Source organism: Amphiprion ocellaris, chromosome 19, assembly GCF_022539595.1.
Source record: "Amphiprion ocellaris isolate individual 3 ecotype Okinawa chromosome 19, ASM2253959v1, whole genome shotgun sequence".
NCBI lineage: Eukaryota > Metazoa > Chordata > Actinopteri > Pomacentridae > Amphiprion > Amphiprion ocellaris.
Genome location: NC_072784.1, coordinates 7,192,186 through 7,477,531, shown reverse-complemented (window position 1 = coordinate 7,477,531; position 285,346 = coordinate 7,192,186). Strand labels below are relative to the sequence as shown.

The window sequence follows — 285,346 nt, the reverse complement described above, 5'->3', positions numbered from 1 at the left end:
TATCGTGATTTAAAGACAGCTGAGTGTTTTAAACAGTCAATTTTATTCTACCTTCTTCTGGAGATGAGTGTCAAAACGTTTTTAAAATAACAGTACATGACAGGAGTGAATACACATCAATACAATTTTACTTAAATGTCAAATAACTACACATTACTGACTGGAAACCACAGCTGTACTAATTTTTTTTCAATGATCACAAGTTTTCTAACTTGAAGCTCAGTGATCACAGGTGTATTCCCTGATGTGGCACTGAGTTTCTACTTTAGGGGTTGCATTTTCAATATAGTCTGTCTAAAGTGTTTTAGATTGTTCATAAGTGGAATTATTCTGTTAATACAGTTATTGAGAGGCCGAGAACAGATTTGAATCATTTGACATTTTGGTGACATTGCTTAGAGGTGTGCTAAATTCTGTTTTATACTGTAATTTCTACATGTGTTAATTAGAAAAAACAGAATCAGAATATTTCTTTGCAAGACGATGATGTTTTCACATCAGACTATCAGTCAGGAAGAACGATGAAATTACGCCGAAGAAGACTGTATTTTTCACAAATGCATTTTTTACAGCACTGTGACATGTTGTTTTCACATATCCCAATGGAGTCAGAGCGCAGGATCAGCCATGGTACAGCGAACCTGGAGCAGTTTAACCCTCCTGTCGTCCTCATTTATGGGCACCAAAAAATATTGTTTCCTTGTCTGAAAAAAATCCAAAAATTATGCAAAAAAAAAATTCCCCAAATTTCTCAAACTTTGCAAACCTTCAGGAAGAAAATTCCAATAATTCCTTAAAAGTTTTATTTAAAGAAAAAAAAAAATTCCCCAAATTTGTCAAGAAAATTTTTGTAAATATTTTCAAAAAGAGGAAAAATCTTCCAAAAAAATCCTAAAAATATCTGAAGTGATTACATATATATCAGTTAAACTTGTAATATTTTCTTGAAGAACATTCACAAAAAAAATCAACCAACATCCAGTGAATTTCGCTGGATTTTGGTTGATTTTTTTGTGAATGTTCTTAAGAAACATTTTTAACTTTTCTTTTTTCCACCAAAAAATGTCCAAAGATTTCCCAAAAATGTTGAAAATGTGGACATCAGAAGTTTCACTGTGAAAAATATTTTTTTTCCCCACAGGTCAGTTTTGACCCACAGAACAACACAATGGTTAAGTGCCTTGCTCAAGGACCCGACAGTGGCCTCATGGGGGTTGGATCCCCGGACCTTCTGATCAGTAGCCCAGAAACTTAACCGTGGCACCACCACTGCCCCCCGTTGAGCGTGTTACGCCAATATTTTGTGTTCTGGCGAGCAAATAACTGTATCAAACCTCAGAATTATGTCAAATAATTGTGTGTTTCACAACAATGAAGTAGGCAAAGCTGAATATCTCCTCTCTAATGTGTTTTTTTGGACAGGTAATTTACAAAAACATGCTGTTGTCAAAGTGATTCTGCCTTCTCATCTTCCCCAAGATCTCTATCTTTCGTTTGTTTTTCAATTGGATTGAGATTGAGAGTATTTTAGAACTTAAAGGCCACAATCATGTTTGCATCTATATCTCATAAATCAGCTCCTTGATCACATGACCGTCAGAGTTGTTTGTGTTTCTTTTTTTTTTCACTTTGCTTCATGAAGCAAATGTTCACATTTATTGAATCCTAAGTGATCTGCCTTCACTGTCGCTTACACGTTTTGTTGTGGAAGAGTCGGTTTATGTGTTTTTAAGGTTGTTGGTCCTGCCCAAGCAACGGATGTGTGCTGAAACAAGAATAGCTGGTAAGAGAGTGGGGCTGACCCGTGGGACGCCTGACAAGAAGAGAACAGAAACTGCGGAGTTTCTACTGTGAGAAACGTCACACTTCATCACCTGCCTGCCTGCAACCCCATTCCCCCCCGACACGACTCTCAAATGCCTCTTCTGTCAGATCCCCTTTAAGTAAAACAAGTCCTCCCCACTGAGAGACATTTTGAAGAACTACATGTTATATCATCAGTTTAATTTAACACACGGAGGATCAATCATTCCCTTTGACACATTACAGGATCTGATATGTTTGTATTTTACTTTAGCAGCTTCATTTATTAGGAGACGTAAACAGCAACATTAGGACGCAGCAATTACATCATTGCACGACCGTCACATTCTACATAAAGTAAAATCTCTTAAAATAATGACTTTAAACAACTCTTACAGCAGATGGCAACGTTGTTGACATGTTGGCTTTTCAGTAAAGACTCCATTTTACAAATAATCGTCCTTACCGGGGATGCTGCTGAGTCTGGTCTGTCGTCTGTATATGACAAACCAAAGAGCCAGAGCCAGGATGGAGCCCAGTGTGGCCAGAACCACAAAGATCCACAGGAATGGACTCAGTACCATCACTGAGTTCAGGGTTGTGGCTTCTGTTGCTCGGAGTTGGTCAACGGCGGTCATGGGCAGCTCTGACGGGAATGTCAGGTTAACTACCTCAACAGAAAAGACAGCTTACATTCTAAAACAGCTATGAGACACAAGCACTTATGTAGGATACGAGTACGAATTATTTACCAATGAAGAAGGAACAGAAATTCAGACAAGACCAACTGAGACAAGTGTGATTATTTATCTCAGAGTGGGGCAACATCTAACAAGCAGAAAGGCATATCAAGTTAAACTAAATCCAGATTCTAGGATCAGTGACACTCACCTCTGGGTTGTTCAGTCTGTAATCTGGTTTCTGGCCATTTGGGCACACAAAACCTGATGAGAATGTCCCACCTCTGGCCCTCAGGACAGTCCTGTCTGCCCTTTTTGCCCATGGCTGGAGCAGGGTGAGCAATGAGATCTGCTGCAGTGTCACCCACCTCGAACCTGGGTTTGTGACACAAACCAACAAAAAAAAAAAAAAAAGAAAAGGAGGAGGGATGTAAGTGGAGGCTTTATGAAGTGAATGCAGAAGGCCTAACAGACGTTTCAGTTCCTCCATTTAGGAAAGAGTGATTCACTGCTACTCCCCTGTGGGCTGCGAGGCAGAGAGACAACAAGTTTCTGTCTTAAAAAACGAGTTCCTGACTTTCATGCTCTTGTTTGGATTGAACAGATCTTTTTCATTGCAGACATTTTGACATCTCATAGTAACAGGAAAAGCCCAGATCTATGTATAGCAGCTGCATCATTGTTTTTTCACTTATGGATTCTCATTTACATTGAATGTAGAGATCACGAAGATCAAGATCAGTCAGGAAAGTCAAAAGACAAAGGTCAGCGCTGACAGACCTTAAAAATGGCCGCACCTAATCTTTCATTTGGTATTTATTTAACCCTCATGTCGTCCTGCGGGTCAGAACTGACCCGGATTAAAGTTTGAAAATGTGTGAAAAAAATATATTTTCACAGTGAAACTTCTGATGTCCACATTTTCAACATTTTTGGGAAATCTTTGAACATTTTTTGGTGGGAAAAAAAGAAAAGATAAAAATGTTTCTTAAGAACATTCACAAAAAAATCAACCAAAATCCAGCGAATTTTGCTAGATTTTGGTTGATTTTTTTGTGAATGTTCTTAAAGAAAATATTAGAAGTTTTACTAATATATATGTAATCATTTTAGATATTTTCAGGATTTTGTTTTGAAGATTTTAACTCATTTTTTTTCAAAATATTTACAAGAATTTTCTTGCCAAATTTGGGGGATTTTTTTTTTTTTTTTTAAAATAAAACTTTTAAGGGAAGCTTTTGACGAATTATTGGAATTTTCTTCCTGAAAGTTTTGCAAATTTTCCGAAATGTAGGGAATTTTTTTTTTGCAGAATTTCTGATTTTTTTTTCAGACAAATAAAACAATTTTTTTGGTGCCCGTAGATGAGGACAACAGGAGGGTTAAATCTTGCACTTTCAGTCACCTAATATATTATAATCATGACTGAGCAGTCAATCAGACACAAGTTTACTTTAAAATTGTCTTTATATTTTACCCCCTAAGAATAACAAAAATTACAAATGGATGAAAGTAAGCAAGAAGGCCGCTAAAAAACTCAAACAAACAAAACTCTATGATCACAACAACACATCAACTCAACTAGCTGATCTATCAAAACTGGAGGAAGGTGACATATATACTGACTGATGAGACCCTTACAAACACAGAAGGGAAAACATCCCAGACATTTACTAAAACTCAATACAATGAAACGCCATTCAGTCCACCCCAAGCTACATCCTCAACATCTTCAAGACCAAAACCAGGGAGGAAGACTGAAGCTACAGAAACGATCACTCAAAGACAAAGAAAAAATAATGACTGCTATGTAACTAAACTTGTAATGACAGAAAATGTACTTTTACAGTTTAGTGTCAAAATGTGACAAATTGGAAACCAACCAGACTGTGACTGTGTTTTATGTCAGTTTAGATTATAAAGAAAACTGTAGAAATACATGAAAACTCACACACAGTATAATAAGCTCTCATTTGATTAAAAATCTGGAAAGCTTAGTTATATTTTTACTTTTTAAACTCTTAATTAGAATAATTACAGTGTAAAGGCCATAAGACAACTACACTTAAGACGCTTGCGTTAAAACCTACCTGAGACATCTCACTGTGTCTGTCCAGCCTTTAGCTTCATTGTTTTTGCTGCAGGTTTGAGAGCGACACGGTGGTTCAGCGTCACTTCACAGCAGAAAGATTCTGGGTTGGAATCTGGTGGTTTGCTGAAGCGTTTCTGTAATGTTCTCCCTGTGCGTGCATGGGTTTTCACCCAGTGCTCTGGCTTCCTCCCACAGTCCAAACTCAGGCACGGTAGGTTCTTTGGAGAATTTAAATTGCTTCTGTGTGTCCTTCATGTATAAATTATTTATTTACATATAAAACAGATGGATTTTTATACTGTCTATAGACTTTTAATGACAGTAATATGAATACTGTGAATCGCTACAGATCAGTGGAAACACTTTGTGGTTGGTTTTGTGCACTTTGTTGTATGTGGTTGAATGGGGAGTGCTCTGACTCACTGCATGTACCTCTTTGGGTATAAACCTGCCATGTGCCATTTATTTTACTCATCACACTCCTCTCCTTCTGCTACCTACGTGTTGTCGTTTCTAAAATCCACTTTCCACAAAAACAACAACCTTCAAGCAGCAACCTACCACAAGGATTTGGATCATGCAAAAAGCCAGCCCTGCCAGTTTCTATTCAGAGAATAATCACAGTGCTAGCCTCCCTGCATGCAAATGTTCCACCAGAACAATCCCTCCACCAGCATTTTTAAGGGACACCACTGGCATGGCTGTGATTGGCCTAAAGAAATTCATGCAAGCCTTGTCATTTTTACCCCTGTAGCACAATAAAGATGAGTGCAACCAGAACATTCTGTGCTGCCTATGCGAGAAAACATGGGTGATGGTTGCTATAATACATCTGTAGGGGAAGAACAAGACAAACGGGTCCGCAAACAAGTTCTCTCAAAAAAGAACTTTCCTGTATCAACAAAGCAGCATCTTAAAACAAGATTCCAAAACTGATTTCCTGGTTTGGGTTTGTGGAAAACTATTGTCAAATTTCCACCTGAGTTGACTTTGTTTTATGTTGTTGAAACTGGACTGAACTGTACTGATTTAGAACTGAATCACACACTTACATTCAAATCACACAGAACACGTAAAATTTCTACACCAAAAATCAAGCAGTACAACTTTTACATTTCATATGGCTCCTACCTTGGCCAGGTGAAATTCGTAAAAGAGATTTCTAACCTCAATGGTAATACCTGGTTTAACCCTCATGTCGTCCTGCGGGTCAAAATTGACCCGTTTTAAAGTTTGAAAATGTGGGAAAAAATCTATATTTTCACAGTGAAACTTCTGATGTCCACATTTTCAACATTTTGGGAAATCTTTGAACATTTTTGGGTGGGAAAAAGAAATGTTAAAAATGTTTCTTAAGAACATTCACATAAAAATCAACCAAAATCCAGTGAAATTCGCTGGATTTTGGTTGTTTTTTTTTTGTGAATGTTCTTAAAGAAAACATCAGAAGTTTCACTGATATGTATGTAATCACTTAAGATATTTTCAGGATTTTTTTGGGAAAATTTTTACTCATTTTCTGAAACTATTGACAAGAATTTTCTTGCCAAATTTGGGGAATTTTTTTAAAAAAATAAAACTTTTAAGGGAAACTGTTAAGGAATTATTGGAATTTTCTTCCTGAAAGTTTTGCAAATTTTCAGAAATTTGGGGATTTTTTTTTTCTGAATTTTTGGATTTTTTTTCAGACAAGGAAACTATATTTTTTGGTGCCCGTAAATGAGGACAACAGGAGGGTTAATAAAGGTACATAAAAATAAATAAAAAAGCTCAAGACAGGACTGTGCTGGTACAAATGTAAAACTTTATTATCCAACTGGCGTATGAAATAAAGACAGTATTACAGAAGGACACACAGGCTCATACAAAAATATAAACCTGAGATATTCTTATTTTGCACAGTGCAAGAAATAGATGCACATGCAGAACCAGAAAAGATAAAAAAAGCCCTGAGAAGGACATTGCACTGATTGTTTTTGATTTACTGTTCAAATAATGTTTTGCACTTATGAAGATATTTAATCATTTAAAAAATTAAGAGGAAAATAGTATTTAAGATAGCACACTAACAAACACTGATTTAGTGCATTGATTTGTCATTTGATCAAATCCTAAAGTTACTGTCAGTGTTTAAGGCACACATGGCTCCACAATTCCCACAGAAATCATTCTCTACACCCTGAGTAATATATGTGCTTATTTAAAGTCTGTTTGACGAAATGTAGAAATTTAAAAAGGAAGCACATATTACGTGAGGAAGCAATTCTTTGTAAATGGATGTATAAAACATGGGACTGTACCTGTGAGCCCGGACATTCATTCCTCTGAAAGCATCTCTCACACATTCACAGTCACACAAACGCCTCATGGCTCGAAGAGAAGAGGCTGCATCTTGACAAAGGTGAAGTTGTAGTACTGTGGCAGGCCCTGGTGGCTGATGCTGCTGAACTGTTTCCAGAAGAACGGCGGGAGTCCGTCCTGCGTCGTGGGCCCGTTCACCGCCTCCGCAAGGAAGTCCCCAGCCATGTGGAAATCTGTCACCTGGACGCAGGACAACACACAAGGGAGGGAAAGTCAGAATCAGCTTTAATGGCCAAGTACGTACACAACATACAAGGAATGTGGTTTGGGCTGTTGGTGTCACCCTAGGAATATGGAAGAGAAGAATAAAAAATTAAGAAACTATAGAAAGAGGAACAGGGAGGGAAAAAATAACAGTAGTAAAATTAAACATAACACAATATATGCAGAAATTTACAGCTAGAAAGGAATATATAAACACAGCAGTGCAAAAATGACGATTGCTATTAACCCTCCTGTTGTCTTCATATACGGGCACCAAAAAATATAGTTTCCTTGTCTGAAAAAAATCCAGAAATTCAGCAAAAAAATTCACCAAATTTTGGAAAATTTGCAAAAACTTCAGGAAGAAAATTCCAATAATTCCTTAGAAGTTTCCCTTAAAAGTTTTATTTTAAAAAAATCCCCCAAATTTGGCAAGAACATTCTTGTAAATATTTTTTAAAAATGAGTAAAATCTTCCAAAAAAATCCTAAAAATATCTAAAGTGATTACATTTATATCAGTAAGACTTCTAATATTTTCTTCTTCTTCTGGTGAGGTGGGATACCTTGGTGTCATAGCAGCCTCCTGGTGAAGGCTTCTCATCTCTCAGGTCATTACGGCAGCAGATGGTCTTGCAGGGGTCGCCCTTCGAGTACGGATCCTTCTGGTAGTCTGAAAACAAGCAAATAAAAATGTCACATGCAAACAGGTGGCTACTAATAAGTGGAACATTACAGAAATATTTTACTATTATCAGAGACCTGCTGCTGCTGCTCTGAACAGCAAGCGGGGCCTCCGTCACCCTCATGACCCCTGCTGAGCGCTCTGGTTTACAATCGGTGCACAGTTGTGTGACAAGAGATCAGAGCTACTTTCATTGGGAGGGAAGCAAAACTGAAAAATCTTATGGAACCGAACATACAGGCTGATATGGAGAGCCTTCTAACTGATGGTCATTTAACCCTCTTGTTGTCTTCATTTATGGGCACCAAAAAATATTGTTTCCTTGTCTGAAAAAAATCCAAAAATTCACCCAAAAATTCAACAAATTTCTGAAAATTAGCAAAACCTTCAGGAAGAAAACTCCAATAATTCCTTAAAAGTTTCCCTTAATAGTTTTATTTTAAAAAATCCCCCAAATTTGGCAAGAAAATTCTTGTAAATATTTTTTAAAAATTAGTAAAAATCTTCCTAAAAAAATCTTAAAAATATCTAAAGTACTTACATATATATCAGTAAAACTTCAAATATTTTCTTTAAGAACATTCACAAAAAAATCGACCAAAATCCAGCAAAATTCGCTGGATTTTGGTCGATTTTTTGTGAATTTTCTTAAGAAACATTTTTAACATTTCTTTTTTTCCACCAAAAAATTTTCAAAGATTTCCCAAAAATGTTGAAAATGTGGACATCAGAAGTTTCACTGTGAAAATATATATTTTTCCCACATTTTCAAACTTTAAACTGGGTCAATTCTGACCTGCAGGACAACACGAGGGTTAAACCGATCAAATGCAGTGGAGCCACACACCATTAAACCTCATGATGCGCTTCAAGGAGTCCAGGTCCTTGACATCAGCCTGGTCACGGCGGAAGATCTTAGCTCTGGGACAGAGATCGTAGGAGAAATCCTCTCCATACTCCTCCCACATTTCTCCATAACCACTCAGCATGTAAATCTTCATGTGAAAGGGAATGTTGTAGGATGGCCAGTAACCTGTGGCAGACAGAGGCAGGGACAAGGATAAAATATACAAACATCCAAATGAGTCAAACACTGCATAAAACGGTGAGAAATGATCGGTTACCTCTGCGCAGAGCCTGCGTCTGGTCGGAGTATTCCACCAAGCCGGGGATCTGCTCCACCACAGTCAGAGCACCATCATCAATGCTGTGGCCCAGTTTCACTTTGCTCCTGTCCAGAACCATGTACTGGTTGTTGTAGGTACCTACAGGAGTTAGAAGTGAGGACGGTGTAGGGTTAGTTTGTCCACTGAAAGGACTTTACTACCAGCTATATATGTAGTAGATTTAATGCCAGAGCCGTACATCATAGCAGTAAACTATGAATCAGTTTCAATGTTAGCTTGTACTTTGTATGTATCATCTATCTTATCATGCATGTATCCAACTGTGCGTTTTATGTTCCTTGTTCCCCCATCCTCCTCTTCTACCATTCCTTTCCCTCTCCACCTCTCCACCTCATCTGTCCCTCTCAACCCGCCGGCCAGCAGCAGATGGGGTCCCCCACATAAAGAGCCGGGATCTGCTCAAGGTTTCTTCCCGTTAAAAGGGTGTTTTTCTTGCCAGTGTCACCTTAGGGCTGCTCTGGGGCTTCAGGCATATGGGTTCTGTAAAGCATCTTGAGACAATTTGACCCGTAATTGGTGCTATTTAAATAAGATTGAATTGAACTGAATTGAATTGAACTTGAGGTGTCTCTGGTGGAGTTGCTAATTATTTTCACTTTTCTACTTAGATGGAAGATTGAGTGTGGCTCTTTCTGTCAATTTCAAAGGCACAGTTATGCACAATAATGTAATAATTTACTGAAAAAAATGTACTTAACCTGATGAATAATGTGAAAAAAAATTGTGATTTTTACCAACACCTTTCAGGTGATTTAGACGAAGGTGATAAGAAGTTACATCAACAAGCATTAACATCAACTTCTTAATGGCGAGTAATACATCCATCCATCCATCCATGCATCCATCCATGCATCCATCCATCATCTATGCACTGCTTAATCCTCATTCGTGGGGGCTGGAATCTATCCCAGCTAACTTAGGGTGAAGGCACCCTGGACAGGTCACCAGTCTATTACAGGGCTACATATAGAGACAAACAATCACACTCACATTCACACCTGCAGGCAATTTAGAACTATCAATTAACCTCAGCATGTTTTTGTTTAACTACCACAGTTGTACCTGAAAGAAAAAGGCTAAAACTGCCTTACATGCTTTAAAAATCGGAATTGAATGTGAGATTAAAATACTTTGTCTTTTTTCTCAGCAGCATTAATGATCTAAATCTGTAATTTCACGACGCAGTCTTGTGAAAATCTAGAAGTCTGGACTGGAAAAGAGCGTAATATTAGATTATCCATCCAAAGCATGATCAGATCTGAGAAAATAATTACCCACATGCAGCACATCAGTGGGTTCTAGTACATTTTTTATCAAGCTAAGTGCACATTTTATTACATTTTCAGTAAATTATTATATTATTGGGTGCTTTGGGTATTATTTTGTACCATTATTCAAGGCAGGGAGTTGCCATTCACATATTCCTCTCTACAGGATTCATGTTTTCAGCTGCGGTATGAGACTCGTAACAAAAGGCAGAAATGAGAAATGATGGCATACTGTGGTCATTTTTTTATGTTTATTTATTTCCTAATAAATAAAAACTTCATAAATTACATATATTTGTCTGCTGTGTCGCCAAACAAATGTGCAATTACCGAGCTCCACTCACCGGAGTTGTGCATGGCGAAGGTTTTGGCCCACTCTTCTCCAGTACGAGCCAAACTGTGAGCCAGCCTGACCCTCTGCCAAGCCAGCAGGCTGTCTGGGGTGAGTTTGTCAAACAGGGAGGAGTTGAAGACATTATTGGTGGTCTGGGTCATCATCAGACCGCTGCCCAACAGGTAGAAGTCATCCAGAGACACAAGGAAACCTGAAAACAGAAGCAAACCACATTCTAAACATGGGATTCATTGAGTGTGTGAAAGGGGGCAGACAAGGCAGAGCAAATCTTTGAGTAGAAGATCATGTGATGAACAGTGTAAGACAATGTTCTCCCTCTGGACCTTATTGACTCATTATTGGCTCTAGCTGTTTAAAACCTCCTGACTGCGTTCACTTAGTGTTTACATAGAATGCACATTGCTGCGATGCCACTGCTGCCGAACGCTTGTGGAGGAAAATTCCTGGTTCCTACGTACCGGGGTAGCTGCTGAAGGAAAGTTTCCCAGTGGCAGTGTGGGGCTCAGTGATGCGAAAATCCCAGTGTTTGTAAATCCGCATCGTAGCAGCGTACGTGTACCAGCTGGAGTGGGCAAACAGGAGGTTCTCAAAGCCTGGCAGCATCTGAAGAGGGACAAAAAACAGCAAAGTGAACTCAACCCTTGTGTTGTCCTGCAGGTCAAAATTGACCCGTTTTAAAGTTTGAAAATGTGGGAAGATATATATATATTTTACAGTGAAAACTTCCACATCTTCAACACTTTTGGGAAATTTTTGAAAATTTTTTGGTGGAAAGAAAGAAATGTTTTTTTAAAAAAAAAAGTTTCTTCAAGAACATGCAGGGAAAAAAAGCGATTTTCGCTGGATTTTGGTTGATTGTTTTCTGAATATTCTTAAAGGAAATATTACAAGTTTTACTGATAAATATGGAATCACTTTAGATATTTTTAGGGTTTTTGGAAGATTTTTTCAGTTTTTGAAAATATTTACAATTTTTATTTTTATTTTTTAAAGTTTTACTTCTTGCAATTTTAAGGGTTAAAAAAATTTTTTAAGGGAAACTTTTAAGGAATTTTTGGAATTTGCACATTTTTATAAATCTGGGGAAATCTTTTTGCTGAATTTTTGGATTTTTTTCAGAGAAATTAAGACAATAGGAGGGTCAAAGTGCAGGATTCAATATGAACGTTCCTCAGACCAACATCTTCCACAAAACTAATCAGAATGCAGTCTATAGCTAACTACTTTGCTGCAGCATTTGTTAGCTCATCTTGTTTTAGTTTATCTCTCTTTCTCCCATATGTTGCATCAAATCAGTCTGCTGAAACCTCCCTCCACTGTTAGCTTGGGTGAGACGTGATGCCACCCATCCCAAGTCCTGATCAACATCCAGCCCTCCTGTGACCCATGGTTTGTCTGTCTGTGGATTTAGTCAGTGAGGAACACACTTTCACAATAATAACAATTTAAAAAAACTGCGTGAAAGTGCGATAAAACAATTGTCATTAATTAATTAATGCGTTAATGCCTTAATAATGCATTAACTCGCCCAGGCCTAGCACTTTACAACATTCACCTCCCATTCAGCCATTCACACACACTAACAGCTGCAATGCACAGTTCTATGACCCCTGGGAGCAGCTTGAGGTTCAGGGTCTTGCACATTTGGCATGTGGACAGGAGGAACCAGGGATTGAATGCCTACAGAGCCATTTCTCTGAAGGTGTTGTTAAAATATTTTCATGGATGTGCAAACACTTTGTTTCAGTTTCTTTTTTTATCATCCCACACAATACACAGTTAGATTTTAGCAAGTGTGTGTGGGAGTTCTTGCAGCAAATGAAACTCCAAACCACTGTTCCCTCTAAGCTGCGCAACTGCGCACTGCTGACACGGTCTCCGCGCACAGAAAATCTGCGCTGCGCACAAAAAAAAAAATCCAACCTAAATTGTAAATAAAATAAACACGTAACAATTCATTCTGTGCTATTTTTCAATGTGAGTCAGTGAGTGACCGGTGACTGGCTGCTGCAGCCAATGATGCGATTCACATACGTATTTACCATAGACTGTATATAATGGTATTTACGCAGCTAATCAACATCAGGCGTCCTTATGTGCAGCCATCGTTGTTCTCATAGATATGAGTGAGTAGATAGGACACGCCCCTTTGAGCTGCGTGCTACAGCGAGGCTAAGCTAGTGGGGGCAAAGTTTCAGTGCATTCCGTTGATGTAGACGGTGTGAAAACGGAAACAAGTATGCCGGCTCACTGTGCTGCATACAGTTACACACTACGTCGTACGGTTGAGACAGACAGTCTGAGGACTGAAATCTTCTAAGTTCCTGAGTAGTTCTCTTTTAGTTTGAACCTTTAGACAGTCTGAGGACTGAAGTTTTAAAAGTTTCTCAGTACTTCTCTGTTAGTTTGAACTTTCTGGTTAGTCTTGATTTCAGATTTAGACCATCAATCTGAGTTCTTCTCAGACCTTCACCTGCGGGTTTTTTAGAAATCCTGAACAAACTTTGATTCTCTTCACTGAACAGTAAAGTTTGTGGAGATCAGAAGGTAACATTAGTTTGATCGATGCCTTCAACTACTAGTAGACTTTATCTCGAAAGCAGTTTTCTGAAATTAGTTCTTAGTAAATCTGTCCACAATCAAACCAAGAACATAGAAAGAGGAAATGTTTGAAGAAACAACTTGATGTTTTCGTTTCAGACTAGAAAACGCTTTAAGAACTTTATCTGTTTTTGCTCTTTTTGATCGTTTTATTGTCTCTTCTGTTTAATTTGATCTTCTAAAGTCTAACTGGTGTCTTTTCAAATGTTTCGTCTTTAGTTTGATTCTTCTTAAATGTTTAGTTTTGCTCTTTTCTCACCTTTTATTCTTTTCTAATGTCTGATTTGATATCCAAATGTTTTGTCTTTTTAATGTTTAATTGTTTTTTTAAATGTTTTATCGGCTTGTTTGAGTTTCTTTTTCTTTCCCAATATTTAATGTTTCGATAAAATCTTTAAGGTTTTTCTTTTTAAATGTTTTACGACCTTTTAATGTTTAATTTTCTTTTTAAATGCTTCATTGTATTTTCTGTGTAATTCCTATTTGAAGTTGTATTGTCTTTAAGATGTCATTTTCTAATTAAACATTTAATTTTTTAATTAAATGTTTTGTCTTTTTTTTTTTTTTTGGCCTTTTTCAGCTTTTTATTGGACAGGCGTAGTGAGAGACAAACAGGAAACGGGGGAGAAGACTTGCAGCAAAGGGTCGCAAGCGGGACTCGAACCCGAGCCGCTGCGTCGGGAACCAGCCCCTGTACATGGGTCACACACTTAACCTGTTGAGCTATACAGGTACCCACGATTTGCCTTTTTAAAGGTTTAATGATCCAATTAAATGTTTTGCATTTTTTAAAATGTTTAATGCTCTTCTTGTTTAATTGTATTTTGTAAATGTTTAATTCTGGAAAATATTGTATCTGTACTTTTGAATATTTGTATTTTAAAAATTTTGTTTAATTTCATAATGACATGTATTGTATATTGCTGAATTATCTCATTCAATATTTTGTCTGTTTAATAGAGTTAAACATTAATTACAATTACATTCTATTAAACAGACAAAATATTGAATGAGATAATTCAGCAATATACAATACATGTCATTATGAAATTAAACAAAATTTTTAAAATACAAATATTCAAAAGTACAGATACAATATTTTCCAGAATTAAACATTTACAAAATACAATTAAACAAGAAGAGCATTAAACATTTTAAAAAATGCAAAACATTTAATTGGATCATTAAACCTTTAAAAAGGCAAAACATTTGATTGGATGATTAAACCTTTAAAAAGACAAAACATTTAATTGGATGATTAAACCTTTAAAAAGACAAAACATTTAATTAGATTATTAAACCTTTAAAAAGACAAAACATTTAATTACAAAATTAAATGCTTAATTAGAAAATTACATCTTAAAGACAATAAAACTTCAAATAGGAATTAAACAGAAAATACAATGAAGCATTTAAAAAGAAAACTAAACATTAAAAGGTGGTATATGTACATATAATTTAATTGTATTTAATGCAAAACATTTAATTGGATCATTAAACCGTTAAAAAGACAAAACATTTAATTAAAAAATTAAATGTTTAATTAGAAATTACATCTTAAATTTCTTTTTTAAAAGTTTTATTGTATTAATTTTTTTCCCTTTGATTTAATTGCTTTTTGTTATGTAGTTTATTTGTTTAATCTTTTTCTATCAAGATTTTAACCCCAACCTTAAAAATGAAATAAACCCATAAATCACAATGAAAATGCTTCTGTTGTCACAATCATGAGTTAGTCAATTATTCAGTTTATCAATTCAACTTTATTTGTTTAGCACCTTTCACACAGATTACAAAACTAAACAAGCAAAGAGAAAAAACTATGCTAAAACTATGATTAAAACTCGATAACATATTTAAAAAAAAAAAAAAAGACAACATGGTAATAAAATATGTTGTGTCCAAGGGATGGAGGGAGTTTATTGAAGTTTTCTTTGGCTCACATGGGAAATCATTTAAAATATAAACTTGATATTCAGTCTAAGGAAACTGCAGAGCGACAGAAGAAGCAACAATATCTCCTGTTTTCTCCTTTAATGAGTCGACTCTTCTTATGCTTTCAGACCAAAGAACTACAGACTCTTCACAACCTGCTCAAACTCTTGGTACAGGACCTCACCACACGGGTCAAGAAGGTTTCTGTCTCATTTCTACTCTGAAGCTCACCTTCTCCTGCTCAAACTGCTGACAAATGTTTCTGCTGCTCTAAAGTCTGGTCTCCAGAACTTCCTAAAAACTCTCAAAGTCTCTTCTGCTGCAGGTTGCTTTGTAGAACTGTTCCAGAAAACCTCACTAAACCACATGGAGGGGCCTCAAGATAGTCGTCCAAATGAAACCATACAAAAACCAAACTAGCACAACCCAAACGCTAAAGTCTCCTGCAGCCTACCAGAGAACCTCTGAGAACAGAGAATTAGGACAGGAACTCTTACCTTCTGGACAACCAACCTTGGTTGTCAAACCAGAATACAGAATGTGTCTGACCAAAAACCTCTAAAGACTCACTACAGCCAAGATAAAGACACAACTCAGCTGCAGCAAATCCACTAATGACTGCACACATTAGCACCATGTGATAACTGTGGCTAAAGAACCACATTTACCAAGACAACTATCCAGTATAAAGCCCTAAAACACACCAAGAAACACATTAAAGCTGATTTTACTGCTGGAAGCTGCAAGCCAACGCCTAAAGAACAACCTAAAGCGACGGAGCCAAACCCAGTTCACTGGTGAAGAGAAGCAGAGGAAATGTTTGTCTGCAGCTAAATAAAGCAGGAAGACACTGAGCTGCTCAGGTGTTCCTGATAACACCAAGCAGCCACCTGGACAGCCAATAGGAACACAGCCACCTGGACAGCCAATAGGAACACAGCTTCCTGGAAGTCCAGAGGGCTGGCTTAGTGAAGGAAATTTAATTTAAAGTTGAAGCAGAAAGTTAACAAAGAAAGTTGAAAACCACCTTCTGATACCTGAAATCTCTGAGTTTTCACACAAAGAACACCTGAACATGTCAAACTGGTTCCATAGTAGAACCATCATTGTAAAAACGTCATAGTATGGTGTGTTGCTCAAAAAACATTAGGACCCGGCTGTCAGGGGACAAACATGTAAGAAACATGAGAACAGAGAGAACCCAACCAGTAGGTCACAGTTTATCATCCCCCAGTCATCTCCTGAAGTCCATATGGTGAGAGACATCAGTATCTGGTTGTTCATTTACCAGAGGATGCTTATAATCATGCTGATGTGGTCTGTACTCTACAGTATTTTAGTAACTCAATAAATGCCTAAGTTGTTTTTTTTTTTAAAATGCTTTTTAGTTTTTAATAAACATTTAACAGCCTATATGTAATCAATAAATGGCCTTTGCCTATCTTAAGAAAAACTCACTCAGAACTCTGATATGTTAACAGTAGTAAATAAATCAATAAATACATGCATACACACAAAAATAATTTAATACATTAACTGTGTTAAGATAAGATTTAGATTTTTAAAAAAGTTGTTTATGTTTTTGCAGAATCCAGTATTGCTCACTGGTTGGTCATTACATTTTGTTAGTTTGATTTCACTGTTTAAAATGATGCCACCTCTTTTCAGACAGAACCTATGATAATAAAACAATACAAAATTTTTAGTTCCGTGTTAATAAAGCACTTAAAGCTTTAAGTATGGCTAAATGCTTTTTCCAAAATTAAATATATCACTCCTTAGGTGGTAGTGGCCCCAAGTTCAGTAAAGTTGGAAAGATATTCACAGATTCAGACTTCCAGCATCAATAACTCATTAGATATAGGTTGTCAAAACATAAACGGTGCCTCTTTCCCATTGTTGCAAGGCAGACAATGTGCTACAAGCCCAGTTTTATCAAAAGTAGCTGTCTTTCAAGCTACAGGAATAACATTGGTGTCTATGGAGTGAACAGGGTCCGTCTGCAATTTGCAAAACCTCTGCAACAGTAAAGAGAGACAAATATTCAATAACTTCACTCTTATACATTGTAGTGTCACTAAAATCACTGCAGCCTTCAACTGGCTCCTGCTGACAAAGTGTTTTAACAGAAATGTAAATGCTGTAATTTGATTCTTTTAATGAACCATGTAACTTGAATGGATGTGATGCTGGTGTGACCACAGTGCACACGTCTGATGTTGCTCACAGTGGTCCAAGAGACGCTCAGGGAGTTTGTGTGTTTGCTCACACTCAGGAAAAATTACAGGGAACATTGCTCCAAACACGACTGCATCTCTTGGAATGATCACCTCAGTAATGCCACAGACAAGACACCTTCACACCCAAAACTGTCCTCTGATAAAAATAAAAAGATTTAAAAAGAAATGTTTGTTTTCATAAAATAAATGAAATAATAATGATTAATACTCTTTCATTTAGATGAAATGCAACGCACCAGCACATTAGATTGCACAGGAAATCCATTCCTCTGTGGTGAATGCTTGTTTTTCTCCTTTTGCACCTCTATGGAAATCATCAGACTACAGCTGATGTCAGTGATGCATTACTAATCCGCTATGCAAAAGCTCTGAGGAACTTCCTTTATATAACTGTCTTTTCTGATGCTATGTGCATTCCTTAATGTACAGCATGCACCAGATCTTACAGCCACAATGGGACGTATTTTGACCTCTGACCTTGATGAGTGCAGAACAGTGTCCCATCCCTGGAAGTTTGAAGTCTCTGAGTGGAGAATTGGAGCTGGGGACCAACGCTGGGATCAGATCCAGCAGGTCTCCCACTGCGTTCAGGAACTGGATGGCAAACAGCGACAGTGGCTGTGGGAAGGACAGCAGAGAAACAGCTGGTCTGCAAACGAGTGTTAAAAAGTACAGTTGCCTCCACAGTGAGACAGCTGACAATCCAAAGCAAAGCAAAGCAAAGAAGCTACTCAAAATCACAAAGATTAATCATCTTCTTTTGCATATTGAGCACAAACTGATGCTTAAAACAAAATAAAACTAAGCTATTTACAAAGTGTCAGTAACTGAAATTCACTACTTTGTGCATTTTACTGACAGTAAAGCAATCACATTGGCAGTATAGGGGCATTTTCTTCCAGAGTGAATCATAAACTAACCCTTAGAAAAGAAATACTTCTGCTTTTCCTCTGCAACAGGCATATATAGAGACATACTGTAAAACCCTCATGCACATTTAAATTTCAAAGCGACATAGACTTCAAGGTCGCTATGCAGTTTTCTCTTTAAAATGAGAACTTGGCAAAAAAAATAAGTGTGGTCCACTTGTCAGATGAAGTGAGGATTGTGAGAATCTCAAAGTGGGATTCCTAGTTTCAGAGTAGATTCTCGGTCAACAAGACCGAGAAATGTTCTTAGTAGAAGGCAACTGGAGTTCTGTTTTTGGTTTATGAGGGAAAGACTGTGAAACAATCAACATGATCTATCCCTGTGAACTGCAAAGTGTACAGAGCTACAGTACTTGCCACTCTATTGTATGGTGCTGAAACTTGGGACGGTCTACAGAAATTCCATGCATACAAGATGAGACACCTTCGAGCCATAATGAAAATCTCATGGAGAGACAAGATAACCAACATAGAAGTGTTGAAACGAGCTGGTCTACCATCAGTGGACGACATGCTAATACAGATGAACCTGAGATGGCTCGAACATGTTGAGAGGATGGACCATCAGCGTCTTCCTCAGCAGTTACTCTACTCACAGACATGCGAAGGCAAACGCAATCAGGGTAGACCAAGGCTTAGATTTTAAGACACTGTAAAAAGTAATTTGAAGAAGCTGGGTATAGACAGGAGTTCCTGACAGTGGAAGGCTAAGGACAGAGTTGTGTAGAGGAATCTGATCAGACCTAAATGAAACCGTCATTGTCGCCACAATAGGCTGCTATGGTCATCTGGAGCTGGACATCCCTTATGGAGATAGGGTGCCTCAGAAACCAAGACAGTGTTTCTCTAAAGACAACATATTGGGGTAATTTTTGACCCAGCAACACTCTTAGACATACTGTAAACTGGTTCAACTTAAAGTTAAAACACCCACTCACAAGTTCAGCATTGTAGGATTGTAGACTAAATAACAGCTGCACAAGCACAACACAGGAAAAGGAATGTTCTTTTGAGAACAGCAATGTCCACAATCTGGGCAGAGAAGAAAGACGGTCAGGGAGAATAACTGAGAAGACATCTATGTTAAACTGGAACTGAAATCTCCAAACAGAGGAGGTGGTGTACAGCATCACTTATCAGGTACTTATAGTGCAATCTTGAGATATTTTCCCAGCAAGTTCCATCAACATTAACAGCTTGAGTAATCCCTCACCAAGCAGTTGAACAACCATCCTCACGTTCAGGCATGTGAGTCTTGGCTTGTTTACAGACCTTACGCCATGTGAAGGTGAGATTTACTACCCGAGATTCCCCATCAGTTAGCTAGAAGTGAAAAAGTCTTTTGGATGAGAGGTAAAACATTATCAGGAACTGAAAAGAGAAGTCCAGCTGCCTTCTAATGAAGCTCTTAGTATTTCCAGTTCTCTTTAAAAAGATTCAGACATTTAAAATTGTGCTCTGTAGGATAAAAGTGGTAATCTACAGCTGTTTTACCTTCTTTCCTTGTTTCTTAGCCCAGTCTGCCACCCCTGCCTGCAGTCCATCCATCTGGGCCACGATGAAGCCTACGTGTTTCCACAGAGGATCGGAGGTCTTGTTCAGTTTCACCTGTTGTCTGACCCACGAGTCCTGCTTCCTACAACAGTGACATTTTACTGTTCATTAAACAAAAATCAAACATTGAGCTTGTTTTAAAATGCTCCACAGACATGTATTCTAGCAGATACATGCTAATAAATTGACTTAACTGTGGAGGGGTCATGCATGGGAAGGTATGAACACCTTGTATTGCAGTAAAAATACAACTAAATGCATTGATTTGCTCAATTTTGCAACATAATTAGGACTTTGTTATAATGTGGTCAAGAGCAGTCAAATGTCATTGCAGAAAGAGCTTAAATATTTAACCACATCTCACAGCAAGTTGGGCAGACCATGAGAGGAACTTCTCTGAGAAGAGGATATGAAAGATAATGACGGTGACTCTGTTTGTGTACTGTATGTTTCTGCAGTACTGCCGCTGTGGTTTTAATTTTCATAGGAAAAGAGAACAAACTCACGCCATGAAACTCTGGACCGACTCAAGGATCTTCGGGTCGTGGATCAGCTGCGGATACATGTTGGTGTAGTGGTCCATCATCTGCCTCGAGAGGAAGAGTTAGTGTCAATGCTATATAAACGTATGCAGAATTGCATTGTTTGATTTTGAGGATTCGATGTTCAACTGGCATCATTGGGACGACATAAGCAGCCTTCGAAAATGATGGAAAGGATTGTGATCATGCTGAAGACACTTACTGGGCAGTGAGGAAACCTTCGAGGAAGCCAGCCAGGAAGAAAGTGACCTCATCAGTCTCAGGGGTCTGTCCATATCCGGCACGGATCTCTAGGATGCTCCAGCCGGTACTGGACAGAGTATCATTCAGGTAGCCATAAGCGTCCCCCTCTGTCTCCAGCACTCCCTCCTTCAGCTGGACAATCTTGTGTTGGGCGTCCCAGTATACTGTGGCTGCTGTCATTTCTGAAAGGTAAATCACCACAGTGAAGATACATACAAAACAAAAACACAATCGAAGAAATGGCATACAGCAGTCATGTAATCTCGAGAGCTTCAGTAGAGGACAACAAGGCTTCTCTTTATGTGGTTGAAGACATTTCAATTCTAATCCAAATGACAGAAATGGGAAAGCCTCTTGGAAGAAGATTGAAAAAGACTTCTTCTGAGGTTTTAAGGATTACCATGATCTGGATGACTGACAGTCTACACAGACAACAGTCATGTTGACTAATGACAGTTAAAGATAATAAAATTAGAGCACTGGCTCCTAGAAACAAAGCCGGTCTAATCCTAGATATACACCAGACGGCCTTAACCTCATGACCACTGACAGGTGAACGGAATAACATCAATCATCTAGTCATAATGCAACGTTCTGCTGGGAAACCTTGAGTCCTGACATTCATGTGAATGTTTGACACCCACCTAAACGTTGCAAATCAAGCAACCCCCATGTTAACAGCAGTACTCGATGCCAATTGCCCTCAGCAGGACAGTGCACCCCGACACACTTCAAAAACTGCTCAAGAGTGGCCCGAGGAACACGACAGACCTACACCTAGGTTCCACACTCCCCAGATCAAAACCTTACTGAGCATCTGTGGGATGTGCCAAGATAACCCTGATCTAGGCAGGTCCCACCCTGCAACCCACAGAATTCACTGCCACTGGACATCCCCAGATGTCCTGTGTCCATGCCCCACTGGGTCAGAGGAGTTCTAGCAGCATAAAGGGGACCAACACAATATTAGGCTGGAGGTCATCATTTATTTATTTACCTTTATTTAACCAGGAAGTCCTACTGAGATTAGAGACCTCTTTTACAAGAGAGACCTGGCCAAGGTAGCAGCCATACACAATTTAAAAGTTGTATAAAACAGATACACAAAATAAACAAAACAATAAAACTGATTGACAGTTGTTGAAGGACAGTGACCTACTTAGAAAAACACTGACATTCCTTCCTATTCTTTATGATACTCCTGAACTCATTAGTAGACATTAATGTTTCTAGTTTTTTAGACTTTTTGAAGATTATTCCATGACCAAGATGCATGATGGGAGAACGCTGTTTTGCCAAAGTCTGTTTGAGTCCGGGGAACATTCAAAAGCAACCACTTGGAGGTGCACACATGGTAACTACTAGAACTGAAAGTGAGAAGGGTGCTGAGGTATTCTGGGAGTTTGCCCAGCAGAGCTTTATAGATGGACATAGTCCAGTTTAGTTGTCTATGAATGCTTAGTGATGTCCAGCAAACCAAATCATAATGTTATGCCTGATTGTTGTATAATGATCGGCTAATGTTGATAATAGTCTTTTTAGCTGATGCTGACATGTACTAATTGTACAACAGTATATTGGTGCAACGCTACTCTTCACTAACTATTTGGAGTGACAGATGACATCTTGAAGGACTTGGGGGTCACATGGCAAGTCGACTTATATCCCATTCAAGAAAAATCTAGCATCTTGCATCTGCATTTCTACTTCTGTATTCAGGTAAATGCCTCCACACTGAATCAAGTCTATATGGATTTATGAAAACAACCCAAAATGAAAGTAAAAGCCAACATTTCCATGACAAGACCCCATGCATGTGAGTTTGGGGGGAATTGCTCTGAACAAAACACATTCACCTCAGACATTCATCCACAAAGCACGTTAAATCACAGCTGCTGACAGGGAGTCTGAGTCACGTCCATTCATGCAAAACAGCATGCACAGTTGAAGCCAACCACTATAAGATAAAACCTGTAGAATAAAGCTTTTTAGATCCTTACACAACCCGCCGTGGTTTCTCACAAACTCGACCTACTTACTGTCAGCTGAAGTGAAGGTCGCTGCCACACTGAATAAAAGCACGACAAGTAGTCTCCTTTCTAAAAGCATGTCAGCGAGAATGCAGGTAAAAGCTGACACTAAAAAAGAAATACGAAGCCGATCGGACAAAACTAGCGTAGGAGAGGAGGAAATCAAATGTTATGAGACGGAGGGAAAGTCCGGGAGTCACGGGAGCGGAGCGTTTCCTGATTGGCTGCGGGTCGGAGGATAAGGGAAGCGAACACGTGCAAACACCTGAGTCAAACTGGTCGAACGGAGAACACGGGAGGTAAAAGAAACGTAAAACCTTTAGTGTTTTATTAGTTTAGAAAAGCCAAGTAGGCAAAATGTTTTCACCCCAGATGGGACTCGAACCCACAATCCCTGGCTTAGGAGGCCAGTGCCTTATCCATTAGGCCACTGGGGCTACACGACGTTGAACCGTGACACATGCCGTTATATATGGGACGTAACATTAGCGTTATGCCAGCATTTATGTCCATAAATCTATTTAGTACTACATTTACATTAATAATTGTCGGAAAGCCCTCAGTTATATACATTTGACTTTATTTGATATATTATTTTACACTGTCACGAACACTACCATTGCAGAACCGATACAAGAAGTTAAAATAAAGCAATTTAAATAATCATATAAGTTGACAATGATTTAAAAAAAAAAAAAAAAAACAAAACAGTATCCCTTTAGAAATAGGCCGAACACTTTAAATGTTCATTTTTGGTTTATGGTACAAACCAACCGAATTACATAGCTGGTTTTAAATTCTTCTCAAAATCGATTTAAACTGCAGCCAATATGTTGTAGCGGTCTATGAATCCAACTGTGTAAAAGAACACAAAGCATACAGGAAGTCCCTTTCATTAATTTCCAGTTATGCAGAAAAGCACAACAACAACACAAGGAAAATATTCACTCTGCAATCACTCCTGCAGTGCAGTGATGTGATGCTGCCCCCCAGTGAAAGTTAACAGAAAACATTCACAGGCGAATAATTATTTGTAACATGGAAGAAAATTTGGTCAATAAAAATCTTAAATATATTTAGATGAAAATAAATAAAGTGGAAGTCAAAAGCAAATTTCAAGCAGCTGAGTTCTTACACCTGTTTCCCTTATATATAAATATACCAATTTACATGTAGTGTTTCCACAGCGTGGGAGGAAAAAGTGTTGAAGGCAATAAAGCAATCCAGTTGTGTATTATGATAAAATAATAACTTGAAGCATGCAGTATGAGAAGATAAAACAGACTGAACATTAAAAAAAGACTGATGTAAATGTTCTCCCTTGTTAACCGACTGAAAGTGTAATGATTAGAAAAAACAAAGACTGAGTAAAACAAACCATTCATGTCGGAGCAGAAATATGTCAGTCACTATCTTTGTAAAATTACCAAATGGTCCCTTTGAGAAACAGCAACACATTTACAACATAACATTCCAGGTAGATAAATAAATCGGAGCGAGGTTTGTAGTGAAGAAAACGACATAAAAATGAAAATATTAACATTCTATAGATTTGCACAGTGAGACCCAGCCCAGAGCCTTTAGACTTCATTATACAAAGAGCAAAGAAGGCACACCTCATATACTTATAGATCCCACTCTGCTGCATGAAAAGCCACCTGCAGTACTCGCATAAAAATAGCCGCCTTCGGTTAGTTGTGTCTCGCACACTCATACAGCTGATGTCGTGGGATGGTGACATAAAAAAAAAGAAAAAAAAAAGAAAAGTTTTTAGAGAATATGCAATTCAACTTAAATCAAGTTTTTTGTTTTTTTTTTAAATTCAGTGAATATCTCATCACTGAAAAAAAAAAAATCCAGTGTTTGTTTACAGCCCCGGCTCTGTACATGGTGATATCCTGGACACATTTATGCTCAATTCTCCAGAATTAAGCAGACTTAAACGCCTCATTTCCACACAGCTTAATAATAATATATAACACGTGGAGTTTGTCCCTTGGTGTTCAAAACGAGGATTTCTTTACAGATGAATGAAAACTTCACTTAGCAATCAAGCAGGTTCCTGTCAGAATGGATGGACTTTTGGTCGACTCATATGTATACAGAGCTATGTGGAAAGGAGGCGATAGGAGACTGTTTATTCAAAATATATAAAGGTTAAGTTACGTAGTGAAGCAACCGCAACTGATTTGATGGAATTCTGATAAAAATCGATCACCAAAAGACCAACATACAGCATTCTGGCAGCAAGAGCAGCATTCACCTTTGTGTCAACAGTGCTTTCAGTTGCTATATTGATTAGTGTGTGCTGACATTCAATATGAGTGGTGTTAATGGAGTGGAGCTCAACAACTGCACACACACACGTCATCGATCCGTTTTCATTCATCATCGATCAGTTTCTCTGCGCCGTTCTCCGCCTGTCTGCCCGCACTGCCTCCCTCTTCCTCTCCACCTCCTCCTCCCTCCTCTTCCTCGTCTTCCGTGTAGGACAGCGACTGGCTGCTGTAGTTGATCATGGTGCGGGAGAGGTCCACTTCGATGGGGAAGACGTCCGCCTCCTTCAGGACGGCGTAGCACTCGTCGTAGTAGTGCGACATGCCCGAGACGAAGCGCTGCAGCTGGAACACAATGTCCTGAACTGGAGAGGGGGAAGACAGGAGAGAGTAAAAGAGTGAATGGAAAGGCATCAATGTTAACAACCTACACATCAGTTTTCATTCTTTGAAAATGTATAAAGGCAGAAGAAAGAGCAAAAGAAAGAGTCACAGATGCACAGGCTACCTTCACCTCTCACATCGTAATTGAGATAAGAAATGGAAAAGTACGGAAAAAAATATCTGTGTGTTTAAATCTTAAACTTCATAGATTCTGAAATGGTCAAATGGTTGATTCAACAACACGTGGAGATTAAATGACACACATCATTCCATTTGGGCTCGGTGGTTAACCGAAAAAGAAGATACATGAGAGAGAAAACTGCTGTAGCAAAAAGATGATTTGGTTAAGATTAGATATAGTTTAGTTTGACATTACCGAGGAGACAACTTGTCTCCATATTGGGCTGTAATCTACATATGGCTTTCCTCCCAACTCAATATATACCCAAGATTGAAGAGAATCCTCAGAATTGATGCTGCCACTGCTCACATCACTGTGTTGTATCACTTCTCCTGATATCAGTCAACCTTATTCTCAACCTAAGTCATCTGAGTCTCCAGAGTGTCTCTGAATCTGCCTCCTCGTTGTCTCTCGACATTGCAGAATTCCCTAACACTCTTTCGTCGCTCTAAGTCAGCTGGGATAGACTCCACCCCCTACAACCCTAATGAGGATTAAGCAGTGTATAGATAATGGATGGACTATTCCGTTTGACATGGACAGAGAGAAACTGATCAGTTTACAAGTGGTAGAGTGAGTGACTGGAGAAGGAAAAAACACAACAAGAACAGACCATGTTTCTGATCCAGCAGTTCTATCTTCTCCAGAACGTCCTTCCTCATCTTGGCGAAGCGAGCACGGGCCTCTTGTCGACAGCGCAGCACCAAGCGGTACTCGTAGTTACCAGTGCTGACACGATACAGAGGCTCTCCCATTGCCTGTAGGAAGAAGCACATCGTTCACTGGTTCATTGAATGTCAATGCATATAAAAGGAGTGTGCCAAGTAAGGGGTTTTTACACCTGGACAGTCAACCTTAAAACACATCAGGTTCATTAAAGCTGCAAATGGTGACTGGCTGTCAGTAACATGAAGACAGAACCCTCACAGTGATATCAGTCAGGTCTGATTCTGTCCAGTCTGGTAGGAGTCTGAACAGATTGACAATGACTGAATATCTACATTCAGACAAAGACAGTGGTTACAAGTCAACTGTTTCAGTGTTTTTGTGACATGTAATTAGTCTAACCAGAAACTTAGCACGTGCATGTGATATGAGCACACAGGATATTCACGAGGGAGCATTTCTGCTATGCCATTTCTGCTAATGCACTGTGGAACACAGTGCATTAAGGCGGTGGGACAGTGGCTGTTTATTGCTACTTGACGTCTTGACGATGGTATGTTGTCCACATGAGTGATTGGTCCTGCAGCGACTGACTGATTAACCAAACAATGATGAGCACTGTCCTTACAATATCATGGACCACTGTATGTCCCCACAGCTGGACAAAGAAACCAAAGTTACCTGCTTCAAGGGAAAATAAAAAAATACAAGTCAGTCTGTTGAAATGTCAGTTTCCACTGTTTGTAAAACACACAGAGAGAACAGTGACTAAACTAGATGTGATAAATGATCAGTACTCACTGACACCATGAAGGAGTCGTCATCAACATTATTTATATCATGCTCAGTGATTTATATAAATAGGTCAGAGGTCAGCAGTAAAGAGTAACTAAGTAGATTTACTAACTCCCTTAAGTACAGTTTTTGGGAACTTGTACTTTACTTGAGTATTTTCTATTTTCTTCTAGTTTATACTTCTACTCCTCTGCGATATATGTGTATATTTTTACTCTACAATTATTAGATCATTTTAACAACTGGTTCAGCAAATTCATGTTACAAACACAAGATATAAAAAAGAAATTAAAATGAGGCTGATTTTTATGATTAAAATAAAATGAAACTTTATTGATCGATTCTGGAATGGACTATTCTGCATGCTTAGGATTTTTACTTTTAGTACTTTATATATACACACTGCCCGTCAAAAAAAACAAACTAATATTTTGTTGGACCGCCTTTAGCTTTGAGAACGACACAGATTCGCTGTGGCATCGTTTCAAAAAGCTTCTGCAATGTCACAGCATTTATTTCTGTCCAGAGTTGCATTAATTTTCTACCAAGATCTTATATTGATGATGGGAGAGTCGGACCAATGCACAAAGTCTTCTCCAGAACATTCCAAAGATTCTCAATGGGGCTGAGGTCTGGACTCTGTGGAGGACAATCCATCTCATGCTCCCTGATCCACTCATTCTCAATGTGAGCCCCATGAATCCTGACATCATCATCTTGGAACATGTCCATGACCATCAGGGAAGAAAAACTCCATTGATGGAAAGACCTGGTCATTCAGTATCTTCAGGTAATCAGCTGACCTCATTCTTTGGGAACATAATGTTGCTGAACCTGACCAACCCCAGATCATAACTCTAACCCCCACAGGCTGGTAGGCACTAGACATGATGAGTTCATCACTTCATCCACCTCTCTTCTTACCCTGATGCCCCCATCACTTTGGAACAGGGTAAATCTGGACTCATCAGACCACATTTGTTCCTCAAAGACGATGGTTCTCCACTATCCTTCAGGTTTTAATAATGCGTTGGATGGTTATTAACCTGATTTTAGTGGTATCAGAAATCTCCTTAGTTGTTTTCTTTGCTTAATGCAGGCCAATAATTTGACCCTTCTGAGACAGATTAACATCCTTTCCATGACCACAGAATATATCTTCCAACGTGGTTGTTTCAGAAATGAGAAGCTCCTCACTGCATCAACTAGAGTTAAATAAGTTGCTGCAGCTGACACAGATTCATCACTGCCCACTGCTTTTACCTATTGGCTGAGTTAAATTCAGGCGGTGGCTTATTTTTTTGGACAAGCAGTGTATATTGATCTTAATACTGTTGTACTTTTACTTAAATAAAAAGTTGAATCATACTTTCATCACTGTCAGACTGTGTCTGTTGAAAGTGACCAACTGAAGGAGTGAAGTTATCAGCCACTGTCCTGCCAAACTCTCAAAAGCCAACTAGATGAGTTCAGCAGCTGTAAACGCTTGAATGGTTGAGCTTTACTTGTCAGTAGCAGAAATGCTGCCTTGCTGTGAAGGATTTCTGCTTGTAGATACTGTTGTGTGATTTTCTATCATGTGAATGGTTTTCATGTAGTAGCGTTTCGAGAGTTTCCTTTGTATTTGCATTTAAAAAATGCAAAACAAAGAAGAAGAAGGAGCATGTTCTGCCACTGGAAACCAGCTGCTGGCAAAGTACAGATTTATTTCTTCACAGTAAAATCCTAACAAAATAGCTACTCACAATACTGCTGTATTCTTCATCGTCCATCTCCTTCACTTTGAGGCAGTAAGACTGAAAGACAAACAAACTGTTATTCAATCTGTACCAACAGGGAAGTTGCTGAACACATCTACAGATGACGGGAAAATGCCGAGTCATATACTCAGTCAGAACACAGTGCTGTGCGCTTACCAGATATTCAAACTTCACATCCAGGTACTTGCGGATGGTGAGCTTTGTGTCTGGAATGGCCTTGTGAAGATACGTGTTCAGATCATGGAGCATCTGCACAACAAGATATGACTCCTCAGTGACATGTTTTGTTTTTCTAATCATAATGCTTGGCAAAATATAACTGAACGAAGGAAGATATTTTTAAAAAGGGGAATATATCTAGCTTTCTTTTTATCCTAAAGACTCAGAGTACCTTGAATTTTTCCAACTTGTCTACAATTTCCATCACTCTCGACTTAAAAATCCCAAATTTTTGACTCTGACAGCCAATCTGTATCATAAAACTGACATTGTCCTACATAATAAGCATTGATATAAAATAAAACAAAACACACACTTTCAAATCCAATACTCACATCTTCGTATGGAGGTTTGTGTACTTTTGGGCAAGAAATAATTAAAATCCACCATTAAATATGGACGTACAGGTTTGATGGTCTTTAGTAGCTGAATGCCGTATTTCTCAATGTTGCGGTGAGCATCTGCAAACTTCACAAATGCCTCACTGGCTGCAGCCTGGGGCTCTCGTACTCCAATGACAGAAAAAACATCTCCAAACGCTGAAAAAGAGGTACATTGACAAGTATCTGTCAAATACAGGTGTATTCAGCTGCTTGCCTCCCTCTGAGAAAATACAGAAGTGAAATGAAGTAAATACAGCCAAATAAAACAGCCAAATAAAAGCCTTTCTTTTGTTGCTTAAATGCTTGGCTAGATTTTGGATATCACTAACTTGAAAAAGAGTAATGAAACAAATAATAATGTGCACAAAACCTGAAGTATCGGAACTTTGATTTGTGTTATCAACTGATAACTTTTTGGGAGCTGCTAACTTCTCAGGCACTTAAGCCTTTATGGTAACACTAAACTGATGATTTGTTTGTGCTTTTCTTCTTAGCTAGTCAAAGGCAAATAAAGGTCGAATTTGATTTTTATGTGATAGTTAGAATCCTGTTTTAATATTTCTGATTTTGACTATAGCAACTGACCTCTGTGAGTTTGAGAAAGCTCAAAGAAAGCTCTGAGTAGCCTCTTTGTGTGCTCCATCAGCCCTGCAAAAGCAAACAGAGAAATAATTGGGACAAACAGTAAGTGACCTTTAACACAGTGCAAATGATTGAAACAACAGTTCAGGTCAGCTTCAGTTGTTGCCGACTATGTGGAAAAAGATCAGCCAGGTTTTGTAGATAGTGGTAGACAAGCGTCTCCACCGTCTCTTCAGTTCCTCTAGATTTGCTGCTTTGTCATTTTTGACTCCCTTGTGTAGTTTGGAGCACCAAACTGCTTGATCAGTGCAGGTGGACATCCATGATGAAGGCTCCATGTTGAAGGCTCCATGTTGAAGTCTTTAAGGTCCCTCTTCAGAACGTCCCTGTACCTGAGGCGACGTCTGCTAACGGGCCTCGTAGCCTCTTTTAGAACACTGTGAAGGATCTGTGTACGTGCCCAGACCACCGGAGACGGTTGAATTTCAGTTGTGATGACAAGGGATGGGAACTGGTGATATCAAGTAGAGTCTCAGCTCAAAAACGTTCGTCATGTTTTCTTGTTGATACAGTAGTTTGTAATGGATAGATTTTTACGGGCGAGCTTCATGCCGTCAATACGTTTAGCCTCGTCACATCAGAATGAAATTACCGAACAGTTCACAGTGGACCAATGAAGCTGTTCGAATTAAATCAAACGGACACACACTAAATTCTTCAGATCAGTGATTTTGCGCTTCATACACACACCCTCATCATGGAAAACACATGAAGATATGCATATGATGCAGCTTCTAAGTTAAAGCCAATCGATCTGCCTGTTGAAGAAGAAAGTAGAGCTGCTGCATGTAAGCCTGGCATCAATGAATCCATGGTGAGACGGAGTCGGCAGCGTGATGAACTGACTCGATGCGTTTTACTGCCGTGTTACTGGCACTGTTCGGAAAAAAGCATTTATTTAATTAAAAGTTTAAAAAATCTTTCTGTGTAAACATCTCACGTTACAACGTGGACACCTGCAGCTTATAAACAAGTGCGGCCTAGATATGTACATTTTTTTTCTTTTTAAATTTTGTGGGTGCAGCTTATATTCAGGTGCGCTCAATAGTCCGGAAATTACAGTAACTGTCTTCTTCAAGCTGATCTGAGCAGTTGTTGCAGCTGAGAAGCTGATGTCGCACACAGAGCTGCGTCGTCTGCATACAGAGATTCACAAACAACATTTTCAAGAGCTTAACAATTACCTCATATCTGTGGTTACTTATCTCAGAGAGTCACTAAACATAGTTAATATTCAGTAACTAGATTCTAAATTACCACACTAACCCTGAAACGCTTCAGGTCGGTAAAGACAGTTTAGGTGGCTATTCTTTACCTTTGTAGAGTTCTGCTGTTTTCTCCAACTCTTCTAGTCTCTTGACCAGTCCATCTGTAAATTAAAACAAGTTTACATGGTTACAGTGTATGTATGTGAGTCAGCTATTTAATTTGCAGAAATTATGCCATCTGTTTTTACCATTGCATAGAATAGCTCTACTGAGTCCGAGAGCATCTGCTGTGCCTGAGCTCATATTCTCTACCAGGCGATGTTTGACTTTTTTCAGCACTGAAACACACAAATGACATATTTAACTCACACTAGGGCACTGGATCAGAGCAGCTGTGATCACGTAAGAATGCAAGGATTATATTATTAATTCACAGAAAGTAATATAAACAAACAATAGACTAGGAGTAAGTACGTGAATAGTGGAAGTGATACCTATATCCAAACTCTTCCCCTGTTTTGGGTCTGCTTGCAGTTTGTTGTAGTGGATTATTGCTTCTCCCTGTGAAAATATAACCACACAACAGACAGTTAAGTGTAAAGTGGTGGAAGAAAGCCATGGACACCCCATAGATTTGTGAAATATTGCATGAAGAATCACTCTTAGGTCTTCAAGTGCAATTTCTTTTGGTACCATCACAGCCATAATATTAAACAAATCCTAAAAAAAAAACATTAAAAACTTAAAATTGACTGGTTCCATAAAAATAAGACATTCTGAGTATTGGGTCATTTTGGTAGAATTTAGCTTTATTAGTTTTTAAACAATAAACAAAAAAATACCAATTGTGCAGGATGTCCTAAAAAATTTGGCATCATTGCTTCACCTAATAATTTGTTTAAAAACAGTGTAATAATTTTTATTTTTCTGCTTTCAGGAATAGACATGCCGTTTACTGCAACAGAAAAGGCGTTCTGTGTATTGAAGTACGTCCAAACTCAGTCAAATGTGAATGCGCAGCATGACTTTGCTAGAAAATATCTGAAATAAGGGCCAACAGGAAAGCAGATTTGGACGTGGCATAAAAAGAGGAAGGCTGTTTGTGTCTGGAAAAAAGGATCTGGATGGCCGGCAGTTTCAGAAGTTTCAGAAGCGGCGCACACATTAAACATCTGTAATAACTTTGGAACATTATAAAATTATCATCCCCCAGAATATTTCATTTGAAATGTGTACAATAAAACATTTTATGTCCAAATAAATCCTATCAAGTATCATTTCTCCGATATGGACATCTCAAATGATGTCAATTTTTTTGGGACACCCTGCATTTGTTTGTGTCTGTCTAATGCAGCAACGCCTTTCAAAACACAAAAAAGATTTTTCCACAAATATTTCAAGATAATATTTGAGATTATGTAAATTTTTAAGGGTGTCTGAATACGTTTTCCCACCACTGTATGTTGAAAACTAGACCATCCCAAGAAAAAAAGCTATTTTTGATTCAATCAATTTTATAGAAATGTGACAGAATAAATATTTAGTCAACACGTTTCTCTATTACATGTGGGGAAACGACTAATGGTGCGAGGGGAAATTCACGTGCTGCATTTGCACTGCAACACAATGTAATCCGCTAATTCCCAGCTGAAGCCTGTCTTTATTCCACCATGCAGGAAGTCATGGAATTTTGAACAAAGGATGCCAGAAACAACACAGACACTCTGCATTGGTGACGTTATGCTAAACGCTATGGGCTATTGTCCCGGCCTCTTTAGCACAGCTTGGCAAGTCGGTAAAATCCCTCTTCTGCACAGAGCGACAGTGGGAATGTGCTCATAACACGTTGGACTATTCACTGGTAAAGCCGCAGTCGCAGCAAGACATAAAGAAGTGAGTCATCTTTTACTACTTTCTGCAGTTTCTGCTTTTGTCATTGAATGACTTGAAATTTTGCATCACATTTAACATACAGTGGTGGAAAAAAGTTTTTGGACGCCCCATACATTTGCATGTATATTGCATTAAGAATCACTCTTAGGTCTAATTTCTTTTAGTACAATCACAGCCATAATACTAAACAAATCCAAAAAAAGCCATTAAAAATCTAAAATTGATTGGTTCCATAAAAATAAGAAATTTCAAGTCATTTTGGTAGGAATTATTTTGTTAGTTTTTCTTGTAAACAATAAAAAAAATACTTTATTTATTTGTGTTTGTCTAATGCAGCCACACCTTTTGAAACACAAAAAAGATTTTTCCACAAATATTTCATGATAATATTTGAGATAATTTTAAGGGTGTCCGAAAACTTTTTTCCACCACTGTACAAGTGAAGTTGTAAGGCAGGGGTGTTAAACTCATTTTAATTCAGGGGCCACATTCAGTCCAATTTGATCTCAAGTGGACCAGACCAGAAAAATCATCACATAATAATCTAGAAATAACAACAACTCCGAATTTTTCCTTAGTTTTAGTGCAAAAATGTTCACGTTTAAGGAACTATCTTTTTACAAAACATGATGAACAACCTGAAATTTCTTAAGAAAAATGCGTTCATTTTCAGCAATATTGTGCCTCATTTTATCATTTACACATTACAACTTACAGATCAGAGTGTCTACAAAGACACAAAACATTTAGTCTCGGGTATCTGGAATTGAATGATACAGTATTTTACTTTATGGTCAAAATGACAAGTTAGACAAAAAAAAGACAAAAAACAACAAAAACAAGACCAAGTATGACAAAAATGAGATGCAAAATAATAAAAAATGAGACACAAAACGACAAAAAAATTAGAAACAATACGAAACAACACGAGACAAAAAAGTTAGTGTCAAAAATGGAATAACAACACAAACGAGACAAAAAATGACAAAAGCAAGACACAAAATGACAAAAAAGTAGACAAACAACACAAGCGAGACAAAAAAACACAAAATGACACAAGCAATAAACAAAACAACAAATAAAGCAAAACACAGAAAGACAAAAATAAGACAAAAAAATGACAAAAATGAGAAACAAAATGACAAATACATGAGACAAATGACAAGTCAGACAAAAACAAGACAAAAGAATTACAAAAATGAGACACAAAACGACAAAAGAACATTAAACAATCTAGTATTTTACTTTATGATCAAAACAACTTGTTGAGGTCTTGAAATTATTTTAAATTTATAGTTTTACAGATTTAAAATTTGCAGTTAATGTCTTCTCTGTAATTTTTGCACTTTACAAAGTCGTCCCTCAGGCCGGATTGGACCCTCTGGCGGGCCAGTTTTGGCCCATGGGCCACATGTTTGACACCCCTGTTGTAAGGTTTGTGCTACAATTCATGGAAGGGCACTAATCCTTAGCATTGAGGTTTAGTTTTTGTAACTATGCCATCAAAAGTACACGTATGAACTGAGGGTTGTTGTGTCTTCGTGCCACGAAGCAAAACTGCCTCCATTTGACAGGTAGTTGGGGTTAAATGAACTGAGAAGGCTGTACGGAATTGGACAAAATCTAAATCAACAGAATTGTAGAACAGTAAATAATACGCCATCTCCTCATGGCCTCATATTGAACTGTTAATAAAGACAGACTGTGATTTCAGAGCCTGTGTACCTGGACAGCTTGAATCATCTTGGCCACCTCCACCTTAGTCTTTCCCTTCACTGGCTTCCCGTTCACACCTGTGATTTCATCCCCTGCTGCCAGCGTCCCATCCAGAGCTGCTGGAGTGTTATCAAAGACCTGGGAGACAACAGCAACCACATTAGAAAAGGTATCAAGATTTCTATTGTGAGATTTCCATGAGACACTTACAAAACTTGAAACAGGTGTTGTCATGATAAATGATTCTGTAACTACCTGGACAATGTAGAGGCAAGGACAGTATTGAGCCCCGCCACCAATGCTGATACCAATAAGATTATTAGCATCTTTCTTCAGCGTCACCGTACCAGGTACTGTTGGTATCCCACTGTTAATAAGGAAACATCACATTTCAGTTAGCTTCATTTACATGACCTTATTCTGCAGAGTGCAAAGTTCATATCAGGACATGAATTCACACTATAAGCTACTGCTTTCAGAGTTTACTAATGTCTCTACATACTTTCATTTATCCCTGTGTGTATTCAGTGGTATAAAGAAAATATTTCAAAATTTAAATATATAAAAAGTGGATAGTCCAGATTACACAACTGCAAAACATCTTTGTGACTCACAGTTTGTCCTCCTCCAACTCATAGTCCATGTCGGTGAACATAGCAGGAGATTATCACTCCTGGCCCTGTATGACCTGCAAGTGATGAGAACAAAACCCATTAAATAAAATGGTTTACTGGATCTGTGGATTAGTAAAATGAAGAACAACCCATGAAGACGGTGACAATCTGTGCAGCATTCTCAACATAAGCTACTAAATGAGTAGTAAGGCACAAGGTGAGGCTAGAAGAGCACCTCCTTATGGGTGAACTTCTTCAACTCATCAGCAACTGCATCTCTTATTCTGGACTATTTAAAGGGTCAACCACCCATATTACTAGGGTCAATATATAACTGTGGGACTTTTTGTATCATAGTTGACATTTTTTTTTGCTGTTTTCAGGTCTAAAATCAACATGGCCCCCTATACCCAAACACCACATGGCATTTGTACAGAAAGATTCTTCTAAAATATTATATATACAATTGAGTAAAATTGAAATCGAAAGTTAGTTCTAAAGATATTGTAGTAAACCTCACACACTACTTTATATCGAATAACTCAGAAAGCCTTGGAGTCTTGCCAGTCTTTTCTTCAGAATAAGCTCATTTTATTATTGTTTAGCTCATTAGAAGGTGGTTATTATTAAATTCGGACAGTTATTTAGTTGTCATTTTAGTGATATCCAGTCATTTTTTATTAATACGTGACTGTTTCCATAATAAATAATCATGCAATTTGTAAAGACATGATCATAATGAGTATAAAAAACACTTATTTTTTACTTTTCACCCTTGTGTTGTCCTGCAGGTCAAAATTGACCTGTTTTAAAGACTGAAAAAGTGTAACGTAAATGTGGAAATCATAGAAAGAAATTGGGATGACCTTATTTCGTTGAGAACACAATGTCTCCCACTTCATAATCATCTGACTCTGGATTAACTTGAAAATGGTGCGATGATCAGGTAAAATAGAAAGATTTCTGGGACAAACCCCCCCGCAATGCGTCAAGACCATAACAACATCTGCTGCCAACGACTTAAAACCTGAGGTGAGTTCGGTTGTTCTGGTGTATAATATAGAAAGCTGTGTGACAGATTGGGTTGCAAATAAAGCAGGTAATTTTACGTGTTGACGCACTGTAAAAAGCCAAAACTAGCAGCCTCGTAGCTTGATGCCATTTCACTGTGATGGACGCTAGCCCGGAGCAGCAGAAACAGCTGGTAATTAGCCAGACATGCTACCGAACATTAGCCGGTTAAAATGCCTCATATTTAGTGGCACAGTTCAACTAAAAGCATCGACCTGTGAGGCAAACATAGCCGCTGTTATATTTCATTGTAATGACGGAAGTAAACGGCAAAAAGAAGCTTGCTAACGCTGGTCATTAGCTGCTAGCTACATTTGGCTACAGCAGGTGTAACAGCAGTTACCGCTATGCAGACGTCAGTAGGCCGCTAATGATTTACCTTTATCACACGATGCACACGGTCGTCATACAGTTAGCACTTAGTATGCGGAACTTCAATTTTCTTTTAGTAATTTGGCCCTTCCATTCGTAAATACGTGAACTTCTGGATCCACTGACAGCTCCTGTTTACTTTACGTCTTCTTCGTAATTGTGGTTTATTGGCGGTTAGCAAACAACGAAGCTGTGCGTAAGCGCCACCAGCTGGTTGGAGTGGGCATCACAATATACAAATACAGTACACTCACCGGCCACTTTATTAGGTGCACCTGTTCAGTTTACAAGTACAATTTGCTGAAGGTCAAACAGAGCATCAGAATGGAGAAGAAAAGGAATTTTAATGACCTTAAACATGGCATGGTTGTTGGTGGCAGACGGGCTGGTCCGAGTATTTGGGTCAATATATAATTGTGGGATTTTTTTCTAACATAGTTGACAGGTATCTTAGTTGACATTTTTGCTGTTTTCAAGCCTAAAATCAACATGGCCACCTATAACCAAACACCACATGGCATTTTTACAGAAAATTTCTTCTAAATATTATATATATATATATATATATATATATAGAGAGAGAGAGAGAGAGAGAGAGAGAGAGAGAGAGAGAGAGAGAGAGAGAGAGAGAGAGAGAGAGAGAGAGAGAGAGAGAGAGAGAGAGAGAGAGAGAGAGAGAGAGAGAGAGAGAGAGAGTAAAATTGAAATTGAAAGTTATTTATAAAGATATTGTAGTAAACCTGATGACATGCCATAAATCCACACTTGACTCACACACTACTTTATATTAAATAACTCAGAAAGCCTTGGAGTCTTGCCAGTCTTTTCTTCAGGAGGAAATGACATCATGTGGAGCAGGTCATGTGATCTGGAATTAACACACTTCCTTGAGAGGTGTTTTTTTAATGGTAACTTAGTTGAAAGTGATTTCTGGGACACAGATACAATTTGTTATTTTCCATATAAAATTTGATATATTGCCAAAAAAGAAATATCTGTCATGATTATCTCAACTTAATTAAAGGAACACAATCAAAACAATTTTTGAATAAGCTCATTTTATTATTGTTTAGCTAATTAGAAGGTGGTTGTTATTAAATTCGGACGGTTGTTTAGTTGACATTTTAGTGATATCCAGACATTTGTTATTAATAATTGATTGTTTCCATAATAAATAATTATGGAATTTGTCAAGATATGATCATAATGAACATAAAAAAACATTAGTTATTTTTCTTTTGATAAAAATATATGCAAGATATAACCCACAGACTACAAATGTCCCTCAATTATATAATCACACATTTCAGAAACAGCTGATCTGCTGGGATTTTCAAGCACGACCATCTCTAGGGTTCATAGGAAATGGTCCAAAAAAGAGAAAATATCAAGTCTAATCTAATTCCTTGGTCAGAGGAGAATGGGCAGACTGGTTGGAGATGATAGAAAGGCAACAGTAACTCAAATAACCTCGTGACAACCAAGGAATGCAGAATATCATCTCTGAACACACAGCACGTCCAACCTTGAAGAAGATGGGTGTAAAGAAGCTGGGGAGCATCTCCCTCACTAATATTTACTGCATATTGACAGTAAAGTTGCACAACAGACTGATACAGGAAGTTTATTATTTGTTATTTGGTGTTTTATTGTGAGAAGACCCTTGCTAACTGCTCTCTCTTTGAGGTCCACATCAGGAGTGTGTTTTCATGGAATGCATATGTGAGGATGCAGGATTCCAGCAGTTACCAATCATCTGATTAGGCTGAGTTGAGGAATCAGAGGAGAGAGAGGGGAGGTGATATTGGGGGATTTTTGCTAAGTATGACTTCTATTTAGTATTTCGGTTTATTATGTGTTTTCTTTAATCTGTATCAGGTTGTAGTCATTTGCATTGTGTATTTTAAGTGTAAATAATGTAGGATTATGGATGATGGATGGATGGATGGATGGATGGATGGACTGATTGATGGGTGGATGGATGGATGGATGGGTAGATGGATGGATGGATGGATGGATGGATGGATGGATGGATGGATGGATTGATTGATTGATTGATTGATTGATTGATTGATTGATTGATTGATTGATTGATTGATTGATTGATTGATTGATTGATTGATGGGTGGATGAATGGATGGTTGGATGATGGGTAGATGAATGAATGGATGGATGGATGGATGGATGGATGGATGGATGGATGGATGGATGGATGGATGGATGGATGGATGGATGGACGGATGGGGTAATTTCACTGGGGTGGGAGGAGACTCCAGGTACCAAGGCCAGGTGAATAATTAGGGTGTGGTGTGAGAAGGCTCGTGCAGGTTGCGGCTCTTTGCTCTGCTGCTGCAGTCTGCTTCAATCCACTGCACCTTGGTGACTCCTTTGTCCTGCTGGTTTGGTGAGATATGTGTTTTTTGTATGTGGATATAAGTAAAATCTAGAGCTCTGGAACAAAAACTCAGTCCTATTTGGCTGCTCTTTATTGCTCCATCATGCTTTGCCCTTTGATAGTGTTGGGTTCATTCAGTTTGTAGAGGGTTATCACCATCCAAACCCTACAATAGGCTTCAGCAGTAGAAGACGGGTGCCACTCCTGTCAGCTAAGAACGGGAAAATGAAGCTAAAATTGGCACAAACTCACCAAAATCGGACAATAGAAGATTGGAAAAATGTTGCCTGGTCTGATCAGCCTTGATTTCAGCTGCGACATTCAGATGGTAGGGTCAGAATTTGGTGTAAATAATAAGAAAGCATGGATCCATCCTGCCTTGTACCAGCAGTTCAGGCTGGTAGTGGTGCAATGGTGTGGGGGATATTTTCTTGCCACAATTTGGGCCCCTTACTACCAATGGAGCATCATTTAAATGCCACAGCCTACCTGAGTATTGTTGCTAACCATGTCCATCCCTTAATGACCACAGTATAACCATCTTCTGATGGCTACTTCCAGCAGGATGATGCACCATGACATAAAGCTCAAATCATCTCAAACCGGTTTCTTGAACATGAAAATTAGTTCAATGTACTCCAATGACCTCCACAGTCACAAGATCTCAATCCAATAGAGCACCTTTGGGGATGTGGTGGAACTGGAGATTGGCATCATGGATGTGCAGCCGACTAATCTGTAGCAACTGTGTGATATGGACCAAAATCTCTGAGGAATGTTTCCAACACCTTGTTGAAAGTATACCATGAAGAATTAAGGCAGTTCTGAAGGCAAAGGGGGTTCAACTTTTTACTAGCAAGGTGTACCTAATAAAGTGGCCAGTGAGTGTGTATATATCAAAAATATATATGTCTTCTTGACTTGAGAATATCAATGTATGCTTGTATGATATGTGAATTAGAGATAAACCCATTTTTCTTGTTTATTGTAGCGTCAGGGAGCCAGTTATTATATTAAATTACATGAACAGTTAGAGGCTGTTCATGTAATTTACAGTAGTTTAACAGGAATCTTAAACAGGCCAATACTCTGAATTGATTAGCTTATGTTAATGTGATCATGAGGATGTTGGTTGGGTCACATTGTGTTCAACATCCCGTCTCTGAATCTCCTGTGTCGTGCCACTTACCTTTTGTCTCCCAGGAAGAAACACTGAGTCTGTATATAAAGACCATCTTCAAACATCTTCCATCAGCGGCAGGACTGTTCACCAGCATCCATTATGAGCATGGTAAGTTTATGTTTGTCACTGTTTTTAATCTCTAATTACTATTTATTGAATGAATTAACCCTGACAGATATCATTATTTGACTGTTCCCAAATCTGCTGCTTCTATGATTAACATGATTGTCTAATCAAGTAGCCTGAAACCCAAAAACAAATGTGTCTTTCAGGAACTTGAGCTGAAAAATGTATATCTGAGAGTTGGAGATAAAGTGAAAGTAAAGGGGGAAATTCTGCATGATGCTGCGAGGTAAGTTAACCAAACACAGCACATTTAGAACATAACTGTGTGTAACCTGGTGATTATATATCTGACTTTAAATTTGTTTGGTGTTTTAAGCTCTGCCAACACTTAACATTAAGACCACATTTGTATCGTCTCTGATTCACTCAGATTCCAGATCGACCTTGGCCGTGATGCAGACGACCTGGCATTACACTTTAACCCACGTTTCCATGACGACGCCGATGGAGCCGTCCTTGTGTGCAACTCCAAGACGGGTGGTTGTTGGGGCGACGAGAAACGGGAAATACACAACCCCCTGGAGAGGGGCAGTGATGTTAAGGTGAGGGAGTCTGGATGAACTACGCCAAGTTGTGTGTTTTGTTTCATAAAAATGTTGGGTAGGATTGTTAGAACAGACTAAAGGGTGGCTACGCCCAAACCAAAGACACAAAATATTTCTCACTGACCCCTGGTAATATTCAGTCATGCAGATTTACCTGGATGTGTTCGAATTTATTATGAAAAATACAAAGGGTTTATCCATTAGCATGTCATCTATTGTAGATTGTGTTGAAGCTGGCTGGAGACGTGTTTGAAGTGGAGCTTCCTGATGGACAAGAAGTCCAGTTTCCCAACCGTACTGATATGGACGTCATCAGTTACGTCAGAGTCACAGGCGACTTCAAACTGATGTCCTTCAAGATCTGCTGAGACCCAAATGCTGTGACACACTATGTTTAACAGTTTGGTTGTAAATGAGAGCCATTTATTGTAAGAAATGCTGATCATTAAGAGATGTAGATCTTTAATACATGGGAAATGTATCTTTAAATAAAATGTCATGTTGTGAAAAATACTATAAAGTGTTTAAAATTCAAATCATTTTTTGTTGTTGTCTTTGAAGGGTTGCAACGTAATCATGGCTTTGTTGCCCACAAACAAGTAACACTAACTTTAAATAGCACATTGGATATTCTCCTCTGGTTTCTAGTGATGAAATAATCCTGAAATGTGAAAAATAGTGTGAAACATAAGTGCACTGTGGTCTATACGACCTGAAATTTGTAAAGTGAGAATTTACCAAAAACACAAACAAACCTGGTCTTTCAGCATCTGAAGCAGTTATTTTATTATCACTCTTCAAAAACTTAACATGCGAGATCAAAATTGACATTTTTGAATGAATAGTTCAATAAATGAAAACATTCTTCAGCTGTATTTCTTCATATTCAGGCTGGATTTCAGCAAAGTTTAACAAAGAAAGATTCAAATGAATAAAACAAAAACTGTCAGTGTGGATATAATAACTGAAATGAGGTTAACATAACAGTTCAAATAGTGCAGTATACAGCATGTTATGTTTATCATCATGTTTCAACTTAAAATGGAGATAATACAACAACACAACTCATAACAAATAAGGAAAAAAATCACTGTATTGTTTGCTATTTCTCCTTCATTTAAACTCAATAACATGGAAACTCAAACTCTACATTTCTGAATGAATAGTTCAATAAATGAAAATGTTCTTTAGATATATTTTCTTCATATTCAGGCTGGATTTCAGCAAAGTTCAACAAAGAAAGATTCAAATGAATAAAACAACAAAAACTCTTATCAGTGTGGATATAATGACTGAAATGAGGTTTAACATAATTCAAATAGTGCAGTGTACAGCATGTTTGTAATGTTTATCATCATGTTTCAACTTAAAATGGAGATAATACAACAATAATACAACTCATAACAAATAAGGAAAAAAAATCACTATATTATTTTCTGCTTCTTCATTCAAGCTTTCAAACTCAGATCTTCATACAGCAACTTTGTCAATGACAGTGATTTAATATTGACATTTAGTTTTAATGACTCACTGTTTATCAAATCACTGCTGTATTGTTTCTCTATTTCAGTTTAAACAAAGCAAACCAATTTGTGTACACCTGACGAACAATCAATAGTAAATGATAAGTGATGTATTAACTTTTAATTCTAAAATTCTTAAATGTCGGAGATTATTTACAAGACTTGAAATGTTTTGGCTTTTTTTTTGTCATGCATGCAGACTCTATATTTATCGATATGAAGAAAAGTGTTTACTCTTGAACCGTCACCATGAAGTGATCATTTAAGAAATGTTCCTGGGACCATTAATTCCAAGGTGCACAATCTATTCTTCTGGCTGTTTGAACATTTCATCCAGACTTTCAATAGCATCTTCTCTAGAGTAATTTCTCCATTCACTGGGAATTTCTCCACGGCCCTCAAACTTTAAATCATAGTGGTCCTCCAGTTGCTCCTGAAATTGACACACAAACCATTTCCAGTATGGCAGCTTCGATTCATCAGGTGTAATTCTCCAGTTTTTATATCTTGGTCCAGCAGTTCGGTACTCTTTATAAGGAATGCTGGTCTCTGACTCTCTATGGTAAAAACGTCGAACACTTGCAACCTTTGTTGTGCAGAATTCAATACTCATAATCTTTGTGTTTCTTTTGTGCCAACCTTTCACTGCAGTGGATCGATGAAAAGGGACGCTGTGGTCATCAGGATCGTGATCTTCCAGGGTGTTGGTGCAAACAGCTGCACAGAATGGACACTTTACCCAGCAACACTTGCACAGTTGATCGATGAGGATTTGATCAGGTTGCAACCTGAATTCTTTCATCTTTTCCAGTGAGATGCAGCTCATCTCCTCCATGATGGATGTCAGGCCGTTCTCTATCTCTTCCTTCAGAAAGTCAAACTCCTTTATGTCACCGAAGTTTTGACAGCAAATGGTACCGAGTGTCAGATCAGTTTTCAGGAAACTGGAAAATTCCTTGACCCACATGTTTATGTTTCCTCCCTTCTCTTGTACTTCACTTGTTGCAGTAAATAAAGCTTTACTGACACGGATTTTGATGTCATCCACATTTTTCTTGAGTATGGTCAGTGCTCTACCTTTCTGTTTTGTGAAGATGTATTTCTGTACTTCTTCTTTTATAAAAGTCTCTGCTTGTGTTCTTGGTTGTCTGATGTACGTGATAAAACCATCAAAGTCTTTTTTCTCTGCAAGTGATTTCAGCACATGTTTCTCCAAGTTCATCCTGTTCCCACTGAATGCTGGGACATTACACCTCATCTCTTCAGCGAGATCAATGGCAGTCTTGTTACAGACAGCTTCCACAGTGGAAACCTTCAGTTTTTCACAAATCAATTCTCCAAACACAACAGCAGATGAGTTTCCTTTGCAGAAGCTTCGGAAAATGATGTAATAATAGTCTTTCTTGCTGTCCAAGTAGGTGTGTGCATCGTTGTTCATTTTGTATGTCTTGTGAGACTCTATCAGCCAACTCGCTGCCCTGTCAAAAACATACAATAAGAGATCCACTGTGAACTTCTTTGTTAGTTTATATGTCCTCTCTGATTCAAATTCTGTCATTGAATTTTGAACATTTTTAGCCACTTCTAGCAAGTAGGCTGATCTGTAGCCTCTTGTTGCTACCGGTTTGGTCTTGATTGCATTAAGGGACTGGTGTTCAACATCATTAATGAAGGATCTGATCCGTTCTTGTTCTTCATGCTCAAGAACATTCTTTGCTTTTTGTGTTGTTGAGGTCATTCCTGTCTTTTGTTGGACATACTGCCATGTACGTTTCATCCAACTTTTTTTGCTTGTTTCTTTGTTTTCATTGCTGGGCTTTTGGAAGTAATTCCCGATTATTGGTATCCTTTTGTAATCACCTCTGCTTTTGGACTCATTTATGAAACAACATTCAAATGAAAGCTGTTCAAGTATTTTCACTTTGTCTTCCTCCAAGTCGATATCTTCAATGGGTTTTGTATCTGCAGTTAACTCAGTAACCCAGTGGCTCCAAAAAGAGTCAAACTCCTTTTTCAGTTCCTTTTCATCTGTTGCCTTGTCTCTTAACTGATGAGCCAGCTCTTTGCTCTTTTGCAGCAGCTTGTTCTCAAACTCTGTCTTCTCATCATCCAGCTTTTTACAAGCCTTCTTCTGCTGGATAACTTCATCCAGTTTTCTTTTTACTTCCTTCACCTCATCCTCAAGAAACTCCTTGATTTTGTTTTCAAATCGGCCTTGCCACTGAACCAGCATTTCTTTGTCTCTGCTGTCCTTGAAGTAGATTGTCATTTCTTTCTTGATTTCTTCATATTTTGTGCTCATTTCTCTAGAAAGATAGTTGAGCTCAATCTTGTCAAGTTTCCCATTTTCAATTGTGGTATGAAGCTGGTTTTCAATGGTCAACAAGTTGCTCCTGAGGGCCCAGGTCCAGTTCCCATACTGGATCTCAAGTTGTCTGTACACTGCAATTTCCAGTGTGTTTTTGAAACTGAAAACAAAGTGTTCGTTCATGAGGGCATTCCACAGGTCATGAATCTTGGTTTTAAAATGTTTGAGAGTGATCCCCTCAGACTGTGAAGCCTTAGAGAGGATGATAGTCTTCAGTTCTTGTACACTCTTACTGTAACCTGGATTTGGAGGAGCCATTGGTGGACTTCCCTCCCATAGTTGGGCAAAGTATTTCACATCTTTTTGCACATCAAATGCAATGACGTCACTAAAGCACTCAACATCACACACCTCTTCTTTGGCAGCTAGTTGAGTCATCTGGTCCAGTTTTTCTTGCAGGCGTCTCTTCCCATCCATGTTTCTCTCTGCAGCTGCAATATCTGTAACGTTCTGGTGAACAAACACGCAACTGGGAGAAAGTTTAACCTTCTTCATCCTCATGAAAGCCTGAACAATGATCTGCAGAACATCTTGCATCTCAGCTGGATTCTCACCAAAGATATTAATCAATGTCATGTTTCCCAGACCAACTACAAATGTTGCCAGTTCGTTGTCATGGTGATAAGTGGCCTTACCTGCCAACTCCTGTGCACGCAGTCCTTCAGTGTCCACCACTAGAATGTAGTCAAACTTGAAGTCTTTCTTGATCTCCTCTGACACTTTGACCAGCTGCATGAAGGCACCTTTGGTACACCTGCCAGCACTTACGGCAAACTGCAAACCAAACATGGCATTTAGCATGGTTGACTTTCCACTGCTTTGTACGCCCAAAACTGACAACACAAACACCCTTAGGTCTTTCTGTGGATCCTGTGGATCTTTCAGTTTCTTGATGACTTCATCTAAAAGACCAGAGATCCATGTTAAAGGCACGTGACCTGCATCACCATCCATCAGCTCCATTGGATGTCCCGATATCATCAGATCTGCAGCCAGCTCAGGGTATTTGGACCAGTTATTCTGTCTACTGGTAGTTCGGGTTTTCTGAGACTTATGAGCTTCATAGATCTGTCCCATTTCTCGAAACATGTGTTCCAAGCCGAAGGTGACTGACTGTAGTTCGTTGGATATTTGTTCAAGCTCATTTTGTTTGCTTTTTAGCAGATCAGATTTGTCACGCTTTTTCTTCAGATCCAAGACCTCAGACCACTTTTCATCATAGCGTTGGAGAATTAAAGAGAGATCATCAGTGGAGAGGGAATCTATTAAGATCTGAGTCCACTTTAGGTAGTACTCTTTGTCTTTTGACGGCAAAGACAAGAGGCTATCAGTGAATGACTTCATCAGTTTACTGGAGGAAGCCTTGCATTGATCCCGTCGTATTTGTGTCAGTTCTTGTTGCTTTTTACTTTTCTCTTCCTCAATGTCTCCTTTGAGGTGATACAGCTCTTTGTTAGTTCTACACCACTTATGCCAAAGTTGGCCTTGGCAAGGAAGAAATGTGCCTTTGATCTTCAAAACATCCATCCCCTGAAGCAAACCAACCATGTCCATTGCAGCAGATTTCCCTTTCTTGCAAACCTCGTCATCTTCATCTACTCTGATACCAGTGACCTCGGTCACAGATTCCAGCTTAAAAGTTGTGTGGGGTCCAGACAACATGTTTCCAATAAGGCCTTTTAGTTCGTCGGAAACATCTGACTGACTTCTGTCTTTCAGGCCCATTTTGTATTTTCCCTCTTTCATCTTTATTGCACCACGATCACTATCAGCAACAAGGATAATGAGAGGCTTCTGAAACTTGTAAAGGGCTGAGATGACTCCAGTACTTTTCTGGCTTTTTTCCAGAGTTGGTACAAGAACAACATTGACAGAAGATCTTTCAGTCAGTATTTCACGTTGTTTTTCAAGCAGTAGAGCATCGCCACGAAGATTACAGAAGGCAATGCAATCAGTGAAGGAATCATCGGTTGTTGCAGCAGGGAAGTACCAGGCAATCTCTGCCATACCATCAATTAAATGGCAAGATTTGGTGCTTCCTGGGCAGTTTCTGTGAAAGAAAGTGTTGTGACGCTCGTTGATCAAACTGTTCATGAGCTGAGATTTAGACACAGATAGCGATCCAAGGCGGAAAAAAGACACCATGGATGTTTCAGCTTTGCAGATTGGCATGTGCTTCATGGTGACGGTTGTTGAGTTAGCTTTGATTTCATTTATCTTCCATGTTTTTATTATTTGTCTGAATGTCCACAAAGGACATTCAATGTCCCTTGTGAGTGGGTCTGGAACAAGCAAAGGTAAAGCGTACTGACACTGAGATAACTTTGTAATTAAGTTCAGCTTTAGAAAGCTGTTTGAGCAGTGGAATACTGCCATTTGAACATCCATTGGATGCACCTGAGACTGTTTTGGCTGATCAAAGTCTACATCATTGTTAAAAAGAGCATCTAAGTCATCACTGTCCTCTGTGTCATCACTGTTAGACATTGGCACAGACTGTAAAGAACCCAACTCAGGATTATCTTGTTTAACAGGAATATATCTGGCCCTGTAGTCTAACATCATTAACCTCTGAAGAAAGGTATTAGCTAGATCTTTCTCAGAGACGTCATGGCTGTGTTTCACAGGGAGACCTATTTGAAGAAAGTCTGCTGGTGACAACTTCTGTGGATATCTGTCTTGAAGATGAAGTCTGCTGAGCAGTGTTTCAGTTTCTTTTTGACGTTGTTTCTTTCTGTCAGTCTCTTCTGAAATATTCACTGACTGCTGTAGATAAAGTAAAGATAATTTATTGTTTGTAAACCATGACAACATTATATCCTGATGAGACTGATAAAAGAATGTGAGTTTCTGACCTTGTCCTTGTTCCCAGACATTTCCAAATTGAGAGTATCTGCAGAACAACAGTGATTTTCCACATTACCAGAGGGACAAATCATTATGTATGAATGTATAGCACCAGTCAAATGTCTGGACTCCGACTCATTCAAGGCCTTTTCTACATTATAGAAGACTATAAAACAGGACAAATTGATTATATTTGCAATTAAACAGTGTAAACAATCTAAATCTGTTTCATATTTTAACTTCATTAGGATTGTATTGATGACAGAATTGCACACCATTGGCAATATATTGACCACCTTCAGAAGGCTGCTTCATTTTGTGCAGTGTAACATAGTTATAATACCATAAAAAAGAAGGAAAGTTTTTCAGTGAAACAAACAAACCTGGAATCAATTTAAATTTTTCTACATATTCTGAGGTTTAGCAGTATTGGGAAAAATGGGGCTCTATATGCTATTTCCTATGCCTATTTACATTTTTGCAGCCTCTACAAACTTGATGTTTTTCACACTACTCTGCACATCAACCTTGCAAAGCTATTTCACGCTGTGGAATGAATCCTCTGACAACTTGCTCCTCTGTATACAACAATGCATTCATTCATCAGGTATGTTTTAATTTCTTTTCAGTCTCTCTTGTCAAACTGCCTACAGTTCACCTGAAATGTCCCTAAATATGTGTCATCTGACTGTTGGTCAAAGCTGAGTCAGACATAGAAAATCAATTGTGCTGAAAAGCCCAGATTTATTTACAGGATCTGGTGCAATTTATTGTTTATGGTAAATATTGGACATCTAGAATTCAAGAAGCAGATACAACTTAACATTGACTGTTGGTAGGACACCTAAATGCACATGAGGTGGTTTGAGCTAAGTTGGAGAGCAGAATGAAGGAAAAACAATCAATAAGTGTTCAGCAAATGTGGAAACTCCACCAAAACTGTTGGAGAAGCTCCAGGTGACCACCTCATGAAACTGGTTTGAGAATGGAGAATGTGCAAATCCATTATAATACAATTGGATTTGAAGGATTATTTTTCCATTTTCTTGCTGAACTACATTGTACACACTGTATGTGGCTACTTCTAAATGTTGGAGCCACTAAGGTAATGTATACAAGCACAGATCATTTACCATTTAAAAGTTTGAATCAAGTCGTTGTAAAATGTAATACACAATAAAATAGGTCACTTGTGAGTGACCGCCAACAAGAGAGCTACTTTTTTCTAATATAATAAGAATATAGCATGGCCGGAGTTTTGCTGATTTAACACCGATATATTCAGTAACACACAGGAGTTAGCTACAGCCAGGCAACATTACAGGAGTGGGCTGAGCCGACAGGTCAGTTTATAACGACGATGTGAAATTAACGACTCAACATGTCTCTCATTTCAGTTTAACTGTCTTTGCCAAGTGTCATGATGAATGATGCCTGCTTCGTTGCGTTGGTCATGCTTTTCATTTATGTTGCATTGCTGAAGGCGTGCTAACCTAGTTAAGTTACTGCCTGTCTGTTTATGTTAGTAACAACATCGCTGTAGTGATGCCAACCTAGCATATAGCATACACACACACGCACGCACGCACGCACACACACACACACACACACATATATACATAAAAAACCTCCCTCTAATTTGCAGCAAGAAGTACAAGACCATTTTTATGACTCATTTTTAGATTACCTCTTTTTAAGGTTATATAATTTCCCAGAGGTTTAATGCTTTCTTGAATGATTTTGTACATTAAAATTCCTCTCTGTTGTAAAATTAAAAAAAGACTAAAGGACAAAGTATTGTAAAACAGTAAAATGTTCTGCCTGTAATTCATATCTTTGTTGTTGTAAGTGTTAAGGGACCAAAAAATAAGTTGTTTTATTTATTATATATTTTTTAAATTAATCAGCCAGTTAATCTGTTATCAGAATTTTTTTCTGCAAAATATTGGAACTAGCACTGGTCTCAAAAAATCCATATGGTTCGGGTCCTATTATAAAGATACAGTGAAACATTTTGGGAAAGACCACCTTTTTAAAAAAGAGATTATCAATGTCTAATTTGTTCTACAAGCAAACCTTGCAATCACATTTTCAGCCAAACGAATCACTAATTAGGCATTGACTGATAAAAATCAAGCCTGGAATTTGGCTATCCTCATGTTGGCCTCTTGAAACTGGAAATAAAAAGTGAGGGGTGGATCTGTCAAAGAACTTCATCTATTTTTCTCTAAATGGGACCATAATCTACAAAATGATCAGGCTGTATTCAGACAGATATTAAACTAGCAATTGAGACCAAAAACATGTTAGGAAAATGTTTGTTACATAATAAATCAACTGAAAAGTCACTAAGATTTCTCAATATTTTGTATCATCTGACTTCTTTCCACAACCACAGGAGGTGCAGATTTAAGACACTTTTGTGTTGGCTTCACTTTTCAGACTTGGGGTCTACATCTGTATTTTATATTCAGGCTGCTTCACCATCACATGTTTTCAATTGGGCAACTAACAAAACATGACTTTGAAGGAGCTTAAGTTTTGAATATATGTGGTTTGTTTCCTTTTTTGTTTTTTTGGTCACAATATAATTCAAAATGGTATTTCATCATAGTGTTATTCTGACTGAGATCCAGCCGACACTGTGGCTGCAGCGATTTTTTATGATTATGGCCAAAGTCCAAAAATGAATGATCTACAGCTTCACCATTATAAGCAGGCAGAGCAGCTGCTCTCATAACCAGTAGTTGGATAATGTTTCAGTGTCACATCATCTCTCATTTCCATCTGCACTGTTATTTAAACTAGCAATGTGTTAGAAAAATGGACTATTTACATTACTTTTTGCTGCTTTTATTGCATTTTCACTTTCATTGTCTATATGCAATGACAATATAGATATACTGACTGGTATATTGATTGATACTGACAGTGATTGATTTGACTAACATTAACTGTACGTGAACAACATGTAAATAATATTGCAAGGTAATGATTTTGTTTAAGTGCTTTAGCTGCATTCTCCTCTAATGCAGCTGCAGGGTCATAATGCAAAAAGCTCACAAAGTAATATTTGGCAAGCAAACAATTCATGTTTCATGAAAATGTTTTCAAATTTTACATTACCATTGTTATTTGTCCGTGATGTAAGAGAATCAGCTTCATGTTCTCCTTCCCCTCCAGCTGCTGTATCATCACTGCTCTCCTCCATTATATCTTTACAGTCAGAGAACAAAGAAAATAACAAAATTCATCAATAGTAACACATCATCATTCAATATAATGATTAAAAAAAAATACAACATCTATAATATAAAATATTTTGTCAAGCATTTTTAAGATCAAATGTTGAAAATGAGTCAATTTGAAAAGCTGACCACTTCTCATGTTTCTTCCTAGTAGAAGCAAGATTTTCCACCCTTGTTCAAATAAATTCAGTGGTAACAGAACAAAAAGAGGTCTGGAACACAATGAACTCAGATTCTGTCCAAACTGGAAAAGCGGCCAACTTTTCATGTTTTCTGTTTTGTTTAGCAAGGCAGCACACTATACAGTGTGAAAGAGCTGATAGGTTTATTTTCAACTTGTGCAGAATATTCAGGAGCATTTGGGAAAAAAAATATAAATCAGTGTTTGTCCCAAAAATGCAATTTCATAAGTGAATGAAAGTTGCAAATGTTTTTGAAAATAGAAACTGACTGAAAATGACAGGGGGAGCCTTATCAATTTGCAATGACACGCCCTGTTTAGACAAATAAATCTGAAAAAAAACTTCATTAATTTAACATTAAGTTAATTATAGTCAGTTTCATGAGGTGGTCTCCTGGAACGGTTTTGAATTAACAGGTGTGCCTTGTCAAGAGTCAATTTGTAGAATCACTTGCCTTCTTAATGGGGTTGGGACCATCAGTTGTGCTGTGCAGATGTAGGGTTATTCCATGGTGGAGAGCCCTATTTCACTACTGTTGTAATCCATAGTATGTCAAGAACCACTCAACTCAGTAAAGAGAAATCACAGCCCATCATCATTTGAAGACATGAAGGTCAGTTTATTTGAAAAATTTCAAGAACTTTGAATGTATCCCCAAATGCAGTCACAAAAATTATCAAACGCTACAATGAAAGTGGCTCTCATGAGGACCACCCAGGAAAGGAAGACCAAGAGTCACCTCTGCTGTTGAGGATAAGTTCATTAGAGTTACAAGCCTCAGAACCGCAACTTAACAGCACCTCAGATTAGTGCCCACATAAATGCAACACATCTTTGCTTCCACCCTCTGAGTCTTTGTGCAACGCAAAAACAGTGATCGGATGGTCTCTCCATGCATGGTTCCCACTGCGAAGCATGGAGGAGGAGGTGTGATGGTTGGGGGTGCTTTGCTGGTGGCACTGTTGGGGATTTATTCAAAATTGAAGGCTCACTGAACCAGCATGGCTACCACAGTATTCTGCAGTGACATGACATCCCATTTGGCTTGTCTTTAGTTGGACCATCATTTATATTTCAACAGGACAATGACCCTAAACACACTTCCAGGCTGTGGAAGGGCTATTTGACCAGGAAGGAGAGTGATGGAGTGCTGCGTCAGATGACCTGGCCTCCATAGTCACCTGACTTAAACCAAATACAGATGGTTTGGGATGAGATGGACAACAGAGTGAAGGAAAAGCAGCCAATAAGTGCTCAGCATCTCTGGGAAGTCCTTCAAGACTGTTGGAAAACCATTTCAGGAGACCAACTCATGAAGCCCATCTAGAGAATGCCAATAGAGTGCAAAGCAGCAATCAAAGCAAAAGGGGGCTACATTGAAGAATCTAAAATATAAAACATATTCTGATTTGGTGAACACGTTTTTTGTTCACAACATAATTCTATATGTGTTCTGTCATAGTTTTGATGTCTTCAGTATTAATCTACAAAGCAGAAAATGATTAAAATAATAAAAACCATTGACTGAGTTGGTGTGTCCAAAATTTTGACTGGTACTGTACAAGTACAGACCATTTACTATTTAAAAGTTTGAATCAACTTTTTATAAAATGTAATACACAAAAAAATAGGCCATTTGTGAGTGAAAGCCAAAAAGAGAGCTACTGTCTTTTCAATATCAAATAATAAATATTATAAAGATCCAGTTGAAACATATGTTGATTTAAGGTTTCATATCATTATGATACAAGTAAATTCTTTATCCAAGCATTACCTTTCTCCTTTGGTTCAGATGGTACAGGATTGTATTCAGACTCTCCTCCTGGGTGATCATCACTCTGCTTTGGTTCACTCAGTAGATCACACTAAGAAAAAGGTCATTTAATCTCAACTTTAGTTCAAATGCTTTAAAATATTTGAGATTAAGAATGTTTCCAGTAATATTCACATCAAGAAAATACACACATAACAGTAAAGATCAATAAGAATATTAAAAATATAGAAACGATCTAACATTACACACAGTTCCATTTTTTGAAGAACTGGACTGTTCATGTAGGAGATTGAAAATGTGACGTGGTCTGTCACTGAAAAATATATATAGTTCTAGAAAACAGACACTTTGTGATGACAATCACTAAGAAAAGTGTAAAATTGTACTTTTGCCTTGGTTTCAGCTGTGCTCTTTGTCTCCATCTCTTCCACTGCAACACAACCGAAGAAAAAGCAGATTGCACAAAGTCAAGACTTTAAACCTAACAATGACAAATCATCTACGTTGTATTGCTGAAGGCGTGCTAACCTAGTTAAGTTACTGCCTGTCTGTTTATGTTAGTAACAACATCGCTGTAGTGATGCCAATCTAGCATATAGCATATATACACACACACACTAAATTTCTTGCATACAACTGGTCATGTTACCTCCACCATGAGAGAACAATTGGATTTGAAGGATGATTTTTCTGTTTGTTTGCTGAAATATATTGAACATAAATTTTTAAATTTTGGAACCACTAAGGTAAAATATACAAGCACAGACCATTTCCCATTTAAAAGTTTGAATCAAGTCCTTGCAAAATGTAATGCACAACAAAATAGGCCACTTGTAAGTGACAGCCAAAAAGAGAGCTACTTTTTTCCAATATAAGAATAAGAATATAACATATAATGTTCATTATCATAAAGAAACAGTGAAACATTTTGGGAAAGATCGCATTCTTTTTTTTAAAATAGATTATAAGTGTCTTATTTATTTTACAAGCCAACTTTCACATTTTCACTCAAATGAATCACTGAATAGGCACTGACTGATTGACTCAAGGTTGGAATTTGGCAATCCCCATGTTGGTCTCTGAAAACTGAACATAAAGTGAGGAGTGGATTTGTCGAAGAACTTCATCATCTATTTTTCTCTAAATGGGACCATAATCTACTAAATGATCAGGCTGTATTCAGAAAGACGTGAAACTAGCAATTGAGACCATAAACATGTTAGGAAAATATTTATTGTGGTAACAAATCAAGTGAAATGTCACTAATTTTGCTAAATAAATGAAAATAAAATGATGTGTGGAGTACTCAAAATGTAATGATGTAAACGTGCATCAATATATCTCTTAAAATAAGTGTATCGGAAACATAACAATACAAAGCGGTATAATATGCAGGAAATCTTTCAAAAAATGATAACCTGGTAAGTGTGCAGGAAACTGAAGCAAAAGTCTGAATATGTCTGGACTTGTTCTCTGTAAAATATGACCTAATGATAACCTAATGAGCATGTCTTCTGTGGGGAGTGATCTAGGGTGAAATATGATAACCTGACGCCATGATCTGACCAAGATTCCATTTCATCAATTTAAGGCATTTTTGTGTTGGCTTCCCTTTTTGGACTTATCTGTATTTAATTTTCAGGCTGCTCCACAATCACATTCTCAATAGGGCAATAAGAAACATGGCTTTGAAGGATCTGAAGTTTTAAACACATTTGGTTTCTTTCCTGTTTTGATCACAACATAATTCAAATGGTACTTGATCATGGTGTTGCAGTCTTTGTTACACAATGTAGAAAATACGAAAAGAATGATGAAAAAAATGTTTGGAAATTTTTGAAACTTATATGCTGATTTAAGGTTTCATATCATTCTGATACAAGTAAATTCTTTATCCAAGCATTACCTTTCTCCTTTGTTTCAGATGGTACAGGCTTGTCTTCAGATTCTCCTCCTGGGTGATCATCACTCTGCTTTGGTTGAGATTAAGAATGTTTCCAGTAATAATCACACCAAGAAAATACACACACAATAGTCAAGATCAATAAGAACACTAAGAATAAAGAAAAGTTAAAACATTACACACGGTTCCAATTTTTCAAGAACAGGACTGTTCAAGTAGGAGATTAAAAATGTGATGTGGTCTGTCACTGAAAAATATAGATAGTTCAATAAAAGTTGTAAAGTTTTACATTTTCCTTGGGTTCAGCTGGGCTCTCTGTCTTCATCTCTTCTGTTCCTGCAGCATAATGGAAGAAAAAGCAGATTGTATGGTATTATTCCTTGCATGGCAGCTTTGCCTCCATCAGTGTGTGTGAATGAGCAACACATTGTAAAGCACCTTGGAACCACTGAGAAAATATATATACAAGTGTAGGACATTAAACATGTTTACAGTTTACATCAAGTCTTTATCGAACATAAACAACAAAATAGGCCATTTGTCTTTGAAAGTCAAAACAGAAATAGGCTTTTTCACATCTGGAAAAAGATCACCAAGAACATCTTGTTATCTGAACACAATTCGGAATGTCTCATTTGTTCAATCAATCAATCAATCAATCAATCAATCAATCAATCAATCAATCAATCAATCAATCAATCAATCAATCAATCAATCAATCAATCAACCAACCAACCAACCAACCAACCAATCAATCAATCAATCAATCAATCAATCAATCAATCAATCAATCAAAATTTATTTATAGAGCACTTTACAACATTGAAGGTGACCAAAGTGCTTTCCACTTAAAATCAAACAGTGAAATTAGAATAAAAGCAAATTAACAAAAAGCAAAAGTAGAACACATGTCAAGTAAATAAAACAAAATAAAATAAAATGTCACCACATTACTGAGTATTAAAAGCCAGTCTGAAAAAATGTGTTTTGAACCGCCCTTTGAAAAGGCCAAAGTCTTTCATTTTCTTCAAACAAAACTTTCAGTCTCATTTTCAGTCAAACAATCACTGAATATGGACTGAAAAGAGTAGATTTGACTGATAACTCAAAGACATGGTGAGATGATAGTGGCCTGTCAATCAGAAGGTAGCCCCGCCCCAAAATATGCCTTAATTTATCATCTATTTTCCTCAAAATGCGACCATAATTTATCAAATTAACACCATCTTGAATTCAAAAATACACAAAACCAACAATTAAGATCTTAAACTCATTAGGAAAAAATTTATAAAGGTAACAAATAAAGTGAGAAATAGGCTCATTTTCTCACTGACTTCTGTATAATCTATTTTAGAAACCAAGGGAGTCGCCCCCTGCTGGCTGTTACAAAGAAAGCAAGTTTAAAGCGTTTCTGGCTTGTCTTCACTTTTCAGACCCAGATCATTTATATGCAGTCTAAGATTGGAATATATTAGCATTTGTGTTTTCTGTCCAGCAGCTATAAGCCATATATACGGTCTTAGAAAACTGATTTAAGTTTTAGGTTTCAGAACATAGAGTATTATGCTACTAAATGCACCGTTACTACTGTCATTTCTACAGAATTATTCGTGTCCTTTGCATTTGTCAAATCCAAGTAACAGCATAAAGTTTTCCAGAATCTGTCATTAGAAAACACATAGGCTGTAATTATTCAACGACATGGTTTTTATTTTTCAAATGTTGAAAATTGAAGCCTTGATTTAAAAGTAATCAAAATTCTATCGATAATAATAATAAAAAAAACCTCACCTGTCTCAACCCGTTCTTCGTCGTCGGGTTTGTTGTCCAGGTCTTCTCTCTGGTCTTTGCTTTCATCACACATTAGTCTAGTGTATCTCTGCTTGTTTTCCAAGACCATGACGTCTATTGTTTCCAACAGAGCTGTGATCTCATTTTCATTCATCATGTCTCTTGTACATGTGTGGTATCTTTTCTCTGAAAAACTGCTATTAGCTTTCAAAACTGTCAGTGCACTTCCACATTTTTCACCTTGTTTACGTGTCTCAACTGTTATTACATAAGACAGAAATGCTGTCCCAAAAATGCTTTCTAACCACTGCATTGTTCCTTTGTAATGACCGCTGTGCACATTATTTGGTAACAGCAAGAGAAAGGCATCAACTTCCTGATTTAATGGGATTTTGTCAACGTTTGGAAAACCAAGCATGTTAATGACAGAGATGTGCCGACCACACAAATCATACAGTTTGGATGAAAACTGATCCACTTTTGTCGGCTCGTCATGGTCAATCAAGATGTTTTTTGGTCCAATTTCAATGGAATTAGAGTCTCCAATTAACACAAGTGTGAGTGCAGACATCACTGAAACACACAAAACAAAAATCAGTAGGTTAAACTGCAAAGTCTCCTAAATGACGTAGTGAATTACAAAGTTTGAAGAAATGAACATCAGACAATCGATGGAGCCCTCTAAAGGTTGCCACAAGAATTTTTTTAAAGACTAATTTTTGAGTTATATTACCTTCCTTCACAATAGATATTTTGTCGACAATAATAATACATTTTACTGCTCTTTTGCACTTTCACTTTTATTGTATATATACAAAGACAATACAGATATATTGATTTGACTAACACTAACTGTTTGTATGGAAACAAAATATAAATAATATTGCAAGTAGATGCAGACATATTGCAAATTAAAAATTCTTGACATGAACCTAAGGGGACCCCATAAAAATCTGCGTATATAATTTAAATATTACCTGGGTGTTGAGCTTCATGAAGATTGTTCATTGGATCACACTTAAAAACAAAACAGAAATAAAATAAAATAAAGTGACAGTAAGTGAAGTTCATTCCATGTTAAGTTCTTCTGGGTGAGGCTAACTGAGATTATTATGTGTTTAAAACTGTCTTTACCTTGGCTTTAGCTGCACTCTCCTCCAATTCAGCTGCAGGGTAAGAATGCAAAAAGCTCACAAACCAGTATTTGGCAAGAAAACAATCCATGTTTCATGAAATGATATTTTCAAATTTTACATTACCATTGTTATGTGTCTGTGATGTAAGACAGCCGGCTTTATATTCTCTTTCCCCTCCAGCTGCTGTATCATCACTGTTCTCCTCCATTATATCTTTATAGTCAGAGAACAAAGAAAACAAAAATGCATCAATACTCACAAACATCATCATTCAACATCATGATTAAAAAAATAAAAAATAAAATTACTACATCTACAATACAAAACATTTTGGCAAACATTCTTAAGATTTAATTGACAGTCAAATGTTGAAATGAATCAGTTTGAAAAGTTGACCATTTCTCATGTTTTTTCCTAGTAAAAACAGGACTTGTTCAAATTCAGTGGTAATAGAACAAAAACAGGTCTGGAACACACTGCTGAACTCACATTGGCCACGTTTACATGAGACCTTTAATTCCGCTTTAATTCAGAATTAAAGTTAATTCCGCTTTAAAATCTCCTTGTAAACACTTAATTCCGAATTAAAAAGTTAATTCCGAATAAACTTAATTCCGAATAAACTACCTGGTTTATTCTGATGTTAATTCCGAATAAACTAATTCCTGTGTACGTTCTATTCGTGTATGCAGTTAATTCCGCTTTAGTTAATTCCGGTCATTCTGCATGCTTGGCTCCTCAGGTAGCGATGACGTAGCGACGTACACGTTCTGCGACCTTGCTGGCGGGAGCACATTCTTGTCCAGTATTCTATCTCTCTTCTCCTTCTCAAGTGACGCAACAGAAGTAGTACGCCATTGTCAACTTGCTCTTTCAAAACGACGATAAAAAGCAAAGCGAAAAGCGTGCTTATTAGTTGTTCCTCGATGTTGTTGGGGGAAAGAAATGCAGCGGCAAATGGAGTTTGTTTTCTTCCGGTAAACAGGGATACGTCGCATCCCCTCCCTGTCCAATCAGAATCCTTCCCAACGCCCAAGCGTTAAAGCGGCATTAAGGAAGGGGATAAACGTGCGGTCCATGTAAACCTTAATTCGGAATTAATATTTCCATGTAAACGCGAAGCACAAAACTTTAATTCCGAATGACTTAATTCCCAATTAAAAAACTTCATGTAAACGTGGCCAGTGTTTCTCAAATAGTGGGGTGCGACCCCCTGGGGGGACGCAGAAGCATGACAACGGGGGTGCCAGCGACTGGGAGGAAAAGGTCTGTGTACGTGGAAATAATTAGTGGAACTTTTGTTTTAACGTCGGCCTATTTTTCACGGCGCACAAACTGCGCTGGCCGATGTGCAAGTCCGTTTTTGTACTTGGCAAGTATGGACTCCCGAGAATGGGAGAACGCATCGTTAATGTGCAGTTGGAACACCAGCATACTTGATGACGTCACCACCTCGGCTCATCTACTCCGATTATTTTTACCCATAGACTGTATTGTTTTTACCAGGGGTATCAAACATATGGCCCACGGGCCAAAACCGCCCCGTCAGATGGTCCATTTCGGCCCGCGGGACTTTGCAAAGGGTAAAATTACAGAGAAGACATGAACTGTAAATTGTAAATTTGTATAACTGTAAATTTTAAATAATTCTTAGACCTTGACAAGTTGTTTTAATCATAAAATAAAATACTAGATTGTTCAGTTCCAGATACCTGTGACTGAATGTTTTGTGCCTTTGTAGATAAACTGTGATGTGTAAGTTGTAATGTGCAAATGATAAACTGAAGCATAAAATACTGATGAAATTTAACTTATTTTTCTTAAGAAATTTCAGGTTGTTCAGAATGTTTTGTCAAAAGATAATTCCTTCAATGTGATCATTTTCAGAATGTACTTTTTTTGAACTAAAACAAAGGGAAAAAGTTGGAGTTGGGATGATTTATTGGTTATTTTGGTTATTTTTATTATTGGTTCGACCCACTTGAGATCAAATTGCACTGAATGTGGTCCCTGGACTAAAATGAGTTTGACACCCCTGATCTTTACTGTGAAAAACAAATGGAATCAGAAAAAATAACACAGCCCTGCATATTCATGTTTTAATATAAAAACATCCATTATCCATCCATTATCTATACACCGCTTAATCCTCACTAGGGTCGCGGGGGGTGCTGGAGCCTATCCCAGCTGACTCGGGCGAAGGCAGGGGACACCCTGGACAGGTCGCCAGTCTGTCGCAGGGCTACATATATAGACAAACAATCACTCTCACATTCACACCTACGGGCAATTTAGAGTAATCAATTAACCTCAGCATATTTTTGGACTGTGGGAGGAAGCCGGAGTACCCGGAGAAAACCCACGCATGCACAGGGAGAACATGCAAACTCCATGCAGAAAGATCCCGGGAAAGCCGGGACGCGAACCAGGGATCTTCTCGCTGCAAGGCGAAAGTGCTAACCACTACGCCACTGTACAGCCCTAATATAAAAACAGTTCATATATATATATATATATATATATGTACACATACACAAGGTTATTGGGGTGAATGCAGAAGTTTATTGTCCTCCGAAGGGGGACCTGACAGAAAAAATTTGAGAACCACTGCTATACAGTGTGAATGAGCTGATGTTCTAAAATAAGGGTCGTTTCTCTGCATGATAGACAGTATCAAATGTTTTCACTGTAATCCACAAAACTTAGATATAAACTTACATTCAGTTAATTATATAATTATATATGCAACACCATAATAATTGCAAGAACATTTTTAAAAAGAACACCTTCCGTACAAGTCAGATTAGCAAAGACTTAAAGAGAAAAAAGGTCAATGTCTGCTAACAATGACTGTAAATGCTGAGATTCACATCTGTAAACAAACTGCACTGTAACTTTGTAGTTCAACTTACTTTTTGTTGCGTGTTTCCTCAGCTTTGCCTGGTCTCTGCAGATGTAGGCAGGTTTGGTTTGATCCTCCCAGTTCTGCTCAGACACAGATATACAGACACTCTTGGAGAAAACCACTGTTTCCCTGAAACCATGTGACTTACAGGAAAGTGGTAACTCATGCACACACTCACACACACACACACACACACACGCACACACACACACACACACACACACACACACACACACACACACACACACACACACACACACCTCAGTATAACTTGTAAAAAACTGTTTATTTGTATCATTTACCTCTAAGAGACACATGGTCAATTTGCAAATGGAACAAAAAGGCAAAAAGCAAGTCTGATGTTTCATTTTATCTGGATGGGATTTCCATCACATTGTTCAAAGATTTCCAAGCAGACACTGCTGCCAGTCCTGACCTCTTATTGACTTGCTATGCTACAGCTGCTATTAGAGTTTGTTTGTAGACATTCTGTCAGAAGAGATATTTATTTTTAACACATATCCCGAAAAGGAAGAGCTATTGATTTGGTCTCAATCTTTTGGTTTCAGGTCATAGTCTCAAGCTTTTGATTTTCGTTTGACCTATTCCTGATCATTGTCGTAAAGAAGAACCAAAAGCTTGAGACTGAACTAGCTCTTCTGCCCTAACTGACCGGTTCGGTCAGGTGTTCATTGACCAGTGTCAGTAACTATCCCATCCCTCCATCATCTATACACAGCTTAATCCTCTGTAGGGTCGCAGGGAGGGACGGAGCCTATTCCAGCTGATTTAGGGCGATGACAGTGTACATCCTGGACAGGTCACTAGTCTATTGCAGGGCCACATAGATAGACACACTCACATTCATACTTATGCAAAATTTAGAATCACCAGTTTAGGGAGGCAGAGCACCCAGTGAGAAGCCATGCAAGCACAGGGAGACACACAAACTCCACACAGAAAAACCTCGGGAAGGTGAGGAAATAAACCAGGGATCTCATAGCTGTGAGGCAACACAGAGCCACTGTACTGCCCAGTGTCTATCCCAATATCTATCCCAGTATAATAGTCCCATTCCATTCATGTAGCTACTCCATACATACAGATCACAATTTGTTATTCAGGAAAAACAGGTATCTTTGGAAATGAAAGACTGCTGCATGATGGTGACTACAAGTCAAAAAAGAAACTGTTCAAGAAAATTTCACAGCATCAAGCACACTTTTAATGAATTACCTATCTAACATTTACACTATATGAAGGAAAAATATACTTGAATCACTTGTAAATCAGCAGTGGCTAAAGTAAAAGAGAAAGTATGGGGCTCTGCTTCCCCGAAGCCTTGTGATTTACAGGAATGTGGTTATAAAGACATAAAGACATAAAGATAAAGACATGAGGATAAAGACATGAAGATAAAACACAAACATACTTGAACTAATTAGATTGTGGGTGTTTATAGGCCAACAGTCAAGGGCAGTGTGACTTCACAAAACACATTTTTCATAACTCAAGAATTCATGCAATAATTAGGACAGAATTTCAGACAAATGTCTGATGGGTTAAAATGATAAAATGATGATATTCTATATCCCAAAGGTCAAAGATCAAGTTGGTACAGATATCATAGGATCCAAATAAAGCCTTGGACCAGACTAAATGTTTCCTCAACAGATGTGAGATGACCTGTGGACTAACTGACTTGCAATGATTAACAGCATTTGAACAATAAACACCTCTTTTAATGAAGGTAAGAAAAGTCAGAGAACAGATCCAAATAAAGAACAGTTGTGTTTATGTACAGTATACAACAAAGAAAAATGAGTACTTGAGAAAGACTACTTTGAACAATTAGCCCCCAAAGCAGAACCTGGGTGCAAAAGTGAAGACACTTGTGTTCACTGACAAGTTCGAAAATCTGCAACCACTGATAGTAAGTTGAGTCGATTTGTTGTCTCGAATTAGCCCAACTGCATGAACATGGTTATGAAAGGAGCTCTGAGTAGTAGAACCGTCTCAGTTTTTGACTAATGGGATGCATCTGTCTGAAATACAGACAGTCAAGTGCTTCAGACTTTGGTACTGAAGTTCTTAAAGGAAGTCTGAGTTCTTGTTGCAGCCCAGAGTGAAAAATGCATCAACCTCTATAGATGGTGTTCAAGACAAAAAGCACATTCTTTGGTCAGATGAGACCAAGATGAGTTTGTTCAGCTCACATGGAGCCCAGCATGTTAGACTGAACACCTATATAAGCTGATTGTTGCAGCCATAATGGAAGTTTTGTTTTGTATACTGAATGATAAATCATGACAGGTTCCGCCTTAATTGTCAGTTGCAGCTCATTTTGTGTATAAATGGTATGAAACTGAAAAATGCAAATGTTACACCTTTATATTGATGAGAACTTCAGTTTTCTCATAAAAGATGAAAAAATGCAAAAAAAAGAGTCAAAACAAGTTAATTTTGGTGTTTTTGCTTGAAAAATCTTTGAGTCATCATTCACACGATCACCCACAACTATTCTGAGCCATAAGTGAGGAGGACAAACCAAAACCAAGGATGATGACTGCAATATTGAATTTATAGTCCTGACAGTGAAGCACAGAGGTAGAGTGTGAGGAAATGTGGCTGCAGGAGTGCAAAAGACTTTGGGAGATGACATTTATATATGCATCATGCCACTGGATTTACCAAAAATACTGGTTGACAACTTCCATTCTGCAGAAACTTGGTAGAAGACAAATATTCCAGCACAGAAGAGTTGCTAAAGAAGTGAAAACTATGACCTGGCTTGAATCCATCGATGCCTTTGGGGGTTTTTCAAAAGACAGGCAGAGCAACACAACCCCTTAAGCAAAGAACAGAAGAAATAAAGTCAGTGAGGAAAAGTAAAGAATGGCAGAATGTTTTTTAAGAAATTTGGTTTTCTCCATCCAAAGAAAGAAGATGCTCTGGGAAAATAATATATTTGAATGCTAGTAATGACTTCAGTTGCACTAAGGTCCTATTGTGGAGCCTGTATATAATAAGTGGTGACTTTTGTTTTTAATTTTACGTTAGAATAAATAATCTCCGTTCAACTTACACGTTCCACAGTAACTGTAAGGTAATGCTGCACAGGGATGTACTCACTTCTGTTAAAAACTCGATTAAACAATCACAGGACATGGACTTACGTTATTAATGTAAATAAGAAGATTTCTTCAACAGAGTGTCTGTTTTTAAATGAATCTTTTATTACAAGCAACCTTTTTACAACAGGAAGTCTAATACAGATGAATATTATACAGGTTACAGGAGGCTGTCACATAGACTTAGGATGAATATTAGAAATGTACAACTGTGAAAAATAAAGAAATAAAAGGGATTTAGTTCCCTAATGACAGATTTACAAAGAAAAAAAGCCCAAATGCTGTGTTCCTCAAATCCCAGGTTCAGACCATTAAACTGTTTATGGATGTAAAAATATGTTGTTGGTAAACGTTGTGATTACATAGTGTTAGATGTCTATATCCTGAAAATAATCCAATAAATAATCTGTAAAATATCACACCTTGAATGTAGCAGAAAGAGACACAATAAACGTCCTTTCTTCAGGACCTGAATACAGACCAGTATCTTCTAGTTTATCACTTCCCATGTATGTAAGAGGAGGAGAAATGTTTCTATGGAGGAACAACAGAACATCACACATTACATCTTTCCTGACAGGACGGACGGTTTAAGAGTTCAGGAGTTTGAACATCTACACTTTGATCTCTTCCTCCTCCTCATTCAAGGCACAGCGTGTTTTGTGGCTCGGGGAAAAAGCCGGAGAGCCGCCGCTGCTGCTCATCCTCGCTCTATTTGTGAAGGACCCTCCACCGTAGTGACGAGACAAGACGTCAGCTGCCCTCTGGAACCGTTCTGTCTCCATCCCGGGCTCTGCTCTCAGAGGAGACCCAGCGGACACGTCGGGCGTTCGCACAGGCCTCCTCTCCTCCTCCTGATCGGTCCGCCTGTTGCTGCTACTCCGACTGAACGACCCACGGCACACGGAAGCGCTCGGCGAAGTCACTGCAGGGGTCTGCACGGGCGTCTCCGTTAGAGAGCCGTCGTCATCTTCTTCCTCCTTCTCTCTTCCCTCCTCCTCCTCCTCCTCCTCCTCACCTGCTGCCTGGCTGCGATTGGGCGTCTGAAGGCAGCTGGGGTTGTCGATCAAGCTCAGCACCTCGGTCATGAGAGAAGGGCCCAGGTCCACGGTGAATGAGGTGAGGGAGTCCGAGCGTGTCAGGGTGATGCCGCCGCCTTCCGGGAGAGACCCTTTGCGGACGTCTGCGTCTTGGAATTGTCTGTCAAGGCGGGAGAGACGGGGCAGAGTGACGAATCCAGACTGCAGACCTGCAAACACACACAGACGGAAAACTCTTTAAAGCACCTGACATGAACCCAAAGAAACATATGGCTGACAGCAAGGGAAATTTGTGTTTCAGGATGATTACAGTGGTGGAAAAACGTTTTCAGACACCCCATACATGTGTGAAATATTGCATTAACCCTCGAGTCGTCCTGCTGGTCAAATTGACCTGTTTCAGAGTTTGAAAATGTGGAAAAAAATTAATCTTCACAGTGAAAACTTCCACATTTTCAACATTTTTGGGAAATTTTTGAACATTTTTTTGGTGGAAATAAAGTAATGTTAAAGAAAAGTTTCTTTAAGAACATTCAGAAAAAAATCAACCAAAATCCAGCGAATTTCACTGGATTTTGGTTGATTTTTTTCCAAATGTTCTTAAAGAAAATATTAGAACTTGTACTGATATATATGTAATCACTTTAGATATTTTTAGGATTGTTCTTTAGAAGATTTTTATTATTTTTTTGAAAATATTTACATTTTTTTAATTTCTTGCCAAATTTGGGGATTTTTTTTTAAATAAAACTTTTAAGGGAAACTTTTAAGGAATTTTTGGAATTTTCTTCCTGACGATTTTGCATATTTTCTGAAATTTGTGGAATTTTTTTACTGAATTTTTGGATTTTTTTCAGACAAGGAAACAATATTTTTTGGTGCCCATAAATGAAGACAACAGGAGGGTTAAGACAATAGCTGCAACAAATACAACTTTTTCTGAGTTTAAATCAGCTTCACTGATATTAAATACAGTGTATAACTAATTTGTTAGACCACCTGTCATCAAAAATCAGAAATCTGCACAAAACTTGTTCTCGAGGCACATAACTGTGGGTTCCCTACACTTCCCCATTTTTAACAGGAGTGAGGAACTTCAAACTGAATTCACGTTTTTATACCCAAATTTGAGCCAGCACACTGGACTTCTCGGAAATTAATCAAGAACAGCATACAACCACTAAAACTATTTTTTTCTATTCAGGAATGTGAGCAAATAACAGTAATTTGGCATCTCAATCAAAAAATAATAATGTGCTTTACTAATTTTTTGAGCTTTTTTTGTAGAACAGTAAATTTAAGAAAAAAGTAATGGATAACAACAATAATTATATTTTAGCATTAAAGATAACATTTTGATTAAAGTGCTTGCACATACTGGTGGATTAACCATTACAGGAACATAAAATAAATATTTTGGTAATCAGCAATACTGTTGATTTAGAGCAGTGTTGGCAAACATCTTGGCACTGGGTGGTGGTCGAATAAATTTCTAGCACCTTCTGTTGTGTTTGTAGCTACAGTTTTGCAACCTCAATTGTCTCCAAATATTACATTTAACAAAATGTGCTCAGGACATCAACCGTAATCACTTCTTACTCTTTACCAGAAACAAAGCACCGGACATGTGTGTTTTAAAGAAGAAACTGATGAAGAAACAATACTGGGACTTTAAGTATGAGGTTGTCAAATCAGTGTTTGTCCAGCAGTTTAGCATCTTCACCAGAGGGTGGCAGTATGCAACAACCTAGGAGTAACTGGGGGCTTTTTTTGTGTATAGTGATCCACACTAACCCACAAAACTGCAAATTTTAAGTCTAAGTGTCCTTCACATTTGTTGCTAAAACTGACAGACAGTAGAAAAGAAAACAGCAGTTTGATGCCACTGAAAGAGGATGAAAGGGGAAATGAACAGCAGAGGTGGATTCATATGTTTTATATGGGGAGCTGAATAAAGATGGGATGATGTTCTCTTGCTAAAGTTTAAAATTACAAGTGTAAAATGAAATTAAAACATTAAAACATTATCATGGTACATGGTGAGACTTAATGTTGACCCTGTAAGACCCAAATATAAAAAAAAAATGAGCAAAAAAATGTGTGCGCGCATATATATAAATATATATATATATATATATATATATATGTATATATATATATATATATATATATATATGTATATATATATATATATATGTATATATATATATATATATTTATATATATTTATATATATAAATATATATATATATATATATATATATATATATATATATATATATATATATAAATATATATATATATGTATTTTTTTTACTATATTTGTATATATATATATACATATATATATACACAAATATAGTAAAAAAAATTGCAATAACTAATGTGTGTATATCTATCTATCTATAAATATATATATAAATATATATAAACTTGCAAAAAATAAAACTGAAAAAAATTATTATAGATATATAAATATATAAACCCAAATATAGAAAAAATTAAGCTTTTATATATATATATATATATATATATATATATATATATATATATATATATATATATATATATATAGCAAAAAATTAAAAAGCCAAATATAAAAGCAAAGCCAAATCTAGAAAAAAAATTAAGCTAAAAATTATAAGCAAATATAGGAAAAAAATAGCAAAAATGAAACTGAAAACAATAATTATACATATATAAACCGAAATATAGACAAGAACTAAACATATATATTACGCTTTTTTTTTTGTGCAAATGTATGTGTATGCTGCTTTATTTTTGCAGCAATGGGTTTTACGGGGATAAAGATGTGCAGTGGTGGATGAGGGAAAAGATGTGTGTCAGTGAAGCCAGACTCAGTTTTCCCATCATCCCTCAGTTCAGTGGCTCCATGTTCTCGGTCTACATCACTCTCTTTGAGCAAATTCCTCATGAACTGGGTAATAAATGTGGAGAGGGGAAGGGGATTTCCAGTCCAGACTGTTCACCCTGCTGCCTGATAGGCTCTGATTGGTGAGCAGATATAATGACTGGTGTGTTTATGTTGTTCATTCACGCAGTCACACACACAGAGATGACACAAAGACGTGGTAAAATACGACTCTCCCTACCAGAGCAGCAGTGTGTGTTTGTGTTTATAGACCCAACTGTGTACAGGTGTTGCCTAGGTGATTCCAGATGACTCAGAAGAAGGCCGTGTGTTTGCCGGTTGTCCCGGAGGAATGTGGGAATGATGTTGAAAGGAGGGCAACCTCACCCGCTCTATTTGTGCGTTCACTGACATTTATAGCGCTGTTTGCTCCAAGTCTGCTGGAGAGTCAATAGTAAGAACAGGGACTATTATGATTTAATGCATCATTGTACCAGGTTTTTATCCTGGTTTATGTTGACTCATACGGGGCAGCTGTATCGCTGGACGGTGGCCCATATCTAGGTCACTGATCATTCTTTTTGGGTCACATCTAACATGGGTTCTGGAACTTTTTTGACTTTGTGTGACCTTTATGTATTCAGTTTTGTCAGACAGACACAATTGCTCCATTTCATTTAACCCTTTGATGCACAACATGGCTCAAGAGTGACCCATATTCAGTGGCAAATGGGCATCTCTTGATCCATGTTGTACACCAAAGGGTTAGTATTTATTACATGTACAAATTTCACAGATTTGGGCTTTAATGCTTTGGGGATCATGTGACCAAACCTACACAAGCATTTTGTTCCATCACCGTCCTGTCAATACATTGAATTCCTGTTTTCTTGCACTATTTAAAATAAATTTTGACGCACACCAGGCCAGCCTATAATGGCAAAGCAGTGCCTATTGAAGCTTTAAAATAAAGTTAAAAATATGAAAAAATCTAAAATTTGGGTTGGGAAGTTTCTGGCCTCAGCTGCATAGACTCTATTTGACTAGGATTTGTATGCTTCCATGAAAAGTTGTAACCCTAACAAAAAAATACATATTGTGTACATACTAGAGCTGGATAATTAATGAATCGTTTTCATTCTCTGTCTGCCTCGTCCTCTCTTCCTGTTAATTTTTCCAGTTGTGACGATATATTCCAGGATCTCCTTCCTTAAGATGTGTCCAAAAAATGTTGCTTGCCATTTCCTAATTTTGTTCAGTAGTGTATAATCTGTGTTTAATATTTTAAAAACATCTTCACTGGTTATTCCGTCCATGTAAGATATATGCAGCATGCGTCTGTAAAACCACATCTCTGCTGCAGTGATTTTGTTTGACATTTTATTATTTATGTTCCAAGATTCACATCCGTACATCAGAACTGGTAGGATGTAACAGCTGAGAGTCCTCATATGGATGCAAATTGCTATTTTCTTATTTGTCAGTATATTTTTCATTTTTGTAAATACTGTTCTTGCCATTGCTACTCTACATTTGATGTCCGTTTGACATCTTTAATCTGTTATCCATGAACCGAGATATTTGAAATGATGAACCTGCTTCAGTATTTCTTGGTTAACTTCTATGTTAAGGGTTGGGATGACATTTTTCTTTGAATTTCCCATTATTTCTGTTTTCTTTTTGTTGAAAGACAGACCAGGTTTTTGGCTCTCTGTATTAATTATGGATACTATGGCTTGTAAGTCTTCTTCACTGTTTGCTATCAGCACTATGTCATCTGCATATCGTATGTTATTTATGCTAAAACCACCAATGGTTACTCCCGGTAAGCCTTGTATTTTTGATCGCTACCTCAACATTTTCTCTGCTCACTTTTAATGAAGATAATCTCGCTGTTAAGATGCTTTCCATAAATCCTGTCCCATGCTGGAGGTGATTATCTGTATTATCTCACCATATGTGTAGAAGGAATCATCCGTCGCGCTGATGGAGCTGGGGAACAGCACCCTCTGCAGGCACCCATTGGGAGAGTCCACGTTCAGCTGCGGCAACGAGATGGCATTCTTGATGATGGGCGAGATGTCTGGCGGCGGCGATGACAAGTCTCGAGAGCCCCCTCGCGGCCGCGGCCCAGAGTTCTTCCGTACGTGCCGGAAGGTGCGTGTGAAGAAGCCGGTTGTCTTGGAGCTGTTTGCAGAGTCTGGACTTCCAGGCTCCCTGTTGCCCCCGTAGTTGCTGAGGAAGGAAGTGTCACCAAACACGTCCCCGCCACGGCCTACGTGCATGGTGTGTCGGAAGTCACCCAGCGGAGGGCTGATCATGTCCACGGAGAGGTCGCTCTTAAAGCGGCGTTTACCCTGGGAGCCAGACACGAGGCCTTTAATCCCTGGCAGTTTTCCCAGACTCATGGCGGCACAAAAGTTGTATAATTTCCCTTTATATCAGTTGAGAATGTCTGAGCTCCGATTACATGTCGGTCAGGTCTGAATTCCAGTTTCGGGGTCCACTGTAAAACCAGAGATAGAGAGAAAAAAAATCAAATGCCTAGACAATGAGGACAGAAAACACAAATATGTGGTTGTTAAGATGGCAGGGAATGTGTGTATAATCCATTATCCATAGAGTCACAGACAGCTATTCATCCACTGCCTGCTTCCTTTTATAATCTACACTGCAAGATGCCACTTAGATCCCCATTTAAATCCCCTTCTCGTCCCCCCTATTCACAGCTAGTGCTGCACATCTGTCCAAAATGACCAAACTCACTTCTTCTACACAACAGCAGCTTCTAATGGTCTCAAACTAACAATGAGATAAATGCGAGGCCATATCCTGTTTCCTGTGGATACCACAGCCTGTGTGGTTGGAGAGTTTGGGCCTGACCAGGCACTGGTTTGGTTCAGAGAATCACTGTGTAGAAATACAAAGTCCAGCCACAGCTGTAAATACACTGAGATGTGATTCCAGCCCATAAAACTAAGCAATGAAACAGACTGGTGTTCACTGAGTTTTAACCCTCGTCTTGTCTTCGGGTGAAAAATGACCCGGCCACAATGTTTAATAGCGTAGAAAAACCCCTAAATGACCTGTTCTCAACTTGAAATTCGATTACTTTTCCTTTACTGTCCTACATAAGCTAATTACAGTTTAATATGTTCTTCATATTTTTGTTTTCCACCTATTATTTTATTTTATTATTCTTATTGTTGTAGGTTTTGCACCTTGTTTGTGGGAGCAAAGATTCAAAAGATGTGAGAAGACTAGTATTGTGTAGTTCAGTTTTGTAGTTTTCCATTAAATTGTACAGTATACAGTGCTCTTCAAAAATGCATTTCAAGCTACTTTCTGCATATTTCTGGTACTTTCTTAAGATATACAAGTACTAGTTCCTGCTAAACAAATAATGTTTACACCTATGCAGTAGCTTTAGCAGCAATAATAGAGATAATAAAGCTGTACTTTAGGAAAGAAATCACTAATAACATGTGTGATGTCATAAAAATGAGTGGTGTCCACTGATTAAATACAGTTTTTCTGCCCTCTGAAGAGGAAAAACCCAGACATTCACAAAGTGTGTGAGGCATGACAGGTTGGTTCTTCATGTAAAATAGATTTTTGGAAAATTCAGTTAAACTGTTGTATTTTAGAGACTCAGTGGAGGCAGGTCATTGTTGACCCATAGGACAGGATGTTAACCCTCGTGTCGTCCTGCGAGTCAAAATCAACCCGTTTTAAACTTTGAAAATGTGGAAAAAAATATAGATTTTCACAGAGAAACTTCTGATGTCCACATTTTCAACATTTCTGGGAAATCTTTGAATATTTTTTGGTGGAAAAAAGAAAGGTTAGAAATGTTTCTTAAGAACATTCACAAAAAAATCAATTGATTGACTGATTTTTTTGTGAATGTTCTTAAAGAAAATATTAGAAGTTTTACTGATATATATGTAATCACTGTAGATATTTTTAGGATTGTTTTGGAAGATTTTTATTCATTTTTTTGAAAATACTTAGAAGAATTTTCTTGCCAAATTTGGGGGATTTTTTTTCAAATAAAACCTTTACGGAAAACTTTAAGGAATTATTGGAACTTTCTTCCTGAAGGTTTTGCAAATTTTGGGGAATTTTTTTGCTGAATTTTTGGATTTTTTTTCAGACGAGGAAACAACATTTTTTGGTGCTCGTAAATGAGGACAACAGGAGGGTTAATTGTTTTGGACTTGGAGAAGTGTCCTCTTGTCAGTCTCAACTTATGTTTCGCTTGCAGCACTAAGAGGATCATCACAGCAGGAGGCCTCGTGAAGCTGAAGTATGTTTCATGTGCCTTTTCCCCAGCAAAAGTAATAAGAAATACTGAATTTTGAGGACAATGTCTAACTGGATGTCATGTTGAACCCAGCAAACCTGTTGAAGTTTATACATAACTCTGTTCAGGAAATATAATTCTGAGTTACTTTAGGTTCATGAAGCTGTGGTTTCCCCTCACGCTATTATGTAGGTTTGAGGTTAGCCTACAAGGACTAACACCTAAGTGCATATCTGAGGTGTTCACAGGGGTTTTTAACCTTACTGTTGCAACCCAAACACACTGCATGCTCTGAAGTAAAGCAGCAATGAAATGCATGGATGACATTAACTGGAGGATTTAATCCTACATACATAAATCATACATTTCACAGCAACCTTTTGTTTCTGTGCTTTTCTGTACTTCCTACATCACACAGGAAAATGACGACATCACATCTCCCCTGTTCTGGCTTCCCTCCACTGGCTCCCTGTCCGTTTTAGAATTGATTTTAATAATTTACTGATCACTTTTAAACCTCCTGTTGTCCTCATTTACAGCACCAAAAAAATATTGTTCACTTGTCTGAAAAAAAATCCAAAAATTCAGCAAAAAAATTCCCCAAATTTATAAAAATTTGCAAAATCTTCAGGAAGAAAATTCCTTAAAAGTTTCCCTTAAAAGTTTTTTTTTTTTTTTTTTAAATCCCCAAATTTGGCAAGAAATAAAAATTTTAAAAAAAATAAAGATTGTAAATATTTTCAAATAATAAATAAAAAACTTCCAAAAAAACCAATCCTAAAATATCTAAAGTGATTCCATATATAGCAGTAAAAGTTCCATTTTCTTTAAGACCCAAAATCCAGCAAAATTTGCTGGATTGTGGTTGATTTTTTCCCGAATGTTCTTAAAGAAATATTTTTTTTAACATTTCTTTTTTCCCACCAAAAAAAAGTTCAAAAATTTCCAAAAAATGTTGAAAATGGGGAAGTTTTCACTGTGAAAATATATTTTTTCCCACATTTTCAAACTTTAAAACGGGTCAATTTGACCCGCAGGACGACACCAGGGTTAAAGCTTGCCAGGGCCTTGCACATGGCTGAATTTTAGACATGCTAACCACATACGTGGCCTTAGATCCTCAGGTGGGTCCCTCCTGGTCGTTCCAAAGTCGAGGCTTAAATCCAAGGGTGACTGGGCCTTCTCCATCAGGGCCCCCGGCTTTGGAATGACCAGCCTGAGGAGATAAACTCGCTCAATTAGTAGATTCTTTTAAATCACTTCTTAAAACCCACTTTTATACACCTGCCTTCAAGTAAAGTTCTCCTTTATTTCTCTTTTATCACTATGTTCTACCTATCAAAGCACTTTGTGAATGTTCTTCTGAAAGGTGCTACACAAATAAAGTTATTATTATTATTATTATTATTATTATTATTATTATTATTATTATTATTATTATTATTATTATTATTATTATTATTATTATTATTATAAAATGACTCACAAAACACAGCTGATTATCACCACAACAGTGTCTCCTGTGTTGCTTACTGGCAGTGAAGCCGTTTGGTCTCAACTTCTGAGAGGAGTTTCTTCTCTGATGTCTTCTTTAGTGTCGTCCTCTTAAAGCTGGAAAGCAGGGGGTCCACTGCCACACACTGTCTCCCACTAAAAAGGTTTATCCATGTGTGTCACCACACCGTCCACAGGACATCCTGCCACTGCCCTGCTTTGTCCTCTGTTCCCTGGTCCTTCTGTGCCCACGACGCTAAGCCTTTGAGAGGCAATGAAAACAATCAGAGCGTAAAAAGACGAACTGTGATGGACTCTTGAAAGGGGCAATAAAGTAAAGCGCTGTAATCCAGCAACTGTTTTGTCTGCATCGTCCTGGAGGAACGATAAAGCTCCTTCAGGATTGTCCATGCACTGGATTATCCGCTAATCCCCTCTGTCTTCCCTCCCTCTCTGACTCCCTCACTCGGCCTCTGCCTTCTTCAATCCACTTAGTTCTTCGAAGTCTTCCAGGTAGGGGGTTCTCTGTTTTCATTTAGTTCACACAGGGCCAGCTAAAGACCAGGAAGAAAAAAAGAGAGAGATGTCAGTGACACACTAAACTAAACCAGGAGCATTCAGCCACAGAAAACAGGTCATGCAACTAAAAAACTGGCCCATGCTGGGAACATTCAGAAGACTCTGAACTTGACAAATAAAACTTTGCTGGGAGCTTAGATGAGTCTTCGGTGTATTTTGACTCTTCTGCTACATACTTTAGAATTATATCTATTTTAAAGCTGACACAGTTCAACCACTAGTCAAAATTGCCAGCTATTTCCATTATTCATACAAGTCATCACAAACATCAAACATTTGCTGGTTACTTCTTCTTTCTCTGGTTTGTATCATGTGGTTTTGGGCTGCTGCTTGATGCAACAACAACCTGTTTGCTCATGCGCCATCTGGACCTATCCTAGCAGATTTGTACATTTAAACACCATAAATACACTCTTTGGGAAGACACATTTTCCCTCAAAGGCTCTGTGGCTCTGTTTCCACTCTGAACACCTTACTTCCAGCCTGCTGCAGAAATGAATCCAAGGCAAAAGGAGCACTGGTAAGCTCCCAACACGTGACCTCTGCAGGACGCAGCCAGCCCTGGATTAACTGCTGCCAGGCCAATCTGGATCTGTGATATAACACCTTCTGTAAGGTGATGGTGCCACTCCGACTTGCCACTGTTGTTGAATAAATTTTCAACTAATCCCAGCTTTTCAAGAGCTCCAGGACAAATATTAAGGGGTGGTGATCGTTGATTTTCATTTATTACCTCACAGAAGGCATGGAAAACAGGAGAAGAATATGATAAAGATGGATCTGACAGCAGGAGCACTCAACTTAGAGGCCCGTCGCATATAGGAGGATGGATTTTAGCTGCTATCTGACCACTTCTGAACTCTCAGCTCTGTAACACTTAGCTTAAGTTAGTGATTAGGGACTGTGGGGTACAAGAAGGTAAGACACAGATAAGTATTAGCCACAGAGACAGTGACTGTCAGTCAAATCTGTTTTCATAATTCTTCCATTTTACCTTATTTTTACTTGCATTTCAGTCATCTGATGTGTAATTGGCACCTTTTCATGGTCGAATCAACACATTTTCTCATGCGCTTCCAGCTGCCAGGTTTTTCTACCACAATTAACAGCTGTTTATACTGACTCTATGAGCAGTAAATTCAGCTTCATGTAAAATAAAGTGTAATACCAGCACTTAAATTCACTCTGAGAACTTAATTCCCCAAACTGGCCTCGTTGGAAACACACATAACGACATTCCGATCTGCTAAACATGTTATTTATCCCTAAACTGTAACCTGCAGACATCCATAAACAAGCCTGTTTCCACACGAGCAGCCCGACTGATTGCAGACACAGAGACAGAAGTGGAGGTTTGGAAAGTGTAATGGGAACAGCGTGCAGCGGGGAGAGAAGACCGACCGGACGACATCTATTACAGCCATCAAAAAGGAAAAAAAAGGATGCTGATGAAAAACACATTTTTACCTTGTCTTTATGTGCTTCCCCCCCACATTTCTATTTTAGGCTTTTCCTTCAGGCATTCTCATTGTGTTTTATCTCTGTTTTCCCCTCTGTCACAAAAACACAATGCCAAACATGCTTCTCTTCACTGTCACGCTCCCTGATTTACTATGAAACATGTGGTGCCACAGAGCCACAAACTGCAGAACTGGGCTGTGATTACATTTGAGGGGCAGTGGCTCAGAAGGAGATACGTCCGTCCACTTGTACGCAAAGTTACACACAAATACATGACTGTGGGTCAGCTCGACAACGTCATACACTCTAAAAACATAGCTATAGCTAACTTCTAATGAAGTTGTGTTCAACCAAAAAACTACAGTATGTTAGGGGACTTTTTTATTGAAAGAAGTTAGATTTTTACAACATCTGAAAAATCAGACAGATGTACACAAACTATATACATCCAGAGAGTAGATGTAGAAAGCAACAACATTTACAGCAGCTCATTATTGCCTTGGCATACAGGATTTCCAATTAGAGAATCAATAAATATATCGATAAAAACATTTCATTCAGTTAAAAGATTTTGAGTCCATATTCATGCAGTCATTCCATCAAAATCTGGTCTCAAAGGCCTCACATATCTCACCCATCACTCCCAGGGTTTACAGTAAAGGTTATTCTTTCCATCCTATAAATGACCAAGGTTATGTCTGTCCAGTTATTTGTTGTTGGTTCTTCTTGTGTCAGCCATCGTTTAGTTATCGCTTTTTTCCCTGCAGCTAGTAATATACTGACTATCTATTTGTGGTTTTGACCCCTGAAGAAATGTATACCAAATATACGGTTTGATTTAATTAATAACTTTAACCTAAATTGTCCAGACAAGCTAAGACTTGAAATCCTGAATTCAATGTATTTTTTTGGCCTTTCCTTGGCTTTATTTGACAGATTAGTGTAGAGGTAGACAGGAAAGTAGGGAGAAGAATGGAGGGAAGATCTGCAGCAAAGGGTCGTGAGCTGGAATCGAACCCAAGCCGCTGCGTTGGGGACTATTGATCCTGTTTATGGGTCACCCACTCAATCAGTTCAGCCACTTGGGTGCCCAAAAATTAAGTTTAAAGCCAATTTCATCATGTTACCTCAACTTGAATTTCATTTTTTAATCAACCAATCTAGAAATCTTAGTTAAAATTACATGTAAATCATCTTGATGCAACAATTTAATGTCAATCCATTCAATCAATCAAAATAATTTCTATCTAAATCGGTTAATTAGAGTCCGAGCACCGAATGGTGGAAGACCCTATTGAAATGTAAGGAATTATTTTTCCCTCACTATTATTCTTTCTCTGGCGGACTTTTCATTTGGACTTTTGGCGGCCTAAAAATACTTGAAAACGCGTGAAACTTTGCACACACATCAGGACCAGTGAAAAATGTTATATTTTAGGGGAATTGCATAGGTGTGAGTTAAAGTGGCTCCATAGCGCCACCTGGAAAATTTCAAATATTTACTATGACCAGTCCGTGTCACCTACAGTTCTTAAATTTGATACACATGTAACTCGTCAAGACGCACAAAAACGTAATCGACAACCATGCCCAAAACCCAACAGGAAGTCGGCCATTTTGAATTATGTGTCATGTTTTGGACAATTTTGGATCAATTTTTGCACATTTTCAAAAGCTATAAACTCAAAAAGGGTAACCCAGACAGAGCTGGAATTTGGCCAGGATGTACACCAGGCATGGATGATCAAAGGCTATCAAAAACTCCGCAAAAGTCTGAGGGCGTGGAAATGGTGGCTGGCAGTATTTCGCCAATTCAACATAATATAGGAAATGATGTATAACTATCCTGTACATGCTTCATCTCTGCCTGAAACTTTACATGTGTGATCACAGTCCTGGCCCAGAGACATTAACAGGCCAATATGCAGTCCCAGTGATAGCGCCACCTACTGGATGGACAGGAAGTGCTGCATAACTAGCCTGTACATGCTCCAATCTGCCTGAAATTTTACATGTGTGATCAGAGCCCAACCCTCATCACATCCATAGGCCGAAATAAACTCTTGGTCGCAGCGCCACCTGGTGGACATGCTTAGATCCGCCGAACAGCAAGGATGCGAGGACCCATTCAGCGCTGCTTGCAGCCTTAATTAGATGTGTTTTGGTTTTTTTTTAACCTTGCAACCATTCACCCAATAAGTGGTGACGATAGGTCCTTTGAATTCCTTTTTAGAGTGTAGAGAACAGCACCAGCAAACTGTGGTTGAGGTCAGAACACCCTGACCATTACGTACGGCTCAAAAATACAACATGCACTCAGTTTACAAGGATCTACTGCTGCAACGTGGCAATGCACTTCATGGCCTGCCAGGTCCTTACGGTGAGGCTGTGTGTTTCTGCAAAGCAAACATTCAAATGTCTTAAGTGCAATCTGACTGTCTTTTAAACATCACGCTATCTGATTAGGGTAATGACATACGTCTCATATCTGAACTCTGTGGCTTATGAATGAACTTCCTGCTCACTCCCTCTCACTGACTTTCCTTGAAGTTCAGCCGAGTCAACAAACTGCTCACAAGAAAAAACACTCAAGACAAGAATTCACTGCACATTAGACCTCTTCAACTGGTTCAATTACTTCTTTTATGGTGAGCAAACATGGTAAATAAACCATTGCAAAACAACAGCAGAGCAAGCAAACAAAACAGTGTTTACAGCCTGGTTTAACCCATCAGTCACTACTTTCATGAATTCTTCTTTCTTTAATGTATGAGACTTCTGTCAACAAAACTCAGGGGAAATGGGCCCAAACAAGAGCGAAGTGCAAACGTTTCTCATTCTATTCAAAAGCTCTGCCAAACAAAGAGGGTAAGGAAATGTTACCTCTCCAAACTTCCACCTATAGCAAACGTAAACAGGGCGGCGCAGTTGATTGAACATATTCTGGCTGTTTAAAGGAACTTTGCTTGTTTAAAAGGCCATGAATTTGACGTGCATCAGGATAGAGTCCACACTCACAGCCTCCAGGTTGTATGAAGATAAAATGCAACACAAACAAGGTGCAAAACTACAGAAAAGAGGATCTAGCTAATCAAACAAAACACCAAAAATTGTAAAGGACTAAGAGGTAAAGACCAAACAAACGAAGTAATTGAGCCAACATAGTCAAATATGTAAAGAACAAAATCAAATATACACAATTAAACCAATTACGAGAAGGACTTATCATGAAAGAAACTTTTCAGTAATCTTTTAAAAGAAGAAACGGACAGCGTGAGACCTTATGGGAGGGAATTCCAAAGAACACTAGAGACCTCATCACCTTTGGTCATTAGGAGAGATTCAGTAACAGTCGGAAAGTTCCTGAGGATCTCAAGCCGCCATCAAGTTCCTGAGGTGTTAAATGATCTCAAATGTAAGGTAGCACATGTAAAGCTTTAAGAACAAGCATTAAAACCTTAAAATCAATCCTTAAGCTAACTGGTAGCCAGTGAAGGCCAGCAAGATTTGAAGCTTCCCTTGCTGATACCGGAGTAAAGTGTGGTACAGTAATGGAGATTGAACCTCAAGACTGATGGTTGAAGGGCGGTATCTCTAACCATGATGCCGCCACCTCCATGCCAGACTGCTAACACACTGATCTGAGAGCTGGTGCAAATCTACAACAGTTGTTCTGTGGCGCAGCAGGAAGAGAACAGTGACCAATTGATTTTTAAATGCTTCCACCACACATCACGTCACTTCTGCACACAGAACTAAGATAGATGGACAGATAGATTGATTATTCATCCAGAAATTCAAGGTATCCAGTAGCTCACACATGGTACATTCAAGATACATAAGGAAACAATGTAGAAAAGAACATGCAAAGCTGCAAATGAATGCAAGATGCGACATCTGATGCATGTTACAGGACTTACAGTCACTTCTATTGTACCACTGAAATAATGAGAAGTGCCAAAGAGGATGTACACAAAAAAGTAACTTCAAAGTCAATGCATTGCAAACAATGATACAAGGTTGGATCAGATTCAGTCAGACGCCAAAAAATTTTCCATTTATGACATTTGTTTTCTGCTGGTCAGACTTTTTGAGACTACTCTTCTTGACATATTTTATAGAATACTGATGCTGTGTTATGATTAATGCACCTGATTGCACAGATTGTTAGGCAGCACTGATAGTTGTCTGATTTTTATGGACACATTGCATGCTAAAAACATGTCTATCAAGGGAGCATGCAAAGGTTGACTGTAGAGATCTTACAAGAGAGCAAAGTGACACATCTGCTGTGGTTTCGTTTCTCTTCTATTTTTGCACCGAAATGCAGTCGAATTTTTTTAAACAGAAAACCAACACGACCGCAGTGACTTGGACAGTTGTTTTTAACGTGCTATAAATGATGTTGAAGCTGCTTTCACGTGTCCATTTAGCGATTTTCATGCATTAAACAAAGTGAGTCAAACTTTTCCGAAAAACCTTACCTTAAGATAAACTCAGAGCGCATTCCCTTCGCACAGAGCGCCTCTTCTCTCCTTCATCCTCCTCGGTTTGTGGTCTGCAGCGTATGTTTCCACTTGGACGTGAAGTTTTCATCTGTGCAGCCCTGCAGAGAAGCAGATCTGAGCTGCTGCTGACAAGTGAACTGGAGGAGATGGAGAGGAAGAGGAGGAGTGAGGAGAGGAAGGGCTGGAGGTGGGTGGACCTCCAGAAGCGTGAATAACTGCATGATAATGGATGTCGATGCATGATAGGGGAGGCACAGCTGTTTTTGTTTATTTATATGTATTTTTTGGTTTCTTGAAGGTCACATTAACAAAAAAGTAACATCAAAATGTTGCCTTTCTTGATCCGCACTCATCTACTTTGTTGAAACATCTGAAAGCTACACTATAAATGACATTCAGCTTATAATTGTAAGTTCCTCTGCTGCTTTAAAACAAATTAATGGAACTTATGTCATGAATTCTGCTGAAAACCCTAAACCAGGAGGATAATAAGTTACATGAAGTGACTGCAGGAGGACTGTAGAACATGAGGTGAAATAACACTCAGCGAGCATGCAACAGATCATAAACTTTCAATAACAGTGAAAACTAAGCACATGTGTAAAATATATTCAATAAAAGAGCAAAAAGACAGCAAACAGTACAGCAAAAGTCAGTCAATATGCGAGCTTGAGGTCATCAAAGGGGGCAACGTGATAAAGACTCACATTGAGCACATCGTCATGTGAGGCTGAGGCCTCCGATAATAAACCACTGTGACTCTTCCCACACTCTTCTAGCAGTGTGTGCCTGTGCTTCTCAGCTAAATATAGGTGAATGTGCACGTTAATGGTTTTTGCATTTTTGGCCTTTGTCCTGCTTGTGTTTGTGTGTGCACATTTTTCATAGTGGTTCAGTGGTTAGCACTGTCACCTTGCAGCTAGAAGATTCCCGGTTTGTGTCCCTGCCTGGGCCCTTTTTGTGGAGTTTGCATGTTCTCCCTGTGCATGCGTGGGTTTTCTGCAGCTTCCTCCCACAGTCTAAAACATAAATAAATAAAAAGTGCTGAGTTAATCAATTCTAAATTGTCCGTAGGTGTGGCAGGTGGCCCGGTGATGGACTGGCGACGTGTCCAGGGTGTTTGCTGCTGTCATAGACTCCAGTCCCCCGAGATCCAAATTTTTACGGGGAGAGTCAGAGAACCCTGGTGCAGACAAACAGGGAGACAAGAGGTAAAAAGGGAAGAGTTTTATTAAGCAAAACAAGAGCTATAACACAATAAGGGAAACTGGAGTGAGGGGAAACCAAAACTAAACTCCCTACAAAAATTCACCACTTAACTAAAGGGGAAAACCTACAAAAACTAATGCAGAACTAACTAAACTATCAGAAGGGGTACTCAGAAGAATCAGAAACAAAGGGGAAAGGCAGGCTTGGGAAATCCAGGAGCTGATGGGAGACAAGACAGGAACAACTGACTGAAGACAGAAACGGGGCTGACGAGAATCCAGGAGCAGAACTGAGTCCATGTGGGAAATCCAGGGGGTAAAAAACTGAGTCCAAAAAACTGAGTCTGGAGGGAAGCAGGGATCTGACAGTCTATGGTCCAGCAGGGAATGAGTGAAAGAACGAGGTTTATATAGCTGGAGGTGTGCTTGGAAACAGGTGAGTTGAATGGGCTGATTGCCACAGCTGAATCATGTTGTTGCAATCAATCAATCAATCAATCAATCAATCAATCAATCAATCAATCAATCAATCAATCAATCAATCAATGAGACTGCAGGCAGGCAGGAGATGCAGGGAGCAGGGAGAGAGACACAGAAGAAAGAAGGAAAAAGGGGGGAAGGAGGGAGAGGAGCAGGGATCATAACAAACAGGGATTAAGCGGTGTAAAGATAATGGATGGATTGTTCAAAAAATCAGAATCTAAATCTAAAAAAATCTGAAATGAAAGCTTATAGGTTCAGTCTATGCTGATTGCATCATTCATACCAATCTCCACCAACTGGAATCATGATGGACATGAAGTTTACTCATACGCTTCATATCCTTATGGTTTCGTCTAGTTTAATAGGTACGTCTGTGGCTTCACTTATACCTAATGGAGAAAGGGTTATTGCTGACAGCAGCTGTTTCCATACTGACAAATAAAAACATTTTAAAAAAAGGTTCCTCTGGATGAACAGAAACCCCAGATGTCTGCACTGAGGATTTCATCATGTCCATCTGACAAATAAATGTCATACCTAAAAATTAATAATATCCCTCAGCAAGTGGTAAAATGGGAGCACAGGAGAACTGACTGAGGGATGAGATCAAAGAGAAAAGGAAGCAAGGTGGACAAAGGAGGAGAGGATGGGGAGAAAAGGCCGCCAGCTCTGAGCAAAGGGGGAAGGAGGAGGTGATTGAAGAGAAGCAGATGTGAAGGGAGGGGAGTCGAGAACAGACATGAGAAAGAAAGATATTATCAATGCTGCATGAATCCAGGAGGGCGAGCAGCTGTTGACAAGTTTCAGATGCTTGCAAAGAAACCAAAACCTGGAGAGAGTGAGTCATCAATTGTCTCCATCAAGGATTATGTTAAAGGGTCCTTGTTCCATGTTTGTAAGTTAAGTTAGAAATTAGAACTACCATTGACAAAATTGGACAAAAACCAAAAACATAAAACTCATTGGCCAAAGATTAGGACAGAGAAGGGGGTCGAGAGAAAGGAGGAGGAGATGTCTCAGATGGATGAAAGTTGTTTTTTTTTTTCACCGGAAATTACTTTCTCACAAATCACATCAGCAGGCAAGAAGCTTAAACTCCTCACAGACACGGAAACTCATTTTGTGTTCAACAGCTCACTATTATTACTGTCGCTCAGGGCTGATAAATTCATCCAGGATAAACACATTTAAACATGTTGAATATGAATTGGTGTAAAGGTGATTTCACTTCACCCGGAGCGTGACTCTTCTGGCTCCTGCTTTAGAGGACGGATCCAGGTTGGACTCCTGATCTCATGAAAGCCAGATGTGCATTTGGAGATGACTGTCCAGGAAATGGGACTGATCATTTTAAGCGGGGAGAGGGTGGTGTGATGAGGTTGATATATGGAAGGTTGGATTAAGGGGTACATGAAAGAAGTCAATCCCTGTGGCTTTGTTTGGACTGCGCTCCCGTTTCCGTGGATTCTGACCCGCCAGGAAGCCGAGTGTTGGCCCGGAGACAATAGAGTATTGTGAAGCCGGTCCTCAGTGCTTTCTAGGCTACGGTTGAAGCTTGGTTCTAAAACACTGTTTTTGGAAATCTAGGCTAGATTTAGGAGGAAGGTGTTCTCAAAAAATTACAGAATATCTGGTATTGTATTCTTCTTGGTGACTGTCTCTCAGGGAAAGTCTTAAATTTTCGATACACTGCTTTATCCTCTGTAGGGTTGCAGGAGGACTTCTGAAACTTAGAACTTTCCTTCTAACTTCTGAAACAGCAATGGAGTCTCATGCAATGATCTTCTATGACTTTTTCAAAAGCAGACTGCTGTGGATATGAAGCAGCTGAAACAAACTGAGACACAGGGACTTAGTAGGAGTCCCTTTATGTGTTCTCTGGAGACAGATGATGATGTTTAAAAGCTGGTAAGCACTGAAACCAGCCATTGTCCTCCCAGACACCGTCTCTCATGCTAGCATGTTCACACAGATGCTGAGCTGGATATGGAAGCAAAACATAAACCAAGTGTTGTCAGAGGGCTATACTCCTGGAATGGTAATTTATAGCCAACATCTCCAACTTAACACTCTCTCCAGACCTCTTTCTTTAGTGTAATAATTCCCAGGAGGACTGATCTTCTTGCTGGTGTGTGTTTTGTTTATTCTAATTAAATTAAATTGACTGTAGCCTGGCGGCAGGTGAGGCACGTGGCAGACACGTATAATATGACTGAGAACAGCGACTCCTAGACGTCACCTCCATTTAAACAACATGCAAAGCAAAAAAACAGGAACGCCTGCAGACCGCATGGTGAAACGTTAGCTTAAATATACACATTCGAATGCTCAGACTTGTGGACTCTCGAGGCCCAAAGTGTTGCTGCTTATCGTGACTGCTTTATTGCATTATATGTAACCCCGATCCTGTTTTAAGGCAACTTTTAGCATGCGGTTAGCAATAGATGCATTTTTAACACTGAGAATCCGGAGATTGACGAGCAGCGGTTGGCAAAGCTGTCTATGTCTGCGGTTCAAATGTGTGGTGGAGCTCCGATTTAGACAGCTGTGTTCCACCCTGTAATTCAAAAGTCAACTTAAACCTCACTGCTCTGGAAGGAGAGTGACAGGAAGAGGAGCAGGCCAGGTGTCAGCTTTCACAAAAATGTGTGTGTAAGGATATTTGTCCATGTTGTTGCATGTAAATGTGAAGTCACAGTAATGAGTGGATCATGATGTCATACTCTGTGTTTGGTCGTGTGGGCAAAAGTGGCACTTATTGGTTGGCTACTGTAGAACCTGAGTGCACTTTCTGGACTAAACTACCCTTTATTTAACTTTATATTTTTATTTCACAAAGCTCTGGTTATTTCTGTCTGTTTAGTAAACAGATTGTCTTCATCAGTTCCAACTCTAGACCAAAGACTTTCCCACACTTCTTACATTCTAAAGCAGGGGTGTCAAACTCATTTTAGTTCAGGGTCCACATTCAGCCCAGTTTCATCTCAAGTGATCCAGACCAGTTTTTACTATATGATCAAATGACAAAAGTCAAATTAAAAAAAGACAAAAGAACAACAAAAACAAGACAAAATATTGCAAAAATGAGACACAAAATGTCAAAAAAAACCCGAGACAACACAAAATAAAACAAAAAAGAGACAAAAAATGAGACAAACAAGTTACAAAGCAACAAAAAAATGGATAAATGACAAAACAAAACGAATAAAGCAAAACACATAATGACAATGACACATCCCATAGGTCCAATAACGGAGAACATTCACAGCTCATTTTATAAACATGTTCATGAATGAAGGACTCACTGGCAGTCCTAGGTGTACTCAGTTTTATTTCAGTGATCACAGTCTTTCTAACATATTTGTTTTTGATAGTTTGTCATAATAAGAAGCCTACTGTTCAGTTTATGACTAATGGAACTATTGAGAGGTGATACAGTTTGAATCATCTGACATTTAAATGATGTTGCATTTGCTTCTGTTGTACACTGTAAGGTCACACTGACAGTTTCTGCAGTGTCCTGTGTGGCTACAAAAACATTGTTTTTATAAATTCTAAACTGATATAAAGTCTTTCAGAGATAAATAAACAGCCCCTGACAGTTATTAAATCATTAAAAATGTTGTCCAACTCACTGTTTTTCCAAGATTCTTCTTTGCTTCAATAAGAATTCCTTCCTTTACTCTGAATCTCTCATGTTATTCATGTTTATTCCATGTTAAACAGGAAATTGCATGGTATTACTCTGGGATATTTACGAGATCTCATTAGGCCACGCTGGTGTTCCCGGATGAGAGGACATACAGTATTAACTGCACTGAGTCACTGAAACCACAAGTGTTTCTTTTGTATACCTTCCTCTTTACAAGTGGAGTTTGGTTGAAACATATGAGCCACTGGTGTCTGGTGTTAATTTATCACAGCGTTCTTCTAAATTATCAAGGCTAACAGCAGCAGTTTGATCAATAGTGAACGCTGCTGCCACAATGTCCTGCCTCCGAAGGAAGCATAAATCACGTCATCACATTTAAATCTGTCTCAATTACTCATGCCCCCGTTACTCTCTTTCTCTGCCTCTGTTTTCCAAAAAAACTCAGAAAAGATACATTCTTCAGGAACACAAAGGGGCGATTCTGTGCAGCCGCCGGGTTTGAGTCATAGACGGAGCCACGGGGGGTTCAGCTGCCGGGTGAAGAGCCGGGCCTGTTGTGTTCTGGGCGGGAGCAGAGTGGAACAAACACAGAAACGAAACCAACAGACACTGGTGCTATTTAAGCTGTACATTGTTGAATGGTTATACATTATTTATACGCTCTGTTGCATGTGGAGAAGCCTTCAAAACTTTCCCCAGGTGCTCCAACAGTTGTAGTAACTTCTAACAATGACACAGATATGAAAAGCAGTTTCAGCAGTGATAGTTTTCAGTCACACCCAGTTCCTGTTGACTTAGCTGAAGCTGTTGGATTACTGCAGTTGTACGTTGCTCAAGACAAATCATTTAGCTACACCTTCCTGACCATGATCATTAGCTGCTTTGAGTGTCTAAGCCACTAGTGTAGATCAATAAGATATGATATTTAGAATATTGAGATCTTAAAATTAGCTGGGAAAACTTATTTTAAGCTATATTTTACCAGGATTGTAAAGCTTAGGTGTCTGAAAATAAACCAGACATGCTAAAGAAAATAGCAGTTTTTCTATCAAAAATAGATTTTTGCTTTCATGTAACCTCCTAATTCAAGATGTATTAAACCTCCTGTTGTCTTCATTTACAGGCACCAAAAAAATATTGTTTCCTCATCTGAAAAAAATCCCAAAAATCTGCAAAAAATTCCCCAAATTTCTGAACATTTGCAAAACCTTCAGGAAGAAAATTCCAATAATTCCTTAAAAGTTTCCCTTAAAAGTTTTAAGAAAAATCCCCCAAATTTGGCAAGAAAATTCTTGGAAATATTTTGAAAAGAATAAGTAAAAATCTTCAAAAAAATCCTGAAAATATCTACAGTGATTACATATATATCAGTAAAAATTTCTAATATTTTCTTTAAGAACATTCACATAAAAATCAACCAAAATCCAGCGAATTTCGCTGGATTTTGGTTGATTTTTTTGTGAATGTTCTTAAAGAAACATTTTTAACATTTTTTTTCCACCAGAAAATGTTCAGAGATTTCCCAAAAATGTTGAAAATGTGGACATCAGAAGTTTCACTGTGAAAATATATATTTTTCCACATTTTCAAACTTTAAAACAGGTCAATTTGACCCGCAGGATGACACGAAGGTTAAACTTATTTTGAATTTTCTTGTAAAATTCATCTCAAAACAAGACAATTTCAAGATTGTTTGACTTACACAGATATTTAAGATGCGTTGTCTTAAAACAAGTCCCTCCATCTTGCTGAAATGTCACTTGTTAAGTGAATTTATCTTAAATCAAGTGGGATGAGACATTTTGACTATAAATAAGACAGACTTGGTAAGATTTGGAGTTTTTGCAGTGTGAAGAAGAATGACGAGCTCAAAACTGAAGTTCGGCGCGCTTAAAGAATTCTGTACAGCTCTATTTCTGTGTGACTGAGCTGTCACAATATCACGCATTCCAACATGAGCACACTGTGGGGTCCAGTGGCGCTATCAATGGCTCCTCTGTGTCGCCGTCACCTCAGAGACAACAGGAATGCTCATCCGCTGCAGCCCTCCTTCCCTCCCTCCCTCCCTCGCTGCACTCACCGAGGCCTGGACGCGCCGCCAGAGGATGGATTGGTCCGTCTGGAGAATAAAGCCAACGACAGTCAGCGAGGCAGAGAGAGGGAGAGGAAACAAACAGATGAAGAACAGAAGAAAGTGGGCAGCAGAGAGTGATAAAAAAAAAAGGGCTAGATCTGACTCATAACTAGAGATGGAGCCAAAACGGAAGTCAAACAAAGGTGATACAGCACAAGATAACAAAGTAATAGAGGAAACGGAGTTATTCATAAGAGCTATTTCCTGTCTGTAAACTGTCACATTGTCACATATAAAACTTTACCTCTCAACGCATGAGGATTTAAATCAATTCAAATGCAAGGAAGTTAACCCTCCTGTTGTCCTCATTTATGGGCACCAAAAAATATTGTTTCCTTGTCTGAAAAAAATTCAAAAATTCAGCAAAAAAAAATCCCCAAATTTCTGAAAATTTGGAAAACCTTCAGGAAGAAAATTCCAATAATTCCTTAACAGTTTCCATTAAGTTTTTTTTAAAATCCCCCAAATCTGGCAAGAAAATTCTTGTAAATATTTTCAAAAAATGAGTAAAAATCTTCCAAAAAATCCTAAAAATATCTAAAGTGATTACATATATATCAGTAAAATTTCTAATATTCTCTTAAGAACATTCACAAAAAATCTTTTTATGTGAATGTTCTTAAGAAACATTTTTAACTTTTTTTTCCACCAAAAAATGTTCAAAAATTTCCCAAAAATGCTGAAAATGTGGACATCAGAAATTTCACTGTGAAAATATTTTTTTTTCCACATTTTCAAACTTTAAAACAGGTCAATTTTGATCCGCAGGACGACATGAGGGTTAAGACCATTTTAGAATAATCATTTTCAAAACCTTTATGATAAGAATTCAAATGTACCACCAATACTATTTTATATACCTCCCTACTTAGTAATGCAAATTCTGTATTTATTTCTACATGAGTAACAGTTTATGTTCACAGCGAGCATCCTCATCTAGCTGTGCTGCATGTCATGTGAAGACAGATATCTCCTTTCCATCATCTATCTGCATGAACCCACAGTGTCTCTCAGCAGGCACCGAACAGGAGGTCTGTTTATTCAGGGGAGGCCCAGAGACGGAGGACAGCCTGACATTTCCTGTCTGCATGCCAAGAAAAAGACACATTCTTCTGCCAGCACCCTGTATTTCCTGTCTGATTTTATACTGTAACTGAAAAACACATTTCACACTCCCCTCCCCTGACACTCAGCAGGTTAGCTAAGATACTTTCCAAAATTATATATTTAACAACTTGTTTTATAATTCAAGAATGCTGGTATACATTTATTTGTTGCTTAACCCTCCTGTCGTCCTTCGGGTCAAAATTACCTGTTTTAAAGTTTGAAAATGTGAGAAAAAAAATATTTTCATAGTGAAAACTTCCAAATTTTCAAGATTGTTTGGGAAACTTTTGAACATTTTTTGGTGGAAAAAAATAAATGTTAAAAAAAATAAATGCTTACAAAAATAAATTTACATTATATACCTCTAAAATGTCCAGAATTTTAAACAGTGCTCAGCAGGTCATGAAACTTTTCACCTGCAGCTGTAATATTTGGGAGTATAATTAACACACTCATTTCCATGATGTTTTTTTTTTGTGTGGTTTTGTTTTTTTTTTTTTTGCACTTGCCTCTGCTTTTTTTTAATTTTTATTTTTACCTTCATGCCACTTCCTGGGTGGATGACTCACCTGTGCCACTCATCTAGTCCTGCACTACAGTCATTCTGTGGGAGGTTCAAGAAGCAGCCTCACCATTGATCCATAAAAACTACGAGGATGAAACTCTGTGTCACTGTGGAGCAGGTGAGTTGTATAAGCTGCTGTTCCTCAGGGCACAAATGTCAATACCAAACTGCCTCTCTTGTAGTTTTATGGGGCGACACGTTGTTTTTGCTCTAGTTCGCTGTGAAACACCTGGAGGTTGACTCACAATGTTAATGAGTCATATTCTCTTTTAGACGCTTCACTGACAAGGTTTCAAAACTCAAACGCAACAGTTGTGCCGGAGCTGAATGAGGACACTTTTTCTATCTTTTGGGGATGTTTTGTGACATGAACAGCAGTTGGGTTGAGCTTGTGAAGGATCCGTAAGAGAACAATCGCTGGTTGAAAGCGCCATCTGCTGCTTGGGGACAATAGCAACACTACACATGCTTGTTTCTGTCGAAGCATGTCTACAGAGAGCTAACGGAGAAAATACGCACGACTGGGACTTTACTGGTAGCGACTGAGGGAAAAGGAGTACGTGCGTAAAAGAGGACCTGTGCGTAAAAGAGGACCTGTGCGTAAAAGGAGGACCTATGCCCCCTCCACTCAGGTGACGCCCACATACAGTGACTTCACCCCCTCGCTGTTTCACTCCTAAATGGGATGTAGAAGACTTGATTTCACTGGGCTTTATTTGGCGTCATCTTCGCAGGTGGAAGACATGAGTGGTGAGTGAATATTTTAAGAGTTCAGTAGCGATTTAGCGCGTTGCTTTTCCTCAAAATCTTACTGCAGTGTTAGTGTTACAACTTCTCAGTCAATCAGTGAGCATAATGAAGACTATCTAGCTCTGAAACACGTATGGCAAGTATAATAGCTGCAATTTTTTAAATAGCTGTTCATATTTCATACAATAATCAACCAGTTTTTGTGCAATTCTCAGACCTCGTCCACTGTTGCATAGATTTAAGAGCTATTCAAATGATTTGTCTAGAGATAAAAGTGCTATGCGTTTTGTCAGCCAGTGATCAGATCACCTTAATGTATTTGTTTTATTATTATTTGATGATTTTTGGCACATTTATCCCCCCAAAAATAAACTAAATTCATTGTAGTTTAAACTGTAATAGCATATTTTCAGGCATGCCAAACATTTTTAATTTACCAAAGCTCCAAACAAATCTTTTCGAAAAGCTTAAACGTGGCTTTTTAAGGTACAAAATGAGAACATCTGAAATTACATGTGATTTTAGTGCCTTTTCAGAATTGTGAGACGAGTTAAGTCTGTCAACAAATGATGAATAGAATCTCAAAAAAGACAAATAATTAGCTTTTATTGTTGCTTTACTTTTTGGAATTCATCTGAATCAATTATAAGTGAATCACAGCTGTCACTGTTTTTGGTTTGCTCTGAATCTAAAGCAGGTTTCCATTTTTCAGTGCAGATGAACCATGTTTTTACACTTCCAGCTGAATTGTAAGGGTGAAGTTAGAACAAGCATAGTGTTTGAATTTGGGTCACAGTTTTCCTTGAGTGTACAGAGTGGCATGGTAATCGCTGGTGAACAGACTGTGGGTAATGACAGACATTCCAGGGCAATCGAACCTGCCTCGACCTGCCTGCCAGCTTAGATAGCTCTGATCAGCTGCACAGGGAAACAGGAACTCACTGCTATTAATGGTAATCATTTGGAGAGGTAACAGCAGAGAGTTACAGTGGGTAAATATTCCTTTTCATTGCTGACTAATCTATAGGCTTTAGCTAGAAAAATGAGTCACGACATCGTCATGGCACAAAAAGAAAAGCACCAGCCTGTCAATCAGCACATCTTTGGAGGGCTTGTGTTGCTACACTTCAGCAAGTTAATAAGAGCTTTCCCTGCCTTGCATCAGTAATAACAGAAACCCCACCTCCTTCTTTTACATCTACATTCAGGGAATAATTAATGATTAGCTTAGGCGCATGTGTAGCTGGATTTCAACCATCACTTGCCATGGCAGTTTTACTCACTTTCCTTGTGTGCTGAAGTGAATGGATTGGGAAAGCTTTTGTCTGCGGTCCCCTGGTGTGTTTTTAGGTGTGCGATATGAGTCACAGCAATGTTTTCATTCCTGCATTGTGAGAGAATGACCCACAAAGATCCCTCTCCACTATAGAGCCTCATGTCAGCAGACCTTCCAACAACAAAACCCAGTATAAAACCAGTGCTGCTGTTTGTTAATTCAAATAATTTGGCTTAATCAAGGTGCCATTTTAACCGCTGTAAAACCCACTGTTGCAAAGATCCAACAGCAGCTTTATTCTTCTATTTATATTTATTTATATTTTCTATTTTAAGTATATATATATATATATATATATATATATACAAACCCAAATATAGAAAAAAATCTGTATTTATTTTTGCTACATTTTTTTCTACATTTGGGTTTAACAAAAACAAATACACACATATATTTCTTTAATTTTATTTAATAATTTTTGCGCATTTTTATATATATATATATATATATATATATATTAAAAAAAAAATCCAAATATAGAAAAAAATGAGCAAAAAACCCAACTAAAAATAATTGTATTTTTAGTTTAATTTGTTCTATATTTGGGCTTTTATTTATATATATATATATATATATATATATATATATATATATTTTTTTTTTTTTTTTTTTTTTTTTAAATTTATTTTTGCTCATTTTTTCTATATTTGGTTTTATATATATACATATACATTTTTTGTTTGTTTTTTAATTTTTTTGGTATTTTCTTTTTTCTATTTGAGTCTTACAAGGTTAAGCGGCAATAAGCAGCATATCTGCCATCCTTGCAGCGTCGATAGTTTCCAGTCAGAGGCTTATCTGTGAGACTGATACTTTGTAGGGAGAAAATCCCCCTCAGCATTCCTTGGAATATTTCCAGTAAGGAGCTCCATCTCATTCCTTCACTATGCTGCAGATCAGTCCAGTAATCCTTCATGAATCCTTCAGAATGTCTTCTATTATACAGCCAGACAAAGAAAAGCACCATGTAGCCAATTTTAATTAGGGATTGAGATTATTTTAAAATAGTTTATTTAAGACTGTTACTCTTTGGAGTCTGTGGAATTAATGCAAAAATGAACCAATTTCAGTGCAGTCACAGAGAAACAAATTCCAATGCAGTTCTCCATGGGAAAAATATTTAAGGATGGATATAAGATATATCAGCAAATGTGTACATGAGGTGGAAGTGGAAATTAGTCTTAATCCTTAATAAGGAACATCTCTGAGCCTTCATTTTCCAGACCACGCTCTTCTTCCTCAAATTCCTCGAACTGAAAAGTGTCCGTTCTCACGCAGGTGTTACACTTTATGTGGAGGAGGCAGACATAGTTCAGGATGAAGTGCGATCTTCTCCCTCGTGGACTGAGGAGCGCTGCGAGGAGATGTGGGATCGTGTGGAGGGAGTACGACACAAGCTGACCCGAATCCTCAACCCAGCCAAACTCACCCCATATCTACGCCAGTGCAAGGTGATGGATGAGCAGGATGAAGATGAAGTGCTCAACTCCACGCAGTACCCTCTACGCATCAGCAAGGCTGGTGAGAGCAAGAAGAATGCATTTGAAAACTAAACCAGTGATAAGAAGAGTAACACCAGTGTTACCTCACTTCATGCAAAATAGTCAGGTTTCATTATTTTTGTTTAGCACGGCATTAATAACTATGCGGCTGGATGAGCATGAATTATCCAGTCCACCATAAACAAACTGTTCTGCACACATACTTTTCCTTTAATTAGTGAAACTGCAATAAAACAGTTAACTTTGTCCAATTTAAAGCTTACAATAAACACATTTTTATGAGGAGAAAGGTATGAGGTAGTGAGTCATATTACAAATCTGAACATATACACATAGTACACTTAATTTTGATCTTGAGAATGTCATTATGTGCGATGGCTATCACAAACAAACACCTATAAATGTGCTTGCAAATCATAGCAAAGACCCTTTTAACTCTTACCCTCCTATTATCTTTGGGGTCAATTTAACCCCATTCAGTGTTTAATGTCTATAAATAAATGACATTTTTTGGTTCATAATTAATGACTTTTCCCAATTTTATGATGGCAACTGGGTAAATCTAAAATTAACATGATGATATGTTTTCAGTGTCTTGTACACATGTTATATGCATCAGTGTTCTTTGTGGTCAATTTGACCCCAGGCTTTTAGCTGCATAAAACATATGAGAAAGTAAACTTTTGTTCATGCCTGGACATAACATGCTTAACATCCTCAGATGTGATGAATCGACAACTAAAAAACTACCAAAATGACTAAAAACTGATACAAAATGTTTTAAAAGTTGCCCAAAATGACTCAAAATGACAAAAAATTGTCCAAAATGACTAAAAATTGGTCCAAAATGACTAAAAAGTGACACAAAATTGTTTAAAAGTTCTCCAAAATGACTCAAAATTTGCCCAAAACGACAAAAAAATTGTCCAAAATTATCACTTGTAAGACTCACAAAAAGTAGCTTTAGCCAAGAATAATCATGCAACAGGTTGCCAGCAAAGAGCAGGTCGTAAAGATAAATATTACAGTGAGAGAAACAAGCAGGAACTAAGGAGAGAGTAAGATGAAAGGCTTTGCTACGTAAAGGCAGACGGAGAGGAAAGAATGAGGAGTGAAAAGAGATAAAGATGAAGGTCACATGTTGCATCAAAGGATGGGATGAGGACTAGCAGCTGGTCCAATACTGACTTCATATTGTTATTTCACTGCAAGTGAGTTAGCTCATGCTTATGTCAGTCATTCATCATGTTCATGTTTCAAATACCTGTGTAAGTACAGGGGTACTCGCATCAAAGAAGGAGCATTTTTGTGGTTCGGCGTTTACAACACCAAAATGCTGACATGAACTTGTATCAGTGTATTCCATTTTGCACATTGTCACTCTTTGACGTTGTCCTTGGGGCGAGTTATTTCACAGTGTTTCTGATGTTGTTTTTCTCTTTTGTCGAACAGGCCGTTTGCTGGACATTCTACGAGGTCAGGGCCAGCGAGGTCTGCAGGCCTTCATGGAGTCCCTGGAGTTTTACCATCCGGACCAGTACACACAGCTGACCGGAGAGAAGGCCACGCAGCGATGCTCCCTCATACTGGGCAAGTAGAGATGTTTCTTTTATATCTGGATGACAAACATTACTGCAGAACTATGGGTTTCAGTCAGTTTCAGTTAAGAAGAATGACGGAAGAATGAAACTGCACCTGATTTAAATTTTTCCACCATTTATATCTTCTTGTTTAGCAATGCAGTGCTCCAGCAACCCTTGCAACTCTCCTTGGAAGTCTACTCATGTAAACATGTCAAGCACCATCTGTAATAAGTGCTAAATTTCCTAATCCATGTTAAAATAGACCTCCAATCTTTCAACTTTCTTGTGGTGAAAAGGAAGTAGTTACAGAGAGCGGAATTTTGGGAGTAGTGTAGGCGGAGAGTGACGAGTGTGTTGTTGTCGCTAACAAATCCTGTGTGTAATGACTGGGCTGAAACCAGGCGCACAGCACCTTCAAGCCCTCACACGCCATCGTGCTGCAGTTTCGATCATTTGAACACGTTCCCTCTGTCACGTAAGGATGTTACAGGAGAACTCTGTCTTGACAGTGAGACCCTGGGGGATTCATTTTCGTTGCATAATCTGATAAATGTTAAAGAAAACAAAAAAAACAAGCATGTTCCTCCTGATCTGATGCAACTTCCATCCTCTGTGTTCCTAGATCGATAGATAGATAGATAGATAGATAGTAGATAGATACTTTATTAATCCTGAGGGAAATTCCAGTATTCAGCAGTTTACATATAAGAACAGAAATAACAAAAAGACTTAGTAGCATTAACATTAAAGGTTAGTATAAACTCTGAAAAAACTCGCTGCACAATACTATAAAAAAACACTTCTAATTTTAAAATCTATAGAAATATTAACCCTGCTGTTGTTCTCATTTAGGGGCACCAAAAAATATTGTTTTCTTGTCTGAAAAAAATCCAAAAATTCAGAAAAAAAAATTCCCCCAATGTTTGAAAATTTGCAAAACCTTCAGGAAGAAAATTCCAATAATTCCTTAAAAAAAATCCCTTAAATGTTTTATTTAAAAAAAAAAAAAAATCCGCCAAATTTGTCAAGAAAATTCTTGTAAATAAAACTGCATGTCCGTCCCTTAAAAGTTCTTTCTATGCACACATTGAAGCAAGCTTCTCTGACTTCCAAGTGAGTTTACAGTCTGCACAGATTAACCAAAAACCTCTATAATGATAACTTCCTCTGTCTCTCCATCCAGATGAGGAAGGTCCGGAGGGTTTGACTCAGTTTCTGCTGCTGGAGGTGCGTAAACTGAGGGAGCAGCTTCGAAACAGTCGCATGTGTGAGCGACGCCTGTCTCAGCGCTGTCGGATGGCAGAGGAGGAACGAAGCCGAGCTGAACATAAAGCTCAGGAGTTACGGCACGAAAGGCTACAGCTAGAAAGGTTTGGCTGACTTCTCTAGGTGTCTTAGTTTGTTCCTGTAAAAAAAAATTTTGTAAATTTTTTTTTCAGATTAAGGCTGTGAAAAGAAAATCTTATGATTGATTAATGCTAACTAAGAGATTAAGTGTGAATTTACAGATTTATAGCAATAATTATGCAGCTTCAATGAGTTATTTAAAAATATTGAGCAACTACAATGAATATATACATTGTTTCTGTTTTTCATATACTATTTTTTCCTGTTGCTACACAAATATTAGCAAAAAATAATTTTAAAAAATATGTGCATTGGGTGGTTTGTGGTCTGAAGGCTGCGTCAGGACTGGGAGTCGGCCAGTCGAGAGTTGGGAAAGCTGAAGGAGAGACACCTGGTGCAGGCTGTGAAATACTCCAGAGCCTTGGAGGAACAAGGCAAAGCCTCGACCAGAGAGAGGGAACTGCTGAGGCAGGTAGGCTGGTAGGAGTTTGGAAGATGGGTAAAAGAAGACAGAAGATTTCTTCATCTTTGTTCGTTTTCAGATATGATCCTGAACTGGTCTGCATTTGTTACTTTTGACTTTAACCCTTGTGTCGTCCTGCGGGTCAAATTGACCCGTTTTAGAGTTTGAAAATGTGGGGAAAAAAACAATATTTTCACAGTGAAACTTCTGATGTCCACATTTTCAACATTTTTGGAAAATCTTTGAACATTTTTTGGTGGAAAAAATAAATGTTAAAAATGTTTCTTAAGAACATTCACCAAAAAAATTATTTTTATTCGAAGTTTTACTGATATATATGTAATCACTTTAGATGTTTTTTGGATTTTTTTGGGAAGCTTTTTACTCATTTTTTGAAAATATTTACAGGAATTTTCTTGCCAAATTTGGGGGATTTTTTAAAATAAAACTTTTCAGGGAATTTTTTTAAAGAATTATAGAAATTTTCTTCCTGAAGGTTTTGCAAGTTTTCAGACATTTGGGGAATTTTTTGCTGAATTTTTGGATTTTTTTCAGACAAGGAAACAATATTTTTTGGTGCCTGTAAATGAAGACAACAGGAGGGTTAAGTGCTCTTATTTGTGCTAGAATTTTTCTATTACACAAAGGTTTACTTGTAAGACGCCGTTGGCTGCAAAAGCATGCCACTTGTAGACTACAAGACCTATTTTTGTAAGTTGTGGGAGGCTCAGTGGAAGAAAAAATGTTTTGTTAGATGGCATGAAAAGGCAAGAGCATAGCTATTACAACAAGAGGGCTGAACTGAGCAGCTGCATAGATGTTATCAACCACTTTTTTAAATTTAGTTCGTGTGCTGTCACAACATGTCGACCATACCGCTGAGGTATGAAGCACTTGGCTGCAAATAGATGCAAATCTCAACGTCTTGAAAGAGAAACATTTCATCCCCTAAGGCACTATTGTTGATATCCAACGGTATTTTTTTCCATTATGCTCCTTTTCGCTTATCTGCTTTGTACCTATTAGTATATTAGTAAAGGAATGATACAAGTTCTTTTTGGTTACGGTGAAAAACTTTCTATTTTTGCTCTTTCTGCACACAGGTAGAGGAGCTTCAGTCCAGGCTGATAGAGACAGAGAAAAAAACAACCGATCCTCCAGAGACTACCAAAACAAACACTCTTCGCACTAATGGAGTAAACGGCTCTCCACCCGCTTTACCACAAAAGCCACCGCATTGCACTGAGGTGGAGAAAGCCGAGAATACAGCACCTCAGATGAGAAACTCAGTTCCCACCACTGGAGTCATTGTATGTGTTTTCATTATACACAGTTGATCATCTGAAAACATCTAATAATAATCTTGTAAGAACCTTTTTTACGGTGGGATTTATATTGTGTATCCTAGGCTCTGATGGATATCCTGCAGCAGGACCGTAGGGAGGCTGCAGAGCAGAGGCAGGAGCTGTGCGAGATGATCACCAAACTACAAGGGGAGCTACAGAGCAGCGAGGAGCACAGGGACAAGGTGGACAGTTGTCTTAACCCTCGTGTCGTCCTGCGGGTCAAAATTGACCCGTTTTGAAGTTTGAAAATGTGGAAAAAATATATATTTCCACTGTGAAACTTCTGATGTCCTCATTTTCGACATTTTTGGGAAATCTTTGAACATTTTTTGGTGGAAAAAAAGAAATGTTAAAAATGTTTCTTTAAGAACATTCACAAAAAAAAAATCAACCAAAATCCAGCGAATTTCGCTGGATTTTGGTTGATTTTTATGTTAATGTTCTTACAGAAAATATTAGAAGTTTTACTGATATATATGTAATCACTTTAGATATTTTTAAGATTTTTTTGGAAGATTTTTACTAATTTTTTGAAAATATTTACAACAATTTTCTTGCCAAATTTGGGGGATTTTTTTTTTTTTTTTTTTTAAATAAAACTTTTAAGGGAAACTTTTAAGGAGTTATTGGAATTTTCTTCCTGTAGATTTTGCAAATTTTCACAAATTTGGAGATTTCTTTGCTGAATTTTTGGATTTTTTTCAGACAAGGAAACAATATTTTTTGGTGCTTGTAAATGAGGACAACAGGAGGGTTAATCTTTCGGTTAAAAGGTTCAAATAGCTGCCCGAACAACAGTTTATTCGCGGTTGTTTATATTTCCACTGTAAATGAGACTTTTCAACTTTTGACTAAAGGTTCTAATGTTGAATTGTGTTTCCAGGTGGAGTCGCAGTGCGAGCAGCTACAGTTAAAGGTGAGGACTCTCCAGCTGGACTGGGAGACAGAGCAGAAGAGGAGTGTGTCCTATTTCAACCAAATCATGGAAGTGGAAAAGGAGAGAGATCAGGTCAGTAGAAGTTGAAGTTTGTGAATCAAACCTGGCCTCAAATGTTCATCTCTGCTCAACAAAGTCACTAATAGGGCTCAACAACATTATCCAGTATTGCCAAGTTCAAAAATAGAATCAGAAGTGGTGATTTTTTTTGGATGAAGGTAAAATGTGTTGCAACATGCAATTGTATTTGAGGCATTGTGGTGCTACAGAAACGCCCCAACCTGCAGATTATATGCTGCAGATATAAAGGAACATGTTTCAGCAAAAATCCAATCAACATTTTAATATTTATTTCACTGTAAAAGAAATGTAATAATGATAATTCCCGGTTTTAATCAGAACTCACTATACAAATGCAAGACTAGCAACAATATATCCTTCTGTTAGTGATTCCTGTGGCAGATGCAGTTTATCTCCCACAAATCATGCACATATGTTCTGGTCTTGTGCTAAGCGGGGGTCATTTTGGTCATACATTTTTGATACATTAACTAAGGTATACGGTTATGCTATTGTAACCAGTATAAGAGGAATAAGAAAACAGATAGGTAATAGGAAATGGGACCAGTATCAGAAGATTTAAAGTTACGACAGGAGCCCAGATGCTGAATAACTATCGTGAAATATGACACAGACAATGCAACTAGAAAATACAGTCGTATTGAATTGAAACAAATAAAAGTTGCAGCTGCTTATTGCACAAATTTCCCATTTACAGAAACACAATTAATAGCGTAGATCACGTCCAATCTGAAGTTTTAGTCCTTTGTCCTCAGTCCAAATAGTCCAATAACAGTTCAATAGTTTGTTCACATGGGTTGTGTGACATACACCCACAACACAGTTCAATCCTACCTCACGTCACGCCTGTCGGTAGGTTCTTTTGGGCAGTGGCTCGCCATCCATTAATGGAGTTCTTCAAAGTGTCTTCCAGTAGTCCTCAGCAGAATGTAGGAGACTTCAGTTCTCACACTAGTGCAATCTGGTATTGGAATCCAACTCAAAAAACCTGACCTATGCACAAGGTCAGAATTCAATTACATTTGTGTTTGAACAAAGTAACTGTAAATCATCTCTCATCTCATTTCTCAAGTTATCAAATATAGTACTATTTCACACATTCAGTTAAAAAAATATCATGACCAGTTTTAACTAGCGTCCCAAGTTAAAGGTTGACATACTGAACTTACACACTTCAGGAAAATTAATTAACCTTGTGCAACAATACACAACACACAAACACACAATAATAATTGTTCACCTTAAAAAATGAACTTATAAAACATGAATACACCGCGTTTCATCTTCTTTTAACTACCAAACGAACAGGTGTCAGAATGCTAACATGTTTAGCATAAGCAAATGTAACTTGCAATGGTAAAAATTAGCATAGCGGCTAGCGCGATTATGTGCCGATTTCAACTCACCGAAGCAAAGCGTCAGACAATAACCGAAGAAATAGCCTCCCCCGGCTCTTATGTTTCACTCTGGAACAGGGATATTTGGTCTTCTTATGTTTAACTTTTGTACCAAACATGAACAGTATATCTCTCCCACGGTTGTAGCTCTCCCGTTTGCCGCGTGCGCAACAGAACTTTATTTCGGAGCAACCAAACTGGGCGGGACAAACAATCTGATTGGCTGATGTGAAGTACGTTCACATCAACAATTGGTTGTGCACTCAAGTTTTTACTCAAAGCACACACTCCTGGCAAATCAAATGTACCATGCATTTTAATGCAATTATAATTTCACTGTACATAGTTCAAACTATTTAAAGATTTTTAACTATTTTTGTATATAATAACTATTTATTTATTTTGCTAGAGTTTCAAGTGTCAGATTTTATCTACTCTAGTATATTGCATTTTCTAGTAGTCTACTGTGGTCCACACTATTGTTGAACTATATACATTCCCTAGATTTTTCCTCTGAGCTGATAGATTGATACACGTAATTATTTACTTATTTTTTAGTATTTATTTTTTTTAATATCATTTATCTTATTTCCCACCCCCCACCCCCCTTTTTCATCTTTGTTTTCTTTAACTTTTTCTTTATTTACTTTATTTATTTTTAAATCTATTTACTTATTTTCTAGTATAGAATTGTTCTTTTTCATACATTTTTTGGTTTTTGTATATTTCTATACCTTGTGCTGTAAATCACACTGTCTGTCTAAAATGTTCAGAATGTTCTATAAATAAAGTTGGAAATAAAAAGATAATTCCCACTAAAATCTTGACAATGTCTGTCAAATTAATTGTAATAATTCTTGCATATTGTTTTGCCATAGTGTCTAGTCATCTCAGAGTTCATTCCTCTGCCAAGGAGGCGGAGTCTTGGCGGAGTTATGTCACAAATCTGCGTTGGTTTGTCTGTTTGTCTGTCTGTGCGCAACATTACTCAAAAATTGACTAACGGATTTGGATGAAATTTTCAGGGAAGGTCAGAAATGACACAAGGACCAGCTGATTAGATTGGCAACGATGCAGCTTATAGTCTTGATCCACAGATTTTTTAAGATTTCAGCTGTCTGAAATGATACGACTGAGCAGCCTTGGTGGAGTATTGCAGTCTCTGTGTGCTTTTCTAGTTAGCATTGTAATTATTTGTGTGAGTCCACCTTTTAAGCCACTCAAACTAATTCTGACACCTTCTTTATAAGTCACCTTTACAATAGAACCCATTTTCTGTCTTCTTCCATCTTTTCCCCAGGCCCTGCGTAGTCGAGACAGCCTGCAGTTGGAGTACACCGACTGTCTGCTGGATAAGAACCGTCTTCGTAAACGCATTGCGGAGCTGCAGGCCAACCTGGAGCAGCAGCAGAGAGAGCTGGAGAAAGAGAGGGAGCGTTGCCGGGAGCAGATGGAGCAGAGCAGCCCCTGTCTGCACTGTGTGAGTTAACACAGGAGTTAAAAGTGTAGCGCCGTCCTTCCACCGCCACCACAGAGCATTATCCATATGGTATTTAATGTGTCTTCTCCCCAGTCCCACCTGTCTCTGTGCAGTGAAGACCAGTGCTTTGGCCCCTGCTGTTCCCTTGGGCTGGACCTGAGCCCCCAGCCCAACAGCACTCATCTCATACTGAGAAAGGTCAGTGCTGGTCCCCATGGTTCTGATGATTCTTAGCCCTCCTGTCGTCCTGCGGGTCAAAATTGACCCGTTTTAAAGTTTGAAAATGTGGGGGGGGGAAAAAATATTTTCACAGTGAAACTTCTGATGTCAACATTTTCAACATTTTTGAGAAATTTTTGAACATTTTTTTGGTGGAAAAAAAGAAATGGTTAATAAAAAAAAAAGATTGTTAAGAAAATTCACATAAAAATGAACCAAAATCCAGCGAATTTCATTTTTTTTGTGAATGTTCTTAAATAAAATATCAGAAGTTTTACTGATATAAATGTAATAACTTTAAATATTTTAAGGATTTTTTGGAAGATTTTTACTCATTTTTTGAAAATATTTACAAAAAATTTCTTGCCAAATTTGGGGGATTTTTTAAAAATAAAACTTTGAAGGGAAACTTTTAAGGAATTATTGGAATTTTCTTCCTGAAGGTTTTGCAAATTTTCTGAAATTTGGGGATTTTTTTGCTGAATTTTTGCAATTTTTTCAGATAAGGAAACAATATTTTTTGGTGCCCGTAAATGAAGACAACAGGAGGGTTAATGTACTTAAAGCCACATTACAAGAAAACTCTTATGATTTAATAGGAATAAATGGGAATCATGTGCTGTGTTTATTGTAAGACATCCTTTCAACGGGAAAAAAAGGACATGTACTGCACAAATATTCTCATATGTTGTTAGTCTGCTATGCCAGGAATGTCATTTTTGGCTCTCAAAGTAAATTTATTCAGCAAAACACGGATCCTATTACTGTTCTGGAGAATGAGATGTACTAGTAAACTCTTATGCAACTCTTAACATGTTAGTACCTGTACGATTCCTATCACTAGCAGCCAGGTGGTACCATATTAACTCATCTTTTCTGTGTGACAGACGCCCTCTAGAGGCCAGACCAATGAAAACTCGGACAGTAAGTTCAACGCACTGACTGCTGGAAGATGCTTCTGCAGTTTTGCATTTGTACTTTTAGTTGACACAAAGAGGATGTGGATGTTACTAATTGCAAATGTTCTCCCTGCTGATCCGCAGATTCTCCTTCCAACTCAGACGATAATCTCTTGTCATCAGTGAGTATCAAAGCTCTGCTCTTTACAAAACACAGCAATGAAAAGTGACAAGGAATAAGACTGAGAATCAGTGTCTTCATATTTATCCCTGCACCCTCAGACAAAAGACAATGAAAAGGAAATAAATCGTCTCTCCACGTTCCCGTTTCCTCCTTGTATGAACTCTATCAACCGACGGGTTAACACAGAGTGAGTTTATCAGCCACACAAAGCATATTCTCAGCCAGTTCTGACTTGTGTTTCATTTTTATTGCATTTCATCAACATCCTTCTTGCTCCGCCCCACACAGGTTTGACTTGGACTCCTGGGGCAGTGATGAGAATGATAACATCACAGGTATGTTTGATTCTGGCGCATTTCATCACAGGTTTCTTTACAAACAAAATAATTAACATAGATAGATAGATAGATAGATAGATAGATAGATAGATAGATAGATAGATAGATAGATAGATAGATAGATAGATAGATAGATAGATAGATAGATAGATAGATAGATAGATAGATAGATAGATAGATAGATAGATAGATAGATAGATAGATAGATAGATAGATCCTTTAATAATCCTTTGCAGGAAATTAGTGTCACAGCAGTTTCATAACAGTCAAAACACCACACACTTCCATACATAATAAGCTAAAAGAACAATGAATAAATACTAAGAACCATAAAAACAAAAATAAAAAATGCAAAGTCGTTTCTGTGCATTGTATAATCTGACAGCAGCTGGAATAAAATACTTTCTGGACCTCTCAGATGTGCACATTGGTGCAATCAGTCTCTTAGGTAGCACTCTTAAAGAGGAAAAAGTAAATGTAGCTTCTGAACAACAGTCTTTAGCCCATATTCAGACATAGGATATGTAATGTTGTTGCTTTATAAGTAGGTCAGAGTGATGGCATTGTGTCATTCAGGTTTCTTTCACTGTTCTCGGCTTCATTCAGACATACTCAACACAGTGACAGAAACAGTCAGAGTAGGCAGGTAATATTTGTCATACATATGAGATTGGACAGAACATCAAGCAGTATAATATCTAATAAAGCCCTAATAAATAAAAGACTAAATCTGAAAAAAAAATTCACGCTGTTTACATAACTAATAGTCTCATTTTATAATAATTTCTTGAGACTTTACTAACAGTAATATGAGAATATCCAATGACATTATTCATTAATCTGATCTGTCACTGTCTCTGTCTTCATCGTAGTTAAGTAAATTTTTTATGCATGCATCAGGTTGTAATAGATGTGAAATTATATAGCAAAGTAAATAAATAAGATGCTGTGTGGTTTTGGCACCAAATTGTAGTTTTTGCTCTTTGTGATGGTTATGGACCAAAATTGATGCTAAAATTTGAAAAACCCTTCATCAAATTGCTTCACACAGCTCTTAGAACATTGCTTGTGCATGGCTATCCATTAGTGTGACAGCATGAAGTAAAGACTAGTTCCAGATTTAAAGGGATACAGAAATGCTACTAGGTTTAATCTAGTACATGTAGTACAAACTTGAGAAGGTGTTTACTCCTGTTCTAGTCTTGCCTTCTTTGCACGTAGTACATTATGAATACATTATCAGGTTGTTTGGTGTTTTCAGGTGAACAGAGTGAGCCGTCTTTGTGGGATTCCTGTGCCTCCTTACACTCTCATCTCTTCCCCCCTGACCTGGTCAACCTGCCCACTGTCCCTTCACACAACGCCACGCCCAGCGTATCCAGGTACAGACTTGCAGTTTTGATGTCTGTCTATGACAGCCAGTAAAAGCTGTGTTCAAGCGTCAGCATAAGATTACTACTTACTCACTGCTCACTGCACCATCTGACATTTTTACAGAATAATGACGAGGCAGCTAAAGGTCCTAAATTATAAGCTGCAGCATAAAACATGGTTGATTACGCAACCAAAAATGTTTTTCTCTAGCAGACACAGTTAAATAGAAGAAGGTCACTACTGTGTCATTAAATGTTAATTAACTCTATAAAACCCACTGTTGCAAAAACACATCAGTTTTCTTTTTTTATTATTAATTTCTATTGTGTATATATATATATATATATATATATATATATATATATATATATATATATATATATATATATATATACATAAAAGTTTGGGTTCACTTAGAAATATAGAAATATCCTTATTTTTGAAAGAAAAGCAGTTTTTATAATTTTTTGTTTGATTTATTTATTTATTGTTTATTTATTTATTTTTACCCATTTTGGGTCTTACAGGGTTAAATGGGTCAAACAGTTTTGGAAATGCTCGATACATTAAGTGTATATATTCTCATTATGTATAACATGATGTGAATGTATAGAAATTACATTTTTCAAACATAGAACAAGCAGAAATGTATACTTTTTGCCTAAATATTCATATCACACCATCCTAATCTATCGCTGTCTATCATTGTCATCTCTTAGTAATCCCCCCCGCTCCCCGTCTTCAAGTCCCCCCACCTCACCGAGGCATGGAAGAGACAGTCTGGCGGATGATATCGTAATAGTTGGAGGAAACCAAACTGGGATCTTTATCAGCCATGTGAGATCTGGTTCCCCGGCTGAACAATGTGGACTGAAGGAGGGCAGTGAGCTGCTGGAGGTGTGTGTCTGTGCTTCATAAAGAAAATGTGTGTTTAAAACTCAAGCACACTGCAATCCTGTCTGCAGCTGTATGAATTTCTGCAATCTCCTTAAATTGCACAAATTGTGAATGAAGCATAAGACAGAGAAAACGAGGAGGATACGAATGTAATCTCACATGCAGTTTTGTCTTTATGTCTTTTGTTTTTTTTTAGCTGGAGAGGGTTCTGTTTGGTGGTGGAAGTGTGCTGCTAAGTCAGTGCACGGCTGAGGTAGCACACTTTTCTCTGCAGTGGTGGACAGAACCTTCAACACTCAAACATCAGAGCAACCCAGAAGGTAAGTTTCTGTTCTCTCAGAAACATGGGAGATCAGTATAAAATACACTGCCCGTCCAAAAAATAAGTCGCAAACTCCAATATTTCACTGGACTGCCTTTTGCTCTGAGAATGACACACATTCGCTGTGGCATCATTTCGATAAGCTTCTGCAATGTCACAGCATTTATTTCTGTCCAGAGTTGCATTCATTTTCTACCAAGATCTTATATTGATGATGGGAGAGTCGGACCAATGCACAAAGTCTTCTCCAGAACATCCCAAAGATTCTCAATGGGGCTGAGGGCTGGACTCTGTGGAGGACAATCCATCTCATGCTCCCTGATCCATTCATTCTCAATGTGAGCCCCATGAATCCTGACATCATCATCTTGGAACATGTCCATGACCATCAGGGAAGAAAAACTCCATTGATGGAAAGACCTGGTCATTCAGTATCTTCAGGTAGTCAGCTGACCTCATTGTTTGGGAACATAATGTTGCTGAACCTGACCAACCCCAGATCATAACTCTAACCCCCACAGGCTGGTAGGCACTAGACATGATGAGTTCATCACTTCATCTGCCTCTCTTCTTACCCTGATGCCCCCATCACTTTGGAACAGGGTAAATCTGGACTCATCAGACCACATGACCTTCTTCCATTGCTTCAGAGTCCAATCTTTATGCTCCATAGCAAATTGAAGCCTTTTTTTCTGATTAGCCTCACTGATCAGTGGTTTTCTTAGAGCTACAACTGTTTAGTCCCAATGCTTTGAGTTCCCTTCACATTGTGCGTGTGGAGATATGCTCTTACTGTCACTATTAAACATAGCCATGAATTCACCTGTTGATTTCCTACAATCATCTAAGAGTTTGTTCCCACCATATTTGTTCCTCGAAGATGATGGTTCTCCACTATCCTTCAGGTTTTAATAATGCGTTGGACGGTTCTTTACCTGATTTTAGTAGTTTCATCTCCTTAGTTGTTTTCTTTGCTTGATGCAGTCCAATAATTAGACCCTTCTGAGACAGATTAACATTATTTCCATGATCACAGGATATGTCTTCCAACATGGTTGTTTCAGAAATGAGAAGCTCCTCACTGCATCAGCTAGAGTTAAATAAGTTGCTGCAGCTGAAACGTATTCATCACTGCAGTAATTATCCAATGGAAGGCTCTGAACTATTTGCTGAGTTAATCCAGGTGGTAACGTTTTTTTTGGACAGGCAGTGTAGTAATACTGTATTCTTGAAACCTCTACCTCATTTCCCATAAAGTTCTGTTCATTCATGTCTCAGACAGATGACTAAAGGTGTCCCCTGTTCTACCTCCTGCCCTCAGCCTACTCAAAGCTGTGCTCTCAGCTTTCGTCGCCTACGTTTTTGGGTGCTGACTCCTTCTATGTGCGCGTCAATCTCAACATTGAACCTCACGGTGATCCGCCATCTCTGGGTGTATCCTGTGATGACATTATACATGTCACAGACACAAGGTACAATGGAAAATACCACTGGCGCTGTTCCTTGGTTGACCCAAGCACAGCCAAGCCCCTGCAGACGGGGACGATGCCCAACTACAACAGGTATGCCAATTAGTCCTTATTGGAACCTGTGCTTTAATTCTGGTCAATTAGGATTTTATACAGTCGCTCTGAAAAACTAATATCTGGTTTGAATCCTTGTATATAGTGTGTAGTTATGTTAAAATTGAGCAAAAAGCAAGATAATTATATAAAACTAGGTGTGTAAATAACCTGCATTACACTCATTTCCCTCTTAGGGCGCAACAGTTGTTACTTGTAAAGTTACGAAAAATGGCGCTGGAGCAAAAGGACTTCAAGAAAAAGGTAGTGACTTCACTCATATTGAAATTCTGTGAACAGCATGCTCAGCTTCAGTCATCAACTTAAGCAATTCTGGACACACTTGCTTATTCTTTAACTTACTACGTATTTCTCTATGCAGTTTTTAAAGAAAGTATCCGTCCGTGTACGACTGGTGAAAGCAGTGGACCCCAGCTGCCGTGGGATCGGTTCCACACAGCAGGTGCTTTACACGCTCAGCAAGCGTAAGTTTCATCCACGTGTTCCAGACATACATCAACGTATTCATGTGATAAATAATTCTTTTTTTCTCTGTGTGCAATTTGATTTAATGTATGTGCATGTGTGCTTTTCCCCTCAGGTCACGAGGAGCACTTAATCCCATACAGTCTAGTGCAGCCGGTGCAGGTTCAGACGAAGCGGCCCGTCATCTTCTCCCCATCCCTGCTCTCCCGTGGTCTGATAGAGAGGCTGCTCCAGCCAGCAGAGTCGGGTTTGAAGTTCAACACGTGTCCACCGGGTACGTGCACAACACACATGCCTCAAACACCAGCAAAACCAAATTAACAAATGTTGGTGGTTCTTCATTTGACCATCGCATGACGCACCATATTCTCCTCTGTTTCTTGTTTTCAGAGCCCATTCAGGCCTCAGAGAGACAAGACAAGAGAGTATTCTTGCTGGATTCCTGCAGTCCAGAGCAGGCTCTGGGTATACGCCTCCAGTCAATACAGGACGTCATCAGCCAGGTAAAAACATCATAACAAATCTTACTGTTTTCACTCAGCCTCACAAAAACATAACAAGAAAAGCACTCAGAGCGCAGAACTCCGCCAAGGCTGTTCATTCCCCCATATGGCATTGTCAGAAATGCAGCAATTTTTTTTGTAGAAATGCAGCATTTTTTAATTTGTCATTGATGATCAGAAATGATGGCAACATAGAATGTGACCATTTAATATAGATGTACCCACAAACAAAATGACCTTGCACTGACCACAGGTGTGTGTTTTGCATGTGTACGTTATGTAGGGATACGGAATCACGTGGCGTAAATATGTAGCAGGCGATAGGAAGTGACGGGACTCGGAAACACCCCCACAATTTAATCAATTGTTCCTTGTATCATTTCTGACAGATAAGTCCGCAGTGGTCGATTTGTAGTAGGATTACAATCATGTGATCGTCAGCAGGCAGCTGATGTAGTGTTCACTTGTTGTCATAGTTACAGTGACACTGTCACTATCTCACAATGATACAAAAATCTTGAACAAATCCATGGATCCAGATTATAAGCTGCATCACTGCCAAAATCTAATGAAGTGGTTCTTGTGTCATTTCTGATCTTCCCTGAAAATTTCATCCAAATCTGTTATTCCATTTTTGAGTAAAGTTGTGCACAGATAAACAGACAAACGTACGCCGATCATCACATAACTTCACCGTGGTTCCTTGGTAGAGTAATTATACCTTCCCATCGGTCCCATCCCATTTGGTATGGCAAGTCTTCTACAGGGAAAATTCCAGAGAATGTGTGTGGATAAAATCAGCAACCAAAAAAAGTTTATTATCATATATTTGTTCATTTAAGAAAGAGAAGGAGACCATTTTTTTTAAAAAAAGCCTTTCTTTAACCAGGTCGGTCCTGTTAAGATGCAATGATCTCCTTTTCAAGGGAAGCCTGGCAAAGACAGCAGCCTAAGAAACATTAAAATTGCAACAATTAAAAACAAACAACACCGACTCACACAACAAAATAAATAAAATAAGTAATAATACTGAATGTATATTGTCACACATTGCCCTGTCTCTGTTCCAGGATAAGCACTGTCTGCTGGAGCTGGGGCTGCCCAGTGTTGAGGGCTTACTGAGACAGGGCATTTACCCCATCGTCATCCATATTCGTCCCAAGAACAAAAAGCACAAGAAGCTGAGGTAAGAGCGCACTGATTTGCTTTGCAGGCAAAATAAACTGAGTGCATAATGACAGCACTTTACTCAATCTCATCTCAGTCTACTACACATTTAACACCATTAACATTTCACTCCATCTGCAGACAGTGTAGTATTTTTCTTATCTTATAAACACAGAAATAATTTGCCAATCCGTCACTTGAAACAGGAAGTTTTTTCCACGGTGTGGGGAGGACAGCGTGATGGAGGAGGTGTGCCAGGCCGAGGAGCTGCAGCTGGAGACTCTGCCCCTGCTTTACTACACGGTGGAGCCCAACACCTGGAGCTGCACTGAGGAGCTGCTGGCTGCATTGTGTAATGCTATTCACAGCCAGCAGAGGGCAGTAGCCTGGGTTGAACTGGATAGGCTGCAGTAGAAGACAGACAGAATGCCTGTTATGTATTCATAGCCTCAACTAGATTCTAACCAGATTAGAAATTCAAAGTAGATTGCAGCTCTCTGTGTAGCCCAGCTGGACTGGCTAAAGTGGTAGATTATTTTTATCATAATTATTTTATTAAACCGATTTGAGCCACACAAGAAAGATACATGTCTGCTGGAATTTCTGTACCAACAGGAATTATAGTGTTACTTTCTTCTCCTTTCGACAGCTTCAGACTACACTTTAAGTTTTATTTTATGACAGCTCGAGGGATCACACAAGGTGCCCATTTTTTGATCATTCATTTATTTTGTGAGTGGAAAGAGAAGCTGTAAGGACACAAAGACAGACTAAAGTGTTAGGTTAACCCTCCTGTTGTCCTCATTTACAGGCTCCAAAAAATATTGTTTCCTTGTCTGAAAAAAAATCCAAAAATTCAGCAAAAGAATTCCTCAAATTTCTAAAAAATTTGCAAAACCTTCAGGAAGAAAATTCCAATAATTCCTTAAAAGTTTCCCTTAAAAGTTTTATTTTAAAAAATCCCACAAATTTGGCAAGAAAATTCTTGTAAATATTGTAAAAAATGAGTGAAAATCTTCCAAAAAAATCCTAAAAATATCTAGTGATTCCATATATATCAGTAAAACTTCTATTTTCTTTCAGACCATTCACATTAAAATCAATCATTTTTTTTGTGAACGTTCTTAAGAAACATTTTTCGCATTTCTTTTACCACCAAAAAATGTTCAGCGATTTCCCAAAAATGTTGAAAATGTGGACATCAGAAGTTTCACTGTGAAAATATTTTTTTTCCCCACATTTTCAAACTTTAAACCGGGTCAATTTTGACCCACAGGACGCCACAAGGGTTAAAGGATTGTAGTATGTAGGGATGTATTGGAGGGTTAAAATCTGTTCATTTGCATTTCGTTTTTGAAAGTATAAACACAATCTTTCAAAAATGCAGTTCCGACCTTCGCATTTTTGGACAGATGCACATTTTTCCGTACTCAGGCTAAGCTTCACCACATTCAATTTGAAATTAAATAATGGATGCTACATTAAAATGCAAAGATTTTAGTTTAGTTTGAATCAGTTTACCTTACTATTAAAATTTCCTTGATTTTATTACTTGATTTCATATTAAGAAAGCTGAAACACTGAGGCCAGAGAATAAAAACTGTGGAATTGTCCAAATGCTTATGGTCAGGACTGTAAATCTGTTGTATAGATCATACTTAACAGTACAAATGGTCCTTAGTCATATCAATAAATTTCTGTTTACACTACATTGTACAACATATTTTTTAATGCTGTTTTTTCTTTTGTAATCTATTTTAAAAAATACATTACTATCAAAAGTTTTTTGATGTGTGTTTTCATTTACAAAAGATTTAATTGTGTTTTTTATTGAAATACTGCACAACAGTTTGTATTTAGACATCAGTACAGCAGCTACTGTGAATGAGGAAGATATACTAGTAATCTGCAATAAATGTAACTTAGACAAAGAAAATAAAGAAATTAATTTTACATTTACACAGACTATCAATCCACGCTATAATAAATACTATATGTTGTTCTTAAAAGTGACAAAAATGTAGTGTATCTCTGAGGCAGATTTTTAAAGTATTAACATTATTTCTATTCACAAGAATAAAATGATTCAGCACAAACTCTTCAAAAGGTGTTTTAAAACAGACTAAATGCTTTAACTGACTGTAAATAATGTTAAAAAAACATCATTGTATTCCTGATTAATGCAAATTTATACAGTGAAACTTAGCACAATGATATTTTTTCTACCTGTGATAAACTATGGATTGCCGTTTTGCTTAATATTAGACAAATAAATGAATAAATAAATAAATAAATTCATTCATTATTTAAATAAGTCCCCTAAAACACCATTTTCTGCATGAATTAGCTATTTATTATGGAATGCCTTTAAAAAAAAACATTAAATATGGGGCCATATTTATGTATTTAATTTTTTAAAATTCCTCTTTAATATAGATTTTTTTTTTACATGTTATAGCTATTTATGGGAGGGCATTTTAATTAATATTAAATAATTATATAAACATTTCTAAGAATTAAGTAAATATAGCATTAGGTAATAAAATCCCCCTGAAATATTGAGGCAATAAACATAAAAGTATATGTTATAATTTAACAAATTATTTTTATTTTTTTTAAATGAGATTTTGTGGGATTTTATTTGTTTGGATTAGCAATGCCATATTTGTTTCTTTCTGCATTGTATAAGTTCAGGCCTTTTATCAGTTTATTTAACTTTTACCTTGCTACCTGCTCTTGAGTAGTCGTGGTGTTGTAGCGCTGAACAAATTCCTCAAATTTTGCCCTCTTCAATAGGGAAACTGGAGAAAAGAGAGTTTAATTCTCATTTTGAATTAATTCTGTCCACATGAACATGCACTAACAGTCAAAAGTTTGGACACACCTCTTCATTTAATGCTTTTTCTTTATTTTCATGACTATTTACATTGTAGATTCTCACTGAAGGCATCAAAACTATGAATGGACACATATGGAACTCTAAAGTAAACAAAAAAGTGCGAAATAAGTCAAAACATGGTTTAGATTTTAGATTCTTCAAAACAGCCACTCTTTGCTTTGATTACTGCTTTGCAAACTCTTGGCATTCTCTCAGTGAGCTTCAAGAGGTAGTAACATAAATCCAGATGTACTCTTTTACAGTTTCGATGTCTTCGGTATTAATCTGCAATGTAGGAAGTAAATAAAAAACACTGAATGAGAAGGTGTATCCAAACTTTTGACTGGTAATGTGTGTGTGTATATATACAGTATATACAGGGTGGGCCATAAGTTTCCATACATAGGAAAAATATGCATTTTATCATTTTATGTTGGACAACCATTTTTATTTCTATAATGTGCTCTATATAATTACCATTGTTTCCAAAACATATTAATACGTGTTTTCCACTGTTGATGAACTTGCATTAGCACAGTTGAAGTTCTGCTTGTAATGGCATTGGTGATACGTTCTTTGAGATGATTTATGTCTCGTATCTTTACCTGATACACCATGGCCTTCAAGTGCCCCCAAAGATAGCGTCAAACACATCTTCTAGGGTATCTGAAACATAAAACAAATATACTTTATAGAATAGAACAGAATAGAATAGAATTTATTGCCACTGTTACAGAAAACAATGAAAATCGGTTTGGTACTCTCTGAATAGCACCATTGAAAATAGACTTTATAACACACTCTAAAATATATACAACATAAAAGCAAACTCTAAAAATATATACAACATAAGAGCAAATGTACAGTACGGAAACGGTTCGTGGTTAGAGACCTGCTCTACACATGATTATTGCACATGAAATATGGATTGCACTGACATAAATATTGCACATTTATACATTTTCCTATATATGGAAACTTATGGCTCACTGTGTGTGTGTGTGTGTGTGTGTGTGTGTGTGTGTGTGTGTGTGTGTGTGTGTGTATATATATATAAAAATAAAATTTTCATTGGTTTTATATATATATATGAAAATTTAATTTAGAAAGTAAGATGAATATGTGTGTGTGTGTGTGTGTGTGTGTGTGTGTGTGTGTGTGTGTGTGTGTGTGTGTGTGTGTGTGTGTGTGTGTGTATATATATATATATATAAATAAAATTTTCATTGGTTTTATATATATATATATGAAAATTTAATTTAGAAAGTAAGATGAATATGTGTGTGTGCGTGTGTGTGTGTGTGTGTGTGGGGGGGGGAGACCTCTAAGCTCGCATTGTGATATTCAGATTCAGGGGATCTTTTTAAACTTCAAAAAAATGTAGGGAAAAAGAGAAAACATACAGTGAATACAACAACACGTCATTACATAGACAGCTGAAACATGCTTAGAAACAACACGGATCATTACGTGTGGTACATTTGTTTACTCTCGCGTGGATGCCGTCATGTTCCCCGGGATCAGACGCCCTCTGGTGGTCGCTGCTCGGTCCGCACTCCGCTCCTCCTCCCCTCGGTGATCAACAACCAGCCTGGTGATATAATATGCTGGCTAAAGCTCCACACAGAAGCAAAATGGCCGATAGTAAACTAACCGATCATACAGCGTCTGACAGTCATCAAGGGGTTATGCATGTTTTGTTTACAGCTTGAGAACTACAGTCGCGTTAAAAGGATACTCGCCTTTCTTCATTTTTTTCTACGATTAACATTTCGCCTTTCGGTGATGTCATTTCTTATTCAATTTAGCCTTGAAAGCCTCGAAGAACTAGCTCGCTAGGCTAGCAACCTTGCTAGCCTGCTAGCGGTAGGTCTGCAAGAATTTTTGCACAGAAGCACTTTATGTCCTGTGTGATTCCCGAGGTGAGTATTGAGCACAAACGTAATGCTTTCGGTACCTTTCACGGCATATTGCTGCTTAACCACATTCGTTATTTCTTCATTTGCACCGCCGACATTTGGGTTTCTCCGTGTTAGAGTAGCTTCGTTTGCTACGCGTTGAAATGCTGAAGAAACGTCACATAAGTTCGTCGTTTAATTTGGCTCTGTCGACCGTTAGCTGGCCAGCTGTCCGCTCCCTGACCTGTCAGGGGTGTTTCCGTGCCCAATGTAGAGTTATAATAGTAAATTATGTTAGTGGAAGGAATTGTGGTTGAGAATTAAGGGTATATCGGTGGTTCGTATGACGTGCCAGTTGTCTGCAGTCAACTGTGCGGAGAGGCACCTTGCTCTGTGACAGCTTACCGCCGAGAGCCCCCGGCTCTTTAGGTCAAAGCCTCACCAGTGCTTTAAAGTCGGCTACCATTAGCTAGCTGCTCACCGACAGAAGCTCTTCTGGTGGTTTCTGGTCGCCGCACAGCTATACCTCACTGGCCTTATTTACAGGAGATTCCGCTGGTTTGTTATGCAGCCACAGATGTTTACCTCATAGGGGTTCTCATGAAATCCATAAACTAATTTTTCACGCAAATGGTGCACCGTGCAGTGAAGGGTTAACACTTTAAGTTGTCCAGTTAGCTTACATTAGCTCTGTGTGTGTGTGAGACATGGTGCTAATCATGTGCAGCTTAGCTAACAGAAGCACTTGGCCCAGTCGTATTTACAGCTCTGTGGAAGCTTTAATTTCCCACATGTAGACGGGGTTTTTCTCTGCACCTTCCGGTATGTTTTTTTTCCCACTAAAACCGTCTCACGGGACTTGGATGCGAGTTGTGTGTGTTTGCTTATTGCATATGTTTACTTTCGGCAGGGTGGGAGGCAGGTGTGAGGTAGCAAAAGAGCGTGTGTCCTTCATGACACTGGACAGATCACTCATTCATCGTGTACTCAGATTGAAGCTGGTATCCTCTGGATCATGCTGCCATTGCAATCTCTTCTGTGATGCAAAAAACAAGTGACCTTTCCAGAAATGTTGCAGCGTTCAAAGCCATATGTTTGTTTGCCCGCTGCCTGTGTTGTCTCTTGGTTGGAATCGCAATCGTTTTCTGGTTAATGAATTATGCAGTGAGAAGCTAGGCTACCAAGGGCTGTTGTCAAGCTGTCTGCCCCTGGTTAACATTACAGTCCTTACAACATCGACTGTGTAGGAGGATACTTGGCAGTGATCTCATGAGTACATATTATTAATTTGGAGTCGAAGACTGTATATGCGCGTCTGTGTGTGTGAATTGTATGCTTTCGTGAGCATTAAATTACATTCATTGTGGCTTGAGTAACATAAATAATTTAATGTGTACATTTCTCTGTACAGACAGGAGAATCAAGAAGGGGAACAGTAGTTCATGGAAGACAAGAAAAAGAAGAAAGAAGATAAAAAGAAAAGGGAAACCTCTCAGAAGGTACACCATGTTTTGACTTTTCTTGAATATTTCATAGAAAATCTGTATGGCATTCCTCTATCAAGAGCATTGCAACTTTCTTGGTTAGAATAGTGTTTTTGAATTGAAGCTGATATAAGTCAAAATTAATTGTCCTTTTCAGTATTTTCAACATTTTGGGCTTATTATGTTTGCTTTAACAGTGCCTCGCTAGTATAAATTTGTCGTAATAAGATCAAACTGCAGTCTTCGTGTATTTATATGTCAGTGTTTATATTTTTTCATCTTGCTCTCTAAATTAAACTTTTCTCTGTTTTGCATCTGTCTTAATTCTTTCAGGTGCCAGAACAGAAAATCAAAGGTAGGATTTTTTAAATGTCCCTTTCCCTTTCTCACCAGTTATTGCATATTACTGTCAGTGACACGACTTCTGTGTCTTAAACGTGCTTCAATCAGCACTGCCCAATTCATATAGAATGTTTAAGGTGTTGTGATTAAAAGTATTTCTGATTGTGATTGTCCAGACTGTTTCTCTGTTTTTGTCACACCAAAGACCAACAGTGAGTCACACCCTTACCTATGTGTGTATTTCAGTGCCAGAATCAGCCAAGCCCTCCTCTTCCCAGCCACTCGCAACCCCAGGCTCAGTGTCCCCCAGCCCTGGCCCTGTTGCCCCCTCATCCCCCAGTCCTGGTGCAGTCGGGGTTTCTGCCCAAGTTCCTCCTGGTGGCGGGAACAATGCAAAGCAGCGGACTGCTGTGGCCAACGGACAGCCCTCCTCCTCCGTCTCTGGAAGTCAGACCTCCCAGCAGCAGCGATACATGTCTAGAGAGGTTCCGCCGCGATTTCGCTGCCAGCAGGACCATAAAGTGCTACTGAAGAGGGGCCAGCCACCGCTGTCCTCCATGCTGCTGGGTGGAGGAGGAGGCGAAGGGGGTGCAGGAGGGGTTGGAGGAGGCAGTGGCTGGGCAGGTGCCCCACCTCTTCCGTCGCAGGGAGCAGATAGCCCCAATGCAAACACAGCTGGAGGCACAGGTGGGCTCATTTCTGAGAACATGCTCAACTTTAATGCGTAACCCACACACCACAATAGTAGTTTTTTGCCTTAAATTAGCAAAAGTCCAGTAACTTGCTTCTGTTTAGAAACACCACAGTGCATTTTACATGTTATCCAGCAGCCATGTAAAGTATTTTACAACAGAATACAGTCAATCAGACCTTCTGCTTGAAGAATTAAGTAATTTGTAAAGCTGTACATGACAATAGTGCCATGCATTTACTGTACCTACTATTCATTTAAGAAGGACCACTTGTTGGAAAATTCTCCTAGTTATTCGTTGGTGTTGTTGATGGTTAAATTGGCAATTCAATTAATATTTGCCTTTTTTTCCATAGATTCCAACCTGGGTTCATCTTCCCCTTCACCTCCCAACTCCTCCTCATCCTCATTATGTGTCGCTGCTCTGTCGTCTTCTTCTACTACTACTACTACTTCAACTTATGCAAATTCCACATGGGGGGCAGGCTCTGGCAGCCAGTCCTCTTCTCAGGGCTGCGGAAAGGTGATTGTGGATGGGACTGACCTGGAGGACTGGCCCAGCATCATAGGTGGGGCCAAATTAAGTTCTGATGGGGCTGGAGGAGGAGGGGTGCAGGAGCAAGACTGCCCTGGTAACAACAACAGTAGTGCCTCATGGAGTGAGAGAAACATCCAGCAGGGAGGAGGAGTAGGGAACATGGACAATCCTTCCCCACCTCGTTCTTCTCCTCTTTCCTCCTCTTCCTCACTTAATGAATGTGTTCAGTCAAGTGGTGGTGTGTGGGTCTCTTCCACCTCATCTCAGGTGGAGGCAGGGCTAGGATCAGCAGCATTTTACAATTCCAAAGTCTCCCATCTTCTTCCTGGGCCTCAGGAGAGCCCTGTGGGTGGCAGCAGTGTCACTGGTGCCAATTTCAACCCTAACGTGAACCCCTCCGCCTGGCCTGCCCTGGTGCAGACCGGGACATCAACTTCGGCTAGCGACAGCCTTCCACTACACTCATCCATCACTTCAGCTTCCTCATTCTCTGCCAGCACCACCCTCATCACCACTCACAGTCTTTCATCTGTGAATCAGTCTGGTCTCTATCAGCAGCACACTGAAACAGCTGTGGGAGCCAGGAGTGGAGAACAGCAGCAGCACTTAGGAAACCCCGGGCCAGAGTCGTGTTCAGGTGGGGGAGCACGAGAAGCAGGACCAAATCAAGAAGGCGACAGTGAGGGAGACTGCAGCGGCGTTGCTAGCGAAGGAGAGGGAGGTGGTCATCTTTCTGGCTCTTCGTCTTCCTCCTCCGCTGCCTCTTCTTCTTGGAGATCAATGCCTCCAGTGTCCACAGACCTCAGTGCAGGTGCCTCAGAGGCAGATGGGTGGGGTAGTGGAGGGACTGGAGCTCAGGGGCAGGAAGGGAATGTTTGGGGCTTTGGTAGCCAGGGTGATAAGGCAGGGTGGAGCAGGGGAAATGGTGGTGGTTCAACTACCCCAGTGGTATCTCAGGGAGCGTGGGAAGGAAGTAGTTCAGAAGCAGAGTGGGGTGGTACTACAGAAGGTGTGAGTTCGAGTCATTTAGCAATAGGAAGTGGAAGAGGAGGAGATGGGAGCAGCATCAGCAGTAGTGCAGGCAGTGTAGGTATTGGAGGCAGCAGTTTGGAGGAGTCTGCCTCACCAAAGTTTGCAACTGTTACAAAAGCTTGGGACAATCAGAAAGGGATGGAAAGTGGGGATGGAGCAGTTGGGGAGTGGGGAGGAGGAGGGCAGGGTGGAGGCACTGGAGGTGGTGGACCCTCATCTTCCAGTGGAGGAGGATCCATAGCTGGCAGTGGCGGAGGAGGAAGTGGTAGTGAACATAAACAGGAGCGATCCTCATCTGCGCGCCTCCGCTCCAACCAGACCGCCGATGCTGAAGTGGCCTTACTTAGCATGCTCAATCGATCTGACCTGGACCCCAAAGTTCTGTCTAACACAGGCTGGGGCCAGACCCAGATTCGACAGAATGTGGCCTGGGACTTGGAAACTGCAAAAGGAGTAGGGAACAGAAATGAGAGAAATTCTTCATCTTCATCTGCATTCTCATCAGCAACCATGAACACTACCACTAGTCGCAGTCCTGGGTACCCGTCTAACACTGGTTCAGTAACTAATGATACATCTACTGGCAGACACACCACCAGCCTAAACTCTGGCCCTGCTACAGTGAGGGATGGCTGGGATGGGGGCGCTACCCAGTCCACCTGTGGTCCTCACATGCCTAGTAGCTCTATAAGGAAGCCAGGATCTCCAGAAGAAGAAGACGGCAACCTGAGTAAGGCAGCTGGAGGCTGGGGTGATCTCCCACCTGAAAGCCAAGGGAAAGCATGGGGGACTGAAGAACAACAATGGAGTGGTCGCAGAGGAGGAGGAGGAAGAGGAGGAGGAAACTGGAGAGACTTTGGAGAACAGGGTAGTGGGTGGGTAGATAGTCCAGAGGATAAAGATACAGGGGGGTGGAAAGGGACTGGAAGAGGGGAGACAGGCGGTTGGGGAGGACAGTGTGGAAGAGGAGGAGGAGACTGGGGACAGAGAGACTCTACACCTGGAGGAGGGTGGGGAGATGGGAAAAGTAGAGGTGGAAGCAATTCTGACGAGGGATCTTCCTGGGGTAATTTGGATGAAGGGGGATCTCAGCGCGGAGGATGGGGAGGGGGAGATGTGGGTGGAGGTAAATCCCGCCAGGACTGGGGGAGTGCCAAGACCCACACTGCAGCAGCACAGATACCAAACAGCCAAGTGGCACCAATTAAAGCTCCAAATCAACAGCAGCACCAATCACAGGGCCAGCAACCACCAGGAGGTCCCATGCAAGGAGGGTGGAACAGCCGGTCAAACGTTGGAGGTGGAGGTCCACCTTCCAAGAATCAGAACCAAAGTTCGGGCTGGACCTCTGGACCGATCCCCCAAATCTCTGGGGGTGGAGGGGATTCCCTGGAGCCCAGTGGCTGGGAAGAACCTTCCCCTCAGTCCATCAGTCGCAAAATGGATATTGATGATGGCACGTCAGCCTGGGGAGACCCAACCCGTTACAACAGCAAGAATGTGAACTTGTGGGACAAGAACAGCGCTACGCCAGGCCAAAGCCATGGTCAGCAGGCTCCACCACCATCCATGCAGCAACAGGCACCTAGGAGGCAGCAGAGCATGCAGCACAGCAGTAACACAAACCCTGGTAGTAGTGCAGTGGGTAAGAACAAGCACCATTACAAATAGTGTTTTTATCAAACATTTATTACATAGTGTCAGTTTTAATAGTAACCCACTGACCTTACTGACTACTTTTCACAAAGTGTTTAACTTTTTTTCCTTCTTCTTTTCATCTTGTATCATCAATGTCCAGGTCCAGGTATGTGGGGTGGAGGCACACAAACTGTGGATAATGGTACAGCTGCATGGGGCCAGACATCAGAAGCAACAGGTTGGGGTGATCCAGATGAGCCTGGAAAAGGTTCTGGCTGGGGCAACCCTTCACCCAACGCCGGTAAACCTGGTGAGAGTAAAAAAAAATATCTGTCAGCATTATAACATCTGAGTTCTGAGTTGTTGGCAGTCACTAGAGTTTTTAAACCTGGTGCCTCAGCCCCACAAGCCTACAAATCAAGCAACATTACACATCTTTCAGTATGACTGGGTTTTACATATTTCCACAACTCAAGTTCAAAATAGAGGATATCTTGAGAAATGACTACAGGTTTTGCCATAACTCTCTTCTTTATTTTTGTTGCAGGCACTAAGTCGATTGAAAGCTGGGGTGGGAAGGGAGATGGCTCCATTGCAGCATCTCGTCATCCTAGCTGGGACGAGGAAGATGATGGTGGTGGAGGGGTCTGGAACAGCACTGGCTCCCAGGGAAGCAGCTCTTCCTTCAACTCTGGAGGCTGGGGTCAGACTCATGGAGGAAAGAGAGGCAACATCAAGGTACGAAAATGAGGTTGAAGGGCAGACACACAAGTTTATTTGGTCTTGCTTTGTTCATTGTATTAAGACACAGTAGTTCTCGTTTTGTTTAGTAATTTTTTCAATTCTTTTTTTTGACTAAGAGTAATGTTTTAATTCTTTTTCTACAGAGTGGAGGAGACAGCTGGATGAACCCAGTGTCACGTCAGTTTTCAAATATGGGTCTTCTGGTAAGATTTCTTTTCATTAATGTCCCAGATTAGTCATGTTATTCTGATTTATAGATTCTCGGTGAGGCATTTATCCCCGTCCTGTGATGTCACTAAATTGCTTTGCTGTTTTTCAGGGTGATGATCCAGTTGTTGACAAAAAGATGGAGGGAGACAAGAGAGGAATAACTGATTATAATGGAGAGATGCGGAGGGGAGGACGAGGTGGAGGAGGTTACCGTATGCCTAGTTCCAAAGACATGGGGCCTGTTGACATGGGGCCCTATGGTGAAAAGGTGAGTCTGTCTGTGGTGGTGACTAGTATTTGTTTTCATTCAAAGCTGTCTCTTTCATTTTGCATTATTTCAACTTTGATATTGACCAAATCAGCTATATATTACTGTATCTTTTTCCATTGTACTCTAGATGGGTGGCCATGGAGTGTTTGTCGGCAGTGGCGGAGGGATGCCTCAGCCACGAGGGATGCACCAGCCTGGCATGCATCCGATGAACCCCTCCCAGGGGTTACGTGCTCAAGTGCCTCATCAGTTCCTGTCTGCTCAGGTCTGTGTCTTCTGTGTCTGATGCTGTTTTTGTGAGAAACTGCGGTGCTCGTGTATGTTACCAATATTGTCTTCACATAAGCAAAAGTTTGGTTGGTTCTCTGATTTTCATAAATAATATCAGGCTAAAGGGTGACATTTAGGAGACTGTTAACACAGTGTTAAGACATTATGAGATCATTTTGTTGGTTTATTTTGTGTGCTATATGCCACCTGTTAAATTGTTTTGGTTTTCTAGCTTTCCTTAGTTCTCTGTTCATTAGACATCTTGTAAAACTGCAAAACAGGAGGTCATCTGGCCTTAGACATTAATGCACCTTGCAGAACATTTCATTTAGCGTATTTAATCGTAATATGCTATCGTATGCCATTAGAATTTGCTAGGTGTTAACAGACCAAAGACTATGTCTGCCCGACTACATACAGATTCATTTCCACTGCAAGTGACGTATGTCACAGGCACATAACCTGTCTCATGCACCAAAGTGTAAATGGGACAGCTATTTTTAAAAAAAAAAAAAAAAATCGGAATTTACTTAATTTTTTGCCATTCATACATTTGAAATTACTAGAACTTGATGAATGTAGCGTCCCTGTTTCTCATGATTTGCATTGTAGTTGCAAGTATTAATCAAAGCTGCTATTTATGTATGTATGTAACGTGCAGGTGCCGGGTCCCATGCTGAAGCAGATGCCCTCTCCTGGCGGCAGTGTGGGTGGAGTAGTCGGGGGAGTAGGAGGTGTTGGTGGAGTCGGAAGTGTTGGAGGGGTGGGTGGTGTTGGTGGAGGAGTGTTCCCTCATCAGATTTCCCCACAGCAGCTAGCAATGCTCAGCAACATTTACCCCCACATGCAGCAGTTTCACTTGGTATGTGGCCAAATGTTACATTGATTGATTCACTGAAATTAATATTCCATTGTTTTGTCATACTGATGCGTTTTTAAATACATGGTTAACTGTAGTGAATTTACCATTAATAACCATTTTTATAACTTTTTCACAATTTGGGTTATTAAAGTGCTTGAGCACAGGCCAAGATATTTTTTGTTAATGGCAGTCTCCGACCATTTTTCCCCATCCAAACCTCAGGCTTGTCAGCTTCTGCTACAACAGCAGCAACAGCAGCAGCAGCTCCTGCAGAATCAGAGGAAGTTCCCTCAGCCTCAGCCTCTCAGGCAGCAGCCAGACCCACAGCAGGTGAGCATGACCATACTACAGCTTGATACCACAGCTTACAAGGCTTTAACCTCCACTATTACATTTTGCTTCTGCAACAGCATTGTCTTGCTCATTCTACAGACAATAATAAACGGGAAGTGGTCATACGTTGGTTAGAGCTGTTCAGAAGTTGGATTAATTAGCTGAGTTGTAGTTGAGAACCATACACAAGATAGTAGAGCAATATATCCTCTGTGTGCTAATAAATACTTGACCAATACGATTTCTGTGCACCACTCAATTATTCAGACTAGGTACTATTAAACTATATGTTGTTGAATAAGGTGTTAATGCACGCAAACCATTTGTGACAGTTCATCCTGTTCTGTTTTGGATCTGTGGTCCCTAGCTGGCGAGGATTATGGCTATTCTGCAGCAACAGAGACAGCATCAGCAGGGTGGAGTTGGAGGAGCAGCACCAGGAGGAGGGAGCTCCAAACTGTCCCCCTCTCACCTGGGAGGAGGCCTGTCCAAACAGGCCATGGTAGAGCCCCTTCCACATCCTGGAATTGGGGGACCCCTATCAGACCTTCATGCCAAAACGCAAGGGATGTACTCTGGTAAGTCAGACTACCAAAATGTTTGTGGTTAGACTCCTTGAACGGAAAAATAGTAGAATGTCATGAACCCTTGAATGACTGCACTTTTCCTTTTGCCAGGTCTTACCCCTGGTGGCAATCTGTCAGGACTGGAGCTAAGTCCAATGATGGGGGGGATGAAGGACATGGGAGGACAGCAGTCCCGGTTCAAATGGATGATGGAGGGACACTCCCCAGCTCCTTCACCACCAGACACCACCCTTCACAAAAATGGTAGGTTAACAGAGTATTGGTAGCAGAACTTTTACAAATGTAGAATTTTTCATTTTGGTAAAGCACAGCTCCTCTGTGAATCCAAGTGATTTGAAAAGTAATCATGTCAATCTGACAATATTTCTCTCTTCTGTGTCCTTTCCCAGGCCCTTTACCCAGTGGTATAAAGGTTAGAGGGGGGTCCCCTTACTCCCAGTACGAAATGCTGGGCAGTGATGGTTTAGGGATTCCCCCTCAGGGCTCGGCAGACAACTGGCACCGGACACCAGGAAGTAAAATGGGGAACAAACCTGCTACATCTAGTTGGCCTCCAGGTGAGTTTATCTTTCTCTGCTACTTGTTCCCAAACATAATGAGATAGGATCTGAGGCGGAAATGTATTTTTAGCTGAGGCTGTTGTGCCAGTTTTCATTTTAGCGACTGACCAAAAGCTTGGTTAATGTTTTTTATTGTCGGATAACAGAGTTCCAGCCCGGTGTGCCCTGGAAGGGAATACAGAGTAGTGGAGACCCAGAGTCTGATCCCTATATGACCCCTGGCAGTGTTCTCGGCTCCCCAGGATCCCCGAGCCTCAACGACTCTGACCACCAGTTACTGCGAGACAACATAGGTATTTGACTGAGTGCACCTCACATTTTAATGGGCATCGTTGTTGGTTTTAGTAGGGATACTTCATAGTGTTATTTGCAAGTGTGACAGCTAAGAAATCACCAGATTTGTGTTACAAGTTCTGCTTTTGTCCAAAATAAAGCAAAGAACAGACTACATGGACTTACTGTGGTAATGATATTAGTCACTTTTGACATGAAGCTGAAGGACTGGATGAAAGCATTTTAAATACTATTATCTAATCTGTTCTACAGCTTAAGGTGCAGTTGTTAATTGAGCGCATTATGTTAAGTTCCCTTTTGAAGCTGCAGCTCGTTGAGGATTAGGGCTGAGCAATAAATCAATTCACCACTAGCTGTTGTCACTGGTGGAAAATAATTGTTTCATTTATTTTGAGAAAATGCACGACTCATATTTTAACCAGGCTTTTACCAAAAAGCTTAAAATGTGAAACTGAAAATGACACTTCTACCCTGGCCTCTTTCCATACACCTCACAGGTGTTATCAGGACTCGAGTGCCGGGTGCCGCAGATGCAAGTGCAGCAACAGTTTTATCTTAAAAAAACAAAAACAAACTCAACAGTTTTTGAAAAACTTGCCCTGGTGACGTTTATTTTAATCAGAAAGTCTTACGTCAGAGATTTGATAGCTTTCTCCACAGGCTCCGTCTACCGTCCTGCTGAAGTGTTGATGCCTTTTCTTGTTTACCACAGCATTCAGATAACCTTGTAATGTTTTTTAGGGCCAAACCCCTCCCTTAACACCTCGCTGCCTTCACCTGGTGCCTGGCCCTACAGTGCCTCAGACAGCTCCCTCAGCAATGCACACAGCACAGGTACGTGTTTGTTTTTAGTTCGCTTTCATGTATATAATGTATGTCATTTTGTATTTTGACTTTTGAATCTGTTTTATTTTCATTAGCACAGTGGTTTGACTTTCAATTTGTCTCCATTACTTCGATTGTGTTAGTACTTTATTTAATCTACAAGTTATGCATGTTCTGCTACAATGCCAGATGAGTGGACTGTACTCTGCCCTCTCCACTCCCATTTCTGTGATTTGTTTTTCAAAACTAATTTCCCCCCTCCTCTTTCTCCCACTCCCCACTTCCTTTTCAGGAAAGTACTCGGAGTACAAGCCCAGCTGGCCTCCAGAGCCCATCGGACAAAACAAGCTGTGGAAGACCAATCGCAACAGCTCACAGCTGCCACGCCCCCCTCCTGGTCTAACCAATCAGAAACAGGCCTCGCCGTCCCCATGGGGTACTGGAGGTCCACGGTTGGCTCGGAGCTGGGGAGGGGGTGGGATGAATCAAGAGTCAAGATTTGGGCCAGGTACTTTTTACAGGGAAATTGTTTCGTAACCATTTCTCAGCTTGTACATTTTTCAACTTACGACTTAACTGTATATGATGAAGAGGACGATTTTGACAGTGATACGACTCAGATCTCACTGCAATATCATGACACCTTGTATGCAAATTTTGCTCAATGTAATTAAAATATCATACGTATTATTTTTGTTTGTCATCAACCATGACATCCAGGCTGTGTTAATCATTGTTTAATCCTTGTCTCCTCTGCTTGTCTCTTCCCATCTTGTCTTTTTCCTTTCTAGGCTCAGCTTGGAGTGATTGTGTTGCCTCCAGAGGCAGCTGTTGGTTGCTGCTGAGCAACCTGACCCCTCAGGTAAGAGAGGAAAGGAGGGGACTGTTTGAGAGAGATAGAAAACCCGAGAGGATAATAAATCGACAATTAACAACGTTGCAGCCAAGTAAATGTGCAGTCTATAAACGGAGAGAGCACAGAAGAGTGAGAGGTTAAAGAAAAAAAAACGGTAGTATGCTGGGCAAGCAATGGAGAATTCAAATTTATGCCATATTTGATACGAGTGTTTCTGAGATCTCTTCACAAGATCAGTCATTATATCCAAAAGCAGATGTACATAATCACTTATGGTGACTTTGATGTGCAGTGTGGGTCAGGAGATGCCTGTTTTCCATTGGATTTGGATCACTTTTGGCCCATGTTGTGCATTAAACAGTTAACTGCCTTTTAATCAATGATAGCAATTTGGCAAGTTAAGCTGTCTTATTCTATTTTAGATTTTGCTAGTTTAAAGAAAGTTATGGTAAATCAAAATTTTCTATTGGTACTAATTTTAAAGATTTACTTCCATTTAATTAATCATGTTTTAATTGTCTAATTAAACCAAGAAAATTTACAGTTCCATTTTTTGGGGACAAATCTATTTAGAAACCTACAGGCAGACACAATAAGCAGAAGAAGGTCAAGCTTGCATAGAAAATTATAAAATATTTAAATTGAAAAACTATATGCAGTGCAATATACAAAGCCAATTCACATAAGTTGGTGTAATATTTGTGCCAAAAGTGATTACAACAATTAGTTTTAGCTTTGACCTGCATGTCTTTTTGATCTAGTCCAACAACTCAAAAAGCATCAGATTTCTTAATATTTCTTCTGGAGTATTTCTTGTGTCAGGTTTAACAAGGTTAAATACCTTTACCACAACACTTTATCATGGCCGTTAAGTAAAACAGCTGCCTAAACTGATTGTTCAGGGTTTGAATTCAAAAGCATTAAACCGCTGTGCTCATTAATCTGTATTCCCCTTCAGTCTGTCTTACGCAAATTAGTCAGAACCATGCGTGACCCAGCTGTAATTGGATTGTGAAGTTGGATGAGCCATTTAATCAATTAGGGTTTGCACAAATGACACTCACATAACACCGCTCTTGGAAAAGCATAGAGATGAAAATGTTTAATTATCTCTGGACGAAGTTTGTTTCACAAATACAGACGTTATTCAGTATTGCATTCGGCCTTACTCCCTGCCCAAGGCTTGCATAACTTGTATGTCTTAATGTAACTGTCACACAATCACAAATCAATAAAGCCGTAGTGCACAGTCTGCATTTATTATTAATAAACAGTTTTTCATACACATAACCATTGTTGGATAACTTTCTTGATACCCTGACCTTTCTGTGGCCTCATAATTGACGACTGAAGACAATGGATAATTACCGTAGAGGTGTCACATCACGGACAAACGCACAAAATGTTTTATACTTAACTATTGTTTTTCCCCGCAGATCGATGGCTCCACGCTGAGGACTATCTGTATGCAGCATGGCCCCCTGCTGACCTTCCACCTTGGCCTGACCCAGGGCAGCGCTCTGATTCGTTACAGCAGCCGGCAGGAAGCAGCCAAGGCCCAGGGTGCACTTCACATGTAGGTTTACCTGTACCCTCAACAATACAGTCAATATTGAACTGCAAGGCCCTCAGATGACTGGTGTTGAGAATTGGTGTTATTGATCTTACTGAAGAGCCTTGTCTTCTACCTTCTTTCCAGGTGTGTTCTGGGCAACACCACAATCCTGGCGGAGTTTGTGAGTGAAGAAGAAGTTGCTCGCTATTTTGCACATTCCCAGGCCGGAGGGGCAGAGGGGGCCAGCTCAGGAGGAGCAGCAGCAGCTGGTGGGACGCAGGGTTCATCTGGAACGGGCACCACTGTGGCCAGCAGTGGAGGAAGCTCCCCAGGGAGTGAGCGGGCAGCAGTGGGCGCAGCTTCAGGTGGAAATGGAAACGGCGGAGGAGGGGAGAGCGGAGCAGCGGTTCTAACTAGTGTGAGATCCTCTGGCTCTGGCTGGCAGAGTCTCGATGGTACAGGCAGTTCATCAGAAACCTCTTCAGCCCAAGGACCCGGGCTGGGGATATTTTCCCAGTGGAGCACCAATGGAGCCGGCGAGGGAGGAGGCGTTGGGGGAGTCGAGTCCGGGAGGTCTGGGCTGTGGGGGGGCATGACTGCAGGATACCCCAGCAGCAGCCTGTGGGGGGCACCGCAAATGGAGGAAAGGCACCAAATGGACAGCCCTGCCGGATTGTTGCCCGGCGACCTGCTGGGGGGAGGAGCTGACTCCATCTGACGAGCCCCTCCGTTTGTACGTGTAGGTTTGGACACACTGATACAGCATACACTGGGATACATATGTACTTACTATGGCACACACACAAACACATTTACATTGTATGCATATTAATGTACTACACATATACACATGTGCATACATATACATGGTATGCATATTAATGTGCACACACAACGCAGAAATGTGAGACATGCTTACACACATTCTCGTGGCCAGACTTAAGCTATTATATAAACAAATGCAGGGACTGTTAGATGTGTATACAGCCTTTTTCCACAGATGAAGATTTCAACTGCTTAGACTTGAAACCTGAAAAAAAAGAATGAAAAGTCAGTTGGTCTGAAAGACTTGACTGGATTGCAATGTGCTTAGTAAATAGGGGACTTTTCAACAGATTTACATACACATGCACACACCAAATACAGAGAAGCCTTCAGACAGATAGGCACTGTAAACAGCATTACCTTCATCGTATAAGAGAACTTAAAACTACTACATGATGTGAGGTTAAAAGTGCAGTTTGTATTCACATCCCCTTAAAGACGGAGATCGAATCCAAACAAATGCAAACAGCTCTGATTGACAACAGAACTGTATCTTACTGTGTTAAGTTTGTTTTTTTTTCTGTTTGTTTGTATGTATGGTTTTGATTTTTTGAACAGTGAAAATATTGAAAAATGTCATTGTTCTGTTTTCAAAATGCTGACCTCCTACTGTTGTATCTCACGCACTCTTTCTCTGTTATTCTTTCTTGAACATGTTTGTTACTGTTGCAGTGATAAATGTTAAATTGCTGGCAGTTTGAGGCTATGATGCATTTCTCCATGTGTCGACGCTGTGCGCAGTGTCACACAACTATATGAGTATGAGTGTGAGACTGAGACCAAGTAAGTGGATTAAACCACCGCAGTTGTTGTGCGTGTGTGTGAATGTGAGGATAATGTGTGTGCATGTTAATGCCTGTCATAATGTGGGCAAGGCTGCTTACTATACAGAAGGTCTATACAAAAATGTTTTGAGTGCATTCGGTATACTGCTGACTGTGTGTTAAGAAATATTGGCACTAATGCTTATTTTTTTTCTCTCATTTGAAGTTGTTTTTTTTTTTTTTTTTTTTTTTTTTTAGCAGACTTGTCTTTTTTATTGTCCGACCTGCAATAATAAAAAAGAACATTTTAATGACACAAAGAGCTGAAGGCATATGCGTTGAGAAAATGGACATGCCAAATCTTATCAAACTGTGTGGAGTGGGAGGGAGGGGTGGGATGGGTTGTTTACAGATGCAGAGTAAGCGTTACCGTACGTTTTTAATGTTCTGTTGTTGTGTATTCGTTTTAAATTAAGACAGGCTTTAACACTCCTGTTCAGTGTTTTCGTTTTGAGATTTTACAAAGGAAAAATTTATTTAAACAAATGAGAACAAGATTAATAAAGATGAAAGTATTGGCTTCTAAATTTGTCCTTGTAGTTTTTAATCTCTGTTACAATGCACATATGAACACTAATAATAAATGCTTTGTATGTTGATAAAGAAAAAACACATTTTGCACTGTAGCTCATGCCAAAGAGACTATTAGAGGAAATGTTTATGGACGGGACCAGAGAAACAAGCCAGCAGGTTTGCCACCTTCTTATTGCCATTTACAAACCAATCCTATTTAACACCCACGTCATCCTGCAGTTATCTAATGATTACTGTATTAATTACATACTCTGAGTCCTTCATGTGTTCAGTGACTAAACCGTTGCATACAAAAATGTTAATATAAACCAGTAACTGTTGACTAAACTACTACTAAATATAAAGATGGCACTGAATATAACTGCACCAGACAGATTTAAGTCACATTTTGACACAACAATGTTGATTCTTTCCCAAAACATTATCAACAAGCCTTGGTATTGACCCAGTCATAGAAAAAATAATTATTATAACAATATTTGCTATTTTTTGTATTTATTTGAATTATAGAATTTATTTTGTGTGACTGCTGGAATGACAAGAGTAGTTACTTTGCAAACACAGACTTCAAATTAGTAAAGGTAAGCAACAGGATAAATAATAGCTTTAAAACCTGATTTACTGACGTTAATATCTCTTGTACCTTTTGAAAACATAAACACTTATTGGTGAAATGCCCCAAAAGCTTAGGACACATCTGAGCTTTCACTTTTAACCTTAAAGCTGTAATCTGTTACTTTGACAATCCAGATCTTGAATATTTAATTTCATAAGCATTTATGAGTCATGTCCCACCCATCAAATTCTAAGTAATTCATGTACAAAATACTAAAACATGCAATTGTTGTGTAAATTTACCTGTCCTGAGACCAAATCTTAAAAAACTAGGAGAAAAGAATGCTTGAAAATATTTTTTTAAAATACCAAATAAGTCTGGAGTTCCTCATAAAATGCAATTTTTCTTGTGTTCCACTGCCCTGATGACCAAATCGAATCTCAAATAAAACAGTTAAAATTAAATTCAAACTTCCTGTTTTGGTATTATTTTTTTCATTGATGTCTCTTGTAATTGTGAGAACATTTTTTTAACCAACATAATTATGCAGGGAACGGGTGTCCCACAGCAACCCTGTTAGCATAAAGCTTTTTAGCTGGTAGATATCTAGCTTCTACTCCTGAGAAAAAGCTAACATTAGCATGGATTAGCAACCCTGTTACTGTGACTACAGTAGGCAAAGAACAAATAAAACGTGGAATAAAAATTGATGTGTAAGCTGAGCCCAATCAAGCCTTTGATAGCAGAAAATTGTAAAGGAAAATATTTAATAAAAAAAAAAAATTGAAGCCCAAACAGAAATTTACTAAATTAGTTCACCTGTTTGCTAAACAATCTAAAATGTAATAAGCTTTTGGGCAGCTATATAACTTTCTGAACATGTTCCTGTTTTCATGTTCTCCATTTTCATTTGTGCCAGGTATATCTAATACATTTGTGTTGCTGTTGTGCGGTTTTCTCTAACGGTTGTGGTAATACTTGTTTAAAAGTGAGGTAGGAAGGAACGCCTCCTGGGTGACGTTCTCCTTTAACGACGCTTCCCTGACAGCCGAGAGGATGACATCATTGACGTTGTGAGCACGCACGTTGTTAAGTAACCGGGGGGGCGGGGGGAGACAGAGTCGAGCGGAGAACGGCCGCCCGTACTGCTGGAGGTTCTCAGGGACTATTACAGCGAGTACAGCCGACGACTGAGCTAAGAGCTGGGGGTATGAGAGCCACCAGAATCCGCTCCCATCCTCTTCTGCCCGGGCCCTTGTCCGACTGACAACCATCGGATCAGAACCTCCACCAACCCAGCTCTCGGACGAACCCAATATCGGGTGAGTGTTGGGTCGCGGAACCGCAGAAACCAAGGGGGAAAAGCGGTCTGATTCGGCCGAATCAGAGTCTTCTATTCACGGCTTACGGGAGAGGGGGAGGGGGGCGAGTAGTAGGGATGGCTATCTACACGGGCTAGTACAGTACATGTATGGGTGCGGTTGTAAGTGTGAAACAAAATGTGTCGGAGTGTGATAAACGCATTTGTATTTTTATTTTTTTGTGAATGTACGAAATATTCATGGTGTGGTCAGTCCGTATCACGGTTCGTGTTTCTACTAGCTTACTCGTAGCAGCTAACAGTGAACTAATGCCTGCGCTTTGTATTATTTATTTTAACAAACGTCACTTAATGCGTCTGTAAATTACACATCATGGCTGTCTGCAAATTTTATGAATTTTAGCTAAAAACATGGCAGATATTTAGTTCTAGAAACGCTACTGGTACATGACTTGCTTCCTAGCTTGCAATGAGAGATGTAGCCTGATGTCTGCCATTATCGTTATAAAACAACTATCTGCTAAGGTGAATTCTAAACTCTACATGATAAAAATAATAATGCATGCTTTCAGTGGCTGAAACAGATTGTTTGTGTGCTGACAGCTGTCTGAGTAAGAGGCGTAACATTGGGGCTGTCCTGTTACTTGTGATTGTGAAATGTTCTGGCTTTGGGTCTCCTGACACTTGTTTTTTCAGTTAAAGAGCAATATTCAGTGTGTGTGTTTTCCACATAAGTGCATCTCATGAAGTGCTTGTCCAAAAACATGAGTTTGTTTTTAGAGACGGTTAAACCTCGGTATGTACCAGCTCCTTGGGACATCCTGCCTGCACAGCCATCACTAAGACTCCCCCAGACCAGCAGATGTGTGCTGTACCATCTTAACCAATCCACTCTCCTGTACACGATTACTACCTTAATATCACATGCTGTTTTTCCCAGTGCAGTGTGACTGGCTAATTCTTCTTGCTTCACATCACACGGACCATCTTTGAGACGTGAAATAATTAATTCTTTAAGTCGCTGCTAAGTTTGCACCATGCTAACGCTTGTCTCCTATGGAAATGAAAACACTGGAGCAGCTTAAATATGCACAAACACTTGGTTTAGCATTATGTGTCACTGTTCGTGTACAGAGTAATTAATCATTGCTCTTACTCTGTGGCCTTGTGATTAATGTTGCTCCCTAAATCAGGTCCCTGGCTGCAGCGCATGAGACACCCTCTTGGTGTAATGAACCCTAACCCTTTATTAACCCAGATCAGCCCAGATCCATCTGCCTCCATCACATCTACCATGGCAGTCTGTCCTTGCTAGTTAGAGTTGACAGGGACTTCTGATGCCTTCATTATTGCTTATGTTTGGTAAGTTAATGTTCTCACAAATTAGGCTCACTTGATCTAGGATCACAATATTTTTTATACTGTTTTCAGAAGTATGTTTAGAATGAAATTGGTTCCTGCAGCTTGTTTTTGTTGCACTGCTTGCAATCCAGGAAAGTAATGTGTGGGATAATTGTGTTGTGATGAAGGAGATTCTGGGTGGAAGCAGACTTAGTGCAGAGGAGTCGTCCTGCAGAATTGATGACTCTTCTGCTTGCTTGAGTTGGCATGTCCACAAAACTGAGGTCGTCTTGTTTTTGCAGTTCTCTGAGTTGTCATGAGACTTTTGAGGCTGCTTTCAGTGCAACACAAAATATTGCAAAGATGGTGCAGTGTATTTCATGTATTGCAGAAGTGTAAATGAGGCACATGACATACCCTTAATTGAAAGCTCAGTCTACATCTGGAACAGGGGGGTTTATTGTTGCTATAAAGGGCACATTCTGTTGAAGTTATATTCCCAAATTGGTGGTCAGGAAACAAACGTCTTTGATAAATGATGCTCTGCATTCGTACATTCTCTGCAGCACTTCGCTCTCTGAAGTTCGTTACACAGAATCGTCTGCGGGCCTTGACATAGATAAAGCCCAGCCAGCGCTCCATCGCCTCTCATGCCTTCCCTCCCTTGGCAATGCCTGCACAGAACAGCAGAGAGCTTAGTCTTGCTTTTGCAGTGGCTGCACAATGTGGCGTGGTAGAGTGAGTACTAAATAAGTGATGATCTTGCATCACGTGCAGCTGGGCTCCAAAAAATGCGCTTCATTTCCTCATGTGTGCCAAATCCTAGTACTCATACAGCAGCTGATTGTGGTTCGCTCTTCTTCCAAGTGGAAATGGGCACATGTGTAGCCTGATTTTTGAATTTTTCTTTCTGCTCCCTTCCTGCCTTTAACTACCCTATAAATCTGACCTTATATTTTTGGAGTCCAGACAGCTGATTGCTGATCAACAAGCCCTGCTCAGGCTATGTTCTCACACAAACATGTGGTCAGTTCAGTATTTCTGGGATTGACACACATCAGCTGATTGAGGAAATGGTTGAGGAAATGGTTTTGGTGTGTTCAGTTTATTTGCACAGGAGCTAATCTTAAACTGTTTAGTATTTATGAGAGTTGAAAGAGAAGCGACACAACTCAGATGAGGTATCCTGGTGTTTTTTGCTTTATTTTAACAATACATTTGTCTCTTGACAGTGACAACTTGCAGCCATGGAGCTGAGAGTGGGGAACAAGTACCGGCTTGGGCGAAAGATAGGGAGTGGCTCCTTTGGAGATATTTACCTTGGTAAGTACAAACGGACACTGTGGTTTTTGTGTTTTTTTTTTTCTTTTTTAGTTTTTGCATGCCTTACTCAACTTTCCGTTAGCCTCCTCAGTTAAGGTTCTTTCCACATTAGTTAGCGGACAGTCTCTCTTTTCATACTTTACCATTCATTTCCCCTTTTATCTGGGCACTGAACTGGATTTTCCTTCACATTTATCCATCATTGGCCTGCACCTTTGCTATGGTTCTTGCAGCTGTAGTTGATTTTGTACGTGTCTCCTCAAGGTGCCAACATTGCCACTGGTGAGGAGGTAGCCATCAAGCTGGAATGTGTAAAGACCAAGCACCCACAATTACACATCGAAAGCAAGTTCTACAAGATGATGCAAGGAGGAGGTAAGCGAATACAGCTTTGACACGCTTGTCAAGATTTTTTAACACATTCCTCGTCAAATTTATTGTCCCTGGCAATATGATAGAGCCGAATATTCTAAGTCTGCAAAACACGTATGGTGACTATTTTACATTTCATGCAGCTTTCTCCTCCTTAAAATCTTCTTCACTATGAGAAGCAACCATTGAATGAGCCACCTACCACACAGAAAATTGTTAAATTTTTAAGAGGATTTGTGTTGTGCAGTAAGCCAAACCTGTTATTTTTTTTTTTTTTTTTTTTTTTGGTGTGGGGTGTTTTCATTTTCAGTCAGAAGTGTGACTATTTCAATGACTGTGTCTCCTTGTTTTGAGGAGACACTGAAGCTGCGTCCTTGATTTGACTCTGCCCAAGATGCTTGCATTGGTCTAAAGAAACACAAACAATCCAAAGCTTTTTTCCCCCCACAAGTAAAATGATGATGAATGATAATAAGCTGCAGCCAGACCATCATTTTCTACAGAATGGATGTTGCTAAGTGACAATAAAAATGTCTGAAGGACTGTCTTCTTCTTACATTTCTGTGATATAAATCCATCTGTGAACTTGCATAGGTTAATAAAGATATTTCCATCAAATTGATCTCATGAATAGAGCTATGTTGTGAAAATATGTGTATAATAATAAGTTACAAGTGTGCTGGTGATAACAGGCCGAGCAGACTTTGTTCTGATTGTGTGTGTTTGCCTTTGCTAGTGGGTATTCCATCGATAAAGTGGTGTGGTGCAGAGGGAGACTACAACGTGATGGTCATGGAACTGCTTGGCCCAAGCCTGGAGGACCTTTTCAACTTTTGCTCCCGGAAGTTCAGCCTAAAGACCGTGCTGCTTTTGGCGGACCAGATGGTACGACACAAACCGTTGTTCAGAGTCAGGGACATGAGGATTAGGACAGTTTCACAGCCCTCTTAGTTAAAATCACGCTATGTGAAGCAGTTCTGTGCACAAGACCTAGTGTTAACTGGGTCATGATCGTGATTTACTTCTCTTTTATTTGTTGCTGCATGCTCTATATAGAAACATTGCACATGATTCCCCCGAGGCTTCTTTAAAGATTATAGATGTTTCGGTCTCTGCTGCATGCTCGTGTGCATTCAGTGTAGTTTGTAATGTTGGCCTCCTCTCAGACTTTGCTGGCCTAGATATTTCATTTCATGGAAACATCTCTCAAGCACAACTCATCTCACCTTTTGTTCTAACTGCTGCCAATTTGTTGTGCCAGTTCTCTCTATGGGTGTTTGATTCTCCACTTATAGCCTGAGGTCATCATATATCCTGTTGCCCCCTTTGTCATGCTTTTTTGTCTTTGTTTTCTCATGTCATTGATGTATGAAATTCACCTAATACTGCAGAGTGAGTAAAACTATACCGGCTAACAGCATTCAAAATGTAATATGACCTTGTCATTATATTACCACAAGGTAATATAACCACATCCTTTTCTATGTGCCAAAATGTTGAATGTTTTGTGCTGCAGAACCTGACAATTGTGCCCACCTCTTGCCTGTTCACTCCAGATAAGTCGCATTGAGTACATCCACTCCAAGAATTTCATCCATCGAGATGTAAAGCCGGACAACTTCCTAATGGGGCTTGGGAAGAAGGGCAACCTGGTGTACATTATTGACTTTGGTCTGGCCAAGAAGTACCGCGATGCCCGCACACACCAGCACATCCCTTACAGGGAGAACAAGAACCTGACTGGCACAGCGCGCTACGCCTCCATCAACACACATCTTGGAATTGGTAAGGGGCACATGGAATATGAACACAAATTTGATTTGCATGGCTTTAAATGAGTTGTATGGTGTGAAGTGTGTACTTAGGGTGTCAAGAACTGATATTCAATTGGTTACTTGTGTCGCAGAGCGTTGACTTAGATTAAAGGTTTGTTTTGACCCTGGTATTTATGTGTTTGCAGGCAGTTCTATTCCTAGAAAGCCCCTATTACAGTTGTTGTGATTCATGTTGTTTACATTCTGTGTATTAAGCCCCTTTCAGACATGGATATTGAACATTGCTGGCTTCATCAATCTGTTAAAGTGACTGCATTCTAGTCATTCAGACACAGCCTGCTCTTCTGTTGATGTTCCTTATGGCCTCATTCAGACATACCCCCACAGTGCCAGGAAGAGCCATGGTTCACACAGTGTTTGTAATTCATGTATAACTAGTCAATACACCATGTGATGTATCATGCATATTATGCAATAACAGTAAAACAAAACTAGTAGCAGCTGATCAAAGTGTCTAGATAATGAACTGGCCAGTTTATCTCTGATTTCTTAAACAGTGAAATTGAAACTGAACTGATAAGCTGTGCCTCTGTGTGGCAGCTCACTTCTCAGAGGTGATAAAAAGTACACAGCCCCTGTTAGACATCCACCCTTTCTTTATGTTGAGGATAATTCATAGTTAAACCTCATTAATGAAGTCACTACTGTAGCTGTGTGCAGCTCTCTGCTCTCTGTCTGATGCTGCATGTATGGAATAAAGAAATAGTCCTCAACAGCTGGAAACTAAGCTGCCGTTCTGTGTGTGATAGCTCACCTGTTTGATGTGAAGACATGTAGGCCTACACAGTGTGACCTGCCATCGGATCCAGGTCCGAACTGATGCCCTCTTCACGCTATCTTTGTATGTCTCTTATAATTTATAATTATAACAACTTTAGTAAGTTACCGTCACTGTTAGAGGCCATGTGCAAATGCGCACAACTCTCTCTCTTTAAAGACACATATATGGATCCTACTGCTGTCTGATGCTCCAGGTGTTAAACTAGGAGAGAATACTTCTAAACAACTGGAAGAAAGCTCCTGTTAACGTCTTGTGGGGGGAAAAAAAACTTGGATTATGTTAATTCTTGGTGAGGATCATTCATCTTTAAGCTGTTAGTGTCTGTTCTCATCGCAGTAAAGTTGTATTATTATAGTCATTTCATTTTGTTACCCAATAGATTTAAAATTGTAGAGGAAAGTCCTTAAGAATGTGTGTTGTGATTTTGGTACACAAACTGTATTAAGTGATTTTTGTTGTGTTGGATGAATATCGATGCGAAAATGTGGGCAAATCTTCACTTCACACAGTTGAAAGTATTGCCCGTGTGTCCCTATCTGTTAAAATGACAGTTCAGTTCAGCCGTGTTGAGAGTGATACGGAAGTAAGACCTACTAATACTGCCAGCGCGACAGTAACGGAAATGTCACCAGGGTGCACACTGACATGAAACACATACGTTAAATGAAATTAATGGAATGGAGTGCCTGTCTGAAAGGGGCTTTACTTAAAAGGCAAAGGGTTGTCATAAATGTGTGGATAATGTTGACTAAAGCAGATTCAAATACAGCAAGGTGCAGTTTGTCATGTCCAGTCCAGGGGTTTTAATACGCGACTAGCCAATCTTTTCTCAGTAAAACTGTCAGTTGAAATGGGTAGGTGCTACCTTAGCATGTCACTTGATGTTTTTCATTAGAGCTGTGTTTAATTGTATTGATGCCATTGTCTACAGAGCTGTGGTCATAGTGATAGGCAACCTTCGCTGTGTGCTTCACAAAAATTCTCAGTCATCAGGGTCACACCCTTGCTTCATGTTGACAGCTGCCTCTGAACATCCTGTTAAATGTGATTCATCAGAGCTGCTCTCAATGACACTCATCCTTAGCCTGGAGGTGTAAAGCACAGTAGTACTCACCAGATTTTACTCGTCAGTGCTCTTGGAATCCCACTTTAATCGGTTTTATTTAATCAGGTGTATATTTTTCACCAAACCTTAGTGTGTAGTGTCGGAATATTTTAGTGTCTTTTAAATGTGGCGTTCTTGCTTGTGCTTAACGCTTTTTTTTTTTTTTTTTTTTAAGTAAGTTACTTGTTCTAACTGTTCCTCATTGAACCCTCCCCCTCCTGTTGTATGATTTTGACTGGGCCTCTTCTCTGCACTGTCTTTTTTTTTTTAATACCTGGATCAAAATAGGAGGCAGAAAAAGACAGTTTAGGATGGATAACGGTGATCTTGTGGCATTAGCATTTCAGTACATTTTTCTTTTGCTAACCTTTATTGATCCCACTGGGGGATCAATAAAGTATCTATCTATCTAATCTATCTTATCTATTTATTTATTAATCTTATCTATCTGCTCTATTCTATCAATCTAATCTATCTATTCTATTCTATCTGTTAATCTGATCTATCTCTATTCATTGCTATGCACAGTTAAGACCCCAACAAAATCATTTGCTCTTTATTTTAATTAGATATGGGTTTTTTGGTTTGATACAGATAATGGCGTCTCTGTACACCTCTAAGAGACACATCTTTATCTGTATACGACCAGAAGACCAGAAGTGTACTGCTTTTAAAAACAAACGAAATACTTGCTAGGGTGTATGTAGACACCATTTCAAAATTCCAGTAAATCTATGACTAATACATAGAGCATTAGATACTGAACTGATCATTGTCAAGTACTGACACAGCATTGTGGAGGTAGATCTAGCTATGCAAGACTAGTACAACATAAATACTGCCAAAATGTCAAATGCTCAATCCCCGGAAATGCTCAAAGCAGTGCACAAAAGCAGAACGCAAGATTCTCGATGGACTCCCAGCAGGAACTGAAAACCAAATGGATTACTTTTAAAATTAAAGTCACTGTCTGCCTAATGTCTATCAGCTGCTGTGCTGTCAGCTGTGCTGCTCCTGTCATACCCACCAAACACAGAGTTGTCATTGGTTCTCTTCTGGCAAGGGGTGTGTACAGTAGTATCTCATTTGCATTTAAAGCTATAAACACTGAAGCTGCCCATTCAGAACAGGGACAAAACAGGTGTTATATCTCATAGTTAAATGAACCGTCTTTATTGTATTTTGAGCTAAAACTCAAAGGGCACATGTTAGGGACATGTAAGACTTGCATCACCCTTTTTTAAAAAGGGGCTATTTAGTGGGACTTTTGAAGAAGACATGATTTTTTTTTTTATCTCTCCTTCAGTATCAAAACTATAAATAGACCCTGAGTAAGTGATTCTGTGTTGTAGCACTAAGCTGATATCCCTCTTTTCTCACTCTCTCTCCCTTTGTATTCACAGAGCAGTCCAGACGTGACGACCTGGAGTCTCTCGGCTACGTCCTCATGTACTTCAACTTGGGCTCCCTCCCCTGGCAGGGCCTCAAGGCTGCAACCAAGAGACAGAAGTATGAACGAATCAGTGAGAAGAAAATGTCCACACCCATCGAAGTTCTTTGCAAAGGATACCCTTGTAAGTGATGTTTCTGGGCGTGCCTCTGCACTGGGGCAGCCACATACCTCTGAAATTATCTGCAGGTGCTGCGCTGAGTTTTCTCAGTGTGAAATAAAATGCTAACAGTGCAGAGTTAATGTAACTGCTTTGTCCAAAGATGAACAGCAGATCATTGGTTTTGTGTTATATTGTTGCTGTTGTGTATTCTGAATTTCTCCTCATTACTGATCCTCATGTCTTTGATTCTTTCACAGCGGAGTTCTCCACGTACTTGAATTTCTGCCGTTCACTCCGTTTTGATGACAAACCAGACTACTCCTACCTACGACAGCTCTTCAGAAATCTGTTCCACCGACAGGGTTTCTCTTATGATTACGTCTTTGACTGGAACATGCTCAAATTTGTAAGTTTAATTCAAACATTTTAAACTAAAGTATGTCTTTTGGCACCTAGCTGTCACAACATTTGATCACAGTGTTCAAAAACCATTTTTCATTTCATTCCGTTGTAATACAACCAATCTCTGTTGTCAGTGGAAGAGCTTGAATGTTGCTTATGTCTTCTCTCAGGGTGCCAGTCGAACAGCTGAAGATGGGGATCGGGAGAGGAGGACTGGTGACGAGAGGGATGAGCGGATCGGAGCAGCACCCAGGGGGTCTGCACGAGGCCTCCCTCCAGGTCCCAACCCTGGAGCTCCCAACAGAGTGAGGAATGGGCCAGAGCAAGCCATGTCCAACCCGGCCTCACGGGTCCAGCAGTCTGGTGAGTTTTCAGCTGCTTTGATTTAAATTTTCAACAGAATAATACTATGCTGATACAGAAATGTTTTATTTATTTTTTTCAACGTCCATAAAATGTAGCCTGTTTTATTTATCATCTCAGGTAACACGTCACCGCGTGCAATTTCTCGTGCAGAGCGGGAGAGGAAGGTGAGCATGCGACTCCACCGCGGGGCTCCCGCCAACGTATCGTCCTCAGACCTCACAGCCCGTCACGACCAATCCAGAATTTCTACATCACAGGTGAGGAAAGACCTGCGGTGACTTTGGTTGGTCTGGAAATCTGCACTACATGTTGGAAAGAAAAAGGATTAACGGGCGTCAATACGAATGACCACTTAGTCTTTCTTTGACCCATTATATATGAATATTCCATCCAGCTGGTGGTAAAATAGAGATGACTGAAATAAAATCTAAACCAATACAAAGTAAGATTCTAGAATTAGGTCATGCTTTTCTGATAAGATTCCAAAAAGGTTGTAATAAAAGCTGCAAATGTAGTATATGTTCCATTGCTATAATACTGTAAATACAGTACTTGTGTGTAAAGAAACCTGCCTTTTTATTGTTACTCCACCAAGGAACGCAGCTGAGTTATGTGACAATCGCTGTGCGTTTGTCCTTCTGTTTGTCTGTTAGCACCATTAGCGTTGGAAATCATGCGACTGAGCAGTCTTGGCGGAGCACTGCACTCTCTGCGTGCTTTTCTTGTTTTGACCTGTGGGTTTTGAAACTAGAATCATCTCTATAACTTCTGAAGTTATGATGATGTGAATAACACACCTTGTGTTAAAGACCATGGCTTATTTCTAGCTCAGTACAGCAAACCTTTATTGGCAGACTGAGGTGGTGCAGCAAAAATATCTCAAAGTAGTCTTAAATATTAAAATCTGTCTAATAATATCAATTTGGAAAGAAGTGGAAACAGAAAGAGGAGTGTTATTTGCACAGTTTGTAACTGTATTAAAAATATGTGTGTCTCAGGATTAGGCCATTTATACAATTGAGTCCACAGTTGTTCATACTCATACCAAATTTTGATTTATACTGAATTTTTGCTTGAACGGTAGATTTCGTCTGGCTTTTTTTCCTATGTTTTTATGAAATATGTTTTATATTTTTCAGTTTACATTTGGAATAGTATAGTAACTAGACTGTGACAATAAAATTTGTGACAATATATAGAAAAATAAATATTTTTAGACACAAACATTTTTAGTAAAAATGTTATCAAATGTCCAAATAATTTAAATGTATCATGAACGTCTTACAATCTTTTGACACTTTCATTCATTTCCTAAGAGAAAAAAAAACTATTGGTCAAATGAGAAATCGCTATAAAATGAAATTTGACATGATTGTATGGATCTGTTCAAGGCTGCATCTGATAACTACAGCCTGGTGCAGTATGTTTATGTTAGTGTGAGAAGGTGTTACAATGCTAATGACTCCTCTTAATTTTTTATTCTGTATCCTTTGCAGGTCAGCGTGCCATTTGAGCACCTCGGGAAGTAGGATTTGTTGGCTCTGCATGCACGTGAAACTGACAGGTGAGGTGTAGCTTCAATATTTTTGTCACACGTCCACATTTTCATGCTTTCTCTAATGACGATCCATTTGTTGTTGCAGGGCTGCAAGGTATATTTGTCGCTGCGGTTTATTTTCCTTTATTCTTACCTTGTTTTATGAAAATATTGCTAATGGACTCTTGGGTCTTTGGAGAAGGACAGTACATTTTTTTTCAAAGATCCAGGAAAATGAAGGTTTCCAACATGCTTTCTTTCATGAACCACCTTCGCGGAACCTCAGATCACCACCACGACAATAACGGAAAGCAAATGACAATGCTGCACCTTGACAGTTGCTCATACCTGCCCTCCTCTTCCTCAAAACATTCCCTCTGTACTCTTAAAATGTGAAGAACCGTTGGCGTCAAAGAAGCAAAAAGGTATCAGGGACACGCATGTTTCTCATCAAAGGTTGATATAGGCTTATTAACAATTTCTCTGTTTTTAATTTTAACAGCAAAACAGCTTTTTTTAGTGAATGTTACTCATCTTTCATGAAGATATCTTAAATTGGAGTTTCCTTTTGCGTTTCTTTTTGAAAGAAGTAACAGCTGAAAGATAAATAGGGAGACGTACGTGAGAGGACAGTGGATGAAAAGAAAGGTGACTTTAAAACGGAAGCGTAAGTGGTGTTAGCTGTTGTACCGTCTCGATTTCTTGCCCTTTATACATTTCTGTGATGATTTACTGTCCCTGGAAACATCAAAAGTCTTCATCGGCCCTTTGCCTGTTTTAAATCGAGTGTTTTCTTTGGTTTTAATGTTAGTGGGTGAGGTAAAGTGTGACCATAGATATTGCAAAGACACACTCCTATGTCTTGAGGGAAGCGCCTCAGGAAATTTTCAGCATACCTATATTTGACCAGAGACCATAGCTGCCCGTTTTGGCTAACAAACAGCAGCTGCAGTTTTTATGATAGTTCTTAATGTTACCTTTTTTTATTCTTTTGTTATTGGAGGTAATAAGGGACTGGGCCGACTCCGTGAGGGATAACATTTTGGAGGGGAGGGGGCATCCAATTGTTGTTTTTTTTTTTTGTTTGTTTGTTTTTAAAAAAATGTTTACTCCAATGTAAATATTTTTTTTTAATTTCAGTGTAAAGCCAAAATGTGGTCGTTTGTTTTAAGGTGTAAAGTAGAAAAATGCATACTAATGACAAAAAAACGGGCTGGGGTTCAGAAACTATTTAAAGTACTAAATTGTGGGGTGGACTACTGTTCCTGTGCCAGCTGGGTCATCTAACGTGTGTGTGTGTGTGTGTGTGTGTGTGTGTGTGTGTGTGTGTGTGTGTGTGCGTGTGCGTGTGTGTGTGCGTGCGTGCGTGCGTGCGTGTGAGAGAGAGAGAGAGAGAAAGAGTGATTCAGTGAATCCCTGCTAAGAGTACTAAATTCATTTTGTCTTTATTTGTATGCAAATTGTTTTATCTCTGTTCTCTATTTATGTTAAACAATTGTTTACTTGACTGAAATGACTTTCTGCCCTTTATTCTCTTTCTTTCTTTCATTCCATCATCTTGTAAGTTGTTAGAAGAACCTTTCTTGATTTGTTTTTTCTGCTTGTCCACCTCATGCAATACTTTAGGGCTTTTGGTATTTCTTCTGCAGAAATGATATGCTAATGGTTTGATGTCACCTTTTTTGGATTTTTAACCTCCAGCAATTTTTGATGATGTCACTCAGAAGAAAGCATAACTGATGCAATTGCAGGGATGTGTAAATAGCAGCGTACTTGGTGTAATTACCTTTGTACAGGCCACCATGACCCAGTGGCATCGTAACCGTTGAGATGGGGACAGCGGGGAAGAGGACGAGGCAATGGGGTTTTCACTTTATGTATTGTGTACTGATATCATGTACAGTTCTTTAACACACTTTATTTACAGTATTTGTGTATATTTTATGAAGTAATAAAAATTAACAACGTTGCTCACAACTCCTGCTGACTGTTCTTGGTCAACTTTTGCTCACTGCTACATGGATAGTATTTTACAGTGATGTATCAGTGGTGTTACTAGGCTTGGACATTTTGTGAAATACATACCGATATGCCGATATTGTCCAACTTTTTAAAGATATAGATAAAATAATGTGAATAAAAATGCTGAAATATTAAGTTTAACATTCATAAAAGTTTTGACTCAATATGTGTGTTAGATATGTGATGCTACCTGAAATTAGTTAAATAGCCCGCATATATCATTATCTATTGATATCGGAATTGGAAATTGAGAGTTGGACAATATCGGCGTATCGGTTATTGGCTAAAATATTGGACATCCCTAGTATTGTGTTAAGAGGTGAACTTTTTCTCCTTATCAGCCCCTGCATCTCTTCTCCAGGACAATTTAAAGGGTTGGTCACCCATATGACAATTTATCAAAAACATTTACAAAGCACACCTTTACGTGTGATTATTGCTATGTAAACCATCATAAAGAGTAATTTCAACTAATGGGGCTAGCCTTAGTTCACTGTATTGTGGGAAGAAAATTGGATTACCTTAGTTTGCCTAGAGTACAGTGTATCAGATTTTATATTCGTTTTACTCCTAAAAACCTTGGAAGTGGTGCAGTTATCAGCTTAACATAAAAGACATAAATACAATATATTGCCAAAAGTATTCGCTCACCCATCCAAATAATCAGAATCAGGTATTCCAATCACTTCCATGGCCACAGGTGTATAAAATCAAGCACCTACGCATGCAGACTGCTTTTACAAACATTTGTGAAAGAATGGGTCGCTCTCAGGAGCTCAGTGAATTCCAGCGTGGAACTGTGATAGGATGCCACCTGTGCAACAAATCCAGTCGTGACATTTCCTCACTCCTGAATATTCCACAGTCAACTGTCAGCTGTATTATAAGAAAGTGGAAGTGTGTGGGAATGACAGCAACTCAGCCATGAGGGATTATGGTGTGGGGTTGTTTTTCAGGAGCTGGCCTTGGCCCCTTAGTTCCAGTGAAAGGAGCTCTAAATGCTTCAGCATACCAAGACATTTTGGACAATTCCATGCTCCCAACTTTGTGGGAACAGTTTGGAGCTGGTCCTTCCTCTTCCAACATGACTGTGCACCAGTGCACAAAGCAAGGTCCATAAAGACATGGATGACAGAGTCTGGTGTGGATGAACTTGACTGGCCTGCACAGAGTCCTGACCTCAACCCGATAGAACACCTTTGGGATGAATTAGAGTGGAGAATGAGAGCCAGGCCTTCTCGTCCAACATCAGTGTGTGACATCTAGAAGAATGGTCAAAAATTCCCATAAACACACTCCTAAACCTTGTGGACAGCCTTCCTAGAAGAGTTGAAGCTGTTATAGCTGCAAAGGGTGGACTGACGTCATATTGAACCCTATGGATTAGGAATGGGATGTCACTTACGTTCATATGCGAGTCAAGGCAGGTGAGCGAATACTTTTGGCAATGTAGTGTATCAACATAATGACCCAGCTGTCTGAAGTGACATCATGTTTAACGGCCAAGACCTGGAGCATGACAAAGGCGTGACTGCGCATGCCCAGAGTTGCTACTGTTGATACCATGAAGTGCTGATGTTGATGTTGGTGATATAACGGTGTGCGGTCCATCAGCGTCGGATGGAAAAAAAAATGAACGATAGCACCAGTTATTAATTTCACAGACATTTGACGTTGTTACTAAGCGCATTGCCTCTTGTCTCCTGTATTTCTTAGTTCTGACTTTACGGGAAGACCGAAAGTTAGCGTTTGGCTAGGTAGCCCAGCTAACCCTGGCTAGCAGCAGCAGCAGCAGCGCTCGGCGTAGTTGAAGCTCAGCTGCCGACACTTAGCAGCTTTATGCCGAGAGGAGAGGTGAGTTTCCGGGCTCCAGACAACGATGCAGTGATTATATACGTGGCTGGCTGTCGTCTGGATGTTATACGCTTGGCCAGATAACTTTCTTTACACCAAAAGGATCGCGAACACCGGAGATGATGAGCTAAACTGATGCCCAGATTGAGCCAAGCGCAAATCAAACAACTGCAGAGGAGGTAAGCAAGGATGGAGTCAATGGAGACCATTTTACACTTTGCTCTGTTTTGCTCTGTCAAAATCAGCAGCATTGGGGGTAGCAGCTAAGTAGCTCTGTTGTCTTCCCTGCCACTTACTGAACACAGCATGAGTGGTCTGATGAGCCTGAAGACTTACGGCTGTCACAAAGACCTCTGATTCAATTAAGGTCGAAGTACAATACATGTTTTGAAACGAGCCTACTGGTGCAGTCAGCAGGATTCATTTTGTTCTGTGACCCACTGGGAGCGACTGAGCTGATATTGTAGGTGATTGTGTCTACTGTACCTCACACGAGATGCTGTGTTTACTTATTTTTAAGTATACACCAGGTTCACACTGCTATATAGTCAGCATTGTGAATAAATTACATATTTTAGGACTTGTAGACTCAGCAGTAGGCGAGTTATAATCAAAAGTACCAAACTTGTGCTAAAATTTGTTGTACAGCTGTGCAGTGACAATAAAAGCTTTCTATTATGGGATGAATTTTAAGTCTTTCCCTCAACATCAATGCACAAAACTCTACCTTACTAGAGCTGCAGCAATTAATTGATTAGTTAAGGAACGTGGCGGAGTTATGTGACGATCTGTGTATGTCTGTCTGTTACCAACATTACTCAAAAACAGATGAATGGATTTGGATGAAATTTTCAGGGAAGGTCAGAAATATCACAAGGACCAAATGATTGGATTTTGGTAGTGATGCGGCTTATAGTCTGGATTCACGGATTTGTTAAGGATTTCCGTATCATTGCCAGATAGCGTCACAGCGTCACTGTAACTATGACAACAAATGAACGCTATGTCAGCTGCCTGCTGACAATCACGTGATTGCGATCCTACTACAAATCCACTGCTGTGGCCCTATTGGAATTTATCTGTTGGAAATAATGAACAGTTGATTAAATTTTGGGGGTGTTTGAGTCCCATCAGTTCCCACCACCGTGCATATTTAGGTCACAAGATTTGATATCAGTACATAACGTACACATGCATAACACACGCCCGTGCGGGTACATCTATATTAAATTGCTACATTCTATGTTGATTTGTGATCATCAATAAATAACAAAAAAAAATGCTGCATTTCTACAAAAAAAATGCTGCTTTTCTGACAATGCCATATGGGGGAATGAACAGCCTTGGCGGAGTACTGCGCTCTTTGAGTGCTTTTCTTGTTTTTTTTTTTTTATTGTGGTTTAATAAGTTATTTTAAGAAAAAAAAAAACTCCAGCTTCTTCACAAAAGTACCAAACTTGAACTAAAGTTAGTTGTACAACTGTGTAGTGACAATAAAGGCTTTCTATTCTGTGATAAATTTTAAGTCCTTCCCACAAAATCAATACACAAAACACTACCTTACTGGAGCTGCAACTGTTAATTGATTAGCTTTTTTTTAAATTCATTAAATTAATTGTCCGCCACTGGTTGAAATCATCAGTTTTTTGCCTACTTAGTAAAGCATACCGCTCATGTGTACGTGACACGCTGACATGATTCCAGTTAATGCATCGCCACAAGCTGATAGAGTCTTTGGCAAGTGGCATGAGTCATCTATGACAACATTGTGCACTAACCTATATTTAGCCGGTGCACGGAGGGGTTTGACAGTCATTGTGAAATTAGTTTTCACGATGAACGATTAGATTAGTCCCTTCCTGGAATCCACACCGAGACCCTGACGTAATTAGAGAGATGACAATGTGGAGGGATGTGATTTGATGATGATGGAGAATCTGTCTCGTGATGCTGTTATCTCCGGTTTGGTCTGCCACGTTTTAGTTTTCCAAATCAGTGCTGTGTAATTACGAGACCTTTTGTTTTAATTTCAATGAATCATTGTTCAAATTTCAAAGTGTGGTGATTTTTACCATAAGATTTAGGGAGCAAAACAGAAACTCAAAAAACACCTTTGTCAATTTTGTGTGCATTGGAACTGAACAATTAAAAGATTTAACCCTGTAAGACCCAAATATAGACAATTTTTTTATATATATATATATATATATATATATATATATATATATATATATATATATATATATATATATATATATATATATACACACACACATATATATATACATATATATATACATATATACATATGTATATAAAATGAACAAAAAATTAAATAAAACAAAAAATATAAATAAAAATGACAATAATATATAAACCCAAATGTAGAAGAAAATTAGCAAAAACATTATTTTTATTTTTATTTATATATATATATATATATATATATATATATATATATATATATATATATATATATATATATATATACACACACTAGAAAATACTATTAAAAAAACGGGGTTTTACAGGGTTTAAATTGTAACTTAAACCTGAGGTTAGACAAGCTGCATATCATATATCCTAAATTGCAGCCTTGCCTTAAAGAGGGTTTAAATGTTTTTGCAAATTCATGCCTTCCTGTGTGTGTGACAGTCACATGACGTGTAGTAATGTGTCTTGAAACGGCAATCATAATTGCAGCCAGAATATTCGCAATTACATATTTTCCCCAAATGATTCAAACCTAGTGTGCAATTGTCTACGGTTACATTTCGTTTATTGTCAGGAATCTGCCTTAGTACAGCAGCTGTCTGAGGGCACAGGCCTAGTTGTGTTCAGCCTGCACCTCCATGCTGATTTGTGGAAAAATATTTCACTATTCTAAAGAGACATGTTTGTGTGTAGCATCATTTCTGGTTGCGCTACACACACACATGCATAATGCCCTGAGCAGAGCAGACAGAAAAAATGAGGAGAAACTGGGTCAGCAGATCTCAGCTCATTGCTGTCACACACTGTCTTTTAGGGATTTTCAGCCCCACCTCCACCCCACATCTTGAAGTGTGTGGTTTTTACCCTCTTTACCAGCCTTCTCTTTCACTCCCTGTTTTGATCTCGCCTCATCTGTCTATCCACACAATCTCTTTTGCGCTTCTGATGTGTGCACTGTCCTGCTTTGTTCTGCTCTGTATCTTTTTCTGTTTTCTCTTACCGACATCAGCGGATGCCGGATTTGAGATTTAGGTCTGAGACTGTGCAGCCCTGCTGACGTGCATCTACACATTGTAATGTTTTATTCAGGCTTTATAACATGGACCATGAGCTTCTGCAGGTGTATGTTGATTGTTGTAGGCTACCAAATATATAAAACATGTAGGTTAAATAATAAAATCTCCTCTACATCACTTTTTTTTTCATACAGATGAGTCAGCTTTGGTGGCGAGCCAAGCGCCTGTCGGAGAGCTTGGGGAATGACTCTCCTAATGGCCTCCCCCCGGGGTCTCCAGCCACTGTGGCCCCACAGGGATCCAACTCCTCTTGGGTGTCCGAAGCCCCGGTGGTCACACTACAGGAGCCCATTTTCCTCATGACCTCCACCGCCCAGACGATATCAGGATTTTTTGTTTGGACAGCTCTTCTGATCACATGTCACCAGGTAAGGAGAGCATTTGGAGTTTGAAGATGTTTTAGAGGTCAGTAGGTTCCAGCTTAACTCAAAACTCCAAGATTTCACGTTCAGGTTAATGAAAAGGCGAAACTGCACTATTAGCATTGGTCCAATATTGTGTTTGCTGTGTTTATATTTTCCTCTCTAGCTTTGTAAATATCTGTATTTGCCTCTTCTTCTTTCTATAGTCTTTTGTATATATTATTATTGTTCTCTTTCCTTATTCCTAGGGTGACAACAGCTGAAACCATATTCCTTGTATGTTGTGTATGTACTTGACTGTTAAAGCTGATTCTCATTCTGAAATGCAAAAAACCTCTTTTCCAAATCAATTCACACAACTCCCAGTGCTGTCACTTGTGCGTGCCTCTGCGTTCATGTATCTGCATGCAGTTATGTTTCAGAAATGTTACTAGAGCCAACCTAGTAAGCGTGCTGTTGTGACCTCAAACATGAAACTGACACGTTCAAAGGCTATCAGATTAACAGAAAGGAGCGCCCGTCTGACAGGGACTAAGAGTTTTAGGGCGATTTACCCCAGAGTAAGAAGGAACTCTCATTTAAGATCTACTCAGGTTATCCCACATTAGAAACATTTCATATAAATACTACCTCTCAGATGCATACCTACAGCCTCCGTTTTATATTTGGGTATTTTGTGAGTTTATTTGATAACTGACAGCAGAGAGCTAACAGGAAGTATAAGGAGACAGAATTGAGGAACGACAACAAAAATGTTCCTGACAGGATGTGAACTGGGGATTCATGAAAACCCCAAGGCATGCTCAGTCTGACTGAGTTTGATTAGGAGCTCTGAAACCTCACCCAGAATGTGACCATTTACTGTGGATGTTGGGAAAGACTTCAGTGAGCCCAGCTTTAACTGCTGCTTATCTGTTTTATGTTTTAGTTTCTGTTGTGACATTAACAGCGGTCTTCAAAGTCTGTCAAGAATGAATGTTGCTCAGTGTTAGTGGTGCAGTGAATACACTGCACAAGTGCTGTTTCCCTTGTTTGTTTTTTTGTTTATCAGCTCTCATGTTACACTGAAGTTTAGTAAGTGTGCCTTTTTTCATGTCACGCAGCTTTATTCTACTTAGAGGCATAGATGGGGGGTTTGTCTTCCAGTGTTTGCTGATGCTCTTTATGTTCAGGCTTAAAGAATAGCTTTCTGTCACTTTAGCAACAGGTGCTCCCGGCTCGACATCATCAAAGAGCAGGACGTGTGTGTGTGTGTATGTGTGTGTATGTGCGTGCAAGGAGGGTCACCTAGCAACAAAGCCTGTCAGTGCACAGTCTCATTTGTTGCGCTGTCACCCGCTGTTTGCAATTTTACAAAAGGTGTGTCTGTTTACAGGCCAGGAAAGGTGATAGGTGGGGACATTGTGTAAGTGGAAAAGAGTCGGATGGAGCAGACAGAGGTGCCGGTGACAAAGGTTCACCCTGTGCTTCGTTTACTTCCTGCCGTCTGCTGCCCTGAATAGGAGTGATAAAAGCCCAGTGTCAGTTACCTGAAACCGCCCCACGTGTTAGTGCACGCTCCCAACACACACCCAGCATCTGACTTGAGCTGGCTGCACGCATATAGGTTTCATGGAGAAGCAATTAGTTTCAGCCGACTTGTTGATCTAGCACATTCTGAACTGTGGTTTCTCCATGAGGATGCGTGTGTTCTTTTCTCATTGTTTTAATGTGATACGCATCTTGATTGCAAAAATTTAAGACGATCTTACAATGGGATCACCCCTGTCACACTTCCTGTTAACACGTTCCAACAACCCAGGAGTAGTAGACTCAATAGACAATCAACCTGCAAATCCTATCCACTATACTGTTTACACTTTGCCTTGTATACTTATGTTATTTTGCACTATTTGACACTTTCGTTTATATTTATTTTGCTTATTTCTATCTATATATATGTATATATTCATATGTATATATATTTGTTGTGTGCTTTTATTCTTTATTCTTAGTATTCTTATTGTTTCGGTCTGGAACAGGTACACAGTACATTTCACTGCGCATTATTCTATATATAATTGTGTTTGTGATAAATAAAGGTCTTGAATCTTGAGTATGCATGAGTAACATTACTACAGTTTTAACACTTATGAGTAGGACAACACCATCCTTCAACTCAGCCTCAATTTTGATCTCAACTACACATTTACGTCATTTAGTGATTGCATCTTGTGTTGACAGAAAGACAGATATGTGAACAGTTGTCAAAGTGCTCCAAACGGCTTTTGTGGTAGTTTCTGCTACAGTGGGTGTGTCTGGAACTAAATTTCCACACACACGGACTCATAAAGTCAATATCGCGGGTGCTAAAGAAGTTCGTATGCTCAGTGCCACTTCAGATTTCACTCGCAAGTATCTTTTAACAAAACATCCTAAGATGCTGCATCACAGTTGGTCGTCTGTGACAAAATGGCAGGCGATAGAAACTTCATAAAGCGGTTTCCTTCTTGTGTAATCCATGCACTTTTTAGAAACTGTACATGGAGCAGAAGGGCAAAAGCTGGCTTGATCTTGGTTGTTAGTATAAATTCAGACTGTGAAAGTGGAGCTTCACCATCTCTCTGCCTTTTTGGGTTTTAAGCAGTAGTGTCAGATATGTTACCATGGCGATAACTGGCTTTTTGACTGCCAAGGTTTCGTCACTTTTTGTTCCTTGAATGTCGGCTCCTGTTTTCACTGTGAAGCAGAATTCACCAAGCGTTGGATTGTTCACACACTAGTAGGGAACCTGAGCTGGGTTTACACTGCTGTCAAACAGGTTGTTGTGTGTCTTTAGATGCTCTCCTGCACATGTGCATATGCACCTTTGTCTAGTGTTTTCTCTCTCTCCTTTTTGTTATATAATTGTCTTGTTTGATTATGTAGAAGCAGTACCTCTATTGTCAAGCCGGAGCCCAAATGACTCAATATAATATTTGAAGACAAAATGTGAATGGCTGCTCCCATAGCAGCTTATGAAGGGGTAAAATTACACACAGTTGTTGAGATAATTAACCTTCCTGTTGTCCTCATTTACAGGCACCAAAAAATTTTGTTTCCTTGTCTGAAAAAAATCCAAAAATTCAGCAAAAAAATTCCCAAAATTTCTGAACATTTCCAAAACCTTCAGGAAGAAAATTCCAATAATTCCTTAAAAGCTTCCCTTAAAAGTTTTATTTAAAAAAAAAAAAAAAATTTTTTAAAAATTGCAAGAAAATTCTTGTAAATATTTTCAAAAAATTAGTAAAAATCTTCCAAAAAATCCTAAAAATATCTAAAGTGATTACATGTATATCAGTAAAACTTCTAATATTTTCTTTAAGAACATTCACATAAAAATCAACCAAAATCCAGCGAATTTTGCTGGATTTTGGTTGATTTTTTTTTGTGAATGTTCTTAAAGAAACATTTTTAACATTTCTTTTTTCCACCAAAAAATGTTCAAAGATTCCCAAAAATGTTGAAAATGTGGACATCAGATATTTCACTATGAAAGTATTTTTTTCCCACATTTTCAAACTTTAAAACGGGTCAATTTTGACCCGCAGGACGACACGAGGGTTAAAGAATATGTCGTTACTGTTCAAGAATCATCCATAGATATGGACATATATTATGATATTATGGTGTGATCTCTACTCACGTTGTTCACTTACTGCCTGTCCCTGTTAGATAATTGTGCATTGTGCAAGGTATGGTCTCACTTTTTTCTCCCCTTTTTGCTTTCTTCGTTTTAGATCTACATGCACCTGCGTTACTACAGCTCTCCAAATGAGCAGAGGCACATAGTTAGGATCCTCTTCATAGTCCCCATCTACGCCTTCGACTCCTGGCTCAGCCTTCTTTTCTTCACCAACGAGGAGTATTACGTGTACTTCGACACAGTCCGAGATTGCTACGAAGGTGAGTGGACAAAGGACCTCGCTACAATGAAGTGGCTGCTGACTTATCTATCAAGCACACAACAGGTCGCCGTTCACCACAGAGACGAGAGAAAGTTTTCCTTTTCCCTGTGTGTTTTGACTCCCAGTAGAAAAAAGGGTGTGAGAATTTATGTGTTGTGATACTCCAGCGGCAGATGGCCTCGGCAGTGTCTTCACTTACAAAGGTTCCCATCTTTGTTCTCACGTCTCCGTGGCCTGTTGGGATTGCAGGGGAGGGGAGACCTGTTTCCTAGCAACTGTGTGAAAGCAAGCAAATCCTTGAGAAAGCATTTCACATGTAAGCAGTTAAAACCTAACCACGCTAACAGCCTATAATGTATGTAATGTCACTGGAATGTCCCGGAGTATTTATGTAGAATTAGAGGGAAAAAAAGATCAGATAAGATGAGACAAATCTTTATTAATTCTGAGGAAAATTCTACCAATTTTAGCAAACAGTTACATAACATGGTGTGGTTATATTAATGGAGATTTACTTTGATATTCCATCATCATCACATGTATTTTATTAGGACTACTGCTCGTGATGGGCATTTGTCATGGTTTTCCAAAAAAGGCGGCTGCCTTCGGAAAAGCTGTAGATATAGTTAATCTTTAATTCTTAAAATATGCTGTGCATGTAAGACAGTCTAAAAATGTTTGAGAACTTGAAGTGATCTGCAAGGATGAGTGGCAGAAAATTCCTAACTCAAGAACAGAAAGACTGTTTGTAAATCGGGTTTGCCATCTCTGATATCTAAGTGGAAAGTGCTGATTTCAGTTACAGTTCGTACCATAATGAAAGGCTGCAAGGGTTGTATTTACTTTTTTTCACTTTAAAGAAATTAGCAAAATATGCAATTTACCTGTAGGTGGCCCAATTCTGAAATACATCTGTACTGTTTATTACTGCTGCTGTTCTAGTATAGAATCTGCCCTTTAACCCTCCTGTTGTCCTCATTTACGGGCACCGAAAAATATTGTTTCCTTGTCTGAAAAAAATACAAAAATTCAGCAAAAAACATTCCCCAAATTTCTGGAAATTTTCAAAACTTTCAGGAAGAAAAGTCCAATAATTCCTTAAAAGTTTCCCGTAAAAGTTTTATTTTTAAAAAAAAAAAAAAAAAAATCCCCGAAGTTTGGCAAGAAAATTCTTGTAAAAATTTTAAAAAATGAGTAAAAATCTTCCAAAAAATCCTAAAAATATCTAAAGTGATTACATATATATCAGCAAAACATCTAATATTTTCTTGAAGAACATTCACATAAAAATCATCAACCATAATCCAGTGAATTTCACTGGATTTTGGTTGAATTTTTTGATTGTTCTTAAGAAACATTTTTAACATTTCTTTTTTCAAAGCTTTCACAAAAATGTTGAAAATGTGGACATTAGAAGTTTCACTGTGAAAATATATTTTTTTTCAAACTTCAAAATGGGTCAATTTTGACCCGCAGGACGACATGAGGGTTAAGGTACATGTAAAAAAGGAAACAAACTCCCCTTGCTTTTGTTTACCCACTCAGTTTAGTTCATATTATATAAAGAATATGAAAATACAACTTCCTGTTTATGATAGTAGAACCAGACAACTAGTTTAGTTAGTGCACAGTATTGATGTGAAAGGCCTTCAGTCAAGGATTTACATTAATGACTTCAACATTTATGTGTTGTTTTTTTACTTTGCTGGTGTTGTATTTTTCTTTAAAATTGCACATTAACCTTTCAAACAATTTGTCCATCCATTTCAAGCCAGTGTCTGTACATTTTAGAGTGAAAGACTACTTCAAGTATGCGACACAGACAAAGCCAACACTGTGCATATTGTTCTGGAGAGTGTTGTCAGTGTGCTGTAATCACAGGCTTACTTTTAAGCTGAGCCACTTTGAACAGCAAGATTCAAGATTTTTATTTGCCGTTTGTGCGCAAACAGACAGTCTAGGCACACTGGAAGTCTCTCTTGGAGTCGAGGAAAAACACATTTTCAAAACACTTTACAAGAGTAATGAAATAGAAAGAATAAAATAGAGGATATTGCACATGTAGAGGATAAAATACGGCCTCAGAGGGGAGCTAGTATCTGTGGGTTACCTTTATTTTACCCTGCTAACACCTGAGGCAGCAGACGAAAAACATTCTGCTCACTCAGGGACATCAATTACTGCGATCAGATGCAGTCCTGTCAGGTTTATTTAAATTGCATGTTACGTCTTATCAAAACAGTCAATAAAAGATTGGCCTGTAGAGAGGATATGATGGAACAGTCCTGCATGCTTTTTTGAGAGTACTAAAAAAAAGTCAAAAGAGAGCAGATACATTTTCTCAGTAGATTATCAAAATAGTTTCTAGTTGTATTTTCTGTCGATAACCGATAATGACGAATCAAACCGAGACTGTGATGATGATTATAGTTTTCTAATTTTAAGCAGGTTTACAATGCAGAGCTTGAGAAGGGTCATCATTCTGAAACCATGCATAAATAAAGTGATGATATTTGTTCAGACTGTCCCTGAAAGCTGTCATGTTACTGCAGAAGCAAACGGTGTAACTGGCTCCATTGATCAGGTTGAATACATATGATAGGGCTGCACAGAGTAACATTACAGCATTGACGCTGCACTATGCACACCTGCATCAGTCACATTGCAAGAAGTGCAATGATTAAGTAAGGTAAATTAATTTAAACACATACTGCAACTTATTTACTGCTTGAGTCAAAAAGAAAATTTGCATTTTCATTTTTCATGACTAATCTACTAGAGACGTCTGATTTAACTTGACTCACTCTGATTTAAATTTACTTTAATTACGAGATGCAGAGTTTCTAGACATGCAGGCTCCACATGTGTTGAGCAAAATAGGCGAGAAAAATGACTGAAATGTCATAAAGCAAGATCTGGTTGCAAAAAGAAACATCAGTAGTGTACAAATATTTCAGCTCTAAGAACAGCTACAGATTGTACAACTAATTTGTCTGATGGCTTAAGTCAGCACCATGTATTAGGGCTCGACTGATAGGTTGTTTTATTTTGTTGTTTGGTTTTCCATGGCTGATATCAATACCAGTTATTGGTAACCTTATTACCAATACTTAGATCTAATAACACAATTGACTCTGACACAGAATTTCACTGAAATGTCTTTGTTTATATACGTTTCACCTGTTTAATTAAAAGAGAACTTTGAAACATTTATCCTTCAGTGATGATTAAGTGTTGGTGGGACGTTACCACAGAGTGACTACATACAGAAAGTGGCATTATAGCCATTTTTAGATGTATTTATTTTACTAGCAATCTCTTCTTCTTTAAAAAATAATAATAACACCAATAATAAAAAAAATATATATATGCAGTGGTGGGAAAAAAGTTTTTGGAGACCTCATGCATTTTTGAAACATTGCATTAAGACTCTATCTTAGTGCACTGTTCCAGTGAAAATTCTGTATTTTTTTCCTGGCACAGAAAAACACTATATCAGTTTTTCTCAACATTCTGCAGCCTTATTCAAGATTACTACTGGTAGTAAATATTGCTCTCTGAACCATTTCTATTTTGTGATCTCATGTAGGAGATTGCCATGATACTTTCTCTAGAGTTTGCTTTCCTTAATGATGTTTATCTCTCTTCACTAGAGATCCCTACACCTCACTCACAGCATCATCCAGTCGTTTTCTAAGTGTGCTGATCTCCATGGCTTAACTCGTCTCAGAATCACAAGCTCAGAAGTTAAAACACTCTAGAAACAGTTGCCACTGCTACATCCGTTATATGTGTTTGGATGTTGTTTCCACCTCCTTTGGATGTATAAATGCAGGCAGTTTGCTCTAAGGTTCATGCTTAATATGTAATTCCTGGCAGGATGGAGCAGTTTACTATTTTACTTAAAATTACCGTGTCTTTCTAATGACGGATCTTATCAGCACTTACAAATGAGCATAAATCGTGTATTGGCTGCTTGATAGGAACTTATTTTACTGACCCCGGTTGTTTTCTCTGTGGTCTTTTTAGCCTTCGTCATCTACAACTTCCTGAGTCTGTGCTACGAGTATCTGGGAGGAGAGAGTGCCATCATGGCTGAAATCAGAGGGAAACCTATCGAGTAAGTCTTTTTTGCTGTCATCTTCCCAGTCTATTCCTCTCTGATATAATAATTTACTTAAATAATGTTATGTTTAGACCATCTCTATACATTGCCGGTTATTTTGACCTGTTCTAACTTTCATTCCACTTTAGGTCGAGCTGTATGTATGGGACCTGTTGTCTGTGGGGCAAGACCTACTCAATTGGTTTCCTCCGGTTTTGCAAACAGGTACCGATCCCTTCCTTGGGTCCACTGCATTTTACAGTGTTTAACCATTAGAGCCTGATTGGTGACTGGTGTTCTCAGGAGGATGTAAGGGCAAATATAAACAGATCTACAAGCATTATCATATCAAATTTTGGAAGATCTAGAAAACACTGAAAAACACAAGATACAGTCTGAACACTGGCTGTTTTAATGCCCAAGATTTCTCTGAAAATAGCCTGAAGTCCATCAGGTCAGTATGGCTTAAATGGTGTAATAACTATGTTTTAGTGTTGTGCTTCATAGCCTGCGACAGTCATGTTAGTGTTAATGCATCTTTTACGGCATCAATATGATGATCTTGTTCATGTTAATTTCCATATGATATGAGAATCTACTGTAAAATTTCAATCACTGCATGTGTTCCACCACACTGACTGTCACGTCTTTCACTCTTGCTTTCTCAGGCGACTCTCCAGTTCTGTGTGGTGAAACCCCTGATGGCAGTGATCACTGTCATTCTTCAGGCCTTTGGGAAATACAGAGATGGAGACTTCAAGTACGTTTCCACAGCAGCCTCTCTGCTGTCATTCACAGCAGAAACATCTCCCTGAGCAGCGTTTCATGTGTGCTGACTCACTGTGTTGTGTCACTAAACTGTAGACAGTGACCAGGTTCAACCAAAAGTCTTTTTGGACAATAATAGCTGAGTAGCTTTGGATGAGTTTTTTCAAAATAAATTAGAATAAATTAAAGTCTCTTGTTTGGACTACTTTAGGCAGAAAGATTTTGATTTTTCTGACATATTAGGATTTGATTCATAATATATTATTTTTAAGTCCTGCTTGAGTCCAATTTTCACTGTGCAATAGATTTACAATGTGATGGAGCATTACCACCTGAGACACAATCAAAAGTGATCAAAAATCACACACGAAGATGAATTTGTCAAACCATTAGCATTACAATTTCAGCGCTGGGTTTGACGTGATGCAGAACATATGTCCTAAAGTTCAGCCTTTGCAACCTGCTAACTGGATTGTTTGAATTGTGATTAAAACTTGCAAGATTTGAAAAAAAAAAAAAAAAAAAAAAAAAAAAAACGATTTGAAATTGCTTAATTGTTCATCCCTAGTATTATAATGTAGTTGTTGGGTCATTACACTGTACAAAAAGTATATAATGTTTTGCTGTTCTGCAATTCAAAACACCATCTTTGGAAACAAATGGAAGACTTGTACAATTAACAGCATCCTACACAAAGCAGTACAAGAAGCTCCCCAAATGTGGAATTCTCGATGGTTTCAGTTTTTGGCAAAATGGGAATCGACTTGCTGTTGTGTATGGAATCACAGGAGTACCATATTAAAAGATAAATCTGTTAAAAAATAGGGAAATAAATGTGTAAATATAAAGAGGAATAAATAAAAGAATAAATAAAAATGAATTTGTTAAAAAATAAAAAAAAATAAATGTAAATATAAAGAAGAATAAATAAAAAATGTATTAAAAAATATGGAAATATATAGGTAAATTTTGTCTTTGCTTTTCCCTTTGTTTTTTCTTTTTTTTCCTTTTGTCATTGCTTTTTCCAAGGAAAAAGGAAAAGCAAAGACAAAATTTACCTTTATATTCCCTTATTTTTTATTGATTCATTTTTATGTATTCCTCTTTATATTTTCACATTTATTTCCTTATTTTTTAACAGATTTATTTTTAAATTTATTTTTATTTATTCCTCTTTATATTTACACATTTATTTCCTTAGTTTTTAACAGATTCTTAGTTTTTTTCCTCTTTATATTTACACATTTATTTCCTTATTTTTCAACAGATTTATCTTTTATTATGGCACTCCTGTGATTCCACAATTGTGTAGCTTCAAAGTAGTTAAAAGTCAGTGTTACTGGTTTGATGCTTAATTTAAAAGCTTGCAGGTTCTCTATCTTGTGACCCATGATATGCTCACAGCATCTCTGTTTATGTGATATTTTTTCTGCCTCTCCTCCAGCGTGGCTAGCGGTTACCTGTATGTCACCATTATCTACAACATCTCCGTCAGTCTGTCGCTCTACGCTCTCTTCCTCTTCTACTTTGCCACACGTGAGCTGCTCATCCCTTACAACCCCGTGCTCAAGTTCTTCATGGTCAAGTCGGTCATCTTTCTCTCCTTCTGGCAGGGTAAGAACACCACATATTTATAACTTATGACTTCCACCGAAGTTACTTTAGCTCGGTAATTGGTTAGTTAAAAGCAACTGCAAAAATGGCAAAGACAAGTGAAGCGAGCTCAGAGATCAAGCAATGTTTGTTGGCACAAGAAAGACTTCTACTTTATCTGATAAGCCAACGTTTCTGCTTTTTGTGAGAGGTGCTTTCTTTTAGTTCTGGGTATCTGGTAATGCATGGATTTAAAATAGCTTTTGAAGCATCACTTAAGCCCCTTTTAGACATGCACTGCTTTCCATTGTCCTAATCTGATGCCATCTCAGTGTGTTAGCTTCATGTCTGAATGAGCACCCGGCTCACTTATGTGTAAAAGTCGTGATGGCAGTCTGCATGCAGTCACATCAACAGACAGGCACACACAAGTGGCATACTTTGAGTTGGGTAAAGAAATTTGCTGAAATCCAACTGCATAACTGATCCACAAACATAACAGAGAGGAAAAAAACAACACAGTTTGCTTCACAAAATCATAAAACACCTCTCTTGTTGAGTTTTTGACAATTTCACATCTATTAACAACTTCAATGCTCATAAAGATACAACTTTACTGCAAGAAAAACAGACTGTCACAGGTGAAACTCACCAGCAATAAATCTAAGTTTAGACAAAACATTACAGGAGCTGGATTTAGTTTATTGCATTTTTTGTGTCTTTCCATTGACTTTAATAAATGCCTGGAGATGAGACAGCAGCAGTGTCTCCAAAGAGAGAGGTGATTGTGCACATTTAAACACATTACACACAGCAGTAACTTTATTAATCAGCCATAATTATAAATTATCCTTGATATGGAGACAGGATTAGTCAGAATCTAACAGCAAGTTACACTTCTCGTGGGAGAATGCCGTCACTTTAACACACTAATAAAGCCACATGTTTTGTGTCCCAAGTCCATCATTAGCAAGTCTTCTGTTTTCTGATTTTGTATTTTTATTATATTTTTATTTGCCTCAGGGATGCTGTTGGCCATCCTGGAGAAGTGTGGCGCCATTCCCCAGATCAGTTCTGCTGACTTCTCTGTGGGCGAAGGAACAGTTGCTGCAGGCTACCAAAACTTCATCATCTGCATAGAGATGTTCTTTGCTGCTATTGCTTTGCGCCATGCCTTTACTTACAAGGTTTACATGGACAAAAGGCTGGACTCGTATGGTAAGTGGTGTGAGTGTGAGGGAGAATGTGTGGAGGTTTGTGTAATTGAAGGTTTAAGACTGAAAAGGTAAAGCAAATTGTGTAGATAATGAATACAAGAGTCTGTATGTTACAGTTTTCATTGTAATTTAATCATCTGATTCACTCAGGGTACATGACAGTCTGATGTCTGAGGTCATTCAGAACTGATCTTACTCTTTGTGCATCTCCCTTTTGACACTGATTCCTATCTTTAACAGTAATATTTAAAATCGTTCTCTTTTCTACTGCTCTGTTTTTCTATTCTTTCATTTTATCTGAACTTTCTTCTCTCCCTTGTCTTTCCTTGTCTCATATTTCTCTCTTCACTGCACTCAAAGGCTCATTTCCTATCTATGGACAGTACGGTAGGTCTGACTTTAGCGGTGTTCTGTCTGTTTCTGCCACAGTTCTGTATGTTAAAACACTTTTGTCAGCTGTTGTTTTGTGGTTAAAAGTCCATTACTTTTACGTCTTTGGTCGTGCGGTTTTCAGTTCAGCATGAATTCACTTTATGTCTTTAAAATGTGTCTTTTAAGTTATTTTTTGGGCTATTTTAGCCTTTATTATGGAGGACAGTGTAGAGAGAGACAGGAAATGTGGGGAGAAGAGTCAAAGACATGCAGCAAATGGCCGTGGGTCATTGCCAATGCATCGGGAACTATAACCTCTATTTATGGGTTGCCAGCTCAACCTATGAAATCACAGGAATGCCATAATACACAATAAATCTGTTAAATAAGGAAATAAATGTGTAAATATAAAGAGGAATGAATAAAAAATTTATTAATTTAAAAATATGGTAATATAAAGGTATATTTTGTCTTTGCTTTTCCCTTTTCCCTTTGTTTTTCCCTTTTGTTTTTCCATTTTGCCTTTGCTTTTACTTGATGGACTGAGCTTTCAATCAAATGGCTTTGGACATGCCTGTCTGCTAAACACACAAAGAGAAAAAATGTAGACTAAGATCTGAAGAATGATGACTTAGTAGAAGAAACTGATGTTAAGTGTTCACCTGCTTAGTGGTGCTATTTTGTCTAACAAGAGCTTTTGATACATTAGACTAATACGAACCACCAACAACAACCATTGTTATTACTCCACCAAGGAACGCGGTAGAGTTATGTGACGATCGGCGTACATTTGTCTTTCTGTTTGTCTGTCTGTGCGCAACATTACTCAAAAATGGACAAACAGATTTGGATGAAATTTTCAGAGAAGGTCAGAAATGACACAAGAACCAAGTGATTAGATTTTTGCAGTGATGCGGCTTATAGTCTTGATCCATGGATTTGTTAAAAATGTCTGTATCATGGCGAGATAACGGCACGGCGTCACTGTAACTATGACAACAAGTGAACGCTCCATAAGCTGCCTGCTGACGATCACATGAATGCGATTCTATTACAAATCGACCATTGCGGACTTATCGGGATTTATCCTTCAGAAATCATACAAGGAACAGTTGATTAAATTGTGGTGGTGTTTCTGAGTCCCATCAATTCCCGTCGCCCGCTACATTTTTAGGTCACATGATTCGGTATCCGTACATAATGTACACATGCATAACACACGCCTGTGCTCAACGCAAGGTCATTTAGTTTGTGGGTACATTAAATGGCCACATCCTATAGTGCCGTGATTTCTGCCACCAATTTTTTCCAAGATTTCAGTCGTCAGAATTAAAACAACGACTGTGCAGCCTTGGCGGAGTACTACACTTGCTGAGTGCTTTTCTTGTTTTTATATAAGATGCATGTCTTCATTTGTGGAACATATTTTTCTTCCATCCTGCTGATTAAACTCTGCTAAATAATATTTCTTGCAACATTACAAAGATTTATTTGAAAAACTCACCTGACGTGTGTTTTTCATCCCTCCCGCCTTATCTTTTCTGTTTAGCCTCTTTTTTAATAATATTCCAATCTTTCCATCGCACCACTAGGTCGCTGTGCCCCTATGAAGAGCATCTCCAGCAGCCTGAAGGAGACCATGAACCCAGGGGACATGGTCCAGGATGCCATCCATAACTTCTCCCCGGCTTATCAGCAGTACACCCAGCAGTCCACACTGGAGCGAGGCGGGGGCCCGCCCCTGTCCCGCAGCCACAGCAACCTCAGCACCCGCGGGGACAATGAAAAGACCCTTCTGCTCAGCTCTGACGACGAGTTCTGAGAGTCAAACACACACTCAGACGTTCACGTCACTCCTGTAGACCACATTGAATTTTTAGCAGACAAATCAGATCTTTCATTTCAAGTTTAACATAGAAGATCAGATAGTTTCGTTTTTTTTTTTACATTTAGATAACAAAAGATCCACTGTAAGTTAAATGGAGGTGTGAGGGAGTACTTTATGAGATTGGAGATGTTAGAAATGAAGTGAGGGAGAAGTGAGGTTGGGAACATTGGATTCATTCACTGGCCGAGCTGTTATTTGTGTTGATGTCATAGTTGTGGTTTTGGGCCATTTCTGATAGAAATATCTGTGGAATATCGATCAGTACAAATAATCGTGCCTGCATATAGCATCTTAATACTGCACCTTAGACTCTACGACAAAAAAAATTACTATATATAAGCTAGAGAAAATAAGTGCCATCTTCATCTGACACACACGGCCTCTTTAATTCTTCGTTTTTATATCAGTTCTCAATCCATTCGCCTCTTCACCCCTCTGCCAACTCTAACTGAAACTTTGCCAAATTTGGGGAGCAGTACTCTGTCCTCCAATGACAAGACATTGTCTTAAAGTTCAGGATTGATTTATATTCAAACAAAGTAAAGGAGCCTTTGAGCTGCTGAGTTCATTTTAATATATGATCACAAATAACTATTTTATTTAAATGTCGTACGGCCTTGCAGGTAGAACTCATTTATAGAATATTGTTATAAATATACTGTGTAATTTATCATTATTGTTGTGGGTCGATTTGGACGAGTGAAACTGAAGCGTAATAGTTGCAACTCCAGCTGTTGGTCTGCGATGTTTGTGCAGCGCTGAGGGAACAGCTGTGGGAAAGATTTACTAGTGGGCCGAGGGGACTGACAGAAGGACAACGCCCACACAGATTACAGATTACTGAAGAAGCAACACTTTCCCCGCAGAGCCGGCCCAGCTGTGATGCGCTGTGGAACGTAATCTCATAATTATTGGTGTTACGTGCAGCACAGATCAGGGCTGCCTCTGCTGGTGCTATTTGTAATGGCAACAGTAGTGAGTGAGGCAGGACTAAGAAGGTCATGCAAAGATGTGTTGATGGACAGACTCTGAGTATACATTATATTAACACTCACAGTAAGAACATATACTTGATTTTTGGGGCATTTTTAATTTTTATGCACTATATTTGGAGGGTTGCAAAAAGCAGTGATTTGTGCTAGAATAGTGAAAAGCTGGCCAGATGTCTTCTCTTTTTTCTGATGTTTTTCCAAAAGGTGATGGCATCTACGTTTGAGTTAATTGTTCTTATGTTTGCAGCAGATGTTTATAACACATGACCAGTATACTGTATAACTTGCTTGTGGTTGTGATCCTAAATGTTTAATGGCAGAGGACAGGAGTAAAAAAAAAAAAAAAAAAACAAAAAAAAACAGAAGCTTCCATGGCAGAGGTGTCAAACTCATTTTAGTTCAGGGGCCACATTAAGCCCAATTTGATCTCAAGTGACCAGTAAAATCACAGCCTAATAACCTATAAATAACAACTCCAAATTTTCCCTTTGTTTTAGTGCAAAAAAGTACATTCTGAAAATATTCACATTTAAGGAATTATCTTTTTACAAAACATCGTGAACAAGCTCAAATTTCTTAAGAAAAAATAAGTTCAATTTCAGCAATATTATGCCTCAGTTTATCATTTACACATTACAACTTATAGATCACAGTGTTTCTACAAAGGAGCAAAACATTTAGTCACAGGCACCTGGAACTGAACATCGTATTTAATGATCAAAATGACAAAAGTCAGACAAAAAAAAAAGACAAAATATTACAAAAATCAGATGCAAAATGACAAAAACGAGACACCAAACAACAAACGACATGAAACAAAACAAAAAAAGAGACAAAAAATTAGCAAAGAAGTTACAAAGCGACAAAAACAAGACAAAAAATTACACAAATGACACAAACAAGACCAAAAATGACAAAAGCAAGAAACAAAACAACAAAAAAGTAGACTACCAACACAAACGAGACAAAAAAACACACAAAATGATACAAAACATCGAACAAAGCAAAACACAAAATGGCAAAAATAAGACAAAAAACAACAAAAGATTAAAAGGAAACACAAAATGACAAAAATGAGAAAACGACAGAAACACGAGACAAACGACAAAAGTCAGACAAAAAAAAATAAGACAAAATATTACAAAAATTGAGATCCAAAATGGTAAAAGAACAATGAGCAATCTAATATTTTATGGTGAAAACAACTTGTCATGGTCTAGAAATTATTTTAAATTTACAGTTTTACAAATTTACAATCTGCAGTTAATGCCTTCTCTGTAATTTTTACACTTTGAGGGGCGGATTGGACCCTCTGGAGGGACGGTTTTGGCCCGCGGGCCGCATGTTTGACACCCCTGTTCAATGGAAAAGTCACATCCTGCCTCTGAACGTGTGTTTTCTGTTTGCTGTATTGACTGCACAATCCGGATAGATTCTACAGACTGACAGTCCTTGTGAGGAATGAATGTAGTCTTAAAGAAAAATGAACAGCCAAATTGATCTGTGCCCTCAGATCAGTTTAATTTATGAGAAAATAGTTTTGAGTTGGCAGAATAATGAAAGTATTTGTTCAGTTGTTAACCCTTCAGCCGCCACCTTAACTGAAAAACGAACGCATTGCAGACCTTCAGTCAAAGTTGAGATTTGTTCTATTGATTAAGTTTGTGATATGGAAAATTTGAAATTCACTGCCTTATATTTTCAGTCCTCTTCATTCAAAATTCTATCAAATGATAGTTTTGATACGATGTTTAAAAGCTGGATGTTATTTACAAAGCTCAACACATACCGAAATGGAAAAACAAAATGCTGTAAATAAGTCAAACTAAGCACCGCTGCAGAACATTAAAGGTGATGACTGTCATGGCATCACTTGTATAGTGCTTTGTTTGAATATTTTTGTGTTTTAATTATCTCATTTCGTATATACTCTTATTTTATTCTTCATTGTATACTTTTTAATTTGTATATTGGTACTACCAAATGTTTTGATGCTATGTTGGTTTCTGTTGGTGTTGCAAAAGAAATAAAATGCAAATGAAAAGTATTCGTCAGCTTATGGACACAGTCGGTGTCATCACAGCAAACGGGACATTTTGCAATTTTACTACTTTAATTTTACAGATTTTACTTTTAGAAATAGCTAGGAGCAATCAGCGAAATGGAAAACCTTGGAACCAGTAATGTGCTATTTACACGTTTAGCTATTCGTCACTTAGTTAGCCAACTGTATATAAAATACTAATCATTTCCTCCACTTTACCAGTTAGATTGTCAAAATGCTACATTTTAGTGTATGAAATGAGACATTAGTACTTTTTAAATTGTATTTAAATGTTGCTGCTAATACTGATGTGCTATTATTTAAATAACAATTTGACAGTTACTGGTTGTATTTTAGGTTATGGTCGTTAGAAATTAAAGTTGATTGATGTTAAAGCACTTTTACTCAGTTCTGCCATCTACTAGAGCAGAAATACTTACTGTCCATCGGATATTGACGGAATATTTAATCCTTATATGCATAAGTGGATCAAAAATGACCCGGTCAGGTAGTATTCTTGTAAAATCTTGATAATGAAAGTCATTTGGGTCAATATATAATTGCGGGACTTTTTGTAACATAGTTGGCATTTGTGCTGTTTTCAGGCCTAAAATCAACATGGCCGCCTATAACCAAACACCACATGGCATTTTTAGGGAAAGATTCTTCTAAATATTTGTAATTGAGTAAAATTGAAATTTAAAGTTATTAATAAAGATATTGCAGTAAACCTGTTGACTTGCCATAAATCCACACTTGACTCACACACTACTTTATATTAAATAACTCAGAAAGCCTTGGAGTCTCGCCAGTCTTTTCTTCAGGAGGAAATGACATCATGTGGAGCAGGTCATGTGATCTGGAATTAACACACTCCCTGGAGAGGTGTTTTTGTAATGAGTAACTTAGTTGAAAGTGATTTCTCGGACACAGATATAATTTGTTATTTTCCATATAAAATTTGATATATTGCCAAAAAAGAAATATCTGTCATGATTATCTCAACTTAATAAAAAGAACACAAAACAATTTTTGAAAAAGCTCATTTTATTATTGTTTAGCTAATTAGAAGGTGGTTGTTATTAAATTAAATTTGGATGGTTATTTAGTTGACATTTTAGTGACATCCAGTCATTTTTTATTAATAAGTGATTGTTTCCATTATAAATAATTATGGAATTTGTAAAGACATGATCATAATGAACATAAAATCATTATTTTTTTATTTTTAAGAAAAATGTATGCAAGATATATCCCATGGACTTCAAAAGTCCCTCAATTATATATTGCCCGTTATCATTTCATATTCCAGGTATTTCTTTAAAAACATCTTTCTGATATCATTCCAGTTAAATTTTTAAGTTACCTTTTATACTTTTAAAGAAATTATAATATTTGTTTTACTACCCCAAGCTTCCATAAGTGAGTCAAAAATGACTCACGCATTTCCTACAGAATCTCATGGAAACCTGCGATTCTTATCAGTTGTGGCTGTCAGGAATATATTTACTGTGGACCACACTATGTCAGAAAGCCAAAATTTGCTCAATGAAAAGTATTATGCACTTACTTTTCCTTTTCCCATAAAATGCACTTGCACTGATGGAAGCTATTTTCCTTAATGAGAAAGGTACCAGAGCCCCAACCCTTCACACTTGGCATCACTGAAAAGCCTTAAATGTTCTCTTTAGATGGCAAAAGGAGATAATTCAGTAGTATGCAGTGGGTGGGAGATATTCAGGTTTACAAAGGTCCTTCACAGAGGACAGATTTGAACTACTGGTTGTCAGGAGGTTAAAGTACATTTTAAACCACTGATGTCTGGTGTCCTCTACTGTGGACTGTTGTGTCTCTGCACACCGACAGATATTATGGAAAAACAATGGACATGCTTTATGCTTAACTAACTAAATAACTAAATAAATAAATAAATAAATAGATAATAACTGACCAACCGACCGACTAAATGAATAAATAAATATGCAAATAAACAAATAAATATATAACAACTAACTAACTAACTAAATAAATAAATAAATAAATAAATAAAACTGACAAATTTTTAAAAAAATGTAACGATGAGGTAACGTGGGGGCGTGGCCTCTCCAGTAGCCAACCAATCACAGCCGCTTCTGCTGACCGGCTCAGTGCTATGCTAACAATAACATAGCAACAGTGCTGCGTCCTCTTGATTTTTGGTCAGTTAAACTAGTAGTTTTCCGGCATTTGTCACAACAGAAATATGGTTCGTTGTGATATTTGACTTTTCATCAACCATTTAGGAAAACGACTGTTCCTGAACTCAGCCAACGTCCCACGTTAACGTGAGCGTTTGGCTGAAGATAGAAGGCGCGTCGGATTTTGCTGCTAAGCTAGGCCAGAAACGGTGACGATAAACGACAACCTGAAGAAAAAAAAACATCCTGGCCAAAACCGTGCATTCATATAACTAGTTTATTAGTCACAGAAGACCGGTTGGCATCAAAATGAGAGGTTCTTACGGAGATAGAGACCGAGATCGAGGCCGTGACAGAGGGTAAGAAGCTAGTTGAGTCAGCAAGGTAGTTAGCATCTCAGCTACTGCTAGCGAAGTTGTCATCAAATGCTTGGATGGTGTTATCAGCAAAAACAGACAGTCTGTGGCCAAAAAAAGTGTCCGCCAATAACTGCTGCTTATGAAAGCTGACTCACACAGAATGTGTGCATCTGCAACTGATTTTGTATCTTTAAATATTACCATATTTTTCTTGCAATTATCCTTTGTATTATCTCACCTGCTGTGCCCTAAATTATAACCAGTCCTGTTCTTTTTAGTGCTCTTTCCACTCCTTTAAAGTTGGAATTAAAAGTCATCCACTTGCCAAAATGTTGCCAAAAGAGGGTTTTATTTTTATTGATTATAGCCCATCAATTTTAATGCAAAATAGGTAATTTCTTGATGTTGAAAACCCACTTGTGAATCATATTAATTGCAGTCTAATTTCCAGATATAATCAAGGCTATCAGACATACCAAAGACATACAATGTAAATCTTGAAAACAATGTCATAGTAGTGTCTATAAATGCCGGAGTCGACTATAAATTAAACATTTCAGGCGCAATTTTTCGATTACAATGAATTTTACAGCTTCACAAAGACGTTCCTTTGCTATCATCACAGACATAAAGCTGTATGTAGCTGCATGTTATGATTGTGTGACCAAATAAAAGCTGCTGCAGATGTTCAGAAACTGGGTAATAAAAAATGGTGTGCTCTTGCAGATAGCAGTGTCTTTTTTGTGCGTAACCTTTTTAGTACAGCACTATAGGAAAGTGTAATTAAGTCAGCTGTGCAATGTTTGTCACATGCTGCAGCAGTCCTCGATTTGGATCCAGCCGAGGCGGCCCTCCACCGGGTAAAAAATTCGGGAATCCAGGGGACCGTTTAAGAAAGAAAAGATGGGACCTTGATGAGCTCCCCAAATTTGAGAAGAACTTTTATAGTGAACACCTGGAAGTGCAGCGAATGAGCCAGGTACTCTTGTAACATGACTCTGATCTTCAGTCGCAGCTCTCTGAAAAACAGAGTTTGCCAACTTTTTTGTTTTCTTCTTCCAGTACGATGTTGAAGAGTATCGCAGGAAGAAAGAAATCACTGTTCGGGGTTCAGGCTGCCCAAAGCCCGTCACCAACTTCCATCAAGCTCAGTTTCCACGTAAGCTCACGCATTCACATTCATTTACATAACCATAACTGTGGAGTCATACAGCAACTATAACTACTGAAATAAAGTTGCTGTGACACAGATTATTTAATTGACATTTCATGCAATTTCCTTTTTAAAAGCTCCACAGTGTTTGTTATAATGAAAATGCTAATGAATAGTTTCCTCATGGACCAGCAGCAATGTGTGGCTATTGGAAATGTAAATCAGGATTTCTGAAAATGGCAAAAGCTGCCCTATAAGACTGCACTATTCACCGATTATACAGACGACATTTTGCCCTGTCTGTCTGGGTGTACTCTACATGCTGTAAGTTCTGCTGCTGAATCCCTTGAGCACAACTTTGCAGAGTTACAAGTTGTACTCAGTAAGCTTAAAAAATGCAGAAAAATCTCAATTCATAATCTTGATTAGAGCCAGAAACATTTGTGATGGAAATCTTGTAAACTCTGTTAGTGGCACAAATATAGAAAGAGTTCTGGAGTACAAATATTGTAATATTTGGATAGAAGAGAAGCTGACATTTAACATTATGTGTCCAAGCTGGTGTGCAAATTACGACAGAAAGATTGGTTTCTTATTCTGCAGGAATACATCATGTTTTCCACTGTATTGTAGAAAAACAGTCATTCAGGCAGCTTTTCCATCACTGTTGAATTATGGTGATGTTTTATAAATGCATGTATCAGCTGTGACTTTTGGACACTGTTTTCACACATTGTGATTTATCACTGGTGGTAATTCTAATATTATAATACACCTGTACTGTATATGTACAATACAACACAGATTTCCGCCTGTGTTCCGCCAGGACAGTTATTTTTGTTGCACAGCATGCCCACTTCCACTTTTGATGCTGCATGCCAAGCGTGGAATCCAGTTACTCAATCAGCAGAATAATCGATAGAATACTTGATTACTAAAATAATCGATAGCTGCAGCCCTACTGTGCACCTGCAATCTAGAAGAAGCTGCAGAACAATCTGGAGTTATTTCTGTCCTTTGGGCAATTAGGTTTCTAATTTCATTGTATTTTACTTCTAGCTGATCATGTTTTAATTGATTCATTCATTCAGATGCTCTAAATAATGCTTTTATTATTTTACTAACTTTTGCCTTTTCATTATGTATTTTTTGTTAACCAAGTTTCTTATTTGTTTCTCATATTTCTCACATTTTTTAATTTTCTTCATTATATCTTAACTATACTGTAAATGAGCCTCCATATCTCACTGTATTCCCAATTCAAACAGAATAAATAATTAGATTCTTTCTATTCTGCCTGTCCGTCTAGAATATGTCATCGATGTACTGATGCAGCAGAATTTCAAGGAGCCCACTGCCATTCAGGCTCAAGGTTTCCCACTGGCTCTCAGTGGGAGAGACATGGTGGGCATCGCTCAGACGGGCTCTGGGAAGACCTTATCGGTGAGACACATTTTCTTCTATCACTATCAGATGAACACATAACACAGCAGCACCGAAGTTATCACTTTATCTCTTTTTAGTATCTTCTGCCAGCCATTGTGCACATCAATCACCAGCCCTACTTGGAGCGTGGAGATGGACCCATTGTACGTAAAGAGAAGCAGCCGTCAAACAAATTCTGTTAAAACCCATCTTATCACAACATAAACAGTGGATTGTTGCTGTGTGCTCTACAGTGCTTGGTGTTAGCCCCCACAAGAGAGCTGGCTCAGCAGGTCCAGCAGGTGGCGTACGACTACGGAAAGTCATCCCGCATTAAAAGCACTTGTGTGTATGGAGGCGCTCCCAAGGGACCTCAGATCCGGGACCTGGAAAGAGGTGAAGAAGACTACCACTTCACTATTTGGATTAATGTTGTTTTCTGTCACATTCCTAACTATTGTTTTGTTCATTCATCCACACTGGATTCATCTAAATTATTAACGTAAGTTTAGTAAATGAGCATTATGAGCTGAAACGTGCTAAATTTGTCTCACCAAGGTGTTGAGATCTGCATTGCCACTCCGGGTCGTCTGATTGACTTCCTTGAGGCTGGAAAAACCAACCTGCGGCGATGCACGTACCTGGTGCTGGACGAAGCCGATCGCATGCTGGATATGGGCTTTGAACCACAGATTCGCAAAATTGTGGATCAGATCAGGGTAAGGCTAGTATTCAAAGCTTTGTGTGTGTTTGTTTATGTACACTACTGTTCAAAAGTTTGGGGTCACCCGGACAATTTCATGTTTTCCATGAAAACTCACACTCTTATTCATGTGCTAATGTAACTGCACAAGGGTTTTCTAATCATCAATTAGCCTTTCAACACCATTAGCTAACACAATGTAGCATTAGAACACAGGAGTGATGGTTGCTGGAAATGTTCCTCTGTACCCCTATGGAGATTTTCCATTAAACATCAGCCATTTCCAGCTAGAACAGTCATTTACCACATTAACAATGTCTACGCTGTATTTCTCATTCATTTAATGTTATCTTCATTTTAAAAAACTGCTTTTCTTTCAACAATAAGGACATTTCTAAGTGAGCCCAAACTTTTGAACAAAAAAATAAAATAATGCTGTTTTTAGCAGCAGAGAAATTAATGTTTGATAAGCAGGGAATTAAGTAGCTGTCATTGTTAACTTGGTGTGTTTTTTGTTCCCAGCCGGACAGACAGACCCTCATGTGGAGCGCCACATGGCCTAAAGAGGTTCGCCAGCTGGCAGAGGACTTCCTGAAGGACTATGTCCAAATCAATGTCGGAGCTCTGGAGCTCAGCGCCAACCACAACATCCTTCAGATCGTGGATGTTTGTATGGAGAGTGAAAAGGACAACAAGTAAGAGGCTGGTCATGCAGCAGATTTTTCTTTACCTTTATTACTCAAGCCAAGCAACGTGGCGGAGTTCTGTGACGATCGGCGTACGTTTGTCCTTCTGTCTGTGAATCTGTGTTTCTGTTCGCAGCAGTACTCAAAAACATTTGATCCCCCTTTTTTGTCTTTCCATCTCTACTGGCAGAATGTGGTTCAGTCTATAGTGGTCCTCCCTCTCTCATTCTGTTAAACATTGTCCTGTTTACTAAACACACAAAGAGAGAAAAAATGTAGGATAAGAGCTGAAGAAAGATGAATGAGTAAAGGAAACTGATGTTGATTGTTCACCTGCCCTGTGGTGTTATTTTGTCTAACAAGTGCTTTTGATACATTATTCTAACATGAATCACCAATTGTTGTTAATCCGCCAAGGAACACAACGGAGTTATGTAACAATCGGCGTACATTCATCCGTCTGTGCGCAACATTACTCAAAAACGGACCAACAGATTTGGATGAAATTTTTAGGGAAATTTAGAAATGACACAAGGACTACTTCATTAGATTTTGGTAGTGATGTGGCTTATAGTCTGGATCCACGGATTTGTTGAACATTTCTGTATCATTGCGAGATAGTGGCGCAGCGTCATGGTAACTATGGCAACAAGTGAATGCTACGTCCGCTGCCTGCTGACGATCACATGATTGCGATCCTACTACAAATCGAACGCTGCGGACTTATCCATCGGAAATGATCGGGGTGTTTCTGAGTCCCATCAATTCCCGCCACCCGCTACATATTTAGGTCACGTGATTCAGTATCCGAACATAACGTACACATGCATAACGCACGCCTGTACTCAGCATAAGGTAGTTTTATGTTAAAGATTTCATCCATCAGAAATGATACAAAGACTGAGCTGCCTTGGCGGAATACTGCGCTCTCTGAATGCTTTTCTTGTTAAAAATGGCTTGGTTTACCTTTTTAGAACCCCTTTGTTTTGTCGTGTTTCTTGGCGTATTCTTGTCACTTCTCACCCTTGTCCTCTTTATCTCTTTCCCAACCCTTTCAGTCCTTAACTTAAAGATTCTGTATCTTTAACCGGTGGATGTGCACTAGTATCTCAGACCAACACAAACAGGACATTTTTGAGAGGTGCATAGATGGATAGGTTTTTAAAATTTTATCCATTTGTTAATTGTTGTTTTTTTTTTCCCCTCAGGTTGATCCAGCTAATGGAAGAGATTATGGCTGAGAAAGAGAACAAGACTATCATCTTTGTCGAGACCAAGAAGCGATGTGATGACCTCACACGCAGGATGAGACGTGATGGGTGAGTACACTTACATTAAAAGAAAAAATCTCACATGCAAAATTAATTTCCAGACATTACCTTGGTAAATAGTTTAAGTAAATAGTAAAGTCTGTGCAATTTTTCTGAATATCTCATGCGTGACCATTTTCATCATGTCCTAAAGCTGATCTAGAGCCCTGTGGGTAGAATTTACAGATGGCAGGCCTGAATAACTAGTTGAAATATTGCAGAACTTGGCCAAATAAAACTTCCAAATCACAGGAGCTGCAATTTATTTGATAAATGTCACCACATGCAATTATAAATGAAGTACGGTGGTCCCTCATCTATCACGGTGGTGACATTCCAGACACCCTTGCAATAGATGAAAATCCGTGAAGTAGCGACCATTTTTATTTTATTATTTCTATATATTTTAAGGTTTTATAAAACCTCAACACTCACTGCACAACACCGCAGAGCAACACCATGCAGCAATCGGACATCTATGTGAAATGGACAAGATGCTGAATGCAGCTGCACAAGGGACACAAAGGAGACTGATGCTACAGTCGCTGAGCCAATCAGAGGCCAGCGCATTTTATTTCAATTAAATATTCTTAGTTATTATTTTTTATATATTTTATACTGTTTTCAATTTTTTTAGGCTAGAAAATGCTTATTTTACTGCAAAAATAATGTAGTGGTCGCAGAGCCGGTCACTATGACTGAACTGTTTTGCTGCAATGCACCATGGGAGTTTGGGGTGTTGGAGGTTTAAATGTCATTGTTGTGGTTTATGTTAATGTTACAGTGTTATTAGTATTTGTGTTTTATTGTTTTTTTGTGGTTTAGTCAGCCTAGTTAGTTTGGTTAAGTGTTAGGTTGTCAAGATTGTGAGTGTGAAGTGTGTTTGATCACTTCCTGCTACATTTTCTATAATGCTGTTCTCTGTGTGTGAGCCGCGATATGGTGAGGGACCACTGTACAGAGATGTCCCTAGCCTCCGAGTTTGCATGTTTGGTGTAGACCACATCCAAAATCACAATATCATTCTTTTTATTTGTTTCAGTGCTAAAGAAATGCAAAAAAATGACCATTCCCTCTGACATTATGACTCATATTACACTCAGAGCATCCATCAGTCTCTTGCTGATGGTGCTCTTCCAAAAATGAACAAAATGCCACTAAAAGACTCACAGAAATATCAACTGATCTAAACCTTATGGTCATATCGAACATGTTTGTCTTGTAGGTGGCCAGCGATGTGTATTCATGGTGACAAGAGCCAGCCAGAGAGAGACTGGGTGTTGTCAGGTACAACAGACACATTGACACTGGAACTAAAGTGACTAATAGTACCGTTCCCTTTTTTTTGATCATCTATTGTTTGTCTCGTGTTGCAGAGTTTCGTAGCGGCAAAGCTCCCATTCTGATTGCGACTGATGTGGCCTCACGTGGTTTGGGTACGTCATGTGTGCTCGAGTGCAGACGAAACATTTCTTCAGTGTAGCCACACACTGATGTGGAACATTACAGTATATTTTACCACTCAGGATGTAGAGTAATATTAATATTGGTCAGTGGATATTGATCAAGGTCCTCACTGCATGTTTATTTACAGTAGATTTTTCAACCACCAACACATACCAATTTGAAACAACGTATGATGCTTCTCAGATAAATTTTGTATCTAAGAAGTATGTCATATTTGCAGCAGGCTTTCCTCTGAACACTTTATAGAGTAACGATGAGAGAAACAGAACAGAGCATAGGAATGATGTTGAATGAAGTGTGACGATGTAAGGGGTGAGGCACCCCCTTACAGGATGGCAATCAACCTTTAACCTAATTCTGTGTTCATTTGTTTTCTTTTCATTTTGTTTTTTTGTTTATTTTTTTTTGTTTGTTTGTTTCCAAGTCTCTCTTCCGGCAACTAGAAGCACACAGGCCCTCGGGAGCCTGCAGCCGGACCTAGGCATGACAAATCGAAAGCTGACTCGGGGAGAGAGACAGCCTGATTAATCAGTCCCAGACACAGCCATCAGAGCCCGCTAACAAAACTCTCCCCCCCCTTCCAGGACACTGGCTTCCTGGGCGATGTGTGTGTGTGTTGGGGGGGAGGAGGCGAGCGCAGGGTGCTGCTGGGCTTCCAAATTTGATCGTAGGGTTTGGGGGCGGCTGTCAGGTGAGAGGGCGAAGAGGGGGGTGTGGAGGAGGGTGGACTCCCTTTGGCCATGCCATCATCACGGTGACGCACCACACCATTCGCTGCTTAGATTAACTCACATTCACCCAGAGACTTTTTTTTTTTTTTTTTTTTTTTTTTTTTTTTTTTTTGTTATTAAACTTTTTGATATCTGTGTATTTATTCTGACGGGATAGGGATTTAAAAAAAAAAAAAACTTGAGGAGATACAGTTCCCTGTAAGAAACTTTGGACGACAAATTTTTTTTAACTTAATTGGCCCACCGGAGATAATCCGCTTAAATACAAAGTACCTAAGTTTTGTGAGGCTGAAACACAGTGGTGCGTTACAAGAAGACAGAGAAAGAAACAACTGCCAGGAAGTGAGGGTGGAAAGCAGCCAAAGCCGGGCATGGGCAGCTATGCTGGAGACTCCCCTCTGAACTGCCCCCTGATGCCAGCCCCTGACACCCCCCACCACTGGCTGTGCCGGACGGCCTCTCCCTCTGCGGACGTCATGTCTGGTCCTGGCTGGCAGGAGTCCTGGCCTGGAGGAACCACCTATCTATAATCAATTTCCCTCCCTTTTACTCCTGTCTGTCCTGTCTCTCACGTCATCTCTCCATCATTAGTACTCTCCCTCTCTCTTTTGCTCATTTCCTCTCTTAAATGTTCCATCCTTCTTCTTTTTCCTCTCTTTTCACTCCCCCCTTTCTTCTACGTCATCTAGGTCCCCTATGCTTGTTTTCTTTTATTCATTTCTGACCCTTGTCCTTTTTGTCCCTTTGCTCCCTTGTTCCCAAATCCACAGTGTCCCCTGCTTTCACCATCCCCTTTGTCTTTAACACTTTGGCCGTTTTTCTTTGTATACATCACACCAGACCACCAGGTCAGTCTAAGGACTACCAGGTCAGACTTGCTAAATACCGTCACAAGGACAAGCGCAATCTGTCAGGGCTCAGTTCCCCCTGGAGAGCCCCCCTCTCACAGGAACGTCTTCCCCTTTAGTGTCTGTTTCTTGTTACTAAACTTGAAAAGCTGGGCTCTATGATTCCACTGCCATTGGAAGTGACCTGGGAGGCATTTGGAACACCAATCAAAGAAAATCCACCTCTTCTACTGACACTCAGCTCAATCAGAAGCTACCTGCTACTGCCATTTATTAACATTAAAAAAGGCAGTAAGTCGTTCTCACAACAGCCTAAGATGCTTAAAGTTGACATGAAAGAATCCAGAAAGGCCTCTCCACCCATCACCTTCTACTAAACCCAGCAGTAATGTCTCCTGGACAGGCGAGGCTGGGAGACGTGAAGAGGCACAGTTCAGAGTAGAGTTAGGACTGCATCCCAGCACAGTCCAGCTGGAGCTCTGGCACTCACAGTTTCCAGCTTTGTGAGTGTTGTGGAGGAGTGGCGAGGTGGGAGAAGGGACTGCTTTGTCCCGTGCGCTCTCCTCCTACCCCTGCAGACCTCCCAGGACTGGTGATGGGTAGGGGGACAGAGAGGTAACTTTGTAAGGCATCACTAAATCTCTGACACAGGGTAAGTACTGTACCTCACCCCCCTCCTTTCCCATTTTCTCCTCCACCAGCCTTCATCATGATGCTTCCAAAATAAGACTCGTCTTTCCTCTAATCAGCAGTGTTTTCTGAGCCCTTTGCCAACTGTAATGAGAAACAGACCTCTAATTTGTTCCAAACAGAATTGTTTTCAAAAAGAAATTAGCTTTTTTTCAGTTGATCACAGTCATAAATCAGCGAACATTTTATCCTCCAAGGATCATGTTAAAGTTTCACATTAGGGTCTTGTCTCCTTTTGAAATATCCTAACATTGTCCAGATTCTTCAACGAACCACTGTAACGTTCCCCCTACCTAATTCAGTCGATCTTTAGCTTTGACTGCATGTAACCTGTTTGCATGTGTGCAAATATTCCATTAATCTACTAGATTATTCAGTCCTGTTTTGTGATTGACATGTTAAGTCGTTTTCTAATCGTACAAGTAGCTGATCGTTTGACAGGTAAGTGATGCTCACAGAGGATGATGGGTGTCTTGCAGGTATTGTCTGTCTGAACGTTCGCAGTTCTAAGAGCAAAATTTAACTTTCATGAATGGAGTTAAGTGATTGATTAATTGCTCAACCAGCGTTGGTTTTGTTCTGACTTGTGTTTTTATGTTTTCCCTCCCTGTAACTGACCCCCATCATACCACCCCTTCTCCACTACCCCCTGCTACCGCCTCAAGATGTGGAGGATGTCAAGTTTGTCATCAATTATGACTATCCCAACTCGTCAGAGGACTACATCCATCGTATCGGCCGTACGGCCCGCAGCACCAACAAAGGCACTGCCTACACCTTCTTCACCCCGGGGAACCTCCGACAGGCCCGAGAGCTGATACGGGTGCTGGAGGAGGCCCGACAGGCCATCAATCCTAAACTGCTGCAGCTGGTGGACACCGGACGTGGAGGAGGCGGAGGAGGTGAGGGATGCTTCCACAGCCTTTACATGATGTCTAAATAATGTAGATGCTGAGGTCTCTGCACCAAGGAAGAATCTGTTTTGACTTGCTAAACAAATTAGCATTTTTTCAAGTGTTGGATACCAGTCTTCACGTAGCTTTAAAGGCTCTTGATCTGTTGTGTAGGACTAGATGTTGATATCCCTTCTTCCATACATGAGACACCTAAGACTCTGTGGGATGGTCCAGTGAGTGAGGATATCCTCTGGGTTATCAAGTGGACACCCTCCTTCATCGGTGTTTGACTGATCGGCCCACAACACCTCCAGAGGGTTCAGCAGTGAATCCCAGGTTCACCCCCCAGATGCCATCTACTCACCTGAAGGCCCAGGTGGAATCCTTTCTCTTCATCCACAGTCACTGATTTACCTTTTCAGCAGCTGGAGAGGTCCTTGATCGCCTGCTGGTGGGCCTTCCAACGTACTCCCATCTCCTGGAGAAACCTTGATGTGGAGGTGGCTACGAATCCTCTGCAGCCTACTTCGACTGGTCGGACCCTCACCTTCCAGCCTCGCAGTTTTGCATGGGTGGCAAGCTCCATATATCTCAGCTTCTTGCACTCATGGACCTCCTCTACTGAGCTCTCCCAGGGCACTGTGAGCTCAATGATGTAGACGTGCCAAAGTGAAGCTGACCATAGCACCATGTTGTTCAAGAAGGGACTTTTTTCAGGAATTGTCTCCTAAATATATAACCTCGATACACAGAGATGATTTTTAGGGGTTTAATCGATGACTTTGCACCAATCTGTAGTCGTTTGATGACAGTTTGCCCCTTTTTTTTGTTCATTCTTACCCCTCTTTTCATGTCCAGGTGGCCGGTCCCGTTTCCGTGGCAACTCCAATTCAAACAATCCCAACTTGATGTACCAGGACGAGTGTGAGAGGCGGATGCGTTCCGTGGGCGGAGGCGGCAGCTCCAAGGACAACAGAGGCAACAGCAACTACAGCCGCGACAGCCGAGACGGCCGTGGAGGAAACAGCCGGGACGGGGACCGCTCTTCCTCCTCCTCTTCCTCTTACAGAGATCGCAGCAGTAGGGACGGAGGACGCAGCTACAGCTCCAGCTCCAGCTCATACGACGGGTATCAGAACAGCAACAGCAGCAGCAGCAGCAGCGGTCAGTACAGCTCCTCCAGGGGCAGCTCCGGGTCGGGGGGCAGCGGGGTGGGACAGACTCCAGCCCCTTCGTCGGGCCCCCAGCCTCTAATGGCCCAGCAGTTCAACCCTCCCCAGCCTATGATGGGCCTGATGGGGCATTCGCCGTTCCAGTTTGCCGCTCCGCCCCCACCTTCTCTATCAGGCAGGAAGTAGTTGCCTCCCAGCACACACTCCACAGAATGAGTCAGAAATGTGTTGATTTTGCAACCTATTTCTGATCTCAGCATTCCAGTTATTACCTTGCTTGGGTCGCAGCACTAGACCGGCTCTCAGTTTGTTTATGAAGTAGTCAACCTGCGTTTTTGACTGTCTTTAAAGTCAAATTATTTAGCAGTTATTTAGTTTGACAGAAGCTCGCCGGTGTCATTTTTGGTACAAATTTGTCAGAGAAAAGAAACCTTTTTTGTACAAACACGCTTTTGTATTGTGAGCTTCTTTGGAGGACTTCTAGAATATCAGATTTTCCCTTTAGGTGTATCCAAGGTAGGTGCTGATGTTAGTTCTTGTATGTAAGCCTGTTTGTGTTTGAGCTGTAGCTTTATTTTTGTGTATTCCTGAGGCCCTGGTGTATCTTAAAAACATTTACCACATGGAGTTTTTTTTCAGTTTGAACATTTTCTATGAGCTTTTGCTTCATTTCATTATGTAGATACTACTTTAGGCCTTATAGACTTGTGTATTCATGGCGAGTCACGTGCATGTAAATGAGCTTTTCCCTCAGATTTCTAAGTTTGTATGAGCTAACAAGTCTTCTTAGACCCACCACAGGTTATTTAGTTGATCACCAGTATGGTCCAGTCTGCAGCAGTGAGGGCTGAGTTTTCCTAGCTAACAGTAAGTCCCTTTTTACATGTTTAATAAAGCTCTTCAGTGTATACTTGTGTCTTCTCTTAACCAGGGATTGAACTTGGTGAGAGCAGGAAATTATATATTTTCCACTACAAATTAACTTTCCTGGCTGCACAGTGGCTTGGTGGTTCGCACTTTTGGCTTACAGATAGAAGATCCCCAGTTTGCGTCCTGGCTTTACTGGGATCTTTGTGTGTGGGTTTTCTCCAGGTTCCCCGGCTTGTCTTGTTGTCTTGTGGGTCAAATTGACCCATTTGAAAATGTGGAAAAAAGCACATTTTCACTGTGAAAATTTCAACATTTTCAACCTTTTTGGGAAATTTTTGCACATTTTTTGGTGGAAAAAAAATGTAAAAAATAATATTTCGTTAAGAACATTCAGAAAAAAATCAACCAAAATCCAGCGAAATTCGCTGGATTTTGGTTGATTTTTTCTGAATGTTCTTAAAGAAAATATTAGAGGTTTTACTGATATATATGTAATCACTTTAGATATTTTTAGGATTTCTTTGGAAGATTTTTACTCATTTTTTGAAAATATTTACAAGAATTTTTTTTGCCAAATTTGGGGGATTTTTTTAAACAAAACTTTTAAGGAATTATTGGAATTTTCTTCCTGAAGGTTTTGCAAATTTTCAGGAATCTGGCAAATTTTTTTGCTGAATTTTTGGATGACGAGGAAACAATATTTTTTGCTGCCCGTTAATGAAGACAACAGGAGGGTTAACATTCCTTTAGATCACCAAGAAAAAAAAAGTTTATTACCCATTTGGAATATTTCACCAGTGTTATGCTCTTGCACACTGCACAAGTCAAATGTACATAACAGAACTGCCATCACCGGCATTTACAAAGCAGTCGTACTGGAAATTAGTGCAGTGGAATGTGATCGAGAGCCTGTGGAGGAGGAAGTGTTCATGCATCGCAGGTTGTAGAAACAAGTCGAACATGTTCTAGACAGACGCTGTGCTCAGAGCACGAGTGCAGCTCAGTTTGCATATAGTCAAGTTTTTGATTTATCCAATAAATGTTACATGGCAACTTAAATCTCAAGCTAAAGAATTTTGTTAAAATATAACTTATACTGCGTTAAACATGGTGTGAACGTTAAGATGTTATCCTGGACTTACATGTAACAGATGAGAAAACAATCAACTCAAAAGCGCTAAACTTTAAATAATGTTGGAACTGCAAAATAGGCACGTATGGCGGAAAATACACAGCTCTGATGTTACAGTAGATGTTACTCTTTACACAAGATGGGAGGGAGACGGGAAAACAGTGCTATGAAAACAATCATTCTCTGTGCAATCGAAAAGGTACACTCACTCAAAATAAACCACAAAAAGTTGATTAAGTACAGCCTCGTTTTGCAAACTAAGATTAACTGTCTATGTTCTGCTGGATTTTGCAAGCGTTTTGTCCCATGTTCACAGAGCATGCTGAGGTGACGGTAAACAACTAATAACTGATATGAACCGACTGCCCTAAGTGGGGGGAAAAAAAATGTAAGCACACCGAATGAGCAAATATGCACACATTTGTCGTTGTTTTCATCCTTAGTAGCACTGCCTGTTTAAATTAGATGACAAAACTGCAATGACTTTTGGGGGAAGCGGTCGCAGGTTTGTTTGAATGCAGCCACATACAGCAGACAACAACTAGACACATGACTCGTTTAGAGCAAAGCAGACACACATTACACTGACTGAGCATGAGTGTCATCCAAGGAAAACACCGAGAAACGTGATTGCAAAGGAAAACGGGTTTATGCAGAGTGTTGAGCTCAAGACTTGGTAGAAAGGAGGCAGAGAGTCTGTCGGGTGGTGCTTGTGTTTAAATGCTATAGGTTCCCCCACTTCTCTGGAGGAGGAAACTGTTCTAGACCGCCGCTCTCGCTGTGCTCCTGGTCTCCCATGGTGAAGGTTAATGTGTACTGCAGCTGGACTTTCTCCTGAGGAACACAGACAATGGACAGGAGAGGAGGACAGAGGAATTGTTAGACTTCTAGTTAGTAATCAAACATACGAATCGACCAGAGACCAAAACTTCGCTGTAATTCATTGGAAAGTCTTCATCAATTTCAACTACAATCATATTCAAAGCAAATTGTGCCATTTAAGGGGTAAAATATACTGTTTGTGATTTTGATATGGAAGCTCAAAATCGTGTTTATGCTGGACATCTCAACATCCTGTTCTTTGAAAATGGTAGTTTGGTCCACTTAGACCACATCCCCACTAGACTGTTCAAGAAAATCTTTCATTTAACCCTCCTGTTGTCTTCATTTACAGGCACCAAAAATACCGTTTCCTTGTCTGAAAAAAAAAAAAAAATTTAGCAAAAAAATTATATATATAATACAATATATATATATATAACATTTTCAGAATGTGCTTTTTTGCACTAAAACAAAGGAAAGATTTGGAGTTGTGTTTATTTATAGGTTATTATGCTGTGATTTTACTGGTCCGGTCCACTGGAGATCAAATTGGTCTGAATGTGGCCCCTGGACTAGAATGAGTTTGAAACCCCTTGCTCTGGATACTAATAAATGTTGACCTACCTTGTCTGGGTTTGCTAGCAGCAGGATCTGTGTGACAGCAGCAGGAGGAAGGATGGGGTTGAAAGCTGGCAGCTCTGTCCCTGATGGCGGCTGCAGCTTCACGGCCATAGACTGCAGATGAGAAATGAAAACAACAATCTTTCTTTACCGAGGCAGTAAATCAGCTGCAGTATACCTGATTTACTCCACCTGCTGGAGCACAGAGGCTTCTAACTGTCTGGATGCCGACCTTTGGAGCAGTAGTCTGGAAGTTTATGTTGGTGACGGGGACGGGGGCCGAGGACAGCATGGAGATGATCACCACCAGCACATCGGGTCGACACGGAGGCGAGTCCCGAGCGAAGTGGAAGAGAACCCGCAGACTGTGTCCGTCAAACACGGTCACAGGTAACAAACTACCTGGAGAAGGAACAGACAGACAGACGGATAAATCTGTCTCATCGCATAGCTACCACACTCGATACACACAAACTTAATTATTAGCTACAATACTAAACCTGCAACAGTAATTACATTTATCGTCCACTATTAAAATAATCAATAACTATTTTGATATTCTAATAATCAGTATCACTTTTCAGGTTGCAGTTTCTTATACAGTGGTCCCTCGTCTATCGCGGAGGCTACGTTCCAGACGATCTGCAAAGTAGTGACCACATTTTATTAATTATATATATTTTAAGGCTTTATAAATCCCCCCTACACACTGCAGAACACTGCAGAGCAACACTATGGGCAGCGATCAGACGTCTACATGAAATGGACAAGGCCAGATGCTGAATGCTGAGACTGATGCTACAGTCGCTGAGCCAATCAGAGCCCAGCGCTGTATGCTATGCATTTTATTTAGATTAAATATTCTTGTAATATGTTTAAATTATTACTTTTTCATGTTTTTTTTATATTGCTTTCGTTTTTTTAGGCTAGAAAATGCATATTTTACCGCAAAATAATTACAATAATGTAGCAATCGCAGACTCAGGCGCTGTGACTGAACTGCTGTGCTGCAATGCACCATGGGAGTTCAGGGTGTTGGGGGTTTAAATGTCACTATTGTGGTTTATGCTAGTGTTCCAGTGTTATTAGTGTTTGTGTTTTATTGTGTTTTGTGGCTTAGTCAGCCTAGTTAGTTTGGTTAAGTGTTACGTTGTCAGGACTGTGAAGTGTGTTTGATGACTTCCTGCCACATTTTATATGATATCACGCTCCGTGTGTGTCAAAATAAAAGCATCTGCCAGGTGCAGAGTGCATAAAAGGCAGATATCCTTTTTCCAGCGCCACAATTCAACGCAGCTCGCCACAATAATAAATATGTAAAATTACCTATAAACTGCAAAATCCCGCGATAAAGTGAAACCGTGAAAAGTGAACCGTGATACGGCGAGGGACCACTGTATATGAATACTTTCTGGTTTCTTTGCTCCTCTATGACAGTAAACTGAATATCTTTGGTTTGTGGACATTTGTATTGTTTTCACCATTTTACAGACCAAACAACTAATCGATAAATTGAGAAAAAGATCCACACATTAATCAACAATGAACAGAATCATTAGTTTTAACAATATATAACACTGGGTGTAGAAAAGTCAGTGCTGCACGACTGTCTAAATGCATCTTTGCTTGTTTGTTTCCTTCTGTAATTCTGATAAACATCTGCACTTCCAGGTGGGCTAGACATAAGATGAAGTGATCTCTCTTTACTTACTGGGCTGAATGGATTCTATCGGTACAAAAACATCAGTGAGGGTCACTTCTGCAGGAGGAGACTCAGTGGGAGCAGGAGACACGTCCAGCAGTGTGGCTCCAGGGCTGGGCTGACAGTTGGGGAGAGGTGCAGGATGTTCGGGGGCAAAAGCTGGAATGGGGTTCGGGGTAATGTTACCGCCGGACTTGCTCTGGAGATCTCTCAGAGTTGGTTTAGACTGCTGCTTGTCCCTGAAAGCAGAAAATTGGAAACTTATCTTTGTGTTCTTGTGGATTGTTCTGTTGTTTTTGTTTTTGTAACTTGATGCTCTGTTGGACCTTTACAGTACAAACTGAAAATAATCTGCCTTTTTAAGTGGTTAAAATATGTTAAAAACTTAAAATAGTTTGGAAAAATCATTTTCATACAGTCCTGTATTGGTCGTTGATTCAATTCCTCCACAAACAATTGAAGAAAATGCTCAAATCAGCTTTTTTTTTTTTTTGGCAAAAACACAAGCTAGAATGACAATGGGAGGAGTAAATGTGCTGTAGAAATGTCTAATGTTTAAAAGACACAAATCCTTTACCTGCAGTGACTGATATCATACTAAACCTACTTTAATCACATGTATTCCAAAGCACACCCAGCAGACACTAGATCTCAGGCTATTAGTCCAATCTTGATGCTTTTTTCTCTATATTCAGCAGTGACGTGACTGTGCTTCCGTTCTGTTAAATACCATTTGACCTGAAGGCCCTCTGGAGGTAGGGACTGCTGCAGCAACGTCTTTCCCAGCAGGTCCAGCTCGTCCAAGGCAGAGTTCCCGGGGGTGGATCCAGACGAGAGGGGCTGAGGGTGGGGAGGCAGGTCGGGGCTCAGGAGGAGACTGGGTGCTGCTGGGATGTCTGCATCTATGCTGTCAGAGGACTGGAGGGTGCAGAACGTTAGACGGTGATAGACATATCTTGATAAGTTTCAAAGAGGATGCGCGTTTGGAAAAAGTTAGTCGGACCTTCAGAGTTGTAATAATAAATTGACTCACCTGGAAGGAATCCCACGCTGTGGAGTCTTCAGGCTGCGAGGGAGGGTTGGAGGCGTGTGTTCCTTCACTTAAACCTGCGTGATGAGCAACGGCTAGTTATTTTCAAGTTTTCCTTTTGATTGCTTCAAATTTGGACTGTGTGATTCAACTCCTGGAAACATTTTCTACAATTAAAACGACTATCCAGCAATCAACTAACCATGTGATTTTTCTAATATTCATCTGTAGCAACTCTTTGTCAAGTTAAGTAACTTTAAACACGCTTGTGTGTAGAATTTAGTGGCATCTAGTGATGAGGCTGCAGACTGCATCTAACTGAAAACCTCTCTTCTCATCCTCTCTTTCCAATTGTGTAGGTGGTTGCAAAAAAACACAAAGGCTCTAGATCAGGGGTGTCAAACTCATTCTAGTTCAGGGGCCACATTCAGCCTAATTTGAGCTCAAGTGACCAGGAAAATCACAGTATAATAACCGATAAATAACCACAATTCCCATTTTTTCCCTTTGTTTTGGTGCAAAAACGTACATTCTGAAAATGTTCACATTTAAGGAATTATCTTTTTACAGAACATCATGATGAACATGAAATTTCTTAAGAAATTTCTTCAGCAACATTATGCCTCAGTTCATCATTTACACATTACAACTGACAGATCACAGAGTGTCTACAAAGGAACAAAACATTTAGTCACAGGTATCTGAAGTGAATGATATAGTATTTTACTTTATGATCAAAATGACAAAAGACAAAAAACAACACAAAATATTACAAAAATGAAACACAAAATGACAAAAAATGCAACAAACGACATGAAACAAAACAAAAAACGAGACAAAAAAGTTACAGTTTTGGCGACCCGTGGGCCGCATGTTTGACACCCCTGCTCTAGAGCCAGTGTTTAGTTTGTCCATTCTGGGCTACTGTAGATAGACTGTGGTGCAACATGACAGACTCCACAGATATAAAAGGCGAATTGTAAGCGAACAAAAACACAAACGTTTTGTTTCAGGCGATTATATACTGATGAAACATAAAAACGAACGATAAACCCCTTAAATTCCTAACAGCAGACCTTTAATTTAACTAACTGATAAAAAATAAAGCGTTTGACATTCTGTTACCAAGTGACATGAGCTCGTCGTCAAGGAGACTGATCCCCATCTCCTGTGAGGGGGCGTTAAGGCTGTCTGTCGGAGTGGGAAACTCTGGGAAGGAGGGAGGTGACTGAGGTGAAGTGTCCAAACCTGAAAGATCCAGCAGTGCCGTCCCTCCTCCTGGCAGAAACACATTCAAGACTTAACCAATTCTGGAGACGTTTCAGTCTGAAGCCAATCTGCTAAATCGATCTACGTGTTTCTGTGCTTCACCCACCGGTTTGTTTCTGTGCGTTTAAGGTGCTGTTTCCGTTCACGATCTCCCCCTTCACCTGCTGCTTGTACAGGTTGATGACGTGAGTCAGGCTGTCGTTGGCCTGCAGGATCTCCGCTGGGGAAAGACACGAGACAATTCTGATTACTGACATCCTTAAGAATGGATTATCTGGTCAAAGACTGCTTATAAGCTGGTGGACCGGAGTGCTAAACACCATCAAATGCTCTACACTACTGCTTGTACGGACCGTTTTATCGGCTTATTTAAAAAGGAATAAGTCAAAAACAATCTGCATTTTTGTCCTCAGTCATTGAGAGCTGGTTTGATTGCCGATCTGCAGGAGAATCATTCTTGATTTATCACGTTTAATAACATCTGTGTTCAAATTACGCCAGCATGGCAACATAATGAAGATGATCAGAAAAAATGCTCACCCAGAGCTTCATCATTGTCCTCTGTATCACTTGCCAGTCTGAACAGTGTCGGCCTCATTTTCTCACAGCGCTGGTACAGGTCCTGACAACAGAGCAGTAAACGCCTGCGATCAGGTGTCCGATTTACACCTCAGGATACAGTTGTGTACACAGAACTGAACTGACTCCTTTTGCCCCACCTGTATCAGTTCAGTGTTGCTCTGACTGGTGGTGCTGCTGTCATAGTCCTGCAGCAGCTGAGTCAGCAGAGAGACGCTCTCCTTCACCTCCTGGATGGCGTTCACCCGTTTCGACACCTTCTCTGCTCGCTTCTGATCCTACAACCGACAAGACATTCAAGACAGAAACATCGCAAGCTGCATGCCCGGTTACAACCACAACAGAAACACAGAAAGATAGCCAGAGGCATGAATGCAAAAACAAGAAGTTCAGGAAGAGGCCACTCTGAATCTGAATCACTCTGGCAGTGACACACAAAAACTGATCAGACATCCAACCAATTTCCTCACTCAATATGAGGAAATGGGTGCAGGGTTTTATTTCTTTTCTTAAAAATCACATAAAGAACTGTATCTTCAGCAGTAAGAATCTATAACACTGAATGTGGCTAACAAAACTAATTAGCGCGTATGGATTTTTACATCTGTAAATATCTATCTACTTGCACACCAGCCAGGGAGTATTTTACAACACTATTGCACTATTCATTGCATTACACTACTTGGTTCTTAGTGTCTTTTTCTGTTTTTCTACTGTGCCTTGCGTGTTTGCACCGGGGTCTGAGAGAAACGGCATTTCAAGCCCGTCTACGTCCTGTACATGTGGCTGAACTGAAAACAAGGTTGACTTTGACTTTTTAACTTTGAAAAGGAGTAGAAAGGAGAAGAAATGGTTACCTCTTGGACCATCTCTTTGATGAGTTTGTTGGCGGCTTTTAGGTCCTCAGGGTGCGAGCTATTCAACAGGCGAGACAGCATCTGACAAAGCAGACAGCCATGAGGTGAAAAACGAGTGAATAGGCTTCATAACTCCCACAGGCGGGAGAAACACACTAATGGCCAAAACAATAGTGTGCACAGCGGATAAGGATCTGATTCAAAAAGGAAAGTTACTATATCTTAGTTTCGTATTACTGAATATCACATTTTGTTGGACAAGTTTTTACTTTTGATTTCTCCTCGTCCTCAAAAATGGCATTCTTGGGTCTGGGTGTAGGAAGGCTCAGTAGTTTGTCGGGGGGCAGCTCTGGGTCTTGTTTAATAATACCTGATTTACAAGCACAGAACAGGAACAAGAACAAAACGTTAGTTTTTAGCTACACCACGGGCCACATCATCAGATGGCACAACGCCTCTTACCTTGTTTCTTCAGCATCTGATATGCATCTGAGATCTTGGCCTCTTCAGGTAAACCCAAAGTCCAGCTGTAGATCAACTCCAAAACCTTCTTTTTTACTGGTTCGGGCGACCGTGAGCCCAAGTACTGAGTGGGAAAGTGAAGACAATACCCAAGTGATTCACATGCAACAAATACACGATGGAATAAAACATTTTAATAATAATCACACATCGAGACACTCTGAGAAGTCTTACCTTTGGAGAAACCACTTTGATGAGCTCATTGAGAAAACGGAATTTGCCCACTTCACTGTGAAACCTTTTCCCACAGTTTTTCATACACGTCTCCAGGACCTTTTGATAGGACAGGGCAAAAATATAAAAATCAGTGTGATCTAAAAATTCTGTTAAGGCCAGTGTTTGTTCTATTTCAGATCTGAACTCACCAGTAAGGCCTGCATGGCCTCCCACTCTTGTGGAGACTGGATCTTGTGGGCCAGGAGCCTGGTGGCCAGCTGAGGTCTGCAACACAACCAACACGTGAAAGTAAGTCACAAAATAAAGTACGGGAATACGGCAAGAACAATCAAAATAATAATATTTGTTTGACTTTAAACACCAGTAACATAGTATGTGAGTTTTGATCATTTTTTCTGTTTCACTTTAAATCAACACTACTAGCAGTCACATTATCCCCAAAAGCATTTCTCAAAACAGTTGAGAATGATTTGTATTTACCAGTCAAATATATCATGATTGTTTTTAGCTGGAACATGGACAGAGTAAATACTAAATACATGTTTTAATTTTCTATCATGGTTAGCGATGATGATCAGTTTAGATTCAACAGGAAAAACAGTCATTCTTTGGCAGAAAAAAATATTTATTTCAGCAGCCAGGATCTCTGGCGTTAATAAACGTGAATTAGCAAAAAGCCAGACCATAATTACAGAATGATGCACAAACAATGTCCAGGCCCTGGGGCCTGCTCTTACCCCTCCAAATCATTGTTGAGCTGGTCACAGAAAGCATGGATACTACTCCAGTCTGTGTCTCTGTTCAGTGGATTTGTGGCTCTGTCTGAAATGTTAGAAAATGGAAGATGACACAACAGAGGTAAACAGCTGTTATTTCAACTTCACTGCATTACAACAACTTGTTGTTTTGATCTGTGAATACATAAGCATTGAGTTTAGGTGCAGTAATGTGGAACTAAATGTTTAATTTTGACTTGTCATTTTCATTTGGTTCAAATAAACAGCAGTCATTCCAACCTGTTCAGTAGTTTCTACACTCGGTTGCAACTTTATTCAGCACTCCTACCTAAAATGAATGCACTGTTTTTGTAATTAAATTAACAAAATATTACGACAATGCAATATAAATGAACACATTTAAACAGAACCACTAACCACAGTTTTAAAAAAATGACCTATAAAGCTTAATTAACACCTGGCTACAACAGTTTCAACAAAAATTGCAATTAAGTCACAGAGTCTTTGAGTGAATACGTCCCAGGTGTCTCACCTGACTTTAACAAATAGAACATTTCTGGAATATTTTGAAGAGACAGGTTGAGTAACACAACCCCTTCAAAAATAAGCAGCTGAAGAAAATATCTGAAGAATGACAGAAAATGTCTTTAAAAATATGTGAAACACTGCTATCCTCCATTCCTAGGAGGATTTAGACTGTCATCAAGAATAAAGCAAGACAAACACAACATTTAGATCTCTGTAATGAAGAGCGTGCTAACTTGTTGCCTTGAGTTCCTACTAAGAAATCTGTATTGGAATATACCAAATATAAACTGTTAATTTTTCATTTTACATAAGAGAAAATTCCTACTGTTCAGCTTACAAGTAATGCAGTTATAACAAGGTGACACACAGTCTGAATTCATAATAACACACTAAAAACTTGAAATAATTGCTCATAAATGCACCTTACTGTCAATGGACACTTTATAAATGCACCTTACTGTTCACTGCATCCTTACATATTCATTTGATTTTATTTACATACTTCCGGTGACCACTACAACTCATGCTACTACTATAAGAGCTCGCCAACAGAATTTTGTTGTATTTTCATGTACACTGACAATAAAGGCATCTTATCTCAATTTAGAATCATCTGACATCTAAGTGATATTGCACTGGGGTGTATTCACTTCTGTGTTGTCTAATATTAGCTACAAGTTGCTGATAAACCCCCTACTGAGTGTCTTTACACAGAATATTTAATGGCAGCATCAATATTCAGACACATGATAGCTACTATAAATAAGGATGGTGAGTCATAAATAAACATGCATGAGCGAAGCAAGCCAGAAAGCTCAGGAAGGCCTCCAGGCTTGCTGAGTGACTTCATAATTCAACATTTATTAGCAGTGTGCCACATAAACCAGCATGTCACTGAGCAGGCAAATACACAGGGCAGGTGCTAAGACACTGTAACGTTAGCTAGCTAACTGTGTCACAGTCTCGATCTTTCTTACGAGGTCACCGGTTTTCCAAAATCAGAATCTAACCTATGTGACTAAAAAATGTTGCCCCCGTGATGTTGTCGCCACAGCCAGGCTGAGCTACCGAGCCGTGACGCTAAAGCTCCGCTCGGTTGTGTGTTGACAGCTGGCAGCCACAGCTCCGGAGCTATCGGTTAGCATCCTGGATGTGACGGCGGGGTCCCCTCTAACGGGACACGGGCAGCCGTGTGCAGCTGTCAGCCCGTCTACAACAGCTTCCACGAGATAATCTGTCAGTACCCGGGTCTCCAGACAGCAATAACTCGGTGAAATAAGTTTAAAACACTCACTGATACGAGACTCCAAACTCTCCGCATCGGGCGGCGCAGCCATCACTGCGAGATTTATGTGGAGCTTCAGTCTCGCGAGAGTAGCACGGACACGTAGAGAGGCGGAAGAGCCGCAGAACTAGAGAACTTAGAAATAACGTTGACATTTACAAATAGAAAACACACCTGCTTTTCAACTCTAAGGGGTCAGTTTAAACATAATAATAATAATAATAATAATAATAATAATAATAATAATTAAACGGAGGTAAAAAATTTCGTTGTCAAATTACTGCGATGAAACATTAAATAATATAATTAAGATTCTTTAATCTCCTAGGATCTGGTGTCCATATACGTGGACATAATTTTTCCCCCCAAAAAGAGCGTATTGTTCATAATAATGATAATAATAAAAATAATAACATTAATAATAAAATTAGAATAATAAAAATAATGATAACAATATAAATATAATATGCATACAATATAAATACAAAGAAATATAATAAACATAATCACATAATAGATTTTATTCAGTTATGTTTATTGGTTACTCCTTATCCCAGATAACGAGAAGAAATCTAAAGTGCAAGCCTGACCAAGACCAAAGATCAACCTCTTAAGACCAAAGGGTGTTAAGAGGTTGATCACCGTCAATCCTGATAATCCTACCAATTATTCATTAATATTGAGGATTATAACCCTTTATATGCCACTTTTTTAAGCAATGCCATTGTTGTTTGTTTAATGAAAAACAATAAAAATGTACAAATTTTCTTTAATTGCTGATAAGATTTATTAATCATGATCGCAATCTGGGATATCTCAATTATTAGCAACATTTATTTTGATGCATTATTATTTGAGTGGCACAAGAATAAAGAATCCCACGTTTTAACTTATATGTACTGTTCTTGTATTATGCACTGCTTCAGTGTTCTAACCTCCTGTTTGGACTGTTGCCTTATATTACTGTAGAAAAGGCGAAAAATATAAGATCACTTTGAAAATTAACAAGTTTATTTTTTTAAACTGTCACAAACACACAACATACATCTTTAAAATTCTTGATTTTTGTGTCTGGATTGTATATTTTTGCATGTTTCATAACCTCTTGCTGCACTTTAATTTAACTTATCTTTAGACAAAATTTGAAATTCTCCTCTTTATATGGGTTTAGATGATGCCATGAGTTTGGTGTGTTGCCCAAACAGTAAAAATATAAATAAATAAATGAAACTGACAAAATATATTTAGACTGCATGAAGATTAAGATATTTACAATATGTCATATACATGCCTTAAACATTTTAAATACGCATATGATAAGTGAAATTAAGAGCACTCCCTGGTGTACAAAAAATGACGATGACAAAAATAAAAGTGTCATCTTTCCCACGGATGGTACAATTTTGGTTATAATTATTTTTGTGAGTTTTACATGACAAATAAACAATAATGTGCATGAAAACATATTAAAATGACATTGACATAGGACATATGACATTTTAGCCACGAATGTAATTATAAAGTGTACACGTGGATGGAAATAACAATTCTAGTAAACAATTTCTATGATCTCAGAGCTTCGTTAAGTCAGAATACAGACGCCTACCGGAAGTTGAGCGTCTTCAAAATTAAAGCAACAGCGCTGGCTCACATATATTTACCAATATAGATCTTTTTTTAAAGAATTTTGTAACACAATTAAAGTTAATTTACTTGAGCTTCATCTATAAACACGTTGCACCTCGTCTCTTCGTTTTATTGTTTTCAATACTGTAAAGGTTAGTTTTATTTTAACCTGGTTGACCAGAAATATTGCTAAACAATTGCTTACTTTACGGATTATTAACAAAACTTGTGAATTTAAAAAAAAGTGTCACAAAAATTGCATTTTAAAAGATTACATTCAACATAATCAAAGGAAATGTGCAAAACTCAATGGGAAAATGCATCATAATTGGGCATTTTCTATTTAATTTACATTTGAGACTACAGCTACTCTGGTCAGACAGGACAGAAGCATTGCACAAATATTAACCAACTGCCAGAATATTGTCATTTCGTTAGTAAGTCGTATTTTTCCTTGTCTGCACCACCATAAAGAGATAAGAGGGGATATATTGGCTCTTTAACCTTGTGCGCACTGATGAAAAATGGCAAAATCTGGGGAAATTTCCTGTTTCAATGCAGCTAGTTTAATTTAAGTGAAGTATTTTACTGCCATATAGCGACTAGAAGACGTCTGCCAAGGCTGCAGCCGGGAAATAAACCTGTAACCAGAAACCTCCCCTTCCTAATTATAGAGGAGCCGCAGCTCTGCAGCGCCCTCCAGCGACAGCTATTGTGCGCTTCACTGATTGTTGAGCACAACAAGGAGAAGTATGGAGCGAGTAACGGGATTTGCTTTAAACCAGGACCTGTTCTGTCAGAAGGAGCCGGAGTGTTTGCAGCGCTGCGGGTATCAGGAGGACAGTTTATTGTGAGGAGCTGGATGATGGTTTATGATGGAAGCAGCGACATGGAGGAGTGAGAGGAGCCGCTGAAACTGTTTGTGGCGCAAAGCGATGCAGACTGGCCCTCCGTGCGCTGGCACCTCCGTTTTTTCGTTGACAAAGCAGCATAAAAGAAGAAAGCGCAAGTTCCTTCCTGCCTGCCGCTTCGTTTGGCCGCAGGTTTGTGCGCAGAAATAGTTGCTGTGGTTTTCGCAGATGCTGGCTTCCTGGATCAGACTCAGACGTGCCAGCTGAACTTCATATCGAGCTCATATGGTGCCATGCTGACCCGGTCCGCATGTCAAAGTGTGGAATGGCATCACAGAGGGTCTTACAGGACTGGTGCCGCGTCATGTGCGCCAACTACCCCAGTGTGGACATCAAGAACATGTCAGCCTCATTCAGAGATGGACTTGCTTTCTGTGCCATCATCCACAAACACCGCCCTGACTTGATGTGAGTAGTTTCATATCGCTGTGTGGACTCTGCACTGTTTTCTTGGCTTCTCTGTCTTTTATCTGTGGAATTTTCTGAACACTGTAAACATTAGTTTCTGTCCTTATCAGCTGCTGGAATCCTGGCCTGAGATTCAACTGTTCTCTTGACAGACTTCTCCAGACTGACTAACGTGCAGTCTAATCTGGAGCACTGAGGCACCTGGACAGTGTCTAGGTCTAATCCTTTGCTTAAGCTGTCCCAGTCTCTCTTCTTAACCTTTTCTTGTCCAGTTTAATGGGATCAGATGGTTTGTTTTTACCTTTTATCTACAACTGACAGCTGACTGAGAATCATCTCTTAATCTCTGATCGCCCGCTAGTATAATGGTTTGAGTCTGTCAGTGTCTGATTTGTCACCATTTACAGTAGACAACAGAAGTGAGTTCAGCTTTGTGTAATATCACTGGTGTGAACCTCAACAGGACTATTACAGTGAATGCATAGTCCTGACAGTGAAGCAAAGAGGTGGAAGTATAATCATAGGGTGCAACATGTGTTGGTTAGATGACATTTATAGATGGCACCATGAATGCCTGTAGATATACCAAAATACTGATTGACTAGATGACTTTCAGTCTGCAGAAGCTTGACAAAAGAGAAATGTTCCAGCTTGATAAGAAGCTGAAGCACACTGCCCAAACCACAAGAGTTTCTAAAGAAGAACAAACTATGCCATGTCTCGTGACTCTAATCAAATTAAGCAATTTTGGGGGTTTAAAAAGAGAAAAATAGAGAAACAAAATCCCTCCAGCGAAAAAGCAGCTGAAAAAAAGTCATCACTAAAGAGAAAATCTTTTCAAAATTTTGTGCAACCCTAATGTCCGACATGCCGAGGAGGATTGAGGCTGTCATTAACAATAAAGGTGGACTACCATTCAAAAGTTTGGGGTCATATAGAAATGTCCTTATTTTTGAAAGAAAAGCACTTTTTTCCATAAATATATCATTAAATGAATCAGAAATCCAGTCTAGACATTGTTAATGTGGTGAATGACTATTCTAGCTGGAAACAGCTGATTTTTAATGGAAAATCTCCATAGGGCTACAGAGGAACATTTCCAGCAACCATCACTCCTGTGTTCTAATGCTACATTGTGTTAGCTAATGGTGTTGAAAGGCTCATTGATGATGAGAAAATCCTTGTGCAATTGTGTTAGCACATGAACAAATGTCTGCGTTTTTATGGAAAGCATGAAATTACCTGGGTGACCCCAAACTTTTGAACGGTAGTGTACAACATCTGAAATTAAAGATTTGAGTCTTAGTAATACTGACTTCTGTTTCTGAGTTTCTACTGTGAGGCCTGTATTTTTCGTTAGACATTTGAACAGATGTCCTGCTGTTCAACTTAAAGTAATCCAGTCACTGTAATGTGATACAATTTAGAATCATTTCACATTTCAGTGATATTGCACATTCACCACTCACAGCTGTAGTACACTGTGGCTGCTGTTTTTTTTTTTTTTTTTTTGTTTGTGTCTCATCATCATCAGCTAATCGATCTCTCCATTTTCTTCCTCTTGCTCCAGAGATTTCAGCTCCCTCTCCAAAGATAATGCTTATCATAATAACAAACTGGTGAGTCATTTCCATCTGTGTTTGCACACCAAAAAGCATTTCTCTGACAGCTCTGTGTTCAACATACATTTCCTGTTCAAAAAAAAGTTGCCACTTGGATTTAGCTAAGCAAATAGTTCAGAGCCTTCCATTGGATAATTACTGCAGTGATGAATATGTTTCAGCTGCAACAACTTATTCAACCCTTGCTGATGCAGTGAGGAGCTTCTCATTTCTTAAACAACCATGTTGGAAGACATCCTGTGGTCATGGAAAGGATGTTAATCTGTCTCAGAAGGGTCAAATTATTGGCCTGCATCAAGCAAAGAAAACAACTAAGGAGATTTCTGATACCACTAAAATCAGGTTAAACACCGTCCAACGCATTATTAAAACCTGAAGGATAGTGGAGAACCTTCATCTTCCAGGAACAAATGTGGTCAAAACAAACTCTTAGATGATCGTAGGAAATCAACAGTAGAACTCACAGCTATGTTTAATAGTGACAGTAAGAGCATTTCAACTCGCGCAATGCAAAGGGAACTCAAAGGATTGGGACTAAACAGCTGTAGCTCTAAGAAAACCACTAATCAGAAAAAAGGCTTCAATTTGCCTGTGGGGGTTAGAGTTATGATCTGGGGTTGGTCAGGTTCAACAACGTTATGTTCCCAAAGAATGAGGTCAGCTGACTACCTGAATATACTGAATGACCACGTCTTTCCATCAATGGAGTTTTTCTTCCCTGATGGTCATGGACATGTTCCAAGATGATGATGCCAGGATTCATGGGGCTCACATTGTGAATGAGTGAATCAGGGAGCATGAGATGGATTGTCCTCCACAGAGTCCAGACCTCAGCCCCATTGAGAATCTTTGGAATGTTCTGGAGAAGACTTTGTCTGACTCTCCCATCATCAATATAAGATCTTGGTGAAAAATTAATGCAGCTCTGGACAGAAATAAATGCAGAAGCTTATTGAAATGATGCCACAGTGAATGCGTGTCGTTCTCAGAGCTAAAGGGGGTCCAATGAAACATTAGAGTGGGCGACTTTTTTTTTTGGACAGGCAGTGTATATTTATTACCGGCATAAATCATCGTCAAAAGTAATTTGCTGTCATTCTCTGCTCATCTTTTTGGGTCTGTAGGCATTTGACGTTGCAGAAACGAAGCTGGGGATCCCTGCACTGCTGGATCCACAAGACATGGTTTCCACCGAGGTGCCTGACTGTTTAAGCGTCATCACCTACCTTTCTCACTACTACTACTACTTCAACAAGAAGGCTTGTGGTGTGTTGAGTATAAACTATCTTTTCAGTTTAATAGTTCTAAATTGTCTGCTTTATTTTGTAGATACTTGCAGCAAAACAACCAGCAGAGGTTTATTTCCCTGCTGAAACGCACTTTACCAAGATACATGACTGTTGAAGGTCTTTACAGTAGGATCATATTTGTGGGGTTTTAGACTCTTTACAATATCTACAAATTCATACCTCTTAGAGAATTTGTTGTGCAGTTGTACTTCTTTATCACCTCCATCGCTGGTAGCACTTTTGCTGAACTGTTCTCTGTTACTCTTCAAACTATATAATCTTAAAACAGCCCACTTCCTTCCTCAAAGCACAATTCTATCTTCACATTCTCGTTTGCCAAACTGTGCTCCATTTGAATGTTCTCTCATGACTTTGCAGGTCCTGCCAGATCTCCACACCTCTCTGTCTTAAACAATCTCACAAAGAGTAGAAGTTCTGACGGTCTGAAACGCCTGAAGGTAATGAATCACAGCCTGGTTTTGTCTTACCAAGTCATCTATGTGTTAAAGATCCTCTCTGGTCAAAATCAAGGTTTTATTTACCTCGTTAACATCTCCATATGGAGTTTTTTTATTTGCTAGAAGACATGAAATATTTCCACCTTGAAACTGCAATGTACTGAGAGCAGACTGTCCAATCCGGTCCATTTGTAATGTTCTTGTTCAGAATCGGTTTCTGGTTTGAACTTGTATGAAGTGTATGTATTCATCAGTGAGCTGATGTGCTTGAGTTGCACCATGGGGGAGCGAAGAAAAGAGCAGAGACTTCATAGATCTGCACATTCTAGAGGGAGAAAGAGTGTAGAGTTTCATTTAAGCCATTCCTTTTTGCAAGAAAGGGATTATTTTCATGAAAACAGCTTCTAAATATATAACTCTGGTACATGAAGATGTGTTTTAAAGCAATGACCAGAGAGAGATTTGAATCATCCGAGTGGCTGGTTTCTCTTCACTTTTCAGAACCTGACTGATCTGGAAACCAGTGGAGAAGATCACTTTTCGAACACGAGGCCACAAAAAGTGTGTAGTTTGTGTTTCAAGCCTGTGCACCTTATACAGAGACATTTAATAGATGGAAAGGTTTACCATCGCAGTTGTTTCAGGTAACAGCAACTTGTTTTTTCTGCTGCTATTTATGTGGATACACCCAGTTAGTGTGCATTTGGTTTGGATGGGCTGCAGTTCAAACATAAAAATGCATATCAAATGACTTCTGTAATCATATTTGGGTCAATATATAATTGCGGGACTTTTTGTAACATAGTTGACATTTTTGCTGTCTTCAGGTCTAAAATCAACATGACCACCTGTAACCAAACACCACATGGCATTTTTAGACAATGATTCTTCTCAATGATATATATACATTTGAGTAAAATTGAAATTGAATGTTATTTTTAAAGATACTGTAGTAAACCTGTTGACATGCCATAAATCCACACTTGACTCACACACTACTTTATATTAAATAACTCAGAAAGCCTTGGAGTCTTGCCAGTCTTTTCTTCAGGAGGAAATGACATCATGTGGAGCAGGTCATGTGATTGGATTTTTTTCCCTTTTTTTTAAAAATGTGATTTGGAATTAACACATTTCCTTGAGAGGTGTTTTTGTAATGGGTAACTTCTTGGACACAGATACAATTTGTTATTTCCCATATAAATTTTGATATATTGCCAAAAAAGAAATATGTGTCATGATTATCTCAACTTAATAAAAAGAACACAATCAAAATATTTTTTGAACAAGCTCATTTTATTATTGTATACCTAATTAGAAGATGATTGTTATTAAATTTGGACGGTTATTTAGTTGACATTTTAGTGATATCCAGTCATTTTTTAATAATAAATGATTGTTTCCACAATAAATAATTACGGAATTTGTAAAGATATGATCATAATGAACATAAAAACTTTTTTTTTTTTTTTTTTTTTAACTTTTAATAAAAATCTATGCAAGATATATCCCATGGACTTCAAAAGTCCCTCAATTATATATTGAGCCATGTAATATACATGCTTATCTAATCTATCTTTTTTTTTGTTGTTTTTTTTGACTATTTTGTAGTGCATTTAGATGACAAACCCGATTGTGTTAATGATTGTTGTCTTTCAGGTGCAAAGTGTGTCACAGCACTCTTTTAGCCGACTCTTATACACGAGGAAGTGATACTGGCTCCTTGATCTGCACTTACCATACAGTAGATGGTAAAAGCACTTACATCAACCTCAGTCAGCAACCTGGATCTTCTGATAATCAGCCTGAATCCAAGTTTCAGGAAGTTTTTTTTTCTCTGGCGGGATTAGCTATCACAAGCGTCCCTCGTTACACTAAAAAACCAGAGTCACAGGTCAGACTGGTTTCTAGAACAACAGAAGCAGATGAGAGGGAACGGCAGGAGAGGAGCCGAGAGATTAAAAACAGGGAATCTCCTGTTGGACCTCCTCGTCTTCCTCAACCCAGTGTTAAGGACAAAATGGTGAAGGGAGGTGAGCAAAATCAACCTGCATCTACAGTGGGAAACAGGGAAGTAGAGCAGAACGCAACAGAAACCCCTGAGCTCTCTTCTTCTGGTGCAACAGAAGGAAGTCGTCCTGTTCCAGCCCCCAGACGGATGTTAGACTCCTCTGGCGTTCCTGTTCCTGCACCCAGGATCAAAACATCCCAGACGATGATCAGCTCCCCAGCTGCAGGTAAGCAAACACAATCCTGTTTCTCTGTAAACGCTCAGCTCTGATCACTGTATATGTGTACTCTGTGTGTGTTGTAGCTGTAACTCCATGTCTGTCTTTGTTTTTTGGGATGAAAATATGATTTTTTTTTTTTACTTTCCTCCTTTGTTTTCTGTGCAGGCAGTTCATCCAGCCCAAGTAAATCTCCACCTACTTCGTCTCACATGTAAGTTCACAGAAACAGTCTGTTCTCAGTTTGCATGTAGCACAAACTTTAACTCTCTCCTGGGTTTCTCTTAAATCTTTTACACAGTCACGGCCTCCTTTATTCTGCACATTTTACCTCTCTGCCTGGCTACTTATCTGTTACATTAAATAATTGAAGCAACCAGAATAGTTTATATATATTTCATATTTTTATTTTATTTTTGTAATTACATTTTTTAAAATTCCTTATTTGATATGGACAGTGCACGTTAGTGAGCGTCTGTTTAGACATCAATAGACATAAATACGCCAGATTATAACAACAATGCTAATTTACATTAGTCCCTAGGCAGGTAAAAAAAAACAACGTAACAGTGAAACATAGGACAATACGTCACAATAAAAGCACATTACAAAAAGTACACAAAGAAAACATAACAGTGAAACATACAGTGCAACACAGGACAATAAATCACAATAAAAGGACAATAGGTCACAATAAAAGCACATTTAAAAAAATACACAAAGAAGTTAAGGGTCAGTGGCTGCAAGACTGGTTCACTTTCAGCCACTGTTTAAGGTGAGTTTTGAAAGTTGGTAATGTGGGATATACAGTCAAGCCCGAAATTATTCATACCCTTGCAAATTTTGACTTATAGTTTTTATTCCACCAGCAAGTTTTTTTTTGATTGGAAATGACACAGATGTCTCCCAAAAGATAAGATGATGTACAAGAGGCATTATTGTGAAAAAAAAATGTCTCAGCTTTTATTTACATTTAAAAGTAACTTTAAGTTAAAATTTACTAGGGGTATGAATAAGTTTGAGCTTGACTGTATGTGTGCAAAATAATATTGGAAATAAAGAAAGAGAAAATGTGCAAAAAAGTTGAAATATAACAAGTAACACCATCTAAATGTTAGAAAAATCCTCAAACACAACATAAAAATAGCCTCATAAAGTGCTGCCATGATGATAAATTACTGACCAGCTGCTGGAAAGAGTCCACACTGTAAATACTAATAAAGCACAGAGTTACAGTGATAAACACTCACTAGTATAACTGAGTAATCACCTGTCTCTGTTATGTACATTTTTATGTTCCTGGACTTCGTGTAGCAACAGCCCTAAAGTGCAAACCAACCACCCGTGGATGACCATCGTGCATCCTGGACCCTGGACTCAGCTACCTCCAGCTCCAGCTCCTGTACCGGCTCCTCGATCCAAGTCTGTCTCTAACCTGCGGGTGTCATGGAATAGACCCAAAATGCCTCCTCTGAATCCCTTCGAAGAGGAAGAAGAAGAGGAAGACAACCAGAGAGAAGCTGCTCAGCAGGAATCTGGGGACCAAACTGTGGCAGTAGTCTGTTCAGAGAACGGTGGGAACACAGATGCGGAAAATCCTAACATTTCATCTGAGGAGAATAAAATGAAACCACCTGAGAAACCCATTCTAACAAAGAAATCAGGCTTCAGAGATGGTGGAGGAGATACAGCACGTGATTCAGAAAAGGAAATGAGTGGAGTTACTAACAAAGTGGAAGCTTCTAGTGAACCATGTGGAGATGTTTGTCAGATTGGTTCATCAGCTGTCTCTAAAGCAGCACCGAGGCTGGATAAATCCTCAGAAGCAACACAGAGTCATGTTTTACCCAGAAGTCTTTCTGTGCCATCGATCCCATCTGACCTGACTCCCTCAGTGCCTGCTGGGCTGAAAGAGGCAAATGAAGGCGTCACATCAGAGAAAAATAAGGTATTGATCAGAGATTTGGGCTTAGTTATTTATATATTTTATTTGCAGTCACTGATTTGTGACAACAGTATTTGACTTTGTAGAATTAGAATTACAGTTTATTCTCTGAGATATATAGGACTTTTATATTATAATATAATATAAAAGTCCTATATATTATATTATATTATATTATATTATATTATATTATATTATATTATATTATATTATATTATATTATATTATATTATATTATATTATATTATATTATATTATATTATTCTACTTTCTTTCCATTTTTAGCTTGCCTGCAAAGAAAACCCTTTTGATCGAAAACCTGCTCTGACCAAATCAACGACTTTTCAGGATCTGTCCTCCAGTCGGGGCCCTGCTCCCGGACACGGTTTCCCACTCATCAAGAGAAAAGTACACTTACAATGTGGAACAAACTCAGAAGACCCGTTGTTATTTGTTGTTCTAAATGCATATTTGACGTGAGACATTGCTAAACAGTAAACTAAAATCTTGCAATTTTGTCATCATCCTCAACCTTCACAAATACTCCAACATTTTGGATGAATTATGTATAACATTTTTGGATGTAGTTGGAGCCAGTTTGACTTTTAGTCCTCCATGTTTGTTGACAGGTGCAGACAGACCAGTGTGTTTCTACAGAAGACCTCCAGGTGCAGATGAGAGAAGTGGATCGACATCTGGAAGCCCTGGAGCAAAAAGGAGTTGAACTGGAGAGGAATCTGAGGGACTGCAAGAACGGTACACCTCACTGATCCTGCGAGTTCTAGACTGGATTATTTACTGGAATCAAATCGCTGTTGTTGAGTGTGGTGTGTTGATACCAACAGTTTAATAGATTTATCTGTGTCATTTATATGTCAGATAAAGAGGAGGAACACATGCTAACAGAGTGGTTCTATCTCGTCCATGAGCGGCATGTTCTGACACGCCAAGATACAGAACTGGTTTATCTGTGAGTAAACGCCACAAGCGTTTGACTTCGATTTCCATAGCTGTTTGTTCCTGAAAATGTTTTCTAAGTCTTGGGAAAAAATGTTTTCTTGTGTTGTTCTTTTTACCAGGACAAAGCAGCAAAAGTTAGAGGACAGACAGGCAGATGTGGAGTACGAGCTCCGATGTCTCCTCAATAAACCGGGTTGGTATAATCCTCTGTGCAGCACTGTTTCACTTTTGTCAGCTCACATATTTGACAAAATAACAATTATTCATCTCAATAAGGTGGGGAATTTGTGACCAACTTGTTCATGATTCAAGGATCAGTAACCTTTAATCCAGAGACCAATATAATTAATAGATCCATCATTTCTAGTTTTAAAACCTATATACAGTTAAGTCTAAAATTCATGTCAAATTTTGATTTAAAGTGAATTTTTGTTTGACCAGTAGGTTTCTTCTGGCTCATAATGACATAAACAGGTGATAAAGGAGAGTAATGTAATATGTTAGAGATGTTAATGATACATCTGCATCAAATCTATCAAATTTTTAACCAAAAATGACCGGGTGAGGTTGTTTTCTTGCAATATCTTAGTAATAAAATGTTTTTATCAATTGATTTTCCAGCTATTCCTCAAAAAACATGTTTTTGATATCATTCCATTTAAACTTTTAAGTTACCTTTTATACTTTTAAAGATATTGTAATGTTTGTATTACTACCCCAATCTGTTTATCACTGATAATATCATACAAGAGGTGATGGAGGGATGAAGAGTAGCAACAACTGGAGGAAAAGAGTGGAAAAATATCAACAAAATGGATGTTGACATTTTTCTACTGCTGTTCCATGTGATATTCTTCTTTTTCAATTATCAAAATGTTCAAAATCTGTTATAAAATGAAAAGCAATCTTATTTCAAACATGAAATCATTCTTGTGTGGACAAAAATTTAATACAAACAATAATACAAATTGTTATTCTTAACCAAAATGACAAAAAAAATGGCATAAAAACACATTGGTTCTTATACGGGTCATTTTTGACCCACTTATGGAAGAGCAAGCTTCTTACCTGGCAAAATAAAGGTTAAATTAAAAAAAAAATGTATAAATGTACCATCTGCTCCTTCAGAGTGTGACTGGAATCAGGAGGATCGAGGTCGAGAGCAGCAGCTGATGAATGAACTTGTGGACATCATCGAACAGAGGAACCAGATCATCAGCTGCTTGGATCAAGACAGGCAGAGGTACACAAGGAAAAAAACAGTACGTTTAGCTTTCACATTCATAGAGATTTATCTACATCCACCTTGTTTTTGTGATTAGGGAAAGAGAAGAAGATCTGCTTTGGGAAGACATGAAGAAGAATAAATGTAAGAAAATCACTTTATTTCACAAAGTCCCCCTTAAATATCACCTTTTTAAATCCTGTTATTGTTTTATTCTTCTATTTATGAGAACATCCTGCAGTTAGCTGTCGTCTCTCCTCAGGCTCCCAGAAGGAAGGACCTAAGGAGCTCAAGAAGTCAAAAGGAAAGTTCAAACCCACAAAAGTATTTAAGATGCTGAACCATAAAACAGAGAGCAGCAAGGACTCCCCGCACAAAAAGAGCTGAAGAACCGCCATTACTGCAGATGAGCTGCTTTCAGATGACAAGAATGTAAAAATGGAAGATGATCAGAGTATGAAATATTTAGTAAGCTTATGTTAAAGCACAGCTCAGTAGCTTTGACTAAATAAAACTTTTCTCAGTGAAAATATTCAGTATTATCGATGTGCATTTTCTCTTTCTACTGGCTTTTTTTTATCTGGCTCTACTTGCTATGTAATAGATGATTATGTATTTTTTTATTGTATTACATGCTTGTATTTGTTGAAGTATACGATGTCTTGACTGTAAAAAGGAATTAATATTAAATCACGTTGATGGATCGCTGATTATCTGTTAAATTCAGCCGAACAGTCAATCAAGTATTTCCGGTTTTTGTTTTAGCTGAGCAAAGTCATACATGTTTCTCACCGTATTCACTGGTGTTGATGTTATTTCCAGTATCAGTTTCAATATTTTATTTTTCTGTACACAACACTGGAGAGCAGAGCTTGGAAGTTCAATCAAAGAGTGACCCAAATTTGTAATGAAATGACTACTTCTTTATGAAATCATCTGAAATGTTTTGCAGTCTCTCAAATTCATATTTGTGTTTGTTTCGTTTCTGAGAGTTAATTTATACTCATATTAAGCTGTTTGAGATACCTGGTTTTATACAGGATAATATGCTGTCAAAATGGCTTGAAATAGAGTCCAGATAAACTAAAAAGCATCAATAACATCAGATATACTTGAAAATTTGAGGTCTGTTTTTGTAAGTAAACATTTTACAGTTACATAACAGCACATTTAGGTGATATTACCAATAATACTCATTGGTAGATAAACACGTAAATAAATAAATAAATATTCATATAAATAAAATAGATAAATATGTCTGTTGAATAGATAGACAAGGCAATAAATAAATAAATGTAATAATTAAAAAATATGTTTAATTTTGTTTCACATGACTACTTTTATTTATTTCAGAGGATTTTTGTTTCCTGTTGTTTCCTCATCTATTCATTTTTATTCCATAGTGATATTTGTTTATATATTTACTTAATATTGAACAAAACTGCATCCCATAATAATCCAGGGCACCAAACAGTTGCGCGGAAAGTAACTCTCTAATGTCTCCGTATACGATGAAGCGGAACCATAACCGTTCCTGTTGAGGACCCGGATTATTTTCAAGCGCACTCAGCCGCCGGAAGTTTAACGGTCACCGCGTTCATGTGGGTCCATGTTGACAACAAAAAGTGGAGCCGAAAACATTGAAGTGTAAAGATTCAGAGGGGAAATATACAGACTTCAGAATAGAAAATGTCCGACAACGAGGACAAGTAAGTAACAGAAGAGTCTCAACAGGCTGGAAGTTAATTTAACACAGAGACAGTTAACGTTTCTGCTAAACGTTAGCAACTCAGCTAACACACCTGCCCGGTGTAAGTCTGATCTAGTGTCCTTTTTAAACGTTTTTCTGTCTAATTTATAGCTTCGATGATGGAGACTTTGATGATGCGGAGGAGGACGAGGGATTAGATGATCTGGAAAACGTGGAAGATGTAAGTTCGTCGTTCAGTTAATAGATAAATGGCTAACAAACGAGTTATATATAGTAACCTAATATTATAATACTAACCTTTAATGTTAATGTTACTAACCTGCCTGTTTTGTCTTTTTGTTGTTTTTGTTATTGTATGTAAGCGGCTGAATACTTTGAATTTCCCTCGGGATTACTAAAGTATCTGCCTATTTATCTATTAGTTTAGTGATTATCATTTGCGATATCACTGATCTTATTTTGTAATTTTGTTGTCGCTGTAGTTTGGCCAATAATGTAATTGTGTTTTTGCTGTGGTGAGCAGGAAGACCAGGAGAATGTGCAGATCCTCCCAGCAGGAGAAGGTCAGCAGGCAAACCAGAAGAGGATCACGACACCATACATGACTAAATACGAGAGAGCCAGAGTGCTGGGGACTCGAGCTCTGCAGATAGCGTGAGTTTTATCTTTTATGCAGTTTTTTTTCTCAAATCATATATTTATTTTTATTTATTTTATTAACCTTGATTTAACCAGGGGAAATACCATTGAGATTAGCAACCTCTTTTGTAAGGTCCTGGCCAAGATAGGCAGCAGCAAATTACACAGTTGAAGCTTAATTAAAACACAAGCAAGTTATGAAAAACAAGTGCATGTTGTGGAGTTGGCCTCAAGAACCAGCAGTTTGGATTTAAAAGCGCTTAATGAGATTAACTTGGTTAATTTCCAGTTTTTCTGGAATGAGAATCACTCCCCTAAACTCCCTCAACTCTGGTGTGGATTCTTTTTTTTCCCTACAACCTTATTTTATGCAAGGGTTTTTCATAGAATCACATATAATCATCCCTAAAGGTTTGCATTTTATGTAAGGAAGTACTTAAAAAAATTATCAGCCTTACCAGAAAACATCACAAGAGGAAGATTGTTCTTTCATGTTTATTCTTTTTCAACATAGTCTCCTTTAACTTCAGTGCACTTAGTCCACCAATGTTCAAGTTTAGCTATCCGTAATAGTCACATCTAAAGCTTTCAAAAGCTCCTCAACAACATAGATGACTTTATCATCATTCTGAAAACGGCACCCATGCAAGTGGGATTTCAGTTTGTGAAACACAGAAGTCAGACAGTTCAAAGCCACATTTAGCTGCTTCTGCTACCTGTGCTGTCCTGTAGCATCAGCAAGCCAGCGCAGAGCTTCCACCTCCTTTTCGCTTAGATTGCTTCAAGCATTTGAGTGTTTGTAAACAGTGATATAAGGCTTAATAATATACAGCTATGCTCGCAAATGGAAGTTATGCCCCTTGTTTTCAAGTGAAGCTAAGAACTTTTGTAAGTAATTTTGTTCATGTATACTCATACTGACATATCTGGTTAAAATAATTGTGATGTTGAAGTGCATCAGTACCATGCTGGTCAAACTAGAAGCAAAGAATGGACCATGACAAAGCTAGATTAATGCAGTGCATAGGAAACAATGAGGTTTCCATCTGTTAGTAACAGCAGAAACTGAAATCCAAAGAGGAGATTGTACATGATTTCTTTAAGTGGCGATAGTCAATATCATTTAATACTTTTACCTTGTTAACATGTCCATATGCTGTTTTTATATGCTAGAAGACATATCATGAGCGAAATAATCAGTGCTGTTACTGAGCATTTACAGATTGAAACTGCAGTGTGCTGATGACAATTTCAAGAACGCCGCCGTCTGCAAACTGTTCTCCAAAGACACAAAACTAATAGTCAAAAATACATTTGTCTGTTCAAATGAACAACACATGTCACCAATTAGCGTTGTACCTAAGTACTGCCAGGGAAGCACCACTTTTTGGCCAGAAGACGCTACAGAAACAACTACTAACTACTGTCAGTGTAAACGAGATGTCATTTTCCACCAACACCACTTGCTATGTGGTTCACCTGTTGACTTATTTCCAATAGCATGTGCGCTCCTGTTATGGTGGAGCTGGAGGGAGAAACGGACCCTTTGCAAATAGCTATGAAAGAACTGAAGTAAGTGATCGTTTTTGCTTATTTCTTCTGATCTATGAATTAAAATATTTTCTCCGTCTTTACTGTTTTTTGGTCATTACATAAAGAGCAGATTAATGCAACCGTGTCTTACTGTAGTTTTTGTTCATTCCCTCCAACAGGAGCAGAAAGATCCCTATCATCATCCGCAGATACCTTCCTGACGGCAGTTATGAGGACTGGGGCTGCGATGAGCTCATCATAACCGATTAAACAACTTATCCACTGATAAAACAACGTGTGGTGGTTCACAGCCACCATTGTACCAGGTCTGTCTGCTACACAAACCCAGGAGAGCCCCCAGAGCGCAGCGTTCATCACCTCCATGTTCACAAATAGATTTGATCCAAATATATTTTAAGACGTTACTTGAGATGTCGCACACAGACCACACAAAGACTCATGAAAATAAAACACTGTATTACTTACAGGTTCATAATCCTGTGAACTGACTTATCTTCTAATTATTAGTAATGATTATGTTGTCTGTGCATTCCATGCAACTCAAGTCAAATTTGTGAGTTAGAAACTACTTTGCTCATCCTTTTTAGCAGCTGCATTACAACTAATAGCCACCAGGGGGAAATGTAACTTTAGTTTGTTTTACAAAATAATCCCATGTTGTAAGTTTTCCATTTGTTGTTTTTGATGAAAAGTAATTAGTGTAAAGTAACAGTTTTATTGTTATAAATAAACTCTTTTGTATAAATTGCACTTTCTCATTTTTATTACTTAAACTATGAACTGTCACAAAGGTTTGAGTGGGAAGTTATCACTGTTTAGATTCAGATCTGTGTCACAGGGTTTTTTGCAATGAATCTAAAAATAAATTTAACAATTCAGTGAAACTGAAGTCACAACATCACGATTGAAACAGCTTTAGTTTTGGTAATGCTTAATATTGTCTTACAATATTAAACATTGTAATAGCTAAATGTCAAATAATTGTAAATTGGGTCACCTTACAGTAGTTGTAGTGTTTGCGATTATATCAAACTAAGAGTTTAGATTTACTATATTATGTATACACGTACCAGAGTAGGAACTCTGTAACAAATGTCAGTATATCTTTCAATAATGTCCTTCAAATCTTTTATTTTTTCACTACTTCCTATGTCCACCTTTATTTTTAATATTGAGACACAGCCAGTCCTCAACAGCATGGCGAAGAGCAGTGTATATTTATGAAGACATTTTCTAACATTTTTCAGACTTTTTCATGAACAAATGTGCTCTTTCATTATCTTCAAAAACTAGAAAATCAATCAACTCTTCTTGTGTCAAACACTCTGCATGGCTGTTTAACAACTAATTTCTGTTCCAGCAACACATAAATAAAAGTCAGACACTAAAAATGGAATTAAATGTTCTTAAAAGTGTGATTTTGCAGTTGAGTCCTTGGCCGTTTGAAATGATTCAGATTCTTCATCGTACTTTCTACCTTTCTCCTTAGAATAACCCAAAGTTCCACTGGATTGTAGTCGGGCTTCATACTTGTCAATGTCAAAGTTTTCATTTTTTCATTCTGTAGAAACTTGTGAGACTTCGGCAGTGTGCTTTGGATGATTATGCTGGAATATTCCTCTTCTGTTAAGACTGAGAGTCGTCATGTAGACTAGTATTTTATCCACAGGCATTTGTGATGCAGATATATATGTTATCTCCCCTGCACCTTTTAAGCTTATGCAGTGCCGTATTGTTACACTCTTTTCCATCTTTATGGAGTCTTGTAGTCAGAGTTTTCAGTCTCTCTGGCAATTCTTGTCCATGTGGAACCATGATGAAGATATGCAGATCGACAAACACATCTCATAGTTCCAAAATTGAGAAAGCTCTAGTGATTTTATAACCATGTTCATGCAGTTAGGCTGATTGATGCAAAGTTTAGCTTCAGTGATCACAAGTGTGTTCACTTTTGTTGTTTGAAGCTCAAATTTGCAATCTAGTCTTTCTGAAGTATTTGTTTTTGATTGTAATTAAGAGGAAATACTCTCCTGTTCAACTTGGAAACAGTGCAATTATTGGGGTGAATACAATTTAGAATCATTTGACCTTTAAGTGACATCATACAGGGGTGTACTCACTTCTGCTGTACGAATGCCTGACAGGTTTTTGGTTGGTTTAATGTTCAGGAGCTGTCTTTAAAAGGTGCAGCAGGTTTGCCCATGCAGCTGATGGAGAAGTGCTCTAACTCAAAATGTTCTCTGGATCTCCCTCCTCTTCCCCCCCGACACAAATACATGCGCACAAAGCAGCCAAACAGTTAGTGTATTGTTTCAGGGAAATGGGTTGTTCTACAGGCAGAAAGACGGTCAGTGCACGCTGGAAGACAGAGAGGGGTGAAAGTTTGGAAGAGAGCTTTAATGGCTTTGTTTTGGAAAGACCTGTATGCTGATGTGTTCAGTGTGTACCTACAATAACCATAACGTATATAGAGCACCTGACTGAAATGCAGCTGGGGAACAAAACCGATGAAGAGGCATATCTCTCGAGTAAATAGAGTTTATCTCACAAACTTTTAACCATAATCAAGAAGGAGCCTGTTCGTACTGGCATTTATAATTGTGTATAGTCACAGTTGTGTCAATTTCTGAAGAAGACTGTTTGAATGTGTGAGTCTTTTGAGTGGAGGAGACGGCGCCTCAGGGTGACTATGCACTGCTTTTATGGGATGGAGAGGGCAGCACATGTGACACTCACCAGCACCAACCACAGCGAGGCCACCATCAGGCAGCCCTCAAACCCAGTTAAGGGCATGACTAATATCTTCTAAGGTTTTTTTGTTTTTTTTTTAAATTTTGTTATTAATTTGTTTGTTTTCTTGTTATCTTTCTCGGTTGTTCCTTTTTCACTCCTTCACACAAGGTCTCTGACTGTGATGCTTAATCTACACAACCAGTCAAAAGTTTGGACACATCTTCTCATTCAATGCTTTTTATTCATTTGCATTATTTTCTTCGTTGTAGATTAATGCTGAAGATTAACACTTTTTTGTTTACAACATAATTCCATATGTATTCTTTTATAGTTTTGATGTCTTCAGTATGAATCTACAATGTACAAAATAATTAAAAACCATTGAATGTGAAGGTGTGTCCAAACTTTTGGCTGGTAGTGTATATTTCTGAATAAATATGACCCAAAACATCACAGTCTGATCTTTACAGCACGTTTGTAGAAGTTTATCATGGTACAAACAGAGAAGATTTCACAGTAACCTAGAAATAAGGGTTGGAAAAGGTTACAAAATCATCTCTAAAGACTTTCCACTGCACTAGTTCACTGTACGGGACCATTGTAAGGTCACAAAGGAATCCTGGGTAATTGTGGAGGCAACATCAGGACAACGCTAAAAAAGCCAATGGTGTCCATAATAGGACTGCAAGGAGAAAACAAGGGAAAAAACAGTCCTGCTTATCTATAGTTTGCTAAATATCATGTGAACAAGCCAGAAGGCCGTTGCATAAATGTTTTGTTGACAAATGAGACCAAAATAGAACATTTTGGTTTAAATGAGAGACATTATGTCGGGACAGAGGAAAATTACATTCTGTATAAGAACCGTATCCTTCTGTGAAACATGGTGGTGGCATCACGGTTTGGGTCTGTTTTGCTGCATGGTTTGCCATCATTGGTGTCCCAATAAATTCCTAATTTTACCAGCAAAGTCTGAACAAAAATGTTAGGAAATCTGTCGGTGAACTGAATCTCAAGAGATAGTAGGTCATGTGAGGAGACTATGACCTGATGCATGCAAATTAGTTAAATTTAAGGTTAGAAAATGGCCTCGTCAGAACCTGAATCCAACAAAAATGCTGTAGAAGAACCTGGAACCTATTAACATCATTTTTGAAAGAAAAACACTGTTTAAAAATAAAGATAACATTAAATTAATTAGAAATACAGTCTAAATTCACAAATTGCAGTTAATGTCTTCTCTGTAATTTTTACACTTTACAAAGTCATGCTGCGGGACCATCTGGCAGGCCGGTTTTGGCCCGCAGGCCACATGTTTGACACCCCTGCTCTAGACATTGTTAATGTGGTAAATGACTTCTAGCTGGAAATGGAAGATTTTTCATGGAATATCTACATAGAGGTACAGAGGAACATTTCCAGCAACCATCACTCCTCAGTTCTAATGCTACATTGTGTTAGCTATAAAGGCTAACTGATGATTAGAAAACCCTTGTGCAATTATGTTAGCACATGAATAAAAGTGTGAGTTTTCATGGAAAATATGAAATTGTCTGTCAAACTTCTGAACGGTAGTGTATGTTAAACTGGAGCAGTTATCTCTCAACAGGGGATGTAGTCTCTAACACCACTGAAAAGGCATTTATAGTCCTCAGAACCCACCCCAGACAGTTTCACAATCATTTACTTCTTGAGTCATTTAAGTTGTGGGTGAAAATAAATACCTGCACCTCCCAACTAGTCAGCCTTCTTCTGTTGAAACACTTGAATGACCAGAATGACTCACAGATATGTAATACTGGATTATTTCCAATAATAATTGGTCTAAATTTTTTTTTAATTTATCTACTTTTAGGACCTAAGTTATATTTTAGATCATATTTATGCAGATACATTGAAAATTCTAGCGTTTCCCAAGCTTTCATGCCCAAATATATTTCTTTCCTAAATTTATTCACTTTCACCCTTTCACACAGTTTTGAAGACAATAGCAATCTAACATGTCTTTTTCCAGATGTTTTCTTTTACCTGTTGTGTCCCAACAGTTTTCATTCACTTTCAAGATTACATGGCACCGAAACCAAGTGGTCTTGGATTATTTATAATTCATTGGTTCACTGTATGACTTAATTGGGTCATTACTTGCTGATGCGTTATTGTAATCCAAATAGTCTTACCCCTAATGCTTCTGCTCTTGAGTGTAACAGTTGAACCGTCCAACTAAGTCTTTGGTATGTATACCAATTACTGTACGAACTAGAGCCTGACCACTATGTAGGTCAGCTGATATTGGCCTGTCACGGATGTAGCTGTATCACCATAAGTTGCAGATTTTCATTTTTTTAAATCGTTATAGAACATAATGTAGAAAAATATATGGTGTCATGACATAGTTTGTCCAGCAGGGTGGCTTCCACTGTACGATGTTGGTGTGGACTCAAGTCGTGGCCACATGGAAAGTTGCAAACTAGACAGTGAAATGCATTGCTAGAAAGTTAATAAACACTTTTCAAGCTATATATAGACTAGTGCATCTAAAAAATTCATTACACGTAAAGTGAAATATTTCAAGCCTTTTTTGTTTTGAATTTGATGATTATGGCTTGAAGTTCATGAAGTCAGAAATCTAGTATCTCCAGATATTACAATATTTCCTAAGATTACTTTTTAAAAAAGGATTTAAAATACAGAAATGTCCAACAACTTCTTGAATGTTTGTTCATTTATACACTCAGTACATGGTTGGGGCTCCTCTACAACCATGAATTACTGCATCATTGCAGCCTGGCATGGAAGCAAACATCTTCTGGCACATATACACCGATCAGGCATAACATTATGACCACCAGCATAATACTGTGCTGGTCCCCCTTTTGCTCCCAAAACAGCCCTGACCTGTTGAGGCATGGACTCCACTAGACCCCTGAAGGTGTCCAATCCAGCATCTGTGGGATGTCCTGGACAACCAAGTCCAATCCATGGAGGATCCACCTGGCAACTTACAGGACTTAAATGATCTGCTGCTAACTTCTTCCAGGGGTCTAGTGGAGTCCATGCCTTGACGGGTCAGCGCTGTTTTGGCAGCAAAAGGGGGACCAACACAATATTAGGCAGGAGGTCATAATGTGACCTAGCTGAGATAAGCAGAACTTGATCAGCTGAGTGATATGGAATGCTAAGTTACATTTTACCTGACCTTCAATGTATCAGCATGTTTTGGAGAGATAGAAACACAACCCTTCCACCCATCAAAAGTGCTTTTGATTATTATGTTGGAAGTGTGTGTGGGTGTGTCGACAGTCTGGTCTGTAAAACGCACTTGATTTTATCTGTATCACTTTTTAGATTTCGCATTACAGCTCCAACCTGAAAAGGAGGGTTTTTTTTCTTCGGTGGATGGGTTGAGTGTGGGGGATGTGAGGAGGAGGGTGGGTAGTGAGGACTGCAGGGTCTATGAGCAGAGAGCAAGAGTCCCTTTGTATCCCGGTGAAGCTACAGGCCAGGCAGTTATGGGTAAGGCTCTCTCGTCGCCCTGTTTCCCTCCTCCCTCGGATCCCTTTCAATGGCGCTCTTTGTCTTTCCAAAGTATCACACAGCCGATTAAAGAGAGGGAATTAGGAGTCAGGCTTAGCCCGCGACACACACGGAAACACACACATACATGCATACTCTAAGAAACCCGAAATATGCATATAGGCACGCATAACCAATCGTAACCCCCGAGGCTACATTAGTTCAAGTCGAGGGGAAACTTTCCGTTGCTGAAATCAGCTGCGAGCTACATGAATGTGGATCTGATGACAACACTGCTGTTGTAATGTCATACATTGTCACCACAGTCCCATTCACTGCCTGCCCCTCCAAGTCACCATCACTCATGTCGAGCTTACCTCCGCTAATGGTCAAACTGGGGTAGCTGAGAGCTGAGTCCCTGCCAGCTAAAGTGAATTATCCACTAGCTGAACAGATTATGCTGAGAATGTGAGCAGCGGCTGAGTCATTTTAGGCCATGAAGACATGTGCTTTTGTTTTTCTGTGTATTTTATTTATGAGAGGGTGGGTTTTTGCCAACCCAACAACAATGGGAACATTTTCAGTGGACAAATTGTCGCTTAAAAATTCGGACAGTCCGAAAATTCTTAATTTTACTGCGCTGTATTAATTAAGCAGACAGAGATGCTTCCATTATTAGTTACATTGTGAGAATATTAGAAGAGACTGACTTGTATTCAGGCAGAAATAATACGACCTTTATTTCAAGTGGAGAAAAAACATCATTAGTCATCATCACATGTGTAGGCTTTCGCTCCTGTTGTTATTTAGAGGCTGCTCTGCTTGACAGTTACACAAGACGAGAAATATGAAATACTTAAATGGCAGTAAGAGTAAGTTTTCTTCTTAACACACATAAACAACAGTGCACACAAACTTCAATCAGATATAAATAAAGAACGTAAAATCCAAAGCAATGTTACGCATATTTCACACAAAGCAGTAAGCGCGTACGATGAACTCTGCTTCCTGTTTTGGAGGTAAATGGCTAAATAAGGACTTCAAGCTTCAACTAAGCAGTAAAACAAGCGGTGGTGCCTGTATAGTACTCATATCTGTGTCCGGCAAGGATATATTGTGCATAAAAATGAAGCAAATTCTAGTTTTCTTTTAACCTCTCCAGCTGTAGAGTAAGATACTTAAAGTATATTTAAGAAATAAAGAAAACAAATTAGAGAAATAACAGACAGCATGAAAAATTGTTTAGAAATCGAAAAAGACACCAACAAATGACTTAAACGGAGGTTCTCACTCCTCCGTTTCATCTGTTTTTAACATGTTATTAAGGACAAGGCACATTATATAGTGAATATTAGGTTGTGTTAAAATGCTCAGTCTCTGGCAGCTGTTTCTCAGTATTGGCTTCATCCATGTTGTAAATGTCTTAAAATATTTTTTTGTAGTAACACAACTGCAAGCAAAAGGTCTGACTGTTCACACTGAATACTGTTCTATGTACACATTTTGTATTACATACAAGCAAAAAGCAAAAAAAGGCAGCGGTGCGGACATTCAGTGAAGATAATAATGGCAAAAATACAATATATATCATTCCAGTCACTTGTTAAAACAACAGTTGTATTCTATAGCGACACACTGTGACCATCGTCAATGTAAATGGATTATCTGAGTATAAATAGAATTGTCTTTTATCATGATCATCGTTCATGAGTCAGAAACCAATGAAAAATCATCACACGCATCAGTGCCATTGTGAGAAAAGGCAAAAGTAGCTTTTGACACAAATAAATTTTAAAGTAATTTACAACAAGTCACCCTGGACAAATGAGTCCCAGCTAAGATAAAAGCTAATTGGCCACAAAATGTAAGGTAGTTTTGAGTGTCACGTTGGGAGAAACCTCTTGTAAATCAGTTTCTTCTCTAATAAAAGTAAACATGAAGTTTTGGTCTCAAAACTTTGGTCATTTTTTTAACAAATATTTAGTATCTATATGCATCAATACAGGTACATTTGCAAATTCAAGTACATTGTAAAAACTATCCTGATAAAAGTCAGCCATTATGAAAACTGTTTTTGACTAAATATACATTTTACCTTAAAAAACAAAGACTTCAGTGTGGTTACAGGCATTTGTCTTCCATGCCTGTTCATTGTGTGTACACGGACATTTTACGTGAAGACAGCATGATCATTTTAATTAAACAGGGACACATTGCTCATGTATGCGTATTGATGTACAGAAAAACTTTTGATGGATAAAATATTTGTCCGAAATGCCAACAAAAGTTTGGCACTCCGTTCTTGTGGCATTATAAAAACATCTCATTTAGAATGAATTTGTCTCCCTCTCAGGCACTGTGTGCCTCTGTTGGCCTGTAGCAGAGGGTTGTACACCGCAGGATGCCCCCTCCGATACACATGAAGTCACCACCCATGAATTTGTGTGTTGTTTGGAGTGCCGGACGCTTTGCTGAGGTGGTGTTGTGGACGGAAGTTTTTTTTTCTTTGCATCACCAAAGTAAAACCCTCTCTGACTACTACACTGTGGCTTCTGTAAAAGCACCACATGGAGCTCATCCTTGGGCTGTGACGGCATTTTTGCACCTGGCCAAGAGCAGAACAGGGTTTCTTCCCTCCTGCCTCCCCAGATGACTCCCCCAGTGCCTGCCCACTCCCCCCTGGCCAGACCAGCTTCACCACTGATACCACCGACGCTGCTGTTGTTGCTGCTGCTCCTCTGGTCTGACGCTGGGGCTGAACCTGCACCGGTGCCCTCTGGTCTCGTTGTCTGTCATGGCCGCGACAGTGTTGTGTAGACAGGCTGTTCCCAGTGTGTGGGGCTGTGTGACTGCGTTACGCTCACTGGGTCAGTGATGGCGGTGTACAGGGGCCTCTGGGAGGGCCCCATGTAAGAAAAGGCAGAGTACAAGCCTGAGGCCTGGCTGGAGTGGGCGTAGTAAGACCCTGAGGCCTGGTGGTCAGCGTAATCTGCAAACTGAGCCCTCGAGGCCAGTGAGGGGAAGGCAGAACTGTAGTGAGGAAGGCTGAGGGGGGTGTAGGTGACGTGGGAACCTGCCAAGGCTGTTTCTGCAAAGTGACCTCCGGCACCTCCGGACTCGCTCTTGATCTGAGCCTTCGAGTGGTCTGAGCCCAGAGGGGAGCCGTGGTGTTGCTGTGGCTGCTGCTGCTGCTGCTGCTTGGAGAGCCAGGCCGCTGAGTGTCCGCTGGCCGTTGCCAGAGCTGAGGAGATGCCGTAGGTGTAGGGAGAAGCTGGGGAGGCTGTTGCTGCTCCTCCTGCCCCGGCACTCTGCCCAACCCCTGGGTGCCCGTTGGGGGGAAGGTACTGGTCAAACTCATTGACATCAAAAGGCTCCATATTGGCCATCACCTCATGACTTATTTCACCAATGTCCACATTGCCAAAGTCGATGTGAGGTTTCCCAGATCCCGGAGCACCTGAGCTCGCTTCTGCTCCCATTGAGCCACGGGAGCCGCCATTCCCAGCACCCTCCCTCTTACCATCCCCTGTCTTCCCAGGCTGAGACTCTGTCTTCGGAGTGGTGGGAGGTGTGGGAGGACTGTGGCTCTGACCTGTAGAGACACAAGAATGTCGTTACTCCACTTTTGCCTTGCAGATACTTAAACAATGGCCTGACTGTGTGCCATCCTGTCAGGTGGAATCCACACAGATCTAACAGTGTGACACAGATGCTATCAGTGGGGGGAGTGCGAGGGAGCCGGCAGCCCACCTGCAGCACGAGGGTGGTGCCCATCTGCCAGAGGGGACCCGGCTCCCTCATTGTGGACCACGTCCAGGTGGAGGCCCTTGTAGTGGAACTGGCTGTGGCTGTCCTCACCGTCCAAATGGCTGTCGGCATCACTTCCTGAACCGGAACCAAGCTTTCCATTCTTGCGGCGTCGTGGCTGGTACTTGTAGTCGGGATAGTCCTTCTTATGCTGCTTCCTCAGCCTCTCCGCCTCCTCAATGAACGGCCGCTTGTCACTCTCATTGAGAAGCCTCGGATGAAATAAAAGGATTTTGGATTGGTTTGTTTAAAGTGTGAAGAGTAGAAAAAGGCTCAGAAACCAGTCGAAATTAGGCAGCACTGTAACAAAAACCAACAGTGTAATATTCAGAATGTTCTACAAGATGGTCACAAAAACTGTGTAGAAATTTAGTTTAAATAAATATAAAACAATCAAATTGTTCTTTTAAGGCTCAACAGGGTGATATCAAGGAGCTGGATGCACAGATTACAGAACATTTCCTCAAGCAGAATATCAAATTGTCCCTTTTTTTTCTCAGATAGCTTCACTTGCTACAGCTGCATCTAAAATGATGCCTTCCAGGGGCTTTCAACTGCTGGACAGTAATGAAATAACACAGGCCAAAGTTGCATCCTGTCTGCAAGCACGGGACTGAGCTCCTACTATTACTGCTGCTGGCAGGAATGGCATGAGAAACTGACCCGACCTTCCTCAGCCCCCCCTGCTCATCGTCTATCTGGGCCAATCCTGACTGAACCCAAGGTCAAGTCTTTATCTAATTATTATCTGATCCTTACAAGGTTAATGATTTTACCCTCTCTGGCCTTCTTGACAGGAAATAGTGAGTATTCTGGAGAGTAGATGCTGGATGATCAGACAGAAGTTGGGGTAACAGCTAACCCCACAATCAAGAATTCAGCCAAACTCTGGTTGGAAACATCAGAAATGTCAAAATATTGTGCATTTATTAACTAAGAAATAAGGTTATTTTAATGGTTGAAAAAATGCTCTCATCTCTTTGCCTCAGTGTGAGTCTGCAACTAAAAACTTCTATTCAGTTAACAGAAAACTCAAATGAATCAAAGAGGGACAGATATGGACTTTGAGTTCAATGTGGCAAAGATCAGGTGACTGAATCTGCAATTTGGAACTTTTTGTTGTTAATTTTTTCTAAAATTCAGCAAGACCCCCTGTTGCTGCTCCTCCTGCCCCACCTCTCTGCCCAACCCCTGGGTGCCATTGGGGGGAAGGTACTGGTCAAAGTCACTGGCATCAAAAGGCTCCATATTGGCCATCACCTCATGACTTATTTCAAAGAACATTCCTTTTGTTCACTATCTTTGGAAATATTCGTATTCATAGTTCATCATCCTAATCTTGTATTACTTCCCCTACACCCACCAAACATCTGGCCCCTACAGGACAGTTATGTTTCAGCAATTATGATTAGGACTTATTATTTAATTTACTTGAACGTGTTAATGACTTTTTGAAAGAGCCACTCTCCATACTGAGCTGTCTATTTTCTCTGGCATGCCTCCACACCGCTGCTGTCTATTTCCCACCTCCAGTAACTACTGTGAGTGTCCTCACCTCCACAGCTTCCCCAGGGTCTTGCTGAGCTCCGCGTTGTGCAGGTGCGGGTGCTGGTCCGCCAGTTTCCTCCGCGCCGCCTGCGCCCACACCATGAAGGCGTTCATGGGCCTCTTTACGTGCGGCTTGTTCTTGCTCCCGGTGTTTACGCGCACCGGCATGGGCACGAGGGTCCAGTCGTAGCAGTTGAGCACCTGGCTCACCGCCTCACGGATCCCCGCCGGGAAGCGCTCGTCCTCGTCGTCGGATTTGACGGACGAGCAGCCCGCCGACGCGTCGTCCAGACCGGCCAGCTGCGGCTGCTGCTGCCCGTGGAGAGGCGAGTCCCCACCGCCCGTAGCGCCGGAGGAGTGACCCGGCGACAGGGAGCGACTGTCGTCCGACATCCCCGGACTGAGCTCGACTTCTGAAAAGCTCTGCTCTTCTCTCGACATGCTCCTGCACAAAAGGCTCCAGGTGCGCACAGGAAAGGGCCTGCTCCTAAATGCTCAGCTACCTGTTGGGCTCCTGTTCCTACTTATCCCTACAGTGGCGCACGGAGTGTCGACTGACTGTCTGCGCTCTCGTCTAAGTTATAATATAAACTGCCAGTCTGTCTCTACTCTCAGCCTCCGTTGCAAAACTCTGTGAGGGTTCCACATTAAAGTTCTTTCCATCCGTGTTGTTGGTATCATAGGCGGCTCAGTGCGCACCTTGGACCCCAGTTTACCTGCTAACGCGCAACTGTCTGCGCCAAACTCACCCGGTCTCACTTCCCTCCTGACTTCTCTCTCCCCCTCCGTGTGTCCCGAAGTTGAAATCCAACAGCGAGGACCTGAAACAGCAGAGCGATGAGGAGCATGATTTCAGCGAGCCGGAGGTACAGTTACTGCTCCTGCTTCATTACGCAACCAATGTTATCTGTTGGTTTATCTGAAGGGAAAATGTGCGGCAATTGGGGCATACAGGGGAGAATGGTGCTTGATTTTGAGTCTTTTTTTTCTCTCCATGACAAAAATAAAACATGGGACTGAAATAATTGCCACACTTAAATCTATCCCATAAAACATTCTTTCTGGGCATGTTTCCTATATATGCATAGCGCCTATTTGCAGAGGCTGGGGTCGTGTTTAACTCAGTAGCTCTGCAGGGCTTCACCCCCCTAAACAAGCTACTGTTTAAGATTTAGCAGTTATTCCAAGCTCCCCGGAGAGAAAGTGGTGAACAGACCTCGGATTTATACTCCGCAGTTCTTGGATAAACACGACCTGGCGCTGGAAACATAAACTCCATGTGCGTGCGTTCCTCTACGCGTGTGCGAATTAGAGACAGTGTGTTTGTTAAACAGGAGCAGGAGCAAAACGTGTCCCTGTTATATCCATTAAATCAACACCCTGCCACGAGCTTTACGTCCTAAATCAGCGAACTTACCGTGAGGCAGCATCGCACAGAAGCGCTGGTTTGTTTTCTACTCCGATATGCAGTAAAATTAGGAACCTGGAAAAGGTTGTCAATTTTAAAATCTGTATGTAAATAGAAACGTGTTATCCCGCAATTACATTTAAGGAAAATGTTCAATTTTTAATATCAAGCTTAGCAGTTTCTATGTTGGTCTTTTACTGACCGTCTAGCCATGCATCCTTTTTTTTTAAATCCAAATCGATCATTTAACAGATGCACCGGGCATTAAATTACAAGATTGTGTCTCATGTTACTCCAAATAAACGTGTTTCGAAAACCAGCTTTTAATTAACATTGAGTGGATGTGAGGAATCGTATTTATTTCCCGTGGAGGGGCGGGTAAAGCATCGCCATCTGTCCGAGACGCAGTTTGTTATTCGCTTGCCACCTGGTCAGCAGGGCCGCTCCGCCGCCTGTCAAAAGGTCTCACTGCGCAAAAGCCTAATTGCGCGCGTTGGCTGCGTTTGCGCTTGAAACTAGAAAGAAAACGCAATCATGGAGAATCCCTTGAAAGAGTGGGGATAATGTCCTTTCGTCGCTGACCACAGAAATCATCAAATGTGCTTTCTGTCTTGCAGATTGCGCCTCAAAACAACAGAAACGTGAATGTCAAATTCATTGTTTCGTCTGTCCACTGAACAGCTACATCATTCTGCAACAAGTGTCATTGGATTTATCATCTGATAACATCCAGTCGAAGTGTCTTTCACACACTCTTTGCGCACTGCTAATTTACGCACATTATACAGCGCGTAAAGCCCGATGAGTTTCAGCGATGTGAACTCATTATCACCGCCTGACTTGCCAATAAGTTGGCCTAAATTTGCTTGTTTGGTTGCTTTTTCAGTTGTGTTTGTAACAGATTAATCCACAAAGCTCCAGTTTAACAGGACAAAATACATTTTTTTAAAAAAAGTGCACAAAATCTTGAAGTTATTTTATCATTAATGTAACTTTAGTTGTTTCACGGTCTCCTGCAACTTCTACAAACTCCCTTCTTCCATATTGTTTCCTTGATTAAATCAAAGTAATCAGACACCCCAGTTCTTCTACTGAAGAGGGAAAAAATTATTTAAAATACTTTGCCAAGAAAAAACAAACAATGATCAGTGACATATAGAACTGTTGCGCATCAGTTAACAGGAGCACTTGTTGCACTGCAGAGCTACATCATTAACGAGGGGATTGTTTTTTATGATCATCACACCTAAAGTGTAAAAAAACTGTAGCTGTATACTGAATTTTGCACTGTTTAAGTGCTGAAAATATCATTTGTTTCATTTTAAAGCAACAAAAACCATATTCCCAGGTGGTTTTACGCACAGCCCTGGATAGCTGAAACATCCCAACTGGCATTAACGATGTTCCAGAGTGTACAAAATTTAGAACCAGAAGCCTACAGAACCAAATCCCTAACAGCTCACGAGTCCAGAAAAAGTGAATAATCATCCTCATCCTAACGATCACTGTGAATAAATTAAGATTAGGGATCATTTCTAATTCTGAAGTTCGTCTTTTGGGATCTCGGTGAACAGAAACAATCATCGCAGAGTGAGAGTAGCCAGCAGCAGAAAGGAAAGAGTTGGAAATGCTAAGAGTCTTACTTCAGTAATGAGAAAAGGAGGTCGCCGGTTTAGCACGAGAATCCGTGAGTTCCCGAGTTTCCAAAGTGACGCTCGCTCCCCAGCCCCCTCGCTCGCGCCGCCCGAGAATGAATGCCTGCTCTGTGTGTCGGTAGCAGGGCTTAAAGAGCTCCTTGTATGAGGCAGAGGGGAAAAAATAAAAAGATGCTGGGGACAAGTCTTAAAGGAGCCGCACAAATATGAGGATGTAGATTCTGAGACCTCTGATTGGCTGGAATTCAGTCTCTCTCTCTCTCTCTCTCTCTCTCTCTCTCTCTCTCTCTCTCTCTCTCTCTCTCTCTCTCTCTCTCCGATTTCTGTCTAAAGTCGAATTAATTACAATCCTTCTGAATTACGCACACTTAATTTTACGCTAATAATTTCCAACACAACAGTTAAACACACGTTTTTCTCCTTTTGCCCATTAACACCCTCTGACATTATAAGAACCCAACGCATGTTCTCTATGGTATAGTTCATGCCACTGTTCCACACACCGCCTTGTTTGCTCCTTAACTACTCAGGGAATCCAATTAATGGCATTTGCAGTTTTTATTTTCCTTAACATACACCAGAATTTCATGCAGGCTGCAGCATCTACACGTGAAATTAAACGTCCATGTGCGCAAAAAGGCCACGAATGAAGCGTGCAGCGCCGAGAGCTTCTCAAGTTTAATCAATTTCTTTGGTATTATATCAGCTGAGAAAGAAATGTCCTCACGTTACCTTTGACAAATCAGTGAAACGGTTTGATTTCAGAACATGAAGATGGAGGCCTAATTTAACCAAACATGCGCTCTGTGCTGTTCCACTGAGAAATGTCAGATTTTACGCACATAAATATTATGTGCGTAAAATGCTTTAAAGACATAAATAGAAGGTTTCATTTGAAAGAACATTTAGGTTTAGGTACATTGCAATGTAAGACTCATGTTAGGTAAATTTGTGCAAAAATGTAAACGTGTGTTTTTGTTTTGCATCTCTTTGTGATAGTTTTCTGTCTCTTTGTGATCATTTTTTTGTCTTTCTGCTGTCGTCTTGCAACTCCTGTGGTTGTTTATTGTCTTTTTAGGGTTGTTTAATGTCTCTTTGCTGTTGTTTCACACATCTTTGTTGTGCTTTTGTGTCTATTTTTGATAGTTTCACGTCTCTTCATTGTTGTTTTGTGTCTATTTCAGAATCAGTATCAGAATGTCATTGTCATTGTATGAGAACGACATTCAACCTGCAGCATCAATAAAATGCTGCTGACTCACTGATACATTAGAAATAATATAATATTTGTAACTCCGAATATGTCTCCAAATATTCTGAAATAGATTAGGGTTTAAAAAGACCCAATATTAAAGGATACATGCTGAAAATACGCTAGATTTATCTGTAGCTGCTGGTTTATCCACTTCTAGTTATCGGTCTATCATAGGTGTGTTGGAATCGATTAAAGGCCCATGCAGTGTGTGTTTTGTGTGTGAATGTGTTATCGGACATCGCGCCTCTTCGCACCAATGTGTTAGTTTTATAACTGCATCAGCGCTTCAAACCAAACAGTGCTGGTACACAGAAAGGAGAGACGAGAGGGGACATTATGGGCCGCACGGACACAAACACCAGCGCTGTTCCCAACAACAATGACTCCTTGTATCCCCGCCGTGCGACGCCCTGGCCTCCGATCCAAAAATCACCACTTTTCTACTGTTGACTGTGATAAGAGAATCCTAACCATGAGTGCATCTCTGTGTCCGACTCTCTGCCTCCCCTCCTTTCTTTGCGCCCTTTGTTCTTTCTTTCTTTCTTTCTTTCTATCTCAGGTGAATTGTAATCATGTGATCAAAACGAGCAGCGCCCCCCCTTCCCCCTTAGATGAAAAATCTGGGGAACAAAAAGCAGTTCTGTGCATATGAAAAAAGAAAATAGTGAAAAGGCTTGTGTCTTCCCCTGAACCGCCACTCTTTGTCCCAGTCTTAAAGTCTGACATATAGTAGTGCAGTGGGGGGGAAATGCTCCAGGAGCGCGGCGGTACAACCCGGGGACTGGCGCTGGGACTGTCCGGCTCCTGGAGGTGTGAGCCGGGGACCTCCAGAGCCACACCGGGGATTGATGTCCCGCTGGGCAGCTGAGGATCTGCGGCCCGGCCTGGGTTGGAAGTGAGTGTTCTGGCTTGTGTGTTTTTGTGAGGTTGGTGATGGTGAGAGCAGCGGCCCAGCAGAGTGGCGAAGGCGTTTAGGTGAGACGGAAATACGCGTTTATGGACACGACATGCGTGAGAGAAATGGCTGAAATTACGCATCGAATTTTATGTTTGGGCAATAAATACCAACTGCTCTGCCCGTCAGATTTTTGTCGCTACTGAGAGAATTTCTAGATGCTGATTTTATGGAGAAATCGAAGATTGAATTTATTACTTTATTCTTATTTTTATTCTTATTTTTCTTACCACTCTTGATCTGAAATCGTTGCCTCTGGATACCTGACAGTCTGCACTTCGTTCGGAGAGAAATTAAATTAACTAAAGAGATAAATGAATTGTTTATTGTGTAATTAAATGTGAGCTTTTGGAGTTTTCTGTCTTTGATAAAGCTTGGAAAGATAAAGCTAATCATTCTGAGGCATTTTATTACTTAAGATGGTTATTTTCTTATGTTTATGTATTGCAGCAAAAACCTGTTCAATGTCAAAAAGCTCAATCTACAGCTGGTTGGAATGTTTTGTGCTTAAATGATGACATTCTTTATTGCTAAAGTAGCCTCACACTTTTTTTAAATTAGAAAAATGTTTTGAAAAAATCTAAATTTGCTTTAAAATATTAAAATACTGCATTACACAAAACCTCGGATGAGTTTTTTTTCCATCAAATAGTACAAAACTTCAGACTTTTTTTTTTTAGCTGTTTTTCAAATTTATTTATTGATCCTAAAGCAGTTAATGGTTCATAGAACAGCTGGAAGTTTTACTTTGATTCTATAATTTGTCATATCAGTGGGGAAAACCCATGACATTGCTAGCTCTGCTTTTGTACTTACTTGGATATATGGATAATTCGGTTTCAGTGTACGGATAGAAACCTGCTGAGGATAAATCAAATTGATGTAGTTCTGCTTGTAGAAAATATTTTGCTGCTCTATTATTGACTGGACTACTTTGCCAGAGTTTTACAACATACACAAAGAACACAAAAAATAAAGATGGACTTTAGTTGCACGAACGCAGAGAGGAATATGTACACAAACTGACAGTGAAAATGAAACAAAATGACACAATCTCTCCCTGCCATGTGACTAAGATGATGTATGGTGTAGCTGTTTCTGTGACACATGAACGACTCTCATGGTGACAACTAAAGGTCAGCAGTCTGGATGAGTGTTAAAACATCTGCCTGAGACATAACATGCAGTCCTGTGACCATGAGAATGAGGATTCTCACCCCCATCAGCTCCAGGCCAAACAGAAATCACCATCATCTTAGCATGAATCAGGGCTTAAACTTGATTCCTGTGCCAATTACAGACTCACCATGTACCTCCAGAGGGCGAACAGACTCAAAAACTAACTCAAAAACTGAAAACTACGGGGGAAAAGTAGGTTTAAATAATTATAAAACTCAAATTGTGCAGAGGTAGATGCTAAAATGACTGCTCACTACTACCTGATCTTTGATGTCACTCTCTATAAAGTCAACCATTTCAAAAATACACAATGTAAAAAAAATCTAACAACTTTACCAAAAATGGTGGAACACACTAGATTTAGAGTAAATGATGTTCGATTTATCATTAAAGTTTAGCCAGGACTGAACATGAAGTGGTCACAAGCAAAGTATTTATAAGAGTTTATTTTCATTAGAGCTGCAACTAATTATTATTGTAATTGTTGATTAATCTGATGATTATTGTTTTAATTAATCAATTAGTTGTTTGGTCAATAAAATGTCAGAAAATGATGGAAAAATGTTGATCAGATATTTTGTTCATGTTACAAAGATATTCATTGTACTAAGAAAACCAGAAACATTCACATTTATTGAAATTATTCAAACTGATTAGGGTCAATATATAATTGTGGGACTTTTTGTATCATAGTTGACATTTTTGCTGTTTTCAGGCCTAAAATCAACATGGCTGCCTATAACCAAACACCACATGGGATTTTTACAGAAAGATTCTTCTAAATATTATATATACAATTGAGTAAAATTTAAATTGAAAGTTATTTATAAAAATATTGTAGTAAACCTGTTGACATGCCATAAATCCACACTTGACTCACACACTACTTTATATTAAATAACTCAGAAAGCCTTGGAGTCTGGCCAGTCTTTTCTTCAGGAGGAAATGACATCATGTGGAGCAGGTCATGTGATCTGGAATTAACACACTTCCTTGAGAGGTGTTTTTGTAATGGGGAACTTAGTTGAAAGTGATTTCTCGGTCACAATTTGTTATTTTCCATATAAAATTTGATATTTTGCCAAAAAAGAAACATCTGTCATGATTATCTCAACTTAATAAAAAGAACACAATCAAAACTATTTCTGAAAAAGCTCATTTTATTGTTGTTTAGCTAATTATAAGGTGGTTGTTATCCAATTCCGAAAGTTATTTAGTTGACTTTTTTAATACTTCCATATTATTATGGAATGTGTGAAGACATGATCATAATGAACATAAAAACATTAGTTTTTTTAACTTTTAAAAAAAATGTATGCAAGATTTATCCCATGGACTTCAAAAACAACTCAATTATATATTGGCACATTAATAGATTATCCAGATATTTGGGGATTAGTTCAATAATCAAAACTACTAATCAATTAAATGATTAATCGCTCCAATTGTCATGCATGCTGCTTAGTACGTGTTTCCTTAAATTAAAAAATATATATCCAATCATCTTTCTAGTGGAATCATGTAAAGTAGATAAGATAAGCTTTATTGTCATTATACAGTGTACAAAGAAATTCCAGAAGTAGTAATAAAATCTCAACATGTGAAGTTGCAAAATGGTCTAACATGTTCTGAGTCACTGTAGTATTTGAAAGTTATATCCTTCTGTTCCTGGCAGACTCAGTCTTCTCTCTGTGACATTTTTTTAAAATCTAATATTCTTTCACCCACTCTCTCTGTTCCTGCATGCACCTGTGCAGGACAAAGCAGGTGTGTCAGCATCCACCTGTTGAAGTGGGTCAGTCAACCTTGCAGTCGGATCCGGTGCACCGTTAACTGCGCAGTAGTTATTAAGCCATTACAAATGTAATCAACTCTGTCTTATTTTGTTTTCTGGGAGGGAGGGGGGTAACTCAAGCTGGAATAGGGCTGATAATAACAGGATATTGATTGATTCCCATTTATTTTTCCGACCCTAAAGGGAGGGTAGAGGAGCGGGTCCAGCATAAAATGACTCAACGGGGATTCACAGTCTGACTCTGTTATGGTTTGAACCCACATTTATTATTTTAAAGCATTAGATCACTCCTCTGTGACAAAGATAGCCCAGTGTGATCCAAAATGAAACAAATTGATGACATATAACTGAGCTCTTACAGTCATTCATTCACATTCACTGGTAAACATCCTGATCCACAATCAGAACATCAAGTCACCTTTAAATAGGTAATAAAAATGAATAATCCCTCTACTATCTTTTCCTTTAATCCTGTGTTTTTAATCAAATCCAGCAGCTGTGTTACAATGAAATCAGTCCCCCCGCCTCACCCTTCTTGAATGCCTGTGAATCCTGTGTTTGTGCTCATACCACTAAAATTCCTATTCTTTTATTTTTGTCTTGTCTTTCTTGAAGTTACTGATTGTGTGTGTGTGTGTGTGTGTGTGTGTGTGTGTGTGTGTGTGTGTGTGTGTGTGTGTGTGTGTGTGTGTGTGTGTGTGTGTGTGTGTGTGTGTGTGTGTGTGTGTGTGTGTGTGTGTGTGTGTGTGTGTGTGTGTGTGTGTGTGAAGAGTTGCCAAGAACTTTCACTGCAGCTGGGGAGGGATGTTGTGTGAGTGCGCTATGTGCGTATATGAATGTGTTTACATGAGATGGGAGCCTATGAGCATCTGCATAAGTGTGCGTGTGTGTGTGCGTGCACTTGTGTGTGTGTGTGTGTGTATGTGTGTTGCTACCTTAATGAATGGCCCATTGTGCGTTCTGCTTCATATCTCCACTGGCGAGCCAGAGGAAAGAATCTAGTTACTTCAATTGTGTGAGAGGGAACATCTAAAGGAAATTGATACATGGGGGTTGAGGTGGGGTGTGGGTGGAAAGGCTGTGGCGGTGTCAGAGTGGGTAGGGGGGTTCTGGGGTAAGGGTCCCAGGTGAGACGGAGAGAAGGAGGGTTTAGTTACCCGTGGCTGATCTCTGCTGGTATTCTGTAATCATCCTTCCACATACTTTGCAGACTTGGCTGGATGCATGCCTTCTATTTTCACTCTCAGAGGGCAGTTGGGATTCAGACCAGTGTGTTCATCAGACGTGTGTGTTTGTGGTCTCTGACATTTATTTTATTCCTTTACTGTCACCTCTTTTCAGCCAATGAATCATATATTAGATGGGCGGGACTCATCACTCTGGAAACCCAGAAAATGGAGGAGAAGCTTCAAACATGTAGTGAAAGACTACTATTTTAACCCAAAATGTAATATTTTTCCAACACTAATCATGTAGTTTTAGTGCTCAAACCTAATAAAACAACAAGTGAAAGTAAAATCAATTCTTAAAAGGTGTTTTGGACATGTTTCCCAGCATTAGACGCTTTTTGGGTGTGCGACTAGACACTGTCAAGATAGAAGATTGACAGAAAACAGGAAACTATTGCAGGTTGCTCCCGACTACAACCATGCAAGCATTACCTGCACCTGATTGGACAAACGCTTCTTTTGTGGATTGTCTCCTCCTGGATTTCAAGCTGGATCCACAAACAGCTAGTTTGAAAGCTTTTCTGGAGTTTACAGAGACATTGAATGGACATGATGGCTCATATGGACACTGACAATAAGAGTAGATCCACTAGATGCATGCCCTAGTCTCCTGGGTGAAAGTCCTGTTGACAGAAGCCTCCATCTCCCCCTCCTACATCCTTATATTTACTGTGTGGGTTCTTCAAGCTGGAAGCATTTTCTACTATATAATTTACCTTTCAGGGAGAAAATGTGTTTCTTTGAAGACGTAATGCAGTTTAGCTGTAGAGACGATGTTGGTATACAGGTAGAAACGTTAGCTAAGAATTGCAGTGGACACATATTAGTGCACGTTTAGCAGAGCAAGGCCACAGTCGATCATTTTGCAGTCTTTCGTGTTGTCTGTGGTGTTTACTTCACAATGAGACTTTTGTAACAAAGGCCTGGAGTTAGAATTTAACACAGTCCCTCCTCCTGGGTAACATCAGGACTCTGGTCAAACTGCAAGTATGAGGAGAAAACACTGTTGCTTCAAAGTTCAAAAAATAGAAATATGAAGAGGTAGTTTAAAGACGTGCTGCCCTACCAAGACACTTCTAAATCACTGCTTTCAGATGGCCATTACAAGAACTAAGACGAATATTGTTGTTGGTTTAAATGATACAAAATAAACAACAATGGACAACAAAATTAGCTTATGGCATAAAGAATTTACATAGATGGATCTTAGTACTTGTTAGCGGGCATAAGCTTAACCAAGTGGTTGTTTTTTTCAAGAAAAGAATGAAAGCTTTAGAACATTTTCTCTGTTGGACTATTACAATAACAATAGTGTGCATTGCTAGTGATTCATTTGTGACACTTTGGTGCATTAGTTTCCAGTGTTTAACACTTTAGTGTCTTAATATCCAGTTTTTGACACTTTAGGCACTAATTTATCCAATTTTTCCACTGTTTTGTGTCGTCGTAGCCATGTTTTTTAATGCTGTGATGTGTCAATATTCAGTTTTTGACAGTTTTGTGACTTCATATCCAGTTGCTGACAATTTAGGCACTAATCTATCCAATTGTTCACCATTTTGTGTGATTGTAGCCATGTTTTTTAATGTTGTGATGTGTTAATATCCATGTTTTTGACAGTTTAGTGACTTAATATCCATTTGTTTGACACTTTAAGCACTGATTTATCCAATTTTTCACTGTTTTGTGTCATTGTAGTCATGTTTTTTTAATGTTGTGATGTTTTAATATCCAGGTTTTTGACCATTTGGTGATTTAATATGCAGTTTTTGACACTTTAGGCACTACTTTATCCAATTTTTCACTGTTTTGTTTCATTGTAGCCATGTTTTTTTCCAGGTTTTTGACAGTTTGGTGACTTTATATCTAGTTTTTGACACTTTATATCAGAAAATCAAAATACAGTTGCAGAATTTTAGAGTAATGGGATTGCTGTCAAAGCCATGATGACGGACAAAGTAAATGCCTGTTTGATGAAAAGAATTTCAATAATAATTTAGAAGAACGTCTTTACAATGATTTATTATGCCAGAAAAGCTGTAGTTTTACTGTTTTACATACGTTTAGCTACAGATGTACCGAGCAGCAGATAAGCTTTACACCCTTTTGTGGCAACCAAGAGCAGCTCGTACAACTGGGAGTTGCTCGGTCCGGCTGCAGCTGTGACTGCAACAAGAAGCAAAAGGGGAAAAAGGAGGGATGATGCAGGAGGAATAACAGAAAGAGAAACCTCAATGGTGCCTTGTGTCACTTGCAACTGTCCTTGGCCTCTTTCTCAAAGCAAAATCAGTGACATTATTTGTTTTTGTCCTTGAAGATAGATAAAATATGTGTGTTTTTTCATTTTTTTTCTTGGCACACACATCCCTATACATATACACAGATTTCATGGCATAATTTGGAAACTCCCAAACAGCCCATGTAGGATGTAGGACGAGGGGACATGCTTGAAAAATGATAATTGGGCGGAATGAGAGGCGAGGGATGTGGAGATTGAGTCATTTGCAGGAAAATGTAGAAAATGATGTTCAAGAATTCAGATGGGAACAAGGCTTTCCTTTGTTTGAATGCTTCTGCTGCATGTCTGGCTGGTTGCTGTTTGGGACATCATCACACAGCGATGATGTGCTTCTCTGTTCAGTTTTAATGAACAGACTGTTTCCCCCCTGGTCACAAAACTAAATTCTTATCAAACAATTAATCCAGCTTGACATCCTGGTGGCTGAGCACAACAAATTGTGACATACTTCTTGGAAAGTACATTTACTCAGTTACCCTGCTTTTATCGTATAATCCTGTGAGTTTGACTGAGAAAATTCTGGATTTTGGTTGATTTTTTGTGAATGTTCTTAAGAAACATTTTTAACATTTCTTTTTTTCCACCAAAAAATGTTCAAAGATTTCCCAAAAATGTTGAAAATGTGGACATCAGAAGTTTCACTGTGAATTTTTTTTTCTCCACATGTTCAAACTTTAAAACGGGTCAATTTTGACCCGCAGGACGACACGAGAGTTAATATTTAGCCTACCCTCTCAAACTACAGCCTCCATAAGTCCATTTTCTTTCACTTGTATGGGCAGGAGTGGCAACACGTAGCAACAAAGTTTTCCTGTTCCTCCTTAGGGATCCCGAGCTGTTCCCAGGCCAGCTGAGATATGTAAACACCTCAGCAAGTTCTTGGTCTACCCTGGGGTCTCCTCCCAGTTCAATGTGCAAAGAAAACCTTTGTAGCAAGGCGCACAAGAGATTCCCAAATCACCTCAGCTGGTTCTTTTTGATGCAAAGACGCAGGAATTCTCATTGAAGCTGCCTCCGAATGTCCAAGCTCCTCAACTTATCTCTAATGGTAGGGAACAGTCTATTTCCCAATATCGCACATGTGATAGGCGTGTCAGTAGCAGGACACTAGCAGTTCATGACAGGTGCTTTACCTTCAAGTCCTGTAGAGGCGTCAGACCAACATGGCGGCTCGGTCGCAAAGCTTTCTCTTGTATTCTGAAAACAGTTCAGTGAAAAACTTTTCTGAAAGCATTTGAGGCAAGAAATAAGCTGTGGAGTTGCTGAATCTGTCCTCATTTTAGTTTAACAATGGCTAGTGAGGGTTGGAGCACAGATCAGCTGGTAAATTAAAAGCTTTGCCTTCTTGTCCTCCACTGCCTTTAGTCCGGAAGAAATGCCTGCATCACTACTGACGTTGCACCAAGCTATCTGTCCATCTCACTCTCCATTTTCGTGTCACTCTTGAACAAAATCTGGAGATACTTAAATTTCTTTGTTTGGGGCAGCAACTCAACTCCAACCCAGATGGAGCAATCCACTGGTTTCAGAGACCCATTCCAGAAAAACAGTGGACTAGCTCCATACCCTCATGGAGTTGCTGAAGACGTCATTAGAGTTTGACCATCCATTTCATCCACTATTTTGAGGATTTGGCGAAAGCCAACAACTTCGTCCACTAGAGAATCCTATAGGGTGTACAAGGCCATTACTATGAGCTATCCAGTCTTTGAAAAACTAAAACGAGAACTGCTTTCAAATTTTTGGCACAAAGTCAGACACATTTTTCAGTGGGTGTTGGACTACGAAAAGGTTGCTCCTTGTCTCCCATCCTGTTTGTCATAGTCATGGGTGGGATCCTGAGGTGCAACCGGGGTGAGGAGGGCATCCGGTTTGGGAACCTCAGACTTCATCAAGCCACGACCTTCAGCTCGCACTGGGACGGTTTTACAACCTCAAAATCCCCATAAAGTTGAATTATTGCCTCTCCCAAGCAGCTTGAACATAAATTGGACATTCTTTCATGAAAGTAGATTTCATTGCAGCGCTGTTATATTAGACTGCATTGGATTTAGCTGGCATTTGCCGTCTTTTCAGCGGAAACTTCCCAGCTTTGGTCATTGTTGTCAACTCAAGGTTTGATAATGCTTCATTCGTGGTTGTATCTTTCTGTACCAATATGGATAGTCTTGAATAAGAACAAACAGGGTAATCATTGCTTTAAGGCAGTTTTTCCTGATTAGTCATACATACAAGTGGGCTAGAAATTTCTTAATAAGATTGTTTTGTTGGGTACATCTGGTTAGCATCACAGCTGGAGAGGAAGTAGGTCACTTTCAAGCTATTTTTTTCCATCATTTTGTCACTGTTCTATTGAAAAGTTGGTCAGAGTATCGCGCATCTTTACATTTTCCATTTTCCGAGGCTGCCTAATTATTTCATTCAAAGCAGAACAACATGATTTCAGAAGGTTTTGGTATCTTACTAGTATCAGTCACTGAGGGCTTATTGGAAGCACCTTTCACCGTCACTGTGTTGTCCAGTTCTGAGAGCGGACATGATCTGGATTTCCCCCTTTTTTAGGCTTATTGGACCATAACTTGTTTTGATGCAAGAGGGAAAACCAGAGTTAGGGAGAGGAGGAAGAGGGGTGATGCTTCTCAAGAGGAGATATGAAAAAGAAGGAGGATAAAAAAAGTCATTTTCCAATCATGAGTTTTTCTCGGAACATTGAATTAAGCAGCGTGAACGGGAGGGGGCCTCGAGGGTCTGGGGGTGGCTGGCTGCAAAGCTGCCTGAATGAAAGGGTCCGTTGTTTGACGCTGGGAGAGGGAGATGAAAGGGGAGAGGGAGATGGCGAGTTTGTCGGGCATCAGTCCCCTCTCCTATCGCCTTCTCACCCTGCGGCCCTCCCTCACTCAGCCCATGTGAGCGAGAGTTCAAACGCAGGGCCTACAGCTGCTCGCATAGACCGACACACACACATGGAAGTTCACATGGGTGTCCACATGCACACAAACACACACACTTAGCTGAAACATATAAAAGATGCACCAACTAGATGGAGAAATGGGAATCGGATATGTGTGCTGCACACTCAGCTGTTTACATGCATACACAGATCCACAAACGGTCCACCTATAGGTGCTCAACAGAAAAACAACCAAAGATCTGATGTTCTGTAGATAACAAATCAAGCTTAAAAACTCGAAAAATGACCAAGTTTCAGGTCATTGTAGGAAAATTTAACTCTGTTATGAATATTTTTGAGTCATTTTGGGCAAGTTTTAAAACATTATAGACAGTTTTTGACTACTTTTGGACAAGTTTTTAGCATTTTAGGCCATTTTTGGCAATTTTGAGTCAATTTAAACAACTTTAAAAGCATTTTAAACAGATTTAAACTAATTTTAGGCAAGTTTCAGGTCATTTGGGGCAAATTTAACTCTTAGGAATATTTTTGAGTCATTTTGGACAAGTTTCAAAGCATTTTAGACAGTTTTTTAACAACTTTTGGACAAGTTTAAAGTCATTTTAGACAGTTTTTGACTACTTTTGGACAGCATTTTAGGCAAATTTAACTGATCTTGGACACGATTCAAGGCATTTTTGGCCATTTTGAGTCAATTTAAACAATTGAAAAGCATTTTTTAAAAGATTTAAACTGATTCTAGGCAAGTTTCAGGTCATTTTGGGCAAATTTAACTCTGTCAGGAATATTTTTGTGTTTTTGTAAAAAGGAAAAAGGCAGCTAAAACAAAGATTGTAGTCGGACCGTGGAGGCTGTCGCAGTAGAAAACTTAAATGAAAAATGAAAAAATAAGTGCAATTGGTTTCTCTGTCACCACAAACCTGATTTAAAAAAAAACAACAACCCAGGAGTGGAGGAAGACTCCCCCAGCCTCGGATCTGCACCGATCTGAGGGTTGGTACACTCCAAACATATAAAATAAAACCGATAAGCAGAGTGCATATTTATGACCAGCAAAGTACCATATGCTGGTCCAAATGAGCTCTAATTGTGAGTTTGTCATTTCTGATGTTATGGAGTTGGACCATATCACATTATGCAGCTGTTTCTGTTTTGTGTCCACCTTTGTTTTCTTCCTACAACAGTCAAAAGTTAGTGCGTGAGTACAGATGAAGCTGCTGTTTCTGGGTCACATTGCTGTTTTGGAAGTGCTGCTTCTAAACTGCTGCAAATCGTGACGCATGCCCAGTTTAAATTAGCGTGAGCGATGAACATTTAGTTTCTGACCTGTGTGTTTTTTCCCCTGTGAACATGTCCATGTGGTGTTTTTCAAATTCCAGATGATGCATCACGAGCAAAATAAGCAGCCATTTCTGAGTATTTCCTACCCAATGACCGTCTCACAAACACTTTCAGGATTTCATACATAAACTTCAGGAACTAATCATGTCAGTCTGCAGGGTGGGGCTTTCTGTGTCATTATTCCTCCTCCAGTATTTTCCCTCCAACATTACAGCTTGCTTTTGAGAGTGATTTTACAGTGTTTGAGCAGAGTTTCAGGTGAGCTGGTGTGCTTGAGCTGCAGCAAATAGGGAGAAAAGGATGGTGATAAAGGCAGTGGGCTTAACTCTTTTAAGGACACTCATTGAAATACTTTGAAATTCAACCCTAGAGTGTTATTGGAGGATATAAGACTTATTTACTTTTGTGACATTTTTCAAAATTTAAATTTTCATGTTGAAATTCAACGTCATTGATGTTACCATATATGGTTCCTTGCCTGTTAATGGTTTAAAAAAAAAACAAAATAAAAAACATTCCAAGAAATGTATATATCATCACTTAGCACAACTGCTCAACCGTAAAATGTGTGAGTTTCGTAAACTAGTTAGTGGTTAGTTTTGACGTTTCAACCGAAAACGTGGAAGAGGACCGAACCACAAGTCCATCTTTTTCCAACTTTGGAGAAAAGAGAAAGTTTGATACGTTCCAGGCCTCTGGTGATTGGTCGAATGCCACGATGTAATGTGATGTAACGTAGTGTGATCTTCGCTGATTGGCTGGGTGAAAACCACATGCTTCTCGACCTCACTGAGAGGCAGATATTTAACCCTTATGTTGTCCTGAGGGTCAAAATTGACTCGTTTTAAAGTTTGAAAATGTGGAAAAAAATATATTTTCACAGTGAAACGTCTGATGTCCACATTTTGAACATTTCTGGGAAATCTTTGAACATTTTTTGGTGGAAAAAAAGAAATGTTAAAAATGTTTCTTAAGAACATTCACGAAAAAATCAACAAAAATCCAGCAAATTTCACTGGATTTTGGTGATTTTTTTTTTGTGAATGTTCTTAAGATAATGCCCTACACAGACTGTGAGAAAGGCCTGATGATTAAATGTTGAAGTGAAGGCATAACAGATCCAAGCATGGCAGAATCAGAAACAGCAAATACATTTTTAAAAAGACACAACAAGACAGTAGGAGCACACAGATTCAGGACTAAAGACAAAAATGAATAAAATGTAAACACTAGTGAAGAGCTTTAAAAGGGGTCCGGCAGTGACACAGTGCATTAGTGCCTCGAGGAAAGATGGAAAAGAGAGAGGAACTGGAATCCCAGGAGAGAGATGGATATATGGAAATGACCACAACGTGATGGATACTCGCTGGCACAGACAGACACACACACACATCCCGTAATTAGCATGCTAACAGGCAGTTAAATGTCCCACACAAAGGCTCACTGTTGGGCCTCAGATGCTCACTTTGGACACAATGCACAATAGGAGTCAGTGGGAGCCCCCAAATCACCCTAATAACCGACGTAGCCCAGCACGACTTCTCCTCTTTTACCACGCCACCGATCACACTCATTCACTCACTCACTGACTCGCTAATGAAAAGCTGATAGCCTCGAGGCCTGAGGTTACCGAGCAGCTTGCCCCTTCATCCTCGTTCCCCTCTTTTCATCTTTTCTTCCACCGACAGAAATGCCCCTTGAGGTTCAGAGGTCCAACAAGTGGGCTGTTTTTTGCCGTCAGGATTCATGGGCATGGGAATGGCTTCAGACAGACACACAGGGATGGAGGATATGTAATTAGGGAAAGATCCAGTTGGGGAATTTGGCCACTCAATGCCTTGCAAAATAGGATGTTTATTGAAATACAGGCTTGGACCTATGCACATCATAGTCTTTGAAAGGTGCTTTTGAAAGCATTTAGAAACATTCAGTGAGGAAAATACTGGAAAATCCTGCAGTAAAAGTTACTATTCCAGCAGTTCCAACAACTGCCTACACTGTAAAATAAACCCAAAAAAGGAAGACAGACGAATAAAAAAGAGAGTCTAAGACAAGGGTGCCAAACATGCAGCCCGCGGGCCAAAACCGGCCCTCCAGAGGGTCCAATCCGGCCCACGGGACTTTGCAGTGTTAAAATTACAGAGAAGACATTAACTGCAAATTGTAAATTTGTAAAAGTGTAAATTTAAAATAATTCCTACACCATGACAAGTTGTTTTGATCATAAAGTAAAATACTGTATTATTCATTGTTCTTTTGTCGTTTTGTGTCTCATGTTTGAAATATTTTGTCTTGTTTTTGTTGTTTTGTTTCTCGTTTTTGTCGTTTTGTTTTTCCTTTTTGTCTCGCTTGTGTTTTTTGTCTTGATTTTATCATTTGGTGTTTCACTTTATTTGTAGCTTTGTGTATTTTTATTATACTTTTATTATATTTTATTATAATTTTGTCGTTTTGTGTTTTTTTTGCCTGGCTTGTGGTATTTGTCAATTTTTTTGTCATTTTGTTTCTCGCTTTTGTCGTTTTTTTGTCTCGTTTGTGTCCATTTTTTTGTCCCTTTGTAACTTGTTTTGTCAAATTTTGTCTCTTTTTTGTTTTATTTCGTGTTGTTTGTCTCATTTTAGCAATATTTTGTCTTGTTTTTGTTGTTTTTTTGTCTTTTTTTGTCTTTTTTGTCAGATTTTTGTCGTTTTGATCAAAAAGTAAAATACCAGATTGTTCAGTTCCAGATACCTGTGACTGAATGTTTTGTGTCTTTGCAGACACTCTGTGATCTGTAAATTGTAATGTGCAAATAATAAACTGAGGCATAATGTTGTTGAAATTGAATCCATTTATCTTAAGAAATTTCAGGTTGTTCAACATGTTTTGTAAAAAGATAATTCCTTGAATATGTCTTTTTTTGCACTAAAACAAACCAAAAATCTGGAGTCGTGGTTATTTATAGGTTTTCATGATAATTTTTTACTGGTCTGGCCCACTGAAGATCAAATTAGGCTGAATGTGGCCCCTGAACTAAAATTAATTTGACACCTCTGGTCTAAGAGATAGTCGGGCATTGAATGCAATAAAACAACTTTTAGTAATGTCAAAGGGCTCTCCTAGAACTGGAGTTAATTTGTTAAGTGTTATATCCGGAGCCAAGAGTGGGAAGAAAGCAAGCAAAAGCTGATTAACTGGCTTTGATATCACTCTCTCTTTATGTATAATTTGCTTAGATGATGGTTTGTTATTCAAGATTCAAGATTGTAGAATGAATTTACACATCTTGTCCCTTCATGCTACTCACGAAAAAGACAAATAACTTCCAGAATTAATTATCAGTAATCAAACAACTTTCATGGTGATGTGGAAGATGAATTCAGTAATCTCACATTCAGCCTCATATGTCGTATAATGCAGTTCTTTCAGCTGACACTCTAGCGGTTTTGGGAGCAAGTAAAGATAAAACAGAAAGATATCTTTCAATCTGATATGCGCTTATAAAGTCAAGAAGTAGGACATAAGGCATCAGTGTTTTATTCGGTTTCTGTTTAAGGATTATATAATTTTACAAAGACACAGAAAAACTCTTTAAAAACTCTTGTCTTTACTATCTGCCGACCAGCTCCATGGAATCTTCTAGCAATGGTGATGCAATTTTCCCAAGAAAACTGTTGTTTTGACACATGGAAATCTGTTATCTGGACAAAAGCCTGCTCTGGGGCAGGTTATGTGTGCCCCAGAGCAGGTTGAACCTGAAAGCACCTCAATAACCCCAAATCCTGTTTCGTAGTGCAGGTCTATGGACAGGTAAACTGATGACTTAATTTCCCTGCAGTATTTAAATGTATTGTGGTGATTAGCTGGGTTGTGTAGGTGGATTTACCATGCAAGCAGAAAGTGGCTAAGCTGAATGTTGCTAATAGAACTTTCTGGCAACTGCAGCCAAAGACTCATGGCTGTAGATGTTGGGAATTCAACTTCCTGTTTGTGTTCTTGTGTACAGTTGACCTTAAGCTGCAATAGAGCGTGAAGCCCATGCGTATTCCTGGACTTTTGTTGTGACTCAGTCCACCTGATAAGGGCCAGTGATGATCAGACAGCTTTGTCACACATAGTCAAAAATCAATTCTGGATCAAAACTTGAGTCTTCAAAAAGTTTCAAGAAAGCGTCTCCAAGCAGTCTTCAGAGTCTTATGTGAATAATGTTTATTCAATACAGAGGCCCTAAGAACAAACATGAGCAAAATCTCGAGAGTTTAACTAACTACACAAAGTGTTACATCATCTTTGATACCTATACAAATTCCTTTTACACACTCCTCTTCCGTTCTGGAAAGCCACAACCCATCATCTTAAGACCCAATCAAAATGTATATGATGTAATCTTACCAAAAGTTAGACCACCTCTTCTTTTTTATTTCTGCTAGGTTGGCATTATTTCTGCTTGGCTCAGCATAACCTAGGTTTCAACTCCCGAGAGCAGACGTGGAGAGGGCATGAACTTCCTGTCTCATGCCTTATATGGGCTCCATAGGCTTCACTTGGGTTGCTGCTTTCCACAGGATTATTCACTGTACTCATAACTTCAGTTGACATGTTACGTCTTCCGATCTTAGCTTTGTTAGCTCCTAAATTTGATTTATACATCCTATTCATCTTACTTTATCATTTGTTCAATCTTAAAATGCCACAACACTTTAGGACAGGATACAGAGGGCGACGGGCTACAGGTAGAGGACTGTTTTCTGAAATTCTGGTGTTTTCTTACCTTCTCCAGAGTCCTGCCTGCACCACGTTTAAAATGAACTTCTAAGTTTTTGGGTCAGACCGAGTCACAGCAACATACTGTGGCTTATTTGTATGATATTAGATTTTCTACGGGTTTAAATTACTTGAAACATTAATTTTGTGCAGTCCAGTAAGACTCAGAATGTGCTGACTTCTGGACACATCTGGTTTAAGCTGTAAAAAGCTGCCATAACTTAATCAGAGATCTATGAAGTCCCTGCCTTTCTATTTACCCACCAAACTATGTTGTGCTATACAATGGCAAGCAAATCAGGCCTCAAAGTTCAAATTGGAAACTGAGGAAGAGGAACAAGAATGATGCAGAAAGGCTCACCTTGCAAGTTCAGAGAAATGGTTCTTCAGGTTTGTGACATATGAAACCCTGGAAGTCTGATTCTGTGTTTTTGACAATGTCATCAGCACACTGCAGTTTCAAGGTGGAAATGATCAGCCATGATGTTGGCTGTTTATTTCGCTCATGATGTGTCTTCTAGCAGATGAAAACACCACATGGTAGCCATTCATTAGTTGCTGCAGTAATTGATATTATTTTCACCTTGTGTGTCATCATGGTAAACGTCTTCCTGTAGACACCTACTGAAACTACCACAAAGACAGTTTTGAGTACATTGGCAGGTGTTTCTAGAGACTGGTGACAAATTAAAAGAAGTACATGAATGGAGAATCACAACATTAACATCCAATCATCCTTTGTATTATGTAAAAAAAATACTGAGCAAGCCCAATTGATTCTGACTTGATATCAAGGCGGCAAGAAGAAAGGATCTGAGTGACCTTGAAAATTGTCCATTACTGTGGAACAAATGGCAGGAGCTTCAGTCACAAAGACTGCTGGCATCTGCATTTAGATCTAAGAGAGACATCAGTAAATAGGGTCAGAAGCTGTGGTTGGCATTTGATGGATTTGATACTTGTGCATTAGTGCGATATGCAAAGTGAAAGAGAAAAACAACTTTTCCTCAAATGACTGAGAATATCAGTACAGAATGTGATCAGAGCCGCAGCAAGAGCAGATAATAGCGATATTAAGGCAACGATAGAGTCTATAAATCCTCATTACAAAGATCAATGAATATCTTGTGAAAGAAGGATGTTTATCCCTCCAGTAGAGTTCCAGAGATTTAGGAAATCAATGCCTAGGAGCACCAAAGCTGTCCTTACAGCACATGGCAAGGCCTTACTAAGGTACTTTGTGTTGTTTTTTCCTTAAATTTGTACCCATGCATATGCCTCTGGACAGATTTTTGTCAACATAATAAAGTCACAGTCATGCAAGATGCAGACACTAAACCTTTATTGTGTGGTTGAGTGTAATAAAGTGTGAGTTTGATGCTAGAAGTGAAGTACTAAGCAGTCGTCATGGGTTGAAATGCCAACATGCTGACAGGCATGGCAGCTGGTGCGACCCCAAGATCACAAGATGGTCTCCGGTTCTGTTTTGTATTTCCCCTGCTTCTGGTTAAATTAAATTTTTCTTGTCAAACTTGTTTTATGCACCAGTAAAAATGATAGAAATGCTCCTATTAATCCGAGGATATCTCATGTCCTCTCTTCAAACTCAGAACACAACTTCCACCAACATGTACGTTAAGGTTCAAAAAATACATTTTTTGTATTAACCCTCGTGTTGTTCATCGGGTCAAAATTGACCCGTTTTAAAGTTTGAAAATGTGGGAAAAAATATATTTTCACAGTGAAACTTCTGATGTCCACATTTTCAACATTTTTGGGAAATCTTTGAACATTTTTTTGGTGGAAAAAAAGAAATGTTAAAAATGTTTCTTAAGAACATTCACATAAAAATTAACCAAAATCTAGTGAATTTTGCTGGATTTTGGTTGATTTTTTTTGTGAATGTTCTTAAAGAAAATAGTAGAAGTTTTACTGATATATATGTAATCACTTTAGATATTTTTAGGATTTTTTGGAAGATTTTTACCATTTTTTGGGAAAATGTTTACAAGAATTTCCTTGCCAAATGTGGGGGATTTTAAAAAAAAAAAACTGTTAAGGGGATCTTTGAAGGAATTATTGGAATTTTCTTTGTGAAGGTTTTGCAAATTTTCAGAAATTTGGGGATTTTTTTTTTTTTTCAGAATTTTTGGATTTTTTTCAGACAAGGAAACAATATTTTTTGGTGCCCGTAATTGAGAACAACAGGAGGGTTAAAAGAAGCACTTTTCCTTTACAAGAAAAACTGAAATATCAACACCCTTATAAAATAATAGCTGAAGTAATTTTTTCAGGCTTTTCAGGAAACACAAAAAATTGAACCACACCACACTGAATTATTATTATTACTGAACTATTATTTTAGGAAGGTGACGATATGCTGAAATTTGAGTCCCTTTTCGAACTGCTCATGATGATGTTTCTGCGGCATCTCCTGTGAAATGACACACCCAGTTTGTTTATTTGTTATCTTTCTTCCTGCTGGGGCCTCTTGCCGGGTCCTCATTGTAAATGAGAAATTATTCTCAAGTGATCTTATCTGGTAAAATAAAGTTAGCCTTCCCCCCTCCCCAAATTTTTTTTCAGGTTTTTTTCAAGTTTTTTCCATGTGGGATATTTAAATTTTATTGTTTTTTTTCCCTCCAAACTGTCAGGAATTAAGGTTCAGCCTTAGTTTCAAAGCAAACTGAGGCTGAAAATTAATTCCTTCATTGAAACATGCAGTTCACCACTAGAGGGAACACATGGTTCAGTGTTTTCTGACACTTTCATTGAAATGACTCCAGAGGCATCTAGTGGCTCTGGATAGGAACGACAAACTGTACAGATGAGCTTTAACAAAGCTTCTGTTTGCGTCTGTGGACTCAGAACAGCATTGCACACATCATTTATTTCATGTTTGTTTTTTTTTTTTTAAAGTTTTGACAAGGCGAAACAACCAAACATATATAAGTGTTTATTTGCAACATCAAAAGGTGTACAAGGAAGAATAAAGTGCTTTTGTCTCTTCATCTTACTTCGGTTAGGACAATAGTTAGCTCAGTGTGTGTTATAGCCAAGCAGGGGTGGGAAAATCAGTAGATTATACAAAGCAAGAAGAATCAACATACTTAATCTGTTGCTAAATTAGCTCCCTTCTGTGTTTATGGTGAAGTATACAATCCACATACAGCCTTTTATACACTGCCAGTCAAAACGTATATTTTCACATTTTGATTTAATCTTCAGTAAATTAAAAGTAAAGACATTAGGAATAATCTAAAATTACATAATAACAATAAAAAGAGATAAGATGTAGACATTTTATTGATTTAAATAGTCACCTGGAGCAGAAAACATATTAAACAAATGTAGAAATACTGCATATTTGTTTCTCTTTAATAGTAACATTAGATCTTTCAATCTAATAAAGCACCACCAAATGGTCAGAGCACCAAGCAGGTGAAACTAATCATATGGCTCTGAAATGAAACCACTGAACCACATCATAGAGACAGAATGCACAATAAGGCTCTGGAATCTTATTTTTAGTCTTAATTTTACTTTGTGGAAGGGATCGAAAATAAATCTGACATACTTAAGTTAGCAGCTTCACTTATTTCACATTTCTGTTTTGGATTTCTGTGCAGTTTCTTCCTACAGTCCAAACACATGCATGGGAGAGCAGTAGAGCTGTAGGTGGGAATGTGAGGAGCTATGATAGTCTTTGTATTTGTGTTAACCCTGTGATGTATTTGTGTTAGCCTGCCCAATGTCAGCTGGGATAGGCTCCAGATCTCTTCAGGACTGCTTTTGTTCTTTATTGGTTGCAGCTTTCTGGCAGGAAACCAGTCTGTGTGATATTTTAATCAGAATCTCATCAGAGTTAGCATGTTGTCAGCCCAATGAAATCTGATCCTGCCATAACTGTACAGTCACAATAAGGCAAATGAGTGTCTGAGCATTAAAGGTCCCATATTGTGGGTCTTCTCATATGTGCCCAAAGTGTGTTTTTCATCTCAAAATACCGCCAAAGGTGGTTCATTCCACCATGATTGTGTACCTTCTGGTTTTACGGCTGTTCAAACAGGATATTTTGCTCTGAAAACCAATGAGTTGCTGCTGTTCCCGCCCCCTTCAGGAAGAACATGCTGTGATTGACAGCACATAGCTGGACAACTGTTGGTTAGTAGTGAGTGCAGTGAGGAATGTCAGAAGAAAATGTCTTCACATCTTAACAGCATTTACTGTACACATGCAAGTTTGTAATAACAACTAAATACAATAAAAATGATTTTCACTATATGGGACCTTTAAACAATTGAATGTTACAGAGAATTTCTATAGGAATTTACATATAAATAGCTCAGTGTTTGGGACACTTAAGATACTGTGAGGAGGTAAAATGAACTGAAATTAAGTGGGTCAATATATAATTGTGGGACTTTTTCTAATATAGTTGACATTTTTGCTGTTTTCAGGTCTAAAATCAACATGGCCGCCTATAACCAAACACCACATGGCATTTTTACACAAAGATTCTTCTAAAATATTATATATACAATTGAGTAAAATTGAAACTGAAAGTTATTTATAAAGATATTGTAGTAAACCTGTTGACATGCCATAAATCCACACTTGACTCACACACTACTTTATATTAAATAACTCAGAAAGCCTTGGAGTCTGGCCAGTCTTTTCTTCAGGAGGAAATGACATCATGTGGAGCAGGTCATGTGATCTGGAATTAACACACTTCCTTGAGAGGTGTTTTTGCAATGAGTAATTTAGCTGAAAGTGATTTCTTGGACACAGATGCAATTTGTTATTTTCCGTATAAAATTTGATATATTGCCAAAAAAGAAAAATCTGTCATGATTATCTCAACTTAATAAAAAGAACACAATCAAAACAATTTTTGAATAAGCTCATTTTATTATTGTTTAGCTAATTAGAAAGTGGTTGTTTTTAAACTCAGATGGTTATTTAGTTGACATTTTAGTGATATCCAGTCATTTTTATTAATAAGTGATTGTTTCCATAATAAATAATTATGGAATTTGTAAAGACATGATCATAGTGAACATAAAAAAACATTAGTTTTTTTAACTTTTAATAAAAATGTATTCAAGATATATCTCATGGACTTCAAAAGTCCTTCAATTATATATTGACCCAGGTATCAAAAAACTGTGATCAGTCAGATAAATTACAGAGATCAACACCAAGGTCATTTACAGGTATTTATAATATATTAACAGATGTGTTGCTTGAGAGTGAACCCTAATATAATATTAATTTTTGGCTGGCAGTGTAAGTTTGACAAGAAAACTGTTTGCATATGTTTAATGTATTACTGGGTATTTGCAATGAAAATTATACAGCTAAAATTTAGAAATTGAGTACTGTTGAATTGTTCAAATGCACATGATTTGTAGTCAGTCTCTCTGCCTCACACAGCCACAATAATACAGACAAAATAACACACCTGTTAGAGCCATATAATCAGCAAAAAATAATGAAATCAAAATGAGAAAATAGAAGGAAAAAAAGTCTTTTAAATTGAGTTGCAGCAGGTATACTGGTTCTATCTAAAAGTTACAGGGAAATGCATTCATTTATCATAACAGCATTAAACATTTGTTGTTTTCAGTCTGACTAAAGCACCAGACAGGTAAGATTTGCCATATTTGATTATACATCAGAAAAATATTCCAGATTCAGTCAGCATTTCCTGTGCATTTCTGTTATGTTTGATACCATTTGCTTCTTTCAGCACGCTGCCCCTGCAAAAAGAGGGCAAATCCATTCACGACGTACAGTTTCACATGAACCGCTCCTCCGTCCAGGCCCAATGACTTATTGCACGTTTCCACAGACTGCTTTAACAACCTCCATCCCTTTGTTTCCTGTTGTGCTTCACAGTGGCTTCACACCTTCCTACTATCACAGTACACTTAGGCAGCATGTTTGTTCCACTTTCCAAATAATAAATCAGAGGTGCTGTGTGTTCTTCTCTTTCCAACTCCAGACATTTGGCGAACAGCAACAGCAAAAAAAAAAAAAATTAAAGCCACTTCTCAGTAATGTTTCTGTTATCACAGGCCACAACCTCCACAAGAAACAAACCAAGAAAGAGAAGTTTTAAAGTGATCCATCAAGTAAACATAACGTCTACTTTACCTACAGTAAATAAAGTTAGATTCTTTTTAGGACCTAAAAAGACTAATCAAACTGAATTATTTTCAACACATTCGCTTAAAATTCACAAAATCTGGTTTAACATATGATTTAAACTGCAGTGATGGCTCTCTAATTTGCAATGAATCTAAACATTTGATAAAAGTTATCGTCTTAAGGAATCGTAATTACATTCAGCCTTTCTGTTACACATCATGATTGCACTTGGAATGGTTTAGTTGGTACTGCACAGCAAAATCAACAACAGATTTTTACTAAAGTATATTAAATACCTTGAGAAACAGGAGGTTTTTTTTTTTTGTATTTTTCAGAAAAAGATTCAACCAAACGGACAGTGTCACAAATTTGAAAATAGCAAGGAACTATAGTGGGAATGATGACTATTGAAGTCCATGAAGAACATAGATATTATCAAGCATAAATAGTCCAACGTTTTCTTGTTTAGAACTAACCATTTAAGTCTTGAGTTCAATCTTCTTTTAAAAAAAAAAAAAAGAATAGTATCACATCAGAATTGCTGTTCCTTTCAGAAAATATATTGTTCACATTCACAGAAAAAATATATATTTCTCAGATATAGATCATTTAGAACTACTAAAAATATACATACAATCTAGAACATGACTCAAGTTTCTGGAGCTTTGCTGTTCTTCTTTCCTTTGGTTATGAAATCATAACAAATGAGAGCCCAAAGCCTGTCACTGCCTGCAGAATCACTGTGGTTTGTTGTTCCGCTCTTTGTGGAAAGCTATTTCGGAGAATTTTCCTCATGACTAATCACAGCAAGAAGAAAAACTAACAAATATGAGTATAAAACAACACTGGAAAGGCAAAAAAAGGGGCTTCAGCTCTAGTACATGCAGACCAAAGCTGAAGACATCACCAAGAAATCCCTTTTCAGGTCCAACTTTCTGGGTGAAAGAGGAAGGACGAGGTAGACCCAACCCCTCTTCCACTCTTCAGATCTCTTGCTCACTCTTATAGGTCACTGGATCCAGAGGAATGGCAGTCTGTAGGATGTCAAACTCCATCTGGTTGTTGTCCATGTCCAGAACACACATGACATTATGGCTGCCTGAGGTCATGGTTGCCGTGTCATGAAACATGTTTTGGAAGTCAACAGAAACTGAGGTCCTTCTTTCCTCTGCTCTCTCCTTCCCTACAATCTGAGAGGAGTCAAATATGTCATCTTCTTCCTCCCCACAGCTCAGTGCCACCTCGTTCTCGTAGCAGAAGGCGCTCAGCGACCTGGGGAGCAAGTCTTTTGTGGATCTACATGCAGATGCCGGAGAAGCAGCAGAAGAGGGCCGGCTCGCGGCTTCATCGAGCTCTTTGGCGCTGAGATGTGGCGTTGATGGTACCTCATAGGTCATGTGGAAACGAGCATAGTCTACCTTGTAGCGGTCCCGGTCCTCGTAGATCACAGGCTCAAACCTGTGACCCCAGAAGACCTCTCTGGCAAGATAGGAGCTACGGAACTGGGTGGTCATGGCTGTAGCCTCCACCATCCCCTCCAAGATCACAACGATTTCAAAGTCATCTGCCTCCAGATCAGCTCGACTTAAAGTATACAGGGGGCTGTCTTTATCTATCTCGTGGACTATAACCAGTGGAGATACTAGAAACAGCCTGTCTGTGCCCTCATCATAGCCCACATTAAGGTCCATCTGCTCTAAGGGGATGAACTCACCCTCAGCGGTGGTATATGAACGTATGAGCTGTGCACGGACATGAGCCTCCACGATGTGGCTCCTCCGCAGGTTGCCCACCCTCCACATGAGGCACAGCTTGCCGTCACGCAGAGCAATGACGGCGTTTTTGGAGAACATGAGGGTTTGGTTTCTTTTCTTTGGCCGAGCCATCTTGGCCATGATGGTGCCAATCATGAAAGAGTCAATGATGCATCCTATAATGGACTGTATCACCACTGTTATCACGGCAACAGGGCACTCCTCGGTAACACAGCGCCAGCCGTAACCAATAGTGGTCTGGGTCTCCATAGAGAAAAGGAGCGCTCCAACAAACCCCTGGACGTGAAGGATGCAGGGCATCCTTTGTGTCGGCCCCAGCTGTCCAGAGGTGGGTCCATGCAGCCCTCCCACTGCCAAGCCATCACCCTTGAGCGTAGGGTGCTCTGCAAAGTCTCCATGTGCCAGGGAGACACTGTAGAAGATGATACCAAAAAGCAGCCAGGAGACCATGAAGCTGCAGCAGAATATAAGCAGCAGGTATCTCCAGCGGATGTCCACGCAGGTAGTGAAGATGTCAGCTAGGTACCGCTGCCTTCTTTCCTCCAAGTTGGTGAACACAACATTGCATTGTCCATTTTTCTTCACAAACCGGCTCCGTACTTGGGTGGAGCCCCTTGTCAGAATCTTCCCGTTGTAGTTGTTCATCCCTCCTTGTCCCCTTGTGCCGGGCAGGACAGCGGAGGCTCCCGACCTCCTCCTACTGTCTTCTGAGTCACAGGATGAGCGTACTCTGATGTTGGGTGAACTGTGGCCGTTACGGAGTCCTAAGCTAGAGATCTTCTGACGTTCCTCCTCTGGTAAGATGTCTGACACAATGCTGTACCTGCCAGAGGGATTAGGATTAAAAATTTGGTTAAAAAAAAAGAAAAAAGTTAACTTTAAAGCCACATGTCATATTGACATTACTGAAGACTGAATATTTATGAAAATAGATTAGATGTGTAACAGATCGGTGTGAGGACAGATAAAAATGATTCCCACTGTTGTGTGTACAGAATGGAAAAGAGGAACAAACAACAGAAGACAGCTTACAGAGCTATTAATCTTATTGATCCTTCTGTACTTTCCAGTGTAGAGAAAGACTATACACCCTCTCATAGACAGAGATATAGGACGATAATACATGACTCATTAGGGATACAAATTACACAGGCAATACCGAGTCCCAATCAGGCTGCGACACACTTTAAAGAGATGTGACTCCAGAGAATAAAGTTACATTTTACTGATCGTCACAATTTACTTAAATTGTCCAAAATCCCAGTCAAATGAGTGTAACAACCAAACTAACCCGTGTCTCTCCTTTACATAGAGGATTACCAGCTAGGAAGGTGAGTTCAGTTTAGCCATGTGAGAAGGATTGCTGTCATCACAGATTATTGGATTATATCTGAATCAGTGTCAGTCAGACAACCCATTTTGACACGGACGCACATATATGTTGCTTCATCATATGGGGATCCGGAGTCTCATTTATTAACCCACTGGCACTTGAGAGATCTGCTTTAACCCAGTGGCAAATTAATCTGTTAAATAACTCCATTTCCAAACAGAGGATGCAGTAAGACAGTTGGAATAGCTACACAGAATGAATCCATACAATCAACCACACCTGGAACAAGCACTCAGTTAAACAGAGACTAGATCAGAAGTTAGGTGATTTAACTATGGCGTTTCTGACAGCTACAGAACAGAATATTTTCAGCATATTTACGCATCAAGACGCACTTTCCTTCATTGCAGGCTATCTATTAGAGCTGCCTGAGGGCAAGAGCTCTCTGTGTGCAGCTGGTCAGGACAGTGTAGGACGGCCTTGGCCTTTCTAATGATCTGCTGTAAATATCTCTGAGCTGGTCCTGACTCACCTCTCCGAGCCAAACTAAGAGGCCCATTTTCATCAGAGCAAAGGACATAAGAAAAGCAGGTTATTCCGTGTAAAAGCAAACCCCATCTGTGCAAAGTCTCCACCTGACCCCTTCAGAATCACCTCATTTTTCATGTATAGTAACTGTATTTAATGACACCATGCAAGGTTTTATCTTCAACTTATTAATTTTTTTAGAATTACAATAAACGTGTATAGTTTGCTTAACCCTACTGTTGTCTTCATTTACAGGCAACAAAAAATATTGTTTCCTTGTCTGAAAAAAAATCTAGAAATTCAGCAAAAAAGTTCCCCAAATTTCTGAAAATTTGCAAAACCTTCAGGAAAAAAATTCCAATAATTCCTTCAAAATTTACCTTAAAAAAAAATCCCCCAAATTTGGCACAAAAATTCTTGTAAATATTTTCAAAAAATGAGTAAAAATCTTCCAAAAATTTGTAAAAATATCTAAAGTGATTACAAATATATCAGTAAAACTTCTAATATTTTCTTTGTCAGTGTTCTTAAGAAACATTTTTAACATTTCTTATTTCCACCGAAAAATGTTCAAAAATTTCCCAAAAATGTTGAACATGTGGAAATCAGAAGTTTAACTGTGATTTTTTTTTCTTCACATTTTCAAACTTTAAAAAAAAAATAAAAGTCTTTGGTTTCTTACATTTTTTTTATTAATAGGCACATATCTGCATCCCAGGTGAAATCCACACCAATGCAAATAAAAATTATTGTTTAAAACAATACATTTTCATGAGAATTCTGAAGAATTAATAGTGTTGCTGTTGCATGCTGACAATCACGTGTATTCTCAGGAATACTGCATGGTGCATGCTGTGGAAATTTAATTAACTCAGGCTCCAAATCGCGAGTAAGTTCAGACTTTTTAAAAAACCCACCATGACCACTTAATAAGTCAAAGAGCTAATTTTATATGTCACATTAAAATGTCATTCCGTATTGCTATAAATCCCTCACCTGTTGGATCTACTTGTTCCCATGGCACCAGTGGTCACTGGTAAAGGGCCACGGTGGGAGGCCAGACTCTGCTCTGCTAGCAAACATCAGATCTCCACAGTGAGGATGGTGCTTAGGCCACTGAGAAGACCACTGCTGGAGAAACAAAGAGAAACAAAAGCAGGCAGTGATGGCTGATTATGAAGTAAGAACTTCTGATTGTGAGCATCTGAAATGGGGAAAAGGTGCTGGGAGTTGCTGGTTGGGTGCAGATACATACTATGAAAACATACAATACATGACATGTCTTGTTTTTTTCATCACATTTAATTTTTCCATATTCTTAAATGTTACACTTTGGGCCTAGTTTGGCTCTTGCATAATGTTTTAGTGAGAGAAAATGTGGATTGAGACACAATCCTGACCTGATTCTGGTAAACATCATGAGAAGCCGTGACTCTTGAGAATGTATGTAGCCATGAAGGCGTTGTCTTTTCACACAGGAGATGTTACATGTTGTTGTGTAGCTCCACAGTTGTAGAACTCTGCAGTTTCATCTCCATGACATAATTCTAGGTAGAGTGTGCAGATACCTTGATGAGCCTCTTTAACCAGGTGTTGCAGATGTATTTACAGTCTGTCAAGCTTGAGCCAGACATTAAGGAAAGTAGTGTAGTACAATCCATTTTATTATAACATGATTTATTTATATGCTGTGGTTGACAGCTCTGTTTCTGTTTCTGGTGATTTTTTTCACACCTCACAAAACTGAAAAGTGAGAAAAATCCCCTTTGTTTTCTGTTTTTGTCTTTGAAGTTACTGAAGATGTATAAATCCGTTAATATTACAGCCTGTTGTCGTCAGTGGACTATTTTTGTACATGTGTAATTTCTACAGCTCCATATACATGATCTGATATGTAAATTACTGATGCTGATTTATATCACTAATGTTAACATATTTGTTGTAACAACATCTCAGCTACCTAACAAGCATACCCAGATTTGCATTCTCACGTAGTCATAGATCAGGGTTTTTTTCGTATTTGTACTCATACCCAATAAATGACACATCTAGCTCCTTTATATTTCTAAAAACCTTTTCAAATACCGTCTGATTTCTTTCTGACAACTGGCTCTCTGTGACCAAGTAAAAGCATTAAGTCTTAAATTACAAAACTCTCTTTCCAGAAATACAAAGAAAATCATGCCCCTTATTTGTATTTATGCTTAAGCTCATTATATTATAATACTGGTAACACAAAGCAGATGACAAATACAAGTGGATGCCTGCAGGAGGTTGCTACTTTTTGCTTTGGTCCTATCTATATATACAATATTTACATTCCATCTTTTCAAACTAGTGAATCCACTCAGTTTTGAAATAATTTCACCTCTTCAAAATAAGAGTATATACACTACCGTTCAAAAGTTTGGGGTCACCCAGACAATTTCATGTTTTCCATGAAAACTCACACTTTTATCCATGTACTAACATAACTGCACAAGGGTTTTCTAATCATCAATGAGCCTTTCAATGCCATTAGCTAACACAATGTAGCATTAGAACACAGGAGTGATGGTTGCTGGAAATGTTCCTCTGTACCTCTATGGAGATATTCCATTAAAAATCTGCCGTTTCCAGCTAGAATAGTCATTTACCACATTAACAATGTCTAGAATGGATTTCTGATTCATTTAATGTCATCTCCATTTAAGAAATTGCTTTTCTTTCAAACATAAGGACATTTCTAAGTGCCCTAAACTTTTGAACGGTAGTTCAGTGATACACACTGTATCTGTATGTGTGTGTGCTGTAAGTGTAGATTATATTTTTGTGTCTGGTGTGTGTGTCTGTCTTCAGGTGTCCTTGGCTTCCAACCAACAACACCCACCAGCCAGCAGAGCATCATCTGTGAAGTTTACCTCTCAGTGCAAAAGGCTGATAACCTGTAATGAACGGGAGACCAGCGGAGGCAGAGTGCAGGTGAAAAGTGTTGCAGCACGCACAATACAAACCAGTTAATGACGACAAGGTAAAACTGGGGACTTTAACTGAAGCCAGTTTCCATAGGAACACGTCTCTGGTGGCATTTGGGGCACAGAGGTTCAGCGGAGTGGGGGGGATAGGATACGCTATTAAGTGCTCTGATGACATGAGTCAGAGTGGGAGGGAGAGATGGGATGGGACAGAGGGTGGAAGGGCAGCAACGCAACATCTACATTCCATTTTAAAGATGTTTAAATGGGCTGTTAGAGGTGACGCTTAACGGAGACTTTTCTGATCTGTGACTGAGCGAGAATGCAAATGAGAGGGAGAGGAATGCCATAAAAACGTCAGGTTCATAGCGCGTTTTCAACAACTTTCATGTTTTGCATTGAACTGGCACTCCATTGGGAGCAAGATTTGACTAATTACAGATATATTTAAACAAAAAAATTAAACAGGATTACTAGTTTGTGTGGACAGAGTTAGTATTTTTTAATTACATTACTCAAAGGGGTTTGGAATGTAGAGAGAAGTAGAAAATTCATTCATAAAACACTGTGTCTCTGTGACTTAGACTAAATGCTTAACCAGTTGATTGACAAGATATTGTCTGAATTATTCATATTATCATCATTTATAGTTGCAACCCTACTGTTTATGTATATGAACTGTAGATATGTTGTGTACTAATGATATTCCAGGATGTTTTTTTTTTTAAGACATTGATTTTAATCATGATTATTTGTAATCAACATGAGAAAAAAAACAATATTTTGTGCTGATTATACATCAAAACTGCAGCACAAAAACTTGGTAGAAATGCTTTTGGTAATTTATCTTTTACATCGACTATTTATTCTCTCTAATTGCCTCTTCTTTATGTATGGTTTTTGTCTGTTCTGTTGTATTTGTTTTTCTCATAAAGGGACCTTGGGTATCAAGAAAGATGCTTACAAATAACATATATTATTATTATTATTATTATTATTATTATTATTATTATTATTATTATTATTATTATTATTATTATTATTATTATTATTATTATATGTGTCATTAAAAGAGAACTTTTCTCCATTTATCCTCCAGTGTTAATAGCCTGTTACATGTGATGCATGACCAGTTCAATGGGGTAGTTAGAGAATTATTGCTCAAAACCAGAGTGACTACACATAGAAAATGGTAGCCGAGTAAGAGCCAAAGTAGTTGATTTTTAAATTAATATTATTTTTTTAATAGAAATTGGTTTTAAAAAGGGTCCTTTCTCTGTAATATTGTACATACAGATTTACAGTATTAAAGGACTTTAACTGTTTGTCTGCATCACTAACTGTTCTCATATCATAAGTCTGTAACAGACTAATAGCATTTTCTTTTTTAATCTCCTGCAAAGGCAGAGAGTTTAGTGACCTTCTGGAGATTTTGTGTCTGTTAATTCCAAAAGAAAGAAAGGCATCGACATGTGGCTCAGCTGATAAGAGTCGAATTGAGATACAGAAGCATCCGCCAAAGCTTTTCTTAGACTCCTGGATGAGATACACCATCTGCCACAAAAAGAAGTAATACTTTTGATGTGAATCCCTGAGCTTTATGCCCATGTACGGTCTGGTAGATTTTACATCTAGTGGAGTAATTATTTAGAGTGATCTTAGTCATATCCTGGTCATTGAAAAGTAGAAATGAGCACAACTCTCTGTAAAAGGGACACGTGTTTCTGCCTAGGATGAAAAAGTATTTTAAAAAATAGGTGAAAGAAAACTTGCTAATAGGCAATTCGGACAACTCTTGAGTTTGTTGGGGTTTTATTTATATATTTGTAGGGTCAAAATCACTCAAGTTTGTCTCCATTATTATTAAAATCTTAGCCTAGACAGGTAAAGTTGTATTTTCGGTTATTTTTGTAGGGTTTTAAGTGCCTGGTATTTAAATTGGTAAAAGTAATTTCACATCATAAGTAACACAGTAGGATGCTAACCTCAATATTTGAACTTAATAGCTAAATTCTTAATGCTAGTTTTATTCAGCTCAACTGCTCTTGTTTTATGCCATATAAAGAACAGTGACAAGAGGATTTAAAAAAACCTACTCACACGAAGATCACAGAATTATACTATTGTCTCTATAGCTGTAATACCATAAAATCATATTTGATGTGTGTTTACATTCTGATAGCATCATTGATGTGTCATCATGTTTATATTCTTCTAATTCTAGCTACTAAAATGATTTTACTTGACTTGTTCCGCTGAGGTTCACTTCTCCTCCTTCTGTTTTCATCTTCTAGTATGAAAGCTGAGAGCTTATCAACACATATCCTGGTTTCACCTCTGTTTGTCACGACCAGCCCACAGAGCAGCAGTCAGCCATGCACAGAATTATTCCTCCGCTATCAGCACATCCCAGACAACCTCCAGCTTGGCTTCGTTTCAGAATTTCTTTCCATATTGTCGTATTTTAATCTTTTGCAGAACATCAGTTGGTTATACATGCATTTAAATCACTGTAAGTGACCAGAGACTGTTAACATTTACATTTATTTGCATCCCACTTAACCCTCCTGTTGTCCTCATTTACGGGCACCAAAAAGTATTGTTTCATTTTCTGAAAAAATCCAAAAAGTCAGCAAAAAAATTCCCCACATTTCTGAAAATTTGAAAAAACCTTCAGGAAGAAACCTCCAATATTTCCTTAAAAGTTAAAAAAAATCCCCCAAAATTGGCAAGAAAATTCTTGAAAATACTTTCAAGAAATGAGTAAAAATCTTCCAAAAAAATTCCTAAAAACATCTAAAATGATTCCATATTTATCAGTAAAACTTCTAATATTTTCTTTAAGAACATTCACATAAAAATCAACCAAAATCCAGCGGAATTTCCACCAAAAAAATGTTCAAAGATTTCCCAAAAATGTTGAAATTGTGGACATCAGAAGTTTCACTGTGAGTTTTTTTTTTCCCCACATTTTCAAACTTTAAAACGGGTCAATTTTGGCCCGCAGGACGACACGAGGGTTAATAAGGAAATTTTTCATTTACTTTGCTTCTTTTTCCAATCTGTAGATCTGAATGTTCTGGATGCGACCCTGAATCTTTGTTTGCTGGACAAACAAACAAAGAGAGACAATGAACAGCTCATTAGCAGCAGCTCACTAATAGTCTACTGACTGTCCGTAGATGATGGTCCAATGTTTGACCTACTTCACGGTTCCGTACTGTGTAGCTATTATCAAAGCATAATGAATCATTTTGTTGGAGGTAAAATGTCTCAGTGTGTTTATTTGTTCCCATTTTTGATTGATAATGCTTTTAAGGTGGCCATAAAACAGCAATCGAGGCTGTCTGGTGTGAGACAAGACGAGGTCAGATTGATGTAATCGAGGCAAACAGTTGATTTGTGCCTCATGCACACAACAAAAAGACTTTATATTAAAGTTTCTCAGTGATGATGTACATTTTGTGTACTACTATGATGTTTTGAATCTGATATGTTTTCTTTGAATAAAGTTGTATTTGTATTATTATAAAGAATGGAATCACAGGACTTTTTGAAGCCATAAGCTAAGAATTTATTTACAGCATTCCTTGTCTCCTGTTCCTCCTCTTGACTCTTTCAGATACAATGAGGCCTTTCTTTTCACTTTCTCAAGGCTGCAGAAGCAGAGATTTCCCTCTGATTTAACTGAAAATGTGCAAAAACATGGGAGTAGCATACAAGTTATTCTCAAACTAAAATAGAAAAAGAAATGTGCAGTCACAACACATTCATTTCAATATGATCAACAGGTACTAAACATGACTGCTTTAACCTGAATTTAATACCTGATTTGCCTTTCTGAGTTTCCAGGTGGTGCCTTTAAGCTCCGCCGGTGCTTTAGAGTTTCACAGTTTGTGACGAAGTGATATGACCGTTCACTTGATCATACACGACACAGCAGTTTCCATGATGCACGAGTGTGTCTGACGCAGTGCTTATTTTGGCATCGTCTCTACAAAAGAGCAAACTGTTTGCAAGCAAAGCTAAAAATGCTCTCAATGTCTGTCATCTGGAGAGCAAAGCTGCCAAAATAAAATGCTTAAATGAACAGACTATTACTGTACACATCTCATGATAACTAAAGCACTTTTTGTAGATTGAATAAAAACCATACTCACCCTGCAAATTAGCTGTTACTTTCTGTCTCTTTCTGGTTGTTATTTGAATTCCTCGTGTGCCGCCACTTCACTTTTCAGAATTCCACTTTCACTGTCCAGGGCAAAGGTCCCGCAACCCTTGGATTCATGTGATGTGTGATCCCTTCTTTCATTCTTCCTTTCTTTTAGTTTCTCCTCCTAGGTTCTCCTTCATCGCTCACACATTGTTTTATCCTTGTTGTTTCTCTCTTTTAATCCTTTATTGTCCTCCGCTGCCTCCTTCCCGACTGTAATCCTGTCTGTGCGCACTCTCCTGAGCAAAAATGCTGTGTCAATCTCCCCTTTGCAGAGCATGGGTTTGGGAGGGAGGGATGGAGGGATAGAGAGGAGAGGAGAGGAGAGGAGAGGAGAGGAGAGGAGAGGAGAGGAGAGGAGAGGAGAGGAGAGGAGAGGAGAGGAGAGGAGAGGAGAGGAGAGGAGAGGAGAGGAGAGGAGAGGAGAGGAAAGGAAAGGAAAGGAAAGGAGAGGAGAGGAGAGGAAATAAGACCAAAGAGGCGCTGCCACTTTGTGCTCTCTAAGCATGTGTAGGTGTGAAGTAATGCATGATGTGTCCATGTAAGTGAGCAGGAACTCGTTTGAGTCATGAATTCTGAAGCAATTCTTTTCAAGGAACAACAGAAATGGTAACAGGTGGGTGATGAGGAGGATATGAGGACTTGGAAACAGTGAGCTGCCATTAGAGTTTAAAACTGCATCATCTTGATGATTATTAACGGGGCTCTTACTACAGTAATTTGGCTTGTTTGTGTTTACGTCCTTACAGCTGTGTTATGGATGGTTTCCAAACCATTACCACTGGCTGTGCAGTGAGCTGACAATCTGTGCATATTAGTCAGTCAATATAGTCAAAGCTATAAAGCTCCACTGCTTTATTAACTCGTGTTAAATACTATTTCAGTGTTAGGTTTGAGAATGACACTCATTTGCTGTGGCATCGTTTCAATAAGCTTCTGCAATGCCACAGTATTTAATTCTGTCCAGAGATGCAATCATTTTCTAAGATCATATATTGATGATGGGAGAGTCAGACCGCTGCTCAAAGTCTTCTCCAGAACATCCCAAAGATTCTCAATGGGGCTGAGGTCTGGACTCTGTGGAGGACAATCCATGTCATGCTCCCTGATCCACTCATTCTCAATGTGAGCCCCATGAATCCTGGCATCGTCATCTTGGAACATGTCCATGAACATCAGGGAAGAAAAACTCCACTGATGGAAAGACCTGGTCATTCAGTATCTTCAGGTAGTCAGCTGACCTCATTCTTTGGGAACATAACGTTGCTGAACCTGACCAACCCCAGATCATAACCTCAAACCCCCACAGGCTGGTAGGTACTAGACATGATGAGTTCATCATTTCATCCACCTCTCTTCTTACCCTGATGCCCCCATCACTTTGGAACAGGGTAAATGTGGACTCATCACACCACATTTGTTCCTCAACGATGATGGTTCACCACTATCCTTCAGGTTTTAATAATGCGTTGGACTTTCCTCTCTTTTAATATAGTTTCTGAAACAGCAGCCCATAAACACTTCAATATTTCCACATGTATTTTTTACACTCATTCTGCAGGCAGTTGAAGATTGACGGTCACATTAGGTTCAATACAAAGATCAACAGAAACAGCTGGTAGTTCAGCTTCCTTCATCCAGAATCCGAGATAATGATATAAAATATGAACAGAGCAAAACTGTTTCTATGGAAACTGCTACCCTCCCCTCCTCACTTCACCCACAGCTCCCCTTTAGCCCCTCACTGCTCCCTTTTTCCCATCTAAATTATAGAGCAGGGAGTTACCTCTTTTCAAAATCTCTTTCTCTGAATAGGGATGTGGGTGTTGCATCTGCCCAAATGACAAATTCAAAGAGGAGGAACAAGGGGGCGGATGGAGACACGGCGCTGGAAGTATCAGCAACAGTGAGTTAACCAGAAAACAGAAACTTAGAGGACAGACGGAGGGCTTCTGAGGGTAGCGGGAGGAAATTACACGTTTGAAAGAAACGTGTTTGAGTGCAGCTGTCAAGGCTGACATGGAAAGAACTTTTCAAGGATCAGTCAAAACATGGCTATGTGAGTAGTAGGTGTAATAATAAGAAGCAATGCCTTAGTTAGTGCAGCACACATAAAGAGAAAAGGTCAGTTTAACTTCATGTTGGCACCTCTACACCCCCCAGCCACTTTATTAGGTACACCTGTTCAATTGCTTGTTAACACAAATAGCTAATCAGACAATCACATGGCTGCAACTCAATGCATTTAGGCATGTAGACGTGGTCAAGACAACTTGTTGAAGTTCAAACTGAGCATCAGAATGTGGAAGAAAGGAGATTTAAATGACTTTGAACGTGACATGGTTGTTGGTGCCAGATGGGCTGGTCTGAGTATTTCTGCTGATCTACTGGGGTTTTCACGACCATCTCTAGGGTTTACAGAGAATGGTCTAGAAAAGGCAAAACATCTGTGACTTGTGTGGACCAGAATGCCTTGTTGATATGAGAGGTCAGAGGAGAATGGACAGACTGGTTGGAGACGATAGAAAGGTAACATTAACTCAAATAACCACTCATTACAACTAAGGAATGTAGAACACCATCTCTGAACACACAACACGTCCACCTTTGAAGAAGATGGACTACAGCAGCAGAAGACCACACCTTGTGCCACTTCTGTCAACTAAGAACAGGAAACTGAGGCGACAATTCACACAGGCTCACCAAAATTGGACAATAGAAGTTTGGAAAAACGTTGCCTGGTCTGATGAGTCTCCATTTCAGCTGTGAGATTCAGATGCTACTTTCAGAATTTGGCATTCTGAAGGAAAAAAGGGGATTCAGCCTTTTACTAACAAGTTGTCCAGTGAATGTATTCCATGAAACCTACATTTAAAGATAATCACAGCATTCAACCACCACCACATCAGTGCTAATAGCTGAGAGAAACCTTTGCCATAGAGCCTTGGTGTTTTTGAAGAAAGTGAGACGCTAAATAACTGGTTGCAGTAAAGGTAAAGGGTTGTGTATGATGGGAAGAAATGAGGAGATTGAGGGTAGTAGACAGGCTGATCTGACAATCACAGCACCCGAGGAGAAGATGACCAGGCAGACAGACTCTCCAGTATGTATAAATAGATACTAATCAGGCCTCGGTGTCAGATTAGTTCCCATAACCTTTTGTTCAGCACACGCTGGTTATGGTAGGCGGTGTATGGGTCAGCTCTGTCCAGGGGATGTCCTCTACTGTCCAACTGCTGCTGCTCAACCCTCATGCGAGATAAATCACCCAGTAACGACCAATAAAGCATACATTTCTTCGTTTCATTCTTGCTCATTTAGCACTTTCCCTACCTAATATTTCAGATTTCAAATCATAAGTCCACCTCTGCTTTTCCAACGTAGCAGCAGAAGAAGAGAGCAGGCTCAGCGCTGGATGCTTCAGAGGTGTATGAAGAAGCTCCTCGTTGGTGTGAGGTGCCCCCTCACTTCTCCGCAGATGTACACTAAGTGGGCTGGAAGCATTTCCTGCGTAATCTCAGGTGAACTGTGCAGATTTTACTGCATCGGACATGAGAGTAGGATGCGTGTGATGCCAGAATTCAGCGTCAGTTTGTGGTTTACTATAAGAGGGAGGACAAACGAGGAGGGTGAGATGGTGGGATTTGATTGGAAGGGGCACTGAGGGTGAGCGGTTTTAGGTTTAGTCAGCGATTCAGTCAAAAGTGTTTTAAAACACAGAATGTTTTTCCTAAAGGCAAGATGACGTTCTAAATACGTTCCTCTTAAAACATTTGCTGAATGTTGAGAACGCCCTTCCTTTGTTTTCATGTAACACTGTGGAAATGTTTTATAGCAGAACATTGTATAATGATTTACCTCAAAAACATCCAGACAACATCCTGAAAACACTGCAGACAAAATATTCGACCTTTGTCACATTAAGGAAACACTTTGGTATGATCTTAAAAACATTTTTGAATGTTGGTTTGTCCTTCTTCTATCATGTCAGATACTCTGACAACATTCTCTAAACATCCTCTGAATGTTGTAAAGACAACATTATGCCTTATAGGAACATTATTTTAATGAGAAATACCCTTAAAACATTGTTTGTACATTAGATTAAAATGTTTTCTTTAAAACATTAGAGCTTTTAGGTGATGTTAGCTAATGCTGTGGGGACATTTCCTGCTTGCTGGAAAAGGGAGTTCAGTTAGTTTTGATTCATTGCCTCCAACATAAAAAAGGGCTTTGTGATAATTTATTGCTTGCAGCCTGTCTCCACCTGCTGTTTACTCAGAACACTACCTCTTTAGGAAACATTACTCATATTTGTATCAATTTCACCATAACAACAACAATAAAAATAAAAAATAATAAAATAAGATCACGGGATATACCATTTTAAAATATGAACTCACCAAGAAATAATTGGCAATGTTAAACATGTGGAACATCACAACAACATTCACACAAAAAATCAACCAAAATCCAGCGAAATTCGCTGGATTTTGGTTGATTTTTATGTGAATATTCTTAAAGAAAATATTAGAAGTTTTACCGATATATGTGTAATCACTTTAGATATTTTTAGGATTACTTTTTTGGAAGATTGGTACTCATTTTTTGAAAATATTTACAAGAATTTTCTTGCCAAATATGTTTTTTTTCTGTTTGTTTTTTTTTTTTTTTTTTAAATAAAACTTTTAAGGGAAACTTTTAAGGAATTATTGGAATTTTCTCCCTGAAGGTTTTGGAAATTTTCGGAAATGTGGGGAATTTTTTGCTGAATTTTTGGACTTTTTTCAGACAAGGAAACAACATTTTTTGGTGCTTGTAAATGAGGACAACTCTGGTGCGCGAGTTGACTAATGCGAGTTTTATTGTGAAAACCGGAAGCTGTACGGGATGCGGTAGATTCATTGAGTGTACCTTGACGCTGTCAGCCACGTCACCTCCCCTGAAGCTACTTTCCTGAAGAACCGCTGGACTGTGGGCGGAAAAGTCACTCATCTATCAGTTTACCTGCTCGCCGGGCTGCGTGACGGACACCGTGGAGCTTCGCTTTCTACTTTGCTTTTATTTTAATCCCCCTCTCACGGCTTGTTTCTTGCGCTTCGTGGCTGAACTCCTTCCTCTTTTCCCGAGGACGTGTCAGGCCTGCGTGGAGATTCATTAGGTTTTAGCTGCTGAACAGAATGAACGTCTTTCGTCTGGCCGGTGACGTGTCACATTTGGTGGCTATCATCATCCTGCTGCTGAAGATATGGAGGTCCAAGTCCTGCGCTGGTAGGTTCAGAATGACAGCACAGGTCTGCAGCCGTTCTGCAGCTCTTTAACCGACTGACTCTGTTGTGACTGTCCAGCCTCAGTAGGTGTGTGTGCGGCTCTAGTGTAGATGCAGGAGTGTTCATGAGTAGTTTTGCACTAATATAATGCATTACAGTATTTGCATTGAGGTGAGTAGATCTGCAGGAGTGGAAGCTACGTGGCAATGTTTACAAACGGAAGTGCTTCATGCTCCATGTATTATACAGCAGGCTATATGGTTAAGGCCCGAAGTGGGATTTTTTTTTTCTTTTCTTTAAAAAAACAGCATAAAAATAATCCATTTTGCTGCTAATTCAATTCTGTGACGATCAAAAATAAATACATTTTAAAAAAGCCTCCACTTATTAGTTATTATATGGAAAATAGTTCATTTTTGTGTTTTTTTTTTTTAAACAAATAACAGTGACATCATGAAAGCAAACTGGTATTTAAAGGGTTAAAATTCTAAAAATAAATTAATATTTAGTAGTTATGATGAGGATATTTGTTAAAAAATAATAATATTGATCAAAAGAGAGGATGAGGAAGAGCTGTCCGCTTATTATTTATTCTATCTATCTATCTATCTATCTATCTATCTATCTATCTATCTATCTATCTATCTATCTATCTATCTATCTATCTATCTATCTGTATGTATGTATATATATTTATATATATTTCTTTCTCAATGCATTTTACTGTGCGTTTTACTGTGTATAATTGTGTTTCTGACAAATGAAGGTCTTGAATCTTGAATAAAAAATCAGTTAAAAGGAGAACTAACATTAACTTATAGTATATATGATTTTTTTCTTTTAAAAACATCTCACGCTGCATTAAAAAAATCCATGTTTCTGCTAATTCAAGTCTGAGATGATTAAAAAACACTCATTGGTTATTATGTGGAAAATAGTTCATTTTTGTGCTTTTTTCCCCACAAGTAACTGTGACATCATGAAAGCAAACTGGTATTTAAAGGGTTAAAGTACTGAAAATAAATTCATATTTAGTAGTTATGATGAGGATATTTGATAAAAAATAATATTGATAATTTATCCTAACTACCCTGTTTACTTTTTGCCTTGCATGTAAAAATATATTAAAAAAATTTTTTTTGCACTATTTGACACTTAGATTTATTTATTTTTCTTATATCTATCTAGCTATCTATCTTTCTTTATACTTATTGTTATTGTTTTGGTCGGTGACAGTTTCTAAATACATTTCACTGTGTGTTATACTGTGTATAATTGTGTTTCTGACAAATAAAGGTTTTGAATTTTGAATCAAAGCTCTAACTCAATTAAAAGGAGAAGTAACATTAACATATAACAGTATACACGATTATACTACTATGTCACTAAGTTGTGTTTTTTCTTTTTTCTTTCCTTTCATTCTATTTGTATTCTTATTTTACTTGTTCTACATTTGTATATGTTTATAAGTATCCCTATTCGTTTTATTTATGTTGCTTTAATTTCTTGTTTTCTGCTCAATTTCTTACGTCATTGTTGCACTGCCTGCTCTACATGCCTTTTTGAATTGCCCCCTGGGGACAAATAAAGTTTTCTGAACCTGAAATAAATGATCATTTTGATTGTTGTTTTCTTCCTGAAGATCCTCTGTGGAACTTTTTTAAACCAAACTAAATCTGCTGTCTGCTTTTGCTGTTAAATCATAAAACTGAAAGGAGTTTGTCTTTTCTCCTCATGTTCGTCAGCTGTTTTTTATTGCACATGACAGGTGGTTAATGTAATTATGTAATTTTTTTCCTTCTAGGAATCTCTGGGAAGTCTCAGGTGCTGTTTGCACTTGTTTTCACCACCAGATATCTTGACCTTTTCACAGCCTTCATTTCTGCGTACAACACAGTTATGAAGGTACGTCTGCAGATCCCACACAAGAGCTGCATTGATTACTTGTCAGCTATTGAGTTAATCACAAATTATTTTGGATTCATTTTCTAGAAAACATAAATCCAGTTTCTTAAATGTGAATATTTTATGGTTTCTTCCTCTTCTGTGACAGTAAAACAAAATAAGACATTTAACAACATGGACTGTGAGAAACGTAAATTGACACTTTTCATCATTTTCTGACATTTTACTAATCAATTAATGGAGAAAAACAGTAAACCGATCAAGATGCAGTTTACCTGAAAACTCACCTTTAACCCTCCTGCGGGTCAAAATTGACCAGTTTTAAAGCTTGAAAATGTGGAAAAAAAAAATTTCACAACGAAATTTCTGATGTCCACATTTTCAAACATTTTTGGGAAATCTTTGAATATTTTTTGGTGGAAAAAAAAAAGAAATGTTAAAAATGTTTCTTAAGAACATTCACCAAAATATCAACCAAAATCCAGCGAATTTTGGTTGATTTTTTGGTGAATGTTCTTAAAGAAAATATTAGAAGTTTTACTGATATATGTGTAATCACTTTAGATATTTTTAGGATTTTTTTGGAAGGTTTTTACTCATTTTTTGAAAATATTTGCAAGAATTTTCTGGCCACATTTGGGGGATTTTTTATTTTTTTTTTATAAAACTTTTAAGGGAAATTTTTCAGGAATTATTGGAATTGTCTTCCTGAAGGTTTTGCAAATTTTCAAAAATTCGGAGAATGTTTTTGCTGAATTTTTGGACTTTTTTCAGACAAGGAAACAACATTTTTTGGTGCTTGTAAATGAGGACAACAGGAGGGTTAAAAGTTTTATTTAAAAAAAAAAACTAACTAATTTGTCAAGAAAATTCTTGTAAATATTTTCAAAAAAATGAGTAAAAATCTTCCAAAAAAATCCTAAAAATATCGGATGGTTTCATATATATCAGTAAAACTTCTAATATTTTCTTGAAGAACATTCACAGAAAAACAACCAAAATCCAGTGAAATTCGCTGGATTTTTTTTCCACCAAAAAATGTTCAAAGATTTCCCAAAAATGTTGAAAATGTGGACATCAGAAGTTCCACTGTGAATTTTTTTTTCTTCACATTTTCAACCTTAAAAATGGGTCAGTTTTGACCTGCAGGACGACACGAGGGTTAACTTCACCTGATCGACAAACTCTAACTCTCTAAACCAGTGTGTCACCAAGTTAAGGTGATTCATTTATTCCTCATTTAAACCAGCCAAGCCCATTTGCCACACGCACTTACAAACACTTACTCCAGTCCTGGCTTCACACACATACAGCATCTAAGTAAAGTTAATCAAAGCAGACAGTTAAACATGTAAAACCACTAACAAGCTGCAAGCCTTATCTGCTAGTAGTCGTTGTGGAGATTCGTTGCCAACGGTCAATATTTGCCTCTGCTCTCTCAGGTGGTGTTTCTGGCTCTGTCCTACGCTACCGTCTACCTGATCTACATGCGCTTCAGGAACTCGTACGACTCGGGGAATGATACGTTCCGCGTGGAGTTCCTGTTGGTTCCTGTTATCGGGCTGTCCTTCCTGGAGAACTATGCCTTCACCCCAATGGAGGTAAAAAGAAAAACACACTGGTGCCTCAAGAGTAGTTACATCACTGAGGTTATTTATTTGCACCTGTATCACCAAATTAAAACGTTTGTACTCCTAATATCTCAGTTTCAGTTGACCTTCAGCATGTGTCTCCCCATCTCTGATTCCTCTCAGATCCTGTGGACCTTCTCCATTTTCCTGGAGGCAGGTGGCCATAATGCCGCAGCTCTTCATGATCACTAAGACCGGCGAGGCGGAGTCCATCACCACCCACTACCTGTTCTTCCTCGGCCTCTACAGAGCCCTCTACATAGGCAACTGGGTGTGGCGCTACCACACGGAGGGCTTCTTCGACCAGATCGCCGTGGTGTCTGGCGTCGTGCAGACCATTTTCTACTGCGATTTCTTCTATCTTTATGTCACGAGGGGTGAGCAGAGAAACTACTCTACAAGTGATGATTGGCTGTGACCAATCAGACTTGCGGGCGATTTTAGATTTCAAAATTTGTTAACAAGACTATAATTTTCCAATGATAACACTGCAGAAATATTAGCTAAATTTAGATGCTAATTTTTTTTTCCACTCAGGTTTTTGGTTTATTTTTATTAGTGGTGGGACGTGATTAGAAAAAATGAATCTAATGAATTACAGGCTTTGTGATTAATTATTCGCAATTAATCACATTTTTGGCAAATAATATTTGACACAATAAGTAAAGTTTTTCAACTCTAATAAATTTTGGTTGACAGATAAATCAAAGAATAGACATGTTTAGAATTTAAAATTTATATATATTTTTAATGGGATACATAGAAAAAAATTATTTTGATGATTTAAAGTTGTTTTTCCACTGTATTGCACATAAAATAAGCATAAGTAGTTCAAGGACCTTCAAAAAGTGAAAATCCACAGATTCATTCTGTTTTCATAGTTTCTGGGTCGAAAAACTGGTGTCATTTTGATGGTTCTTTTTTTAGGAATGTAATTTTATATATATATATATATATATATATATATATATATATATATATATATATATATATATATATATATATATATATATATATATATATATAAATAAAATAATGAACTAAAAGTTCATAATTAAGTTACTAATCTATTTAATTAAGTTATTTGTTGGTTAAGTTGTTACTCTGCCTCCTTGGCAGAGTAACAACTGAGCCAACAGACCTGAAAACAGCAAAAATGTCAACTATGATACCAAAAAGTCCCGCAATTATATATTGACCCAACTTGTAATTGTGTAGAGCAGAGTAGTTTTACCAGTTTATGCCTAAATATATAACCTTGACATACAGAAATGAGTCTTATCGATGAAGGAGACAAACTTAAATCGTGCTTTTCCACTTGAGGAGGATGATTGTTCTTATTCTCAGCAGCCAAAGCAAAGGTAAATCTGGTTAGGTGAATAGTGTTTGTCGTTGGCTCACCTGGCATTAGCTTCCAATGCTAACTTCGTTCTTTATCCTCTGCAGTGCTCCGAGGAAGAGGAAAGATGAGCCTGCCGATGCCGGTTTAAAACAGACGTCCGTGCTGTGCAGCCTCCCACCTGTGCCTGCTATAGTTCGAGATCTGAACACAGACCTTGGCCTTCAGCTGTGCTTTGCAAAGGGACTAACGGTCTGACATCACTCTGTAGACCAACATGAAATAAGTTTTCTGTCTGATTGTGAGTGTGGGTCTGTGTGTTTGCAAGTGTGTACATGCACTGTGTATGTCTGTGTTTTGTTTTTTTTGTCCATGAGATGCGAATGTGGCACTGGAAATGTGCACAAGAAGCTTAAATTCAGTGGAGTACTTGTCCATAGTGTCCATGCAAATCAACATCAGATTAATACTAACTTTCAATTCTGAAGCCACAAAAATGCATCTAATGTTGATTTTAGCATTTTTGTAGCAGCAGCAGCACTCAGGTAGACTGAATGTAGCTTTAGTTTCCTGTCCAGCACCGATCCAGTGGTTCCTGTGTTACAGCTGTAAGGGCTCAGAGCTTCCTTTTCTTTACTCGATCAACATCACTACAGTCGTGACAAATATTGTATTTGTAAATTTGTACACTTTAATTTTCCACGGTGTCTTCCTCTTGCTTTCCGTACTGTTAGACACTCCCTGAATAGCTTCATGTATGTCCTTTATCATTATTAAATATGTTACTGTTTTGTATTTGTACCTTATCATCATCTTTTATATTCCAGTGTATTTCTTCATGGCAGAAAAAAAGGGCTAAATATCATGTCATGAAGCCAAAGATGGAATAGCTGCAATGTTGTAATTAAACTTTTTTTTTTGTGCCGCCCTTCTGTTTTTACCCTTGCCAAATTGTGTCATTGTGTCAGGGGTACAAATGGGAACATTTCTGTAAGAGACTAACCTATTTTTGACAAATACAAATGTGTTTGTCACAGGATTCTGAATTGCACATGACTTTTGTGACTTAACCTTTTATTATACCATGAATTCTCTAAGCTCAAAAATGTGTTTATGTTCTTTTTTTTTTAACCAATTTACTTCCACTGAAACACAAAGTAAGTATGTTTACGACACACACAGACATGCAGTCTTATTTGACAGTATGGTCTGAAAGTGCTCGTGCACTGTGCTGATTGTAAAAGATATGTAGCATGTGATAGGTGATGCATAGGGATGTCTGATATTGGCTTTTTTTGACAATAACCGATATGCCGATATTGTCCAACTCTCAATATTCCGATTCCGATGTCAACTCATACCGATGCCGATATATGTGGGCTTGGAAATAATTCCAAACCACAGACATGTTGTTAGTCAGGCACAGCAAGCTTGTTACTGCAGCCACAGACTTGTTTACATGCTTCACAACGCAGTTTGATGATGTGATCATATGCGCGCCAGTAAATGCCGGAGAAATCCAGGCATTAGTTTATCGGTTTTCATGATAGGCAAAAAAAAAAAAAAAAAGCGATAATGATTTTGACCAATATTACATTTTTATGCCAATATTGGGCCGATAATATCAGTGTATCGGTGGGCCAATATTATCGGACATCCCTAGTGATGCACAACAAAAAAGTACAGTTGAGTTTTTCTTTCACATCATCACCTCTATGTGTATTAAAGACCAAACAGTGAAGCCCAAAATTATTCATACTCTAACCCTATCCTGCCAGGAAATTGCTGCGCTCACTACCCAACCAAATGTCTAATATTCACTTCACCTGTAAATATTAGACACTATAATTAATTAAAATGTATTTGTACCTAAGATCTTTAACCTGACTTGGCTTCTGGTGTCAAAAAAAATTGTAAAAGCTTCCATTTTCTGAAGATCTGTGACAATTTCAAGGGTATGAATAATTTTGGACATAGCTTTTTTTGTAGAAAATAGTTGTGTTATTTACATCTTTAACACAATCTGTCAACATATTTTGTCACTTCTTTGTGTGATTTCCAGCCTGAAGAAACCTATTGGTCAAATAACAATGAATCAAAATTTATCATACAGTCATGGAAAGAATTGTTAGACCGCCCTTGTTTTCTCCAATTTCTTGTTAATTTTAATATCTGGTACCACTAAAGGTATTTTACCTGAAGAATACAATGAACATTTTCATATAGTCTTCACCCTCGTGTCGTCCTGCGGGTTACAGTTTGAAAATGTGGGGGGAAAAAAATTTCACAGTGAAACCTCTGATGTCCACATTTTCAACATTTTCGGGAATTTTTTTGAACATTTTTTGGTGGAGAAAAAGAAATGTTAAAAATGTTTCCTAAGAACATTCACAAAAAAATCTACCAAAATCCTGCGAAATTCGCTGGATTTTGGTTGACTTTTTTGTGAATGTTCTTAAAGAAAATATTAGAAGTTTTACTGATATATATGTAATCACGTTAGATATTTTTAATTTTTTTTGGAAGATTTTTACTCATTTTTTGAAAATATTTACAAGAATTTTCTTGCCAAATTTGGGGGATTTTTTTTTTTTTTTAAATAAAACTTTTTAGGGAAACTTTTAAGGAATTATTGGAATTTTCTTCCTGAAGGTTTTGCAAATTTTCAGAAATTTGGGGAATTTTTTTGGTGAATTTTTGGATTTTTAAACAATATTTTTTTGGTGCCTATTAATGAGGACAGCAGGAGGGTTAAATGAAGCATCTTTCAGCGCAGGAACGTTTTTCTGTGTTTATATAACACCTTACTTCCTTCCTTCACAGCTCCTCCCACTGCTTTGGCGGCTGAGCTGATGGAGAGCGGTGATGCTGCCAGAGCTGCTGCCTTCTCCACCACCTTCGCCTTCTTCACAGCTTTCCCTTTGCCCTTGTCCTTCCCCATGATCCCTGCTCCCTCTGCAGCACCTTTCCCCACAGCAGTCACCAGCTCGCACCAGAAGAGCCTCTCTGCTCTCTTCCTGTCCTCCTCCTCCTCCCTCCTCCTCTGCTCCTCTTCCTTCCTCCTCCTCTCTAGGTCTGGTGACTGCTCCTCCTTGTTTTCAGCCTCCTTCTGAGGAGATTCCATGCAGTGTTCTCCCAGAATCCTCTCCTGTGCCTCCCTTATGGCGCTCTCGGCCTCCTTGAACATCTCGCTGCTATAGCAACCGCCTCCGTTGTCCGCCACAAGCTTGTCTACCTTCTTCAGAAGGTCCGAGACTTGTTGTGAGCACTCTGTTGTCTTGTCCAGACTGCTGTTATCAAAGGTGTGATGCCCCCCATGGCAGCTGCTGACAAACTCCGACAGCTCCCGACTCTTCTCCAGGAAGTTCTCCGCACGTTTGCCCTGCAGTTGGTCTCCCCATGTGAACAGCACCATCGTAAACCTGGTGACGTCACTCCCAAATCTGGCTTTGATCCACTCCAAGGCCTCCCTCTCCTCCTGGGTGAACCTACCGGGCTGCAGGGTCACCAAGAAGACGTGGATTCCCAGAGAGGACAAACCCATACACTGACCCACTTCTTCCATGACCTCCTGAGGGGACAGGTGTGTGTGGAAGAACCCTGGAGTGTCGATAACAGAGATACTCCGCCCGTCTACCGTCCCAGTCTGCCTCATGCACCGTGTGGTTACAGAACATGGAGACACGTCCACGCAGAAGGCAGACCTGCCCAGGATGGTGTTGCCTGAGGAGCTTCTGCCGGTCCCAGTCCTGCCCAACAGAACGATCCTCAGCGGTTCAGGCTCCGATGCTGGAGGTGATGCTTCAGGGACTGTGCAAACATACAGTCATAGTACTTAATGTTAATATCACCCTTAAAATGGGCTGACCTAGTGGCAGGCAGTGGTGGAGCCAGGTCATATTTATGGGGGTGTCCAGACTGAGACAATTATTCACATTGGAGTGGCAGAATTTCTCATTCAATTACATCTATCTTGAGCGAATTAGTATTCTTTGGGTCACTTACTTATGTGATTTGCTCATACAGGCAAGACTGCCATGTCAAGCTTTTCAAAATGATTGATAAAGCTCATAAAATAATTATTTTTATGACATAGGCTACATGCATTTAAGGCTCCTATGCCCAAAGTGTCCTTGTTCTGCTCAGGACACCCATCACACCGTGTCCATCCAGCCTTCAGCTGCTTTCTTTTCGCTGCAGGTTTTGGATCAGTCTTGCATTGTTCAGTAGTTTGTCTCCGGAGATCATCAAAGCATGTGTACAAGAACTAAATCTACAGCTGATTCTTTATTTACATTATTAAAAACGGATGCATTTTTATACTGTCTATGCAATTTTCAGTGACAGTCACAGAAAATCTCTAAATTGCTGTAAAATCAGTGTAAACATTTGCTGGTCGGTCAGAACTACTTGGTTGGATTTAGTTGAACGGGGAGTTCAAATGTGTCTGTTTGGGAACAGTGACCAAAATGAAATGGTTCCACAAAAAATTCTGACAGAAAAATTGTAGTTACTGGACAGAACTGGAGTTCTATGAGCACTTTTGTAGTCTTCTGACATGGGCTACATAAGTACACAAGGGATTTTTTTTGTCAATGTTCTTAAACATTTTTAACATTTCTTTTTTTCCACTGAAAAATGTTCAAAATGTGGACATCAGAAGTTTCACTGTGAAATTTTTCTTTTTTTCCCACGTTTTGAAACTTTAAAAAGGGTCAATTTGACCCGCAGGACAGGGTTGATGTGCAATGATATAACTGGCGCAGATAGTTTACAGATGCAATGGATAACATTTCAAGATCTAGAAATTATTTAAAATTTGACAGTTTTACAGATTTACAGTTTGCAGTTAATGTCTTCTCTGTCATTTTTACTGCTTGCAAAGTCCTCCTGACCAGATTGGACCCTCTGATGGTCCGTTTCCTGCCCCGCGGCCCCTTATGTTTGACACCCCAACTAGCGCAGACTTAAAGGCCACATTTAAAATCACCCTTAAGCTCATGTATATTCTATGAACACGGCTGTTTATTTTAGACAGCATCCTATTTAAAATGACTCCTTTCCCCTTCTGCCTAGGATCCTACAGAATAATGGAACAGCGCTGCTCCTCATCGACTCACTGTAAATAACAGACGTACCTTCATGTGACGCAGCAGTTTCAGATGACGACATCCCAACAGAGAAACTATGACAGCGTTAAGTCTGCGGATTATTAGATGACTATAATACAGGATTCTTTATGCATTCGCCGCGATTCAGATGTCTTTCTGCTCTAATAGTGACTGGATTTCCATGACAGAGCAGAGCTGCAGAGGAACAGAGAGCAGCTCCACACTGCCACCGTGACGCACAGTCCAAACCAAGGAAAAGGTACCTGCAGTCACGACTGGCCTCAGAAAAACAGTATTAACACAGGTATATAGTAATGAAGTGAGCCCCTGCTGGTAATCAGCAAGAAGTATTCCGATCCCTTAATCAGTAAAAGCAGCAATACAGCAATGTAAAAACACTCAATCACAAGTCAATGGAAAAGGGTCCGTGTATATTTAGGGTCCGAGCACCGAATGGTGCGAAGACCCTATTGGAATGCAAGGAATTATTTGGCAATTGGATTTTCCGTTCTGAAACGGGTATTGAAAAACAAAAAACGAGTGGTTATTTGATTTTCGTTTTAAAATACAAAAATTAAAATTGAAATACAAGGCGTTTTTCCTTTTCATGATCACAAATGGATATACGAAATTTTAAAAATGCTTAGATTTTCATTTTACATTTAGAATAACAAAAAAGTAAAATCAGTAAGAGTCAGAAACGACAAAAGGTCCGTTTTTTCATTTTCTGAGACCGGAAGTAGTCATCAGGAAGAGCCGAACATAGAATGTCTCTTTATATACCGTTAGCTTGTGTTCACCAGTTTTCTACCTTCAGCTGATTCTACCAGCAGACACCGAAAGGACTCTGATTGTTCGGTAAGTAAATGTTTATTTTCGTATCGGTGCCGCTTTTAATGCACTTTATATGCAGCTGTAGAGTCAGATATAATGTGTGCCATGCACTCGTAAATCAACTTGTAACCAAAGCACTCTGTGTATAACGCCATAGTATAAGATGTAGTTCAGAAAATGTCAAAGTATAGTATACTTTTCAAGAATAACATAGTATGGCCTGTAGTTCATAGTATAGCATGTAGGCAAAAAAACCCATAGATTATTATGTGGTTCAAAAAGTGCAAAATGATAGGATGTTGCCTAAAATTGTCATGTATGATATGTGGTTCAATAAATGTCATCGTTCAGTATATTGTCAAAATAGTATGTAATTCAAGAAAACATCAGAGTATAGTATGTTGTCTAAAAAATGCCATAGAATAATAATTTCATTGCACAAGTAAAAGTAGAGTAATTTTTAAAACTGTTCAAATTCTTATAATATGTTGCTAAAAAACTAAAACAAAAAAAGTCATACTAATATGTCAATTAAAAAAGTCTATAGTATAGCTTGTCGCCCAACATACGTCATAGTATAGCATGTCGCTCTAAAAACGTCATAGTATAGCCTTTGGTCCAAAAAAATGTCATAGTCTAGCATGATGCTCTAAAAATGTCATAACATAGCATGTCATCCAAAAAACATCATAGTTTAGCATGTCGTCCAAAAAACATCATAGTAGCATGTTGCTCTAAAAACATCATAGTAGCATGTCGTCGCCTTTAGTCCACAAAACGTTATGTCCTGGCTGTCTGAAGTAGGTGAGGAGCGACACAAAAACAGTCCAAACGCTGGTTTCCAGAGGGTTAGACGAGAATTTATTTGAAAGAGTAAGTTTACAACAACACAACTTGTGAGGGGGTTAAAAGCAAATGGGTGTTAGTAAAATAAAAATAAATAAACAGAACTAAAAGTGAACTTCATGTTGACATTGATGGGCATTCCAACCAGGAACAAAGTAAAAGATAATCAATACGAAAAAAAACTCTTCCTGTTGACCTCTTAAAACCCAAAAACACACTGCAGTAGCACCCTAAACTAAAACTACCAATGGGTTTCCTGTTTTCCTTTCTGAACAATTCAAAGGTCCCTCTCTATCTCCCCACACATCCACCAACCACTGGAACACATCTCCAAAGTTCTGCTGGGCCAGCTCAGCTTCCCCTCAGAAGAAGTGCTGCCAGATGAAGGAGCCTTTTGAGAGGCAGCTGGCATCGTGATTGGACTGTACTTTGGTCTGTTCCAATCCAGCTTCAGCTCCAGAGACGGCAGGCGGGACGAGTCAACGGAGGCCTGGTGGACGAAGGCATGCAGCTGAGTACAATCCAGAAAACAACAGAGGAGGAGTGCAGGGCCAGAACAACCAGAGTAGCATCGTATGTCTCTTAGAAAACATCATAGTATAGCCTTTGGTATGAAAAAACGCCATCATATACATCGTATGTTGTACAAATAACAAGTCAAAGGAAAGAGACATACATTGTAGAATTGTAGTAATTGTGGGCTGACTGATTTACTGATTATCAGTATTTTATTTTTTACTGATTTACGGTAATAAATACATTTATAAATGGTGCTACTTTGGCTCTGAACCTTTATCTACCTGTGGTCGCTCTGTCTTCTGGAGTGATTTGATTGGTTATACGTCACAAATAAAACTCCTTTAACTTAACATCTGTAAACAAAACAAAAACGTATCAACAAAGTTTCCTGTTAGAGTTTGTGTTCTTCTAAGTTTAACTCCAAGATTTTAAATACTTTCATTTACTGCAAATGAATATCGACTCCAAGTGTCTCACTAATAATCATTATCAGCCTTAAAAACCCACAAAACACCCCTCTATACTCGACCACACTTAGTACAGTCCGGTTCCCCCTTCTATAAATCTGCTTGGAATCTTCCACTTCCTGTTTGTCAAAGTGGCCTTCTACCTGGACAGGTTTTGTTGGAGCTCATGCAACAAACATTTTGGGTAACTGCACTTTAATATGGATGGATGACACTGAATTAGAGTCTGTTTTAATGACACTGAGTTAAGATGTGTAGCTCTGTCATTAAATAGGAAATTATTTCTCAGAATTCACAGAGAAAAGTCTGAAATGTTTGCTAGGTTAGCGTCCCACATGTTCTTTGGCTCAGCTAAAGCTAACTCTCTCCAACTTCTGGATCTCTTGAGTTGCTTGTTGTTAAAATATCTTGCTAGAGGTGCTGAAGCTCAGAAAGTCTGAGATGTTTGTTCAAAATAAGCTCATTCTCAAGTCTGATCTGAACTGTCCTCTTTTGTTTGAACTTTCCCTAAACTTAGGAGTTAATGACAGAGCAGCACATCCAGACTCAGTCTCATTTATGTAGAGATTAAACTTCAGTGTCATTCATTGATGTTAAAGTGCAGTTTTTCAAATGTTTGTTGCACATGCTCCCGACCAAACCAGTCCAGGTGGAAGACGATGTGAAGAGAAAGCTCCAGAGGATGAATGTCACACATTTACATTGGAAATAAATGTCCTTTAATTAGACATTGTCATGCAAAAGTTGGATTTCCCTTTAATGATGTTCAAATCTTTGTTGAGTGTTTTGTTGATGTTGGTTTCTAAATGTTTTCTGACACTCGGCCCCAAAGATTAAAACCTTCTACGGCTCACAAGCTGCAACAATTCACACATTATCAACTATCTTTCTGACTAAACTAAGATAAAAAGTGAAAAACTGCCTGATTCCTGCATCATGAATGTAAATCTTTTTGGTTTTTATGACAGTAAACTGAATATATTTGGGTTTGACATTTTATAAACCAAAACAAGAAATGAATTAGTGGAGAAAACAACCAACAGCTTAATGGACAAAGAAAATGTGTTTTACAACATATATGGCTGAATTACTCCAACGTTACAAGATACATACAATTTTAATTCTATTTTATTTATATAACACCAGTTACAGGTCAAATTGTCTCAAGATGCTTTATTTTTATATTTTTTGTCATATTTAAAATATGACAAAGTAAGAAATTTAAACCTCTTGACTAATCCAATTTATTATTTGGTTTTTAAGAGACTAATGGACAATTAAAATAACTTTCTCCACTAAAACTAATTAATATGAGGTCAAATAGAAGGAAGAGTTTTAAATACTGCAGTCCCACGATGACAAGAATAAAGTTTGTCAGCAAAAACTAAATCTGCTGCTGGATTCCATTAAAATCCTAATAAATGATTAAAAAAAAGTCTGATACTAAAGGTTTGTGGTGCTAAAAATGTCCAAGTAAAGATATCAAGTTGAATATCTGGATGGAGGTTGATAAAAGTTGACGTCCCTTCATTTCTCTGGAGTCGACTCCATGGATTTTATGGATGGTGGTTAAAGACCTGCTCTTCTAGTGGTCTTCCTTCTAGTCGCTGTAAAAAGTCAATCCATCCTGGCCGACTTCAACACCTCTTCATGACAAGTTGTTCTGCCTCCGACCTGGTAACTCCAGAAACTGGGGAAAACCTGCGGAGACTCGAAGAACTCGTGGAGACTCGAAGAACTCGTGGAGACTCGAAGAACTCGTCGGGCGGGGGAAGGTGTGGTGGGCGGTGGGGGGAGGTGGGGGAGTAGAGGGGGGAGGCCGCCACCCACCTCCCCGCCTACTCTCCGCCCTGACTCCACCCAGACTCCGCCTTGGCTCCACCCATGTGGTGACTTCAGCAACTACGATGTCAAAGGGACGACGAATTTATTTCTTTGTATCTGATCTGTAGCTCAGTGAGTTAAGGATTTGCCTATGGAGCTGCAGGTCGCTGGTTCAAGACCAGACACTTCTTAAGTTTTATCAAAAGATTGACAAAGACAAAGAAAGAAAACTGCCAGTGGCGGGTCTCGAACCTGCGACCTTCCACTTGGTAGTCCTCTTCTTATCCCCCTGAGCTACTCGCTCAGATACTAATTCTTCTTTTTTTTGCGCATTTATCATCTATTTTTTGTCGTTTTTGAGTTTTTTTTTAACTCGAGTCTTGACTCGACCGTTTTTCTCAGGAGGTTGGGCTTCAGCCTTTGTTCTGGAGGGTGGAACCCTTAGTTCCACGACTTTCCAAAGCCTCCACACCTCCCGAGTCCTCAGGACCTGAGCTTTCACACAGTCTGAGGGCTGAAATTTTCTAAGTTCCTGAGTAGTTCTCTGTTAGTTTGAACCTTTCGACAGTCTGAGGACTGAAAACCTAAAACTTCTTGAGTAGTTCTCTGTTAGTTTGAACCTTCAGACAGTCTGAGGACTGAAGTTTTAAAAGTTTCTCAGTACTTCTCTGTTAGTTTGAACTTTCTGGTTAACAGAAGCCTTAAAACTTGTGACCATGAGTCTTGATTTCACATTTAGATCATCCATCTGAGTTCTTCTCAGACCTTCACCTGTGGGTTTCTTAGAAATCCTCAACAAACTTTGATTCTCTTCACTGAACAGTAAAGTTTGTGGAGATCAGAAGGTAACATTAGTTTGATCAATGCCTTCAACTACTAGTAGACTTTATCTGGAAAGCAGTTTTCTGAAATGAGTTCTTAGTAAATCTGTCCACAATCAAACCATGAACATAGAAAGAGGAAATGTTTGAAGAAACAACTTGATGTTTTCATTTCAGACTAGAAAACACTTTAAGACCATGATCTGTTTTTGCTCTTTTTGATCGTTTTATTGTCTCTTGTGTTTAATTTAATCTTCTAAAGTCTAACTGGTGTCTTTTCAAATGTTTTGTCTTTAGTTTGATTCTTCTTAAATGTTTAGTTTTGCTCTTTTCTCACCTTTTATTCATTTCTAATGTCTGATTTGATTTCCAAATGTTTTGTCTTTTTAATGTTTAATTGTTGTTTTTTCAAATGTTTTATTGGCTTGTTTGAAAAATTTCCTTTTCTTTCCCAATATTTAATTTTTCGATTAAATCTTTAAGGTTTTTGTTTTTTAAATGTTTTACCACCTTTTAATGTTCAATTTTCTTTTTAAATGCTTCATTGTATTTTGTGTTTAATTCCTGTTTAAAGTTTTATTGTCTTTAAGATTTAATTTTCTAATTAAACATTTAATTTTTTAATTGTTTTTTCTTTTCAAAGGTTTAATAATGTAATTAAATGTGTAGTATTTCTTAAATGTTTAATATTCTTTTTGTTTAATTGTATTTTTTAAATGTTTATCTAAAATATTTCATCTTTAATGTTTAGTATTTTTTTAAAAATTTGTTTAATTTCATAATTACGTTTTGTATCTTCTGTTTAATTATCTAATTAAATATTTTGTCTCTTTAATATAATGTAATTGTATTTAATATTTAATTTTCTTTTAAAAAGTTTTATTGTATTAAATGTTTTTCCTTTGATTTAATTGCTTTTTTAAATTGTAGTTTATTTCTTTGATCTTTTTTTCTGTCAAGACTTTAACCCCAACCTTAAAATTGAAACAAACCCTTAAATCACAATGAAAATACTTCTGTTGTCACAATCATGAGTTAGTCAATTATTCAGTTTATCAATTCAACTTTATTGGTTTAGCACCTTTCACACAGATGACAAAACTAAAGTGAAAAACTATGCTAAAACTATGATTAAAACTCAAAAACATATTTAAAAAAAAGATTTAACATTGCAATAAAATATGTGTCCAAGGGATGGAGGGAGTTTATTGAAGTCTTCTTGGGCTCACATGGGAAATCATTTAAAATATAAACTTGATATTCAGTCTAAGGAAACTGCAGAGCGACAGAAGAAGCAACAATATCTCCTGTTTTCTCCTTTAATGAGTCGACTCTTCTTGTGCTTTCAGACCAAAGAACTACAGACTCTTCACAACCTGCTCAAACTCTTGGTACAGGACCTCACCACACGGGTCAAGAAGGTTTCCTTCTCCTCATTTCTACTCTGAAGCTCACCTTCTCCTGCTCAAACTGCTGACAAATGTTTCTGCTGCTCTAAAGTCTGGTCTCCAGAACTTCCTAAAAACTCTCAAAGTCTCTTCTGCTGCAGGTTGCTTTGTAGAACTGTTCCAGAAAACCTCACTAAACCACATGGAGGGGCCTCAAGATAGTCGTCCAAATGAAACCATACAAAAACCAAACTAGTACAACCCAAACGCTAAAGTCTCCTGCAGCCTACCAGAGAACCTCTGAGAACAGAGAATCAGGACAGGAACTCTTACCTTCTGGACAACTAACGTTGGTTCTCAAACCAGAATACAGAATGTGTCTGAGCAAAAACCTCTGAAGACTCACTACAGCCAAGATAAAGACACAACTCAGCTGTACCAAATCCACTAATCACTGCACACATTAGCACCATGTGCTAACTGTGGCTAAAGAACCACATTGACCAAGACAACTATCCAGTACAAAGCCCTAAAACACACCAAGAAACACATTAAAGACGATTTTACTGCTGGAAGCTGCAAGCCAATGCCTAAAAAACAAACTAAAGCAATGGAGCCAAACCCAGTTCAGTGGTGAAGAGAAACAGAGGAAATGTTTGTCTGCAGCTAAATAAAGCAGGAAGACACTGAGCTGCTCAGGTGTTCCTGATAACACCAAGCAGCCACCTGGACAGCCAATAGGAACACAGCCACCTGGACAGCCAATAGGAACACAGCTTACTGGAAGTCCAGAGGGCTGGGCTAGTGAAGGAAATTTAATTTAAAGTTGAAGCAGAAAGTTAACAAAGTTGAAAACCACCTTCTGATACCTGAAATCTCTGAGTTTTCACACAAAGAACACCTGAACATGTCAAACTGGTTCCATAGTAGAACCCTCATTGTAAAAACATCATAGTATGGTGTGTTGCTCAAAAAACATTATAACCCGGCTGTCTAGGGTCGCCGAGGAGCAACACAAAAACAGGACAAATGCTGGTTTCCAGGGGGTTAGACGGCTATTTATTTGAAAGAGTAAGTTTACAAAAACACAACATGTGAGCAGAAAAATCACAAAGTCTGTCTTTAGTTCAGCTGAAAATATTAGTTTCTGTCTTTTTTATTGACCAAACTTTTCAGGAAGTAGATGAAGAATAATTAAAGCTCTCATGTAGAAGTCCAACTTATTTTGGATCCTTGTGGAGAGTTTAATCTTAGAGTTTGTAAAGCTGTTGAGTTTTTAGAGTCACATGGATTGTTTTGACATTTAATAACCGAGTCCTGAAATAAAATTACAGTTGTGGATTTCTGTCATTTTGTCTGGACTGAACAAATAACAGCAGCATAAATCTCAAACATCATTATGAGGAATCTGGATTTAGGTTTCTCACTTGATAATGATCAAAACATGAAATTTAGGCTGGTTTAAAGGAATATTCCACCATAAATCTTTGAATGTTGACCTAAAAGGTTGGTTTCAGGAAGTATTCCACCTACAAGGTCCTCAAACATCCACCTTAATGGAACATTCCACCAAAAATCCTTGGACATACACCTAAAATGTTGGTTTAACAGAGTATTCCATCCAAAATCCTCAAAAAGACCTGAGGGGCTGATTAAAAGGAATATTCCACCTAAATCCTCAAATATCGACCCGAAAGGGTGGTTTAGAAAAACTCCTTCAATGTAGACCAAAAAAGTTATTATGGAGGAATATTCCACCTGAAATGTAGATCTGAGAAGTTGGTTTGGAAGAATATACCATCCTAAACATCCTTAAATGTAGACTAAAAGATGGTTTGGAAGAAAATTCCACCTAAAATCCTCCAATGTAGACCTAAAAGGTGAGTTTAATGGTATATTCCACCTAAAAATCACTACTGTAGACCTTGGAGGTTGGTCTGATGGTATATTCCACCCAATATCCTTGAACATAAACTTAAAAAGTTCCTTCAAAGGAATATTCCACCTAAAATCCTTCAATGTAGACCATTTTCATTTCACAGATGCGCCTTGTCAAGGTTAATTTGTGGAATTTCTTGCCTTCTTAACCCTCCTTTTGATTTCATTTATGGGCACCAAAAAATATTGTTTCCTTGTCTGAAAAAAAATCCAAAAATTCAGCAAAAAAAATTCCCCCAGTTTCTGAAAATTTGCAAAACCTTCAGGAAGAAAATTCCAATAATTCTTTAAAAATTTCCCTTAAAAGTTTTATTAAAAAAAAAAAAAAATCCCCCGAATTTGCCAAGAAAATTCTTGTAAATATTTTCAAAAATTGAGTAAAAATCTTCAAAAAAACCCCAAAAAAATCAAAAGTCGTTACATATATATCAGTAAAACTTTTAATATTTACTTTAAGAACATTCGCACAAAAAAATCAACCAAAATTCAAGATTTTTTTGTGCGAATGTTCTTAAAGCTTTTTTTTGACATTTCTTTTTTTCCACCAAAGAATGTTGAAAAATTCCCCAAAATATTGAAAATGTGGACATCAGAAGTTTCACTGTGAAAATATTTTTTTCCCCCACATTTTCAAACTTTAAATCGGACCACTTTGACCCGCAGGACGACACGAGGGTTAATCAGGTTGGGACCATCATTTGTGTTGTGCAGAAGTCAGGTTAGTTGACAGCCCTATTTGACAACTGTTAGAATCCACATGATGGCAAGAACTCTGAAATAGGTTCTTGCCATTGTAAATAGTCATGAAAATAAACAAAAAAAAAAACATTAAATGAGAAAGTGTGCCCACATTTTTGACTGGTAATACATTTATATTTTTATTACAAAATTTGAAAGCAGTGACACAATTTAAATAAAATCCCTAAAACACAGTGTTTCAAAGATCCTGCAATCTTGATACAGATTTGAACATTTCTAGCAGGAAGAAGTCGACTCCTAATTCAATATTTGGAAGAACTGGCCTTATGTTAATTAAAATGTTAACATATCACCGTTTGTATTCCTTTATCACAATAATATAGTGACAAAGTATATTGAACATTCACAAAAAAAAAAAAATCCAGCGAAATATCAGCTCTCCTAAAGATAATACTTGCTACCACATAATTGGAAGCCGTCAGCAGATTGTTCATCTAGATTGTCTTGTTAAAGCAAGTATTCTCCAAAACTGCTGTTCCAATGATTTTGCTTTATCAGGAAAATGGGATGCAATTAATCCTCTTATCTCCAGTGAAACTCTACTGTGTGTGTGCTTCATTAACAACCCACACATATTGTAGCATCAAATAAGCGTTTGGCGTCATTCTGCTTGATTGCACTCTGCTTGATAGATTGGATTTATCTCACCCTAACAAGTACAACTGAAGAGTGAGAGGATGTGGAACAAGCACCAGTGTGTCGACAGCTTTCAGTGTGCACCATGGATGTGTAGAGCCTGGAAGCCTAAAAGTTTCACACATATGGTTAATACAAGAAGAAACATGAGAAAGAAAATGCAGACCACACAGAAATGTTATTCACATGTTTATGATGTTTGAATGTTTTTAATGAGTCATAAATTCATGACTACAGTACATTATTAGGGTGGTACATGAATTTGGCCTCCAAAGGTGGATGACCCACTTATGTAATTTATTCATGCCATATGATGTACTTCTGGTATAAACTGTATATATGTATATATGTATATATATATATATATATATATATATATATATATATATATATATATATATATATATATATATATATATATATTATATATATTATATATATATATATATAGCTGCAGCTCAGTCTCTAGTTGATCTGACTGGATGCTATAAAGGTGGCGGTAAAGACACAGACAAAATAAAATTAATAAGCACTATTGCAATGCCATACATGCACAGTTACAGTCAAAATTATTCTTATTTTATTTACCTTTGTAGACCTGTAGGTTTCTTCTGGCTGGAAATTACACAAACAAGCGACAAAACATGCTAAGATGTTGTGCTACAGATGCAATGATGATTAATATTTTCTAAAATCTTACTATTCTTTACTAATAATGCTACTCTCTAAATCGCTCATACACTCTCTCTGTGTCACTTTTGGCTTTCTACCATACATATTCAGTTTTCTGACAGTCACAAGGAACTCCCTGTACTTTTTAATGATGCTTTGCACTGCGCTCACTGGCACGTGAAACACTTGGACATATCTTTATAGCTCCATGTTGTGAGAAGCCACAATGCACAGCTCTGTCTCTGGATGGATCCAGTAACAAGCTCACTAAGCTCTTAGTCGTGACTTGGAAATGACAAACTACAGCATCAGCTGTTCTCGATTTATATTGTGTTAAAAGACTCAGGAACATGGCAGAAATTACCGGGACAGTTTGGAATGGTACTGAAGCTGCATTTTCTCAACAATGTCAAGGGGTATGAATCATTTTGGTTGTTGCATTTTTGGTAAAAATGTTAAAACAAGCAAAAAAACCCAAAACAAAACATGAAAATAGGTCAAATATACTCTTAACATCTCTAGTACAATGTCTTACTATATCTTGTCACGTGTAAATGTCATTTAAATCCAGAAAAAACTTACTGTATATTCAAAATTTGGCATGAACATAAATCATTTTGGACTTCAGCATATAGTTTGATTGTTTCCTTGGTAGCAGCTGAGTGTCTCCTTATCTCTGACTGAATGCTAGGAAAAGGTAAAGACACAGGAAATAGAGGTGCAACAATGCAAGGCCATGCATATATCTCCTTCAAAGCTGTGTGTGTCAAGTCTAATACATTGAGTCTGAGAATACATTTTTGCTAAATACTTACGTTACCAAATAGCTAAATGCACACAAATAAATAAAGCAGTTTATGAACAGTGTCTTTTGAATAGGACTTTAAAGTGAACAATCACTTGTGAAATAAAATGAAACGTTTCTTTTTCACAACTACATGTTGAGTTTTGTTTTCTTGCAGCACTTGCATTTTCTCTTTGGACTTTTCTTGTCTAAATAATAGGGTTGATTCTGTCACGAGGTATCTAGGTGTCAGCTAAAATAAAACTTTACTAGCACTGGTATGTTACTAAATGCCACAACAGAACCACAATTATTCAGTTACACATGCAGGTGTGACAGCTTTTATACAGACTGTCAAACAAATGCTTCTATTTGACTGACTTGTATGAATTTAATGAGTTTGTTTGGAGCTCCAACAAGCAGTAATATTGCTTTGCGCTGTAGT

The 285,346-nt window shown here is 38.8% G+C and overlaps 18 protein-coding genes, 2 long non-coding RNA genes and 1 other non-coding gene across 46 annotated transcripts in view; 10 read left to right on the top strand and 11 right to left on the bottom strand.

The window, feature by feature from the left end:
* Positions 1-3,409, bottom strand: part of LOC129347497 (uncharacterized) — a 5,820-nt gene extending 2,411 nt beyond the window's left edge. The window contains exons 1-2 of one of the 2 annotated variants that reach the window (XM_055004962.1): positions 2,695-3,409; positions 2,270-2,470 (exon numbers count right to left, since the gene is read on the bottom strand). In XM_055004962.1, coding sequence (XP_054860937.1) covers positions 2,270-2,470; positions 2,695-2,806 — 313 coding nt within the window. In that variant the 5' untranslated portion in view covers positions 2,807-3,409. The remainder of the gene's footprint in view (positions 1-2,269; positions 2,471-2,694) is intronic. The other variant, XM_055004961.1, reaches the window with a different exon arrangement.
* Positions 3,410-6,359: 2,950 nt separating this feature from the next.
* On the bottom strand, positions 6,360-22,912 carry plbd1a (phospholipase B domain containing 1a). Its single transcript, XM_023288727.3, has 11 exons — positions 22,718-22,912; positions 20,638-20,860; positions 20,400-20,483; positions 19,834-19,975; positions 17,888-18,028; positions 11,093-11,237; positions 10,624-10,824; positions 8,949-9,089; positions 8,672-8,857; positions 7,706-7,812; positions 6,360-7,116 (listed from the first exon to the last, which is right to left on the bottom strand). Exons 1-11 carry the CDS (start codon positions 22,785-22,787, stop codon positions 6,940-6,942), a joined length of 1,617 nt encoding a protein of 538 aa, XP_023144495.2. The 5' UTR covers positions 22,788-22,912; the 3' UTR covers positions 6,360-6,939.
* A 160-nt stretch (positions 22,913-23,072) lies between these two features.
* Positions 23,073-23,145, bottom strand: trnar-ccu (transfer RNA arginine (anticodon CCU)). Its single transcript has one exon. It is a non-coding gene; the product is annotated as a tRNA-Arg (tRNA).
* A 126-nt stretch (positions 23,146-23,271) lies between these two features.
* Positions 23,272-37,054, bottom strand: pick1 (protein interacting with prkca 1). Its single transcript, XM_023288711.3, has 13 exons — positions 36,896-37,054; positions 35,446-35,519; positions 35,087-35,198; positions 34,841-34,969; positions 31,717-31,783; positions 31,471-31,560; positions 31,330-31,383; positions 29,958-30,020; positions 29,395-29,528; positions 28,927-29,019; positions 28,756-28,806; positions 26,163-26,307; positions 23,272-25,349 (listed from the first exon to the last, which is right to left on the bottom strand). The coding sequence occupies exons 2-13, from the start codon at positions 35,484-35,486 to the stop codon at positions 25,090-25,092; spliced, it is 1,239 nt and encodes a 412-aa protein (XP_023144479.1). The 5' UTR covers positions 35,487-35,519; positions 36,896-37,054; the 3' UTR covers positions 23,272-25,089.
* On the top strand, positions 32,970-41,673 carry LOC111580812 (galectin-2-like). 3 transcript variants are annotated; one of them, XM_035956548.2, is made up of 6 exons: positions 32,970-33,115; positions 34,830-35,000; positions 40,487-40,574; positions 40,739-40,818; positions 40,963-41,134; positions 41,359-41,673. In XM_035956548.2, exons 3-6 carry the CDS (start codon positions 40,566-40,568, stop codon positions 41,503-41,505), a joined length of 408 nt encoding a protein of 135 aa, XP_035812441.2. In that variant the 5' UTR covers positions 32,970-33,115; positions 34,830-35,000; positions 40,487-40,565; the 3' UTR covers positions 41,506-41,673. The 3 variants fall into 3 exon arrangements, with proteins under 3 accessions (XP_035812441.2, XP_023144482.2, XP_054860938.1); XM_023288714.3 differs by lacking the exons at positions 32,970-33,115; positions 34,830-35,000 and adding an exon at positions 36,420-36,477; XM_055004963.1 differs by lacking the exons at positions 32,970-33,115; positions 34,830-35,000 and adding an exon at positions 39,183-39,292.
* A 225-nt stretch (positions 41,674-41,898) lies between these two features.
* On the bottom strand, positions 41,899-60,936 carry LOC111580817 (interferon-induced very large GTPase 1-like). 7 transcript variants are annotated; one of them, XM_055004945.1, is made up of 12 exons: positions 60,822-60,936; positions 58,033-58,122; positions 57,908-57,939; positions 57,751-57,790; positions 56,774-57,346; positions 55,272-55,318; positions 54,986-55,052; positions 53,466-53,509; positions 53,080-53,170; positions 51,002-51,091; positions 47,884-47,921; positions 41,899-47,794 (listed from the first exon to the last, which is right to left on the bottom strand). In XM_055004945.1, exons 2-12 carry the CDS (start codon positions 58,115-58,117, stop codon positions 42,965-42,967), a joined length of 5,937 nt encoding a protein of 1,978 aa, XP_054860920.1. In that variant the 5' UTR covers positions 58,118-58,122; positions 60,822-60,936; the 3' UTR covers positions 41,899-42,964. The 7 variants fall into 7 exon arrangements, with proteins under 7 accessions (XP_054860920.1, XP_054860921.1, XP_054860922.1 ...); XM_055004946.1 differs by having other exon boundaries at positions 41,899-47,791; XM_055004947.1 differs by having other exon boundaries at positions 54,986-55,049.
* Positions 60,937-64,028: 3,092 nt separating this feature from the next.
* Positions 64,029-81,370, bottom strand: cdc42ep1b (CDC42 effector protein (Rho GTPase binding) 1b). 5 transcript variants are annotated; one of them, XM_055004957.1, is made up of 5 exons: positions 81,118-81,370; positions 80,182-80,303; positions 73,697-74,211; positions 69,812-70,363; positions 64,029-65,194 (listed from the first exon to the last, which is right to left on the bottom strand). In XM_055004957.1, the coding sequence occupies exons 4-5, from the start codon at positions 70,263-70,265 to the stop codon at positions 64,560-64,562; spliced, it is 1,089 nt and encodes a 362-aa protein (XP_054860932.1). In that variant the 5' UTR covers positions 70,266-70,363; positions 73,697-74,211; positions 80,182-80,303; positions 81,118-81,370; the 3' UTR covers positions 64,029-64,559. The 5 variants fall into 5 exon arrangements, with proteins under 5 accessions (XP_054860932.1, XP_054860933.1, XP_054860931.1 ...); XM_055004958.1 differs by lacking the exon at positions 81,118-81,370 and adding an exon at positions 73,270-73,379 and having other exon boundaries at positions 73,650-74,211; positions 80,182-80,342; XM_055004956.1 differs by lacking the exon at positions 81,118-81,370 and adding an exon at positions 73,270-73,379 and having other exon boundaries at positions 80,182-80,342.
* Positions 81,371-89,663: 8,293 nt separating this feature from the next.
* Positions 89,664-111,311, top strand: zmp:0000000896 (caspase recruitment domain-containing protein 11). Its single transcript, XM_023288702.3, has 24 exons — positions 89,664-90,104; positions 92,719-92,961; positions 94,395-94,532; positions 95,709-95,895; positions 96,206-96,344; positions 97,439-97,645; positions 97,744-97,863; positions 98,565-98,690; positions 101,397-101,576; positions 101,670-101,774; positions 102,683-102,719; positions 102,839-102,876; positions 102,977-103,065; positions 103,167-103,213; positions 104,478-104,598; positions 105,310-105,487; positions 105,684-105,807; positions 107,131-107,371; positions 107,569-107,635; positions 107,754-107,856; positions 107,973-108,131; positions 108,248-108,360; positions 109,431-109,546; positions 109,734-111,311. Exons 1-24 carry the CDS (start codon positions 90,035-90,037, stop codon positions 109,939-109,941), a joined length of 3,156 nt encoding a protein of 1,051 aa, XP_023144470.2. The 5' UTR covers positions 89,664-90,034; the 3' UTR covers positions 109,942-111,311.
* LOC111580804 (uncharacterized) lies at positions 92,416-100,276 on the bottom strand. Its single transcript, XR_002747196.3, has 3 exons — positions 100,106-100,276; positions 99,534-99,692; positions 92,416-92,958 (listed from the first exon to the last, which is right to left on the bottom strand). It is a non-coding gene; the product is annotated as an uncharacterized LOC111580804 (long non-coding RNA).
* Positions 111,312-114,021: 2,710 nt separating the features above from the next.
* Positions 114,022-129,571, top strand: LOC111580802 (trinucleotide repeat-containing gene 6B protein-like). The gene is made up of 21 exons (XM_023288700.3): positions 114,022-114,327; positions 115,715-115,802; positions 116,121-116,142; positions 116,376-116,816; positions 117,177-120,035; positions 120,189-120,338; positions 120,576-120,766; positions 120,916-120,975; positions 121,092-121,250; positions 121,381-121,518; positions 122,185-122,385; positions 122,608-122,715; positions 123,086-123,296; positions 123,396-123,548; positions 123,695-123,862; positions 124,012-124,158; positions 124,901-124,993; positions 125,277-125,492; positions 125,776-125,846; positions 127,277-127,416; positions 127,540-129,571. Exons 2-21 carry the CDS (start codon positions 115,746-115,748, stop codon positions 128,111-128,113), a joined length of 6,159 nt encoding a protein of 2,052 aa, XP_023144468.2. The 5' UTR covers positions 114,022-114,327; positions 115,715-115,745; the 3' UTR covers positions 128,114-129,571.
* A 1,669-nt stretch (positions 129,572-131,240) lies between these two features.
* Positions 131,241-144,047, top strand: LOC111580808 (casein kinase I). The gene is made up of 11 exons (XM_023288706.3): positions 131,241-131,456; positions 134,029-134,119; positions 134,384-134,494; positions 135,228-135,376; positions 136,048-136,276; positions 139,616-139,786; positions 140,023-140,171; positions 140,338-140,530; positions 140,651-140,790; positions 142,030-142,097; positions 142,177-144,047. The coding sequence occupies exons 2-10, from the start codon at positions 134,044-134,046 to the stop codon at positions 142,060-142,062; spliced, it is 1,251 nt and encodes a 416-aa protein (XP_023144474.1). The 5' UTR covers positions 131,241-131,456; positions 134,029-134,043; the 3' UTR covers positions 142,063-142,097; positions 142,177-144,047.
* Positions 144,048-145,639: 1,592 nt separating this feature from the next.
* On the top strand, positions 145,640-166,506 carry LOC111580809 (transmembrane protein 184B-like). Of its 3 annotated transcripts, XM_023288708.3 has the most exons (11): positions 145,640-145,946; positions 146,049-146,125; positions 149,371-149,604; positions 153,357-153,522; positions 157,554-157,644; positions 157,779-157,854; positions 158,298-158,389; positions 159,842-160,011; positions 161,014-161,208; positions 161,568-161,594; positions 163,172-166,506. In XM_023288708.3, the coding sequence occupies exons 3-11, from the start codon at positions 149,371-149,373 to the stop codon at positions 163,399-163,401; spliced, it is 1,281 nt and encodes a 426-aa protein (XP_023144476.2). In that variant the 5' UTR covers positions 145,640-145,946; positions 146,049-146,125; the 3' UTR covers positions 163,402-166,506. The 3 variants fall into 3 exon arrangements, with proteins under 3 accessions (XP_023144476.2, XP_023144475.2, XP_023144478.2); XM_023288707.3 differs by having other exon boundaries at positions 145,640-146,125; XM_023288710.3 differs by lacking the exon at positions 161,568-161,594 and having other exon boundaries at positions 145,641-146,125.
* Positions 166,507-168,645: 2,139 nt separating this feature from the next.
* Positions 168,646-181,028, top strand: LOC111580807 (probable ATP-dependent RNA helicase DDX17). Of its 3 annotated transcripts, none has more exons than XM_035956552.2 (13): positions 168,646-169,039; positions 169,859-170,018; positions 170,102-170,198; positions 171,502-171,635; positions 171,716-171,781; positions 171,872-172,013; positions 172,176-172,336; positions 172,843-173,015; positions 174,215-174,325; positions 175,542-175,603; positions 175,693-175,752; positions 178,718-178,954; positions 179,120-179,770. In XM_035956552.2, exons 1-13 carry the CDS (start codon positions 168,990-168,992, stop codon positions 179,236-179,238), a joined length of 1,572 nt encoding a protein of 523 aa, XP_035812445.1. In that variant the 5' UTR covers positions 168,646-168,989; the 3' UTR covers positions 179,239-179,770. The 3 variants fall into 3 exon arrangements, with proteins under 3 accessions (XP_035812445.1, XP_023144473.2, XP_023144472.2); XM_023288705.3 differs by lacking the exon at positions 179,120-179,770 and adding an exon at positions 179,807-181,028 and having other exon boundaries at positions 168,648-169,039; positions 169,862-170,018; XM_023288704.3 differs by lacking the exon at positions 179,120-179,770 and adding an exon at positions 179,807-181,028 and having other exon boundaries at positions 168,648-169,039.
* Positions 181,029-181,735: 707 nt separating this feature from the next.
* On the bottom strand, positions 181,736-192,348 carry LOC111580814 (ADP-ribosylation factor-binding protein GGA1). Of its 2 annotated transcripts, none has more exons than XM_023288720.3 (17): positions 192,261-192,348; positions 190,439-190,523; positions 189,890-189,965; positions 189,699-189,797; positions 189,465-189,588; positions 189,272-189,372; positions 189,003-189,083; positions 188,286-188,423; positions 188,107-188,188; positions 187,673-187,786; positions 187,423-187,575; positions 186,301-186,374; positions 185,998-186,185; positions 185,277-185,506; positions 183,798-183,967; positions 183,569-183,679; positions 181,736-182,956 (listed from the first exon to the last, which is right to left on the bottom strand). In XM_023288720.3, exons 1-17 carry the CDS (start codon positions 192,301-192,303, stop codon positions 182,846-182,848), a joined length of 1,980 nt encoding a protein of 659 aa, XP_023144488.2. In that variant the 5' UTR covers positions 192,304-192,348; the 3' UTR covers positions 181,736-182,845. The 2 variants fall into 2 exon arrangements, with proteins under 2 accessions (XP_023144488.2, XP_023144489.2); XM_023288721.3 differs by having other exon boundaries at positions 187,423-187,572.
* LOC111580813 (MICAL-like protein 1) lies at positions 183,818-205,626 on the top strand. Of its 4 annotated transcripts, XM_023288718.3 has the most exons (18): positions 183,818-183,955; positions 189,878-189,989; positions 194,552-195,196; positions 196,767-196,815; positions 197,943-198,084; positions 198,486-198,565; positions 199,067-199,209; positions 200,225-200,598; positions 200,692-200,802; positions 200,962-201,007; positions 202,108-202,741; positions 203,024-203,146; positions 203,368-203,494; positions 203,618-203,708; positions 203,818-203,891; positions 204,827-204,941; positions 205,021-205,067; positions 205,186-205,626. In XM_023288718.3, the coding sequence occupies exons 3-18, from the start codon at positions 195,039-195,041 to the stop codon at positions 205,308-205,310; spliced, it is 2,439 nt and encodes an 812-aa protein (XP_023144486.2). In that variant the 5' UTR covers positions 183,818-183,955; positions 189,878-189,989; positions 194,552-195,038; the 3' UTR covers positions 205,311-205,626. The 4 variants fall into 4 exon arrangements, with proteins under 4 accessions (XP_023144486.2, XP_054860928.1, XP_023144484.2 ...); XM_055004953.1 differs by having other exon boundaries at positions 194,663-195,196; positions 200,225-200,802; XM_023288716.3 differs by having other exon boundaries at positions 200,225-200,802.
* Positions 205,627-206,474: 848 nt separating this feature from the next.
* polr2f (RNA polymerase II, I and III subunit F) lies at positions 206,475-209,577 on the top strand. Its single transcript, XM_023288728.3, has 5 exons — positions 206,475-206,632; positions 206,785-206,854; positions 207,158-207,288; positions 208,774-208,845; positions 208,986-209,577. Exons 1-5 carry the CDS (start codon positions 206,613-206,615, stop codon positions 209,074-209,076), a joined length of 384 nt encoding a protein of 127 aa, XP_023144496.1. The 5' UTR covers positions 206,475-206,612; the 3' UTR covers positions 209,077-209,577.
* A 6,206-nt stretch (positions 209,578-215,783) lies between these two features.
* On the bottom strand, positions 215,784-223,635 carry sox10 (SRY-box transcription factor 10). Of its 2 annotated transcripts, none has more exons than XM_023288722.3 (4): positions 223,480-223,635; positions 220,436-221,249; positions 218,824-219,092; positions 215,784-218,665 (listed from the first exon to the last, which is right to left on the bottom strand). In XM_023288722.3, exons 2-4 carry the CDS (start codon positions 220,867-220,869, stop codon positions 217,866-217,868), a joined length of 1,503 nt encoding a protein of 500 aa, XP_023144490.1. In that variant the 5' UTR covers positions 220,870-221,249; positions 223,480-223,635; the 3' UTR covers positions 215,784-217,865. The 2 variants fall into 2 exon arrangements, with proteins under 2 accessions (XP_023144490.1, XP_023144491.1); XM_023288723.3 differs by having other exon boundaries at positions 218,932-219,092.
* Positions 223,636-225,372: 1,737 nt separating this feature from the next.
* Positions 225,373-257,213, top strand: LOC111580806 (uncharacterized). The gene is made up of 3 exons (XR_002747197.3): positions 225,373-225,641; positions 253,829-253,951; positions 256,239-257,213. It is a non-coding gene; the product is annotated as an uncharacterized LOC111580806 (long non-coding RNA).
* On the bottom strand, positions 244,142-258,446 carry LOC111580805 (ATP-sensitive inward rectifier potassium channel 12-like). Of its 4 annotated transcripts, none has more exons than XM_035956545.2 (3): positions 258,105-258,446; positions 251,987-252,121; positions 244,142-249,952 (listed from the first exon to the last, which is right to left on the bottom strand). In XM_035956545.2, the coding sequence occupies exons 2-3, from the start codon at positions 252,007-252,009 to the stop codon at positions 248,338-248,340; spliced, it is 1,638 nt and encodes a 545-aa protein (XP_035812438.1). In that variant the 5' UTR covers positions 252,010-252,121; positions 258,105-258,446; the 3' UTR covers positions 244,142-248,337. The 4 variants fall into 4 exon arrangements, with proteins under 4 accessions (XP_035812438.1, XP_035812437.1, XP_054860929.1 ...); XM_035956544.2 differs by having other exon boundaries at positions 251,987-252,118; XM_055004954.1 differs by lacking the exon at positions 258,105-258,446 and adding an exon at positions 257,772-258,098 and having other exon boundaries at positions 251,987-252,118.
* Positions 258,447-263,067: 4,621 nt separating this feature from the next.
* On the top strand, positions 263,068-269,097 carry LOC111580818 (ER lumen protein-retaining receptor 3). Its single transcript, XM_023288725.3, is given in 6 exon segments — positions 263,068-263,428; positions 265,232-265,332; positions 266,775-266,933; positions 267,087-267,119; positions 267,121-267,340; positions 268,410-269,097. Coding segments are annotated over 6 exon segments (648 nt in total). The 5' UTR covers positions 263,068-263,337; the 3' UTR covers positions 268,454-269,097.
* Positions 269,057-273,804, bottom strand: LOC111580822 (GTPase IMAP family member 7-like). The gene is made up of 2 exons (XM_023288732.3): positions 273,441-273,804; positions 269,057-272,112 (listed from the first exon to the last, which is right to left on the bottom strand). Exons 1-2 carry the CDS (start codon positions 273,472-273,474, stop codon positions 271,070-271,072), a joined length of 1,077 nt encoding a protein of 358 aa, XP_023144500.2. The 5' UTR covers positions 273,475-273,804; the 3' UTR covers positions 269,057-271,069.
* Between the last annotated feature and the right edge of the window lie 11,542 nt (positions 273,805-285,346).

Excerpts from the sequence above, each read along its gene's own strand:
- plbd1a (XM_023288727.3), bottom strand. The coding sequence starts at position 22,787 with ATGCTTTTAGAAAGGAGACTACTTGTCGTGCTTTTATTCAGTGTGGCA. Across the intron at positions 10,825-11,092 it reads TTCCTTCAGCAGCTACCCCG|GTTTCCTTGTGTCTCTGGAT; the intron begins GTACGTAGGAAC and ends TTCTGTTTTCAG. Across the intron at positions 7,813-8,671 it reads GCGCATCATGAGGTTTAATG|ACTACCAGAAGGATCCGTAC; the intron begins GTGTGTGGCTCC and ends GCTTGTTTTCAG.
- pick1 (XM_023288711.3), bottom strand. The coding sequence starts at position 35,486 with ATGTTCACCGACATGGACTATGAGTTGGAGGAGGACAAACT. Across the intron at positions 31,384-31,470 it reads TAGAGCTATTCTATGCAATG|ATGGACTGGTCAAGAGACTA; the intron begins GTAAAAACAGAT and ends TTTAATTTACAG. Across the intron at positions 29,020-29,394 it reads TACTAAAGACCATCAAACCT|ATGCTCCATGATCTGAACAC; the intron begins GTACGTCCATAT and ends CTTGTTGTGCAG.
- LOC111580812 (XM_035956548.2), top strand. Across the intron at positions 40,819-40,962 it reads ATTCTGCATGATGCTGCGAG|ATTCCAGATCGACCTTGGCC; the intron begins GTAAGTTAACCA and ends TGATTCACTCAG. Across the intron at positions 41,135-41,358 it reads AGAGGGGCAGTGATGTTAAG|ATTGTGTTGAAGCTGGCTGG; the intron begins GTGAGGGAGTCT and ends CATCTATTGTAG.
- LOC111580817 (XM_055004945.1), bottom strand. The coding sequence starts at position 58,117 with ATGGAGGAGAACAGTGATGATACAGCAGCTGGAGGGGAAAGAGAATAT. Across the intron at positions 55,053-55,271 it reads CAGCTGAACCCAAGGAAAAT|CAGAGTGATGATCACCCAGG; the intron begins GTAAAACTTTAC and ends TCTCAACCAAAG. Across the intron at positions 53,510-54,985 it reads ATCTGAAACAAAGGAGAAAG|TGGAAGAGATGGAGACAAAG; the intron begins GTAATGCTTGGA and ends GTTGTGTTGCAG.
- cdc42ep1b (XM_055004957.1), bottom strand. The coding sequence starts at position 70,265 with ATGAGTCTGGGAAAACTGCCAGGGATTAAAGGCCTCGTGTCTGGCTCC. Across the intron at positions 65,195-69,811 it reads TGATTCCTTCTACACATATG|GTCTGCAGTCTGGATTCGTC; the intron begins GTGAGATAATAC and ends GTGTGTTTGCAG.
- zmp:0000000896 (XM_023288702.3), top strand. The coding sequence starts at position 90,035 with ATGGGATGTAGAAGACTTGATTTCACTGGGCTTTATTTGGCGTCATCT. Across the intron at positions 97,864-98,564 it reads GCGAGGAGCACAGGGACAAG|GTGGAGTCGCAGTGCGAGCA; the intron begins GTGGACAGTTGT and ends TTGTGTTTCCAG. Across the intron at positions 107,857-107,972 it reads GCTTTACACGCTCAGCAAGC|GTCACGAGGAGCACTTAATC; the intron begins GTAAGTTTCATC and ends TTTTCCCCTCAG.
- LOC111580802 (XM_023288700.3), top strand. The coding sequence starts at position 115,746 with ATGGAAGACAAGAAAAAGAAGAAAGAAGATAAAAAGAAAAGGGAAACC. Across the intron at positions 122,386-122,607 it reads ACATGCAGCAGTTTCACTTG|GCTTGTCAGCTTCTGCTACA; the intron begins GTATGTGGCCAA and ends TCCAAACCTCAG. Across the intron at positions 125,493-125,775 it reads AGAGTCAAGATTTGGGCCAG|GCTCAGCTTGGAGTGATTGT; the intron begins GTACTTTTTACA and ends TTTCCTTTCTAG.
- LOC111580808 (XM_023288706.3), top strand. The coding sequence starts at position 134,044 with ATGGAGCTGAGAGTGGGGAACAAGTACCGGCTTGGGCGAAAGATAGGG. Across the intron at positions 140,172-140,337 it reads ACTGGAACATGCTCAAATTT|GGTGCCAGTCGAACAGCTGA; the intron begins GTAAGTTTAATT and ends GTCTTCTCTCAG. Across the intron at positions 140,791-142,029 it reads CCAGAATTTCTACATCACAG|GTCAGCGTGCCATTTGAGCA; the intron begins GTGAGGAAAGAC and ends TATCCTTTGCAG.
- LOC111580809 (XM_023288708.3), top strand. The coding sequence starts at position 149,371 with ATGAGTCAGCTTTGGTGGCGAGCCAAGCGCCTGTCGGAGAGCTTGGGG. Across the intron at positions 160,012-161,013 it reads CTTTCTCTCCTTCTGGCAGG|GGATGCTGTTGGCCATCCTG; the intron begins GTAAGAACACCA and ends TATTTGCCTCAG. Across the intron at positions 161,595-163,171 it reads TCCTATCTATGGACAGTACG|GTCGCTGTGCCCCTATGAAG; the intron begins GTAGGTCTGACT and ends TCGCACCACTAG.
- LOC111580807 (XM_023288704.3), top strand. The coding sequence starts at position 168,990 with ATGAGAGGTTCTTACGGAGATAGAGACCGAGATCGAGGCCGTGACAGA. Across the intron at positions 170,199-171,501 it reads CCATCAAGCTCAGTTTCCAC|AATATGTCATCGATGTACTG; the intron begins GTAAGCTCACGC and ends CTGTCCGTCTAG. Across the intron at positions 172,014-172,175 it reads GATCCGGGACCTGGAAAGAG|GTGTTGAGATCTGCATTGCC; the intron begins GTGAAGAAGACT and ends TGTCTCACCAAG.
- LOC111580814 (XM_023288720.3), bottom strand. The coding sequence starts at position 192,303 with ATGGCTGCGCCGCCCGATGCGGAGAGTTTGGAGTCTCGTATCA. Across the intron at positions 189,373-189,464 it reads TCAGATGCTGAAGAAACAAG|GTATTATTAAACAAGACCCA; the intron begins GTAAGAGGCGTT and ends CTTGTAAATCAG. Across the intron at positions 187,576-187,672 it reads AAACGCACAGAAACAAACCG|GAGGAGGGACGGCACTGCTG; the intron begins GTGGGTGAAGCA and ends TGTTTCTGCCAG.
- LOC111580813 (XM_055004953.1), top strand. The coding sequence starts at position 195,039 with ATGTCAAAGTGTGGAATGGCATCACAGAGGGTCTTACAGGACTGGTGC. Across the intron at positions 198,085-198,485 it reads CTTCAACAAGAAGGCTTGTG|GTCCTGCCAGATCTCCACAC; the intron begins GTGTGTTGAGTA and ends ATGACTTTGCAG. Across the intron at positions 198,566-199,066 it reads ACGGTCTGAAACGCCTGAAG|AACCTGACTGATCTGGAAAC; the intron begins GTAATGAATCAC and ends TTCACTTTTCAG.
- polr2f (XM_023288728.3), top strand. The coding sequence starts at position 206,613 with ATGTCCGACAACGAGGACAA. Across the intron at positions 207,289-208,773 it reads ACTCGAGCTCTGCAGATAGC|CATGTGCGCTCCTGTTATGG; the intron begins GTGAGTTTTATC and ends TATTTCCAATAG. Across the intron at positions 208,846-208,985 it reads ATAGCTATGAAAGAACTGAA|GAGCAGAAAGATCCCTATCA; the intron begins GTAAGTGATCGT and ends TCCCTCCAACAG.
- sox10 (XM_023288722.3), bottom strand. The coding sequence starts at position 220,869 with ATGTCGAGAGAAGAGCAGAGCTTTTCAGAAGTCGAGCTCAGTCCGGGG. Across the intron at positions 219,093-220,435 it reads ACCCTGGGGAAGCTGTGGAG|GCTTCTCAATGAGAGTGACA; the intron begins GTGAGGACACTC and ends ATTTCATCCGAG. Across the intron at positions 218,666-218,823 it reads GCACCACCCTCGTGCTGCAG|GTCAGAGCCACAGTCCTCCC; the intron begins GTGGGCTGCCGG and ends GTGTCTCTACAG.
- LOC111580805 (XM_035956545.2), bottom strand. The coding sequence starts at position 252,009 with ATGGGAACAAGTAGATCCAACAG. Across the intron at positions 249,953-251,986 it reads GGAACAAGTAGATCCAACAG|GTACAGCATTGTGTCAGACA; the intron begins GTGAGGGATTTA and ends TCCCTCTGGCAG.
- LOC111580822 (XM_023288732.3), bottom strand. The coding sequence starts at position 273,474 with ATGTCGTCATCTGAAACTGCTGCGTCACATGAAG. Across the intron at positions 272,113-273,440 it reads AACTGCTGCGTCACATGAAG|TCCCTGAAGCATCACCTCCA; the intron begins GTACGTCTGTTA and ends ATGTTTGCACAG.